Here is a 288,358-nt window from a genome sequence, read left to right on the forward strand (position 1 = left end):
CAAAAATTTTTTTGAAGTGCCCATGCAATTTAACTGCATTTGAAATCAAAAGACCATAGGATAATGTTTTATAAAGCTAAAACAGCCTAGGGTCAAATTGACTCAAAACATAATAGAAGGGTTACATAAACATGCTCTTACACACTAACTGGCTGTCATTACACGCTATATCCTCCTAGACCCGAAAAAAAAAAAAAAAAAAAAAAAAAAAACATTTATTTATTTCATTTTTCCCCCATGTCATCACATTGTTTAGAGCATAGAAACAAATAGTAAAAAAAAATACATGGAAAAATTATATTTTATTCACGTCATGCTATGGTCACTGGGACTCAGTTGTTTAAAAAAATAAAATGACTTTAAATTATATGTATAGGCAAAAACAAAAACTTTTTGGGTTTCAGGATATTTTTCAACCAAAATTTGTATATCAATCTAACTTTCATGGAGGTGCCATTAGGTCACTGTCTCAAATTATACGCATGACACACTTTTAGTTATGACTATAGGAAACTATACTTAGCATACTGTGTAGCAAATAAAATGCCGTTGGTTATTTACAGGGCCTAATGTTAAACCAACTGATGGAAATGATAACTGAACTTTTAACAGTTTATTGCAAAGCACAATATTATAAATTAGATCTCGTGATTGAGTTGAAACCAAATTATTGTTGTATAAGCATAGCAAGCATCATAGCAAAAAGGCTAACAAAGAGTTATACCCACCACCAATTAACATTAGCCCTTCATTCATGAAATGGATACTGTAATCATACAGAGACAATAGTTGCATACCTTTATCTTTTGTTCATTTCTCCTCTTCTTCTTTTCTTTTTTTTCGAAATTGGGCACCTGGCTTTGACCTTTTCTTCTCCATCTCTGTTTATTTGGCACTCGACAATCAACAGATTTCCCATCCCCCCAACTGTCACTCAGGACCAGAAGTCAAGACTAAACCAATTCACCTTGATGACCGCATAATCGTTTTGTATTACCTAGTTTCATTTGCAGGAACCATAGGCCTGTATTATAACATTATGAATGAAATGTGCTTTATTTGGAAGAAAGTCGAGGTGTGTGACTGACTTTAGCCTATTATTAATTATATTACTAGTGTGGATCCCCCGTCCCCGTCCACCCCCGCCCTGTCCGTTCCATTTGAGAGAGACCCAGAGGTGAAATGTCCACGCGCCTCTCGCCCCACTCCCTTACACTTCTCTCACAACACAGAGCTTCAGTGGATATTTTCAGCAAGCAGGGGCGCCGGCAGCTGCAGGGAGCGCCAATTTGCCAATTCCACACACAGTGAAATGATATAAATGACGAAAAATCGCTTCATGACACAGAGGATTTTTTGTTTATCTGCTTGTGCTGCCGCCCCCAATGTGTCACGAAAAATTGACGCCCCGGGTGGCTGCCCGGTTCGCCCGTGCCTAAAACCGCTACTGAGTAGAAGCACCCTTTTGATCTAATACAGCCATGAGTCTTTTTGGGAAAGATGCAACAAGTTTTTCACACCTGGATTTGGGGATCCTCTGCCATTCCTCCTTGCAGATCCTCTCCAGTTCTGTCAGGTTGGATGGTAAACGTTGGTGGACAGCCATTTTCAGGTCTCTCCAGAGATTATCATTTGGGTTTAAGTCTGACTGGGCCATTCAAGAACAGTCACAGACTTTGTGACAGTGTTGTAGTCAAGTCACCAACTGTCGAGTCCGAGTCGAGTCTTGAGTCTCAGTGTTCGAGTCCGAGTCCAAGTCCGAGTCACCAAAGAAGAGTCCGAGTCGAGTCCAAGTCGAGTCACCATTACCAGAGTTCGAGTTCGAGTCCGAGTCGAGTCTCGAGTCCCGTATTGGAAAAATGTTTATGTTTTTAGAGGAAATAATAGCAACCAACTGAGTTGGTAGGCATTGAAGTCAATATATTAAGAAAACATCCTGAAATGTTTTCCTTAAAAAACATAATTTAAGAAAAAATGCCATGGATATCCTGAATGGCACTGGGAGGAGTAAATGATTTGGAAATTTCCATTTTTGTGTAAACTAATCCTTTAACACTGTATTACAGAAATACACTCGGCGTAAAAAAGAAACATGCATTTTACAGGACACTGTATCTTAAAGATACTTAAAACTAGGGCCGGGACTTTAACGCGTTAATTGAGATTAATTAATTACACAAAAAATAACGCGTTAACTAAGATTAATTAATTACAGAGAGAAAAAATTCCCGCATTTTTAATAACTTATTTTTGCACCGCGGAACGTTTCTCACTGGATGAGTTTCGGCGGACCGATTATACTGGAGCACCAACTAGCGTTCGTATATCACCGCAGCACATCTACGAGCCTCAAGTATCACCTCAACGCAAAACATATAGCAGCTAGCGTGGACTTTACACTTTATGTTGAACTATGTATTATTTTGTTGGTGCAACAGTTTATGTTGAACTCTTTATTGTTTTGGCCAAGGTTATTGAGAGTTGGACTTAGTATGTTATGGCCTCTGAAGCAACAGAGAGACGTTTTCTAATAGTCAGTGTTTCCAATGTTATATATATATATATATATATATATATATATATATATATATATATATATATATATATATATATATAAGCTTCCTGAATTTCTGAAATGTACTATTTCTAAATTGTTTCTAAATATTCTATTGCTACACTTCATGGAAAAAATTGCACTGGTCTGCTAGACTTGGTTGAATAAAAATAAACAATATTTTGTTGCTTAAGCTTATGTATTCAGTCATTATTCAATGGTATACTATAAATCCATGTGAAAAAAAATTATTTCTCACTGTTCTCAGATCAAATATTTATATGCGATTAAAATGCGATTAATTTCGATTAATTAATTACAAAGCCTCTAATTAATTAGATTATTTTTTTTAATCGAGTCCCGGCCCTACTTAAAACATAAAAATCAATACGATATGCCGAGAGAGAGACTTGACTTTTAAGGTCTCTTTATTACAAAAAAATAAGTTTAAAAATTATAAATTGCCATCAAATTTTTTTTTTTTTTTTTTTTTTTTTTTTTTTTTTGACAGCATATTAAAACAAACATTCCTCAAACATAAAAAATCAAAACTTCATCAGAGTCAACTTCACAAATGCATTGATTAACTTCCCATTTATATTTAAACATCTGCAGATCATTTATCAACTTATAATAGCTATACTCTATACTAATACGGGATTTTATTAATCCCCTCAATATTAAAATAGCATCAGTTGATCCCTTTTCGTTTAGTTTACTTTTCCTTGACAACCATATAGCCATCTTTGCTTGCCCAAATAAAAAGTTTAATAGAACATGACTCCTCATTTTACTTTTGCTATATTTTGGGCCAAAAATAAACCTTTCAGGTGTGAATACTTCCCCTAGAGCTTGACACCACTCTTCAATTTTATCTAATATTGGTTGTAATCTTTCACAATTAAAGAATAAGTGGAAAACAGTTTCTTGAGTTCCACAAAAAGGACAGCCCTCCTGGACTTGTGGATCGAGGTGTGCTCTGTGTCTGTTTGTGGCTATTATACCATGCACAATCCTCCATTGTAAGTCTCCAGTTCTTTTCTCAATAGGAGGTTTGTACAAGATCCTCCAGCAGCCTTTAGGGGAAACACCTGACCCAAAAAACTCCTGCCACTTCGACTCCTTCACATTCTGAAGTTGAAGAAGATGAGATACCTTTACACACAATCCATAAAGATCTTTCTTTCCAGCAAGTCTAAAAAGTCCCGGCTGGGGTGTCTTAAAAGAAAGCAGACCATTTTCCATTTCTTCCCATGTTCTAAAATCAGCAGAAAAAATTAGGTCCGGGAAGACAGGAAGCTCTTCCTCTTCAGCCGGTGTCTCTAATAACAGTCTATAATCGGGTGGTAAAAACTCAAAGATTTGATTCAACAGTCTGTCTGCCACTCTGACTGATCTCATACCCAGTTTTAAAGCCAAATGTTCAGCAGAAATCCATCCTTTTTCAGAAACAAAATGTCCAATTTTGGTCATATTTGCAGTCCACAGCATTTTTCTGAGGGATCCTGATTTAAAAGCATCTAGATCCAGTGATGCATTAAAAAACAGTGGTTCTTCTCTCAGCCATAGCCCCTTCACACCATTTGGTTCTCGAGAGAAACTGAAACAATTCCATATATTTAACATTGATCTGTAAAAAGTTGTCAATCCTGTCAGGTTTAGCTTTTCAGTGTCCATCAGAAACAGATGTCGGTCTAATCCCATATTTCCTGCTCTCTTCAAAAGGGCACAGGCTGTCCCAGTCCAGCTTACATCTTCATCATACAGGAGTCTCTGAGCCGCCTGAAGTCTAAAAGCTCTGACTCTGGATTTAATGTCCACCAACCCTTGTCCTCCTTCCTGTGTTGGCAGATAGAGCACTGGTGCCTTCAGCCAATGTTGTCCTGACCAGAAGAAATCCACCAGGCACTTTTGAATTCTTCTTACCAGGTCTTCCGGAGGCTCTAAAATCATCATTTTATGCCACAACGATGATGCGATCAGGTTATTACAGACCAGGGTTCTCCCCCTATAGGACAGCTGGGGCAGCAACCATTTCCAGTGAGACAACCGAGCACACACTTTTTCCACCAGTCCTTCCCAATTTTTATTTTTATATTTATCTGTCCCTAGAAAAACACCTAAATATTTAAACCCTTCTCTCCCCCACTTCAATCCACCAGGTAATGATGGACTAATAAAATCTTGGCCACACCACAAAGCATCACATTTTTGCCAGTTAACTTTGGCTGAAGATGCATTCCCATAACATTCCAAAGCCAACTTTACACACTCAACATCATTTTGATTACTAATTAAAACTGTGACGTCATCCGCATATGCAGAGAGCTTGATAGGACACTCATCCAATGTATTGACCTGTAGACCTGTCAGCTGTCTTCTCAGTCTGCATAGTAAAGGTTCAATGGCTATACTGTACAACTGACCGGAGATAGGACAGCCTTGCCGAATTCCTCGTTTTACTTTCACAGGAATACTGAGGCCACCAGCCATTTTAATCATGCATGTGGCTCCAGCATACAGTAGTTTTATTTTGGAGATAAAAATGTCTCCAAAACCAAAAGCTTTTAAGGTATCAAAAAGAAAAAGATGATTAACTCTGTCAAAAGCTTTTTCTTGGTCTAAAGACAGAAAACCTATATTAGTTTTACTGTAAGAGGCAAAGTCAAAAATGTCCCGTATCAGATGTAAGTTATCTTGTATCGATCTATTTTTTATACAATATGACTGATCTTTATGTATTATTGTATGCAGTACATTATTTACCCTATTGGCCAAACATTTTGAAAAAATTTTATAATCGGAACCTAAGATTGCTACAGGTCTCCAGTTCTTTAAAAATGTCAGGTCGCCCTTTTTAGGGAGAAGTGTAAGAACTGCCCGCTGACAACTCAGAGGAAGCACAGCTTCTATGATACATTTTTTGATTACCTCAAAATAATCAGCACCAATAACATTCCAAAAAAACTTATAAAATTCAGCAGGTAGTCCATCCAGTCCTGGGGTACGTCCTGAGGAAAGTCCCATAACAGCATCAGTGAGCTCTTCAAAAGTGATTTCAGTGTCTAAAGATTGTCTGTGTTCCAATGTTAAAACAGGAAGATCTTGAAACAGTTGATTTCTGCACTGTTCATCTGAGTCGTCATCATCATACAGATTAGAATAAAAATCCACAGCAAGTTTCCGCATCACTATAGGGTCTGAAGTATTATGTCCATTGTTGTCCTTTAAAATGTACATCTGCTTTTCTTGACCTGCTTTTCGCTCCAAATTAAAAAAATAAGAAGAAGGTCCGTCCATATCTCTTATCGTTGCAAAACGGCTTCTTACAAGTGCTCCTTTTACTTTCTCATTTAAAAAGGAGCTTAGCTGATTTTTCTTTTCACTCCATAGATCTTGTAGATTCCCAGCATCAGTATCATTCATTTTCTTTTCAATGTCCATGATTTCCTTTTCCAACCACTCCAAAGTCTTTTTCAGAACTAAAGAGGAATGAGATGTATATTGTTGACAGAACCCTCTAATGTGCACCTTGCCGACTTCCCACCATTGAATAACACTTTCATAGGTACACTTTTCACTTTTCCAAGCCTCCCAAAAACATTTAAAATTCTCACAAAAAAGCTTATCATCCAAGAGTTTGGCATTGAAATGCCAGTAATAACTCCTATGCTTTCTTTCAGTTAGTATATACTCAACTGTAATAAGCTTATGGTCAGAAAAAACTATTGGGGTGATAGCTGTATTAACAATCATATTTCTCATATTGTGTGATATATAAAATCTATCCAAACGTGCAGCAGAAACACTTCCATTACCGACTTTCATCCATGTATACTGCCGTACTGATGAATTTTGTTCTCTCCATACATCTGAGAATTTAAAATTTTTTATAATATTAGCTAAAGATATACTTGACTTTGGATGAGGTTCTTCTCCAATCCTATCTTGTGTAGAGTCTAAAGTGCAGTTCCAATCTCCACCTAGTACAATAATATCACCATCCTGCTGCTGTTTTAAAAAATTCTCTAGTTTAATAAAAAACTGTACTCTGTCTTCTCCTATATTAGGAGCGTAGATGTTTACAAACAAAAATTTCAAATTTCTAATCTCAGCTCTTACAGCCAATAATCTCCCTGGTACCACTTCATGTTCTGATAATATTTTTGTTTTGAGAACAGGGGAAAAAAGCACAGCTACTCCTGCACTTACATTAGTCCCATGACTAAGAATTCTTTCACCTTCCCACCACAAACCCCAATCAGCCTCATTATTTTGATTACTATGGGTTTCTTGCAAAAAAACCACACTCAAATCTTTCAATCGAATTATTTCTGATAGTAAACTAATTTTCTTTCCATCCCTCATTCCATTTACATTAATTGATCCCACCCGCAAGATCTCCATAAGCAAAGGGAAAAAGAAGAGGAAAGAACAGAAAGACATAGAAATGTTAAAAGCCATTAAGATTTCGTTTTTCCCCTCGCTTTCCCTGTCTTTTTGCCTTGTCTAAGGCCAGTAAGATGTTTTTTTAGACGATACCGCTTCTGTTGTGAGAGCTCATCAATGCTATTCACCTTCCTAGCCCACATCACCGAAGCAGTAAATTTCTCAATATCAGGAAAATAATGACTTACTTCAACACCAGCTTTACCTTTAGTTTTATCCAGAAATGCATTAATTTCTTCAACAGTGTACAAATCTTGATCCGTTCCTCTCGAGCCCTCAGTCCACTGTTCCTCATCTACTCCATCATCTGTATACTGGGATAAACTATCCACCTCCTCAACCATATTTTCCTCTAAGTTGTCAGCCTGTGCCACATCCTTAACTTCACACACATTTTCCACACCACTCTGTGCCTCTCTCTTTTCAATCCCATCTGTCACATCTCCATGTTTATCAGGGACAGAACTACATCCAGCTTGCTCCACACTCACAGCACATACATTCATTTCACTCACCTCCTGTATCTTCCCCTCCTCTGTAGGCCCTTCATCCTGCTCTTCAGTTCCCTGTTCTTCACTTTCACTCTTTCGCTGATCTGTATCATTTACATCCTCACGAGAAGTAGATGCACGTTGGTCATCTTTATGCGGACATGCAAAACGTTTGTGACCCAAGACTCCGCATTCATAGCACTTTAGGTTCTCAGTGCTAGCGTAAACCATGTATGAATTCTCCCCGTGATTAACACGGAAAGAGACCTCTAACGTATGATCCGGCGAATTCAAAAACATAAAGACTTGGCGTCTAAACGAGAGGACGTGTTTAAGCGCATTATTTTTACATCCAAGCGGAATCATTCTTACAGGGCTGGTGATCTTTCCAAACCTCTGCAGTTCTTTCGTGATAGTCTCGTTAGTTATAAACGGCGGAACATTTGAAATGATGATCTTGGTTGCTGGAGCGGATAGCGGGGTTATCGTAACAAACGCTTCCCTTACCCATATTCCGCTCACAGTCAACTGGTTAACATGAGAGTCTGATTTTAAAAACACAACGACAGCCTTGTTCATCCGCGAAGCAGAAATGATATTATCAAACCCCACTTGCTCTCCTATAACCAAAAGCAGCTCTTCCACTGTCACCCCGGCCTCTGGTACACACTTACAACCATTCCGGAGTGACAGAGTTGGCGTTCCTTGCACGGGAACAGACGTTCCATTCCGGCGTCTGAAAGACCGCACCACCAGAACAAAAACCTTTTGTTTTTACTATTTGTTAACTAAACAGCGAGGGGAAAAAAGAAAAAAGTGGGAGAAAAAAAAATAAGTTTGAAAACAAAGATTCCACAATCAATCTCACAGCCACGCTCCGCTCGCTCCACAAACGCCCACGCCCACGCATACGCACGAGAGAGAGAGAGAGAGAGAGAGAGAGGGAGAGAGAGAGTGTGTGTTTGTGTGTGTGTGTGAGAGAGAGTGTGTGTGTGTTAGAGAGAGAGAGAGAGAGAGAGACAGAGAGAGACAGAACGTTTGTGTGTGAGTGAACGAGTGTTTTAGCGTGAGTGCGTTAGTATGTCTTCAAGTGAATGTGTCTGTTTGACGGCACGCGACTGGTCAGAAAGCAACGTGTAATGATAAGGGCTGTTCAAATATCACGTCTTTTGCGCGCTCAAGTTCGTTATTTCCAATGTAGGCGAACGGTACGCGCTCATAATGGGAGCGTATGTGCACTCATAATGGAAGCATACAGGCGCGTCCGAACCGCATCGAGTTAAAAACATCTCAACTTTTCAGAACGCCGCAAGCGCACCTTGGGTCATGTGACAAGAACTAACCAATCAGCTTCATCCTTTCCCGCAAGTGCCCGAGCGCTTTGGAAAAAAAGTAAAGTGAAAATAAAGTGAGTGATGTCAGCGAGTGTGTTGTCAAGTCTGTGAGGGAAAAGAATAGATCCCGGCCGGTCTTGGACACGAAACATTTTTATAAATTTTTTAGACAAAAACAACGTAATGAATGCTCAAGTCCGATTTTATATATCCTCGAGTCCGAGGCCAAATACAAGTCATCAGTCCACGTCCAAGTCGAGTCACGATTCCAGAGAATAGTGACTCGAGTCGGACTCGAGTTCGAGTCCAGGACTCTAGTACTCCATCACTGCTTTGTGAAGCCACTCCTTCGTTATTTTAGCTGTGTGCTTAGGGTCATTGTCTTGTTGGAAGGTGAACCATCGGCCCAGTCTGGGGTCCTGAGCACTCTGGAGAAGGTTTTCGTCCAGGATAACCCTGTACTTGGCCACATTCATCTTTCCCTTGATTGCAACCAGTCGTCCTGTCCCTGCAGCTGAAAAACACCCCCACAGTATGATGCTGCCACCACCATGCTTCACTGTTGGGACTGTATTGGACAGGTGATGAGCAGTGCCTGGTTTTCTCCACACATACCGCTTAGAATTAAGGCCAAAAAGTTCTATCTTGGTCTTTTTAACTCCATGGGGTTTTCATGTGTCTTGCACTGAAGACAGGCTTCCGTCGGGCCACTCTGCCATAAAGCCCCGACTGGTGGAGGGCTGCAGTGATGGGTGACTTTCTACAACTTTCTTCCATTTCTCGAATGCATCTCTGGAGCTCAGCCACAGTGATCTTTGGGTTCTTCTTTACCTCTCTCACCAAGGCTCTTCTCCCCCGATAGCTCAGTTTGCACATTGTCTGTGCCACTCTACACCAATTTTATAACAGGTTTTATTCAAGACAAAATATTATTTAATATCAGAGAATCTTCCTAAATACATTATACCAACCAAACTAAATTGTATGGGTTAAATTGTGTAGAAATAGCTTTTAACAATTGCATGTCATCAGTTTTTGCAATGTAGTTTAAATGTTTCTCTCTTATTTTCTCTCTACTAATAAAGTCTCTTCACAGGCTCAAATCTGGGATATACACATTCATGCTCCTCTCAGGGACTGAAGCTTGTTAATCGGATTTCCACTGTGTGACATGTGACATTGATCTGTGATTCATTTCAGTTTATAACTTATGATAAATCAGAGGATCGGAGCCTGCATTGATTGTAAGCTTTTAACGCCATGCTGTTCTCTCTCTGGGAGGGAGAAGAAAGACATTGTCAAAATCCACTTTCACACTCTCAAATGATAAGTGTGTGTTTATGTAATCCCCTGCTAAAGCATCTATCCATCTCTTCTACTGATAGAGGAGTAGATTGCACTTTACAGCTTTTGTTCATTACAGCAAATAACCTTTTTGGCGTCCACCAAAGCTGTGCTATAGAGCTTGAAACCAGAAAATCATGTACTATACTTTTAAATGAGAGTGAATAATAGTCTCCTCCCATGTCTTTTGGACATGGTGCCATACTGACTATAATAAGACCCTTTCTGAAAGAAAAAGAAAAAAAGAGAGATAGACTTGAGCTGCCAGTGTGAATGGTCTGGAATACACTGGTTAAAGTGATGACAGCTTTTACAGGAAGTTGTAGACATCTTGCTGCGGTCACCTTCAGCATTGCCCAGCAGACTCAGCGGTAGCTGTCTCGCCCTCAAACACGGCAATATAGGGTAAATACTGAGCTTCAGTGATCCGTAAACTCATTAAGGACCTTTTAATTAAACGTCAGGTCATCAGCATGCAAGACACTGAGAGCAAGCCTGCAGAAAGCTTTGGATGTCTCACACAAAGGAGATCTTTGAAGTATATAATGAAGGTGTTAATCAGAAGGGATGGATCTAATTGTGAGCCCTACCCTTCTCACACTGTAAGAGACGTCCTTGGTTCAGCCTCAGGCTGCTGGGACACACTTCAGGCATCATCAGAAACTTGGGGTCAGGCTAAAACTATCGCTTTGTCTGAGATCAAAAGAGAAACTTATTGTGTACTTGTAGAAATACTGAGTAGCTCAAAGGATAAGGTCCAGAAGTTTCTTGAATGAAAAAAAAAAAATAACTAAAATAAAATAGGTGGTGGTTCGCAAAATTTAGCATAAATGGAACATTGTGGGTTCAGTTCAAGTTAAGCTCAGAAAAAAACAAAAAACTCATTCCTCGTTTTGTTAAAAAAAAAAATTGTAAAACAAAAACAAAAAACTTTTTTTTTTTAAAAATTAAATCTGGGTTACAGTGGAGCACTTATGAAAGACGTGAATTGAAAGACATAATTTAATGCATTAAGTTCATATTAATACATTTAATTAATGAGCGATCGAAAGATTTGAAAAAAAGAAAGATTTTTCTGTGCCTATGTGTCTGAAATCCTTAAAAAGCTCCTTCAATAAAAAGAAAGAACGAAAAAAAAGATCAATAATTAGAGAGAAGGGTAATGAAGCAAACCCTACCTATATCATAGAAGCTGAGTCAGTGCAATAGAAGCAGTTTAATGAGTTTGTGCCTCCAAAGTCAATGAGCCACTAGAAAATGAGAGAGGGGGTTAAGACAGAGAGAAGGAGGAGAGAAGGGCAGCCGGGGAAACTGTGCTGTCTGTGTAATTTTAAAAGTCTATAAAACCATCATAAACATTGTTTGAGAGTCTCTTGCTAGAGTTTTGTCATTTGATTGCTTGATCACAATTTAAAGTCTGCAGATTTATTTGAAATAATCAAACAAGAACTTTGTGGGTTTTTTCGATGGGCATCTTACATAAGGTCCATGTGACATTTATATTTATTTGTTAATATATTCCTTCATTTATTCAAACTACAAACTAAAAGACGCATAATGCTCTGTTAAATTCACATCTGTTCTAACACAATAACATTGTTTTTTTGTTTTTTTTTTCATAGAAAATTATGTTTTAATCAATGTCTGTGTTATTTTTCAGTTGTTTATTGGAGGCCTGCAGGAGTAAGCATTAAGGTAAAAATGAATATAATTGCTGTTTTGTTCCTCCCTGGTCATTTGAGAAAGGTCAGAGCAAAGGAGGTTTCTAATTAGGATGCTCCATTAAACCCAGAGCCATTTTACCTTTCATTGCATGTAACATGACACTGAGGAATAATGGCGACAGATTGTTGTAAATACTGTTTGCTTTGTTCATTGTAAAACACCTCAGTCATATTTTACAAGGTTTTAACAGTCTGCAGCTGTGAGACACGACTGAGAGAAATGAACCCGTTATGCAGGGAATTTCAAAAAGTTCTTTCTGAAGGACTTACCCAAACATAGGTTCAACCACAGTTATTCTGTTTATTGAATTTCTTCTATATGAGGAATTTGACACAATGACTGCGTAACTAGGTCAATGATATGAAACTGTTTAAAAATTTGTTTATTAATTACAAAAAAAGAAAAAAAAAAGACTTAAAATATACATAACATGGATAATATTATATGTTTTTCATTGTTGGAAAAAAGTTGCCCTGCTTATTTCAGGATTCTTTGATAAATAAATATTGTTTATTAAAAATAGATAATTTGTGTTACAATATACACTACTATTCAAAAGTTTGGGGTCATCCCAGTTCATTTTTTTTTCTAGCATAAAAGAATATTTCTGAAGGATCATGTGCCATTAAAGACTGAAGTAATGGCTGATGAAAATTTTAGGTTTACTTCAATGTGTTAGAACGGAGCCCCTCACATGACATGCAAGAAAAAAATAAATAAATAGTGGGCACAATTTACTAATTCATTCCCTCAATGTACTAAAACATGCACACGATTACTATTGCATTCCCTCAATTTACTAGTGCACAGGATTTAGCAAATCGAGGTAACGAATTAGTAAATCGTGCACACAATTTATAAATCGAGTTAACAAAATAGTAAATTGAGGGAATGCAATAGTAATCGTGTGCACATTTTAGTACATTGAGGGAATTCATTACTAAATCGTGTACACGATTTAGCCTACTAACTTTTCGTGCATGCAATGTGTGGGGCTCCATACATTAGATATTAATTGTAAATTGTATCAATTTCTAAGTGTAACTGTTTCTACACATTTTTTTAAATTAATTTTGTTTTTATTTATTTATTTTTTTATATCACTGCTTACTAACGTTTAAAAAAAAAAAAACTTCAGAAAGTCATGTGGTGTGTCTAACTTGCAGAAACAGGCAAAAATAACTTTATTCAACTGAAAGTTGGATATTTATTAATGAAGAATACATTATACTTATTAAATTTATAATAAAATAATGCAATAATACTTTTTTCCTACTTCAAAGGTATAATTATCAATGAATCTTTTCGCTCTGAGAGACATACTCGAGTAAAAATGTGACGACTCAGTCTCATAATTCAGTGTCAGAAAGGACATTTTTCAAAATGTTATTGACAGATTTTCAGTCACCTTGCATTACATAGCCTTCACCCAAGTAAGCTTAGTGAGAATTTTGAGAATTTGGTTCTGGCCACAGGTGTGTGGAAGCTGTCATATTTCTGGCATTTCGCTGCCCGTCAAATATGACCCTGTTTTTGTTTTCATAAGACTCAATGTGGCCTCTGAGAATAACATAAGATAAAAATACCTGATTGTTTAACACTGCTTTCACTGTCACATGAAAACACACAGACTCAAATGGGAAATTGGAGTAGGAATGTGTGCAGCGGCAGAGGGGAGTTTATGATTTCTGGAATCTTCGGTGTCCTTGGGGCAGAGGCGGATTAGCCCCTGACTCAAACAGGATCATGAGTTAAGAGAGAGGGACCGTGACAAAGCTGGAAAATGGGAAGAGGGGAGCTCTGCTGTCCCTCAGCTGTCCTTTCTGTGACCTCTCTCTTTCCTGCCACCGCTAGGAGAAAACCCATTACATTCCACAAAGCATGATGGGTGTTTGCTAGATGCTGCCCTTTTGCACTGATCTGAGACCTGCTCCTCAGCTTTTCTTATAATGGAAATGGATTGGGCCAGTATCATGATTTGGCTGATCTTAGATCAGGTAAAATGAGTTTGTGATGTGTTGTTGGTGTCAGGCAAAACGGCACACATTGCGGAATGTGCAGATGGAATCGATTAAGCGTCTACTTTTAATCTCCTGAGCGGGAATTTATTTGATCATTGGAGCACTTGTCAAATTAGAGAGCACTGTAATTATTGTATTCCATGGGCTTACAGCTTGTCTCAACGCGTGCGCTGAAATATTATTGTATGAGGGTGTCATCCACTGACTCAATACTCTTTTTAAAGATTCCCATCTTTATATTTGAACTCTTCTTCCACTTCAATACTTCAAAAGTGCTTAATGCCACTTTTGAATCAGGACTATATTATATCGAGCTGGTATACAATTTAAATGGGCTGATCATTCTGTCATTTACTCACTTCATTCAACAGTAGGAGAGTTTCTGAAGAATAACCTGGCCTCTCTTTTCAATATAATGGAATTGAGTGAGGCATTTCAAGCTCCCGAATGACATAAATGTACAGTATCATAAAAGTAGTTTGTTTGATTTATGCGCTTTAAAGGCACCAAGCATTTTTCATAGTCCAAAATACCTTTGCAGCAGTATACTGGTACTGAACATCCCGATGCTGGCATCTAAATGAATACGTAAAATGAATATGTGTCACATGTTTGAAATCATATATGTAAAAATAATCATATACAATTAGTGTGCAATTAATAAAACATGAACTTCTCTTTAAGTCCGACACTGCATTTTTATCATTCAAGAAGCTATTTCACATACATCACAATAAAGAAGACAATTACAATGCTGACTTTTAAAAATGTATTTCTACTGAACCTAAACCTTTATTATTTTCCTCAGAAATGCTAAGTTTTGCTTTCTTTTACTATAGCACTTTTATATGCCTTGTTGGCCTTGTGAAAGTTGTGTTGCGCCAGCTTCTGTCATGCAGTCTTCCTCAAAAGTCTTCAAAGAAAAGCCAGTTTTCCACAGTCTTAAACTTGCATACTCTTTTTGGAGGTTAAACCCAATGACAACCTACCTCTTGCTTTTTCCTTATCTCTCGCCGTCATTTCTGACACCCACAGTGCCTTGCTGCAGCTCCCTGTGGTCCCGTATCTAATATTTCTGAAGAGCGCAAGAGGCCTTTCAATACTCTCCTCACCTGCCTCCTTTAAAATCCGATAGCGAAATCCGTCCGCACAGCCCCCCCTCGCGTCCCGGATCAATACTGTCAACAGGAGCCCAAGTGTGTGCCGAGACACTTTTATCGATGTGCTTTCCCAGCTTAAGCACCAGAGGAAATCACGGTAGCAGGGGGTTCTTGAGTTTGAAGCACCCCAGGACGGAGAGGGTTTCTCTGGGTCAGGGAGGTGCAGTCCAGCCCCTGTAAGCGAGAGTGATTGAATCCCTTACAAAGGTCCGGAGCTCTGGGTGATCGTGATTAAGCACTGGAGTCGTGTCGAGGGCCGTTTCTTGTCCTTTACCCAGCAGTGCTTGTTAATGTTGCTTTGGTCTTTGATGATGAAGCAGCGTGGGGTTGAAGCCAGAAAACAGTTCTGACTGAGTAAAAAGTGATTTTAGACTTCCAGTGGATTTGACTTAAGGCTCACAGCTCTGGACATACCTTGTTGTTACAATTGTATAAACTGGGCAATGAGCGGCAAAAAGTTTTTGAGATATAGATAGACAGCTAGTGCAGTGTAATTTCCTTAATAAACAGCACAAGGTTACCATATAGAAATTACCATTGCAGACCCTTATGCTTTTAAAATATAATCAGATAATTTTAGGTTAGTTCAGCTTGTAAAATGTCATGTGGTTCAAATAATAATTAATCCAAATACATTAGTTACAGTATTTGTTTAATAAAACAGTACACAATATAATCTCCTGATTGATTGACTGATTGATTGATTGATTGATTGAAATTCAAAGTTAAGGAAGTTGTGTCAGATTTTTACATGATGGTTACACGACATTGTTAACTTTAATATTTTCTTTATGCAATAAACATTTTGTTGTAATCCATATGTAACCAATGTGAAAAAAAACACCTGATTAAACTAGTTTTTAAAAGATTTATCTATTTCTTTATCATAGATAACTTTTTCCTAATCTTTTTTGTCATCAAACTGTTAATTATGATGAACGATGTAATGCAAACATTTCAGTATAACTTAGCATTGCAATATTACTTTTGCTCTGTATGAGGAGGTTTGAAGGTGATTATATACGTCAAATCCTTTTCTTATAAATCGTCTTTAAATGTAGCTCATCTTTTAAAGCCCACACACATGAATATCCCCTGCTCTCAGCAATGGGCGATGTGGAGGAGTTGGCTGACATTACGTATATGTGTGTTTTTACTGAAGTGCTTTTCATGTTCATGTCAACCAATTCACTTAACCTTTCCTTTTTTTTCCCTTGCTTTTTTATTTCTTTATTTCTTTTTCCTCTAGAGTCTGTAGAGTCCAGGAAAGTGAGCAAATGTTTTTGAAAAAGTTTTGATTGTCTTTGTAGTATACAAAGCTTCCACAGTGTGTTTTTGTGTGTGTGTATATCTGTCTGTCTTTGAGCACTATTTCAGGGAACTGACAGCACTGAGACAAAATAAAGAGATGAACTGATGAACTCTGCCAGAATACAAAAGGCAAACAAAACCACCAGCGATATTTTAGCAATGGCATGAGAACATTTTACACTAAGCAATTTATAGAGCTTCTTAGTTCCTGTTCAGGAATAAATTTACAACAAGAGGATGTGCTCGTGAATAAGAAAACTCTTAATATTCCCTCTCTGAAGCACAGGGTTTGATTAGTTTTGCACGTCTTTTGATTAATAGACACCCATTTCCATTTCTGTTTCTTCATCAGACATTAGAGATAGATGTTTTATATTAAGAGAAAGCTTTAAGCTGTGTAGTTTTTCAGTGGTGTCCGTGAAGCTTCTATCTGGGCCATCCTTTGATTTAGCACCATTGTTTAATTCATGCTAATGTGTGTGTTAATTCCTTTTCAGGTGTTTCAGGTGTTTATTTCCGCAACGCTGTAAACATTTCAGTGATCTTGACATTAATGTGCGTCTACCAGTTGATAAAACAGAGGAGCCACCAGCTTTGGGACTCTCAGAGCATTTATTCATCAAGTGGCCAGAGGAGAGCAGGGCTACCACTCAAAGAGAGAGCAGAGGTAAGCTCCATAAATATAACACACACACAAACCACACTGGCTTAGAGCTGAAGTGTTAGCCTAAGGCAGGGTTTGCTCTCCTTATTGTAAAATGTGGTTGTAATAAACAGACTCTGAATGCTGTCGGGACTTCTGGGACGGTGGAAAAGACCCCACCTCATACCCCACCTCCACAAGTGAATTTTTGTGCTTGCTCAGGCCGGTTGAGTGAAAACAAAGAAAATCTATTTCTCAGTATTTTTGCATAAGAAATGCGTAAGGTATTAAGATTTCTTTTCAGAGAATATGTATATAATTAAAATATACATATTATCTGAAAAGAAATCTTAATATCTTACGCATTTCTTATGCAAAAATACTGAGAAATAGATTTTCTTTGTTTTCACTCAACCGGCCTGGTTTCGGAGCGAGTCGTTGCTGCTGCTGCTCTCGTTCAGTTTCAGCCTCGGGATCTGATTCTGGATCATAAATAAACGGCTGAATCTGACTGTTAGCCATGGTTTGTTTTGGATGTTTTTTCCTCACGGTAATGTCACAGCTTCCAAACGCTCTCAACGCAAAAGCCTACTGGCGCTCGTGATTCTTTAGCTCCGCCCACACGTCACGCCTCCAGCCGGTCGTGTTTTTTCCGGGAAAAATCGGTACAGACTATCTTTCACTTATGAATGTAATAAAACTAAAGACTTTTTGAAGTTATGAAGGATGCAGTACTACTCTATAGGTACTCAAGATTAACAGGATATTGAGTGAAAATGAGCATTTCACCCCCCCTTTAAAGAGAATAGTCAAAACAGGCAGAAATGAGAAAACAGCGTCAAGTATGTCAGGGGATATCCAAAATCAGCACCAGTAACAAGCAGAGGTCGGGGCAGGCAGCAGAGCATCACAGTCGGTATGAACAATCCAAAGTCAAACACGGAAGGAACAAACACAAGGAAAACGCTCTGAAATGCCAGACAGAACTAAACAAGACTGCACACTATTAGAGAGTCCAAACACAGTTTATATAATGTTTAATGTTAAACAGACTTCACTTTAAACCTTGAAATAAATACAATTTCTGCAATCGTTTAACCTTGTAATGTTTACTTTGTTTTTTCATGAGCCACAAAAGGCGTTTTACACCAAAAATGCAACATCATTTTACGAAATGAAACAATTATATATGTGCGCTCTAATCCAAATCTTCTTGAATCCATACAACTGTGAGGAACAGACCCAAATCCAAGCCTTTATTCTGTGATCTTCATCTCCATCCCGAGCAGCGAGTCCAGCGACCATAAAAGGCTGCACTAACTGGATAAATGAACTCTCATTGGCTCTCGCAAAGTCTCTTTAAGATAAGTCATGTCACTTGGCGGCCACCTTTGAAAAACCTCTCTGGCATCCAAGTGCAGATCCTATCTCTTTGAACGGGGAAACATCAAATTCTCCAAAACTTTTCACTAAGTTTAGGATTAAATTTCATATTTGAAATCACCAATGAAATCTGATAACTGTGTCATAAATGTAGTTGCTTTTGCATAAATAACATTATAAAAAAGTTTATTTCTCAATCTAGATCACTCAGTGCGCATGCACAGTCCAAAAAGCACGTCTCAGAGTGCTAACTGTTTCTATGGCAACCGGCACTTCTAACGGCAGCTGCAGTGATGTGCTGACTTTACCAATTAGCGATTGGCTTTTTCATTCAGAAGGCGGGGCTTCCTGCGATTGTGCGGCCATATTGAGCGTTGCATTTTTCCCAATTTGCACACTTGAATGAGTTCACGGGTGTATCGGGAAAATAATCTGGATAATATTTTCTGCTATTAACAACATAAATTCTGCACTGCACCTTACACAAACATACTGTATTCTGCCAGAGAGGACTTTTTGACAGTTTTGCAATAAATAAATGTAATTGTAATATAATTTATCTGTCATGTTTTTCATATACTGTACTGAAATAGTTCTTTTTAGGTTCCTGAGGTAGGAATGGGATTAACGCACAAAAAATGTTTTAATGCTATATTGCTACAAAAAAAAATTATTTTCCTGCATATTTTGGTCAATTGCGCTTTATATTTGCAAAATTTAGGTTTGGGGCTAGGTTAAGGGGTTTAAAAATCGAAATCGCTTGTTGATAAAATGCATCGATACAAATATATTGATACAAAAAGATATGTAAATGTTTTAATGTTTTTTAAGCTAAAATATGTAGCTATTTGTACATTTTAAACATTGAAATACGTCTAAAATTTAAATTTTAGCATCAATAAAAACGTACAAAAATGAATGTTTTGTGCTTGTAAATATTACGTACCTGTATTAATACATAAGTAACGTTTAAACACGAGACCAGGCTGGCCTACCAGAAGTTAAAGAAGGAAAGATGCTCACCAAATAAATGCACATTATTCTTTCTATATACCCATGAAAACAAAAATAATAATTGTCACCACAAAAAACAAAAAAAAAACAAGACAAACAATCATATTATACCAAATAATGTAATGGATAAATGCATTGTGGGAAATGGGCATTAGGCTGCACTGTTGGATGGATGTGTGGTAGAGTCTTATCTGATGGTATATAGTTAATCGGACAAAGCCCAAAGTTGAAGCGTGACCCTAGCTGATGCATAATCCAACTATTTGAAATGAATTCACTCCAAATGAACAGTTCTTATACGGTGTGAATAAAGAGGTAAAGCATTAAACATCACAGTTGCATGCAATACATTGTTCACAAGCCAGCTGCACCATGTCAGTGTTTTAACAAGTTCACTTAAAGCAAGTGAAGTGTAAAGCTGAATAAACAAGCAACAAAACACTGTTCCAGCATTCATTCTGCAAGCTAGGAAACCAAATAACACAGAAACTTTGCTCAGATTGTTTTCAGAAATCCAGGACATTAAATACAGCGGAAGCTTCACTTAGAATGAAGTTTCTAAACAAACCTGTAAATAACCACAGAATGGTGTATCAGGGCTTGTTCTGGTGGAACAACTGAGTGATCAGACAGTCCGGGCTTGATTTAGTGCCTGCTCCAAACTCCCTAGCAATTCCCAGGCCGATTCAGAAACAAGCACAATAGATAATCAAGTGTAATTTATATTCATGGCAGCGTTTGTATGTCATGAGCATGGGATATCACTCAAGTATATCTGTATCATACAGGAAGCCATGTTTGTGTGTGTGTGTATATGAGAGAGAGAGAGAGAGTGAGAGAAAGAGAGAGAGAGAGAGAGAGAGAGAGAGAGAGAGAGAGAGAGAGGTTGTTAAATTGAAAATAGATAGAGAAAACAGATAAATCCATGACTGCACTAAAGGATGTTCTGTCTATACGTTAGACATATATTTCACCAAACATCTGTGTCAGTGCATATTGAATGATATGGGTGCCTTAACCTTGGTCTGTCTGTTTGGTGTTAAATAATGCATTGGTATCAATGCAAACAATGTAGCTGCACGGATCTTGGCCTGTGGTCATTGTTTGTATAAAAACGAAACCTTTCAAACTCAGTCTAGAAGAGCCACCTGTCTTCCCAGCCACTACCAACAATAAAGCACAACAATCACCATTCATCACTTCAAGTAATTGCAAGTTAAACCATTCTTTGCATCACTGGCTGCCAGTTTTTGCTCAAATCGAGTTTGAGACTCTTAGACATACAGAACAACTCCTGCCTCTGTAACTTCCTACCTACAGTACCCTAATTGCAAAATCTGCATTCCCTCCAAAACCCTGTGGTTCACTTTTCTGAACTTTCACTGTTTCTTCACTGTTGGAATGATCATTTAAACCTATCCAGGACAGCCGGGTCCCTTGCAATTGTTAAGAAATGTCTAAAGACACATCCCCTCTAGGAGACCTTGACTTGACTGGACTTGACTGGGCAAACAAATTATTATTCAGTTCTGTGAAAAAAAAAAAAAAAAAAAAAAAAAGATCAGGAGCCCACATCCCTTCAGTGGGCCCTTGATTCAGTCCTGTTAAGAAGAAAAGAAAACAATTACAATTATTATATTATTATTATTATTTTTTCATTAATTCATTCATTTATGGCATTGCATGGCATACTTTAGTGCACACTTTAGTTTTTTTTTGTTTAATTTAATTTAAACTTATTAAGATAGAACCAGATTGAAACAGTTGCATGTATTATATAGCTTTTAAACTTTTTACTTTCAGTGTTCTCATTACCATCTCTCACTTGAATTTTTACTGTGGTACTTCTTTAATATTTAGAATTCACAGTTTTCTCAGAATGCAATGCTTATATTACATATTGAAGTCTATCTAAATAAAAGTCTCTGCAATATGTATGAATTTAAATGTAAATACAAAAACACAAAGACACTCAGAATGCACGAAAGCACTTGACCAGCAACACAATGTTCTGCTTAGTTTAGTCTGAATGGACTTCAAGGGCCAAACCAGTTAATTCAAGGTCAAACCTAATTCAGACTCTGAAACTTATTCAAAGTTCCCTACACAGGAGGGTATCCACCAAAGTATCAAACTTAATTAGTGCTTAAGCCCCCTCAACTCTTTAGATGAAAGAAGGTAATTTAACCTGTCTGGGACAGAGCGAGAACAAAATGTTGGACGCCTACACACCTGTGAGAGATTCCCAAAGCTCTGATCCAGTTAAAACCTGTCTCTCCATCTCTCCGTCTTTCCCCCGCTATCTTTAATCCTTAGTCCTAAATGATGATGACAGCTCAAAACAGATTTGAAGGAATTCATAAGATGAGAAAAAAACAGAGACCAATTTAACACAGTTGGAGCTTTTGTTGTTGCAGACATGTCGCAGAACGGCACTGTTTGTTCTGCATACTCTTACAGATAAAAGCTGGGATTCTCATCGAGCTCAGCATCTCCCATAATCCTTTGCTGCAGGATGATAAACTGCTGTAGGGTGTTTCTAGAATATGTGGATCTAGTTTCTAGAAAACTCGAGTGGGGAGCAGAGGAATCAAGGGTGCTATATGGTCTCTTCAGGGCAGTTCAGCTTGTCATAACAACTCACATCTTCATGCTCTTTTTCTTTCTCCCTCTCCACCTCTCCCTCTCTTTTCCTCTGTCTCTTGCTTCATGTCAGCCGTTAATTGTGTTTTGATGTTCTTGCAGACTTGTGATGGTGCTTCTACCCTTTCAAGCCCAAACACAAGCGGAGAGTTGTCCATTCACACGAACATACACACACACACACACACACACAGTTGTCTCTTCAAATATACATCAAACCTGCTGTCACCTCACAGACACGCAAGTATGCATGCTCTTTTGCATACATCCATATTCTATTTCACTATCGTCCGTTATTATTTGTCGCACCGATTTCCGATCGGTTTCATCCTTCGCTGTTTTTCGGCAGCCCCTGATCTCATAGACTCACCCGTCACCACACACGCACACACAGTCAGCCAGTGCTTATGTCAGATACAATGATGTCAGATGAGGTCTTTGCATGTGAAGTGTGTGCATGTTTTAAGCGATTCCCCAGCTCCTCTGTCCCTGACCCCATCTCGCACTGCTGTGGAAGTAAATATTTGCACGCAATCATGAACTGTTGAGAGTTGCCTGCGACCCACAAGCCCTCGGTGCATTAAATATTAAACACCATAGATACAAGTAGGGATGGAGAGGGAAAAGTGTGGGAGGAAGGATGGAGATGTAAACGGCTTGTTTAAAAGGGATGGACAGGATGAATGCATGATTTTAGGTGTATATATATATATATATATATATATATATATATATATATATATATATATATAATACAAAATATATAATAACAAAATAAATGTAATCAGTAACAGTTACTGAGAAAAAATGTGTAACTGATTTATAATTACAGTTGCTTATGAAAATGTTAATGATTACAAAGGGGGTTACATCTGAATATTTTCAAACAGACCCATATATAGATTTTTAATAATTGGGTTTATGTATATGCTTATTTTTTTTACATGAAATGTTTTTCCGAAGCCATTGTTAGATGCCAGTATTTCCTGTCATAGCTATGCAAAGATTTTATTTCAGAAACAGTTTCTTATATATAACACTATTTCTTGTTATGTATTTAACCTCAGATATCAAAGTAAAAAGAGACGCTGATGTCTGATTTTGTGGTGGCTGTGCTTTAAAATGAAATTATTATAATCTTAATTCAAGTGATGAAGGATTTTGAAAGTCTGGCAGTAAATCAGTGTTAAATACCAGTGTACTGTTTGGAAATTATAAAGAGTTGAAAACATTCACTAGAAATTCAGAAAAATAATCAATATGTAATCAAATGTAATTGGTTACATTACTTAAATAAAGCAATTTAAATAGCTACACTACTTATTATTTTAAATGAGGTAACTTGTAATCTGTAACCTATTATATTTCCGACGTGACCTTTCTTTTATTTATAGTAATAGAATATAATAGAACTTTTTTATTATAGTAATATATTTTTATTGACATATTTTAAAACATAATTTATTCCTGTGTTACGACTTTTCCATCATCAGTGTCACATGTGTCACACCCCTGTGGACTGTTGATTGTGGTTCCTCCCTCTGTGTCCATATTTGGTTGTGTTTCTATTTTCATTATTATTTAATCACCTTCATTGTGCTCATCCTTCTGCCCTTTGCTAACTACTCTATATTAGTTCCTGTCACTTGTGTTCTAGTTTGTTGGTTATTGTGAATGTCACTCTGTGCGTGTGTTCCTACCCTGTTTGGATTTTACCTTTTGTCGATTTATTGAAGTGTTATTATATCCTTCGTCGTCCTGCTGGTGAGCAATAAATCCCCTTTGACCATCGGCCCCATTGAGGAGCATCTCACCAGTCCCACTCCAGACCCAGAGTCCAGCTAACCATCACCCTGCTGAGCAGAGCCTAATCCAAGAGCCCACCGTAACCGACGAATCATCTCAGAAGAGAGCGACTGAACTGGACCCGTCTGATCAGGTGCGAGTGCTGGCAAATGAGTGTGCACTGGTGGTAGATGCAAGAGGGCTTTTAGGAAAGCCCCACCGACTGCACCACCTGCCGGTTAACTCTGGGGAATCTATTGACTTAAATAGTGGATTTATATGCGGACACTCTAAAACCCCAACCCACCCTCCCTCTCCTGCGTCATTATCACTGCTGCCTCAGCCCTGCCATCATCTGCCACTTTGCTGCTGCTTCCTGTATGTCCCTTTGCTCACCTTCAGCCCTCCATCTGTGTGGTGGGATCACCGCTCGTCTGCCAGTCTCCATCGTTGTCATGGCTGTTGGATCCCTTGTCTCCTCCTCCAGCCTCTGAGTCCCTGATTCTGCCTAGTCCCTTTGACCCAGAGGCTCCACCATTGCTCCTACTGTAGCTCCCTCATCTCCACCGTGGCCCAATCGTCCCTCTGGCTCTGCCTTGGTCAGTCATCGACAATCCGCTGCCTCTGGACTACACCTCGTCTGTCAGGCTCTTCCTTCCCTCCAACCCTCCCTCAGTCATCGGTGCAATCTGCTCCGCCGTGGCCCTCCGGATACTTGGTGTTGCCCTGGCTCATCGGCTCTCCTTCTCTGTCTCGGGCTCCTCCACCACCTGCTCCGCCGCCATCAGTCGGCCCCCTGGAGTTGTCAGCCCTTACTCCACCATGGCTACTCCCTCTGTCGTCACCTCACTGGACTCTCTTGGTCATCCTCCTACTGGGAGTCTGTCCTCCACCAGAACCTCCACCTGTCTTGTCAGCTCTTTGCCTTCCCCCATCACCATCCCACATCTACTCCTTTGTACTCCTCCTAAGTCCCTCTCCATCACTCCCTTTGTCTCCACGGCGCGAGGATGTTTTTTTTTTTTTTTTACATTTTGGACATTTTGTGGATTTATAAAAGTGTTATTGTATCCTTAATCTTTGTCATCCAGCCTGACCTCTAGCACACCAAACCACGATTAGGGGTTAGGGGTTAGAAAATGTCATTTGCACAATATAAAACCATTCCACCTATAGAAAGTCCTCATATTAGTAGGTGCAGTAACGTGTGCACGTACATATATATTGTATGTCTATAGGCTACAGCAAAGGAGTGCCATTGAACCACTTCACACCATATTTTGACTGCAGGCAGTACTGTAATTTCCAGACCTGCAATGGAGCTGCAGAAACTCTCCAGAGACAAACTATGCAGTTTTTCATTCCTAGCTGAAGCCACTTGTTACTAGGATCTGTGGAACATAATAGGAAACCACCAGAATGTTCACCTCCACAAGATGTACTTCTTGAATACTTCACAGATTGCATCAATTGTGTCCAAGATTCTTTTAAAGCAGTGATATGTGCTTGATTTAATCAAAAAAATAGCTCTTCTCGTGTTCATTGGAGGAGTAAATGCTTATAGCCTCTTATTTCATCCACAGTGGGCTGAGTTCGAGCACCACAGTTTGGGTTTTAGTGCTGTTATCACCAACCACCTACACAAAGACTCACACATGCATACACACACACACACACACACACACAGACACACACACACTGTTATGCACATGCACATATAGGCTCTCATGGGAAGCTGAAGAGATGGAGAACACACTAGGGATGGAGGCAGGTGTATTTTTAGCTGTGTAGTGCAAAGGAGTTAGCAGAGAGCTCTTGTCAATGCTAAGCAGGACATTTCATCCATCTGCTGTTATGTATTGGTGTGTGTAGTTGTGTATGTGTGTAGCTGAGTGCTTTCAAGTGTAATTATCTCACATTACCTGTCCAGTAGTGTAAGGATGATTGTGGAGGAGGAAGAATCAACGGGGGGAAGCTCTGTTCCAAAACCTAGTGAGCTGCCTCACTTCCTACTGCCTACATTGGCAGTATCCTAAGTGAAATGAAGCCTCATTATGGGGTTCACACTGACAACGATAAATTGCTGAGGTCGCTGAACTGCTGTGTTATTGATTTGTAGTAGGCATTGCTATTTTGCCGCATTAGGTTGTGTAGCCCTGTCTCCACTCCCATTGGTAGTTGTTGCACTTCGTCGCTGCTCATTTGCATCAACTTTGCATCCAGTCTCATTGAAATTCAATGATGTGCCAATGATTCTTTAATGTGCTTTAGTACACATCATGCATGTAGTTAAACTGCATGCTATACACATGTGCTCTGCTGCTGTCATTACTCACAATTAGTTTCCATACAGATGCCCATAGAGGAACAACAGAATATTTGTAGTATATGTAAATATATGTAGCACAAACTAATTGCATTATAAATATTCAGTTTTTAATTATTTTAAGATATTTAGTCATGTTTGATTAATGCTTTCTACAAGTATTAATTTCTTAAAAAAAAAAAAATAGTGTAAGGTAGTGTAGGTAGTGTAAATCTGTGCATTTTTTTTAATATTTGTGAATATAATAACTGGAAGAGTTATGGTAAATAACTCCTCCTCCTAGCTATAATGGATATAGATGGCATCATGTTTGCTGCCTTCCATTTAGACACTGATTAGGAAAAAAATATTTATTAAAGTCTTTTTTTAAATGGAACTTTTCTCAAGCTTTGTCTACTGTCTTGAATTGTTATTATTATTATGAAAAATCCCTAATATTTGATTTATTGTTCATTACCATGCATTCTGAAATTGCAACGCAATGCTGCCTACCTAGGTGTCTAGGAGCTGCAGAGTTTTGCCTGATTTTTGGAACAGAGTGAACAGAGTTACAGTTTTGGATAAAAGTCCTCACACACATACACATCCACACACTGAAACAGCAGCAGGCATATGCGTGCACACCTGCTCATCCCTTGCTGTGCTTAGACATATTTGCACATCCCTGTTAGTTCAACATTCTGTGCCAGTTCACAGCTGTCATGATCGAGTCACCTTTTCTGCCAAATCAATCTCTCCACAGTCCTTTATTCCCAACACTTCCTCATTTCGGCAGCATTTACACATCCATTTAATGCTCTGTGCATGCGGACACAACAGATCTGGCGATGATGTAGACAGGAAGCAGCACAATTCACTGTCACAAATGTCTCCCAGCTGATGAATGTGTTAATTGCTTTTCCACAATCCACTGCTATTGCTGGACGAAGTTCAATAGGGTGTGTATGTGCGAGTAGGGAAGTGTTTTGCATGTGTATATGTGTGTTTGTCTTCCAGCAAGGCCGGCACAGAAGCTTGTGACATGCCCAAACCAGACAGCCCTCCCAATTCAACACTTGCCAGAATATCTATATGGCATGAATGTACAATCAGGCCCCTGGTTCCTCTCCAAAAATCTCTAACAGAAATCAATAGTCATTCCCGGGGCTGATTATACAAAAGATCCCCACAATCCTTTTTGCAATTCCAATGCTTTCAGACTGCTAGGCCTCAGTGCATGAATTTGTCCTTCCCATCTGACAGGGACGTAAGTGATGACAGAACAATTGACATCTTCTTCATCTGTGTTCAGTGTATGAAAAGACAGATCTTTGCATCATATTTTGTTTTATTAGATGAGCCTGAATGACCTTGCTTTGGTGATGAAAATAAACAAGTCAGTGCAGATGTGGAGAAATGTGCCTGTGCTCGTCTCTGTAGACTAAATGGGTTTGCATTGATTGAGAGGGAGGCATAATCTATAGTTGTGTGTCAGTGGCTGGCAAAGACAGAGAGGAGAACACACACAGGTGTGCATGGAGGACGGATAGACGCGTACTGTTTTAGTCTCTGTGAAACTCAATGATGTTCAGTTTAATCAGTGCCACAGAGGAGACCGGAGTTTGAGAATATTTAAAGGAAAAGTCCTGTTATCATTTAAACCATCATGTTGACTTTTCTTTCTTCTGTGGAACACAAAACTATGGAGCCCCTAAAGGGACATGGTGGTGGAAAAAAGATGGAATGGGAGGGAAAAAATTTTTCAAAACTTTTGCACTCCCCTCTCGCAAAAAATAATTGTGTTCCTTCACAAAGCTTTTTTGTTCTCTCTCAAAGATATTTATGTTCCCTCGCAAAACTTTTGCATTCTCTTGCAAAGATAATTGCATTCCCTCTCAAAACTTTTGCATTCTCTGTCACTGCTCCGAGTAAGGACAGGAGGCAAATGCGAGTACTGGATATTTATTTAGGATGGGTAATGATAAGGAGATGATGCTGGGTGACGCAGGGACCTCGACGGCAGCACAGACAGGTGAGGAGGTGTTTGAGTGCGCTGGTGGAGGTGGTGGTGGTGGTTAATCCGTGACGATGACCGGTAATCCAAGGTTGACCGAACTGGAACAAGACACGATGAAGTAGAACAGGTGGAAGACAGACATGAAGCATGGAGGACCTCAAACAATGATCTGACAAACAAGAGATGAAAGACAGGGCATTAAGTAGGCTAGGTGGAATGAGCTGCAGCTGCCCACATGAAATAATCAACATGACGTAACAAGAGACGAGCAGGAGACGGTGCATTCATGAACCGTGACATTCTCTCGCAAAATTTTTGTGTTCTCATCCAAAACCAGTTCACACTTCCTGTTTACTTTAAGACTTTGAGTGGTTCATACAGCCTAAAGAAATGCAGTCAGTGCTTAGTTCAAGGCATGGTTTTACAGTTTATTAATATAGTAAAGAATACATAGCCTACAAAAAGCATATAAGCCCAAAATATAAACAGAAAACGGTATATTGCACATTAAGCATTTTCCTTTTATAGAAGATGTTAAAGGATAAACTTAACGCAGCTCAATGAAGATGGTGATAAAAAAGACCAAATTATGCTATACAAATTATTAAAAATATACTGTGTACATATGCAAACAAATGAGCCTAAAATATGTGCTGAATTGCACAAGAAGTGTTTTCTCCTCCATAGAAAACCACGCTTGGCTTAATATAAGAAGATTTAAAAAGTCCAAATTTATTTATTTTATTAAAAATATATACAGACACACAACATACTAAAGCATTAAGCCACATTTAAGAGTTTTCTTTTTACATTACCGTCCTCGTCCATTATCCTACCTTAGTCGTTTTCTATAGCGGTTTTCTATGAAGGAGAAAATTTTTTACATACATTAGTGCTCATATTAGCGTTCATATTCTGAGCTATTCTGCTTAATTAATAATATTATTAATAAGGTAATTAATATCAATAGTTTTATTAATATTCAAAGAAATAATCAATAACGAGAACCTCTGCAAGCTGTAAAGCAGACAGGTGCAAAAGTTTTGCGAGAGAATACAATATTTTTGCAAGGGAACGCAAATATCTTTGTAAGAGAATTCAAAAGTTTCATGGGGGAACATCATAATTTTGAAGTAATAAGCTTTTTTTTTTGTCCTGTTTTAACACCCCTCATCAGGACAATCTTTTTGAATAGGTGTGGTGGTTGGCAGACTCGGAAGAAAATGCCCACTGCTATGACTGGCTAACAGTTGTGTATGTTTGACATCGTACATTCCTCATAGATGGACCCTGCTTGTGATTTAGCTCAAAAACTCATGAATAACTCAATATATATCAAACAATCTGTATGAAAAGGCAAAGCAATAGTGACCAAGAGATGAAAACAGTTACTCATAGTTGTGTTGCAACATTACTGTCGGATTAAATATAGTCTGCACAGCATCGTCTTTTAAGTTTCGACCTTTTTAAAAATCCTGCATTTAATTGTGCCTTGTTTTCAAACGAAACTGCGGTACAATGACGCGAACAAAGGACCGAATTCTTTCTGACGAGGTCTGGAGCTTCATTAAAAATAGTTCATAAAAAAAGAGTTCATCCACTCTTTCCTAACGATGGGATCACAAGCAATGCAACACAAAGACCGTTTTTCCACAGCTTGGCACTGCACAGCATCTTGATGTCTTCGGAGCCATCTTAGGCATTTGGTTTCTTTGCAGACCAGCGTGTTCCCCTCTCCCGTAAACACTACAAGTCAAATAGGTGGGCGCGGCTAATCAGGCATGTCAAAGCAGGCGTAGATCTTTTGCAGACGATGTGCTTCTCCACATGATTACATAATAGAGTGGAACATTCAAAAAGTTGACGTTTTGACAGACTGTTCAGTATAAGCTGTTTCTAGACTAAAGACAAAGTTTTGAGTTTTGAAATTTATGGGATGGTTTAATGGTACAATGACCTGTCAATGTCAAAATATCAAGGGAATTTTGGTTTCTCAGTGCATGACCCCTTTAAATTATCTTTCTCTTTCACAATATTACTGATTTCACTGTATTGCAAAATAAACAAAAGAACGAACAAACATAGTATCACAAATATCAAACATCATGAATTGACAATGAAGTGTTAGAACCAAATAAGCATTCTGTTTTTAACATGATCAATGTCTTGAGAGTGAATAAAGCACTGTTGAAAAAGACTTACTATTAGTCATATGGATTCCACATTACTTTTATATATTTTCAAGTCAAGTGAGGTCAATCCAAGTAATGTCAATTCCGGAGCTTATAACCATTCATTTTTACAAATCTTCATTAAAAACTGCTGAAACAATATGTCCTTTAGTACGGACGTCCTAAAGGGACATAGTGGTGGAAAAAATAGGGGTGTGAAAAAAAAAAAAAGGATTGTGTTCTCTCGAGAAACCTTATTTTATGTAAAAAATCTTGCTAACATTATAAGTGGACCTCGGAGAACAGTACAAACAAAACAAAAACAAAAAAGTAAGTTCATGAACCTTTTAATATAATTATTTAATTCAATGTAATTTTATTTTGATTCCAGGTGTGTCTCGTTCCTCCTTGATTATCCTGTGTTTAAAAGCCCCAGTCCATTCAAGACTATGTCTTGTATACATTTTTCTGAAAAATCCTGTCATATGCACATAAACTGACAGTCACCACTTATAAGCTACTACTAAATATCGTAGAATCGTAATTTTCTGTAAAGTTGCTTTGTAATGATTCGTATCATAAAAAGCGCTATACATATAAAATATGAATTTTAAAACCCAATTCAATATAAAAAATTCTCTGGCCCGTGGTTATCTATTGACAAGGACAGCTGATGGGGTGTAATAGCAGTTCACAATTAATACTGGCAGTCATAAGATTAGTCCCCAATTCACTTTGTGTTGTCGAGCAGAAGTCACTGACCCTGTATCAGTTTTAGCACCAAAAAAGCTTGAACTGTGTGCAGGTCAGCACTTAAACACTCAATGAAAAGCCCAGTGCAGAATTTGAGAAATGTGAGCTTTATTTAGCTTATGGCATGAAATTCACAAGGGACCGTTCTTGAGATTAAATGATTATGTGTTCTTATGATATGTTCATAGCCAGCTTAGTTTGTTTCTTATTATATCTAATGGTTTCTACACATTGTTATCTTGGGATTTAAATAGCTGTTCATATATTTTGTTGCTCCAGATGGCAGCGTTTTGAACAAACATGTCTATGTGGTTACACAGCGTGGTAGGAAGAAAGAAGAGAGAGGAAAAAGTTTGGTTATTTTCTTTCAACAACAACAACAATAGCAGACAAAGACAGACAAAGTTTGACAAGACCATCCAAAATTGTGACCACACCTGTGAACAGACGAAGCTGAAAATAAAGAATCATGGGAAGTGTTAATAAGCGATCTATTATTAAAGATCTGCTATTATATATATATATATATATATATATATATATGTGTGTGTGTGTGTGTGTGTGTGTGTGTGTGTATATATATATATATATATATATATATATATATATATATATATATATATATATATATATATATATATATATATAATAGCAGATCTTTATATATAACTTAGTAACTTGAGTACTCCTCCTCATGATTAGCATGTTTAAATTTCAGTATTTTGCATAAAGTCAGAAATATCGGGATGATACAACCGTCTTGAAAAAGTAAATACAGAATGTATATCTCTAAGAACTTGGCACATATTTTAAACTATTTATTATTATTATTATTGTAAACATATTTTACAGCCTATCATTGACCCTAAGATATGCATGATGAAAGAGAAAGGTGTCAGAGAGGTAGAGAAGGTCATTAAATTCTCTTCTCACCTGGAACAGGTGTTGATTTAAGGAGCCCTCTGGATGTTGAGTGGCCGTATCCTCCACACCAGGCTGGCTGTTTGTAATTAAAACTGACCATAAAAAAAAATCAACGGCTCACCTCGACTCCCTATTCCTCCTCTGCTTTCTCTCCTCCCCTCATTCACACCCTTGTCCTCCCTCTCTCCATCTCCCAGCTTGAGTTCAGTGCGGGAGGAAAACATGTGCTTGAGCTGTCGGGGCTGAAGCAGCAGATTGGACCTTAGTGTCGTGCTGTGTGGGGGAAACTGAGGCGAAGTGTATGGTTGCTGGGGGACACAGGGTGGGAGACCCAGGGGTCCGGTAGGATCATAACCCATATGGGGGGAAAGGCTGGTGCCGGCTCCATCTCTGTTGCAGTGTCTGGAAGTAAGACGACAACATCAGTGCGCTGCTGGGTTGTATGTCTTTGTCTCTGTGTCTGTCTGTGTGTTTGTGTCTCGGTTTACGATCAATACTATTGACTGTGCACCCCTGCAAGGACACTAATGATGCTTTTATTGTCATTTCTAAAAGGGAAGCGTCTCTCGGTTATCAAAAAATTGGTCTTTTTCTTCAGCTTGTTTACAGTTTGTCCTTTGTAAACCCCCTCGGGCCTCAACTAGATTAAACTAAAACTTTGGACCAATTAACTTTTAGCAAGCTATGATCTTTCAATTTGCACTTTATCACGAGTTCATTGATTTGTACTTTTTGTCAACAGGTCAATTTGTAAGATGTGTTTCCTGTCTGGTAGTGAGAGATGGAACAGTGATGATAAGCATATACAGCTTCACTGCAGTAACAGTGGGACAGATGCAGAATGTGCATCATGTTTCTAATGGGACAATTAGAGGAACATTTGGAGCCAGATGCCGTGAGTGTATCCATGAATCTGATACAGCCTCTATCTAATGATAGATTGAAGAGAGAGTGAAATGAATCTTGCATCTACTCACCACACTGTTTAGCTCTTTGATATATTTGCACGCTTTGACATTGAGCCTCTACAGTGACGACATGGCTAGACTCAAGGCCTTTGCCTTTGTTCGGTGCAGGTTTGTATGAACAAATGTTAACAAATGGCTCAGATTTTGTCACGAACGCATGAGATAGATCTTAAGAAGCGCACGCATACAATTCAAGTATGTCTGCAGTTATTCAGCGTAGAGCGCTGACCGTCTGAGATATATTGCACACAAAAATGGCTTTAAAAAGTTTACAAGGTTAGTGGTGTTAAAGTTTTGAGCTAAAGAAACACTAGTAGCAAATAAACAAGTTAAATTCCATCTAGCAGTGGGACTGTACATGTTGCTTTGTTTTGAGTTACAACTGATAGACACACAGAGAGAGAGAGAGAGAGAGATAGATAGATAGATAGATAGATAGATAGATAGATAGATAGATAGATAGATAGATAGATAGATAGATAGATAGATAGATAGATAGATAGATAGATAGATAGATAGATAGATAGATAGATAGATAGATAGATAGATAGAGAATAAATAAAAAGTACTAAAATTTAAACTGAAATAAGAATAAATTAAAGTGAAACAGAAATATAAAACAAAATTAATAAAATAACAAGCACATGACAGAATTCCTGAAAATTAAAGTAAATGTATGTCTACCTATGTGCTTCCTGTGCTTCTGTCTGCCCTGTGTACTCATATGGATTCAAATTGAATTAAAAGAAGGTTGTTCTGTGCATTCCTGGTTTCCTCGTTCCTCGCTCCTCAACTTTAGGCAAAGTGTGACAGACAGCCGCCGTATTAGAATCTCACTACATTTACTAACTCAGCCACTCAATGTGCACTAAAGAGACCGTATATTTAACCATATTTTGTCTGCTCTGAGCCACCTCAACTGTGCACTAGCACATTATTCTTGAACCTTGGTCCATCAGAAATTACATTTTGCTATTTTGTATACTGTGTATGAGGAAGAATGACAATAAAGTTGAGTTGAGCAGATCTGAGTTGAATTGAGTTAATTACTTCAGATAACCCCACCCCTAAACGGCACATAATAACAAGGTGAACCATGGGTGGTTGCTTTAGACGTTAATCAGGCCTCATCTTCCAGTAGTGGATGGTTCTCAAACAGAAACAGCAAGTCAAAAGTCTGGCTACACAAGTTTAACATTGGCATTAAATCAATACATTCCAGGCCCCTCAGGATTTGAATGTCTATAGACTTGATATGTTTCATCCTTATGCATTTTGATCATCACTGTATAGATTTCTGTCCTCCATCAATAAGGTTGACCAGGCAGTCAGCTAGACAGTATGAGGGCTGTAGGACAGTTCTCCAATACAGAATTTATTTCCAAACATTCTAACAGTCTTTATGTGTCTAAATCTTTCCCTGGATGACAATATTAGCTAGACTGCGATGTCTGTAGCATTGTATCTATGGCTTCTGCAGATTAGGTATTTACAAAGGGTTTAAGGTTTATTCATATATTTATATATAATAAATTATTTAATTCTGCAAGTTTGCATTAAATTGATTAAATAAAAGTAACAGTAAAGTCATATGATGTTATAAAAATACTTAGGAATAGATAATATTTTGGAATATATTAAAATGTTATTTTACATTGTTACAATTTAACATATAACATTTAATTGTAAATTGTACAATTTCACAATATTATTTATTTTATTTGATTATTTTTGTATTATTATTTTATTAAATAAATGCTGCTTTGGTGAGCATAAGAAACTTTTTAGACAGACTTATTCTCAGCACACACATGCCATCCCTTGACCTTGAGATATATCTGTCTTCATGAAACGTTTTTTTTTTTATTATTATTATTTATTTATAAACCATCTTCTTAATTAATACCACCTTGAAATACGAGTGCATTACAGATCACACATATTGAATGATGCATGCTGATTGAATCTAGAAATGAATGTATAAATACAGAAAAAAGCATCCATCTGCATTAGTCAGCTGCTCTTTCACGCTACTGGTGCATCAAGGGAGAATATATCCAAATGAGTCAGCCGTTCTTCTTGGTGCTGATGTTGTGGCTAGTCCTTTCCGCAGCTGTGGGTCCAGCTGTTATGGCCACTGCACCATATTGGGAGTTGCATCATGTGAAAAAAAGCAACCAAGCATGTGGACGTGTGGCGTGACAAAGTGATCATGCATATGTGTGGATTTGACTGTTAAAGTGCATGAAGATATGCCAATCTGCTTTCTTAAAGGTGTGCAAACTGTTTTACAAACGTTCTAAATATGTGTGAACATGCATTAGAGTGTGCATGAATAAATTGTTTTGTAATTACACGAAGGTTTGCGGAAGCATATTGCATGGTAGTCCTTGGGGACAGCGAGAAGGAAGCAATTTAAATCTGTTGCCATAAGTTCATTATGTTGTGGAGTGTTTGTTTTATGATAGGATGAGTGTTAGCACACTCAGGTGAGAGTGGAATTCAAGAGCTAGTCATTTCAAATCTACACTGTTTAAAGTGGTAAGTACTATAATGGATAAAGGAACGTGCAATAATCTGTTTTTAATGAGAGGTGAGTGGGTGGACTGACAGGTGTGTAGTATAAATATACTGTAGACTGACAGTAGAAAATAGCATAGAAACAGCATGTACAATTTAGTCAGAAATAAAAAATTGCTGAAAATTGACCCTAAAACCATCAAGGATGTAAATAAGTTTGGAAAAATGTAGCATTATATCACTTGCTCACCAATGTGTCAGCAGTGAATGCATGGTTGCCATCAGAATGAGGGTCCAAACAGCTGATAAAATAATTATAACAATCCAGTTAAAGTAATCAACATGGATCATGTTCACGAATTAACATCTTGTAAAGTGAAAGCTGTGTTTGTAAGACACAAATCCATCAATAAAGCAGTTTATCTTAACCAGAATTAAAATATAACTAGACTGTTTGGACTGTTTTCACTTGTAAACAATGTTTGATAAGTACATATAGCGGGTAAAATAAGTATTGAACACGTGACCATTTTTCTCAGTAAATACATAGGTGCTGGTGACTTGACATTTTCACCAGATCTCAATAACAACCCAAGTAATCCATACATATATAGAAAACAAAACAAATAAGTTCAGAAATTAAGTTCTGTGTAATACCATAGAGTAAATCAAGGGTGGAGGTTTCACTGAGACAAATGATCCAAAACACAGCCTAAAAACTCTCAGTTGGTTTCAGAAAAGTAATTTAAAGCTGCTAGAATGGCCCAGCCAATCACCTGACTTGAATCCAATAGAAAATAAAAATCTAAAGATCAGAGACCCACAGAATCTTCTAGATTTGAATACTCTATGGAAGAATGGGCCAAAATCACACCTGAGCAATGCATGCGACTAGTTTCTCCATACAGTTGGCATCTTGAAGCTGTCCTTACCAATAAAGGCTTTTGTACAAAGTAAATACCTTTCAGTAGTTCAACACTTTTTCCCTGTGTCATTCATTTTATTTTGCATAACTTAATTTCTGAATTTATTTGTTTTGTTTTATTTGTATGTATGGGTTACTTGGGTTGTTACCGACAACTGGTGAAAATTTAATGTCAACAGCACCGTTAGAAATATATTTACTGGAGAAAATGGTGATGTGTCCAATATGTATTTTACCCGCTGTATTTCTCTCCTGCCAGTTGAGTTTTTCCATTGAGAAAGCAATATTATGGATAGAGGAACCACATTTTAGTTGGAACCCACAATTTAAATCTGTTACCATGAAGAAACAAACTCATCTCAATCTTGGATGACCTGAGGGTGAGTAAATATATTGGCAAATTATCATTTTTGGGTGAATTATTCTTTTAATAATGATATGAAGAACTGGTTCAGATGGAGTGAGATTAGGGATTGTACAGTATCTAAAAGAAGGGTTTTGCAAGACATTTTACATGGAGCTTCAGTATGCTCACTCTCTAACTTGCTGTCATCACATTATGTTGCAATGGCCTTTTGGTAGCCTAGTGAAATACAACAAAAATAACACGCCGGTCAGAACGTCATTCAGCCCTGCTTTGCTTTAAATTGCAGGTCAAGTCGAGAAAATCACATGCTGTTACACTGACTTTCTTAAATCGAAGAACTCCCACGTATAATCAATACTCAAGCTGAATGAAGTTGTTGTGTGTAATTGGTATCAAAACACAGTTGAGCTAATTAGACAATTGTTTCTTAACAGAGGTTGAAGGTTTATCTGAGGCAAGATGGTTTCTGTCGGTCATCTGACTGGTATATTGACCTCATCTGCCACCATATACTGAAAGGGCTCCTTTCAGCTGAAATCCTTTGGTTTCAGGTATGCCCTTTTTGTTGTTACATGTCAGTCTTCCTCTCAGAACTCTATTCTTGGTCTTTCAATCAATACGCTCACAAGGCTATAAATTCCCCGTCAGTGTCTGTTTCATTGTGCGTCTTATTCTCAGAACAGTGTATCACCTCTTCTAGTGAATCTCCCCCTAGCCACACTTCAGCAGGCCACAAAATCAATCAATACAGTAATTAATGCAAACACGCCAGGTGTTCTGTCTAGAGCTGAGAACCATGAGGGTAAGTTAAAGGCTTTGTTTTATCTCCATGTTACATTGTGTGAAAATTTGTGACTCAGAAAATAGATTATTCCCCTTCACTTGACAACCATTGTATGTTGAATTGATTAGATATGGGCATGAGTGGGATGTCTGCATGAAAAAAGGCAAGAGTTAACTAATTAATAGCCAGTCAGAATCCTTTGAATCTCCGTGTGTCTAACTATACATAAGAATATAGTGTCGCTGTCCGTGGTACTGAACTGATAACCGGTCACAGGGGAAACAGGAGGTCAGTGAGCAACTCAAAAGTTAGAATCACATTCAGATTGCTGTTTATCGACCAGTTGTAATGATCTAAACGAACATTGATTGTGCAGGGATGCTAATAGTTTACCAACAGAATATTTAATCAACTTCGTCATGCTGTCCTCGTGGGCTGAGTTTAGTCCAATGATGCCAAGCACACATTCTCTCCATTTATTTGCACTTCCTGCCTTCTTGTTCTTTTGCAGCAGCAGATTAGAGTTCACACGTCATTAGTCACGATGGGGTGTTGCGCGCGGATCCCGCGCCGAGAAATCTTCTTTGTGTCAGGATCGCTTTGTCCCGCCGCGGCGGCTTATCTCCGGGACGAACGCACAATTACTTTTTAACGATTTCATGCCGGTTCATTACGAGAGCAGAGACCCGCGCACAGAGACTTATAAAAGGTAATCAGACATAATTAAGCTCACACCGGTGCCTATTGTATGGGAGAATGTGGTCAAACTTCAGTGCCGAGACCCAGCTATTATAGACCTAAATACCAGGAGACCTTTTCACATTAGCGTCTCCCTATATCTCTCTTTGTATATGAGAGTGAGTATGTGTTAAGATAATTCACAAAAAATACACTTAAAGACACTATAATATCAGATTATGCCCACACTCTGTGTGATGTATGCATTTTGACCTTGGTTCTGTTTTGACCCTCCACGAAACAATTGTGAATAGGTGAAAGTGAAGTGACATTCAGCCAAGTATGGTGACCCATACTCAGAATTTGTGCTCTGCATTTAACCCAGAGCAGTGAACACACACAGAGCAGTGAACACACACACACACACACACTGTGAGCACACACCCGGAGCAGTGGGCAGCCATTTATGCTGCGGCGCCCGGGGAGCAGTTGGGGGTTCGATGCCTTGCTCAAGAGCACCTAAGTCGTGGTATTGAAGGTGGAGAGAGAACTGTACATGCACTCCCCCCACCCGCAATTCCTGCCGGCCCAGGACTCGAACTCACAACCTTTCGATTGGGAGTCCGACTCTCTAACCATTAGGCCACGACTTCCCCTTAGCTGTCTTTTACAGCACCCAAGGTCTAAAAGCTTACTGGCACTCTAATGGCGGCCTGTGGAAAGACAGAGTGTGGAACCTTTCATCTTTTTGTAAAAGAATGAAAACTCTGGCAGGTTTAAAGAGACTGCTAGTGCAAGTACATTATCAATCTTGCAAGTGACAACTTCATAGATGAGAGTCCGGGAGTATCGTGGTGTGGAGAAAACCTAACAGCTGTGCTTCTTTTAACCATCATTTGATGTTTTCTTTTCCCAGCCAATCATCCATTTTTCATCTAGGAGATTAATTTTGTCATCTTCTCAGTGTTAGGTAAGATGTTCTTGAAATCAAAAGCACAAACAGGTTTTTGCTCGCTGCTGCTGCGCACACACACGCACACACACATTCACACACACACACACACACACACACACATACATACACACATTAAACAGTGCAGACTATAGTGGTGCATTTACTGTACACATCCTTTTGTTTTCTGCTGCGAAGATTCAGAAATATAGATCTGTGATAGCTCTGTTCTTTTTCAGAAAATAAATGAAAACAGATGGCAAAATAATTTCACACAGCCATGGTGACAGCTCTGTTCGAGTATTGTGAGTAAAAGAAATGAGGAATATAATATCTGGCCTTTGGTAAAAACAGTACAAATATTAAATGAACAAACATTTGATCAAGAGAGGCTCTTTGCGTTGTTTATCATGAAGTGATCATGCCAATTACAGGACGTCAGATCTCTTTAGATATTTGCTAATACACTCTGACAGCATGCTAAGTCAAACTGCAAGCTCATACTGACTGTCATTACTTTCCTGAGTGGACACTTAATATTCTTTCACACAAAAAGCAGATCAAAAATAAAAATGTGTACCAAAACAGTGTAATTAATAGGCAGTGTTTGTACACCTAAATAAAATAATCTTAATAATTATCATGGCAAATTCTTCGTGTCTGAAGATCAGTGAGAAGGGTTTTGTCTGGGGCAGCTGGCTCTCAAGTGACTATAGAAGCCAATATTAGACTTGCGCGCTTTGGTGCAGATGGGGCAAGGAAAGATCGGGTCGCTGCTGTTGGATAATTGGACAGCCAGACCTTTTCTGTGTTTGCGTTTCTCATGGGTAGTTATCACGCTGCGTCTTCCTACTCCCCAGCAGCATTCTTTAGGATGGTCCTCTCTAACTGCAGCCAGTATCTCCCGGTTTTTGGGGTCAATATCAACCTGTCGCTTTAGCCGATCCTTGTAACGCTTACATGTGGCTCCTCGATAAAGCTTTCCCTGGCAAACTTCCCCATATAGCACTGCTTTTGGCAATATTGCATCATCCATGCGTGTTCCGTGACCTATCCAGCAAAGCTTTCGCAGCAAGACCCATATATTCCTAGCTACCTAAATGAGAGACCCCTCATATGATTGTAAAGTGCTTTGGGTGTACGGCAATACACAAAGCGCTATAAAAATACCTTATTCATTCATTCATGCATTCATGGTAAATGCTGTACTTGCAGCACAGTTTTTGAAAACATATTTAAAGATAAGTGTCTACATTTGGTCCAAATGTTGTGTAATGCATTTTGTGCAAGGAGCACTGTGTGAAAGCTTAATGGTGCTCTAGCCTAATGGTAGTCTGTGGAAAGAAAGAGTGTGGGAGATTTCATCTTTTTGTAAGAGGATGAAAACAACGGTAGTATAATGCAATAATAAATAAATACAAATTAAAATGAAAAAATACAATATATTCCTGATTACTGATTGGTGTACAAAGTAAACAGTAAGTATGGGACTCTGCAAACATGTAGCAAGTGCAATGTAACACACACACACACACACACACCGACTTTGTCACTTTTAAACTGCAATATATATATATATATATATATATATATATATATACAGTCTTGTTCAAAATAATAGCAGTACAATGTGACTAACCAGAATAATCAAGGTTTTTCGTATATTTTTTTATTGCTACGTGGCAAACAAGTTACCAGTAGGTTCAGTAGATTCTCAGAAAACAAATGAGACCCAGCATTCATGATATGCACGCTCTTAAGGCTGTGCAATTGGGCAATTAGTTGAATTAGTTGAAAGGGGTGTGTTCAAAAAAATAGCAGTGTGGCATTCAATCACTGAGGTCATCAATTTTGTGAAGAAACAGGTGTGAATCAGGTGGCCCCTATTTAAGGATGAAGCCAACACTTGTTGAACATGCATTTGAAAGCTGAGGAAAATGGGTTGTTCAAGACATTGTTCAGAAGAACAGCGTACTTTGATTAAAAAGTTGATTAGAGAGGGGAAAACCTATAAAGAGGTGCAAAAAATGATAGGCTGTTCAGCTAAAATGATCTCCAATGCCTTAAAATGGAGAGCAAAACCAGAGAGACGTGGAAGAAAGCGGAAGACAACCATCAAAATGGATAGAAGAATAACCAGAATGGCAAAGGCTCAGCCAATGATCACCTCCAGGATGATCAAAGACAGTCTGGAGTTACCTGTAAGTACTGTGACAGTTAGAAGACGTCTGTGTGAAGCTAATCTATTTTCAAGAATCCCCCGCAAAGTTCCTCTGTAAAAAAAAAGGCATGTGCAGAAGAGGTTACAATTTGCCAAAGAACACATCAACTGGCCTAAAGAGAAATGGAGGAACATTTTGTGGACTGATGAGAGTAAAATTGTTCTTTTTGGGTCCAAGGGCCACAGGCAGTTTGTGAGACGACCCCCAAACTCTGAATTCAAGCCACAGTACAAGGTGAAGACAGTGAAGCATGGAGGTGCAAGCATCATGATATGGGCATGTTTCTCCTACTATGGTGTTGGGCCTATTTATCGCATACCAGGGATCATGGATCAGTTTGCATATGTTAAAATACTTGAAGAGGTCATGTTGCCCTATGCTGAAGAGGACATGCCCTTGAAATGGTTGTTTCAACAAGACAATGACCCAAAACACACTAGTAAACGGCAAAGTCTTGGTTCCAAACCAACAAAATTAATGTTATGGAGTGGCCAGCCCAATCTCCAGACCTTAATCCAATTGAGAACTTGTGGGGTGATATCAAAAATGCTGTTTCTGAAGCAAAACCAAGAAATGTGAATGAATTGTGGAATGTTGTTAAAGAATCATGGAGTGGAATAACAGCTGAGAGGTGCCACAAGTTGGTTGACTCCATGCCACACAGATGTCAAGCAGTTTTAAAAAACTGTGGTCATACAACTAAATATTAGTTTAGTGATTCACAGGATTGCTAAATCCCAGAAAAAAAATGTTTGTACAAAATAGTTTTGAGTTTGTACAGTCAAAGGTAGACACTGCTATTTTTTTGAACACATCCCTTTCAACTAATTGCCCAATTGCACAGCCTTAAGAGCGTGGATATCATGAATGCTGGGTCTTGTTTGTTTTCTGAGAATCTACTGAACCTACTGGTAACTTGTTTGCCACGTAGCAATAAAAAATATACTAAAAACCTTGATTATTCTGGTTAGTCACATTGTACTGCTATTATTTTGAACAAGACTGTATATATATATATATATATTCCTAGTTGTGACTTCTATACTTTATATTGGCAACATCTGTTCATTTGCCTACATTTTAGATGTTCACACACTGTGCTACTGCTTATCCAGCAAAACATAATTCAAGTCATCTCCTATATTAAAATCCTGTTTTCTTCAAAACCTCATGTCTCCAGTCAATCAATAAATTACTTTCAGCATATTGTGTATGCATGATGGCATTGGGTGACCTTTAAATGGCTGCACAAAAATAACCATCCTGAATTGATTGTATGTAGAGGATATGAGGGTGAAAGGGGGAGTTATTTTCACATTTGAGACCATTAGACGCCAGTTAGATGTCTGCATTACGCCGACGTGACAAGCAGATATACTGTAGACTCTCACAAGCAGGACATCAGTAAGCAATAGGATCCAGACCACAACAGATAAATCAGGTCATGCATTTGCCCAGTTGCCCTAAATGTGAATTATAACCTGTTTATATTCAGAATCAGAGGCGAACTGTGCACTGTAAAAACATGTAGTGTGACTTCACAGTGGACGAGAGCTGGAATATAGCAGTAATCTAATGCAATGTTGCTATTTTTTCAGATGGCAAGAGTAATTTGCTAGTGCCTAGATTCCCATCATGCATTGCGGCATGAATAAATTATGGGGGTAATGTACAACGTGCCATTCTATTTTGCTTTTTCTTTATTGTCACTTTTAATTACCTGTGATGTTTTGTTTATTTTGTTTTTGTTTGTTTTTGTTTTACCCTACTCTGTTTCTTGATTTTCATCATTGCCATTTATGTTAAGCTGAGTGTTAGAATTTGTGAAACGATAACTCAGAATAATTTGGAAACACTTGCCCCAATATTATTTTGAAGCATTATATATTTTCTGTCCTTACAAGTGCAATATTCAAATTGCAGTTACAGATTGCCAGTCAGTCTTGAGTCAAAGTTTTTGTTTCCACATGTAAGTGCAACCACACTGTGTTATGAAGCCCTATTACATCAGCTGCATGGAAAGAAAATAATAATAAGGTCCAAGTTTCCAGCTACAAATGAACAAAGAAACACTAATCAACATAACGACATAATGAGAATTCAAACAAAACAACTGTTTACAAAAATGCATTACAGATTTGTAGTGTTGGATTTCATAATACAATTCTGAATTTAGTTGTATTAAATTACTGTTACGTCTTAAAAAAAAACACTGGCAATGCGTTACAGTGAACCTTTAGGTTTTTTTTGCCCCTTGCATTATAGTTCAAACTATAGTTAAAGGATGATGTGCTAATATTACTACACTTGCAAAAGTTCAAAAGAGCTGAAGAATGTTTCAACATCTTAAAAATACAATTAGGTATGCATAAAGAAATGTGTCAAAAATAAATAGCATGAGATAGCCTTACATTAATGCACAGATAACCTATGCAGAATATGAGTCTCATTACAGGAGCCTCAGACCAAAGGAGATTTACTGCGTATGTGCCATGTTTTAAATACGCACGCCGGACTACCCTAGCATTGTCAGGAGCGCGGGACGACACCGCACAGAGTGGAGACGAACACCCTCTAGTGCTGATGAGTTGGTCTTCCGTCTAGATCCTCAAAACTCACTTGGGCTTCTCACCTCAAGATCGCATTTCGCGCGCCTGAGACTGAAAGCGTCGTGGAAGCTCTCGTGCCAGGTCTGTCTGCGTGTGCGAGACTGATTCGACTAGTTTAAGCGCGTAATATACGCCAAGCTTGTGTCGACGGCACACAGGGCGAAGAAGAGAAGCGCGTGTTAACGCGTAGAGAAGGGGAATGCCCGTTAATGGACACTGACGACTGGCGAACATACTTAGTCTAGTTCGTTATTTCAAGTGTTGGCAGCCTGACATCATTAGGGATAACTTATCTCACAGTCTCTATCCTATTTATGGGGTAAATTCTGTAAGTTTTTCAAGTGCCGCCGGTAGTTGTGCGTAATGGGCTGGCATTTCTGTCGCTCTGTATCCGCGTTTTCGCGGAGCGGGGAACGAGGCGGTTGACGCGCAAACATCCCTTACAATAATTAAATGTGTTTTGTGACGGGATATTTAATCTCGGACTCTTTTCTGTAATAACTGTCACCGACCTGCGTCCACAACTGGATACAAAAATGACTTTTCACAGAATTTTCTTAATGTTTGCTTTACCGGGATTGGTTTTGTCGGACACCGGCCATTCAAACCAAGGTGAGTTATAATGAATTGTGATTAATGGGTTGATACTATATCATAACCTACTAAAATGCACAGTGTATATGTATAGTGCGTATATTGTCTGTAAAGAAGACGCTATAATGTTACCAGCCTTTCAGTTTGGTAACACACTATATATTTCTAAAACTGGCACATGACAGTTGTACCGACTATTCAGAATGTTATACATTGTTTTGATTTGTGCAGGACAGATGAGAACGCTGTGATTATTGTCGTTCTGTAGTTCTGCAGCTAGTCTTATGCTCAGCATCACAAACGGGTTACCTATATAGGAAAGACTGGGCAATTTTGGGACACATTTCCAGGTTTTCTTTTTTTTACTGTAAAACACTCAAATGCTCTTCCCATATTTGTCTGTTTCATATTAAAGTAGTTTAGAAATGTTAAACTTATCTCTACTGTTAATCAAGGTCAATTTATAAAATAAATTGGCAACAAATAAAGAAAAACTAAGCACATGTTAAAAATTGGGCATATATTGGTCAGTCACAATTGAGACGTTGTCCATTTTGTGCAATCTTTGTAGTTTGACATTGAAAAGTATAGTGCTACGCTCATTTTCAAAAGCTTGAGTGGATGTTAGAACAAGATGACCTGGTGGTTCAGATGATAATAATCATTATAAATAAAAGTACAACAGCTTGGCCCTTTGTCAATTGTCCCTTTTGACATCAGTCTGAAATTTATTTCTTATGAAAGGTACATATTAATATATGTACTAAAACATTTACTAAAGTTAAAGTGGGTGTATGTTTTAGGGTACCATCCCAGTGGCAAGCTGTTTGACAGAATTTTCACTCTTTATACATTCATAGCTTTGATCACCAACAATTTTTAAACCAGAGGTAAAATGTAATGTCTTATCTCAAAATTGTGTTTTGTCCTTTCTTACACATAAACTTTTACAGTCTCTTCAGGAGGGAGGTGGGCATATATAATTGTGTGGGTCTAATTTACTTATCCTGCATTACAACACTACCGAGTCTCACCTAAGAGACAAAATTGCAGTGATGGTATCCTATCGCACCTGTCCCAATTCCCCCCTGTGTGCCCATAACTCCTCCCTTCTGTTTACACTCGCAGTTCACAGTGGTCATTCACACAAGAAATGGGTTAAATGGCAGTATTTCGAATATGAACATTACAAGAACAAGTGACTCTTGTGTTATGTCTGTATGTTGTGAAAAGAGAGAGAAACGGAGCATATTTGTGTGGGATGTGCAGAAGATAGAGAGAGAACACTCAAACCATCTGAGTTGGCTTGCACGGCATTTAAAACTTTTTTTTTTTTTTTTTTTCAGTAATGAGTCATCCTTATTTTTTTCCCGAGCCGGGATGGAAAGCAGTTATTTAACAGGTCACTGTTTTCTCAGTTTAAACCATCACAAATTAGGCAATAGATCTGGAGACAGTTCTTTTCAATGTGAACCTATAAAAATGGAAATTGAGGGTTTGCAGTTCACTTGAACAAAAATCCTGCCTTGTGATTAACACTGATGCTAATGTCCAATTAGTATGCATGCAGAGATGACCCTACATAACCTCGCAAAATATAACAGTCTGCTCATTTCTGCTATATACTGTAGCTTTAGAATCAAACTGATTTGTATTTCACATGCTTCTGAGGAACATTTCACAGAGCATTCATTGTAGAACTCTTCAAAGCTCTCAAAAATCCATTTAAGAGAAGACTGTACTCTGAATAAGTTATCGCGCAATCCTCTCTCCTCCTCATACTCGTAGCTGAATCGCGAATGCCTCTATGACCCCCTTGTAAAACCAGTCTCTATTTAAGCTCAGGTCTGTAATAAGCCCTGGTTAAAACCACCTTTTTGCGCTCATGCTTGACTGGCTGCTCTTGCCAATCATGCTCAACTGTCATCTTGCACCAAGAGAAACTTCAAGATGGGCATCAGATCTTTGTAAGATAGCAATAGTCTCGAGAGCTCTTTTAATCAGTTCAGAGTGGTGCTTGAGTGTTCTACAAGGGCTTTTTAACGTCCTCTTCCTCAGATATCGGGTTGGTTGTTCATTTATGTCTGTCACTGGTCAAATTGTGAGTTGATAAATTGTGTGTTATCCATTCAGATGTACAGCAATCTAAAATGAAAGTGCTTCAGATCACTTAATATGACTGTTAAAGAAGCAAAGAAACAATTGATGTGATTTATATTGCTGTTCTGCCAGAGTTAGTAATCAATCAGAATTTATAAATTGGATCTGTCAATTCATGACTAAATTTGAATTTAATAAACTTCACAACTTTAAAACATGCTTTAGTTTTTTTTTCTTCAAATGAAGTTTGTCTTCAAACCAGTTATATTTTATCTTAAAACCAGTGTTATTTTAGTATTCTTTATATTAAATTACATTTTATAATAGTATTTTTTTTTTGATATTTAAAAAATTAATATTATTAATATTTACTGATTATTTGTTGTTTATCATTCCTCAAGCTCAAACGCATGGCGCTAGCAATGCCAAGGTCATGGGTTCTATTCACAGAGAATGCATGGAACTGATAAAAATGTAGACTTTGAACGTAATTAAGCTTCTGTGGATAACAGTGTAAACATTTTAGAAAATGCTTTAATTTTTATATTTTCATTTTACATTTCAATTTCCTTAAGTTTTAGTGATTTTATTTTGTGCTTTTGTGATTTTATTAGCATTTATTTATTCTATTTTGTTCATTTTAGTGTAGCACTTCAATGTAAACTTATCGTTTAATGCTGATACAACATTACACTTTTTTTCAGCTAATATTTTATTTTATTTCAGCATTCCTAAAATAATTTTAGTTTAACAGTAAATTAATTTAAACAGTTATTTTAACTTTAGTTAACAGTAACAACACTGCTTCAAACTTTGCTTTTCTACTTTGAGTTTCAATTTAATTGTATTTCCGCTTCCTTGTTTCAAATGCAGGAATTAGATTATAAAAGTCATTTTCGATTCACTTCTGAATGGCACACAACCATGGCAGCTACTGATTTATCTTAAGCTGTGTATGTCTGTCTTTTATTCTGATGCAGTCTTTGTCAGACAGTGAGTTTTGTTGTTTTGTTCAGAACAAAGTTTCACTTTATTGGAAATATATGTATATGCATCTGCCTTGCTTTCTCTAGAGAACCACACTTTAAATCGTGTTACAACAGCTCCGAGGCTGCATGGGTGTGTGTGTTAGCAAAGTGCTATGTAAACAGTAACTGTGCACTGTAACAGAGGCCTGTTAATGCCCAGTGCCCTGTTTGTACTGCTATCATTGCCGCGTGGAGTGCTCTTATTGATTTTATAGACACTGTGGAGCCAAACCTCTGAGGTTTCTTTCTTTATACCTTCAACACTTCAATGGCTCTTCAAAGAGAGAGAAAGGAGCAGGATAAGGCTTTGTGCTGGCAGCAGTGGTATTTATATGTGTATGTGTGTACGCCTGTTCTTGTTCTCTTCATTAGATCAAGGTCACAGAAAAATCATCATGTCATTTAATTTTGTTGTTTGTGCATTGCTTGCATTGGTTCCACTTGCGTTGTATTGACACCCTGGAGAAGCGCCATCCCTCTTCCTCAGAGATTACATTTATTAAAGCGGAAAAAAACCTGTTCGAGCCTCTCCATTGACTTTTTATTGTCACTGGAATCAATTTGTAAATTGCAACTTGACATTTCCACTCCAGGTCCTGTCTTTGCAATGTGATCTTAGCCTTAACCCCTTGCATCTCCTTTTCCTACTCCTCCACATCGTCTTAGACACACTAAATGCCCAGCTAAAGACCACTAATGCATGCAGCGCTGTCCTTATCAGATCAATTTACCTCAATCGTTCGACAAAGGGCCATTTTTCTCCGGGTGTGACATTCAAATTCCAAATGTCACCTTTCTCGTCTTCATCTCTCATCTCAGAGAGGAAAAAAAAAGAGAGAACATGAGTTGCGTGGATCTAGGCTTTCTTGTCACACTCGCACACACATCTCTTTTTCTCTTAACAACCATTATTATCTCCCTGAGCCAAGATTCAAAGGAATTTGTAGAGATCGTTTGGCTAAATGTCAGAGCTTAGTAAGCCAGGGCACACAGTTGGTTCTAGTCCAGAGTTTATATAATGAATTTATTGTGGTTGATGTTAGGATTTCATACTGTAAAAAAGCTTATTCTGTTCACAATTTATTTTCAGGTCCAATTCTCACCAATTAAACAAGCATTAACAATGTCTGTTGCCTTAATAAACTCCTAATTTACTGCTTATTAATAGGATAGTTGGTGTTAAGTTTAGATATTGGGCAGGATTAGAGATTTGCAATATGGTCATGCAGAAAATGTGCTTTATAAGTACCAATAAACAACCAATATGTTAGTTAGTCCCTATACAAAAATATTACTGTTATTCTTAATAAAGTATGCTAATAGTGACAAGTACTTTAACAGTACTATGAAAATGTACACATCATTGCACACCTGATTGATTTGCCACTGGAGGAATCCAGAGCTTAATGTGATAATATAAAAGTTTCATGTTTTTGAATTCTATAGATAGCATTTACCCATGAATTTGAGAATTACATCTGCAGAGCTGACATCCACTTTCACCATTTTACCTTTGAATAAAGCTCTTAACCCAAGAAATTCAGGACTTAGCTTTGAATAAAGTGGCTAAATGGGAGTTACTTAACATTTCTTGTTCAGAAATTGTTCCACACCCACTTAAATATTTTCGAATACACTACTGTTTAAAGTATGGGTGTAAGTGGGTTGTTTTATTTATTTATTTTGAAAGAAATTCATAATTTTATCAAGGAGACATGACATTTTACATTACCACCAAATATAAAGAACTACTGTTATCTACAGTACATTGCTAAAAATGTTAATTTGTTCTTGAACAGCATATTGATATCTGAAGGATCATGTGACTAATGACTTGAATAATGGCTGCTGTAAATTCAGCTTTGCAATCACAAAAAAAAAAAAAAAAAAAAAAAAATTTTGTGTTTATTTCATTCTTAGAAACAGTTTTAGTTTCTAGTAACCCCGTCAGTACTGGCCAGTATAGGATACAACATTTTTTATAGCTTTGATTTGATTTATAGCTTGAATCAGTCGTCACCACCATGATTATATAAGGACAAATGGCAGTAGCTACACCATGCTATCTAGACTCATTCCACCTTGACTGAAGATCAATGACTAATCAATAATACATCATTGCTCCCAAAGCAGAAATTGACAAGCAACCCAATCTATTCATATCCCAGAATGCTTTTCTCATCAGTGCCACAGTAGGTTGAGTAAGCCATTGTCTCTATCAACATGAAAGCCATCCAGCTGAGACTCACAACAGGAATGACATTTCAGCTAACATTCCACACTCTGTGTTTGATGTTGCTGCTTTTTCACTAAATGTCCTTTTGAGGGTAAAAAATTAAAAATCTTTTTTTAGAAAAGTATTGTTTTATAATACTACGACTTATTCAGAAAAGGTTCCATAAAAAATAAAAAAAACATACAGCTCCCGTACAAAAGACTAATGAGAGGAAATCTTAACTATACACATATATCTTAAAGCTGTGTTCACTCTGAATGAGTTTAGATTTAGATTTAACCTTTAAATGTGTCACTTAATGGGATGCTCTATACCGGGATGCAGTCATCAACAGCTTGAAAACACAAGGCAAAAACAAGATCCAAATCTTCTGATATGACACATCAAAGAAACATCTAAGCTATAGAAGCAGCCCAGATACTCAAGGTTTTTCTCCATCTGCCTTTTTTTTTTCTTTCCTCCTTTCCATGTGGCCTACTTTAGGGACTCCAGATTTTTACAGACAGACATAGGCGCTAGCTGCCACTTCTGATGTGTCTCTGTTGATGTCTTACTCTCCACGCTGAGGCGGAAGGAGAGAGACAACAAACATTCAGCAGCTGATTTGGTTTGAAATGAAGCTTGCGGATCTTGTCAACACTAGTTATAAAGATTCAGCTGCAGCAAGACAACATGCTCTGCTTTTCCTAATAAGACCATCAATAATAGTCCCATCTGGAAAGCACCTTGCTATTGGCAGCATTACTCTTGCCAGACCCATTATCTGTTTCTAAGGGATGGTGATTTGAATTTACTGTACTTTTTTAATTTCAAGCTGTTGTCAGTGGAAGATTTTCCCCTTTTTCTATTTTCAAATTACTTATTTAATTTATACTTGGCGGTCACTGACCTTTTTGTTTGGCAAAGAAATCACTATAAAGAAATTATGTTTTTTTTTTTTATATATATATATTTTTTTGTTCCTCTGGCTCAAGTGGCAGAACATTGCGTTAGCAGCACAAGGTTGTGGGTTCGATTCCCAGGGAACACATGTTAGGTAAAAATGTATAGCTTGAATGCACTGTAAGTCACTTTGGATAAAAGTGTCTGCTAAATGCATAAATTTAATTTTGATTAAAAAAAAAAATATTTAATTTAAATGGTGGGGAGTATTTGTGACGTTGTCAAGGATATCTAAATCAGTGGTTCTCATCCTTATTATTATGCTTACTATTTTTCTAATCAGACTGTCCCTAAATTAAACTAATTAACCACAATTAATTGAAACTTAATGATTCCAGACTGACAGATATTTTTTTACTCAGTGTTTTGTCGTTTTCCAGTACAAATATCTGAACATTTTCAAACTGAGATTTACTTGAGAAGCAAAATTACTTCATAAATGAAGTTTTCTTTTCTTTCTTTCTTTCTTTCTTTCTTTCTTTCTTTCTTTCTTCAGCAGCAGATATCTGTTCTTGTTTTAAGCATAAATCGGTCAATTTTGCAGTTTTTTTTTTTTCAGATAACATGATTTAATACCTTAAAAATATCTTAAAGTAATTGTAAAATGTAGATAGATAGATAGATAGATAGATAGATAGTTTAAATACTTTTAAGTCATCCTAAGGACCCCTTGGAAGTTTGCTGAGGCCTCCTAATGGGCCCCAGGCCCTGGTTGAGAACGACTGATCTAAGAAATGATGTATATCATCAAAATAAGCTTTTCATTTTTGGTCTTTTAGGAGTTTACGCAGCATCATAATATTCATTTTTGTATATATTTTTGAGAAAAAAAAAATCTCAGGCTATGATTCAGGATATTTTTCCCCTTCTGGAATAGATTTAGTCTCAGTGTTTGTTGTGGAGTTGGCTCACGCATGTACAATGAGCTAGCTTGTAGTCGCTGCTCAGTGAGATGAGCGTGTCCCTGTAAGAGTCAATGTAGAGCCATTTTCAGCAAGGCAAAATCAGGCTCTTTATCACTGTCAAATCTGGGAAGAGCAAGTTTAGTTTTTTTTAATGTTAAACTTGCAATCAACATGTCAATCTTTGAGGCTCAGATGGTGGTTGAGCTACAGGAATTCCAGGTACTAAATATGCCTGTGGGTTAATGACAGTTGCCTACAGGATCATATGACTGCTCCTGTGGAGAAGAATGCGGCAGGGATTGAAATGTGCCTGCATGTAAATGATGGGGACTGCACATACTGTACCTAGTCCCTCTGGGGCCCTGAGTCTCATATGATCTTGGTCCCTCTTCAAAGTCCCTTGTTACAAAAAATACTTTATTTAATCAATATTCATCAACAAATCAAGTTATTTGTTTATTTATTTATTTTTATTATTATTTTTTTTTTTTCAGACAAAACACATTAATCATTTGTAAGATTACACACATATCTATGGAAATGCCAGTAATAATCAAAATAAAAAGCTTCCAAATTTAAAGGGATAGTTCACCCAAAAGTAACCCACCCTAGTACTCTCGTCTCATGAACACATGACGAAGGCTGACATGGAAGAGAAGGAATTGTTGAATAAAGTCATTATTTTTGTTGTCTTTGTACATAGAAAGTATTATCTTAGCTTTAAAAATGTTAGGTTAAACCACTGGTCACATGGACTATTTTAACAATGTCCTTACAACATTTCAGGGAATTGAATTCTATAGTTCCCTTGCTGTATATACAGGGTCAGAAAACTCTCAGATTTCATCAAAAATATCTTAATGTGTTTTCCAAAGATGAACAAAGTTCTTACTAGTATGGAATGACATGAGAACGAGTAATTAATGACATAATTTTTATTTTTCGGTGAACTAACCCTACCATGGTTTATTTTTCAATCACACATCGTGGAAGTCAATATGAAATTTACTCTGTTCCTCACTCAGCCACTCACTTTTTAATGTTTTATGTGTTTTTATGGGGTGGGGGTGGGGGTGAATGTATGTCAATTTGACAGATTCAGACAAGATCATTAAAAGCAATTGATCATTAAAAGGTGTTTAAAATACTAATTGGAATATAAATTTTGTGTAACACTTTAGAACAGGGAACACATATTAACTAAGGATTTTCCTTGAGCAAACTCCTTATTTGCTTCTTATTAATAGTTATTAAGGTAATTTTTAAGTGTTGGTATGGGGTTAGATTAAGGGATATAATCATGCAGAATAAAGCATTAATATGTGCTTTATAAATACTAATAAAAAGCTAATAAGCTAGTAATAGGCTTGCCAATAAACAAATAGTGAGAATTGGTCCATGATTTGATAAAAAAAAAAAAAAAAAAAAGAAAAATAAATGTTCACGTTAAAAAAAAAGTCATGCCAGGGGCACCGAATATTTAAAACATATGTGTGAAGGGGTTAAAGTTAGCACTTTTTATAGGTCACATAAGTGGTTTTGAGAAAGATTCCTCCTGTATTGTTTGATTTCTGCTCAGGCAGTGAGACCTAACCTTAACCCGTTCAGTGTGCATCATAGACTGGCTTTAGGCCTAATCTGGTAAATATCTCTTAATAAAGTCATTACAATTCGATCACTCCGTCCCAATATGCTTGCAGACATGTTTAATCTCCCTTCATTGTCAGGGAGAAAGTGAGTGCGGAAATTTCGGGGTAATATGTCTGGAGACAGAGACACTGGGTCTAGACAGAGGTGTAATGTGATTTAGGATGAGTGTCCAAAGTGCCTAACCCTCTAATTCACATTTTTGTGTTTGGGTGTGTTAGTAGCACAGATCCATCACTTCCAGGCAGAATTATCAGGCATTGTCAAGCAAATTTGATCAGGGCGAGCAGTAGTGCTCAGCCTGTCTGCAGGCTCTCTACAGACAGGCACTCATCGAGGATCATTACGTTAACTCTTTGACAACACATATATGGATAAGCTGATTATTAGCTCAGTATTACAACACATATTCACAAAGCTGTCTTACACACAGACCGCTTTGCTGAGTGAGAATGATGACCACTTGTTCACAGGCCAAAATCAAGAGTCATACCTACTGTCGAAGTTTATTCAACCAGAAATACACTATATTTTTCCACATTTTAAACACTGGATTATGGCTAAGTAGGAGAGAGAATGGCACATACCCTGACTTTGTGTCACGAGTATATTATGCCTGTGACACGCTTTTATTGATAGACATTGTAATTAAGTCCTGGTGTACAGACAAGGGAAATTGCACATTCATCATATCAAACTGACATATGTGGGTGAGCAAATGACTCTTTTTTTATTTTTATTTGGAGTACTGAATCACCTGCTGGGGGCAGTGGATGTGACTGGCTTCAAAGAGGACATTTGATTAGCGTGCAGACTAAATGCAGTGTGTTCATTTCTGATAGGTGGTGGATGGTTTAATTTGGGTATTCTTCCGCTGTGGTTTTTGATATGTCCTTTGTCTCTGTTAATGATGTCAAACACAAGGGATCCATTAAGAGTCTTGTTGCCTGATTATTGGTACTAATTGCTTTGTATCCTTATTTAATTTCAGGCTCAACTGTAATTGTTTTTCATTTAATTTATTTGTTTATTTATTGCTGAAAATTCTGTCATTTACTAAGAGTGTGTCCTCCAACAAAAAACGACCATATAGGTCATTTGTGCAAGCACCTTATTACGACCTATATTTATGTTTTAAAGTTAAGCGGCCTCTAGCGGGCGTAAAAATAATAACAGTATCGCGCCATTACCAATCAAAATGCACGTTTATTTAAATGCAAATGTGTTGGCTTTTTACACGGATCTCACAGTATTTCCTACATATTTTACTAGGTGGCTGATTCGTTCGAATGACCACACCTAACCCCAATCCTAAACCTAACCCTCACAGAAATCATGCTAAATTATGATTTATTGAGCATATACAATTTACATGCACGGCTGTTCTCTGGGATCAAACCCATGATAGCATGATTACATATCAAGGTATAACACAATAATCTACCAACTGAGCTACACGAAACACAAATCAGAGTGCAAATAAAAGAGTACAAAACATTAATATTAAAATGAACTTTTGCCAATAGGGGCGCTATTGTAGTATACGCTCTGATGGGTCGTATTTCAGGGATTTGGACAAACAATATATACGAGCGTATTGGTTGGAGGACAGGTTGAAATTAAAAGTCTCCTGCAGCTTTGTGTGATGAATTATTCAGACTGCATTTTTTTATTTGATCAACAAAATCACTAAAAATGTTTGACTTGAAATAACTGATTCATGATTTATTTATTTATTTATTTTTGACAACCCCAGACCTCATTCACATGTCTGGGTGAACTTTATTTTATTTTATTTTATTTTATTGAATGTACTACATATTTGTTCTTCATTTTTTTGTGTGGCTGTAGTGTTTAATATTTATTCACTGTGTATTAGAGACTATTAGAGTTGACCCTAGTTGTTATCTTTGTTGTCCTTCTCATAGTGGTTCTCTTGGACACTACAGCTGTGCTGGGAGAACTAAGCTGGAAGACCTATCCAATAAATGGGGTAAGTAGTATTTCCCTGTGACCTTTGTACCCTGTACACAATTTCCCTTACAGTATGTACATGTACTGCGGTTATTAAAAAAGAAATTCTTATAAAGCTCCACTGACTGTATTCCAACCATGCCTATGCAAACATTACTCATGCCAGGTTAATCCAAACTGCACACTTCAATGTGAAAAAAAGAAGTTTGTTATATTGAAATTTAATCAAATCAGGCCACTGAAACGGCATTAGTGATCCAGAATCTATTCAAAGAGTTCCTTAAAGGGTAATTATTGACACGGTTCTTAATAATTCAATTTTGCCCCTTTCATTTTTGCGAACACTATAGAGAGAATTTCTAAGACATTAAAACCAGTCAAAAGGCTAAAAGCAATTTGAATGAAGCAACCAAGTGTGATCTCACAGCCCAGAGGAGCTTCTAATAGTAGAGCTACTATTATTAAATCAATTTCATGATAAAGAGCAGTATGATGGATACTCGATCACTGCTCTTTTTCTCAGGCCAACTATAAGTACCAGTCCTAGTCTTGAGCCATACTCGAGTAAAAGTTTTGTAGTGGAGGAACCAGAATCAGCCCACTGAGTGTTTTTTGAAGGTTGTGTAAAATGACCTATAGCCCATAAAATGATTTCCCAGTGGAGCTGCAGTGCACATCTTCATATTAGTTCTGCTCTTACACAGGTGCCCACGATGTCAAAGAAAGTGAGTTCATCTTACCAGTAAACACCACTTGGGGTTTCTTTTTCTTTCTTTTTTTTTTCATGCTGTAAGAGGCTGGTGCCTCCGATCAAATCAATAATTCATGCTATAATATCCTGGGTCAAATACCTATCCTATTAGTATTTACCACAATCTCTTTTTCAGCTTCTTTTTGTTAAGTCAGGGTACTATATGTTATATTAATCAAAGCCTTTTTCATTATTCTCCCAGAGCTAGATGGAACTTACCTTTTCCGGTCTGGGGAGACTTTACCCGCCATTTAATTTGTTTTCTAGCGATTGGAGACCAGCGTGTATGTTTTGTTTACTCTGGCACAGACATATCCTATGGGGTTTCTCTCTCTCTCTCTCTCTCTCTCTATCTCTGCAACTCTCCACTTTACCTTCTCTGTTTGGAGAAACAGGTTTGTTTGTGCTGTTCTTTTGTTTCGTTGACTATTCTCTAGGCTCTACTCCACTGTAAGGCCCTCAGATTTTGTGCCGTAATTATCAAATGTGTCATAGAACACTGGTTTATTATATTATATTATATTATATTATATTATATTATATTATATTATATTATATTATATTATATTATATTACGTACTAAAATGCATTCTTATAGTAAAAAAAAGAAAAAAAAAGAAACAAATTATATTTTATGGCTGGTAAGATTTTTAAGGTTTTTGAAAGAAGTCTCTTATTCTCACCAAGGCTGCATTTATTTAATCATATACATAGTTAAACAGTAAAATTAAAAAAAAATGTTTTTACTGTTTAAAATAACTGTTTTATATTATAATAATTTTTAATAAAATATACTCCAGTCTTCAGTGTCACATCCTTCAGAAATAATTAAAATATGAAATTTTTTTGCGTAAGAAACATTTGTTTTTATTGTTGAAAACTACTTTTTTTCTGGATTCTTTGATGGATAGGAAAATAACAGAATTAGCTTAATAGAAAGCTTTTATAATTAAATCAATACACTTTTCTTTACTGTCACTTCTAATGTATTGCATCATTGATGAATAAAATAATTTATTAATTTATTTTAATTTATTAAAAAAATAAAAAAGTTCTGACCCCAGGTTTTTAATGGTTATAAACCAAAGAAAAGCCTTAGGCTTAAAAATATTTTTTGAAAAACTGCTGACCATTGACCTCATTTAGCAGGTACTGCTGTCCTTTTCAAGATTAAAAAGCTGTGACAGTCATCAAAGATGTTGAATTCATTGTAAATGAGCATAATTAAAAACAGTCTGCATGGTTTCATTGCTGTAGTTACCAAACAAAGACTTCTGTGTCAATCAAAGAGTGATTAATGATCTCTTAACGCTTTCTCATTCCCTGTTGGCCACTTGAAAGGTTGACCTTTTCTAAAAAGGCCTGTCCGTCTCTTTTCAAAAGGACTGCAGCACTGGGACGTGAATGATTAATACATGCTGTTTTAGGAGAAGTTGTGTCAAGATGAGACAGAAAGCCACACTTTTGAGTATTCATTTCTTATCTGTAATGGGACTTTGAGTGACCTTCAGCAGGACAGACCTGGTTTTTAGCGATAGATCACAACAAAATCTGGACCTCAATCAGTGAAGCTCAGCTGGTCCGTGTTTAATACCAGTTAGTTCAACCAAGGTATCCCATGGGGTACAGGTTACCTTCAGCAGTTTCAAAGGCATTCTACGATTTTGCTTTGGTAGAGCTATAAGAAAAGATTAAAAGCAACTCCTGGCACCTCATTTATAAAGACATACATAGTATGATCCTTAATGTGAACATATGTTAATTCTCACTATTAATTAGTTGTTGATTAGCATGCATATTACTAGCATATTGGCTGTTTATTAGAACTTATAAAGCACATGCTGATACCTTGTTCTGCATGAGCATATTTTAGATCCCCTTACATACCTTAGTTATTTATGAGATTATAAGGTTTTTATAAGCCATTATACATTAAGAATACCCTTATGATGCATTATGAATACAGGCTTCATCTGTTGTTATAATACGTTATATTCCTAAAAGTTATAGAGTGAACATTAGCCTACTATGCTATTGTATGACACAATTAACATCAGGGTCCAAACTATTTAATGTAATTATACTATTTTACTCCAGGCAGTGGTTGAAATATAGTCATTTACACATATGGCAGTCATAACTTGTTTACCCAACAGATTTCTTTAACCATTAATTGAATTAAGTCTGAGCAATCATTACAGGACAATTCTGCCCCATACATTTTTGAAAATACCCATGCTCTTTGGTTGGCTTAGGCATGAGAACATTTTCATGTCAGTTTTCGTCTTTATAAATCCTGATTTGTTCCCCGTTTTCAACAAAGGATGTAATCCATTCAATTTAGGATCAAATTCATCATCCATTTATAAAAGAGTTATTTTATTATCCTCAGCATTTTACAGTTCTGTAGCAAAATAATGTGTGTAAAATGTGCAAGTTTGTGTGGATCACGCTTCCACGAGTCTCCAACTGGGCTGCACTCCCCTGATTCCAGTCCATACGACACGTTAACACAATCCTACTAATCTGATAATCTAACACCAGCATGTGTTCTCTGATATTGGCAGTTGATCCGGTGGTTATTGATCGAGTTCAGAAAGTGTAACTTCAAGCTGGCTGAGAAAACCAGAGCTCCCACTGATTTCGAACACCTTTTTTCTTCATCATTGCAACTGACACTAAACACCAAACTCGATTTTAGCTCGCACCCACATGCTGACAAAATCTCTTATACCACAAGTGAGTTCTCCTTCTGTCTTACTCAGCCTTTGCTATTTGAAGCTGCAGCATTTTGCACTGGCAGTCGTGATCTAAAAGTGACTGATGTGCTCTATACAAATCTGTTTTCTTGATGTGATTCACTGATATTATTTTTAGCAGGGAATGTAAGTACACGACTGTGTAGGATAGGGCAGCAGAGTTGAATCTTTCCAATATTTTGTCTGTTTAAAACAGCATGTTATCAAACAGGTGTGCCAGCAGTTCAAATCGTTGGATGGTTGTTAACTTGATGCAGATATCAGACACTAATGGGGTTTGAGTCAGCATATGAGTGAGTATATCACTGACATATAACATCAGTAACCTGCAGCTCTGACGGTCAAATGATTATGTGAAATAAATGCTTGCAGTTTATGGGTTTTGCAAGTAAAAGCTATTGTATTCTTTCCCATAAATCCCTGCATGACACATTACATAGGATTATATTTTAAATAAATCATTCAGTTTCTTCTCATTTTTATTATCAGGAATGAGCATTAGGGTGTTTTGTGTTATATATCTGTTTTCATGGTTGTGAGAACTTTGTTGAGGTTAGCATGAGAACCTGGTCTGAGTGCAGGATATCACCGTCAGCTTCTGTTTTACAGGCAATGCCAAATTGCTGTTGCTTCTCATTTACATGCCCAGTCGGCATTGACACATGTTGTATCTTGTGTTTGAGCTCAAGAATAGCAGCAAATCTTTCCAGGTAATACAATAGATTGAACACTGAACAGTTTGTTTGATTAGTTCTGAATACAAGTGACCAGAATGCACAAACAACCAGTTCTGCATGGAGTATTTCAGAGCAAAAAAAAAAAAATCTATCTTTGTTCAGTTAGCACCTCCAATAGAGTTTGAGTGAATTGTTCATTAACAAATATTACTGAAGGTGGGACTTACCCTCAGACCAGCCAAGATAAAGATGTGTTTGTTTCTTCTTTTGGAGAAATTTAGCGTTAATCACTTGCTCATCAGTAGATCCTCTGCAAAGAATGGGTGCTGTCAGAATGAGCATCACAGTAATTCACAAGTAATCCACACAACTTCAGCCCATAAATTAACATTTTGAGAAGTAAAACGCTTTGTGTTGGTAAAAAAAAAAAATCTGTTAATATATATTTTTAACTTCAAACGAGTCCTCTATCCATAATATTGCCTTCTCTTGTTATCTTGTCTGAATTAGGAGAGAAATACGCACAGATCAACAATCAAAACAGTTTTAGACAAATATGTCAGTCGATTTTGATGTGAGAGGACAACAGGGGATGGATTTTATCATCGGAGGAAGCATTTTTATGGATTATGAATTTACTGTGATGTTTTTATCAGCTCTCATTCTGACCCATTCACTGCAGAGGATCCACTGGGGCAAGTGATGTAATGTTAAAACTTCGATGAAGAAACAAACTCTTGGATGGCCCGGGGGTGAGTAAATTTCAGCAAATTTCCATTTTCGGGTGAACCTTTTCTTTAACCTGGCACTAAATGACTATTTAATTCAAGTCAGTATATCTTCTTTCTATGTAAATTAGGCTTGCTTTTCCACAAAACCCAGTGAGATGAGGAATTGCACCATGCAAATTGCATTCAGCAAAGTTTTGGGTGTGTTTGCGCCGTTTACGCATTTGCATAATTTCTGTAGCGAATCGGTGCTAAAACAATGCAGACAGTATGTGCGAATCCCACAGAATTATTAGAGAATTCCGCTCATTATGTTGTGTATCGGTGAAGGAAACTTTGGCTGTGGCCATTCATTCCAGCTGTCGATAGCGAGGGGAACCTTGATAACAGACAGAACGAAATGTCAAATGTGTCCCTTTGCTGTTTCCTTGCGATGGCTCTTGTACAGGAGTCAGGATTACAAAAGAATGCAGAGATGTCGAAGGATTTCGGGTGGAAGTAGGTCATTGTTAGTGTTGTTCTGGACCGTCCAGAGTGACCCTGATGTCTCGTTGGCCTCTCCTGCTCTTGTTCCCTTTTTCCTTTCCTGGTGCATGATGGAAGGGAACCGTTTTTTTGTTGTTTAAATGACACAGCCTATAAATGCAGTCTTTCATCACTGTCTACCTTTTGTGTTGCTGCTGTTAGATGTTAGATTTCAGCGGTATCTCTTTCCATCTTTATCCACTGTCCCTCTTACTTACTTTCTTTGGCGAGGGTAGATGACATTTTCTTGTCTCTGTCTCACTCACTTTCTCTCTATCACACGCTCTCTCTCGCTTTCCTTTCCTTCTTGTTTCTCTTATGAGAAACATGGTTTTGAATTGCTTTTCTCTTTCTTCATGCGGAAATAAAGTCATATCAGAATAGAGATTATATCTGAGTCTAGGTTGTAAAACAGTCTGGGATAATGAAAGCGAAATAAGACAAAGGATAGATTAGGCAGGGACGACCTAAAGGCATATTGATGTATGTCTGACTTTACCCAGAGCAAAATTAGATATTTTTTCATGTCCCTTTTTGTAATCCAGACTGCATGTTCAAAATTAGATTTCAACACCTTGAGATATCTTGCACAAGAATTATTATTACTGAAACTAATCATTGTTGGCGAGTTTTTAAAATTACAGTACACCATGGGATGTCGACTTTTCTGATATTATTTTTCAGTTTATGAGTATGTTTAATTTCCCATGGCCTGTTTGTTGGTTTTTCATTCCATAATTAGTTTTATCTCTTTGATCAAGTAAACTGGTGTAAATTTGGCATGTGTTTTGGTATTAGTTACACTTTAAAATGCAAATAGATTCTTTTTTTTCTAGCTGTTTAACTGTGGATCTAAATTTACATGTTTGCGTAGTTTATTTTGTTGTAATCAAATTACATGATATGCAGATTGTAAATTAATTAATTCATTAATTCATTAAATCAGAAATATTATTGTGGTAGAATTAGTTTTTTTCAATTTATTGTAACATTTTTGGCAGCCTATGTGAGTTGTTATAATTATGGTTTGTTGCATGTGTATTTAAATGTATTTATTTTTTTAAATTTGATTTACTCTTAACTGTAACCTAAACATATAACAACAATTTGTATTATCTAATACATATTCAAACCCTAGACATTGAATGGGGTAAAGCACTATAAAATACAACAGGAGTTGAAAAAACGAATGGATTAGTATTTGATTTGATTTAATTAAAAAAAAAAAAATCTGCACAAGCCATACATTTTGCTCTTAAAAATAAACTAGAAAGAAAGCAAGTGAATAAATGCAGTGTCACAGGCATTGCACAAGGTTGAAGAGATACATGACATAGAAATGAATGTTTGTCATTCATTTGGTGTTTTTATTGATGCCGTTTGAAGTGGAAGTCTATTTATCAATTATTGAGTCAAAGGTAGCGCCGGTATCTATCTCACAAAGCACTTCCATTACCCAAGGTTAACGTGTACTTAATAATTAAAAGATAATTAAACTCACACTCAAGCTTAATTGTATTTCCATTTGCCCAGGGCTCATTTGCAATTGATAGCCACCCCCCCAACTCCCCTGATAGCAGACCTTTATTTGGGTTGTGTAAATTGTATTATGGAGTCTCGAAGTGTGTACTTTCAATGCAAGACGTGCAGAAAAATCAAAGCTTCAAAGATCAATCCTAAGCTGGATCTGACAAACAGAAATCAATGATGATAATAGATGCTTTTAAGCTATTGAGCGTACATATTGACATGCTAGTCAGTTCGGCGGCGCTTGCTGAAAAGGTTCATTTACAGCCAGAGAGGCCAAATACAGTCAGAAAAAAGCTGGAATTCCAAATAGAGGACCACTACTGACAGTGTTGTTATATGCTTTTCATATGCATTACTGTGTACCGGCATTATCTAAAATAACCTATGTCTTGATGTGTGCGTGCGGCTCTTTCCAGCGACTGCACCAGCGATATGCCTTTTTCACAGCCAGTTTCCAAGTGGAGAAATGATGACAGATATCAAAGGAGAGTCGGGCATCTTAGACGTCTGCTGATATAAACCATTTTTAAACCATTTAAAAGGCAATGAATCCCCCCTCATCCCCAAGATGCATTTCCTCCATGTTGTCTCTATATCATACCGATCTGTGCCGTTTTTGAATCCTTCTCTGTGGACCCCTGCCAACTTTATGTGATGTGTAGCGAGTGATTTTAGCTTCATCCATCTCAGCCACTTTTATCAGTGCGTGTAGCATCTTAAGCCGCGTGCTGATATCTCATCCCCGCTGAAGTGTTCCTAGATGTGTCCGGTCACTTTCTAGCAGGAGATTGAAAACATGATGCTGCCTCCCTGTTCTTCTAAATGCCTCGTTTTACCACCAACAAAAAAGCTGATGTGAAACAAAGGGCTGGAAGGCACTGGCAGGTTGAGATGAGATTATAGGATCGGGACTTGTATCAAACTACCCGAAGTCGGTGTGCGGTTCTGAGGTCAAATGATTTCTTTCATGACTTCATGAATTACTTCAAATGGCCTGTCTGGAGATAATGAAAAGTTTGCTAAGCATTATCATCAGCACCATCTATTATTATTATTATTTATTTTATTTTTTTATATTTTTTTTTTGCTCATACTCCACAGACTCAAGGGGATTTTATAAACCTACGACTGCATATAAGGATAAACAGTAACACTTTATATTAAGGACCAATTCTCACTATTAACTAGTTGCTTATTGGCATGCATATTATTATCATATGTAATTAATAGTAAGAAGTGGCGCCTATACTAAAGTGTGACATAACAAACAAATATTTTTAAATACATTTATTAAAGTTTAAAAATCACATAGATAGATAGATAGATAGATAGATAGATAGATAGATAGATAGATAGATAGATAGATAGATAGATAGATAGATAGATAGATAGATAGATAGATAGATAGATAGATAGATAGATAGATATAATTTACTAAAAAATGAGGGCAAACAGGGTCCACAAATAATTACAAACAGGGTCCTAAATTAACAGTCCACAAGTGCCAAAAATGTGAGTAGAAATTGGCTGCTTAGGAAATAAAACAGTCATAGTTACATATATCTGACAGCTGCAGTTCCTGGCTCATTTCACATGCTGCATGATGTTGCTAATGTTTTGGGAAAACATACTATAAAGGGGAATAAATATATTAATAATGCAAATGAAAGTTGCAAAACATCATTCAGTGGCTGATAAGACATATTTAAGGGTGATACATTTTCTCAATTCCTCCATCATTAGCAGATGTGGCAAAACACACACACACACACACACACACACACACACACACACACACACACGCACGCACACACATTAATATATATATATATATGTATATATATAATTGGAATTTTAAGCATAGAAAAGTGTAAACATTGCAATAACAGTTCAGATAATATAATTACTTATTTGGAATAAATAATTATTTCATTTTAAGAAAGAAAACATTAGTCTAGAATGTGTCTAGTTAAGATTCAACCCTTGTGACAACTTCCATGTGTGACCAAATCTCCCCTATGTGTTTGTTTATTTATTTATTTATTTATTTGGTCACACTTTATTTTAAGGTCAAATTCTCACCAGTAACTATGACTCAATAAACTCTTAATTTGCTGCTTATTAATGGTTAATAAGGTACAGTAGTTGTGAAGTTTAGGTATTGGGTAGGATTAGGGGATGCAGTATAGGTCCTTTTAAAACTAACAAATAGCCAATATACTAATAACAATAATAATAATCAGCAACAAGTCAATAGTGAGAATTGGTACCTATAGTAAAGTGTTTATTTATTTATGTACTTACATTCATTCAAATATGTTTGCATTTCTTGTCTTAGTGTGTTTATAGTTGTTCAGCAGGTCTCATGACCTGTCTCTTTTCACAAGCATTTTAATGCCATTATATCCAATTTAAACAGTATAAACTAATCATGAGCTGAATTGACCTGTATAGAAATGGAGCCCTTCTCTTTCTGTCAAACTTTTTGGTTGCAAACAGCGGTCTGTTGTGACGAGCTATCAGCAAACATCAGGGCTATGATACAGCAAGTTTCTGATTGAGAGGCTATTAGGGAAGGCTTAGCTTATCACTGCAATAATGAAAGTGAATAAGTGGAGGCTTTAGTGCTAATGAAGTGCGTCCTTCCTAATTAATTATCAGAGGGAGATAGACTAGGGAGATAAGAAATAAAAGAAAAAAGAAGAGGAAACAGATGATTGGATGAAGAGATTTATGCTGAAGACAGAAAGAGGAGGAGAAATGGTGAGGAAACCAGTAAAGTGCCAAAATAGCGGGAGTACAAAAGAACAGAGTGAGAAAAAGAGAATGGATGGCAAATAAGAATGCCAGAACACAGTGAGAGTCTGTGAAAAAGAAAGTGAGAACATGTGGAAAAGAGAGTGAGAGCGTGATGACAAGATATGGGAAGTGTTTGGAAAAGCAAATGTGAGCAATACAATGTGTTTGGAAAGAGAAAAAGGATGTGTAAAAGAGAGAAAAAATGTAGAAAGTTGCTCAAAGCAGAGAAGCAGTACAATGGCCATAGGTGCTGTCATTACTGTTTGATTCAGCTGTAGCTTGTGGCTTTAATAAATCTATTAGGCTCTCATGCCTTGCTGTGTTCACAGCTTCAGCATTACCAAGCATATGGGTAGCACATAACACAGTCTAGAAACACTACCTAAAAAATGATGCAAGTCTATTGAAAATGGCAGTAAGGAGTCTCACGTTGGCTGGATGTGACAGTGAAATAAATGTGTGTATGCATGGATGTTTGAGTGGAAACTGGACAGTATATGTACATTTTCACGAACAATGATTCATCAATTATTTTCATGCAAGAATTTATTCTAAATTTCCCCAAAATCACATAGTTTCCACAAAAAGTTGAATTGGCACAACTCTTTTCACTATTGATAATCCTATTGTCAAATATTCAAATCAAAATATTAAAATAATTTCTGAAGCATCATGTGACACTGAAGAGTAAATGAATGGCTGATGTGTTTTTATCTTTACATCAGAGGAATTCTTTTAATTTTATTAAGAGACGTCTTTATATAAGGGACAGAAGAGAAATATGAGACCTCTAAAACTTTTTTTTTTTTTTTTGGCCATCCACTGGCAGTATTTTCAATAAATTTCACACATTTTTTATAGCCCACCCCCTTTCCCCATTATTTGTTTTATCATTATTGTTATTTTTTTATGAATGCAATATTTCAAAAGAAAGATAACAAACAAAACCAATTATAAATCAACTTGAATGTAAGTTTCATAAAAAGAATGCAACAATTTGAACAAAAAGTTCTCTGTATAACAACAGATTAATGGCATTTGAACTGTATTTAATGATGGCACACTAGGGATTGCTCATGGATCTTGCTGCACTTCTCTCAGAAGAGAATGTGTTTTTAGAGATCGTCATGTGTTTGCTAAAAATACTTTAAATGAAAGGTTGTGGAAGAAGCCCTTATATAAACTGGCTAACCCTAACCTGCTTAATTAGAATAATCACATTTTTTAAACATTAGAACAATGTTAAGAACAAATCCGTGTTTATATGGAGTGTCAAGTGCCAATTTTATTTGATTTTTTTACCCAATGTCTTAATTCAAGTTATACTGTGGGTTAGGAATTCAAGTTCTACATGTCATTTATTATGGAGATGGATGATTTATTTTGGGAACGCTAATTAGTAGTTAGAGACATGTCAAACCAAATCAGTTCAATCCAACAGACTGACAGATTCCAATTGACAGATTCAGAGTCTACTGTACATCCGGAACTCTACAATCCACAAAAATGTTCATCGCATGTTTTCCACATACTGTATGCAGTGAGAAGCTTGTGAGCTGTCAGTGGTCCTGCCAGAGACGGCACCCCAGTGTATAATTAGCGTTTTGCCGTTTTTTTCCACGTAAACCTTCTTCTCATGTGGCTAATATTATTCCTCCAGCGATAAGAAGAACTCTCTGGAAGAGAGTACATAGAAAAGACGGGTTGTAGAGAGTTGCAGAACACTGTATTTTTTTTTTTACCATGCTGCCTATACTTACTATAATTATAATAAACATGAGCTTCCTAGTCAGAAATCAGACATGAAAAGCTTTTTACATTTGAAAGTGTTAATGTTTATTTGATTGTCACTGTATGGGGATGCTACATTTTATTCAAAATCTGTTGGATATTGATTAAATATCTGCAATTCATTTTGGCTTTAATAATATTTCCTCGGGCAATAGGCAAGACTGAACCTGCTGTCCTCCATGATTCCTATTCTTTCCAACAACAAAGCGCTTGAATGTGATAAACTTGTAATTACAACTTTAAATTAATGAATTATTAAATTAATTAATTATTAGGTTTGCATGTAAACTTAGCCAGTGTTTCAATTTACAGAGTTTTTTTCTTATGCTAATTTGATGAAGCTAAATTCTGTTTGATTTCTCCGGGCTCCAGCAGCTGCTCTGAAGAACTCAACAAGAACATTAACCTTCCCGATGATTCACTCCTTTCTATTGCTTTCTCCAATTATCCCACTATCTGTCTTCACATTCCTCTGTCCTTTGCTCTCCACAGTGGGACGCCATCACGGAGATGGATGAGCATAACCGTCCCATCCACACCTTCCAGGTGTGCCACGTAATGGAACCAAACCAGAACAACTGGCTTCGTACAAACTGGATTCCCCGGCAGGCTGCGCAGAAGATCTACGTGGAGCTTCGCTTCACCCTGCGGGACTGCAACAGCATCCCCTGGGTCTCTGGCACCTGTAAGGAGACTTTTAACCTCCTCTACTTTGAGACAGATGAGCCACATGGTGCCACTGCTCATTTCCATACCAACGACTACGCCAAAATCGATACCATAGCTGCCGACGAGAGCTTCACACAGACAGACCTGGGCGACCGTGTTCTGAGGCTGAATACTGAAGTGAGAGAAGTGGGCCCAATAGCTCGTAAGGGTTTCTACTTGGCCTTCCAGGACGTGGGCGCATGTATCGCCCTGGTGTCTGTGAGAGTTTATTACAAAAAGTGCCCGTCTACCCTGAGGAACCTTGCAGCCTTTCCTGACACTGTACCGCGGGTGGATTCGTCTTCACTGGTGGAGGTCAGGGGAGCGTGTGTTGAGAACGCTGAGGAACGGGACACACCTAGGCTGTACTGTGGAGCTGATGGTGATTGGCTGGTGCCGCTGGGCCGTTGTGTCTGCAGCATAGGCTACGAGGAGAGTGACGGTCTCTGTGTTGGTGAGTTCTAACATGAAATCCTGCTTTGTTTTCTGTATCTGCCATAGAGTTTGGCAGCTATACACATATACAGTACAAAGATTATGTAATTACATATTTAAGGTATTGTATTATAATAATAATGTGTTTGAAATGAATTACAGTATTTGATCAAAAATACAGGAAAAATATTAAAGGAAATGTTCACCTAAAATGAAAATAACCTCATGATTTACTCACCCTCAAGCCATCCCAGGTGTATGCAGTATGTCTTTCTTCTTTCAGACAAATACAATTGGAGTTAATTATTAAAAAATGTCCTGGATTTTCCAAGATTCTTACATATAAAGCCCCCGCATCAATAAACAATGTAACGTTGCTGTTTGAGCATATACAATATCTGCAAAGTTAAGATGCTGAAAGTTCAAAGCAAATGGAGATACTGTCTTTTAAAATGATAGCAGTTTAATGTCTGAGGTTACAGCTCATAGGGTCTAGAACAAGCTACTTTCCAGGTTTGGTGACATCACAAACCCTGCAATTTACATAAACCCAATTCCATCGCCATGCCACAAGGATGTACTTTCAAATCAATGCATAAAATCCATGTAGAAAACAGCGCATCCTTGTGACGCGGCTGACACAGAAGAGTGTATGCAGCCTGCGCTACCGTGATGTGAGAAGAGACAGAGAAGACCATTTTTGAATAAAGTCGTTATTTTTGTTTTTTTTCTCGTACAAAAAGTATCATTGTCGCTTAATAACGTTACGTTGAACCTCTGATGGCAGATGGACTATTCTGACGATGCTTTTCATACTTTTCTGGTCCTTGACAGTGTTTTTTACTTGCCAGTCTATGGGACAGTCACAAGCTTCCCGGTTTTCATCCAAAATACCTTAAATTGTGTTCCGAAGCCTTTACGGGTTTGGAACGGCATGGGGGTAAGTGATTAATGACAAAACTTCCATTTTGGGGTGGAGTATCCCTTTAACACTTGTTAGATTGCACCAAAGACAATCAGGCCTAGAAAAAAGCAGTCAACCACCCCTTTAGTTATAGATTGTCCAGAAAAAAAAAATATAATAATAATAATGTAATGTAATATACTGTAGAGTTTAACACATTTTGAAAAATAGTTCAAATCTATATTATGATGTATGGTTTTGTCCGTCTAGCTCTTGATTAGCTCGTGTTGTTCCAAGACCCTTAATATTTAATATTTAGTTTTTGCTTGAATGTGTTCTCTGTTTTCTTACCCGTGTATGTGAGTGGTGACTTTACTGTGATTTTGATTTTACTTGTGGTTTTCATTTATTTAGTTTTGAAAGTTACAGTTTCTGTATTTTCTCCGGCTTCAGATTTGCTCGTAAACGGGCAACCCGGAGCGGAGGTAAAGCAGAGTGATTACAGAATGATTTGAGCCGGGAGGGAAAATTACTGTCACTCCATTCCACTCACATATTGTATTTCAGTCTGAACCTTGCTTGCCAACGTGCAAAGCTTGAAACTTGACTTGCTATTTTATTTTTATTTTTTTTGGAACTGTTTGTCTTGGCGGAGAACAGGTCAGCTTTTGTCCGAAATGTGCGTCACTCGATATCTGCTCCTGTATAGTTGCAACATTAAAGAGCTATTCAGTACAACAGCATTTGCTTGTGGGACATTGCTTAAATATAAAGTTAACAATATATAAAATTAAGATTTTAGTCATACTACCTCTGCTCCATTTGTGACTGACTGAGAAAAGCCCCATTCCTGACAGCAGGTGAAAAGAGATGAGAGAGTCCTGCTGTGATCCAATGATGCAAGTCGATCTCCTCTAAGGAAAGAGGAAGGGACAGTCATGATAGAGACATCAGTGACTGACCCGGTTCATGCTGCGGCAGCCTGTAGGGAGGTTCTCTGCACATGTGAGAGAATAGAAGATGGCAATGGGAGACAAAGGCATCATTACGTTCACCTCATTATCATACAGTAACTGAGCATTTCAACCATTCTCCAAGAGCTTTAAAGATTCTGAGGTGTGAGAGGCACTTGTACCTCTCTCTTTCTCAGGATTTGTAAGATGCACCAGATGAAGTATCACTCTTATGATAGCAGGCTGTCTGTGATATGATTTAGATTTAGTGAGTACATCAGAAGTAAAGCTCTGCTATCATGAGGCTTTTCAGTGTCTCTCTACTACCTGCATCCCCCGTTTCCTGCCACCTCTGTCTCTTTCTTCCTCTTTGCACATTATCTAAGCAGATCACTCCTCAGATTAAGGCTGCAATCGCACTGGCACCTGTCAAAACCCTAATCAAATCCCCAGCGTCAGGGCGGCGCCTGCTGCAAAGTGAATCCATAATCAGCTCTCCCCTGCCCATCAGAGACCAGTTGCTCAGCGTGGTGTTTGTGTGTGTCAGGGACAGAAGCAGACGAAGAGAGAGACAGATGAATTCCTGTATTTTCAGAGTATGTGCTGAATCTGATGAAAATCGAACTTCCTGTCTCTTGGTTAAGTTTGTTTGTCAGTGATCCAGATGTGTCAGTTTGAGGTTGGCACTGTCACACATGAACCTGATGCAATTTACATTGGGAAAAATTCCACTTTTACTTGAAACTTTTACTTCTGGTTGTGTAGATTCTTATGAAATGACTTGATTTCAAATGCAAAGTATTGCCAAGCAGCAGTAAATAAAAAGCAGTAAAGACTGCAGTTATATATTACTCTACATAAACAAAAAATAAAACCCTAAAACTTTAAATCAGGTGTTTTAAATGCTACAAGAATTGAAACATTGCTACATCATTATGTAAATTAATTATATAGGTCACACTTTATTTTAAGGTCCAATTCTTGCCATTTACAAACCATTAACTATGACTTTTGCCTCAGTAAACTCATAATTTGCTGCTTAATAATAACTAGTATGGTAGATGTTAAGTTTAGGTATTGGATAGAATTAGGCATGTAGAATATTATCATGTAGAATATTTACTAATTGTACTAATAAACAGCCAGTATGTTAATATTAGGCATGCTAATAAGCAACAACTGTATCTTAAAAGTGAAATTGGTCCATATTCTAAAATGTTATACCAAAATGTATTCATATATGGACACAAATATTTAAATTCATTTTGACATGTGCTAAAGATTGCATTTAACGATGTTATGAAATTATTAGTGTGAAAGATGTACTTTAAGTACAGTGATGATGGCTAAGGTAGTCTAAATAAAAATATAATGAATACAAAATAAATGAAGAATATTGGCTGCAACATGCTGAAAATTTAGTGTGCTTCCCTATTAAAAAAGTTTGTTTTAATCACAAGGAACAATGTTTTTTGTAGCTCTTAAGCACTTAAAAATAATTAGCCAACTCACGGTTTTCTGCCAACTTTTGGAATCTGTTTCTTGTCTGCTCCCTTGGCATTATGGGACAGCAGACAGCAAGTGTTCACTGTTTGCACACTTCAGAATCCCAGCAGATGCAGTATGTCATCCTTGTATTGTTTGCCTAATGTATCATGAAGGATTTTTACATTCTACTCATTTGACATTCGGCTGGAGAGACTGTCTGTTCTGTTGCCGGACTAATGCTCTGGGGCGCCTCCCACTGCTGTGGCGCTTTAGAATCTCGCTGCCCACTGCTAGTCTGTGTTTTACAGCTCTGCAAGAAAAGATTGTAGCCTTAAGGCCTTAAAAAGCTTGTCATGCTCTTTTTGTGCGTTGCTCTTTTTTGCCAAGCGAGTTGTTCCTCTTAAAAGCACAGAGATAAGTCAATCGTGCCATTGTGTGTTGCTAATCTCTTAAAGACGAAGTGTGGCATTTTTTATGTTAAAATACTTTATCCTATCATGGTTTTATGTGCAGAGACAACTACAAGTAAACCATTTTATGGTGTATTCCTGAACAGTTTGAAAACTGTGGTTTTGCAGCTCTTTTAAAACATTATCCCGTCTGTTTGAGAAATACAGTTTGGCGGATGGAATGTAATAATAATAATAATTCATTACATTTATATAGCGCTTTTCTAGGCACTCAAAGCGCTTACATAGTCAGGGTGTATCTCCTCATCCACCACCAGAATGTAGGATAAAAAGGGTGATAGGAGTCTTTCATGAACCTTTAAAAAAAAATAAAGGCTATGTTTGGAATGAAATTCTACCATATTATAAACACTTTAAACTGCTTACTCTGCTTCTTTTATTTTATTTTATTTTATTTTATTGTGTGACTATTTTGTATTTACTTCTTAGTTTGTGTTAAAAAGGTGTTTATTCTTTGCAGTTTGGTCAAACAGTGAGTCACAAAAGAGATGACTTGAGAGATGAGTTGATAATACAATTGCATTGCATCGTGGAATATAATATTTTTCACAGTGCTCTAGTAGTTCTCTACATTTTTTTATTCGAAAGCTCCCTTTATCCAAAACAACAGGCCTTCCTATTTAAGCTGAAATTTACCCCTGTCACTTCTGTTTTACAGTTATAATAATAATAATAGTAAACTCAAAATTGAATGTCAATTTAATGCTGTACATTGTATTTAATTTAATTTTATGTTGTTATTTCATTTTATTTTATTAGCATTTTAATTAAGAATATTTTGATGCAAATATATTTGAGGAGATGAAGTATACAGCTAGTTCTCAACCCACTGGTTTCACATTTTACCAATCAGTTATGCTTACAAGAATTTTACATTTCACATATTACAATAAGAAAGAGTAAAATATGATACTGCAACTACCGCAGATGTCTACTACATCATCCTGAAGAAAAATCCATCTATGATTATGTAAGCATGTTGGTGATGTGACACCTCAGTGGGTGTTGCTTACGCTATCCACCAGTGACTTTTCGTGACTTTATAGAGCCTTGAGATAATTGTAACACCAGAGAAAGTTCCCCTAGCATTAGCTAGTGATGCAGAGATTAAGTAAACCTATGAAATGCAACTCTGTTTGGTCCACTTCAATTTGAAATTAGGAGAAATCAAAATAAACATCCAAAACTTTGCACAAGACAATCAAACCACACCATAGATTTTAAGTAAACCAAGCTCAGAGAACCTCCTGAGATAGTTCATTTGGAGTGTTCACAAGTCCCTCAACATAAATTTGTTTGTTTACATAAACCATGACATGCTTGAGCGGCAGTGCACCACTGAAGCCTGAAAAACAGCCAATCAGACACATTGATGGCTTCTTACGAGATATGATCAAATGTGTTTCTTCAAGCGTGCATCTTTGTGTCTAAGCAAAGGCATTTCTTGTCAAATGTCAATTCAAAATGTCTTAAAAAGTCAGCTGCCACAGTGGCTGGTAGATGAGAAAAATGCATACATCCAGATTTCATGGGTTTAAAAATAGCTACATTTCAGACTAGGTTATTTTTTACAATAGTTGATGGTAACGGTTGGAGAGTCCAGCACTCTGCAGCAGAATTTAAATAAGCTATCTGGCATTTACTGGATTGGTTCAATGTCTCCATCTCGTCTCCTTCAGTCCTGGGGCAAAGTAAACTTAAAGTCAGAACACACACATTCAGTATGTACTTTTCCAAAAATCCCTCACAGCTGGCAGAACAGAGCCTTGATGCAACACACTGGAGAATCAGAACACGACAGGGAAGGAGAGCAAACAGCAGACAGGTGTTGATATAATGGATAAAAATCTGGTGCATGTAGGTGAGACCTGGCAGAAGAAACAATATATATATATATATATATATATATATATATATATATATATATATATATATATATATATATATATATATATATGGAGAGAGAGAGAGAGAGAGAGAGAGAGAGAGAGAGAGGCCATTAGCTTATGATCAGAGGTGTGGAAAAAGATACAGTACATTGCTGTGTTAATGCAATACAGAAGAAACAATATTTGCCTTGCTTTCCTGTTGCAGTCAGACATGATTAGGATCAAGACTGAAGAAAGCTCCTTCCAGGGCCCAAGTAAACAACAGGCTTTGAGGAGAAAGTGCATTTTGCAGGCTTAAGAATTAGCTCATCTTGTGTTATCCATCATCCATATCAAAATATATAAATCCAAAAGCTGGTTATTACATTTCCCAGACATATGCGTACACAGTTTTGGCTAATTGTACAACCTGAGCAGAGATTAATGTGAAAAATCTGACAGCTCTCTATAGATGCAAAATCTGTATAGCAAAAAAAAAAGATGACAGGGTGTGTTGAAGGAGTTTTTATAAGGAACTGGCAATTCTTGATTTACTTTTGCAAAACGAATATAACTTCAGTTAGAACCAATATATGTCACACATGAATGATAACTTGTAGGTGCATACAATTTGTTAGCAACTCCGTAAATGTAATCATTTTTTATTTAGCTTGTATTAACGAATTGAGCTAAAGGTGAACTGTATTTTTTAAATCTCAAACAGCAATTAGTATTTTTAATTGCACCAGTGTATTTCTGGTTTTGGATTGCAGTTTTCTCTTCATCATTGCGGCTCACATCGAGTGGAAAATTCCCATGCATTTATGAAGTGTATAGCTGCCCAAGACAGGTGTGTTGAATTACCTCAATTATTGGCTGATTTTAGCAAAATCGCAGGAGATAATCGCTTGTCATTCAGACATTTCAGCTGTGTCCGGATCAATTCAGAAATGGGCTGGAGTCCATGTAGGCCTATATTGCAGTTTAATGGGTCTCATGGTGTCAGTGTCTCCAGTGTTACTGCTGTGCCTGGTTCATATGAGACCATTTCAGTGGTGAGTCAATGGCAAAGGACTTTGTCCCAAGTGGTCTGCTTACCAAAGACTCTGAGTTACATGCAGGTGCTGTCACACTCTGCTTGTCTGGAACTATGTCTCTTAGTTCTCTTAGTCTTTCCCTTTAGTATTGTTGTTCATTTCAAAACAATATTAACAGATGCACATCTGATATTAACTGCTCTAGTTAAGTATAAGAATGGTCTGACCTGTGGCAATAGAAAGGATGATGGTTGGAAGGCTTCTAAAGTGGCACGTTAATTGACTATAGTTGACGGCGGTTCTCCCTAGCCTTGAATTACTTCCTCCGAGATCTGCAGGGTTACCATGTCATGAAGTTTGAATCATAGAGTGGCTATTTTTATTTTATTTTGAGTCTCGGTCAGATATCAAGTAAGTGGAGGTTGACTCGTAGGATTGTCAACCTTTTTTGACAAATTTGAGCAGAGGTGGAATGGTTTTTGTCTACTGTGCTTCCTATGGTTCAGTATATACCAGCACCTGTGGGAATAGATGTTTTGGGGACAGTGGAGGTGTGCTTACTTCCGGCTATTCTGTGCAGAGTAGAGAAGGACAAGTTGCAGGTTCTTGGATCTGGTCGCTCTTTTGGAGAAACCTACCTGAATAATGATGGTCGCAGCAGACCTTCTCTCTCAAGTTCTGGGCTTGCTAAGACAACCTGTTCAATTTTACTTAAAGTACATTTTTCGTTAAAAAAGCTGTACTTTTACTTCAGTACTGTGGGCGACACTCCTCTTGTTACTTTATATTAATGCAATACAAGTTATAAATGCTTCAGCCCATTCCAAACGTGCCATCTACTTTTTACTTGGCAATGAGTGATGTCCATTCGCGAATGATTCATTCTTTTGAGTCTATTCTGTTCTAAAGCTTGATCAAACTAGTGAATTGGTTTGTGAATAAGTTTAAATGATTCATTCAGTTCCCTGCTGCGCGCACTGAGAGGTCTGAAGCGGATCACTCAGAGTTGTTACAGAAAGTTTAAGAACATAAAGAGTGTTGAAGATGTGGCTTTGGATCTACAGTCAATTGAAAGCAAATCTGCAAAGGTTATTGTTTGCTAACTTATTGTTTGCTAGCGATAAAGATCTTTAGATGAACACAGCATGTGCTGTCTACGGTTCAACTGGTATAACTTACAGGCTACATTCGATTACAGTACATGATACCACTATTACATTACAAGTTTGTTGTACGTGTAACTTATACATTTAATACAATGTAGAATTTTTACATTAAATAACACACACACACACACACACACACACACACGCATTAGATACATTTTATCTACATATCTAAATAAAAATGGACAATATATATGATTCAAAGTAACTAGTAACTAGCTACTTGAGTAGTTTTTTTTTTTTTTTATCCTATACTTTTTTACTCTTACTCAAGTAACTATTCAGACTATTACTTTTAGTTATACCCAAGTAAACATTTCTATAAGTACTTTTAGTTTTACTTGGTTTTAGTGTTTGGGTACTCTACCCACATCTGGATATATTCAGGCTTTTGCCTGATATCAATTATAACATTCTGAATTATAGAGAACCAACTACGAGACATCTCTGTGCTTTCAAAGTGGTGTTTATTTATGTCCTGTGCAGATCATTCAGAGTAGATATTTGTATCCTAGAGATTCACAAATTCGCTAGGTATGTCATCAAATGGCTGATATTCCATTTTTTTAATACATGTAAATGAATGTGTTTATCTTTATAATGATCATGTGAGTTGATCTATAATCTATGATATGTGCCCCCATGTTAGTTTGCATCGCAATTTAGAGAATCATATCTGTCGAATTTACAGCATGTAAATTCACCAATTCACCAGGAGAAGAATAGAGTGAACTTTATAGTTAACTGACAATGTGTATATCTAATATTAATAAAACCCGTCATCAAATTATAATTGACTGGATTGTTATTGCTTCTTCTATAGACATCAGTGGGCATTTTACAAATTGTAAATGTATTGTTTTGCTAGTACTTGTGTATTTTATTATCTGCTAATAAATATTGAAATAAATATTACATCCACGCCCACACTGACAGTATGTGACATCACCGTACATTCTAAATTCCCAAATGTGGGACCGTACTCCCAGAGGCACACAGATAACGATCCCACATGTGGGACCATAATGCTCAGGTGGTTAAGAGAATTTGGGGCCTGTTTTGTTTTAGTTCCCAGTCTAGTTAAGGTCTTGGTGAGGTCATCTTCCCAAACGGGTTCTTCTCTGTTTCGCTTACAGGTTTTTTGTTTGTTTGTTTGTTTGTCTGTGGCCATCTTTCTCTTCTCCTCCATTGGAAAAGGGAGGTTATAGAATTTGTCTTGTTAGAGCTTCAGTTAGAGGATTCATGTCAACTATTAAAGCCAGTGGCATCAAGTTCTGACAAGTTGTTTGTCTGCTTAGGTGGCCATAGCAAAGGTTTTGTTTGCTGAGGAATGCTGTACAAAAGGCTTATGGGTTGCTCGATTTCGCCTTGAGCATGTGTGCACACTCTACAAAGAGTGTTGCTTAGAAGTTTAAACTATTTCAGACATGTTGCAAATTAAGTTAACAGTGAAATAAAGGGCACAGACAATAAATGGAAAATAAACCAGCTCCTATAATATTTAGATGAGTAAGAAGAAAACTTGCTTCATTTAGTTAAGGCCAATGTTGTACTGCACTATATTTCTGGGAAATGCCATTGAACAGAAAAACAAAGGCATGAGACTGTTTGGAAGGATTTCAATCTGGTCATTTTCGGATATGGATTTAAGGACAGAATTGTTGTGTTCCAGTTAAGTTGCAGTTGTGACTGGCCCCATTTTTGCATCTCGGCATGCAGCTAGCAGCTAATTACAGTCATTTGTTAGATTCATAGCTAATTTACTTCTTCCTTTCTTTTTTCTCTTCCTCTAACTTTCTTCTTCTGCCAGTCTGTCTCTGTCTCTCTTTCCCTTTCTCCCCCTTATTGTGCATTTTAAATGAACCATCTGCTAAATAAAGCCATTCCTGGTATTCAAGCAAACAAGCTTGACCCCTAGCACTCTTAATCGTTTCTGCAGAAGTGAGCCTGTCTGACACTTTGTAACTTTTCTTCTAGTGTAGTTTTCACAGCATCAAAAGTTCCATTCTTTCCCTCTACGTGAGGTCGCTGAGGCTAAAGACACAATGATGAATTGTGCAAAATGCGCTTAATTAAGTTTGCCGTAGTCATCTGGGGCTGTTTTATTTTTATAATTGTGTTTTTGTTTTCTTTTCACTGCATCAGTCTCTTTTCTTTTCGTTATTTCCATCTTTTTAGACTTTAGCCAGACCTCTTACTGAATTATGGACACCTCTCTACATTATACGGAGGAACAGAGGCAAAGAAGAAACTTTAAACTTTCTGTCCCTTTACTGTTTTACCCCAATTACAGAGACAATTCAGAATAGTTCCAACTCCTGTCACTCAGAGAGCAACTTAAGAGTACTAGACCTCCTTTATTTCTTCTTTTTGTCCCCCTCTGCTTTTTTTCCCTCTTCTTCTGTATAACTGAAACAGCAGATGAGTGGACACCCGCACAGCAGGAGATGCCATGAGAGTGTTTCTCTCTTTCCTTCCGCCTGCTTTCTTTTTGCTTAGTCATATCAGGCACATGAAGCTTCAAACACTGCTCTGAATCTGAAGGTGGGGACGCTCTCTTTTCAAATATTCTTCAAAACTTTTTTCTTTGTTTAAGCAGTGCAGCCAAGGTGAATAAGGAAAAGCTTACTGGTTCAGTAAGTGGCAATACTCTAGACATCTTCAGCAGACAGTATTTCAGGCTAGAGAATATATAAAAAAAAAGAAAGAAAGAAAAAAAAAACCTGTATTCTGAGAATATTGCATCTACATTATTCCAGTGTACAGTGAGAAAAACGACCACAGAAGTGATTGTGTCAAATGTAATGTAGACATTTTACTGTCTTGTCTTTAGCAAGATGAAGAGAGCCTTATTAAAGCTGTCGTCTACAAATCTAAAACTATCAAATATGGCAAGAAATGGCATAAAACAGTAGTGACAGTTATTCCATGGAGTATCCATCAGGGTTGGGGAGGCTTGTGCAGTTTACCAAGCTAAATTAGTTAAACTGCAGTCAGGCTTGAAAACAAACAAACATAAAGAGTAATAGCTTATTACAAGCAACACATTAATTACATTGAAGCTTCTTAAAGACAAGCACACCAAAAGCCTGTCGTAATGTGCCTTTAGTTGGCAGGTGCCTAGTTTCTATTTCTGTATTACTCTCTTAAAAATAAAGGTTCTTTACTGGCATCAGTGGTTCCACAAAAAACCTTTAACTTATATGGAACCCTTTCATTGCACAAATTATTAAAATGTTCTCCACACTAAGAAAAAATGGTTCTGTTTACTGAAAGGTTATTTGGGGAATCTAAACTGGTAATGTATTTGTCCACATAACTTCAGTGAGATCAAAACGTTTCTGGGTCTGTTTGTCGACTAATTTAAATCATCTTTTATTTCAATCGTATGTTTATTAAGTTGTAGAAAAATATAAAATGAGCCAATTTCAATGGATTTCACCATTGTATTAGAGTCTGGTATCGAGCTTGGTTCGTGTGAATAAGAGTGACAGCAATTCAACTTGAAACAATAAAAGCAAAATACAGACAATAACTTTACTGTATATAATTTGTAAGGTTCATAAGGAGTTGAAAAAAGCAATGAACAGCAGCACTGAACCAAATACTGCGAAAAAAAAAAAATTCAATAATGCATATGATCCATCCAAATGAAGTGATTCACTAAATGCAAGCTGAATTTTTTTGCATGGCACGGATCACCATAGACGAGCTACTCTTTTAAAATCACATGACCAGCTCAATGCTAATTGGTTTATCCTGGTAGCTTCAGTGGTTAAACTTTGGTATTAGCCTATTTCTACAATGGCATCAATAATCAGAAACTTAATTTAGGTGTTCAACATTCAACATTCGACTTTTGTTTTGGACAGCATAACAATTTCTGTCCCCCATAAAATCTGAATATGTAATAAGAGAGAGGACCACAGAAATGAATTGTGAATTCGATTTATTTCCTCAGTTTGCATATGAGAGCGTTTTTGTTTTTTTTTTCTAAGAGATTATCAGAGGACAAATGCCTAAAGTATACATATTTAGTGCATTATTACTGATATGTAGTGCAGAACAAATAAATATGCAATAAGCTTTCAAGTATCAAGATAGCAGTGATGCAATACCTTATATAATTGTATTGTGTAATTGTATTCTATATTCAACAGATATTGCGTATTCTGTTGGAAAACATAGAACTGTGAAATCACATGGTTATTATGTTAATAGCTTTAGGTTTTTTCAGTCATTAACATGAACTGTAGGCAATCAGGCTGCTATAAGAGTTTTGTAACTGTGTTGTTGAAATAAAAAAAAAAAAAAACATCAATTACAAATGTATTTTTGAGGCTTTTATATTAAAAGCACAAATTAGATGTCCTTTATTGGCCTAAACCATAAAATTGTTCTCTCATACAAAGTACACTATACCGGTGCCCACATTACAATTTATTGTGTTGCTGGTTTTTAAATTCGTTTCGAATTTAAGGATCTTAATGAAAAAACTGTGCTTTTCCCCTTTCAGGTATCTCCCTTGTGAATATAAGAAATGATAAGTGCACAAATATGGAGCACACACATTAAGATAAATGCAAACTCAAATGTGCTTGCTTGGCATGCATGAACCAATAAGGTTGTTTTTTGAGCATCAGCATATTTGATGTGCTTTATATATGTGCATTGATCAATATTTAAATGTGAAAAAAAGCCTTAATAAAATCTGTGCATCATCTAAAGTGATCATGTTTTTTTCAGAGGACTTGTTATAAACAGCTCGATTCACATGAATTACTATTACAACATCTTAATGAACTTTTGAAGTGTCAAAGGACTTTCATTCGAAATCTCTCAGGTTGCATTATAAATATCATAATTTGTGTTTTGAGGATAAACAAGCCATCCATGTTTGGAATGACATGAGGTTGAATAAATTTAAAGGACAGAATGACAGAATTTTAGGTGAACTATCCCTTTAAATTAGTGACATCACTAGTTTTATTTATGCAAAGTTGTTTTTCCCCAACGCTGATGTTCAAAGAGACAGAGTTATTTGAAAATAAATCACCGCTTTAGGTTGTAAGTAAAACAATTGCATATGGAAATGCAAATTACATAAGGATTAATTTATTTTCAAAAGGCTGTCAACAAACTTCAACCAGCAGTCTGCTTCCTTTTGGGGAGGAGAGGATATCTTGGCATGTTTGAAAGGTGATAGTAAATGTTCCCTCTGGCCTGCTGTTTAAAAAAAATGCAGGTTGATTACCTTTAATGGAATATTATTGCCCTAGGTAGTGTGTCTGTTGTCTTTGCAGACGCTTTAATTCTCAGCAAGTGGAGTGATGCGTATGAAATGAAATGTGCATTCAGACATTGTTTACCCACAAGCGTTTGTTTGAGTATGCGTGTGTGTTTGTGTGTTTGTGTGTGTGTGTGTGTGTGTGTGTGTTTATATTTTACCAGACGCAGTAGCTACAGAATAACTTGTTTGTTTTTGTTCTTCTCATCTATCTAACACCTCCGTGGGAAACCAGACGTATACAGATGCAGACACGCATAAATGCCCACAAGTTGTATACTCACTCGACACATCCCCCCTTAGATTCCTGCACATTGTTCACCAAATCCGGTTGAAGCCACTCTCATAAATCCTGTATAAATCCATATAGTCATCTGACGTAGAATGTGAAGCAGTTCTGCTTCATTTCAAAGCTGCTCGTGTTGATATTCAGAAGACCCAGTCAGGCCCCTCAGAGTGATAAACGGCTGGCCATAGGCCATCATAGCTCGCCCATTCATTATTGCCCCGTCAAACTTGCATCATTCATCATGCTGATCTGATGTGTAAATATTAGCAGCAGTGTTTAGGGATGGAGCCGGTGTGCTGAATAGCATCAGGAAGCGGGGAGAGATAAACACAGACAGACAGAAAGAAAAAAGATTCATAACTAGGATTTCTGATTTGTCAGAATGTTTCTTTGAAAAAAATCAACAGTTTTGTTAAAATATTATAAATGCAAACGCTAAATCACTGTCATGAGGTGCAACCAGCATGCAGAAAAAGAAACAGAAAACAGAAAATGATAAGATAGAGTGAAACCCTGCAGACCCGACTGATTTGAAATCAACAAGTCTTGTCAGATATTTTGACTATTTTATGGAAAGGCAAAGATATTTCATGGTTCATGTTGTTTACATACTATATGCATGTGTACTGTTTGTTTATTATGTATATAATAAACACATATACAGTATATATTTTGAAAATGTATATTAATATTTCTAAATGTATAGACATTTATATATTTATATTGTTATATTTTGTGTTATATATAAATATATTTAATATATATATATATTTAATATAATAATATAATCTTTTTTCTTAAATATATACATTCATGTGTTTGCATTTATATATACATAAAAATATATGCACAGCACACACTCATTATGTGAACAAAAAACGATATACAGTACAGACCAAAAGTTTGGACACACCTTCTCATTCAAAGAGTTTTCTTTATTTTCATGACTATGAAAATTGTATAGTCACACTGAAGGCATCAAGGGCTATTTTGACCAAGAAGGAGAGTGATGGGGTGCTGCGCCAGATGACCTGGCCTCCACAGTCACTGGACCTGAACCCAATCGAGATGGTTTAGGGGTGAGCTGGACCGCAGACAGAAGGCAAAAGGGCCAACAAGTGCTAAGCATCTCTCCGGGGAACTCCTTCAAGACTGTTGGAAGACCATTTCAGGTGACTACCTCTTGAAGCTCATCAAGAAAATGCCAAGAGTGTGCAAAGCAGTAATCAAAGCAAAAGGTGGCTACTTTGAAGAACCTAGAATATATATATATATATATATATATATATATATATATATATATATATATATATATATATATACACGACTGGCGCGCACAAATAAAAAGCAATCACAACTAAAACCCAGGCCTGGTCCTCTCTCGTCCTTCACTGTCCATCGCTTTTATATCCTTCCATCTCCTGTATACACACACACACACCATGTTGGTGACTCAAAATATATATTACATGAAAGTAAAAAAAAAGAAAGGGTAAACAAATTAGCATCTGGAACAATTTTATGTATTGGCATATGTCTAGCCCATACAAATATGGTTCATGCAGAGGCGCTCCAAGAAAATTTGAACAGGGGTGGCCAGATGAGGTCACAGTAAATTTTGGGGTGGCACATTAAAATAAAAAACAATAAAAAAAAGGGTTTGCAATATAGACCAAAAATTATATCTCTGTGATTTATAGGATTTTATCGATAATGATAATTAGACTATTTTGCTGAGTGTTATTGTGCTTATGTCTTATTTCTAATTGTGCTGACAGCTGACTCCTGATTTTTATTTTATTTTTACCTTTACACCATTGTCTCTAAAAGTGTGCACCATCTTTTAGGTCAAATACTTGCATTTGGGCTGTTACCAAGCAAATGCAATCAGTATCAACAAAATTGATCTTTGCAATGCAGAGAAAACAGAAGCTGCATCTGAAGTACCATTTAGATGTTTTTACACACTGTTTAATGCAGCTCTGTGGAACATGGAATACTTTAACCTGCAGTTACAAATGGATAAATAATGTTTTGATATTTTAAAGATAAAACATAAAAAAATTATGTTTGAAATTATTGAAAAAAAATTAAAAGATACCTAAAAAGTGAAATTGAAACCGCCAATAGTTGGAAGCGAGTCACTGTTAATAAGTGAGTCACTAAACACTTTAATGTTAATGCTTAATGTTGCGGGTGCTGCACGTTTTTTTTTCACTTCTTAAACTATTGTGAATTTACATTCTGCATTTCATAGTCATGAAAATAAAGAAAACTCTTTGAATGAGAAGGTGTGTCCAAACTTTTGGTCTGTACTGTATATATATATATATATATATATATATATATATATATATATATATATATATATATATATATATATATATATATTTTAAAAAAGTGTTATTATAAAATGCAGATTTTTTGTATAAGTGTTGTTTTATTAACGTTACATAAATAAAATATGAATTGTAGACAGATATGGTATAATACTATATAAAAACTCATATCATAGATATTAAAATACAGTATACACACAATCTTATGTCCTCATCTACCCAGAAAATGACTGTATGTGAAAACTATGTATTGCCTTACAGTATACAACAATATGACTCTTGATATGTAATTTTATATTTCCACATGGGCTGTAAATGTTGAACGAAACTTTAGTTGCCAGATGACTTCTCACAAACCTGTGATATTCCCTTCTTAGAAGCAAGCTTAAAGTATATCCAGCTTTACTGTATTACGTTTGCCTGCAGTTAGCTTAGCGACCAACTGTTCTTTTCAATATCATGAGTTTTTCTTTAAAAAATCCTCAAGCTGATTTAGCAGGCCAAGTACGAGACCCTGTTTTGGGTAGAGGAAGGGGCAATGAAATCAGGACAAATCATAGCGAAGATTGAACCCACCTCTCAAAAGCAACACATCTCAACATGTCTGGATCACACGAGTTAACCTCCAATTGAGGTGATCCTGCATTTAATCAGTCTGGCAATGGAGAAGCTTTGACTGAGAAACATAAGACTTTAGATCAGTTGAGTCTACATACTAAAATGTACTAGCATTAAATTAACTTCTTTAGAGTAGAATTTAACTGAATAAAAGTGTGTGGGAGTGAATTTAACCTCATATGGATTGATTTAGCTTCATATCCGTTTCCCGGATAGATTTGCACCGTCTGGCTTCGTGTCTCTCCTTCGGAACAGCATTCGAAACGCTGCTCTCCTCTCGCTATTTGTACCTGTTCTGCATTCTCTGCTGTAGGGCCATCCATCACAGGCAGCGCTGCATTGCACAAACAAGCTGGAGTGCTGCTGCTTCCTGCCCCTGCAGAGCTTTCATGCCTGTGAGTGGATCTGCGCTCCCCACTCGACCCTTTAGCTTCCGTATAGTATTCAAACCACCATGCCAGCCCGCAGCTCCAGATCCTCCCTCCATCTGACAGAACCCAAACCCCTTTTAACTGAGTAATCTCTCAGTTTACAAGGCACCTGTTTCCTAGAGGCGGCACGGGGGCGGAAGAATCCTCTCACTTCAGCTTACTCATTCGTTAAGCCCAGCCAGGCTCTTCAGAGCTGCGAATGAAGTTGTAGAGCTGGAGAACTTTCCAGTGTGATAATTGCACACTGCAGGCATCCCTCCGCCGAGGAGATGACATTGACAGAGGTGAAGGGATAAATGGAGGAAGCTTTAGAGTGATTCATGCTTTCATGCTTCACGCTTATGGTAACCGACAGAATGGGGAGGATGTGCAGAAAGCCCCCTGGAAAGTTTTGTCGTCAGTGGAGTCCGAGAGGCAAATATGGAGATGGTTATGTTAAGGAATGCTGTATTCTGTCGTAGCGGTGCGGTAATTGGAGGTGTGAAATAATTCAGTAGCCGAGTTAACCGTTCACGTGTCAGGCAGAGGAATGGGAGAACTCCATGGCTCTAATTGAGCTGGGTGAAGTCTGGTTTTTTGCCTATAAAGTGGAGGAATTACTCAGCAAGTAGCTCAATTCCTGCATAGCTCTTCTGCAAATGATCTTAAAGTCTTTCGACAGGTGAATATGCAAGAGAACAGAAGAAACCCCGATCGTTTATCGCAAGAGACAAATGCTAAAACAAGACAAAATGCAGACATTTAGTGCCATTGTGGAACCCGCTCCTGATTGAAATGACAAACTGATGTATAATGGGTTTAATTTGAAGGTGTTTAATAAGAGCAAACAGTATTTTTTTCTCCTCCACCCAGGTGAACATATGCAAAAATATTCAGCTTATGCAGATTTGCAGTTTGCCAGCAGTTGCGTCGCACCAAGTTGAAGCCTGAACTTACGATGACTTCTGCTTCCCCCCTCTTCTTTTTTTTTTTTTTTTTCCCGAGCGCCGCTTCAAAGGCCAGAGTGATCAAAGCAGTCTGAGTGAGAGAAAGGGAGGGAGGCAGAGGCAGGGAAAGAAAAAACGAATGAAAACTCCCAAACGAACAGAAGAATGCGCAAACAGGGCTGTCTACACAAACAAAAGCAGTGCACCACAAATTCGCTCCTTCTTTTTTCTCTTCAGAGCAAAATTTCTGTCAGACAGATTCAACATCTCAATTGACGCTCTCTCTCTCCCTGTCGCTATTTCAATTTCAGACCTCCAAGCTCGAGTGCATAATATAGCAGCTCTATCATGACCCAAATAAGACATCATGTTGCCTGTGACGCATTAGAGATCAACTTGAAATGGTGATGTTTATGTTTATATAATGGTGAGGATGAACAGTGCTTACAGATGGCAGGGGAGCTTTCGGTTCTCACTTGTTGTAGGAAACAACACACTGAAGTGCAGGTTTATGCAAACAAGTGTTGTGTTTTCTGGATATTCACTGCATGGGTTTCTGATAATGAATCTGATCATCCTGAAATCTGATTTACTTTTTTTTTAAAAAATAAAAAAAAGACTCCAAGCAACCAAACACACTTCACTTCTTCTCAATTACACTCGAAATTAAATTCAGAAAAAAAAAAAAAAAAACATGAGAAAAACAAAGCTGAGAGCTATTGATATTTATAATTGATATTCCGACATATTTTACTGTATTACTTTATGGATCATTAAAAAATAATGTTCAAATACATTTTCATTGTGTTCGTGTAGATCTGGATTTAATTTCCATGCTTGTGGTTATGCTAAATTAAAAATATTCTCTTGCAATGAATTATGCAAATGTAAATTTTTGCACATTTAAATTGATTGCACTGTGCGGTTTGTGCCAAAATGTGCGACTAAAGAGTTGAGTTGCATTGGCTGTTTTTAATAATATAAACTTAAGTAGCAGCAAAACAAACAAAAAAAAGTGTTAACAGGCCATTTTAATAAAAAAAAAAAAAAAAAAAAAAAAACTGCTGTATTATTTCAGTTCCTTCCTTGTAGACTTTAAAATCAAATAACAATGCAACAATGCTTGCAAACAATATCACTTATTTTTAGCCCTCTTTAACAAACAGACAGTTGTGAACAGTCATGATGTCTTTCATTTTCATTCTCAAAAGGTGAGAAAGGCTGTGGGCAGAGCTGAATACTAATGTGCGAGATTACAGGAAGGAAATTATAGCCAATTAACAGGGGATCCGAGGCACTCTTAAAGGAGCACATCTGGCTCTGAGTTCTAGAGTGTCGTGATAATGAGGGGTTCGAGGAAAATGAAATGATTTCTTGTGTAGCACAGCCTGTGATTTTTAACAAGCCTGCGCACTGTCCTAACAGATTGCTTGAGTTATGACCTGACATGAATACTAGAAGTGGCTGTTTATGATAATGTAAATCTGTTTTAAAAGAAAACGGTAAATCATGCTTTCTGTGAAATGTTCTGTTGGGTAGTATGACATGGGATTATCTAAAAGAAGCACTTGTTTCCAATAATTGCAACTTCTTGACTGTGGTCGACTGATAATGATTTTTTGATGCTCAATGGCAATAGAAGTAATACTTTTGATAGTCCATAATACTTGTCACTAATAATAGAAAATTAAACGCTTTAATATTTGTTCATAAACCGTTTACTTTGTTTAATAGTGCTGTGTGATAATTTAGTAATCTGAAGTGTTAAACAGAGACACTAATGAAGACAAAGAATGGGAACTCTGTGCGCTTAGGAGATATTTATCTCAGCATTGTCAAAATAAAAGTCCCACTTCCGACATATTGGCTAAACAGAAAGAAACACTGGCCAATGTCGCTAATTGAAACATAGCAAAATCAGCTAATATATCAGCCTTGGTGATATAAAGGTTGACCACTATTTCTTGTGTATAGTGTCTAATTTAGTGTTCCATATAAATGTGCGGATGGACAAAACTGCTGGAGGAAAGAGAAATCATTTCTGTCAGTTTAAAGCTTAAACTGGTCATAGATTTTATCTGTGTCTTGTATTATTGCAAATGCCGCCTACAGTAGTTATTTTGGCACTCAACCATGAAGTGCCACTCATACATTTTATAATCCATAATTTAGACTCCTTGTGAGTTTTTCTTCAAGTTTGCAGTTTTTTGTTAAGCAGTAGCAGTTATTGGACATCAACCTTCTAATTCCTTATAATTAAACTCCAGAATTCAAATTAAATCTTATTAAAATCAAGAATTTTCTGTTGACTTTGACCTAGTAACAGGTACTTTAGGGCTTCATTTTGACCTCCTGACTCCATAACACCAAGACCTTGTTTTCCATGACTTGTATCAATGTCACAATGTGTGCCAGAACATGCAGAAACCATCACTTCTAGAATTGGTGGATCCCTCACCATATCCCAGTACCCTGTGTTTAATGGGGGAAAAAAAGAGTAAATATCAAAGAACTAGTACTATACATAAGCCAGTGATTGTACACGGAAAACATGCATTGCATACAAAATAATGAAAAGTCATATGTTATGTGAAATGGAGAACAAAAGTGGAACTGCAGCCTACAGAAAACTAAAATGGAAGCGCCTACACAGCTTTTATTTTCCCTCGGGGTCAGCGCCGCAGAGAGATCTGTGTCTACAGGGCTCTTAAATAAGGCTCGCAGGTCCCTGGAGACTAAAATGAGGCCTGGAAAGACAGTTATAGGAGAATCACTAAACCCAGGTCACTTGCACAAACCTGACCAATACGCCTGTTGTGAACGTGATTCTCATTTACTACAGTATTGATCGCTCGATGCAGTCTTAGGTCTCTCTCTTTACTCTCTTTTGGAAAAATAAAAGGAACTATTAAAGAGATGGTGTAAAGGAAAGGGATAGAGATGTAGGTTAAGGGGTTAGAAAATGAATAAAATGAATGAGCATAAATGTTTTTAATTACATTAGAAAATAAAACAAATTTATAACGATGCTGTCATTTTGATTATGTCCGTCGCTAAGAATGGGACAAATTGAGGAGATTCATATCCATTTTTTTATATCTAATACGCATTTATATGGATAAGTATAATAAATGGTATTGTAAAGATTTTTTTTGGACAGAAAATCAATGAAGATGTATGACTGTAAACTTACTTTAAGTGGAGGTACAATGGTGTTTCGCGTATTCAGATTGTTCACAGTGTTAAAGAGATGGATTCTCATGCTAAACATGGCAAGTTTTAAAAAATAATTTAGATGAATGATTGAGAATTTCTGTGCCAAAAATCTTACTTCCTTTTATGAGCATTTATTTTGGAAAAGCGCGCCCGCGCACACATTGACCAGAGGAGAGTGAGACTGCGCACATCAATGCTCTTCAAAATCATCGACAGCGCTGCGTAGGATTTGTTCGAGAATGCCTCCAAATAAGTGCATTTTTGGATGTGAGGGAAAGTTTACCTTGTTCAGCTTCCCCAAGAACCCAGCGTTACATGAACAGTGGATGCAGTTTGTTTTTCCGTATCAGCAACGGAGTAAATCAAGTGCCTTTGTGTGTTCTCGTCATTTCAGTGACGAATGTTTTATAAACAAGGCCCAGGTCAACGCTGGATTTGCACATCATTTGCTATTAAAACATGGAGCCATCCCTGTGATAAAAGACCCCATTGTAAGTCCATGTCCAAGTCCAATTGCATCAGATTTCTGTATTTTTTTTGGGAAATCAGCACATAAGTGAATATATGTTTGATGGAAACAACACGAAACATAAGTATTATAGCTCCGACTACGGCACGCCTCCAGGAGCTCGGCTTTTTCCGGAAAGAATCGTAAAACTGTATTTTTTTTTTTACAAATATGATAAGACTTTTTGGATATATGAAGGATGCAGTACTACTCTATAGGTACTCAAGATTAACATGAGATTAGGTGAAAATGTGTATGTTATGTACCCTTTAAGTCCTTAAGTTTAATCAATCAAAGTTCAAACAAAGTGCAAAGTAAGAAATTTTGATGGAAAGAGAGAGAGAGAGAGAGAGAGAGAGAGAGAGAGCATGACTGAACTGGGATCGAGAGCAAATTCTTAATTTTCTACTCAGCTAGTTTCTCTCTGCCCTGGTGTCATCTAGATTATATATATAGATTGACATCTACAGGATATAGAACGATGTAATTGAAGAGAAGAAGAAAACCACTATAAAGCAAAGATACATTGTGACACACTCATATGAGAACGTAACGGGACACTGACTTTATAATCAAGAAATACTCTTAGTCCGAAGCCAGGTGATCGCTAGCCCCTCCTCTATCTGTGTAGAGGTTATTTCAACCTTTTCAAGTTCAGCTCCTTTCAGACTCTTGTTCCATTAACACTAATGCCCAAATAATTCCACTAATGCCTCCTTACTCATAGCTGAGGATTAAACCCAATAAATCTGTATCATTCACAGAGAATGCTGGAGACCTTTTAACACGAAGCCAATAGATTCCATTTCCCCTTTCTTCCCTCTCGCCCTCTCTCTTTCCCTTTCTGTCTCTATAACCAGTAATTGATATTTGGGGATAGTTTTTTTTTCTGTTCTCATGCAGCCGTAGCAGAATGAGCTTGTGAGTGATTGTGAAGTAAAAACAGCTGAGGCTGGTAGAAAAAATACAATTGGCTCTGTGTGTGCACATGCTGTTTTAGGATTAAACGCTACACACTGGAAGAGAAAGAAAAAAGAAAGAAAGAACCCTAAACTGACTGTAGAAGCAGAGCGGTGAAAACGATATCCTAATGACTGCAACTTCTTAACTTCCACCAAGTTAACTGTAGATGAAACGTAACACTTCACATTATTTTGACAGTCCAGTTATCACATTCCTCTAAATGTGAGTAACTTTGCAACTGCATGTCAATTACCAGTCATTAGAGCATTAGAAAACTGACAGAGGAATAGTTCACACAAAAATGAAAATCATTTACTCACCCTCACGATGTTCCAAACCTGTATGAATTTCTTTATTCTGCTGAACACACACGATGATATTTTAAAAGAATGTGGCTAACCAAACAGTTGACAGTAGATATTAACTGTCCCTTTAATATCTGCTAACTCTTCATTTTGATGGTCCACAAATAGACATGCTAGTGACTATAATTAACTTTGCAAATGCATGCCAATTTATTCTACTAACCCTAACCTAAAAGTCTACTAATAATCTACTAATACTCTAATTATAGGTTTGAGGAAATGATTGTTGAATAGTTGTATGCTGAATATTCTTTCATGCCTGTGATGGTGTTACTGAGATGTATGCTAAATGTATGTAAACATGCTGCTGAAAATTATATTACTTATTAAATAAAAAAATAAAAATAAAAGTATTCTCCTTTGCAAAGCACATATTGATTAGGGTGTTCAAGGTTTCTATTTGTAGTAAGAATAAAGTGTCAAGTCCAATGGCTACTACATGCAATAGTATATCAACTGCATTTGCTCTCACTGCCTCTCACTTCAGGTCATGGAGAGGCTGTAGGTCTTATCACATCATCTTGGAAATTCCATATCTCCCCCTTCTTTCCTTACCATCCACTCCTTTGAATTTAATGCTATAGCCATACATTATAGATGAACTTGATACTCTTTCTACCCTCGTCCTAGAAGACTCATCCTTCTTGGTGATCTTAATATTCACTTGATGCTTCTACCTACTTCAACGCATCTCATGTCCTTCAAACTCGCTCTCTCAAGCTACTCTGCAAATCAAAAGGAGGGCAGCTTGATCTTCCTTTCAAAAACTGTCCTACATCTTTAATATCGGTCCATCCTCCTTCAGGGTTTTTTTATTTTTATTTTTGGTGGGAAGATGCAGTACAAACTTATTTTAAAGACCAATTCTCTCTATTAATTATCAATTTGCCTGTTTATTAGTATTTCTAAAGCACGTTAATGCTTTATTCTCTATGACTATGATATTAAACTTAACTACTTTGCTAACTATTAATAAGCAGCAAATTAGGAATTTATTAAGGGAAAAGTCATAGTTAAAAGTGAGAAATTAACCTTAATATAAAATGTGTGACCAAAACTGTTGTAGAAACCATTTTCACCATTTTCAAATTGCTAATAAAAACATTACAAATAGCTGTCAACACATTGAATTGAATTAAATTTGACTTTTGAAGTACATAGACAGTAATAGTATTTTTTTGTACAACGTAGTCCAAAAATCTGTTTTATTTACAGCATCTTCACAGTGTGGTTACTTACAGCTTTTTTTACAGTGTATTAGGTGAGTTTTTCCCATGCTTAAATTTACTGTAAAATAATTTCACTTTTTTTTTTTTTTTTTACTTATGATGAGTTTGCATCCTTGCTCGCTTATCCACAGACATGAAGGCTATCAGAGCTCACTTTCCTTTCCTTCTTCTAAATCTATCCTGGCAGCTGGTGTGAATCACCATGAAGTATTAGTTTAGTGTTGCGCATTTGTGGTCCCAAATGTATTTTGGGGATTAAATGGAATGACATAAATACTGTCTTTTCGCAGTAAGCCATGATCTTGCTTTGGATAAAACACTAAATAAATAAATGTAAAATCAATAAATGCCATTGTCTGACCCGAGGCTATTGACTGTGTGGCTTGTTTTTCTTTGCTGTTGTTTAGTTTTTAACAACAAATTGTTAGGATTAAATATCCATGCCTCATGAAATTGCTTCAGTTTGTTTTGTTTCCCTCACTAAGTTGTAATGAAAGAGAGGAGTGCTAATGGGTATTGCCACGGTGCCTAATTACCACCACACTTGTACTTCCTTCGAGATGTTAACAGCTACTCTGGGCATCCAGGCTATGTTCTGGGGTGCATTATGACAGGGAAGATAGCACAGAAGGATCTTTCTTACTTTAAATTACTTTCATAAAAAAAGGAATTCTGACTTTCTCTGTGATTTCAGTAGCTCCTGAACAATGCCCCACAAGTGCCTCCAAAAACCAGATTGTGGTTTTGCAAGGAGAGCTGGAGGTATCACTGGCGCTCACTGTCTTGCTGTTCATTACATCTCCTGCCAGATGGTTTATGTGGGTACTCTAGTCTGATTTGGTTGAGAGCCTATTTGGATATTCATGTTGACATTTTCCCCGAGCCTCTCACTAGCAGCAGATCAAAAGATAATTAGGGCCCGAGCACCGAGGTGCGAGGACCCTCTTGTATCTGCTTTGTTTTTTATTAGGGCCCGAGCACCGATGGTGTGAGGACCCTCTTGGAATTGCTCCGTTTATTATTATTATTATTAGGGCCCGAGCACCGATGGTGTGAGGACCCTCTTGGAATTGCTCCGTTTATTATTATTATTATTATTATTATTATTATTATTAGGGCCCGAGCACCGATGGTGTGAGGACCCTCTTGGAATTGCTCCGTTTATTATTATTATTATTATTATTATTATTCTTCTTCTCTAAGATGAATCGCATTTTTGAGGGCCTAAACATGCTCGAAAAGTCATGAAACTTTGCACACACCTCAGAACTGGCGAAAATTTACGTCTGATATGGGTTTCAGAAGTGGGTGTGGTAAAATTGCTCAACAGCGCCACCTATACACGTTCAACGGTGTGCGCCTCGAGCTACGTTTCATGTACATGTATGAAAATCGGTATACACATGTAACTCTCCAATACCTACAAAAAAGTCTCTTGGAGCAAAATCCGAAACCCAACAGGAAGTCGGTTATTTCTAATATTATGAGCAAATTTTGTGTCATTTTTGTCATTTCCATGCGTTGTATTTTAACGAACTCCTCCTAGAGATTAATTCAGATCAACACCAAATTTGGTATGCCTAATCTAAAGGCCATTGCGATGTTAAATTGCGAAGCTTTTGAGTTTTCGTTGAAGGGCCTGTGTGTGGCGGCCTGGCGAATTTCGATGATTCGCCATGAAACAGGAAGTTGCTATAACTCAGACATACAATGACCAATCTGCCCCAAACTTCACATGTTTGCTGAGTCTCCTGTCCTGAACAGTTTGACACGACCATATTCAGTTATAGTCATAGCGCCACCTATTGGCAACAGGAAGTGACATGTTTTACGCTGCGACAAACTACTCCTAGAAATTTTTGACATCAATGTCTTTTTTGTCGTCAGTCTAATCTAAAGGCCTGTACGATGTTAAATTGAGAAGATCTTGAGTTTTCATTAAAGGGCGTGTCCATGGCGCCATGTCAAAGTTCGATGTCTCGCCATGGGAGTAGTTGTTGTTGTAACTCAGTCATAAAATATCAGATCTTGCCCAAACTTCAAATGTTTGATAAGGGTACTGACCTGAACACATCTGGAGGCTAATATTCCATTGGGTGTGGCAAAATGGCTCGATAGCGCCACCTATACATTTTCAATGGAGTGCGCCTCGAGCTACATGTCATATACATGTACGAAAATCGGTAAACATATGTAACACACCAATAGCTACAAAAAAGTCTCTTGGTACGAAATCCGAATCCCAACAGGAAGTCGGTTATTTTTAATTTTCCCTGCAAAATTGGTGTTGTTTTTGTCATTTTCAGGGGTTGTATTTTAACGAACTCCTCCTAGAGATTTATTCAGATCAACACCAAACTTGGTCAGTGTAATCTAAAGCCCTTTGCCATGTTAAATTGCGAAGGAATTGAGGTTTCGTTAAAGGGCGTGTCCATGGCGGCCTGACAGATTTCGATGATTCACCATGAAAAATGATGGTGCTATAACTCACACATACAATGTCCAATCCGCCCCAAACTTCACATTTTTGATAAGACTCTTCACCTGAACAGATCTACATGCCAATATTCAGTTATAGTCATAGCGCCACCTATTGGCAACTGGAAGTGACATATTTTACACTGTGACAAACTACTCCTAGAAATTTTATGACATCAATGTCTTTTTTGTGGTCAGTCTAATCTAAAGACCTGTGTGATGTTTAGTTGTGAAGATCTTGAGTTTTTGTTAAAAGGCATGTCCATGTCGCCATGACGAAGTTCGATGTCTCGCCATGGGAATAAAAGATGTTATAACTCAGGCATAAAATGTCCGATCTTGCCCAAACTTCACATGTGTGATAAGGGTCCTGGCTTGAACACATCTGAAGGCCAATATTCCATTATAACGATAGCGCCACCTGCTGGCAACAGGAAGATTGGCACACATATGGAATAAACTTTGATATATTGCACTTATATTTATGAGTTTAAATGCATATTTCTCAACGTACACCTTTTTACTAAAGCCACACGATGGCGGTGAGCCCGGGTGCGAGGGCCCGTTCATCGCTGCTTGCAGCTTTAATTATTATTATTATTCTTCTTCTCCAAAATGAATCGCATTTTTGAGGGCCTAAACATGCTCGAAAAGTCATGAAACTTTGCACACACCTCAGAACTGGCGAAAATTTACGTCTGATATGGGTTTCAGAAGTGGGTGTGGCAAAATGGCTCAACAGCGCCACCTATACACGTTCAACGGTGTGCGCCTCGAGCTACGTTTCATGTACATGTATGAAAATCGGTATACTCATGTAACTCTCCAATACCTACAAAAAAGTCTCTTGGAGCAAAATCCGAAACCCAACAGGAAGTCGGTTATTACTAATATTATGAGCAAATTTTGTGTCATTTTTGTCATTTCCATGCGTTGTATTTTAACGAACTCCTCCTAGAGATTAATTCAGATCAACACCAAATTTGGTATGGCTAATCTGAAGGCCTTTGCGATGTTAAATTGCGAAGCTTTTGAGTTTTCGTTAATGGGCGTGTCCGTGGCGGCCTGGCGAATTTCGATGACTCGCCATGAAACAGGAAATTGCTATAACTCAGACATACAATGACCAGTCTGCCCCAAACTTCACATGTTTGATGAGACTCCTGACCTGAACAGATTGACATGCCCATATTCAGTTATAGTCATAGCGCCACCTATTGGCAACAGGAAGTGACATATTTTACACTGCGATGAACTACTCCTAGAAATTTTATGACATCAATGTATTTTTTGTGGTCAGTCTAATCTAAAGGCCTGTGCGATGTTAAGTTGTGAAGATCTTGAGTTTTCGTTAAAAGGCGTGTCCATGGCGCCGTCGCGAAGTTCGATGTCTCGCCATGGGAATAAAATATGTTATAACTCAGGCATAAAATGTCCGATCTTCCCCAAACTGCACATGTGTGATAAGAGTCCTGGCCTGAACACATCTGGAGGCCAAAATTCCATCAGGTGTGGCAAAATGGCTCGATAGCGCCACCTATACACTTTCAACAGAGTGCGCCTCGAGCTATGTTTCACATACATGTACAAAAATCGGTATACATATGTAACACACCAATACCTACAAAAAAGTCTCTTGGTACAAAATCCGAATCCCAACAGGAAGTCGGTTATTTAGAATTTTCTCTGCAAAATTGGCGTTGTTTTTGCCATTTTCAGGGGTTGTACTTTAACGAACTCCTCCTAGAGATTTATTCAGATCAACACCAAACTTGGTAAGTTAAATCTAAAGGCCTTTGCGATGTTAAATTGCGAAGATCTTGAGGTTTTGTTAAAGGGCGTGACCATGGCGGCCTGGCAAATTTCGATGTTTCGCCATGAAAAAGGAGGTTGCTGTAACTCGGACATACAATGTCCAATCTGCCCCAAACTTCACATGTTAGATAAGACTTCTGCACTTAACAGATCTACATGCCCATATTCAGTTATAGTCATAGCGCCACCTGCTGGCAACAGGAAGTCACATGTTTTACACTGCGACAAACTACTCCTAGAAATCTTTTGACATTAATGTATTTTTTGTGGTCAGTCTAATCTAAAGGTCTGTGCAATGTTAAATTGTGGAGAACTTGAGTTTTTGTTAAAGGACGTGTCCATGGCACCATGACAAAATTTGATGTCTCGTCACAGCAAGAGAAGTTGTTGTAACTCAGGCATAAAATGTTCGATCTCCCCCAAACTTCACATGTTAGATAAGAATTCTGCCCTGAACACATCTGAAGGCCAATATTCCATTATAATGATAGCGCCACCTGCTGGCAACAGGAGGACTGGTACAAATAAATGACTTTGACATATTCCACTTATTTTTAAGTCTTTAAATGCATATTTCTCACCGTTCACCTTTTTACTAAAGCCAAACGATGGCGGTGAGCCCGGGTGCGAGGGCCCGTTCATCGCTGCTTGCAGCTTTAATTATTATTATTATTATTATTATTATTCTTCTTCTCCAAAATGAATCGCATTTTTGAGGGCCTAAACATGCTCGAAAAGTCATGAAACTTTGCACACACCTCAGAACTGGCGAAAATTTACGTCTGATATGGGTTTCAGAAGTGGGTGTGGCAAAATGGCTCAACAGCGCCACCTATACACGTTCAACGGTGTGCGCCTCGAGCTACGTTTCATGTACATGTATGAAAATCGGTATACACATGTAACTCTCCAATACCTACAAAAAAGTCTCTTGGAGCAAAATCCGAAACCCAACAGGAAGTCGGTTATTACTAATATTATGAGCAAATTTTGTGTCATTTTTGTCATTTCCATGCGTTGTATTTTAACGAACTCCTCCTAGAGATTCATTCAGATCAACACCAAATTTGGTATGCCTAATCTGAAGGCCTTTGCGATGTTAAATTGCGAAGCTTTTGAGTTTTCGTTAATGGGCGTGTCCGTGGCGGCCTGGCGAATTTCGATGATTCGCCATGAAACAGGAAGTTGCTATAACTCAGACATACAATGACCAATCTGCCCCAAACTTCACATGTTTGATGAGACTCCTGACCTGAACAGATTGACATGCCCATATTCAGTTATAGTCATAGCGCCACCTATTGGCAACAGGAAGTGACAAATTTTACACTGCGATGAACTACTCCTAGAAATTTTATGACATCAATGTATTTTTTGTGGTCAGTCTAATCTAAAGCCCTGTGCGATGTTAAGTTGTGAAGATCTTGAGTTTTCGTTAAAAGGCGTGTCCATGGCGCCGTCACGAAGTTCGATGTCTCGCCATGGGAATAAAAGATGTTATAACTCAGGCATAAAATGTCCGATCTTCCCCAAACTTCACATGTGTGATAAGAGTCCTGGCCTGAACACATCTGAAGGCCAAAATTCCATCAGGTGTGGCAAAATGGCTCGATAGCGCCACCTATACACTTTCAACAGAGTGCGCCTCGAGCTATGTTTCACGTACATGTACAAAAATCGGTATACACATGTAACACACCAATACCTACAAAAAAGTCTCTTGGTACGAAATCCGAATCCCAACAGGAAATCGGTTATTTAGAATTTTCTCTGCAAAATTGGCGTTGTTTTTGCCATTTTCAGGGGTTGTACTTTAACGAACTCCTCCTAGAGATTTATTCAGATCAACACCAAACCTGGTCAGTGTAATCTTAAGCCCTTTGCGATGTTAAATTGCGAAGATCTTTAAATTTCGTTAAAGGGCGTGTCCATGGCGGCCTGACAAATTTCGATGTTTCGCCATGAAAAAGGAAGTTGCTGTAACTCAGACATACAATGTCCAATCTGCCCCAAACTTCACATGTTAGATAAAACTTCTGCCCTTAACAGATCTACATGCCCACATTCAGTTATAGTCATAGCGCCACCTATTGGCAACAGGAAGTGAAATGTTTTACGCTGCGACAAACTACTCCTATAATTTTTTTGAGATTAACATATATTTTGTGGTCAGTCTAATCTAAAGGCCTGTGCAATGTTAACTTTTGGAGATCTTGAGTTTTTGTTAAAGGGCGTTTCAATGGCGCCATGACAAAATTTGATGTCTTGCCACAGCAAGAGAAGTTGTTGTAACTCAAGCATAAAATGTTCAATCTTCCCCAAACTTCACATGTTTGATAAGAGTCCTGGCCTGAACACATCAGAAGGCCAATAATCCATTATAATGATAGCGCCACCTGCTGGCAACGGTAAGATTGGCACATATATGGGATATACTTTGATATATTCCACTTATATTTAGGACATTAAATGCATATTTCTCAACGTTCACCTTTTTACTAAAGCCACGCGATGGCGGTGAGCCCGGGTGCGAGGGCCCGTTCATCGCTGCTTGCAGCTTTAATTATTATTATTCTTCTTCTTCTTCTTCTTCTTCTTCTCCCGAATGAATCGCATTTTTGAGGGCTTTAACATGCTCAAAAAGTCATGAAACTTTGCACACGCGTCAAACCTGGTGAAAATTTTCGTCTGATATAGGATTCAGAAGAGGGTGTGGCAAAATGGCTCGACAGCGCCACCTATACCAAGAAAATCAACAGCCTTCCAGCTATGTTTCACGTACATGCACGAAAATTGGCACACATATGTAACACACCAATACCTACAAAAAAGACTCTTGGAGCGAAATTCTAAACCCAACAGGAAGTCGGTTATTTTTAATATTATGAGCATATTTTGTGTAATTTTGGTCATTTCCATGTGTTGTATTTTAACGAACTCCTCCTAGAGAGTTCTTCAAATAAACACCAAATTTGGTATGCCTAATCTAAAGGCCTTTGCGATGTTAAATTGCGAAGATCTTGAGTTTTCGTTGAAGGGCGTGTCCGTGGCGGCCTGGCGAATTTCGATGATTCGCCATGAAAAATGAAGTTGCTATAACTCACACATACAATGTCCAATCTGCCCCAAACTTCACATGTTTGATGAGACTCCGAACCTGAACAGATTGACATGCCCATATTCAGTTATAGTCATAGCGCCACCTATTGGCAACAGGAAGTGACATATTTTACGCTGCGACGAACTACTCCTAGAAATTTTATGACATCAATGTCTTTTTTGTGGTCAGTCTAATCTAAAGGCCTGTGCGATGTTCAGTTGTGAAGATCTTGAGTTTTCGTTAAAAGGCTTGTTCATGGCGCTGCGACGAAGTTCGATGTCTCGCCATGGCAATAAAAGATGTTATAACTCAGGCATAAAATGTCCGATCTTCCCCAAACTTCACATGTGTGATAAGAGTCCTGGCCTGAACAGATCTGCAGGCCAATATTCCACCGGGTGTGGCAGAAGGGCTCTATAGCGCCACCTATACACTTTCAACGGAGTGCGCCTCGAGCTATGTTTCACGTACATGTACAAAAATTGGTACACACATGTAGCACTCCAATACCTACAAAAAAGTCTCCTGGTACGAAATCCGGATCCCAACAGGAAGTCGGTTATTTTGAATTTTCCCTTCAAAATTGGTGTTGTTTTTGCCATTTTCAGGGGTTGTACTTAAACGAACTCCTCCTAGAGATTTATTCAGATCAACACCAAACATGGTCAGTGTAATCTAAAGCCCTTTGCGATAATAAATTGCGAAGGACTTGAGGTTTCGTTAAAGGGCGGGTCCATGGCGGCCTGACAAATTTCGATGTTTCGCCATGAAAAAGGAAGTTGCTGTAACTCAGACATACAATGTCCAATCTGCCCCAAACTTCACATGTTGGATAAGACTCTTGACCTGAACAGATCTACATGCCAATATTCAGTTATAGTCATAGCGCCACCTATTGGCAACAGGAAGTTACATATTTTACACTGCGACAAACTACTCCTAGAAATTTTATGATATCAATGTCTTTTTTGTGGTCAGTCTAATCTAAAGACCTGTGTGATGTTTAGTTGTGAAGATCTTGAGTTTTTGTTAAAAGGTGTGTCCATGGCGCCGTGATGAAGTTCGATGTCTCGCCATGGGAATAAAAGATGTTATAACTCAGGCATAAAATGTCCGATCTTGCCCAAACTTCACTTGTGTGATAAGGGTCCTGGCCTAAACAGATCTGAAGGCCAATATTCCATCGAGTGTGGCAAAATGGCTCGATAGCGCCACCTATACTCTTTCAACGGAGTGCATATACACTTTAAACGGAGTGCGCATCGAGCTATGTTTCACGTACATGTACAAAAATCGGTACGCACATGTAACACACCAATATCTACGAAAAAGTCTCTTGGTACGAAATCCGAATCCCAACAGGAAGTCAGTTATTTAGAATTTTCTCTGCAAAATTAGTGTTGTTTTGGCCATTTTCAGGGGTTGGACTTTAACAAACTCCTCCTAGAGATTTATTCAGATCAACACCAAACTTGGTCAGTGTAATCTAAAGCCTTTTGCGATCTTAAATTGCGAAGATCTTGAGGTTTCGTTAAAGGGCGTGTCCATGGCGGCCTGACAAATTTTGATGTTTCGCCATGAAATAGGATGTTGTTGTAACTCAGGCATAAAATGTCCAATCCTCCCCAAACCTCACATGTTCGACAAAAGTCCTGCCCTGAACACATCTGAAGGTTAATATTCCACTATAATGATAGCGCCACCTGCTGGCAACAGGAAGATTGGCACATATATGGAATAAACATTGATATATTCTACTTATATTTGAGTTTAAACGCATATTTCTCACCGTTCACCTATTAACTAAAGCCACTCGCTGCCGGTGAGCCCGGGTGCGAGGGCCCGTTCATCGCTGCTTGCAGCTTTAATTATGAACTGTAACTTTTTGTCACCTTTTCTCTAAAAGCATTTGATTATGCTACATAATTGGTGTAGCTTATGATTAGAGATGTTACACACACCACCAATTCATACTCTTTTAATGCTTTGGCTGATACTTGAGCGTAGTTTTCATTCAGTGAAGCTTGAACAAGAGAGTGACAAATTAGATATGACAAAGTGGCATCATTAACACACACACAAAACATTGTGGAAATGTACTTGAGACTTTTTGAATATTCATTCCGGATTGAAACAAAATATTTTCTAAAACTGTTTATCTGTAGTAGATTTGATGGCTGGCATAATGAAAGTTTTTCACTGTACATGATAAGCATGGTCAAAATATTTGGGAAATCAATAAATAATAAATAATTAAATACATAAACAAGTAAATAATAAATAGTTAAATACATAAATAAATAAAGCTCAGTCAAAGTTATCTTTACCCATGCAAATGTACATATAAATACAAATGTAAATATATGTCCATAGTATATTACTTTTCCATATATAAAATATATTGTCATTTAAATTAAAAACCTATGCCATTAAAAAATTGGAACAATTTCAGATAAATGCAAAGACAACCTTATTTTTCCTGTCAGAGCGGCCGCGGACATTTGTAAATTTAATGTGTCTGGCTTCCTCTGTCACATGCTTCCAGCTATTTTTAGCTGTACAGAACACCTTATTTGGCGGCTTAATATTCATAATGGTGTGACTTGCCATATTATTTTAATGTTCTATCCTAATTATGAGCATACTGGTTTGCAGAGCAAACCGCTTTACTGTTTACCGCACTTTGTATTGATACAAGTTGATATTATATAAGCAGATAGACATTACAAAAACATATAAACATACAGATTTTTGTGTATTTGTTGTTTTAGTTAAACATATGTGTCAATGAATCACTCAGAATACAAGTTCATGAAGGTGGAGAGCAAGTTTGTAACCATAACCTTACAAAATCATAGAAAGAAGAATTTACTGTTGATCAGCACTTCCTTCAGAATGTCTTTTTTTTTTTTAGACAAAAAAAAAAAAAAAAAAAACTCCCACACTGGTGAGCTAACTTTTTTTCTGGTGTTTGTTGTGTGTCTTGCTCTGTCATCTCCCCGATGATGTTGTGTGGCAGTAGAAGCTAGACACACTGCATATCAAGTCACTAGCCCTGGGATATTTATAATATTATCAAATGTGCAGTATTAAAATTAGATCAGTGTTTTATTTTTTTAAATATCACAGTCAGTACTTATATGATGTGACACCCCTGTTTTGTATTAGCCTACTGAATAATATTTACGAAAATGTAAATAACATACACTCACTCATGTTGGTATGGACAACCTTTCACTGCCATGTAATTGGATAAATGCACTCCAAACACTTTTGATAGACAGAAGTGTTCATCTCAGAAAAAGATGATCCATTATATTGTAATATTGTTTTATTATCCACCTGTCATCAGATTTAGAGATCTATAAATTAAGAGACATCCATAGGTATGTCCTTGGGAGATACCTCTTCTATGGATTAGACAAATGCAACCGTCCTCTTCCTTTCCATTTCTTTCTTTCCAGTATTTTGCCCTTAGGGTATGATGGATATTCCTCAGAATACATCAGGATTTCTTGATGAATGATCCACTCTTCCCTCTTGTCCCATATGTTCTCTTTGTTTTCCGGATGGAAGCCTTGGCTTCGCTTCAGCCCTCGCTCATTGCCGCAGACTTTCAAACTGATGATTGTGAGTTTCTCCTGGAAAGATAAACAAGAAATGTGATTTCTAAATGCATAACTTTCATCATGCCCATATTCAAAATAAGCTATGATTATCATCTGCGTCGCCTCCCTTCCTCTAAAACTGTTAAATTAGAAAAAGTGCAACCTAAAAATGTAGGGTTTTGGATTCGTTTTTCCCCTAATGTCATTCTCAGAAGAAATGGAATTGCTTTCTGTAAAATATATATCTGGATTGTGAAATGTGATGGGTCCAGGCTGTTTATGTAAATATAGACGATTTTTTCCTTCTTATTGTTCCTGGCCAGGCAATATTTAGAATTTATATTGGAGTACTAAAAGCAGATGGGTGCTGAAATGATCCCTGTGCATGCCTGCATGCATCCAGAGTTTGGTGGGGAGGGTTATTGGGTGACCAAGTCGGACTGGTGGAGACAGGATAAGGGCCTTGGATTTGGCTTGGATCTTGACTATGTGTACAGGAGTTCCACACAAAAATATTAAGAAAAAAAAATAAAAATAGAGAGAGAAAAAATTTAACATTTTATATCTGTAACTTTAACACTTTCATTTAGTCAAATAGTTTTTAAAAATAAAATAATATTTCAGTGAAGTAAAAATATATGATCGGTAGCACTTTATTATACAGTCCTGTTCCTCATGTACATACTATGTACTTATTATAGTTATTACAATAACTATGTACTAACTAGGTACTAACCCTGAACCTACCCCTAAACCTAACCCTACCCCATGTAGTTACCTTGTATTACCAGAACTTTCTTAGATAAATACACTGTAAGTACACTATAAGTACATGTTAGTACACATACTGTAAAATAAAGTGCAACCATATGATCTTAAAATTCTATCATGTAGGCCTTACATTATTAACATGAGTCACAACTGAAAATACCCAAGGCAATATGATTGCTGTGGACTTATGTTCGTTATGTTATGCTAGTGTTCCTGTAGCTCAATTGGTAGAACATTGCGTGTCAAGCGCAAGGTTGGGGGTTTGATTCCCCGGGAACACATGATAGGTAAAAATTGATAGCCTGAATGCATTGTAAGTCGCTTTGGATAAAAGTGTCTGCTAAATGCATACATTTAATTTAACAGAATATTTTGTTGTTACGTCTCTTCGGTGCTTCACTCGTCTGCCACACTAGTCTAATCTCTTAAATAACCTTCATTTGTGGGATTTCTTTAGCAAATATTGAAATATGCAATTCAATAAATTGACTCATTGAGCAGAAAATCATGTAATTAATTTTATTAACCATTTTAATTAATCAACAGCCCAAATAAATATAAGATGATACATATGCATAACCCCACCATGGTCAGGTTGTTACCATCAATAATGAATAATTCAATATTTGAAGTTTATTTATTGATTCATTAAGTTCACTATAAATGAAGAGCCAGTTATGCTCTTTGGCCTGAAGAGACATTTATAATTAAAAGAAAGAGTCAGAACACATTATTACAGTACCTCTTCTTTGGTATTTTGCATGGCTGAGGGCTCTTAGATCTTACTTAAAAGAATATAAAACACTCTTTCATACACACAAAGACAACGCTGAATCAGTGAGCTCTTCACTTCCAGAGACAGTTGTTAATGAGCAAATCTGCATACGTTTGAATTCACACATTCAAGTTCACTTAATTACTTGCAAATGACACCCAATTACCCCTTCGCTCTGCTTTGAATGGCAGTTCATCGTTTGAAATGATTACGTTTCAAGGCTTCTCCCATCTCTCAGTCTGCCTTGCTCTCTTCTCATATACCTTTGCACAGGCAGAATCCACTTCTCTGGCATTTACACACACTGCTGATTTTTAAATAGTACCCCAGTCTCTCGCTCCACATCGTAGTTGTCATTAAGACAGTATTTATAACGCGCTCTGTGTGTGGGCACTTGAAACAGTTTTTACATCAGTGTGCTGATGTCCATCCATCAGACAGGCCTTTCACAAAAGCACTTTAAGACTGTGGATATGGATTTGGTGTTAAGAGGATACACTTTTTCTTTCTCTGTCAGCACAGGTCTATAAAAGCAGCACTTTTTAATTGTTTTCCAAAACAACTTTTAGTAATCAAGTACAAAGTACTCTAGCTAAAATGTAGAGAAACAATTCAATGATTGTACAGCAGTGTTAACTCCTCTGTGTTACAGATTTCTCCTGTAGTAGCTGTTTGATTACTGTATGAAAGTCTTGGTACTTTTTCAGTTTTATACTCTTTTTTTTTTCTCTTATACTCTGTTTTCACATTTTCTTGCTGACCTCTATATATAAAGGAAGTCCTTGCCTAGTGGTTAGAGAGTTTGACTCCTAACCCTAGGGTTGTGGGTTTGAGCCTTGGGCCGGCAATACCACGACTGAGGTGCCCTTGAGCAAGGCACTGAACTCCCAAATGCTCCCCGGGCGCCGCAGCATAAATGGCTGCCCACTGCTCCGGGTGTGTGTGTGCGTGCGTGCATGGATGGATTAAATGCAGAGCACAGATTCTGACTATGACTCACTTCATATATATGAAATGGGTTTTAAAGTGGTAAAATGTGTTAAATAGGAAAGTTGTACACTTTTGTTTGGTTGCTTTAGGCCAAATTAATTTAGCACCACACATATTTAATAAAAGAATATGCCAGAGGAAAGGATGTGCAGAACTTTATCCCAAACCTAAAAGATAAAGAAATATTTAGGATGTTAGTAATAAAAAAACAAAGGTGACAGTGTAAAAGGAAGGAGTAACATTGAAGATAATCCACTGTTTTACAGTGAATGTACAGTAATCAAATCAGAATGTTTTTTTTTTTATTATTATTTTTTTTTAGTAAGCTTTGAATAACATATTTGGTGCATTTTATTATTAGCAGTGTAGTACTTAATTTTTATCATTATTGTATCCTATTTTTACATGTTTTCTCTGTTCATTTTGATTCCTTTTACATTTATGTTGTATGTTCTGTAATTAAACACCTTATGTGTTAAAAGTGTAATATCCAACAACAATGATAAGGTATAATCTATAAGTTTAAGTATACATGTACAAAGCATGAAAATTATTCAGACATATTACATCTGCCATGATGATCTTAGATGCGTCCAAACCCACATTAAGACTCTACATTTGAGAATGTTTACCAGTTTTGCTAGTGTTATGTTGTAGGTGTACTACATCCACTATGTTTACTTTGACATGTGACTTACAGTTGGTCAGTTGAGTCACTTAACTGCTATTCACAACTACTCTCTCATGTCCTCATGGGATAGCAAAGTGTCAATTGGATGTGTACTTCAAAATCTCAGCTCAAGTTGTAGGTCATCCAAATGATTTCCACCTACTGTATTACAAATGCTGAATTTTTGGATGTAATACCATTTATTACACTAATAAAACAGTTTGGAGTGAAACATTTACATATAAGCATCAATGCTGATTTCAGATGTTTAGACACCACTTCGTGTATTAGTGCACACATTATCATCTAAATGTATGTATGTATGTATGTGTGTGTGTATATATATTATTTTTTTTTTTTTTCTGCCAAGAGACTTATTGTAAATATTTCATATCCTTTAAGAGTAATCGCCCTATAAAATATTTTCTTGCTTCTAACTGCAGTAAATTGATTCAGTCAACATACTACAAGTTTAATATCAAGAAACATATTGAGCTTTCAGTGGTTCGAGGTAGACTTTTCAGTTTCGTTTATTCACTTTTGTACAGAAAGAAGCTTGCAGATCATCCTGCAGTGCAATTTGTTTGGACTCATTTCAGATGCCATCCTCATCTTGTTTCTTTCCTCGTTGGATCTATGGATCGAGCCCTGCAGTAAAGCGCACTGAGCAGAGGGCATGAAAAGAGAGAACTGGGGCCGTTTAGGCACTTTTGCACCTCAGGAAAATGTTTTGACTGATACAACAGTTATACATCTCACTATCCGCAGTTAGGATGCCCACTTCTCCAAAAATAGAGCATAATGCAGAGTTCAATATACCGGAGAGAGAATGTTCAGTGTTTAGGGAACAGCATCAGATATCAAAGCTGTTGGAAAGTTCACCCAAACAACTCTGCTCTGTCTTCTTTTTATGTAAATAGAGGTGGATAAAACAAATCTTGAAAATATTGCTTATGTATGATTCAGCGGACACAAAAAGCTGATGTTTGTATAATTTTGTATCAAGATGCTCACACATTCAACCTTAGTTGTATTTTGCTAATTTGTACATGCCTAATGGTGCTTTTAAAAGTCTTAACAGCATAAAGTTCAAATGCCCAATGCATAACACTATCATTCTCAATTAGGAGCCTATTACACTCTCTAAGCAGGCTTAGATTTGATTGCACCATAAATGATAATTGAATCCAAATCGACTGAATGCCAGTATGTGTGAAGGAGCTCATTAAGCCTGTTAGATGTTCATTAAGCTTGTCAGATGGGTGAACTTTGTGCTGTAGCGTGTTTTCTCTCTGGAATAGCACTTTTACATCTAGGTCAGAGGTTGGCCATTAAGATAATTGAAGTAATTGGTATCAACTGCTAAGGAATGATAGGTTTTTGCATCAGGTCGTCGGTTACCCTCTTATGCATACTTAAGCATTTTACGCAATGCATGCATACAAAGCACGTGGTCTCTGTGACGCCCAGATGTACAAAACAGACCCTCCCTCCTCTGTAATAAACATGGAGATTTTAGTCCCGAGAATTGGTCCATGAAGTGATAAGAATCGTAACTCAAATATAGTTTAGAAAACTAGTCCCATCCGAATAGGGCTTTAGATCTACCATATGATTGGAGCACTTCCTTGAACTGTCAAAAGCAAATGTCCAACAATGGCAGCCTAAGGACCCTGCAGTTAAGCTTTAACTGATGGCTGTAGTTGAACGCTTTGTCTCTCAGTGTCTGTCAAATATGTTTCCTGTATACGCCAGTGGCTGAGGTCTTACGCAGCAGGAAATAAATCACTCGGTTTGGTTTATTTGAATGTTCTCTTATAATCATCAATCAGGGGGTGGGAAGTATTTTTTCCCTGTGTCACCTCCAGCCTCGGTGCTGCTCATTAAGAATTCATTAACTTTGTTTTTCTTCTCTTTAATTCCACCCAGCAAAAATGGACTTGTGGTAAAAAAGGGGGAGGAAAAAATACAGTGAGAGCTTAAAGTTTAATGACAAAGGGAGCAAAAGGGGAGGAAAATAAATAAATGGTTGATGGGAGGAGAGTGGGGTGTGGGAGGTGAATGAAAGGTGAAAGGCAGAATGTACAAGGAGGAGCCATGGAAAAAGAGGTGATGAAAGAAGGAAAAATGAGCAGAATAGAAATTTTGAGAGAAATGCCAAGGACATGTTTGTTAGCCGAAGGAGTACAAGAGAATTGCATCAGAAATACTGTCCACCAAAGAGAGTCTGCCAAATGTATTTTCAGACAACTTTATGGCCATTGTTGTTATAGGATATACTTTTTATACAGAGCCCCTATTTATACAGTAATTATAGGGGTAGGATACTAAAATTGTATATCATTGTGCTTTAATAATTTTATATCAAGCTGATTATAATTAGCATAATACATGAATTCAATCAAAAAAATTGTTATACACATTGTTCCCATTTACAATACTTTACAAAATGTGCAAGTAAAAAATAAATAAATAAATAAATAAATATTTGTGAAAAGTAATAGAAAAATCATACAAATGGGTGAATGATTTTTATCCCTTTCTAGATTAGGAATTATTTCATATTTAGAAATTTATTTCTTATTGCTTAAGTTTGGAATCTTGCATATTTTCCCATAACCACTCAACAATGTTTGTTTGTTTGAAAACATTAATTTCATTTTACATAGGCCTGTTGCTAGAATTACTGTATTGACTTATCAAATGACCATGATGTGTTTACATGCATGTTTGTTTACATTAAAATATGTAACATTGAGGTAAACAAAAGTCCGTCATCTGTTGTCAGAATAAGAAAATTAAATATTTGTCATAGTATCCTTTCAAAGTTTAAAGGGATTTCCCTCAACTGGCTCAGTACTGTTCTTTTTTTTTATAATCAAATGGCAAAAATGGCCTTAAATTGTCAACAGTTGTCACAGTTTCTGTTAGTTTGGACTTTAATTGCCTGTTTAGTTTAGTTCTTTGACTTAGTTTCTGTCTCCCCTTTGATTATGTTAGTTGTTCACCTGTGTCTTGTTAATTATCCTCATTTGGTCTGTGTACTTAAGTTCCTGTCTGTTCAGTTTGTGTTGTCCGTTATTGATGTGTGGTGGTTTTGGATTAACTCTTCTTTTGTGTTTTTTGGAATAAATACCCTGTTGGAATCTATCATCACCTTTGTATGCTTTTTCTAGCAGCCCCGTGACAATAATATAAATTATCACAATTATTTCTGTGGCAATATATTGCCCCCAAAAAAGTAGTTATTGTGACAGGCCTATACCGTATATGGATAGATAATTGACACTTCATTGAAAAAAAAAATACACTTATTTATAACCGATAAGTAACTAAAGCATCAGTACAGAAACATTCACAGTATAAAAATAATCAAATTACAAACAGTACAAAAAATAGTCATACATTTCCTTGAAAAACAATATATCCATTGTTGCATAACTTGCCAAAACTAATTTTGATAAACTAGTTTTGATATAGTTTTTTGCTTGGTTATCATTTGTGCTGCAAATATACCATTTGTACTGCTATCCATCTTGTTTTATAATGGGCAAATCTGTTATTATACAAATCTTGCGCAGCGTTAGTTCAGTCAGGCCACGGAGGCATAGGCTGTGACCAACTGATGCGGTCAGCTGTCAAATCGCTCCAATCACAAGCAAATCAAACAGCAAGTTCTGCATTAGCGGAGAGTTAAATGTGCATCGAATTGACACAGATAAATGGAAAGCAGAATTCCCCTTCCTCTCAATGAAGGCCTATTGCTGTGCATAAGGCAGAAAATACACACGCATATCCCCGTGCAGAGGTAGAAAATCACATTCATAACATTTAAATACCAACTGGAGATTAAAAATGATTCATTTGTCCTAAAACTCAATGCTTATAATACTTTTTTCAATATTCGCTCCGGGCGGCAGGTCGGAGGAAGGCAGCACGCGCTCGCAAGCCGCTGAATACATTTAGCAGTCCATTACAATTTTCTCTATAGACGGCCTTTCCAAATTGAATAATGACTGTTAAAAATCTGCATTTTGTAAAACTGTCATGTGAAGAAGCATTGAGTATATTCCAGCAATCTGTCACTCTACCCTTTGTTTGCCAACTGCTAACTGACAGAAATGATTAGCATTCAGGAAAACCCTTCAATGGGATTTGTATATCTAAATGCTGAGGTGGAAAAAAATAACACAAATTAGTGGAATCAGTAGGATCCGGGGCTGCCCAAAATGGACCACTGATTGAATTTTTGTTTATTTTTTTCTATTCTTTCATTTATTTATTTTCTGCCTATCAAAGCTCCCCGATTTGTTTCCCTCGCACACCAAAGCTATTATTTCCAGCTTTTTAACGTATTAAGTAATTGTGCTATCATGGGTCTATTTCCTCCTCTGGGGACTTACATACAGCTGGAGGCAATCTCCAATGCTTATTTCCATACCCAGATAGACTGTCAACAGAGAGTAGAGAGAGATACAGAGAGGGAGGTTGGCAGATGGAGGGACAAAGAGAGAAAATAAAGGAGAGAGATAAAGAGACCAAGAAAAGCCAAGAGAGAGAGAGAAGAGAGATGATGAGGCCCAGACTGCTCTGCACCGTCGGGTCACTAGCTCTGAGTCCATTCATTTAAGGCAAATGAGAATTTTTAACCGTATATAAAATCATAATTGCATTTTCTACTGGCAGTCCCCTGTGCTAACGATGAAATTGTTTACCTGTGGGACTACATCCCTTCCTCGCTCTCTCCTAAAATTCTTTCTATCTTCAGTTCCCGTCTCTTCCTAGCCTTACACCTCATGCACACAAACACAGCGGCGCTGGAAAATGCCCCAAAACTGTCATCGAAAGAGAGGAAAAGAGACACGGAGAAAAGACGAAGAAAGAAGGGGAGGGAAAGAATCTCTAGAACTATATCTTCCACACAGACACTCTCTTGTCCTCCTGTCATAAAGGTCTTGTCCTCGGGGGCAAGCAAAGTGCCGTTGAGATGGGATGATTGCTGGGGGAGAGAGAGAGACTTACACTCTACGCTGTCTATCATTGTAACAATTCAGACACACTCAGAATAATAAAACACTCCACTAAGTTTTTCAAAATGGACCACCTAAACCCTCCTCGAACGTTGTTATTATGCACTACATGACCATTGAGCAAAAGCCTGAACTGGAGGTCAGGCAGCCAAACAACTTTTCCAAGGTTCGTTCTCAGAGCCACGGCCGTTTTTTCTAGAAAAGTTTAAAGCGTTGTTGCAGGGAATTGGATCGATTTTCTAAATTACTGTCTCCTGTTCATCTCCCCTGCTGTTCTAACCCCCTGCTCAGACAGTATGTCAGCTGATACTCAATACATGTCTGACTGAGGGGAAAATATATATTTATTCATATTGACATAGCCATTACGGAGTCCATTAACTGGCACTGATGGTTGTATTTAATTGGCTTTTTAGGAGGTACACGTCTGAATTGTGGACAACGCTGGATCCGGTAACTGCTTTTTAGGGAAAAGTAGTAGAAACTACTCTTTTAGCACCTGAAGTTTGTGTGGTATATTAATGAGGCTAAATTGCTCCAAAAACAACAGAAATCTTTCAAATAAAACCGGATTAACTTCTGAAAATTAAGCTTAATTAAAGGTGAATGTAGTATTGTTTTATGTTGTTGTTGTTGTTGTTTTTTTTGCTTTTATTCAACCCCCCCCCCCCCCCCAAACTTCCCCCCATTGTGTAATTACAAGCCTTGTAAAGAGCCATACCAGGAGTCGTTTTACAATGTGAGCAAATTAAAACTGAACTAATTTCCTAGATCCAAATGACCACTTTGTTTTCAGTCCTGCCTCCAGCGCTGTCTCATCCTGCTTTGCATCCTTTGATATTGAGAGCTGAACCATTCTGCAGCATGGCTGCCTGTGGATCCTCTGGGGAAAGGTAAATGCTGCAGAATCGTACCGTTCTTGGTATCACTGGTCTTCACTTCACTGAGGCAGATCTACTTCTTCTGTTGGCCTAATTAGAGCTGCCATGAGTCTTGTAAAAATATCTATACTTGTGGTTCTAGTTAGAGGTCATTAAAAGAGTAATACTAGCAATAAGATCAGGAGCTGTAGAACAGAAATAATTGGAACTATGGTAAATTGATATAAAAGGAACTCTGGATAACTTTCTTCAACTTTGGATATTCTTATGTCCCAGGGGTTAATTTTTTGTTCAATCATATTTGTTTTTTGTTTAATGTTTTTTGATGAATATTTCATTGTGCCATCTGCAGTCATGCTGTAATTTTGTCAAATTATGCACACAGTGTGAAAAATATTTTAATTATATATGTATATATATATATATATATATATATATATATATATATATATATATATATATATATATATATATGACTTTCAGGGGGGGATAATAATAAATTGAGAAAATAACAATCTACTGTCTGACATTATCTTATAGTTCACAACTTCAGTGGTAAAAATAAATACTTTTAATGTTTCTTTTTTATATATAATTTTTTTTTTTTTTATTTAAAACTTTTTGTTCCTTTTAGTTGACATCTTGAACAACTTTTACTTTTTAACCGCCTTGTCTCATCTGGAATTTAATGCACACTTTTCCGAAAAATTCAGAAAAGATAAAAGACCCACTCTACATTTTCTTCTTTGCAATATCCTGTTTCACTTCAAAATATGTCTTAATGTGAAAATAAAATGGGCTGCGATCCGCATTTCACATTGACTTTAATGTGCAAATCATGAAAGATAATTTTTTCTCAGGTCTGTTTGGTGGCATACTTGTTTGACTGCTTGTCGTATTTGCACTTCCACAATATATGCTCTCCATTTCCACAAAATAGTTGTTGACTTTGTTTACCACAGATCTAAATAAAAGTAAGAACCCTCATTAATGATTTATACATTGGAGTTGTTTTCCTTGCTAGGAAAGCTGCCAAACGCCTTTACCGATTTTAAAAGATGCTAACAGAGGTCCTACGCACACAACTTGTTTCCCTGCATCACAATATGGACGAAAGTCTGCTGGGGAAGCTCTCCGGGTATGGCCCTGTTACTGGAGAAGGTGTCTGGAGTCAAAGAGAAACAGATCAATGCCTGTAATGTTGTGGCTATAGAGAATTACCAACCTCTGAGGAGCAAATTTAAATAAGAGTAAAACTGGTGTGTATGTGTATATATGTGTGTGTGAGAGAGAGAGACAGAGGTAGAGACACTACAGAAAGAGATCTGCTATCTTACATCTATGATGTGTGTAAGTATGTGTGCTTGGGTGTGTACCACTTAACTCAGTCTCGTCTGGCTGCTCTCCTGGGCCTTGGCGAGTCTTTCAGTGTGGAGTCTAAGTCCAAGATGGGGAGTGTTTAAGAGATGCCATGGTTTGGAGCATAGAAAAGATCAAAAGAGTTAGGCTGCACACTGGAGAAAATAGAGAGAGAGAGATTGAGAGAGGGAGAAGTTGAAGCTTTTAATGTATCTCGTAAGCTACCAGTTCCATGGAGACTGATGGGGTTGCTAAAGATTGAAAACATTACCTCACATTTTATCTGCCTTATACTTTTCCATATTTTAACCAGTCATTTGGGGATGTTTGTCTGCATGTGACTTTAGACAAACAATATAATACTTAAATTGCATAAAATATAGAATTTGTCAAATAGGGAATGCTAGAATGAGTCTTGTCTGAATATGATTGCAAAGTGGATTGTGAATGTTTTAAAATGAAGTCAGTTATTCTTACAAATGCAGCATTTATTTACAATAATACAGTAAATCAGTAATATTATGAAAATGTTATTAAACTGTTTTTTTGTGATGTAAAGCTGAATATTCAGTAGCCATTACTCCAGTCTTCAGTGTAAGATGATCCTTTAGAAGTCATTTTAATATGCCAATTTGTTGCTCAAGAAATGTTTTCATTAACAGTGATGAAAACAGCTGTTCTATTCAAGCGTATTTATTTATTTTTGTATAGCGCTTTTTACAATACAAATCGTTACAAAGCAACTTTACAGAAAATTATGTTTCTACAATATTTAGTAGTAGCTAGTAGATCTGCTTGAGATTTATCTAGAAATTACTCAGGTTACGCATGTAACCCTGGTTCCTCGAGGGAATGAGGCGCTGCATCGGAGGATGCTATGGGAACGCTCTTCAGCATGACCAGCTGTGAACCATGTGTATAATCAGTCCAATAGATGGGCGAGGGTGGGTGTGATGTAGCGACAGTGTTGGGCAGTAGCGTCGCTACAAGCAGTGAAGCTACTAGTTTAACTACATTTCTCAGTAGCTTGGTCGTAGCTTCGCTGTTTTCTGAATCAAATAGCTTTTCAGTAGCGAAGCTCTTTTTTTTTACCAAGTAGTGCGGTAGCTTCCACACAAGCTACATTTTCGCAAGCATTTCTGAAGCTCAAACTCAAATCGGGAAATACAACTGCTAAGATCACTGATCCTGGATCAGTAGTGACGCGACGGCGCTACTTCATCTTGTTCGTGTTTACGGTGGATAGCAACAAACCATCTTTAGGATGCATTACCGCCACCTTCTGCTCCAGATGGTACCACTCCTTGGCCAGTCACGCAAAAATTATTTGATGAAATGATGGCATAGGATGAGGTCGGAGAACGGTTAATCCCGAGGAGTGAGTCGCCGTGGCCATACCTCGACAAGTACATGACACTGACATGAGAGAGAAAATATGTTTTCAGATGCTGCTTGTAAAAATTATCAGAGTCCAGCCTGGCCATTTTTTTTGTACTGTTTGGAGGTCTTGCATTTTGTTCTGCAAAGGCCTGCAGTATTATTAAACATGCCCATGCAACAGGTGCATACACTTACTTGTGCGCACATTGTTAATTACATGTATTTTGATTGTTTTTGTTGCCAAATTGATAAGGAACACAAAAAACTATTAAACTAAACAATTACACCTGCCTGTTTGACTGACAGTTTTGAGCATTGAGATAGCATTGACTTGTAATAAAACGTTGTTCAACATAAAAAATTAATTTTAAAAGTAGCTTAGATGTAGCAAGCTAATGTTGATGTAGCTTAGCTCACTACATTTTCCAAGTAGCTTGCCCAACACTGTGTAGCGACCAGGAAGCTTAAAAGCACGCGCGGTGAAACCAGCGTAAGCCTCTAGGAATGAAGCAAGCACCGGCAGGGATGCCAGAAGTATGGCCCCGAGACACAGCATTCTCTGGAGGAACCAGAGTTACATGCATTATCTAAGATGTTCTTTTTCAGGAGCTCGAGCTGCGTCGGAGGACAATTTGGGAATGACTATGCCCATGCCACCAGAATTTAAAATCTCTTCCTAGTGTGGAAGAGCACAGCTAAAGTGAGAGAAGGAGCCAGGAGCATGACAAGTAATCGGGGACATCCCGCCCAAGAGAGGGGAGATCAGAGGACTATAGGCTTTAGGATAGCATCCTGATCCACCGCTTAGCATAAGCTTCTTCTGGCTGGAAGCCTCAGCCTCAGAGCACCGTGGAGAAAACATGTAACCAGAGGGTGTCTGCCTACTGACTGGCCACTGAAAGGGGCGCAGTCCGACATGAGAACGTCACCTCGATGCCGAACCACCATCTGCTCTGATTGAGCTAATGTCAACCAATCATCAATGTGGTTGAGTAGTGAAAGTGTGGGGTGAGAGTTTAAGGCCAGAGAAGGAACCAGTATTGGTAGGCTTTGCCCCCAAAAGCAAACCTCAGGAACTTTCTATGATGAGGAAGGATGGAGATAAGTCCATTTTTTAGATCAATCATGACACACCAGTCCTCAAACTTGGTCTAAGACACAACCTGTTTGAGTGCGAGCATGCTGAACCTCAGTCCCCTGACTGAGCGGTTCAAAAGATGCAGATCTAAAATAGGACGCAACCCTTCATCCTTCCTCGGAGCAGTGAAGTACCAGCTGTAGAACCCAGACTCTGCAACGTGAGGAGGGACCGCCTCGAAGGCCTCCGTCCTCAGAGAGTGTCTACTTCTATTCCATTACCAGAGCCTGCTCGGGACCCACCAGGGTGGGAAAGGCCCCATTGTATTGAGGTGGAGGAGAACCGAACTGAGGGAACCTGTCTCACGAGATTGATCTGGTACACACAGAGCAGCTAGCACGGTGCCCTGAAATGGTGGACTGGCAGGGGACGACCATACTAGCTACTCTAGAGACTTCCATAGAGTTAGCGAGCCTCTTAGTACTGCTACGTTTCTGAGCAGTAACTGAGAGAAGCGCTCGCCGGAGACCGCTGCGCCTTGAAACACCGGCAGTGTTGGCAGATCGATCTCCTAAAGGGCACAGAGGACAGATAGGCCCCGTGTAAACTGCTCTTACCCAGAGGAAGCTGGCCCTCAACAAGTCCTAGGCCTTAGGCCGTCAGGACATTCACAACGAAGACTTTCCAGCGAGAATGATTGTCCGCAGAACCGCCTTCCACTAAAAGCCTTTGACGCTTTGACGCTGACGCTAGACTCTGCAGAGTACTAGAAGTGACACCCCCAACACTAGGTGCTGGAACACGGTAGGGTTGGTACTGCTCCCACCCAGCAGCCATGGCTGACCACCTCAACCTCCTTAGAGGAAGAGAGGTAAACATACAGTATGCTCTGACTCAAGAAATTTTTATCCCAAGAGCCCCTGTATTTTCTAACTTCTCATAGTCAGATAAATATTTCATTTTATTCCTGAGAATTAAATGTAGTCAAACAACCAGATGAGTAAACACAGTCTGGTGTAGAAAGATTCACATCAAAAACCGAACTGATGTAATATACGCGTTGCTTCAGCAGCGTGCAAGCCGCTCAGTCACACAAACATCAATCTCCTCAGAGAAAGATTGCCGCTGCAGCGAGCTCTCATTCAGAAGGGGAGAAACCACAGCGCTGGCCTCCAAGCCTCGAGAATGAGCTCTAGATCTAGGGAACATGGGTGGAGATAGGAAGAGCTGTCTCCAGCCTGTCCACCAGATCATGAGCAATCCCGGCAGCCTCAGCAGCAGCGGGACCGCAATCGCAAGATCACATGCATGGACACACTCCTTGGAGCATGTCCGACGAGAGCGGAGCATTTAATAGCGGGAAAAACACAATCAGCCCCCGAAAGCGGACTGCGTGAGCTCAAAGAGAGCCTTATGAGAGTGAAGCAAAGCAGTAAAAAACACTCACATCATGGGCCGTCAACTCCCTCGAGAACTGATTCTGCGTGCTTCCCTGTATGTGTCCCTATCCCAATATCCTTTTCTTTTGCAGGCAGGGAAAAACACACCGCCTGAATGCTGCCTGCTCTTGCCCAAAACTTCTCTTGACTGAAGCTGTGACATAATGGAGCTTAGCTTAACAAAAAACACTAAATAAGACTCACAAACAGATTTGTTTGTGAGTCTTATTCAGCACTTGCTGAATAACAGAAGGCTGACGCCGGTTTCACCGCACTTGCTTTTAAGCTTCCTGGTCATTACGTCTCCCCACCGGAGACGTCTCACCCATCTACTGGACTGATTACACACGTGGTTCAGAGCCGTTCATGCTGAAGGGCGTTCCCAAAGTTTTCCTTTGATGCAGCTCGAGTTCCCTTGAGGAACCAAGGTTTATTTTATTTATTTTTTATTATATATATATACATATACATATATATGTGATGATATAATAATAATAAAACAGTCTTACTGATGCCAAACTTGGTAAAATGCACACGTGTTATTCTTTAAATTAAATATTAAAGTTTTAAAGCCTTTATTATTCTAAAATCTTCTCCATTTATGATTCCCCCCAGCAAATATATATATATATATATATATATATATATATATATATATATATATATATATATATATATATATATATATATATATATATATATATATATATATGATTAACTGTCATTTGATTCAATAATTAGCATACTGTACTATTCAGTTTAATGGTTCAGTTAAATGTATCAATAAATTCTGGAATGCACTGCCTTAACTTTTCTCTTATGTTTTCTCCACAGCCTGCAGACCCGGGTTCTACAAAGCGTTTGCAGGAAACATAAAATGTTCAAAGTGTCCCCCACACAGTTCCAGCCACACCGAGGGTTCTGCACAGTGTCACTGTGAAAAAAACTACTACAGAGCCAGCAAGGACCCTCCCACCATGGCCTGCACACGTAAGTCAGCTTACTGCTCTGATTGCATTCATTTTCCATTTTATTTTATTATTATTTTTATTTTTTCAATTTCAATTTTAGTGTGATTTGCAAGCAATGACAAAACAGCACATTTGTTTTTTCAAAGTGGTGGCAACTTAGTAGGTTAAAAAATAAATAATTTGTAAAATATTTTTTTTAATCTAGATTAATCTCACTGTAATCTTGGAATTAATCTAGATTAATCTAGATTAAAATGGCTCATTTGAATTCTGCCGAAGGCATTCAGAATATGTGTGCTAACCAAATAAAATAATGACTAAAAGTAATGTTAAATCTTTGAGAACGGGTTTCTCAAACCAGGTGGTGCATAAGACCAGGGGCTCATCTCCTGTTTCCAAAATGCATCACAAACTGCTTGAGAAAGCTGTAAACTAATTCCACATTGCACAAGGTGCAAACAGATTTATGCCTGTTTCACACATAATCTGTCTGCAGTGCGTATGCATTGCGTATTTTTTTTTAACGTACCCATGTTAACGGATTCCAACGTTTACGTGGTTGCGGTCCGTCAGTGCGTTTCAGGAGTGGTGTGACTGCAGCAGTGCAGTGATCGTTTATGTACCGAGTAGAGGACGGCAAATGCATCCTGTGCGAAAGCACAATGAGTATGAGTCCGTGCTGCTTCTGCACCACATACGTAACGCAACCGGACTGCATATGCACTGCAGATGGAGTATGTGTGAAACAGGCGTGCATCTTGTCGAGGTTTCCATTGGGAAGCTTCTTAAAAATAATAAATAAATAAAAATTCCCTGAAGCAAATCCGGCGGCATCTTAGCTAGATTAATGCCGATAACGGCCCACCACTAATTTAAAGAAATAGTTCAACAAAGATATAGATGAGTTTGTTCATCAGAACAGATTTTGAGAAATTTAGCATTACATCACTAGTGGGTCCTCTTCAGTGAATGGGTGCCAACAGAATGAGACCAAACAGCTGATAAAAACTAGCAAAAATACTCCTAAACAGTTCCAAACAAAATATTTTAGTGGATTTTGGTGTGCGAAGACAAAATTTTTCCCTAACTGAAGCATTATTATGGACTCTGGATTTTTTTATTTATTATTATATATATATATTTTTTTTAATGGATTTTAGTCGGAGACAATGGTTTGAATTAAAAAAAAAAAAAACATCTTGATGGATTTGTTTCTTACAAACGGGCAGCCTTTGGCTTCACAATACTTTCATTGATGGACTGGAGTGGTGTTGATTAATTGTGGATTATGGAGATGTTTTCATCAACTTTTTGGACTCTTATTCTGACAGCACCCATTCAGTGCAGAGGATCTACTGGTGAGCTAGTGATGCAATTTTGAATTTCTCCAAAATATATGAATAAACAAACTCATGAACTAGTCCTTTAAGCAATTTCACACTAAAAGCTAGAGTCAATCCTTTAATATCAGTGTGATCTGATTATCCTAGAAACAAGATGAACACTAAAACTATATTGGAATGATATTAATATTGAAGTTCTCCCGGGTCATTTTCAATACCATCTATAAGTGTGACACAAGAAGATTCCAGCTGCATTTGTATGAAGTGAGAGTGAACGAGTCAGCGGTGTGATAAAGGAGATGAGAATGTTTTCATTGCACCAGTTTCAGTTTCCCGGAGGAGAAATGCATATATAAAATAAGATTAAAAAGATAAAGTTCAGTACCAGTGCAGAACAAAAAAATAAAAAAATTAATAAAATTAATCAATTAATGAAAATTAATTAATTAAATAAGTATTAGTAATTGAGAACGTAATTAAGAAAGAAAAACTAAAGATTAACAATAAGACTAAATGTGCCAAAAATAGTGATAATGAGCATACATTTTCTCTCTCATCATTCTCATTCCCATTTCTGATTCTATTAATCAGAATTCCAGTTATTTCAGTCTTCTGCTTCATAACCCTCTTCCCTTTTCCTCCTGCTGCCCCCCATCGTGCTTACCCAAATTATTCACCAAACTCAATCTTTTCAACACCAGCAGCAATCTGCATTAAAAACAGGAGAGGAGGAATAATTACTTCCTTGTTATTCACGAGTGGGTGCAATTATCATTAACTATGATGATCATGTCTAGGACATATTCTCATTATCATCATTAGCTGGGTCTGGGAAACAGCAGATAAACGCAGACTTCCTTGTTCCTGGCTCTGAGCCGGAATTCTATAGGAAGCAGAACCAGGGTACTAGAGCGGAGACATTGTATATCAGTGAATCCAGAGGGAGGGAGTGAAAGAGAGATGGAGTGTATTAAGGCTTTGCAATTATTCGTTAGTTAATGCATATGCACCATTTTTAAGAGAGCGAAAAAAAAATCAAAATTCTTAATCTGCATAATATTATGCTAAAATAGGCATTTTAATTTATTATTATTATTATTATTTTTTTAACAGATGGATTTCTGTCAGCATGATAATTATGGTTGCTAATGAGTCAGGTGTGTCTTTTCTTTTAGGACCGCCCTCCTCTCCTCGAAACTTGGTTTTTAACATCAATGAGACCGCCCTCTTTCTGGAGTGGACTCCCCCCATTGACACAGGTGGTCGGAAGGATGTAGGCTATAATGTGTTCTGTTTCCGATGCGGGGCTGATGGTCAGGCCTGCGAGGCATGCAACAGCAACGTGCGCTTCATACCCAAACCCACGGGCCTCACTAGCACCTCTGTGGTGGTCCAAGACTTTGTGGCGCATGCCAATTACACATTCCAAATCGAGGCTCTGAATGGAGTGTCGGGTTTGGGCAGATCCGAGAGACAGCTTGCCAATATCACCGTCAGCACAGAGCAGGCTGGTGAGTAGAGATTTTTTAACACTGAACTGACTCGAACTGAACAGGGGATCGCTGATATTGTAGGCTTTTTTTAAGTTGAAAGTTATGTTGTGGTGATATGCTCATAAACAAGGGTCACATTACAGAAGAGTATAGGAGTGGACTAAACGGACATTTGCATGTGATTCTGATGCATTAAAAACTATACATTCATAAAGAAAGTATTCATTAATTATAAAGTTATAGTTATAATCAGTATAGTAGAGTTGGGGTACTCGAACTTGGACTCGGACTCGAGTCCGGACTCGAGTCCAATTTTGAATGAACTCGGACTTGTCACGCACTCGGATGAATTTGTACTCGGACTTGACACGGACTTGAACATTTTGGACTCGGAAAATATTCCGAGTACAGTCGAGTCCACGTCATGTGTAACAATAAAACCAGCATAAAATTGAAATGATAAATTAATGAATGTCTCCCCTTCTGTCATTTTACTGCACCACACCGGCAGGCATAAGTCTCATGCTTGCAGACGAAACACACGCACCACTCACTGGATATCAATGTGGATTAGTGATGGGAAGCTCGATTCTTTTCCGCGAACCGGTTCTTTCGGACGGTTTGATTCAATAAACCGGTTGAAAAAAAAAAACAGTTCACCGGATACATAATCCATTGCGATGTATTTGTTATTAAATGAATTTACGTTTCGTCAGATTGCCCTTCATTCAAGCCCTCGGTTTACCCGCACTCATTACATTAGCACAAAATCAGTTCAGAATCAATCACCAAAAGAATCAGTTCGGTTCAGACGCGCTGTGAGTCAGTCAGCTTCATGCTGAATCACGAATGCGCAGTATCATCAGCTCCTTGGTTCTCGAATCGGACGCGTCCGAAAGAAACGGTTTTCGGTTCAGTTTACTGATGATCTGAAAACTGATACAACCAGTTCTTGACTCGAGAACGAGAATCGCTCAAAACCCGGGTAGGATAAAATGTCAGGACACCGGCACATGCTGCAGTTCAGTATCATCAGCTGCTCTACTCGTGTTCATGTTCTGTTTACTACAAACTCAGTTTGTGAATCTGTCATCATTAACTATAAATACAGTACAGATATTTCATAAATCATCCCTTATTCATATTAAACATGGAGTCTTTAGAGTCTTAATTATTGTCCAACTTCCCTGAAAACCCCTTTGGCCCATACATAATCTACAATATACAGATTAGAAACATGTAGCCCCTATCTTAAAAAAAAAACCGTATATATATATATATATATATATATATATATAGTTTTATCACACTTTCCGATGTTTAACAAAATACTTGAAAAATTACACGCATGCACAGTATCATCAGTTCATCGGTTCTCAAATCGGACGACTCCGAAAGAAACGGTTTTCGGTTCAGAGTACTGGTGATCCGAAAACCGATGCAACCGACTACCAAAGACAGCAGCAGCAACCAACAGATGCTGCACAGCTCAGCAAGACCAGAACTGACCAAACAAGCAATGCAACTTTATGATGCAAGTTCTCCAAGACAACAAGAAATTCATAATGTCATCATTAAGGATCTCCTCATTGGCTGCACTTTACCTCTGTCAAATGTGGGGGAGAGGCATTAAATAATTGAAATGTCAGCTTTAACTGGAGGACAATATAGTGTGATATATATATTGTATACAATAATAAAATAGGTTCATTTGTATTTTCATGCACTTGTAATACAATAAAACCTTTGAAACCTTTTTTGATAGGAAACTAGTTCTGTTGACATAAAATAAAAATGTTCAATGGCAATGACTAGATGTAACAGTGGTATTTTTTTTTATTACATTTTTATATTGCCATTGGTTTAATGGGTTGAAAGGTTAAAATATTAATAGAATGTAAAAATGTACAATACCAATTTATAATCTTTTTTTGATTTAATTACTTTCTGGACTCGGGCGGACTCGACTCGGACTCGGCCTTTAAGAACTCGGACTTGAGTCCAACTCGGCCCCTTTTGGACTCGGACTCGGACTTGGACTCAATGTTTGTGGACTTGGTCTTGACTCGTACTCGACAAAGGTGGACTCGGACCCAACTCTACAGTATAGTATAGGGAAGGCAACTGATACTGCAGGCTTTCTTCCAACAGCTCATGAAAAAATACTTACAAAATTAAATTAAATTCAGTTAAATTAAATTAAAGTTTGAGATCAGTACAATTTTAAGAAATTAAGTGTAAGAAATTAAGAAATTAATCATTTTAATCAGCAAGGATACATTAAATCAACCAACAGATACACTAAAACATTTATAAAGTTATGAAAGATTTCTATTTCAAGTAAATGCCATTCTTTTGAACATCCTATTCAGTTACCATTTTGTGTAACTGTGTCGTAGTTTCTACAAAAATATGAAGCAGCATGATTGTTTTCAACATTGCTAATAATAAGAAATGTTTATTGAGCTGCAAATCAGAATATTAGAATAATTTCTGAAGGAACGTGTGACACTGAAGACTGGAATAATGACTGCGATAATTCAACTTCACAGAAGTAAATTAAATTGTAAGATATGGTAGTATTCTATTGGTTAGATTTTATTTGATTAAGGGGCGGTTCACATATTGCGTCTTTTGCGTGCTCAAGTTAATTATTTTGAATGCAGGCGTGCAGTATGCACGCTTATAATGGAAGCGATGCAGTCGCAAAAAAAGTTTTTTCCAGGCACGTCCGCACCGCATCGAGTTAAAAACATCTCAACTTTTCAGAATGCCTCTGGCGCAACGCAGGTCATGTGACAAGAGCTAACCAATCAGCTTCATCCTTTCTCATAAAAAAATTTAAATCTCAGCCATGATTAAAGAACAGCAGATCATAGCTGTAAATGGATAGCCATTTATAAATAAATTTAGTAGCAGAGCTACCATAAGCGATTTTTAGTGCTGCAAATCCATTCATCCCTTGCTGAAATTTCCATGCCTTCATGGAGAGAGCAGGTCAATGGTTGCTTAGCAGCTTACAGAAGCGTCAGGAGCGCAAGTGGTCAAGCGCTTTGGAAAGGAGGAGAAAGTTTTCCACACATTTATAGGCGCGATATGTTAACGGCCCCTAAAGGTGCAGTGTGTAGATTTTAGCGGCATCTCCCCTCCCTTTAGATTAGCTACGGTGGCCGACACGGGCAAAGATTGCCCGTTGGTAAAGACAGCAGAGAGCAATGAGATTTCTTTACAAAGGTAAATTAAGTAATTATATTTACTTTATTAAATAAATTGATGCTATTGTGAATGTTAATGTACTTGTTCATCGTTGTGTCAGTGTTTTATTTGCAAAAACAACAAAGTTACAAAACGCACTCAGTTGAGCAGTTTGTCCGTTTAAGGCTACTGTAGAAACATGATACTCAATCTAAGGTAATAAAAACATAACGGCTCATTAAAGCTGTGGTAGGGAACTTTTGACGCTCTAGCGGTTAATAAACAGAACTGCTTGCGTCTTGCGGAAGAACATCGTAGCCGGAACTACTTCTCTCTGTTTATGTCTATGAAGAATCACAAAGGTACTGGGTTACTCCGCCGCGGTAACCCCGAAGCAATCTAAAATAGTCCGAATATAAACACTTATTATAGGTGCACCCTAGTGATTCAGGACAAGCCAAAAACACGGTTTGGAAAATGGATTCATGGTGTACTCGCTTATTATATACATTTTTCTACATTTTGAACACAAACAAAGTTACGGACCGCAGCTGTGATTGGTTAATTTTTACCGGGAGCGATGGAGTTTCTGCAAATGGCAATAGGAGCACTGGGAGGAGCCAGAGGAGCTTAATTTCTTTCACAGATTATCTGTCTCATATTCTACTGTCAGGACATAATGACAGGTTTAATAAATATGTAAAAAAAACATTTTTTTACAAAAGTTCCCTACAGCACCTTTAAGTAAGTCTTTATACACCTCTGAAAACATACCTATGTATATTATATTGCATTTCTGTAAACAGATCATTGTAAATATTACACATTGCACCTTTAAATATTTTATAATATTACTTTTTTTGCTGAATTTTTGAACAATTAAGTATAGCAGTATATCTTATCTACTTGGTTATTATTGGTCCAATTTGTTGTTAATCTCAAACAGTCATTCCAATCTCTGCCTCCTGATGTTCTGAGCATTAGACCTGCTAGAACACTTTCCCAGTCTGTAAAAAATTTAGAAAAATACATTGGCACAAGGTATTCATAACTATTGCCATGCTAGCCAGACTTTCATCGTTCATCATGATAATGATGATAACTGCAAATTTCATTTCATCCTGGAGAGGCATTGTCTCAGCACATCAAATGCGGGATGTCTCCTGGCCTAAGCTCAGTTTCACACTAATAGAGACACACGGCTTTATCTAAAAGCCTGCTGTCTTCCTCTATCTGGCTGCTGTATCCGCAGATATGGCCAAACTTCATTATTAGAATCTGCCCAAGTCTCCACAGGACAGCTCTCTCGACTCTCAAGACTTATTCTCGCATCGTTTTTATCAATTTCCCTGTGTGTGTGTCCATTTCCTGTGCTCTGACTGATGATTCTCTGCTCACTTTCATTGACTGGATTGTGCATCAGCTTCATTGGTTTGTGTTTTGGTAAAGCAGAGCGATTCAACCGTTTCCTTATCTTTGGTTATCCAGATGTCTCCTTTAAAGGAACAGTGTGAAGTACAATTTGTTGCATGAAGTACTGCAACATGATGAATGATTTTTTTTGTCTGGAGAAGTGTGGGAGGTTAAAAGTCATATCTAGACCAGGTGGTCTTATACTCTGTTGGCAGGGTCATTTTATCCTTTGTAAAGATAGGGAGGCTCATCAGCATCAGTGTCATTGAGGAGGAAAGATTGATTGATACGATCAATCTGCCTCATGAGCTGTAATCACAGTGAAGAGCTTCACACCCATCCTTCAAGCCCTCAATCTACCACCTGTGGAGAGGGAAAGAGACAGAGCATAGGGAAGAAATTGAGCTGCACACTGTATATATAGTATCTGAAAATATTCAGAGCACTTTTGTAGAGACTGAAGAGATGAATTTTCAAAATATATGAATTGTATTGATTTAGAGCAGGGACTCCTAAATGGGCAAAAATACTCAATTAAAATTCTGTCATCATTTACTCACCCTCATAATGCTCCAAACCTGTATTACTTTCTTTTTTTTTTACATAACATGAGATATTTTGAAGAGACCCGAGTCAAGACTGGGTCTAAATAATTTTTGTAGTCCAAAACTGTGAAAATGTGGTCTTGGACCTGGTCTTGAGATGAACTTGAGAGACTATTCCTTTAAAATACTGTGTTGACCTAATTTATGATGATTATGATGCATAGGTGATAAAATGATTATTGTTGATGTACAGAATCAAACAATTGAATATTTGCCAAACAGTTACTTCTAAATGTATAAATGAATGAATTAATGCGTGCATGAATAAATATTAAATAAATAAATAAAATATGGCTGACAACAGCTTAATATTGTATCATTTAAAACATAAAATGAGTTTAAGATCAAATTGGCAGCCCCTTTTTAAGAACCCTGATCTAGAAAACTCAAAACTGAGTGTCATCTGCCAATAAAAGATACTGGACTTTTTCTTAGAACTGTTTTTCTTGCAATTTTGCAATTACCTAACCATCTTATCCATTAAAGGGCAGCTATTATCCAAAATCCACTTCTACATGGTGTTTGGGCATAAATGTGTTTTAGCAGTGTGTGAACACAATCACCTTACAATGATAAAAATCCACCCACTCCTCATTTTTGAATCCCCTTTAAACCAAGCCAGTCTCACTAGGCCTGCTGTTTTGATTCTCATGCAGTGTGACGTCACATTGCATAGGGCCGGGCCACGGGAGTTAATTGACAGCCCTGCTTTGCTATAGTTTCCACCCTCAGTGGTTACACTGTCCTCCAATTTTCTCCGTGCTCGAGCAGCTGTAACGTCAACAATGTCTCATAAGCTATCCCGATGCACTATGTTTGGATGTAAAACTGAACATAAGAGTCTTGTCCTTTTAGACCATTTAACCGTATTTGTGTGCGTACATTAAGTATTTTTTAGCTGATCAGCGCCGCACTTGTGAGATTAGTTTGCGCCAACTTTTGTTTTTTGCTTTTACCTTTACAAAGCGTACAGTATGTTCTGCGTCTACACAATTGTAACCTCAATGCTATAAATTCTTTGACTGATTATCCGTAAAGCTCAGTTGCCAAAGGTAAAACCCATAGCTCATTACAGTATAACATTTGCAGTACAGCAAATCTTCCTCTCCGGTGTCTATTTAGCTCCACATCAAATGTTAATAGAGGTCAGGTTGGGAGTAGTGACCGTGGGGCTGGGCTGGACTCCCAAAAGGGTTATGATGGGGCAAGGGGCTAACAACCCTCCAGTTTCCCCACCCATACTAACTAGAACCAGTGCAGTATTAATGAGCAGAAAGTGCTGGAGAAGAGCAGAGGCTGTTGCCATGCAGACGGCTAAGCCAAAGCATCATGATTCAAGAGATCCAAACAAGCCTTAATGATGAACTCTCACTGCCACTCAGAGACGTTAATATTACATCAAAAATATCAGCTCTCAACTCCTCACACGGTGATTGAAGCATGTTTAATAGATCTGAAACTTCTTTCTTCCCTCTGTGAACCCCTGCTAACCTGAAGTGGTGAGTGAAACATAACAACCTTGAGTTAATTTGCACAAGGAGTCAATGTGTTTCATATGATATGGGTCAAAGATGAGACATCCCATTATGATGTCTGCTTTAAAATTAAAAATATTTTATGCACATGGAAAGCATGTTCAATTTAAGTAAAAATTCTACTTTAATGTTTCAAATTACTTTGAAGAAAACAAAATGTCAAAAACAGGTAAAAAAAAAAATGTTCCATCATCATTCTGTTCCAGTGAGGAAGACTAGGATAATCCACAAAGAAAAGGTCTTTATATAATAATTCACAAGTGAAACAGGCAAGGAAATCACTCATGAGACATTAACTGACAAAATACTGAACAGAAAGAAGACTTTAAGTAAGGCATCTGAAGTGGAAAACAGGTGGAGGGTGTTAACGAATAATAACTAATGAGCAAATTAATCAAAAACCATAGAAACAAGTCACAGAAAACTCAAACAAAACAGATCATGACTAAAACAGTTCGCCCCCTCCTGGCACAACGCGTCCTTGTGCTGACAAAAAAAGTCCAACAGATGAGGGAGAGTGGGGTTCAGGAGGCGGGCGTGGGGCAGGCAAGGGGCAGGCAATGTAGAGGGAGCATAGTCCATAGTACCAGGGTGGAGTGGATGGAGGGAGGAGCCAGGCAGAAGCCGGGAGCAGGAGGAGCCAGATGGAAATCCAGAGGCCAGCCAGGATAGCGGCTCACGAGGAGTCGACAGCAGAAGGAGCCATGGTGGAGGAGTGGCCGAAAACACCAGGGGGCCAACTGACAGAGACGATGGATGAGGAGCCAAGGATGGAGCCGAGCAGACAGAGAGCCAGGGGGACACTGAGGATCTGGAGAGCCAAGGCGGAGCTGAAGGCTCGGGTGACCGAGGAGGATAAGGGACCGTAGATGGAGGTGGAGCTAGAGGAAAGGAGGAGCCTGAAAGAGCCAGAGGTACGGAGTGACGGTCGAAGCCAGCGGAGTGGAGTCCCGAGGCGACAGATGGTCAACGACTGACCAAGGTGGAGTTGGAGGGACGAGGGAGCCTGGTGGAGCTGGTTGGGATGACGAGCCACAGTGGAGATGAGTAGTGGAGATCTCTACCAGTACATCTTCATGGATGGGCGATGTTGTCAGCCTCAGCCTCAGGGTCTCCATCTGTATCAGGTTCAGGCATTTGCTCTGTGCAGCAGGATGACCGCTGGCTGGTCTCTGGTTCGGGAGTGGGGCTGGAGATATCCTCCTCAGTGGGGCAGAGGGTGAATGGTGATCCATTAACCTCCAGTACCCACTCCATGAAAGAGGCAAAATCCTCCTTGGGACCGTTCGCTGGAAGGAATGCCTTACATCGCTCGCTCAGCCTGGTGATGTAGAATACACAGAATGAGCGGTCCAGGAAATAGGTAAGGCCTGCCAGATCGAAAAAGTCCCTGGTATGGTCCTCCAGCGAACGGTCCTGTTGCTGCGGCAGGTATAGCCTTTCTGGAAGCAAAACAAAAAGGAAAGAAAAATGCAGCTATATTAAATACTTTGTTGGTCGGTTATTCTGTTACAGTCTCTCAGAGGAAGGCAAGGATAATCCACAAAGAAAAGTTCTTTAATATAATAATCCACAAGCAAACAGGCAAGGAGATAACTCAGGGTAGTTGCAATATTCATAGCATGAAACAATAACCGACAAAATACTGAACAGAAAGAAGACTTTGAGTCATCTGATAAGTGGAAAAAAGGTGGAGGGAGTTAACTAATACTGATTATACAATTTTTTTATAGATTTTAAATGATTAAAACCTTGACAAAAAGAAAAATCTAGTGTGTCAAGGGTAGTGGCAAAGATATGTAAAAATGTAATATTACAATTAATTAGCTTTGGGGGAATGCACTGTGAGTCTTTTAAAGACAGCCAGTGATTTCTAATTGTTATATAAACTATTGTTCCACTGAACAACATTTTAGTGAATGTTTTCTGTAAATCATTGTAAAAAATATATGTATTTATTTATTTATATATGAAAAGTTTAGGTGCAAAGGCCTCTAAGTGCCATCAAAATCTTTCTTCTTAAATGAGCATTTTTATTAGACTCCTATGTTTAGGTTCAATAAATTTAATCTATAGGATTTTCTATTCAATTTAAGTGAAATAACTAAATGTAAATGTATATATATATATATATATATATATATATATACATATACATATATATATATATATATATATATATATATATATATATATATATATATATATATAATAAAAACATTTCAGATGCACTTAAGAGGCTTTTGCATCTGAATTCTTCATAAGTATTTTAATATTTTTGGTTTCAGCTAACTATATTAACATTGGAGGTGATGTCCTGTGCTCCTAAACAATGGCTGATGCTTGGGAAGCCTGTTTGTAAAACTTTTATTTTTTGTGCAATTATGACTGGTCTTACTAATGGTACTGAAAATAAAACACTGCAGCTTTAAATGAGCTCAGCCAATAGGGGCTTTAAGCTTACAGTATGATGCAACTGTACAGTAATGTGAATGTGTTAAACTTTTGTGGAGTTTTCAATGCATTTTTTGGTCAACACAAAGTGCAGTCATTCACTGTAAACATAAAGCGTTATTGAGGCTGGCAGGTGTTTTTTGACCCAGACGTGTCTTTAAGGAGAAGCCCACAGCCAGAGTGAGTAACAGCACAAAATACTGTCAGACTGAAATGTTGTGTGAGAAATACTAGTGGAGAACTCAAAGTGCTACAGACATTAATGCTGAACACGGTTTCAGTGCTGCCCTTGCTTTTGGATTGGTGGGTGGATGGCATGTTTTAGATATGTGTGTTTGAGGCTTTCCTGGAGAGTGGATGAGTTTGTGTGAGACATATGAAATGTAAATGTTCTCTCCAGGGGCTGAGAGGCTACATGTCTGAATTCTATATTTATTTATTATTTTTATGCTTTGGATAGAATTGTCAAAAACAAGGTGTCAGAATGTTTGTGGGCTTGCATAATGTCAGAGGAACTCTCAATTACATAGCAGGCACACACACACACACACATGCTTGGACACACTTATATATGCATGCATATCCATGTGTACCTGCACACTATGCTGACACATTGGCAGGCTGACAAGACAAGCACGCACACACATTTTCCCCGAGTCCTCCGGCGTTTATACATGTTCGCTCAAAACCATTTCTGCCAGCAGTGCTGGTTTTTAACAGGTTCATTCTCTGAAACAGCTTACCAATGCTGCCACTGGCTTATTTAGGTGCTAGTGTTTTGTTTTCCCACAGTGTAGTTATGTAATCTTTTTCCCACATCAAAAAAAAAAAAAAAAAAAAAAACTTAAATCAGCCTAGCTATTCTGATTTAAGCTGGTCTTGCAGCCTGACCCATCTGGGAAATAAAGATTTTTTTCTTTCCCTAACAGGGATTCTGAAACTATAATAATATAAAACAATTTCCACATAGTTGCAATGATTACTTTAATGATAAAACTGTGATGAAGTGGTATTATTCAACCCTCTCATATAGAAATGTAAATAAGGACATGTATTGCCCTATATCAAGAGTAATATTGTTGATCATGTTACCTATATAGGCGATTTGAAATGTTCACACATGTATGTTCTCTAGGTAGATTAATATATTCCAATAAAATCCCCATAGTCAAATTTTTATGCATCAAAATAATCTGTGATGAGTTTTTCTTTTTTTTTTTTTAGCTTTTGTTATATGTATCAACCATATGCCAACAACATAAGGCTGTGTGTATTAAATACATCTGAATAATTTCCACCTAAAAGCACTTGATGGAGATTTACCAGTATTATTAATCAAAGAACCAACTTTACTGACGAGATGCGCATGACAGTCACATGCGATTTATCGTGCAGCCCTTGTTTGTTAATCACAAAGTACTAAGTAAATGAAGAAAACATTACCTAATAACTCTGTGAATATTAAAATAAAATAAAAAAATTAGTATATATATATATCTTGTTGTTGGTTTATATATATGTATGTATATAGATGTTGTATCTCATATAACAATATATTATATATAGAGAAATTTCTTATGCTACTTATATTACATTTGTATATAAACCATTATCACAAATGTTCTGCAAGCTTCTTACAGTGGGTACTGAAAATATTCAGACCCCCTTAAATTTGTCACTTTTTGTTATATTGCAGCTATTTGCTAAAATCAATGAAGTTATTTTTTTCCCCTCAATAATGTACACACAACACCCCATATTGACAGAAAAACACAGAATTGTTGACATTTTTGAGAATCATGAGGTCAAAGGAACTGCCTGAAGAGCTCAGAGACAGAATTGTGGAAAGGCACAGATCTGGCCAAGGTTACAAAAAAATCTCTGCTGCACTTAATGTTCCTAAGAGCACAGTGGCCTCCATAATCCTTAAATGGAAGACGTTTGGGACGACCAGAACCCTTCCTAGAGCTGAGCTATCGGGGGAGAAGAGCCTTGGTGAGAGAGGTAAAGAAGAACCCAAAGATCACTGTGGCTGAGCTCTAGAGATGCAGTCGGAAGATGGAAGAAAGTTGTAGAAAGTCACCCATCACTGCAGCCCTCCACCAGTCGGGGCTTTATGGCAGAGTGGCCCGACAGAAGCCTGTCCTCAGTGCAAGACACATGAAAGCCCCATGGAGTTTGCTAAAAGACCAAGATTAGACTTTTTGGTCTAAGCAGTATGTGTGGAGAAAACCAGGCACTGCTCATCACCTGTCCAATACAGTCCCAACAGTGAAGCATGGTGGTGGCAGCATCATACTGTGGGGGTGTTTTTCAGCTGCAGGGACAGGACGACTGGATGCAATCAAGGGAAAGATGAATGTGGCCAAGTACAGGGTTATCCTGGACGAAAACCTTCTCCAGAGTGCTCAGGACCCCAGACTGGGCCGAAGGTTCACCTTCCAACAAGACAATGACCCTAAGCACAGCTAAAATAACAAAGAAGTGGCTTCACAACAACTCTGAGACTGTTCTTGAATGGCCCAACCAGAGCCCTGACTTAAACCCAATTGAGCATCTTTGGAGATACCTGAAAATGGCTGTCCACCAACGTTTATAATCCAACCTGACAAAACTGGAGAGGATCTGCAAGGAGGAATGGCAGAGGATCCCCAAATCCAGGTGTGAAAAACTTGTTGCATCTTTCCCAAGAAGACTCATGGCTGTATTAGATCAAAAGGGTGCTTCTACTAAATACTGAGCAAAGGGTCTGAATACATAGGACCATGTGATATTTCAGTTTTTCTTTTTTAACAAATGTGCAAAAATGTCAACAAATCTGTGTTTTTCTGTCAATATGGGGTGATCTGTGTACATGAATGAGGAAAAAAAAATGAACTTAAATGTTCTTAGCAAATGGCTGCAATATAACAAAGAGTGAAAAATTTAAGGGGGTCTGAATGATCTGTTTAAAACAAAAAACAGTATGGCTGTTTATATATTGTGTTATATATATATATATATATATATATATATATATATATATATATATATATATATATATATATATATATATATATATATATATATATATATATATATATATATATATATATATATATAAAAAGAAAGAAAAAAAAGAAAGTGACGTGACATTCAGCCAAGTATGGTGACCCATACTCAGAATTTGTGCTCTGCATTTAACCCATCCAAAGTGCACACACACAGAGCAGTAAACACACACACACACACACTGTGAGCACACACCCGGAACAGTGGGCAGCCATTTATTCTGCGGCGCCCGGGGAACAGTTGGGGTTCGATGCCTTGCTCAAGGGCACCTAAGTCGTGGTATTGAAGGTGGAGAGAGAACTGTACATGCACTCCCCCCACCCACAATTCCTGCCGGCCCGGGACTAGAACTAACAACCTTTCAATTGGGAGTCCATATATATATATATATGGTTTGTTGGTTTCCCCGCTATAAAATAATATGGAAAATATTTAATGTAAGTGTAGTAGCTAGAATAAAATGATTGCAACAACTTACCTTAAAAAAAAAAAAAAAAAAAAAAAAAAAAAAAACAATATATATATATATATATATATATATATATATATATATATATATATATATATATATATATATATATATATATACATACATACATACATATATATATATATATATATATATATATATATATATATATATATATATATATATATATATATATATATATATATATATATATATATATATATATATATATATATATATATATAAATTAAATAGTAAATTCAATAAATCTTTATTATTGTTATTATTATTATTATTATTATTATTATTATTATTATTATTATTATTATTATGTTAACATGCTTGACCTACAGTAGCAATATTTTCTTGTTCTGTCAGCTTTAGTTGTTTTAGCAATGAACTGAATGGTTATATTGGTCTGGCCCTATCCATGATAAACCAGCATGAAAAATCATGGTGATTTACCCCCAGTTTTTCCATGTAGGGACTGTTGCCATGGTTGAAATGAAATCTAATCAAATCACAGCAATATTTCTGTAAAAGAAATTATATTTAAAAAATTGTAAATATAAGGAATTATATTTCTGCTGCCTGTGTATGATTGTACATCCATATCTATAGCCTCTTTTTCTGTCATCTGTCTATACTTATCTGTAGAATTTCAGACCAAATCAATTCCAGGCGGCGTCTGTTATTTTGATGAAAGTCCCACTCTCAGATGCTCTGGTATAAAAACGTCTGTTGCACTGAAATATAGAGGTTATTCAATAAAATGCTTTTCTCATAAAGAAAAAACGTGTAAAAAAATACATATATTCTTAAATTATTCAAGCTTCGTGCATCACCAATAAGAGCCACACTAATAAAATGGCAATCTAAGATATTAAACTAGCTGGCCAAATCTCATTTTAAAAATTACTCAGCCAGCCATAATCTACTTTAGTGATGAGCCTGCACATGGTAAAAAATTACAAATAATACTCTATGATATTGTAATTCCTATACACACACCATTCCAAAACGTACACAACTTCAATAAAGAAAAAGGAAAATAAATATAAAAACTAAAACTTATTTCATTTTGCATGCAGGCAATTGACAGCAAACTCACATGAGTAAAGCTTCTTTATTTAGATCCATAGTCATTTCCATTCTTTAATGCTGTGATATTTACACTACTTACTCAAGCGCTCCTCATTCAGACAATCTGGCCCCTGAGTACCGACCGAAGACCCTAATGGCTGAGCCGTTTGTCATTTATTTAACATTACATCCCAGTGTGTTTTGGGGGCTTTTAGCTGCAGTGGCCTCGGCGGAGCCTTTCATTGTCAGTTTTAGACAGAGCTGGGAGGCTCGGAGCACCTCAGATCAACAGTTCTAGGGAAAGATAAGTGACAGGGGCTGTGTGTGTGTGCATGTGTGTGCATGTGTGTGCGTGTGTGTGTGTGTGTGTGTGTGAGAGAGAGAGAGAGAGAGAGAGAGAGAGAGAGAGAGTGTGTGTGTGTGTGTGTGTGTTATACCAGTTTCATAATTTATAAAAAAAATTGTGTTGGGAAATATGAAAAATAAAAATAAAAAAAATTAATACAAATTCAGTTTTTCAGAGCGTTTGGCCAATTCGAGAGAAAATTTTCATTTAAAAATGTAACTACAGCATAATTCAAGACACATTCTCTTTATTAAAAACTTGCAAAACCATCTAGTAAATAAGGATCTGTTCCAAGTTCACCAAACATGCAGGCCCGTAGCCAACTATGAGGTAACTGGACCTCTGTAAATTTTTAATGTACAAAAATGTAATTTCTTCTCTGAATGACTAATTTGTTGTTTAAGTGCCGGCTATGCAGTGCTCCCAGATTTTGAAAACTAAATAGCAATATAAACCAAAATTGTCTTTGCAGATAAGATAATATAAAGATATTGCTGACACTAAACTGTAAGTTTCTGAAGTGTCAAATTAAGTGGAAAAGACAAGTCCAAAAATGCATAGAATCGCTGGATCTGGCAACACGCTGCGCCTTCCGCCCTCACTCACAACTCTCTGAAGTCTTGTCACTCTGCCAGCATCTTGCAGCGAACATTTTCATACCACAGATGCTAAACATTCTTGCAAACTGTCTAAACGGAATTATAAATGTCATGCAGACATTCATATGAGGACGTTAACATTAACGATCGGCCGATCGTGATCGGAGCACCCCTAAAAAAAACTAAAATAACCGAACATCAAATCAATAATGTGCGATTTGTTTTGTCTAGACCCAAGAATTCCCATGATATAAGACATTTGAGTGGCAACAAGCGCTTTAGGAGTTATGATCGATATCAGCACCTCCCATCAGGCCAGTCGGGGCAAGCCTTGGTGTTGTAGACGGGATAGGTATAGCCATCCTTTAAAGCTTAAGGTCTATATGTTTTACAGTTTTGTTTGGCAGATCACTTTTATGTCAGAATGGTGATCTTTGAAAATCTTAAGAATTACAATAAGGTTCAGCGCAATGCTCTTGAACCCCTAAAAATCATTGAAATAATACATTTAACTAGAGAGAGAGAGATGGTGAGAGTGTTTCTTGAATGTATCTGAGGCCAAAATGTCCATAGACCTTACTGAGCCGAGCAGGGGCGAAGACACACGCTGACACTTCACTGTCCCCCAGGGAAAGACAGAGAGATTGAGAGATACAAGGAAAAAGGGTACGGGGAAAGACTAGGTTGACTGTCTCAATTTTGACAGACAACGCAGAGAGAGACATCCAGATTTCTGACCCCCACGGCAGCCCTCAAAGCACTCGAGACTGAGCAGAGCTTTCTTATTCCCCTGAAGGGCATTTTAATGGAGAGTTAACTGCACTGTGTCTTTGCAAGTGAGTGGCAGGCTGACGGTGATTGCACACATATTGTTTGAATGCTGGAATGCTAATGTATATGTGCTGGGCATTGTCAATGAATCGGAGAACAAAGACGCAGGCAATTTTGGTGCCATCTGTCTTTCTCGCTCTTTTTTTTCTCTCTCACTCTTTCTCTTCCTCAAACTTTCCGTTTTTGGTTTCAGTTGTGAATTTAAGAGGATGATGGATGAATGGCAATTCTTGTACAATTTCTGTCAACAACACAGACCATAAGAGTGAAATGGCAATCACCTGTTTAAACTCTAATGATGATTTATTTGCTAGCCCACTGATATCGCTGGCAAAATGGCATATTAATATGCAATTATGGACTTAATAAGCTCAGATTAGTCCTGTCAGACTGCTCTGTCAAAATGTGAAAGCGGCCTGCTCAGTTTGTGCCTATTCAGATGTTTTTGTATTTCAGTGTGATTTCCCATGAGCAGGCCCACACGAAACTGCACTGGCAGCTGCACCCATTTCTGCAAAACTAACGCCTGTCATTCATGAAATTCTGCAAGCTTTCTGCAATACAGCTAACTTTAGTTAAATGCAAATTAATATAATTCATTTCTGTCATTTCTGTTGAAACTTGTTCAGTATGTTATTGTATTTGTAATCGCACATTAGTAATGAGAAATATAGTACTATTAGTACCAGTAATCAGAATTCATGTGACTTTTACGTCACTAAATCAACATTCATAACAATTCTGCACTGATGGGAGTCACTCCAAAGATATACTAGTAGCTCTTTGGTCATTCGGTTAATATGGTAGATAGCTTCTAAGTCAGAATATGCATCTCTATTCAATCAAAACTTAAAGAAAAATGTAAATAAATAAAAAAAAGTGATCATTTTAGTCTCAAATCTGATACTGACCATGTTTAAAAAAAATATTAATGTGAACAGACAATATGAGAAAGTAAATATGAATTAAGCATTAATTCTTGAAGTGTTAACATACCCTTGGTGTCATGGATTGTGGGTTGATTTCTTTATTAAATTTAAAAAAGCAATGAAACGCCAGAGCGAAACAAAACAGAATAGTGTAATAAAACATATTAAAACAAGGACTGACAAATAATTCAGGAGGGCTATATGTACTCCGAGTGATAATAACAAGAATTTAAGTGAAATGATTTATTGGGAGAAAAACATAAAGAGAGAACGCAAAGTAAAACCAATTTCAGAATAATAGTCCTAGATTCAACTGAACAAAAAAAAATAATAATAATACTCAAGTCAACAAATCAAAATGAATGCACTTATTTAGATCACAACAAAATATCACAAAAAGAACACGTCTTTTTCAAAAGGGCATAATTAGGGCATCAACTAATGTTAATAAATTGAATCTTATGTTAAAGCTTTACCAATTAATAATGCTTAAAGCTCCATATAACACCATTTTACTATCAATTAATTGTTTCTGTGTAGATTTTCACAGATTTTCCAGCAAAATTGCCTTGCAAAATCGACATGTGCTGAAGGAAAGCTATTTTTGGTTTTAGTTGTGTGAGGTATTTTCATTAATGGTCTTGGAGGACTAAGACTTGCCAGCAGAATACAGAACACGTCTGTGTTTTCTAGTGAGTAAACACTGATCTTTCCACTGGAGGTTTCCACTGGTTGTTTGGACTCTTCGTTTCTTATTATTGTACGTTGCAATGACATTTCAATCCTCACAGGCTAAAGAAGTGCTACCTGGATAATACACAGGTTATTTGTTTGTGTTTGCTTCTTCTGTAGTTTACGGTAACCCTGCATCTGTTACAGTAATGTAGTGTACACTGTTTTTCAAGCCATTATTTTCTCCCCTCAGTTCACTTAAAATGGCATTCTAAGCTTTTTTCTCTTTGTTCTCTAGACATCTAGCTTTGTGAACGTATTTACACTGGTGCAATTTTCTTTTAATCTTCATTGTTTTGTCTTTACCCAGAATAGAGAGAAAGGGGAATTAGAGAGCCTATTTGTGTTATTTTTACAACCTCCTTCCTTTCTCTCTCTCTCTCTCTCTCTCTCTCTCTCTCTCTCTCTCTCTCTTTCTCTCAGTGTCTCTCTGATTTTATTTATTTATTTAGCTATTTATTTTTCCTGGCAGCAGGAACAGCTCGAAGTGAAAAATTATGCAATGTACAAATTTTTCCCTTGAGGCCAGGTGTTGGCACATAATGGCCCATATAGGTGCAGTAATTAAGATCTGGTTGGACAGGGGAGGGGAACAGAATATCATCTATTTTTTCCACACTCCAAGACAAATCTGTTACTGGAAACTAACAATTATTCCTATGACTATCTATCTACCTCTTTTTTTTTTTTTTTTTTGTTCCTTTCTCACTCACTTCCAGCCTCTCTCTTGTGCTTTTCATCGTATTTTTGCTTGTTACAGCTGGCTTAGAAGCTGAACTGAGCTGATGTTTTGATTGGCTCTTCAGTTTTCAAGCACACAACTGCTGTGTGCAACTACACAACTGCTGCAGTGTCTCAATTTCATCCGAGTCTTACTGAGGTATGATGAGAAATGTACAGATTTTGCATTTCTACTGAAATACATCACTGGCAGTAAGCGTGACGAGACAGAGGGGCAACGCTAATTCACTGTAGCTTGGTAATTACCTTTGAACTACAAAAGTGTGAATTAGTATTGATTATGATGACCCGACTCCCTTCAGCTCAAACTGCTCATGTTCAGTGCATTAATGCATCACTGTGTTTACCTAAAAGCCAATTTAATTGAAACAAATGCTGACTGGCCCATATATAGACTCTCAAATCATACAAACACAGACTCTTATACTTCCCTTACACACTTAATAAACACAGACCCATGCATCCACACACACACAGTCATAAAAGAAGGAATAAGCATCTGCACATCTCCCATGTGTTTGCAATTACATGTATCGGCCTGCACTCATCCCGAGTTCTGTCATATCGACTGCGTATTTACTGCAGCTGCTTCATTCTCCAGTTAATTGCTGCTGTTTGTGAGCCTCTGAGAGACTCACATGTGTATCTGGGGGTGGATGATTTTTGAGTGTGTTTAGACAAATACTCGAATGTCTCTCATTATTCATCTCTGAATCTGAATTGGAGTTGTTTTCATTGCTGAGAACAAATCAGACGTGGCCTTGTCAAACTTTGTGTCGGATCTTCCCTTCTCTCCTCAGAGCACCTGGTAAACTCATTCACTGCCAGACAAATAAAACCTCAGCTGCTGTAAACACATATTTCACATGGTTAAACTCTCTTTTACACTGTAAAACTTGATGAACATTTGCTGAAAATGTACTCAGGCCACTTAGGCAGTCCAAGGACGTACCGTATTTTTCGGACTATAAGTCGCATCTGAGTATAAGTCGCATCAGTCCAAAAATGCGTCATGACGAGGAAAAAAACATATATAAGTCGCACTGGACTATAAGTTGCATTTATTTAGAACCAAGAACCAAGAGAAAACATTACCGTCTACAGCCGCGAGAGGCCGCTCTATGTGTTCAGTGTAGGCTACACGAGCACTGAGCCGCATAGAGCGCCCTCTGGCGGCTGTAGGCGGTAATGTTTTCTCTTGGTTCATTTCTCTTGGTTCATGTCAAATTAATTTTGATAAATAAGTCGCACCTTACTATAAGTCGCAAGACAAGCCAAACTATGAATAAATGTGTGACTTATAGTCCAGAAAATACGGTAGACACATCTGTTTCTCCTTCGAGAAATTTCGAATTACATCTTTTTCTCACCAATGGATCAACTGCAGTGAATGGGTGCCGTCAGAATGAGAGTACAAACATCTGATAAAAAAAATCACAATAATCCACTAGACGTCAGTCCACATGTTTGGGAGAAACAAATCCATCATTAAGATTTTGCTTTCAGTTAAAATGAGTCCTTTATCCATAACATTGCTTCCTCCGGTGAGAAATTGCTTTCTCCACTGTTTATATATATTTGCTGATAAAACCCACAAATGCTTTCAATAAGTGGTTCAGGTGATCCGCTGACTGTGCACATTAGGGTAATAGGCTACTTTAGGCTTTAATTGCTCTGATGGTAGTAAAATTTCTTATTATGGAATTTGCATGATTAATTCGTTCCATTTTTTATTCCATTATATGTGTTAAATTTGCTGGATTCAATTAATTAATTGGATTAAACCTATATGCACTAACCGCTATGCCACCTACTTATTTCTAATGCTCAGCTGTGGTGAGCTCAGGTTTAGCACTTTCAGATGAGTGTGTTCACTTATTGTAACAGGACTACTTGAGATACACTTAGAGGAGAAGATTATAGGAGCTATAGGGAAGCATTTTCTTTTTAATCTTGTATATAATTCTAGGACGGGGCGGGAGGGAGTGAAATCTGTCAAGCCATAGGAAATAGAAGGAAAATGTGCATTAAAGGAGCTCTCTTTTTCCCTCGCTTCCTCTCATGCATATGAGAAATCTTTTGAAATCACAGAGAAATGTAGATGCAAGGGCAGTTTCTATTTGCATGTGCCCTCCACAGCCACATCGATAAAACAAGGTTGTGTGTTTAGCATGTGTGCTCACAAGCATGCCAATTTTTTATGTGCCACATTTCCTTTGGCAATCATTTTGGTAAACTGTCTATGAGAGAATGTGATGTAAAAAAAAAATAAATAAATAAACCTACGAAAACAAGCAACATCCAATTATCCTTAATCTGGCTTTGGTGATTGCTTGACTAGAATGGTATGATTGCTGATTGTGTGGGAAACTCATCATTTAGGCATTGTGCAGCCTCAATAAAGAGTCTGGAATGATTCAGAGGTGAAAGTCAATGGAAGATCCCCTTAAGCAGAGCAGGACAGCTAATTAAAATAAAACTGCTGGTCAGCTCTGCATAATGACTGTACATTAACCGCCTTATTTTTATCTTTGTTTTGAATGTATGTGTGAATGTGTTCGTGTTAGCAGTTTCTCCTTTTGGTTTCTTCTTGCGTGATCTTTGGTGCTTCAGGATAATTACCAACTAAGGCTTGTTATGACAATTCAGTATAATGCACAGGCGGATGAACAATTCTATTTACAATGTGGTTTGAGGAAACAAATAAAACGCTCATGTTTTTGTCAGTAATGGCATCAGAACATTGTGAGCACTTCAGAATCATGGCCTAGCAGTAAGCTTGAAAGGTGCAGACATACTGAAATCTAGTCTGATTTACTGTTTTTCAATTAAAAGTCACAAAATAACCCAACGGTAAACTACATTACGTTAACTGAAAGTGATTATGTTGAAAAACAAAATGTAACACAATAATTGGTTTGCATATAAAACCAATCAAAAAGAGGCCGTATAAATCAGTCTGATGAATTATTTCTTGAACTGAATTCTTTAGAATGGTTACTGAATTAACATGTTCCACTTACTGAAATTAAAAATGGTTGGTAATATTTATTTATTTTTTGCTTATACATTAATACATTTCTTATATAAATGAATGTATTTAATGCAAAGTCTAAGACTGCATTTATTCAATCAAAAATACAGTAATGTATGCTGACATTTCATGTGATGCAAATTTTCAGCAGCCACTTCTTTAGTGTTCATTGTCATGTGATCATTCAAAAATCATTCTATTATGTTAATTTGCAGCTCAAGAAATATTTCTGATTATTATGTTGTAAAGAGTTTATTTGTTTTTAAGGAATCCTTGATGTGTTTTTGTCAGGATTCTTTGATGAATAGAATGTTCCAAAGAACCAAATAATTTAAAATATCAATGTTTTATAACGATATAAATGCTTTAACTGTTACTTTTGAACAATTTATAGTTTTCTTACTGAGTAAAAGTATTAAATAAAAGTAAAAAAAAAAAAAAAAATGCGGACTGATTGTCCAATGTGCCATTAAAGATTTAAGACAGATAAAGATAAATATTGAATAAATGGTGAACTAACTCCCTGGCTGTCCTTCACTAGGTCTGTCTTGAGTCATAATGTCATCCAACCAAGTTCACCTTCCTGGCCTTTCACCATCTGACAACCCCGAGCTGAGGTCAGGCAGTCACAGAATAAAAAAAAAAAAAAGACTTTCTTTGCCCTCTCCCTTCCTGCGTAATATTTCATTCTGAAATCAATCTCTACCTCTGTAAATAGCGACATGATGAGGCTTCATCATTTATTAAAGTGCTGCCTGTTCTCTATAGTCACTCTGTCTTCAATATTTCTGTGCAAACCTGCGAGTCTCTTCCTAAAGTAGTCAGATGTCAATAGCTGCACGGGCCGTCCTCTCTCAATAAAAGATGAGCTGCCTCTCATGAGAGAGATTCAGCGCGTGGTGTCTCCCGCCGTGCTGAGTCAAGTCAGAAAAACAAGATGGGAGTCTCATCAAACACCGTTCCAATATATCTCCACACAGCAAATTTGCAGAGACGTAGTAGATGGAAGATAGACAGCATCGCACATTTAGATAAAGCCCTTGTGGTTACCGAGAAAGACTGACAGAGATTGTGTCACAGGTGCTAACCCTAGCAAAACCGATGTCTTATTCTCTTATTTTCTCTCCAAATCACTTTCGCTGATATCCCAGAGGACCTCAGGCAGTGCTGCCCATTGCTGCACATCTCTGAGCACTGCTCTCTGCTGTTTACCGGCTGCCCAAGTCCTCTCTCTCTCTGCAAATTGCTGTACCTAAAAGCCTCCCGTTCCCTGTCCACCCCTTATATTTTCCCAGCTGTTTTAACAGTGAGAGATTGATTACTTTGACAGAGGTAGTGATTACCGTGTTGGCAGTCTCAGTGGGCTTCCAGAGTGAATATTTACCTGGGAGAAATTCAATCAGTCAGGCTAATGCCATTCACCCACTACTTTAATCTGCTCCAGTATTCAATTAGAGATCTACTCCACCTACCTGTGGGTGTCATTTTAGTCGCTGAGGTGAAAGGGGAGAAAAAAGCGAAATGGTTTCTTGAAGTGTACAGTATTAGAAAGCAGCAGCGAACAGTTTTTGTGGTGTACATGATTGTTAATGTGTGCATGTGCACGAACCGTCATCTAAAGTGCAGAGGCTTGTAGACTTCACTAATTGTGCTAATTGTAAATGGCCTCAGATGCAGATCCTTAATGGGTTTTCTTTGTGTTTGTCTTGGGTTCTTCCACCTGACTGAGCCATGACTGAGTGCATTATCTTCACATAGCATAAGCAGTGCTGACTAATTACAATGATGTTCAAGATTTCAAAGCCAATTGTGTTGAAAGAAGAAGAAAAAAATGCACTTAAATGGAAACACGTTATCAGAGCTTAATTGCTTTTGCCAGCACAGGTGTTATAATGTCCAAAGCTTCTCTTTTATTTTCTTTTTCAGCTCAAAAACCACATAAAGTAACTGCATCAATATGTGATTTAAGAACAAGAATAACAAAATAAGATTTGAAAAAAATGACCAAGAAATACAAATCAATCAAACAAAATCAGTCGAACAAACAAATATCCACACATGCAACTATTAAGCCAAAGTACAACGGTATGTAAATAAAAAGAAGGTGAAAAAGAAGAATAAATAGTAATAGGAGAAGGTACACAAATAATTATGAATTGTGCTTTTATGTGGTTTATTTGCAATTCTGGGTAACACTTTATTTGAAGGTGTGTAAACTTATTACACATTACATGTACTAACTATTATAATAACAATACATCATGTATAACTACATGCAAGTATCCCATATATAATGGCATGACTGACAAAACATATTACATAAGCTTATTTCCAAGTAGCATATTGTAGAACCAGGTCTTTTGGGACAATGGTTTGTCAAGTCAAGTCACCTTTATTTATATAGCGCTTTAAACAAAAAAAGATTGCGTCAAAGCAACTGAACAACATTCATTAGGAAAACAGGGTGTCAATAATGCAAAATGACAGTTAAAGGCAGTTCATCATTGAATTCAGTGATGTCATCATCTCAGTTCAGTTGAAATAGTATCTGTGTAATCGTTTGCAATCAAGTCAACGATATCGCTGTAAATGAAGTGACTCCAACTAGGGTCCAACTATTTGTAGGGGCTGTTTATCATTTCAAGCACCAGATGGCAGTAAAGTGACCTGTTAGGAAAAGCTTAACAAACCCATTTTCAGTACACACTGAAACCCTCATTGCATAGAAAAACTATTCACCATCACTAATTGTTTTTGCCTTTCAGGTCCGTCTCTGGTAGGTGTGGTGAGAAAAGACTGGGCATCTCAAACTAGTATCGCCCTCTCCTGGCAGGAAACTGAGCAGCCGCATTCTGCCATCCTGGACTACGAGATCAAGTATTATGAAAAGGTTTGTTTTTAAATCATTAAAAGCTTCTCAAAGGTGGCTAAATGCATTTACACATCAAATACTTTACTTATATTTGACTTTATAGCTGGGATTCTTTACTCCGATTTTTATGTGTCGTTATTGTCTTTATTTGTCATAATTTTGAGAAGTCAGGGAGCAGCCTAAACTCAAATGTGTAAAGATGCCTTAAAACTGGAAACATCAGTTACATAATGAACAGTATGCTAAATGAAGAATCTTGTTTTCTTTCTGTCTTTATATTTATAGGAACAGGAACAGTTAAGTTACTCCTCTACACGTACAAAGTCTCCGAGCGTGATAGTGACCGGACTAAAGCCCTCCACGGTTTACGCTTTCCACGTGCGTGCTCGTACCCTCGCCGGCTACAGCAGTTACAGCCCCAAGTTTGAGTTCACCACAGGAGACGAGAGTAAGAGTTTCTCAAAAAATTCCTCACTTTAGCCTAAAACACTGTAGTGATGCATAATTTTCTGAGATACCATACCATGTAAGCAACGCGAGTAGAGTTTTAAACAGATGTTAGAAGGGAACAATATATGTTTATTGTGAATGAATCCAGGTGCTGTGTGATTTCAGTTCTGCTTTTTGGCTTCATCCACCAACCAACCATTCTCCTGGCATTAAAGGGTTAGTTCACCCAAAAATGAAAGTAAGCCCATAAATTACTCACCCTCAAGTCATCCTAAGGTGTACATGACTTTCTTCTTTCAGACCAATGCAGTTGGAGTTACATAAAAAATTGTCTTTGATCTTTCAAGCTGTTTAATGGTACTCAAGTGTTGTAAACGGAACCAGATCCGGGCGGATGACTTACGAGGTCGGCTTTGTGCATGCCTCGCTCTGAAGAGACGAAAGTAGTAGCAGATGGCAGAGATAAAAACAAAACAACGGTCATGAATTAGTAGTACAAAATAAGGATTTGTACAGAAGAATGTTGGAGAATTTCTATATAAGCCAACATTTGCTAATATAAGGAAACTTTGCTTCCTTCGCTCCTGTTAACAAATGTTGGTTTTCACGAGTCTAACTGGCACATGTGCAACGCCATTCTCGCGGTGCTGCTTCTGTGTACAACCTTTGGCGTAAGCTACATTAATGTGATTATTACGTTTTCAATATGGATATTTTTCTTACAAAAACGCATCAATTCGCTACAGGAGGCCTTTGTTTAACCCCACCCACCCCCCACCAACCCGCCCCCCCCAAACCATCTGAGACACTTTTTTTGGGATGCTTTTTATTTAACATCTTTTGGACTGAAGCATGCAACATGCCATTAAACAGGTTGAAAGATCAAAGACAATTGTTAATATCCGACTGGATTCGTCCTAAAGAAGAAAGTCATATATATCCCAAAGATGACTTTAGGGTGAGTAATTTCTGGGCTTATTAGAATTTTTGGGTGAACTTACAATTTAAATCTATTTCTGAAACTGATAGAAGCCTTACTGACCTAACCGAATGTAAACTTCAATGTGACTTAATTGTTTTGTGCTTATTTCTCTTTCTTTTTCCCTCTCTTGCTCTTTCACGTACACACACACTTTCACTATGTCAGACTCTGAGGAGGCAGCTGATCAGGGCCAGGTGTTGGTGATTGTTACAGCCACAGTGGGGGGCTTCTCTCTCCTCATCATTCTCACCCTCTTCCTTCTCATCACTGGCAGGTAATGAGGGAGCAAATAATGAGGGGGCAGGTAAATATGCTCCATGATAGATGAATAGATGTTGCCTTTATATCTATCTATCTATCTATCTATCTATCTATCTATCTATCTATCTATCTATCTATCTATCTATCTATCTATCTATCTGTCTGTCTCTTTGTCTCTTTGTCTCTCTGTCTGTCTGTATATATCTGTATGTCTCTCTGTCTGTCTATCTATCTATATATCTCTGTCTGTGGATGTCATGGATATGTCTTTTCTTTCATTCACTCATTTATCCTTAATTTAGCTCCTTGCTTATCCAGCCATCTCCTAATAGGCCTGTTGGCCACGGAGCACCTTCCTATTTTCCGATTGGCTGAGCCATGTCGCTGCCTAATTAGTCGGAATGCTGCAGCCTCCCGGCAGCGGGCCGTGTCTGCTGCCATGAAATGGCCTGCTGTGAGACTGACAGCAAGCTTAAACATGCCACACAGTCCTGCGATTCGCAGTATCAGCATGTGCAGCGCGCTGTGTGAAACCTCACTCAGCCAGCCCCTGTGCCATCACATCCTCGCACAGCTGCAGGGGCTGATGGCACCGTGCTCAGCTGCTTGTGAAGATTTGCAGGGAGGCTGTTGTGAGCAGCTCTTAAATAAATCAAGAGATTTTTATGACGGACATAATTAGTGTCTTTGTTTCTCGAAAAAATAAATTAATTTACAATTGAACACTCTTGTGTTGTTTTCCCTGGAGGAGCATTATTTTAATTTCAATATTTGAGGAGCTGTTCAGGCTGTTATGTCGTCTTAAGTCTTTCTGGTTACCGATCATAATTCAACACCATGGACAGGGAAACTGGCTTCAGGACCATGGACAGCGCTGAAGTCTCTAAATGTGTTATTTCATGTACATCAACAAAACCATTGATCAGTTACATTTCTTTTCATTTGAACAGGTGTCAGTGGTACATAAAATCTAAGATAAAATCAGAAGACAAAAAAAGAACACAGTATCAAAATGGGCATGGTATGAGACCTTCATTACACACTCCCTCACAGACTCTATATTCATATTTAAAATGTATTCAGGAGAAGAAAAAACTACTAATTTCAACCTTTGACATTTTTAATAGTGCCGTTCCCGGGATTAAAGACTTACATTGACCCGGACACTTACGAGGACCCCTCACAGGCCGTTCATGAGTTTGCCAAGGAAATCGATCCATCTCGTATCCGAATCGAAAGAGTCATCGGAGCAGGTCAGAGCTCTTTTTATAGCTCTCTTCAGTCTGATATTCAGTAGACCATAATCTACTCCTGCAATTTTGTGCAGCAAGATATAAAATGTAAGTGTGTCATAAGTTAAAAATAAATTTAATAGATGATACAGTTCTTCAAAAATGTAAAAAAAAAAAAAAAAATGCTTCAGATTTCTTCTCTCCTTTAGTCTCTAGATCTAGCATCTGGTTTCTCTTATGTGTCGAATTCAAATATATTTCAGATCATTTTCACAGTTAGGCTCTTAAATGCCTCTCTGAAAAATCACTTTGTTATTCTCAGAAGACAAAATGATTAGAATCTAATCTTCAGTGAGATAAGTAGGAAATAATTCAATGTGAAATAATTGCCACAAGGACAATCTTTGTAAAGAGACTTGTGAACTTTGATATAGTTTGACTGCCACCTAGTGTTTAATATATATACAAATGCAAGCAGTAACCCTAAATGTTATGAAAGTGAATATGGACTGAGTGTATTCTGCAGGGGAGTTTGGGGAGGTGTGTAGTGGCCGGCTCCGTATCCCAGGAAAAAAGGAAATTCCTGTGGCTATAAAGACTCTGAAGGGGGGATACACTGAGCGTCAGAGACGGGATTTCCTGAGAGAGGCGAGCATCATGGGACAGTTTGATAACCCTAACATCATCAGACTGGAGGGTGTGGTTACAAAGAGTAAGAAACTTTATGCTTTTTTTTATGCCTACTGAATATTTAAACAACTGCATAATATATACATAATAAAACCATTCAATTTTCTGAGGTTAGCCAGATCTTTTATTTATTTATTTATTTATATAATTCTTATTCTTATTCTTATTATTATTAATTTCATTATTATTAATGTTCAGAAGTCATCTTGTTGATTTTTTCATCGAGAAACACTTCTTAAAAACAATGTTAAAACAGTTAAATATTTTTTATGGAACCCCTAATAGTTTTTTTTTTCTTCTTCAAGATTATTTGATGAAAAGAATGTTCAAAAGAAAGTAATTTATTTAAAAAGAAATTGATGATGAAGAAAAGATTTTGTAAGATAAATGTCATTTGATCAATTGATGCATCCTTACTGAATAAAAGTTATCATTTCTTTTTTTTTCTTTTTTTTTTCTCTTATCCTAAACATTTGAACAGTAATGTGATACTGTAATGAGTTTAATGCAACTCTATGTCTGACTTCTTACTGTGTCTGAATAGCATGGCAGGGCATAAACAAATAAATGCATAAATAAAACACATAAGGAAAACGTGAAGCATTGATATTGTTTATTGAGGATGTGAAGTGTCTGTATGAAATTAATTACAGAATAACTTGATTCATCATCAGCCAAAAAGCTGTTTTCTCTCTGCAAGAAAAAACCTATTCATCTGCCAAGTCTGATACACTCACAGCTTCGTTCTGACATGCAGACAATCACTGATTTCACGCTTATAAATCAAACTACCTGCAACCTCCAGAAAAAAAGAAGAACCTAGTGATATGTCATGTTTTTCATCTATTTGGATCTACTATGCTTCTATAGATAAACTAAAGCTGTTTGGAGTAGTTAATTAAAATGATAGCGGTACTACAGATGTTAATGTAGCAGTATTATACACTCATTTCATAGAAACTAAGCACTGATGATGAAGGCAAAGTGAACTTTTGGGTTTGACTTGTAGTCAAGCAAAGAGACAGTTGAGTAATGTGGCAATGTCTGTCCCATTTCCCTCTGTTTCTTTCTTTATAACCTAGTCCATTAGTTACAGGTGTCCTGTTTTCCTCTTTGTAGGTCGGCCTGTGATGATAGTGGTGGAGTACATGGAGAATGGCTCCTTGGATTCTTTTCTGAGGGTACAAGAACTCAATTCATTAATATGGCACAGCACACTTGACATTGCTCATAAACATGACCTATCTAGAGAGAGCATTTTCTAATTTGCCAGCAGATCGATAGTTGATATAAAATGCTTTTAGAAAGTTGTCGTCATGAGGTGTGTCGGTCTAAAACAGTTGTTCTCAATCAAGGGGCTGGAGTCCATTTTGGGTCTGCAGCAATCAAAAAACAATAATCCAAAATGAATAAAAATGAAGATTTTTGGTAACACTTTATAGAAACACTTCACCCTGAACACCCCTGAAATGACACATTTCATTCATTCATTCATTCATTCATTCACTTTATTTATAGAGCACTTTACAACTACACTTGCAGACCAAAGTGATGTACAATCAACAAACACTTAATTAAAACACACAACTTAAAAACAACACACATCCTGTTAAACAACAAAGACTAGCCCACCCTCTCAAAGGCTAAAGACAAGAAGTATATAGTCTTTGACTAGTTTTTGACTTCGAATGTAAAAGCATATAAAGATGAGACCTCTCTAAGTTACTGAGGAAGACTATTCAAGAGTCACGGCAGTGCAACAGCAAAGGCCTGATCCCTTTTAACTTTAATTGAGTACGAGGGACAGTAACAATATCTTATTATTGGATCTTAGAGACCTAGATGCTTGACGAGCAGCAGTGAGCTCAGACACGTAAGCAGGGGCCATCCCATGCACTGTTTTAAAAACATACAAAAGAGTTTTATATTTTATCCTGTAGTTCCCTGGTAGCCACTTGAGAGAAGCTAAAATAAGAGAGATATGATGACTTTTCGTAACACCCACTAGCAGTCTAGCTGCTGCATTCTGAACTAACTGCAAGTGTAAAATAGTGGTCTGATGGTCAGATGAGACAAAACAAAGGCATTAATAACATTCTCTAAATCTTTCCTTGACAGAACAGGCTTTAGTTGAGCAATAGACCTAATCTGGAATAAAACAACTCATTGTTAGAACTACATCATAGATCTGCTTGTCAAATTTCAGCTCTGGATCAAACACCACACCTAAGTTCCTTATTTGGTCATGGCAATAATTGGACCATGAAACCAAATATGTGGACATATTTAAACATCATCTGACAGGGCCGAAAAACATAATCTCAGTTTTACTCTGGATCTTGATCTTGTAAGGATCCTTGCTATCTATGGGGGGTCAGAGAGCTCTCAGTATGCATCAAAAATATCAGAACAGAGGTCTTATTGTTTGGAACATGAGGGTGAGTAATTAATGACAGAATATTCATTTTTGGGTGAACTTTTTCCCTTTAACATATTGGCTGTTTTTTTAGTACTTAAAAATAAGTACTAAAAACACATAATATTCATGAAAATATTCTACATGCCTAATTCTACACAATACCTAAATCTAGCAACTGCCTTACTAACTATTAATGAACAGCAAATTAGGAGTTTATTGTGAGAAAAGTTAGTGGTTTGTTAATAGAAAGAATTAAACCTTACAATAAAGTGTGTATAACAATTCTTATTTAATTAATGTAATACATGTTTATTTACCAAGCAAGCTGCGGCAAGCTCTTATCCAGTAAATCTCAAACTGCAAAAAAGAAGTCTTTAAAAATTGTTTAAAATCATCAACTGGACTAGTTTTTTTGTTTGTTTGTTTGTTTGTTTTTTTTACAACTTTTACAAGTCATTAGTTCAGGAATTGTACTACATTGGTTGCTGTATATAGTAGATTCACTAACAATATAATGAAGTGTTGAATAGTAGTGCAGGAAAAAGTTTAAAATATGTAATTGGTGTTTCACCACAAAAGCACCTTCAAGAACTATAAAAAGAACTGAACGTCAAAAAGGAACCAGGAAATATTTAATTAATTTGTTTGTTTGTGTATCTTAGTTATCAGTTCTCAGCTGATACTGAATGTCACTGAGACAACTCAATATTTGTTCTTTCCTCAATTCATTAATTCTTAACATCTACTATAATGTAGCCATCAACTACTATCCAAACACAAGCTTAAAAAGGATAGTTCACCCAAAAATGAAAAGAAGATCTACTTTCATCTTTGGAAAACAAATTAAGATATTTCGATGAAATCCGAGAGCTTTCTGACCCTGCATAGACAACAACACAACTGACATGTTCAAGGCCCAGAAAGGTAGTCAGGACATTGTTAAAAATGTCCACAAGACATCAGTGTTCAATCTTAATTTTATGAAGCTATGAGGATATTTTTTGCATGCAAAGAAAACAAAAATTACTTTATTCAACAATTTCTGCTGTCAGGTCTGGTTTAAAAGTTAATATTTGTATTGTTCATTGTGATAAACCTCTCTATCCCTTTTTCTTGCCTGTCCTCTTCTTCTCTTCTCTCTTCTTTTGTAGAAGCATGACGGACACTTCACCGTGATCCAGCTGGTTGGTATGCTGCGTGGCATTGCCTCAGGTATGATGTACCTGTCCGACATCGGCTATGTCCACCGGGACCTGGCAGCTCGAAATATTCTAGTGGATGACAACCTGGTGTGTAAGGTGTCGGACTTCGGGCTGTCCAGGGTGCTTGAGGACGACCCGGAGGCAGCTTACACCACCACAGTAAGCCACATGCACCCGCTTCAATATTGGTTCATTTAAATTCAGGGCCGTTCAGAGTTAATAACAATCTGTGCTCCTTAGACAGCCAAAGCTGATCCCGAATCTCTGAAGCTTAGCACTACTCTGCTCGTCATGTGTTACTGAATGGGATTGAGTTGATCTAAGCAGTATAACATGAGATTAAGGGCTTACTCCGAGGAGTGATTGAGTAATTAGATTTATAATAAGATGCTAAATGTGTCTGAATACATTTGAACTTTTTGTTACAGGGATCTGAGTGTGGCATTTAATGCATTTGTATTCCAAGAAAAGCTCAATTATGGCTCATCATAACATAACAAGCAATCTATTTTGATTGTCTAGGAAATGCAAAGTGAAGCTGCTTGCTATTATAATAAAAAGAAAAGATTTTGTTTTGTCAGGGGGGTAAAATCCCCATCCGCTGGACAGCTCCCGAGGCTATTGCCTACAGAAAGTTTTCCTCAGCCAGTGATGCTTGGAGCTACGGTATTGTCATGTGGGAAGTGATGTCATATGGAGAAAGGCCCTACTGGGAGATGTCCAACCAAGATGTGAGTCACTTGGTCTTTTCTAATTCTACTAAATATTGAAAATGGCGTTTTCTTGGGCAGCTGTTTTCTGGGCCAAATGTATTTCGGATTTTTTTAGGCAAAATATATGTTAGCAAAATATTTAAAATATCGTTCAAATTTTTTGTTTTTTCTAATTCAGTTTCTTGTAAACATTCAAATGCTTTATTAAAAAAATATATATTACAAGTGTATTTTGTATATGTAAGTATTCATAACAAAAAAAAAAGTAAATATAAAAATAATTTACCAAATTACAGATTCTAAGAAATTCGACAAGTAATAGCATTATGAAAATACACACTAAAAAAGCTTTGCAAATAAGCTAAGATAGATACGTCTCAAAAGTTTAACATTTAAATCTGTTTATTCATACATTCATTTATTCATACATTCATTTATTAATTCATCCATTTATTGATATATATGTATATGTATGTGTGTGTGTGTGTGTGTGTGTGTGTGTGTATCAATGGCATAAGTCACACTTTTAATTCCAGTGTAAATCAACTTCCCAGAACGTGACCTAATTTAATTAAAAAAATATATATTCTGTTAAATCATAACATGTGGATCTCCTTGTTATAAAATGTTCTTTGTTATTCCTTTAGCTTATTAATAAGTATCTTCATTAATTAGTTGGCTGTTGTTGTTGTTTTTTTTTTCATTTGCTGAAGTGTTTCATTAGCATTGGATAAATAATTGCATACCACTGACGGCATCCCTAAAATTGCATTTGCAAACATGGTCTTGTAGAATTTGTATCCCAAAACAGTTCTCTGTGTCTTCCTGCAGGTAATCCTGTCTATAGAGGAGGGCTACAGGCTCCCTGCACCCATGGGCTGCCCCGTGGCCCTGCACCAGCTCATGCTTCTCTGTTGGCAGAAGGAACGCAGTCGGCGGCCACAGTTTAATGATGTTGTCAGCTTCCTAGACAAACTGATCCGCAATCCCAGCAGCCTGCTCACACTGGTGGAAGATGTAAATAGGTAGAAAGATTACCACAACATTTCAAAATCAACATTTTAATTGCTTACTAGAATCAAAATGAGTGACAGTGTTGAAATGCCAGTGTTGTTTTATACTGAAATTGTTAGTGTTTACTGACAGATAACTCTGATTACACTGAACTGGTGTCTCTTGCCTTGTGGGAAACGTGAGCCAAACTGTTGTTTGTGTTGTGTGTCTAATCAGCTTCCCAGAATCCCCTGAGGATATGCCAGACTACCCTCTCTTCATATCTATTGGTGATTGGTTGGATTCTATCAAAATGAGTCAGTACAAGAACAACTTCATAGCAGCAGGATACACAACCCTGGATTCCATATCCACCATGACTATTGAGTAAGTGGAGTCAAAGCTACACTTCATTTAGATTCCAGGTGTTGTTATGCATGCAAAAAATGATCCTATTCACTCTATTTAGTGGGTTTAGTTCAATTTTGGCTTGCTTTAAAAGACTATGCTGAATTATGCTAATTTGCAATTATTGTCATATAGCAAAGCAAACAAATATTACATTTAAGTTGGGTACAACAGGGCTAAACAACTTAAGCAATACACAAATACTTTGTAATTCTCTATGACCATTGTTTATGATTACAGAATAAAAATATATAAATGTTTTTGTTGTTGTTTTGACCATATATGGATAAACATATTTTGTAGATTAATAAATCATACAAGTGTTTTTGTTTAAAAATCATATAAATGCATGAGGTGGTGAGATGGCCTTTTACCCCATTAATGCATTACACATTACTGTTTTCAGTTTATTTAGAGAAATACAATTATTTATTTTTGATTAATAAATATATTATAATTAATGTGTTCATTGCAAAACAGGAAAAATATTTATAAAAAAGAAAAAGATTCTAAACGCTGGAAATGAAGGAAATCCCATAATAATGCAATATGGCTTTACAGTTGTAAAAATAAATATGTTTTATTATATCATATGATTAATATCATGTTTTTGGTAATTGTTTGGTAGTTGTTCCTAAGGTGCAAACTTGACCTAATAAATTACATTGGCCATCCATGTCATGTCCACAACTGGAAAATTCAGCCAGCTATTTATTACGATGTCAGTTATTGTGCTTTTGGCCTCAACATTTTGGGTGCTTTTTACCCCAAATACCATACCATATACCATTTCCACATTTTTTTCAGTGGTGGAAACAAGCTCCCATAAATATTATACCAAATTAGCACAGAACGAGCTTTGTGTTTCTGCTTGTGATTGCATTAAGTATCAGCCATATTTCCACATGCATATTGAATGTTTACAAAAGTGCTGTGGTGAGATTTATGCCATCTAGTGGTTAAGAGGAGAATGACATTTAATAGGATCATGTGTTAAAAAGGGGGGGGGATGTTCAGAAGTCTCATCCTGTTGTTTTCTCAACAGTGATGTGAGAAGAATCGGAGTGTCTCTGATTGGCCACCAGAGGAGGATAGTGAGCAGCATACAAGCACTACGACTGCAGTTCCTCCACGTTCAACAGAGTGGCTTCCATGTATGAAAATCCACATATACACATACACATACTCTCATACAAACGCTTCTCCAAGCATCGCTAGACCCCCAAAACAAACACACACACACACTCCCTTCAGGTCTGGACTGTCTGTCTGTCTGTCATCATGAGACATGCTCCACAGCCCTATGTTTCTGTCATAATCCAGCATCTCCATCTCAAAGACCATGAAGAAACATGCCTAATGTCATGAATTGTTTGTATTCTTGATGAACTGACTGTGTGTAACAGGAAAATTGGACCATTTACCCGGAGGATCCACAGTAAACAATGGCACCATTCTGTTGTTACGAAGATGTCATCTGTCAATCATCCTGCAAGTTCTGTGATTGACTGGACTCCAAACCTGAGAACTTTGAATAGCATATTTGCTATTTTAATGTATTAAATTACATGTCTTAAGAGATTTTCCTGGTTTATTCATCAAGCCTCTGAAATGAGAGACTATGGATCTGTTGAATGTCTTCAGCTTTAAATGGCTATTATACATTGTTTATCACATCTGATATTTATCCTGATATTTATATGTACGTGTGACTTTGTTTCTTTTTTGGTTGCCTTTTGTTTAGTTCCTTTTCTAAGCAATATGTGCAGTCTTTAGAAAACCAAGAAAAGAGCCAACGTAGGGAACGGAGAGTTTAATCTTGCTATGTTGAAAAAAAAAAAATGCCACACAAAACCATTGACTTCCTCAGGCTGTCAGCGAGGTGGTAAAAGTCTGACCTTTCAGAAGACTGTAAGCCATTTTCTTACTCCTGTGCACCACAGTCAAATTGAACAAACTTAGACAAATCCATTCAGACCGAGATTTGAGAACTGCACACATTTGTTCAGTCTACTTTGGTGTACAGATTCTATAGACACCTCTGATATTTCATCAGTTTGCCTTGTGACTATGAAACTATTGTCATAGAGTAAGTGGAGAATATTTGAGGTGAAAGGTTGCAGTAAAATGTTCTCCTATAGAGGACATGACAATATAGCACTCTGCATGTTGGCAAGTATTTTTCCCAACACAGCAGGCCTACATACACGCATATCTTCAATGGCAACAAATGCATTTGCAGTCTCTTTCGCTTCCACCATACAAACGCACAATACTGTACCATGTTCATTAGCTGATACCTGAACACATGTTCGGGACACTGAGACCACTTGACAAACTTCAAGTTGCAATGTGCAAGAAAGTGCAAGAGAACAGAGTGCTTACTTTAAGCAGGGCAAGAGAAAACTCTGGGCAATCAGGTCATAATGTATTGTTCATAGTAAACTAATTGTACATTATTTTTTATAATTTATAAAGAGTACAGAGAGATAAAGGTGATATAGGTTAAATGTTTGTAAAAATAAATGATAACGGATATTTCTTGTGTTTTCTTGAGTCTATCACAAGCAAAATTTTATTTATTGTAATGTGGACTGCGATTTCACTTTTTTATATACATTACAAAATGAAATCATGAAGAAGCTACATGCAATTTAGTTGTAACAGTATTTGCAGATCTAACATGAATAGTTTGCCCAAAAATGGATAAAAATGTCACCCTCACCCTCAGGAAATCCAAGGTTGAGATGAGTTTGTTTCTTCATCAGAACAGATATGGAGATTTTTAGCATTACATCGCTTGCTCACCACTGGATCCTCTGCAGTGAATGGGTGCCGTCATCACAACAACTCACAAGTTTGTAATCAACAAATCTATCACAATGTTTTTATTTACCATTTATTTAAGTCATTTACCATTTTACTGCATTCTCCAGTGAAGAAGTTATTTTCTCTGAATCAGGAGAGAGATATGCACAGATCAAGCACTGATTACAAGCAAAAACAGTCCAAAAAGTGGATTTTGATGTGTATATACCGTAAATTGAGATTTGATTAATCATCGTAAAATGTAATCAATCTGACACAAAAAAAAAGTTAGCTATATTGCTGTAATTACAGACCTTACTAACTTCAACAGTCAAATGTCTAATGAACCCAGATATCTATTTTCCCTAATGTCTAGGCATAATGAAAAATGGACCGCAAATAGTGAGGTCAGTATTTTTTTTTTTTTTTTTCAGAAATAGGTTATTCTGGCTGGTTATTTTCTCTCCACTCGTGCCAGGAACTATATTGTGGGCTTTTACAAAATAGAAATTATCATAAATAAAATGGTTAGCTTGAAATGCTATTTTTAAACCATTACTATGATGATAATAATAATAATAATAATAATAATAATAATAATAATATAGAAGCTTAAAAAGTATTGTATAAAGAATGCGGTAATGGGTTGTGACACAGAGAACAAAGCTGGGTATACATCAATGAAAACAACAAGCTTTGCTTCAGTTAACCTGTGCTCCAATTCTTTCTGGTCGCATTTATTGATTAATGTAATTTAATTACTTTTTTAAGAGCTTGACAATTTAACAATAAGGGTTTCTTAAGCCAAACTATTGGTCGTCTGTACCTGTGGTCATTTGTAATAATTTTTTTATATTTAATTTGATACACGGATTTGAACGTCACCATAAAATATTTATTTATTTATTTATTTATTTATTTATTATTTTTTTACGCAAAGCTACACTTCTGACATTGTCCATTTGATGGCGCTCTGAAGTAAACATGTGAGTCGAGAGAAAAGGCGTCATCGTCTCCTAGCAGCGAGTTTTACAGGGTTACCAGGACGTCAGGTAAGTGTGTTTGGATGTATATGTATGGGACTTATGCTTGTAAAATCACATTTAACCAAAACATAGACAACATACAACTTGAGCAGAGCCAGGGCAGAAAAGTAAGAAAGATTTCTTCATGTAATTTAACGTTTACGTTGCAGCAGACTGAAAGAGCAGGTCAGCCAACCAGTTAGCCGTCATCTGCAACGAACATGAAAGCCGTAACCTTAGTTTAGCAGAAAATGTCGTGTGAATATGGATATATTTGATCGTTTAAGAGAACAAAAGGCAGAAACGGAAGTGTTTGGGTTATTTAAGCAGTCTCGTGTAACGTTTTGTGAAGCGTTAGCCCGCGTGCTAATGAGCTCAGAGGATTACAGGCTCTTCTCGTAGATTACGCTTTTACGGGTCCGTTCATGTGTTTCTGACCTATCTCTGTTGTCATTGGATTCATTGATAGTTACTTTAGGTTAATGTGTAAAGCTATGTTATGCGACTGAAATATGCTTTCATATAGGCTACACAACAGGTGGGTATTTTGTTTAGACCCAAGAGGGCATGCAAATAAATACTGCTACGAGTTTACATATTCAAGTACGTAAACGCTTGTATATGCACGTGATTAATTAGGTTCATGTACTAATGTTACAGCTGTCAGTGCATGTCGCAAGCTGTGTGTCTGCTCGCAGCTCAAGTTAATTCACTTACATCGGATTATCAAAAAAAGAAGAGAACAAGCTCATTTTCTTATCAGACTAGCCGCTGATAGCCAACGATGACCCGTCTCCAAATACTGAAAGGTTTCAAATGATAACTTCTTTTATTATTAAAACAGTGCATTAGTGTTGTTTTTGAGCAGTTTATAATTGTAAGCCTATATTATATAGGAAAACAATTCTATATGTATTTATGAATATCAGATATGCTAATGCAAAATTAAAATAATAATACACAAACACAAATAATCAATTAAAATGCAATAAATAATACATCAAATAATAATATATTACAATAATAGCATGGGTTTAAGCAGTCCTCTGCATCTGTTTATGTTTATTCAGGATGCATTAAATAGATTAAAAAGTGACAGTAAAGACATTTTATTATAAACACTGTTTATAATGTGAACAATTATATTTCCAACCAGTGCTGATATCCAAAAAAAAAAAAAAAAAATACGTTTTTGTTGGCCCAAATTGTTTGTCAGCCTCTGGATGCATCTAATGAATAATCTAATGGAGCTTGTCTTTGATGCGATCTCTTTCCAGAAGCGTCCCATCTAAACAGGCAAATGGGGCTTTTTGACAAGCTTGCAGGGTGGCTGGGCCTGAAGAAGAAGGAAGTGAACTTGCTATGTTTAGGTCTGGACAACAGTGGAAAAACTACCATCATCAACCAGCTAAAGCCATCCAATGTATGTCTCACTCCTGTCTGTGGACCCCGATATAAAATAGTTTGGTTTTCACCTGTTTGTGTTTGTATATTCACTTGATTTCTGTTTGTATGTGAGCACACAATTGTCATATTGCCTTTATTCCTTGCAGGCTCAGGCTCAAGACATTGTCCCAACTATAGGTTTCAGCATAGAAAAGTTTAAGACTTCAAGGTGAATATTTGAAAGCGTTAACTATAGATAATGTTATTTAGTTCATAGGTGTCTGAGAACCATTTGTCCTTTCTCAAAATCGTACTAACACGATATCCCCTTTTTCGCCATAGTCTTTCTTTCACAGTGTTTGACATGTCAGGGCAGGGCAGATACAGAAATCTGTGGGAGCACTATTACAAGTGAGTTTCTCTGTTAAAGGCTTATCTGATTATCTTTACTGAGCTAATGGAGTCTCATAGCCTACTCTAGAATCGATCTGTGGTTTTTTTTGTGTGTTTATCCTTTTTTATGCTGTTTTCAGGGAGGGTCAGGCCATCATATTTGTGATTGACAGTGGTGATAAACTTAGAATGGTGGTGGCAAAAGAAGAATTGGATACCCTTTTGAATCACCCTGGTACGTTTTTCAGTGATCTCTATTGTAGTCATTTTCAATTAGATTAAAGGAATAGTTCACCCAAAAATGAAAATTTGCTGAAAATGTACTAACCCACAGGCCTTCCTTTCATGGGAGCAGATTTGAAGTAATTTAGCATTACATCTCTCTCTCTCACCACCGGATCATTAGCTGTGAATGAGTGCCTTCAGAATGAGAGTCCAATCAGCTGGTAAACGCATCACAATAATCCACATGACTCCAGTTCATCAGTTAACATGTTGTGAAGCAGAAAGCTCTATGTTAGCAAGAAACAAACTCATCTACATCTTGGATGGCCTGAGGAAGAGTACATTTTCAGCAAATCTTAATTTTTGGGTGAATTCATTTAAAAGCACCCTAAAGCTCATGCATGTTGTTTTTTTGTTTGTTTGTTTGTTTGTTTGTTTTTTCTGGGCATGGTCAGATATTAAGCACAGGAGGATACCTATACTCTTTTTCGCAAACAAGATGGACCTCAGGGATGCACTGTCGGCAGTAAAGGTCTCCCAGCTCTTGTGTCTGGAAAACATTAAGGACAAACCATGGCACATCTGGTAAGAAATAGATTGTGGTCTACTGACATTGAAATAATTTTCATAATAATAATAAAAAAAAAAATCAAAGCACTGTTTAAGTTACAGTTAATAACTGAACATTTGCATTGTGTTTCATAATCTGATTTGGTTGAGATTGTGATCTCAGAAATTCTTAATGATGGAAAGTTGGAGACTCTATAGTTTAGGTTTTGGTTAGACACCATACTGAATTTAACAGGAATTAAACTTTTATATTTTAGGGATAGACTTGCAGTCTTTACAATAACATTCACTAAAGATCCTAAATCACATAATTTTCACAATTCACAACTTTTTTTTTTTTTTTTTCTAAAGTCCGTTTGTCAAGATGTGGGAAGGTTTATATAAGTGAAATAATTATGAAGTATGTGTATAATTGATTAAAGGGAACTCTTTAATTATATTACACAATGAAGGGTTTGATTTTCTTTGTACATTGGGTGGAATGTCAGAGTAATCAAGCTAATGCAGCAGGCAGCACGTTAAGAGGTTTAGCTTTAGTTACAGCATTCAACAAATGTCATAATAAATGAGGAAAACTGTTACATACCGCAGTGACAAGCATTCCTATTTAGACGGAATTAGATTTTTCAGAGGAACCCTGAGCTAGCCAGGGTAGGTCATTTGCTTTTAGTTTTTTTACAAAGGTTGTGTGTGACATGTTCAATTCAGATGTTAATAACACAATCACAAAGTATGTATGTGACAAATTTGCTTAATCTCCTCAGGGTAAACCTGGCCTGTCTGAATGATGATGGTTTTTTTTTTTGTTTTTTTTTTTAACAACGTGTGTGTGTGTGTGTGTGTACAGGTGCTGCTCATATGATTAGAATATCATCAAAAAGTTGATTTATTTCACTAATTCCATTCATAAAGTGAAAATGTTATATTATATTTATTCATTACACACAGATTCATATATTTCAAATGCTTATTTCTTTAATTGTGATGATTGTAACTGACAACTAAAGAAAATCCCAAATTCAGTATAACAGAAAATTAGAATATTGTGAAAAGGTTCAATACTGATGACACCTGGTGCCACACTGTAATCAGCTAATTAACTCAAAACACCTGCAAAGGCTTTTAAATAGTCTATCAGTCTAGTTCTGTAGGCTACACAATCATGGGGAAGACTGCTGACTTGACAGTTGTCCAAAAGAGGACCATTGACACCTTGCACAAGGAGGGCAAGACACAAAAGGTCATTGCAAAGAGGCTGGCTGTTCACAGAATGTTGTGTCCTAGCACATTAATAGAGAGGCAAAGGGAAGGAAAAGATGTGGTAGAAAAAAAAGTGTACAAGCAATAGGTATAACCACACCCTGGAGTGGATTGGGAAACAAAAACCCATTAAAAACTGTGGGGGAGATTCACAAACAGTGGACTGCAGCTGGAGTCGGTGCTTCAAGAACCACTACGCACAAACATATGCAAGACATGGGTTTCAGCTGTCACATTCCTTGTGTCAAGCCACTCTTGAACAACAGACGGCATCAGAAGTGTCTAAAGACAAAAGGACTGGACTGCTGCTGAGTGGTCCAAAGTTATTATCTCTGATGAAAGTAAATTTAGCATTTCCTTTGTAAATCAGGGTCCCAGATTTTGGAGGAAGAGAGGAGAGGCACACGATCTACGTTGCTTGAGGTCCAGTTTAAAGTTTCCACAGTCAGTGATGGTTTGGGGTGCCATGTCATCTGCTGGTGTTGGCCCACTGTGTTTTCTGAGGTCCAAGGTCAATGCAGCCGTATACCAGGAAGTTTTAGAGCACTTCATGCTTCCTACTGCTGACCAACTTTATGGAGATGCAGGTTTCATTTTCCAACAGGACATGGCGCCTGCACACAGTGCCAAAGCTACAAGTACCTGGTTTAAGGACCATGGTATCCCTGTTTTTAATTGTCCAGAAAACTCACCTGACCTTAACCCCATAGAAAATCTATGGGGCATCGTGAAGAGGAAGATGCGATATACCAGACTCTAGAATGCAGAAGAGCTGAAGGTCACTATCAGAGCAACCTGGGCTCTCATAACACCTGAGCAGTGCCACAGACTTATCGACTCCATGCCACGCCGCATTGATGCAGTAATTCAGGCAAAAGGAGCCCCAAAGGAGTAGAGTGCTGTACATGCTCATACTTTTCATTTGGCCAAGATTTCTAAAAATCCTTTCTTTGTATTGGTCTTAAGTTATATTCTAATTTTCTGAGATACTGAATTTGGGATATTCCTTATTTGTCAGTTATAATCATCAAAATTAAAAGAAATAAACATTTGAAATATATCAGTCCGTGTGTGATGAATTAATATAATATACAAGTTTCACTTTTTGAATAGAATTAGTGAAATAAATCAACTTTTTGATGATATTCTAATTATATGACCAGCACCTGTATACAAACATAGATAGATAGATAGATAGATAGATAGATAGATAGATAGATAGATAGATAGATAGATAGATAGATAGATTGATTGATTGATTGATTGATTTGGATTCTGTAAAAATATTTAGAAGTTTATTATGCTCACCAAAGCAGTATTTTCATCTTTGATCAAAAATACAGTAAAAACAGAAGTATTGTAAAATATTTTTACAATTTAAAATAAACTATTTTCCGCCTTAATATATTTTAAAATGTAATGCATTCCTGTGAAGCAAAGCTGAATTTTCAGCGGTCAGTATTACTCCAGTCTTCAGTGTCACATGATCTTTCAGAAATACTTATTATATGCTTATTTGATGCTCGAGAAACATTTATTATTGAAAACATATGTAATGCTCTTGTTATTTTTTTATTTGTTTGTGGAAATGGTGATACTTTTTTTGTGGATTCTTTGATGAATAGAAAGTTTAAAATGTATTTGAAATCAAATGTTTTAACAATGTAAAAGGCTTCACTGCCCCATTTGATATATTTAATGTCCTTGCTGAATAAAACTTTATTATTATTAAAAAAGAAACCATACTTGAGCTTAGATGTTTGAACAGTATTGTGTATATATGTTATACTTGTACAGTATATTAAATTCATATATTAAATAAATTACAGTGCAAGTGATGCAGTGAAAGGTGAAGGTCTTCAGGAGGGTGTAGACTGGCTGCAAGGTAAATACACCTAATCCATGTTCTGTGCATTTAATTTCCTGTTTGTCTTTGAATTATTAGTTTCTTTCTTCAGAGATGAGCTGAAATGATTTTGCCAAATATATATATATATATATATACTACATAAACTGTTTAAAATGTTCAATGCCTTTTATATTCTTGTTTTATTTCACCCATAGAACAAATTGCACAGTAAGTATTGTAGTTTAAGTTCCCAGATGTGTTGAGATTGTTGGTTAATTGTACAGTTAAATTTAACTTTAACTGTTAGAGCTCACTTTTGGGCTGTATTTATTTATCCTTGCACCAATTTACACTTCATTTCGGCCTTATAGAAGACATTTCAAAGGCAAATTATCTTTTTATGATATCTCAAAGATTAGATACAGCCCAAAACTATTTCAGACCCCCTTCTCCTCCTTGTTGTCTGAGGTGCATTTGAGTAAGTCAATAACAATTAAATGAAGTCCACAGACATCTGTTCTCCTTTACCAGAGTTTTAGTTTGGTCCAGTTAATGCAACCATTAAAGATCTCACCTTTATCTGACAATGCATCAAAATGTATAATGATTTAAATCTGTTGTTTCCCCTCTCATTAACAGATCAAATCAGAGGGATGAAAACATAAAACCCTCCTGAGATATAAAAACAGTCAAGGTCACCAGCTGCAATGGCGGAGCCAGACAAAAAAAGATCTTCACCTTTTGTGCTGATGTTAAAATCAATTAGGTTGGTAGTGTAAAAACTGATTTGGCTTTGATTATAGCCCTGTCTCACTAGGTATATAAACATCTCAGTTGATCTGATCACAAGTGGTCAGGCAGAACTTTGATTTTTAAACATTATTCCGACAGTTGTTTTCTTTGAAATCCACAAGGATCTCGTGAAGTTTAACCTAAAAGCCCGAAAACTGATTGACAGATTCCCTGTTCTCCAGAAAGCATAAGAACACTCGAATGTAAACAAAAAAAATTGTCTATATACATTTCTGACTACCTTCAGATGAGTAAGATCAGAAACATTTCACCCATTCTGTTCACCTTAGCTATTTTGCTTATATCAGGTGTAAATTTGTCTGTTACGATGCATCTAGTATTTGATCATTGCATCTTCTGTCTTGATGAATACATACACTACACTTCTCTCTAGATGAATTACACTACACTTCTTGGCTGCCAATGCTGTAAAGTTATTCTTTTGAGAAACTCACTGTAACCGGTTTCTCAGACAGCAGAGCCCAGTGGCTGATATTTTATATCTTATAAAATATATCTATGTTTTTGAATAGATAGAACACATTCCCAAGCAGTGTTTATTCCATTGCTTCGAAATGTAAAATTGGTCAAAGCTTGTTACTGTAGTAATGTACCGTAGTGCTGTTTATTCAGAATTATACTATGATATATTTTTTCCATGCATTCTATGCATGTTGTCAGAAAGGAAATGTTTATTTGTTTAGGAATTATTTTCCATAAACTTTTTGTTTTAAAAACATATGTAAAGGAATTGTTGCTTCATTTTTATCTTGTGTTTTGTCTATACAAAGTACATTTTCACATTAACTTATTTTCTAAACAAAGCATTTCACTGATTTTTAGCATTTTCTTTTTCTTGCTTTTTCTTGCTGTTTTATTCATAAATATGTGATGTTGTAATAGAATGTTAAAGAATAAACCAAATCTGGGGCTTAGTCTGTGTATGAAGGCTATCTCTATACAGTACATGTATTTATCTGTGTTTTATTTTGTCAATAATCAGCTTACCGGTCAATGCCAGAGTATGGCACACAGCTTCATCCTTCTTTCTCTTTAAATAATCAGTGTAGCCAGAGCTCTTGGAGTCTGAACTATGTGAAGGACAGCTGTTATGGGGTGGCTGAACCATGGCAGTGATTATCGTTGTGGAAAATCCAATGCACTTGCTCATTAAGACCACAACATCAGCACGGTCATATAGGCTACTGAAAATGGCAGAATCTCATCTAATCACAGTGCCATCTGCCATTTTTATGGAATCACACTCATTTTATGTCTTATCCGGCCACTGAAATACTTAGTGGTGCCAAGACTGCAGTGTGCTGTCATTGGAGAAGTCAGCTGGAGCTTCATCTCATTTAATTATGTGTGATGATTTAACCATTATCAACAGAACAACTGCACAAATACAAGTGTGATATTGCTGTATTTTGGTATATTGAAAGAGTACTTTGCATTTTAGACCCAAGTATTGGCAGTCACTTCGCTTATTTTTCTTCGTCAAAGAATTAAGCGCCAAACAACACCAAAGCAGGATCTAAGCTGACACTAGTGAAGTGTTTTGTTTCTGAAAGAAACATTTAAAGGAATTATTCAATAATGTGCTTCTAGTACTATCCGTCGCCACCTACTGATATATAGCATATAACCAAAATTATATGTATATCATAACTCTTGTAGTGTAAGAAGCTTTTGTGGCAGAATATATCTGGTATCTGATCCTATTATATTTGTAAAATGCCTCTGAAAGGAATGCAGCACTGTCGTTTTTTTGTTTAATAAGTTTGTTGCATGCAGGTTAAATTTCTGTGGAGGAGAGAATATTCCGAGCTAACAAAGTAATTTCATTCACCCAGACTTTACCTTCTTCAAATGATCCCGTTTTGTGTTTCACAGAAATCAAGCAGGTTTGGACCGACTTAAGGCTAAAGTATTAAATTTATGGGCTGTCCCTTTAATCTAACAGCAAATGGAAAATATGCTGTATTTCCATCTCCCTTCTGGTGCAGGTGAAGCGGCCGTACTAGAGACAGACTGTGCAGATCCCCCGAGAAGAAGTGACAGCAGATATAAAACACAGAGGAGACTCTGAGCTCCGTGCGCAGTGTCAGACCTTCTCGTTTAGTCACGCGTAACAGACGTGACGCAGATGTGGGGCCCTGTGGCTTCTAAGTGCCCACTGCTTGCCACTTCCATCTCCTTTTGGTAATGGCAAAGAAAGTTCTCTCTCTCTCTCTCTCTCTCTCTCCCCCCACTGCTTCCCTGAACATAAGTATAGTTTATTTTACGTCGAACTTTTTAATGTGCGGTAGCCGTATTATACAAGACAACTGAAATGTAACAAACGTTCACCTGCCGTTACCGTGCAGAAGGGCCGCTAGTTCCCCCTTCTGCCGCTAGATGGCAGTAGCACTATTCTGCAATTGACTAATGAAAGACAGACAACAATTAAACAGATTAAATGTACACAATATGGATTTCTTTAGCTTCCATAAATAATTTTTCGATGAAATGGTCACGTTTATTTTGTTTTCTTTACAAATGTGTCACCCGAGCACGGGTTGTTGTGAATAGGCTACACGTTTTTAAATCGAATAGCCTATATTTTGTTTTGCTGTTTGTAATTCTTTACAGTTTTGTCAAATCTGCTGTTGATTTGTCCATGAAAAAAATGCATGTTCATCTCTCAGTGACACACTTCAAAGAACTCGAAACAGATGTGAAGTGCTCATTAGCGGAGCAGAATCTGCGCACCGTGACTGTTCCCATGCACCGAGGGATCGAGAAGAAAACAGGATTCGACACTTTAAGTGATTCCAGATAAACATGGGGGATAAAAGTAAAATACCTTGTCATTCTCCTATCGGATTTTTTTTTTTTTTTTTTTTTTTTGGATATCGGATATTCTCCTTCTGTTTTAAACGGACACATAACTTTTCTCAAAATGCCAGGTCTACTTTTAGACCCTGTGCCAGAAAAAGACACATTTGCTGTTAAAAACCGTTGAGGGATCTCGACCAAGCCTTTTTTTGACTACAAAGAACTGCAACATCTGTACAGGAACATGCTCGAAGCCGTCTGCTTATAATTGGGACTCACTCGGCATGAAGGCTGTCAGAATCTTACCAGTTAAATTAGTATAGAACAGATCTGGCTTCCATTAAATTGGTTCGTTTGGAGAGTTGCATTCAGTTTTTTTTTTTTTTTTTTTTTTTTTTTTTTTTTTTTTTTTTTTATGGAAGATATAAAATAGCCTGTTTATAGTACATCTCCTCGCATAATTAAATGCATAAATGTCAAACTTAGAGAAGCAATTAGCGGCCAAAAAGTTTCAGATTGTACAGATTCAGGCGGGAAGCCTGTCTCGGCAAGAAGGCTGTAATGTCTAGTGTCTGTATAAGCTTTCATGACGAAACTGGATTCCATAGCCGTGAATGTTATTAAAAAGCTAGTCATATTTGCGACATATTTAACATGAATGAAAACGAGCCTGTGATGGGCTTAGTGCAGTGCGTTCTAGATCGTAGCCCTAAAGTTGTGTAGGTTTGACTACATCTCTTAAAAAATCTGAGTAGACATAAAAGTCCAGCTTTGAAAGATGTTAAATAATGTTATATAGAGTATTTACATTCCAAAGTCTGTAAGTTTATCAATCACAGCCTCGTTTTAATCCGTGTTAAAATCAATGATGTCCATTGGTTATTTGAAAGTACCATAATACTCTGAGTCTATATTCTGTTTATAGTTGTGTATCCTTTTTTCCGATTTTAAATAAACGATATTCTCATTGAATAAACGATAATTAACATGTAGCTAGCTAACATAAGCATATATAACTGAAAAAGTGTCCAAGTGGCTATGTTTAACCACTGGGTGGCAGAATGTCAAGAATTATTCAATTCTGTGCGAATTTAGAAACCAGCACTTCAACAGCACTTTTTTTATTTTAAAAATGTAGTCTTTTACAATTATTTTAATTCTTCAGCGATATACATTTGAGTGCCTAAACTATCTTAGAAACAAAATGAACATTTACTGCTTTGCTTACAGCATATACATGCCTATAGAAACGTTTAAAACAAAGAAATAACATGCTTTAAACGTGTAAAAACAGCAAGTCAAAGAAGGAAAAAAGGAGGGGGGGGGTACGAGAAAAACGCACTGCTGCGGATTACTGTCGTCTTCTTTAAACATTAGTTTGAATTCGGCTGTACCTCACTCTTTAAATGTGTATTTTCACAATACTTGAGTTTGGAGTGTTTGGGTGGCGTCTGAAGCGCTTTTGTGAGGCTGGCGCGGGATCTGGTTGTGTCCTCAGCACTCTGGACAGCGCCTGCTCTTGCTCTCCACCGCTGCTTCGGAGACTCATACAGGCTGCCATAAAATCTCAGCCAAGAAAACATGAATGGACGCGATATAGTTCACTTCTCTTGATTTACAGCTGTTTCCCCCGTCCAGCGATTTTCAGTTGACTTGATAACCTTCAGTGACGCGCAACTCATTTGCACGATCTAACATCTTTATTCATAAATAGCCCCCATTCAGATCTCTCTGACGTTCATCTACCCTCTGACGAAACCTGCTCCTATAAGATTCACAGTAAGTTTGGCTGACTCGGATTGTGCTGGACTGCTCTTCTCCTGAGGTGATAGTTGGGCTCTTTTGTTTTGCACTGTTGGTGGCAGTTGAGTGGCTGGCGGCTAATTCACAAAGGTGAGGCACTTTAATGATGTTGAATTGTGAAATAGTTGGTATTTTTGCCCCCACTTAAACCAGAAACATGAAATGATCGGAATTGACCACGAAATGTTGAAAAGTATGAAGCTACTTTATAATAAATAGACATTTATAATAATTTGAAATTAGTTGAATTTTTAATTCTGCGTCTTTTTTGTGTGTGTGTTTAGAAGCACAATAGACTGATTGATTGATTTTTCTAATTCTACCTTCTTTTCTTGCACGCCTGTTTAGGTCTCTTTTCGTTAGGTCTCAATGAATTTCGGTTCTTTAGAGATACAAAGAGTTTAGCAGAGAGAAGATGAACATCCATGTGGAGGGCTTGGTGGCGATTGTCATCTTCTACGTGCTGATCCTGATAGTGGGAATCTGGGCAGCATGGAAAAACAAGAATTCCGGCGTGATGGAGGGAGTTGATCGCAGTGAGACCATCATGGTCGGCGGAAGGGATATTGGCTTATTTGTCGGCGCGTTTACTATGACTGGTGAGTTTCAGAGAGACCTAATAAAAAAAAGCGCTTCAATGTATGCATACACGATATGGCATATAACATAAATGAAGTTGTTTTTTGTTGTTGTTGTTGTTGTTGGTTTTTCTTTTTCTTTTCTTTTTTTTTACGACTTTACTAATCTAAAAATACACACACACACACACACATAGGCTATATTACTGCCTGATACTGCCTGTATCTAGGCTATATATATTGAAAAAAAGTAAAATAACGATGAGATGTATCTTCATGTCTTTCTATATTAGAGAAGCAAAATAAATATTAATTGGACAAATAAACCTTCAATCGTTGTTGTTTTTTTTTTATTATTATTATTTTTTTATAAATAAATTAATTAATAATGGACTAATTCAGAAATTCACAGGCCTAAATTGTAATACGTTATGTATTATGTTTTATTGTATTTCTGCATTATAAGTGCAATTTCGCTGTGTCTATGAATTTTTTTAACATTAAACGGTTCTGTTTGGTTATATATATATATATATGTGTGTGTGTGTGTGTGTGTGTTTCCTTCTTTCTTTCTTTCTTTCTTTCTTTCTTTCTTTCTTTCTTTCTTTCTTTCTTTCTTTCTTTCTTTCTTTCTTTCTTTCTTTTTACCCATGCATGTATTATTCATTCTGGTACTGTTACTAATTATTTAATAATTTTGTTTTTAAACATAATTTAATAGCAACTTGGGTCGGAGGAGGTTATATCAACGGCACGGCAGAGAATGTTTATCTTCCCGGGTACGGCCTGGCATGGGCACAGGCTCCCTTTGGATATGCGCTCAGCCTTGTTTTGGGTATGTTGCATGTGTAAGCAGTTTGGATAGAAACATATTTTCAGTGTTAAAGTTAGCAGAACTAGAAGCAAGTATCTGTCAAACATATAATTTCCATGAATTGATTCGTGTCAAGGTGGCCTTTTCTTTGCCAAACCCATGCGCTCCCGGGGTTACGTCACCATGCTTGACCCCTTCCAGCAAATGTATGGAAAAAGGATGGGTGGTCTGCTATTCATCCCTGCACTAATGGGGGAAATGTTTTGGTCAGCCGCCATCTTATCTGCCCTTGGTAAGAAAAGAGAGGCAACTGATATCCTAGAAAGACACAATGTCAATTTGCAAGGACTTTCATTATTGTATTAGGACACATTCTATAATACTGCAGTAAAGCTTTAATTAAACATTTTTTGTTTGCATCACAGGGGCCACACTGAGTGTGATCATTGACATCAACATCAATATGTCTGTGATTATTTCGGCTCTTATTGCTATTTTCTACACGCTGGTGGGAGGACTGTATTCAGTGGCATACACTGATGTTGTCCAGCTCTTCTTCATTTTTTTAGGACTGGTAAGTCTTCACAGAAGCACATGATGAAGTCACCGATAGGTGTCATTTTCCCCTTGATTCATGTCTGCATGTCTTCAGCAGCACAGAACACTCTGTGATTTATCAAAGTGGCTGTTTGCCGTGCAGTTTTGACAGTAATGGCTCATCAACCACCCTTTAAAGATACAAGCGATAGGAATAAAGAAGTGAAAGAAGAAATCAAATATTTTTCCTTTTTTTTTAGTTATGTTTTAATGGTCTTTATTATTATTATTATTATTATTATTATTATTATTATTATTATTATGGTAATACTTTTAAGGTGTCATAATATTATAATTCAAATAAATTACATGCAAGCAACCCTAAGCCGAACCCTAATCCTAACCCTGACCATATAGTATGTACTTGTATTTAATTAATATTACTCAGTACTTAAATGTATAATTTCAAATTCCACTTTAAAACAAAGTATTACCGTTTTTATTTATTATTAAATTGTTCAATATAATAAACTAATACAATTACTAAAATAACATAATTAATTGAACAGAAATCATATGTGAATGTAAAAAAAAATAGATATTTAATTTCACAATATTGAAAAATGTTTAATGCTCAAAATATATTTGGCTAGTTTTCACTAATACCTGCTACAAATTGAGCATTACAATGTTAATACAATGTTATATATGGTCTGTTACATAGTAATAAACTGTTCTCTTTACAGTGGGTGAGCGTCCCTTTTGCGCTCTCAAACCCAGCTGTTTCTGACATCGGAGTGACAGCAGTGAAGCCGTTCAATGCTAATCAGACCGCATGGCTTGGGAAGATAGAAAGCGCTGACAAATGGATGTGGGCTGACAACTTCTGCCTTCTGGTGAGTGGGCATCCCAATGTAGCATGATGGGATGGAGACAAAATGATTTTGCCAATGGAGAATTCTTGATTCTGAAGGGCCAAACCTAATTTCTCACTTTAGTGAACGATGCAATCATTCGTAGGGAGGAAAGCTAAATAAGACCTGAGGGTGAATAAAGTGTAATACTGGTCTAATCAGGTCACTGTGCTCCTCTAGGTTGCCATTTTTAGATTAGCTTTAATGTTTAAGGGTTACATGTCTGTATCATGCTGTCTGGTGTCTGTATTTACAGTGACGTTTCTGTTTCTAGATGTTGGGGGGGATTCCCTGGCAGGTGTATTTTCAAAGGGTTCTTTCTGCCTCTTCAGCAACCTATGCTCAAGTCCTCTCCTTCCTGGCTGCCTTTGGTTGTATCATCATGGCTATTCCCTCCGTCCTGATCGGAGCCATAGGGGCTTCCACAGGTAAGACAAACCTCTGTACATCTGACTCTTTTTTTTCTGAATAACACTTACATGTTACATGTTATAATAATAGCAGTTAATAATGCCTAATTACATGAAACTAACCCTTGTTGAAACAATTACCATATATTAAGTACATGTTGTTAACTAAAATTAATAAGGACTTAAATATACAATAACATGGTAGGCCTAACAATGACACCGTAAAATAAAGAGTATAAAAAATAAAGTTTTTTTTTTTGTTTTAAATACACCCTTGTAATCTTCAATCAACATTAACTTCCCTTCCGTCTCACAACAATCTGTTTTCTGATGACATCTGCACTGGCACGAAGGCAGGACAATCATTCCTCTGCTCTTATACAATGTTATTTTAGTATCACTGACATACTATTATAGATTTTTTTTTCTAATACATTAAATTAGTTTAGATTGTCTGCTTTCATGTAAATTTTCTTACTAGTTTTTTTAATATCTATATAGTTTTTATAAAAATGTTGACTTCAGTTTTAATTATTTCACATCAGCGTAAACTAAATAATAATTAGAAAAGTTTCAATAGGATAACAACAGGTTATTGCAACTTCATTTCTTGATGACTTTACAAGAACAGTTCATTTATAGCATATATGCGATTCAGAAGAGAAAAAGAAGTTGCTAACAAAGTCATCCAAGCAGTCTAATAAATCTGATTTATAAGCTGTATCCACTTACTGATCTTTAGATCTGTTTGAGTGCAAAAAAAGGAAAGGCTCACTATTTTAGGAATACAGATTGTTAATATGGCTAACAAAAGTGATCTTAATTATACACTAATTATGTTGTATTTTCCCCTCACCCTGTATAATTATTCACAGCTCAGCCAAATTAAAAAAGTGCAACAAAGCATTTTTCATATTGTTTCCTGTGTACCACATGTCCTTGTCCTAAAGCCTAACACCATTTTCCATTTGAGAGTGTACTGCATTTAGTATATACTGACAGTAATTCTAATTATGTAATCAGTTATTTCTGATTATTGGGGAATAGTCTGATTTGATCTCTGGTGTGTTGTGGGAGGTGTTCTCCAGGCTGTATCAGCCCCGGGTGGAAACCATGTTCCCTTCAGATCCCTAAAGAAACGAGTAAATAACAACAGCTGGTCTCCCTCATACATTATTAACAGATTATCCATTTAACGATGTGAACCCTGTAAATATTACATCTGAGGGAGGCACACAGCACCCAGATTTAATCAGCAGACTTTCAGCATCAAAGACACACCACTTATTACTTTACTTATTGGGAATAACAGTCTAATCAAGCAAGTCTTATTGCTTTTGGATTGTGAGTAAAAAGAATTTGAAATTGAATGTTTCATTTAACATGTATTTGACTCATGTATATGCAAAAAAAAAAAAAGCTGCTGGTTATTACATATTATATAGTAAGTGTGTTCTACTGCACAGATTGGAACCAGACAACCTATGGGCCAATTCCTCCCATGCAGAGGGACCAGTCTGACATGATCCTACCGATCGTGCTACAGCATCTGTGCCCGGCCTATATCTCCTTTTTTGGTCTGGGGGCAGTTTCTGCTGCAGTGATGTCATCCGCTGACTCATCCATCTTGTCGGCCAGCTCCATGTTCGCTAGGAACATCTACCAGCTCGCTTTCCGGCAATCGGTGAGAGCCCGTCTAATTGAATTCACTGCAAAAACATAAAAAAAAAAAAAAAGACTCAATATATTTTGTCTTGTTTCCCAGTACAAACATTCTTGAATCAAAAATACATTTACTTACGAAGAAACTAAATCTTAATTTTTCTTACCCCATTGGTGGATATTTTTCTTGTATTAATAAAGTCACTTCTTTTCATTGTTTTTAGAAAATTTGAATTTTCTTTTTACAAGAAAATGTATCTTCACTGTAATAAAAGGTGTAAAGGGATTTTATGCATTGATTTTACAGGTGTTTTACCTGTGTTGTATTTATTTATTTATTTATTTGCATTATGCTGTGCTTTAGGTTTAATGCTTAAAATAAATGTCTGTAAACTTAACAGACAGTGTTCTGGCTGCAAATTACTGGTACATTTTCCATTTTTCAATGGGTTTTTTGTAGTCATATTTCATAAAAATGTTGTGGGCAAAAAACAAAAACAAAAAAACATTGGTAATAACATACCGATATATGAAGAACAGCTCACACAGCAGTCACTTTCAAATCAAGCACTTTTCAGTCGATCAGCTGAAAGGATTTCCATAGCTAACTTTAACGAAAATCTGAGTTGGGAACTTTTTTTTTTTTTACCTTCAAGAGATAGTCCTGAAGGCATGGATTCCTATCGAAATTACTACAATTACAAAATTTTGCCAAGTAGCATTGATTTAAAATGTTTAAATGTTTGTATTGGAATTCATACCAAGAAATTCGTATCAAGAAAACCTTTCTCTTTCTTTTGTAAAACAACTATAATATTTAGAAATGCATACTAATTTATGGATAAAGTAATTCAAGGGATAGTTCAACCAATGTCAGTGATCATCATGTACATAACACAAATGCCATTCAAGAACTTTATGACTTTCATTTTTTGGGGAAACACAAAAGAAGATATTTTGCAGAATGTCTCAGCTATCGTTTTCCATGTAAAGAAACTCAATGGCATCTCTGATCTTTATTGAATGAAAAAAGTGCTTGTCAGTTATTAAAAACTTGCATATTAATCAACTTTTAATGAATTGATCAACAAATTCTTAGTTTTATCATACAGTACCTTGTATCATTTTAATATCGCTCTAATTCTCATCTCATCTTTGTACTGATTTTAAGGCTTCGGACCGTGAGATCGTGTGGGTCATGCGGATCACTATTTTTGTGTTTGGGGCTCTAGCGACAGGCATGGCTCTCCTGACTGGGACCGTCTATGGTTTATGGTACCTGAGCTCTGACCTGGTCTATGTCATCATCTTCCCGCAACTCCTGTGCGTTCTTTTCATCCGTGGCACGAACACTTACGGCTCGGTGGCGGGATACATCTTTGGAATGATCTTGCGAATTGGTGGAGGGGAACCATATCTTAAACTGCCTCCGTTCATCTACTACCCCGGATGGACCATTGAGGAGAAGGTCCATCATGTGACCAAGGAGGTGGAATACCTGGTGATGCAGAGATTTCCCTTTAAGACAGCTTCCATGCTGGCCTCCTTCCTAAGCAATGTGGCTTTCTCGTACCTGTTTAAGTACCTGTTTGAAAGTGGCACCTTTTCAGCTAAATATGATTTCTTGGATGCAGTGGTGGCCAAGCACAGTGCTGAAATAATGGACAAGACCACTCTGGTGAACAAGAACATCATTGGGCTGAATGAAATGACCCCGGTCAAGCCAAGACTTAGTGTTACTTTAGCTGCTACCTTCACCAGGAAGGAAACCCTGACAGAAGAGGAGGACTCCAGCCCAGAGTCACCGAGTCATGAGAATGAGTAGAGACCCTATGTTCAATCTTGATGTGAAGTACAAGGCTTCACCCAATAAGTAAAAAACTATCAGATTTTAATAATATACTTAATTCACTCCAAACACCTTCTCTGGAATTTTCATCTATTCTTTCAAGATGGGAATGGGGAAGCAACTGAAATTCAATGCAAATGGCAAAGAGAGAAGAAAGCAGCAGTGGTTTGAGTAATATTTGGAAAAATTTGGACTTGATGGTGTTAATAACCCTGAGAAGCTCTTCGACTCCTGTCGGTATGTACAAACCCTGAGTGACTCTCCTTTCCCTTCTAAAGAAAATGTTGAGATACCGTGATAATCCTTTGGAAATAATCATATTAAAAGGTTAGTTCACTCAAAGATGGTCTATCATCATTTGCTCAACCTGGATGACTTCATTTCTTCTGTAGAACATAGAACAAAACGTCTCTTTTTTTCATCCGCGCAGTCAAAGTCAATACACTTCGGTGTTCTTATTGACTTTCATTGCATGGACGAAAAAAGCAGCTGAAACATTCTTCAAGCTACGAATGATGACAGAATGTCAATGTCTTGGTGAATTATCCGTTTAATTTCCTAAACCTGGACAAAGATCAGTCCAGATTTGAAAAAAGAAAAAAGAAAAAAACACAATGATTATAATATATCCCATTATAGCTATATTAATAATTAATAGATGTAAGTTCATGTGTCATGTTATTACTTACGTCCCATGATAGATATTAGTGCAGATTATCCTATCGTCCTATCATAAAAATAAAATGTAGCTAAACGGTTATAAGCTGTATTCATAAATGTGTAATCATATAACAAGTGATGTGCTTCCCATCTACAAACTACTTTTAACAACTGTGACATGAGTGCACATGTGGCAAATTTCTTTTTCATGTTCATATTGCAATATTAAGAAGAAGAAAAAAAACAAAGAACATGGAAAATATACAGTATATAATCTTGTAATCACCATAACTAGCTAAGATGGGGGTGATTGGACATTATGCAAACCCGGTTCGTCACTTTGTTGTACTTGAAAATGAATGTAGCTGCAACTGATTTACCAGATGTAACAATCTCCGGGGTCTGTGCTGTGTTATTTTTTTGTGATTTGCTAAGTCATACGTATGTCAAACGAAGTCATTGTACCTGGTTCCAGGATGAGCCAGCTGCTGTGTTATTTTGTTGGCTTTAGCGATAAAGACATTTGTGTGATGTGTGTGTTTACATTCCAATGAATATAATTGTCCAGTATTCCACTAAAATGTAAAGTGTCACTTTACAGTTCTGTATATATAAATATATGCATATATATTTAAATGAGTTGGAGCCAGCTACACAAATCTATATTTATTTATTAAGTGTGGCCTACAGATTAAACATAGGATTATTCAAAGATAATAAATTTTATTGTTAAGACTTTCATAGTTGTGTATTTTTCCAAAGTAATACAGTCCACAAAAACTGCAAGTAATGAAGCGTTTTCCATTTTGTTTAAATTCATCAATTCAACTTGACGAAGTGTGTGTGTCGATAATTTTTGTTCTCGTTTCTGATAGCAAGCACATTTTCTAAGTCTTACGCCACTTCGCACCCCGAAATGATCTGCGGACTGCTGTGGGGCCAGTTATGAAAAAGCGCGTGTCTGAAAACGTGACAATTTATGACATTAACTCTCTTCAACTTCCAGCGTCGCAGTTGAAAAAAATACACTCTAAAAATAGCCAGTACTTTATTTACATTAAGTGCTCTGCTGGTCTCAGTGGGGCGGGGCGGGGCAGGGGTAGTTGGGTGAAAAAGGCGGAGGGAAGTGAAGGTGGGGGTTGGGCTGGACATTTTAATGCGTCTTTTCATAGACTGCGTCAATGTCTTGGGGGTGGGCTATGACGATGTTCTTGCCCCACCCAACCATGTCCCGAGCTTGTCCTTTATTTTGTCCTTGCCGTCCAAAATTTAATCCCATTTGCGGCTGGATATGCCAGAGATCCCATTCACAAAAGTACAGTGAAGAGCACTTGTGGTAATTAATAATCACTGCAATTGGGCGGTACTCTCAGCTTTGCCAAAAGTCAAGCTATTTTTATTCTTCCAACTGAGGCGTCGTCTGCGGCCATCTAAGGTGTCTGGAAAAACCTCAACGACAATTAACTCGCCAAAGGGTACAATTTGAACACCTTTCATGGTTGGCAATTTAGTCGTCGATGCTCGTTTGAGATATTCATTTTAGCTTTCTTCAAATGTGGGCAGTCTCTGGTTTTCTTGGCGATCACGTCTCTGCTCACAAATCAGTAATGAAATGCTTGAGGTTCAGGAATCTCAGCTGAAATATGGTGCATCTAATTGAATCAGCCTAAGTGAGGGACATTTGTCCTCTTTCATGGTTCAATCAATCAAATCTCCCACAACAATGGTTAGGAGCACAGCATATGATGGAAGGTAGCAGTTTATCACACCCGTCATTATTTATTTGAACAATTTCCTTTAGTGTAAATCAGTAACAGATACAGATAATGTAGTTTTTTTTTTTTTTATTATTATTAGTATTACTTAAATAAATGAGAAAACAACCCTACAAATACAAAGCTTCAAAAACCCCAACTGCACCAGTGAGAATTTCATTTTATTTATATTATTCGTTAAGTGACTACATGGTCCCTAGTATGCTTTTAGATTTTTTTTTCTGTTGTACTAAAAGACAATGTACTATGTGTTGTATTTAAGTAAAAATAAAAGATGTGGCCACCCTTTTAAAAGGTGTCATTAATTATAACAGTAAATTATGCATTATTACCAGCAACTTACCCTAAACCAAATGCTATAGTAGGTATATCTTATTAATTAATATTACTAATTTGTGTAAACCAAATAATGGCAAAAAGTGACAATAAAAGGCAAAAAAATATATAAATACTTTTTGGCCATTTACATCACTGAATTACATTACACCATTTGCCTAAAAGAACACACAACGTTTGGATATTTTACACACTATTTATGTGCAGTTGGAAGCAGGTGTTGATGTTTCTTGGTACCAACTTTTGAAAAATCAGAAAATTTAAGTCAGGACGTAAATCAATGAAACATGTTAGGAACACCTGTTAAAATCCCATTTCACTGATGAAATGTAATGTTTCATCAGTGAAACATGATTGTTTTTATAAAAATATACCACTGAAAAATGTTTGACTTTGGAGAGCAGCTTGTTGATAATCTTTGAAAGTAATTTGTAATTGGACATAAAGCAGCCCTGTGACTGTTTGTAGAGTAACATCTCCTCACAAAATGTAATCCCTGAAGATCTAGAATGTCATCATAACATGTTTTGCACGGGTGCGTCCTATTCCCGCAGACCAAACATCCTTGTTTTTTCCACTGGCTCCTGTTCGTTTCAGACAGCAAAGTCATCTGCGGTGACAAGGAACCCTTTTTTTTTGACATGGGGCGGCTAGAACAAGCGACCCTGAGGACACATCAGTATCAGAAATGGCTGTCAACAACAGAAGCATCTGCTCTGTGTTCTGCTGGCAGTATACTGCATCATTTAAAAAAGGGAGCTAGATTTTGCAAGTGGGTTTACTCTTGGAAAGTCGATTTCTATCATTAGCTTTCCAATAGTCTTGGTCACTAAGCTGGTGCATGCAGATCAATTCAAACAGGTTGATGTCGCTAAAAAGCTAGTATATGTAATTGTTTTGAAAGATCAATATCTGAAAGTACAGCTATGAATTTAAAAGACCCAGAGGAGGAATACAGACATTAAAATGTATTACTCCTCAGGGATGACTATACTGACTTATACTTCCCCTCTCTTCATCCATGTCTCGCTGTCTCTCAAATCTCTGCCAACCAAACTGTTGTGTGATAAAAACCTGTCACAACCTCTTCTACTGTCATCCTGATGAGCAGTTTCTAAGCTTTTCTCCACAATCCTCAAAGCTGACAATCACATGGTACTCTCATACATGACTTGTGTTACATAGAACAATGTCCCAAAACTCTTGATTCCCACTGTCAGCAACATTCTTACAACATATGTTCAAAGTGTTAACGGACAATAGCACGTTGAAATATTAGAAATATTATTAAGGTTTTTTGTGGCTAAAGTTTTCATCCTATTACTTTTGGCCAGTGTCATTGTGGGATTTGGTTATTTTGCTATTGTAAGTTGAAAGGACCTTTAACCTTTACATTTACGTGTAATACGGTCAGAGCTACCTGGACTCCGTGCGTTTCCCTGAAAATAAATGCAAAAATAAACGTTGGTCAGCCCTTTAGATTCAAGCATTCAACGGCCCGTAGTATTAGCATGTTATAACACATTCCAAGTTTGGTCATTCATTGCAAAGATATAGCCTCGTGTCTATATATATATATATACATATATATATATATATATATATATATATATATATATATATATATATACACACATTTTTAACTGTCCTTGAAAAATCTTATGGAGTTTCTTTGTTTTTGACCACGAGACCACAAATGATATAAGTGCAATTTATTTATTAGTTTTTGTTTTCCAGTGTTTTATTAGCAATTGAGAATATAATATATAGTAGAGAATATAACTAATTCCAGTTTATCTTGGTTTACATTTAAATCATATTTAAGTGCATAAAGTGATGATGACCCAAATTTTTATGATGCAGCAAATTCCTTCCATCCCTGACGTAAAAGTGTACTCATCTCATCTCCTTTTTTCCCTTTTTTTTTAACTCTCAGCCAGCAGGGCAACTCAGGACTATTTATGTGTTTCTTAAGTGATGGCCTCTATAATGTAATTGCTGGACATCTAATTGAAAAATGGATGCAGCCAAAGAGAGAGAAGGGGGCGGAGGGAAGGGAGGGAATACAAAGAAAGAAAGGGGGATGAAGGGATAGAGGGATAAGGGAGAGAGGCATAAATTTAGAAAGATAAAAGAGAGAGCAAGTTAGACAGACAGACATAAAGGTACACAAATACACACACACTCTACTGGCTCTATTTCTCTCAGTAAGTCTCAGTGGTTTTAGATGAGATGAGTGGGCCTTTATCTCACCCCCTTCAGCAAAGCCAATAATTGCAGCATGTGACACATACAGCAAGGCACAGTCCCAGCGGTACACGGCAGAGGAATGAGACAGGGTCAATTCCACAATGCTCAGTTATGGCCTCAGAGAAACACAATCTGACACAAGATCTATAAAGAGCCTTTTAGTGGCTGAATGAACCTGATTTATCAAAATCCTGTATACTCGTTAAGCTCTTTATTAATGACACTGAAATAGCATGTTTAATTAAATATCAGCCAATCACACCCCCTTATTTTAGGTAACATAGGTCACAAATGCACAAAAAAAGTCATATAAATCCTATACAGTATGTATAGCCTCATATCATAAATGCATACATATTGGCCACATAGTATTTTTTAATTACATTTTAAGTGATTACGTCAAGTTCCTAGGTATTTAACAAGGTGCTGAAAACATTCTTCAGAGATTTTGGTCCATACTGACATGAAGGCATCACACAAGTGCTGCAGATTTGTTTGATGCACATCCATCATGCGAATCTCACAAAGGTGCTCTACTGGATTGAGATCTGGTGAATGTGAAGGCCATTTGGGTAAAGTGAACTCACTGTCATGTTCAAGAAACTAGTTTGAGATGATCTGAGTTTTGTGACATGGCACGTTGTACACTGTGGTCAGAAAGGCATTGGCATGTTCAGCAACAATACTCAGGTAGGCTATGGAATTAAAACAATGCTCAAGTAGTACTAAAGGGCCCAAAGTGTGCCAAGAAAATATCCTTCACACCATTACACAAGCAGCAGCCTAAACTGGATGTATCTATGCTTTCATGTTGTTTATGCCAAATTCTGACTCTACCATCGAAATGTTGCAGCAGAGATCGAGACTCATTAGACCAGGCAATTTTTATTCAGTCTTCTAATTGTACCATTTTGGTGATCCTGGCGAATTGGCACAATTTCCTGTGCTTAGCTGACAGGAGTAGCAGTGGTGTGCTCTTCTGCTGTTTTGGCCCATCTGCTTGAAGGTTGGAGTGTGTTGTGCTTTCAGAGATCTTGGTTGTAACGAGTGGTTATTTGAGGTACTGTTGCCTTTCTATTATGGTAAAATAAAAATGGTAAATGGACCGCATTTATATAGCGCTTTCAACAAACCACATGGCCATCCAAAGCGCTTTACAATTATCTCGAACCAGTCTGGCCATTGTCCTCTTACTCTGGTACAAACAGTGCTTTTTTGCCCACAAAACTGCCACTCACTGGATAGTTTCTTTTTATAGTCATTGAGATGGTTTCATGTGAAAATCCTGGCATATATTTGGCTGATTAGATATCTGCATTGAGTTCTCTTTTTGTTTTGGTTTTGTTTCTACACATAGGATGCACAACATGAATGTTTTTCAAATTTTAGTATTTTTATATAATGTATGTTTTGCATTTAAAAAAAGAAATAATAAATGATTATGCCAAAAATGAGAGTGTGCTGCATTTAATTTGTAATTATATATCTTAAAATTCAATTTGCAAAAAAAAAAAAAAACAAAAAAAAAAAAAAACAACTACAACAAACAAACAACACGTAAAAAAGAAAGTCACTGACAAAAAACAAAAACAAGAGTGTTATTGACAAATATGCACAATGGTTACAGTATTTGTTACAAAAGTGTACATATAAACAAGTAAAAACTGGTCAAACTTTGAAATAGAACTGTAGCATTAATTAGCTTATATGACTTCCTGCTGGATTATTTTAATATACTGATATATTAGAAAAATATCCAAACATCATGTCTTGTAGATAACAATGATACAGAGCATTCATCTCATCCTCTCTTTCACGAAAAGTCCTTCGAGGCCTGTACTACCTCTTGCTCATGCACACACTAATTCAATAGTAGCAGGACTCTTGCGAGATCCCTGTGCTGGGAACACAAAGAAAGCCCCTAAAGGCAACAAGCAGAATCCATGTGCTGCTATTCAACACTCTGTCATGTGTCACTCAGACGAGAGGGGTGGGCCATTCGAACATATTCCAGTCAAACATGAAACTTGTGTGCTGTCTGAATGCTACACATTTTGACCTCTTTAGAACAAGACTAGAGCTTTTACCAGTGATTTGCACTTTCTACTCACAAGACATAAGATAGGCTTCCATAATGTTGACAACCAGCAACACTTATTTCTAAAATGGCTAGCACACATTGGAGTTTTTTCAGTAGTAGTGCATATGACGCACTAAAATAAAACACTTAATGAGAACATCCTTAGGGTTATTTTCCTTCATTGGTATGCTAGGCCACTCTCTCAGGGTAGAGAAAGCGTCGCAGGGTATGTAAGAACTTGCGTATGTGTGTACAGAAGCTTTTTACTGAGCTGTACTCAAGCCAGCAGATCCATTAGCACCGATTGAAAAGCGAAGGGGTTTAGCTGTAACCCTGAGAGAAGGTGAACAGCCCAACAATTAAGAATGTATATGAGAATGAAGACAGTGGGCATGGGAAAAGATGGAGGAGGCAGGAGGTCAGGGTTCAAATATGCATTCAAGCAGGCTCGGGTAACCTCACTTCTCAAAAAAACTACATGAAACACATCACTTACAGATAACTACAGACATGTCTCTCTCCTTTCATTCATAGCAAAAACCCTAGAAAGAGTTGTTTTCAACCAGGTATCATTGTTTCTATCACAGAAAAACAAACTGGATGCTAACCAGTCAGGTTTCAGGAGTGGCCATTCAACTGAGACTGTGCTACTGTCAGTCACAGAAGCCCTGTGAATTGCAAAAGCCGATTCCAAATCATCAGTTATTATTCTGCTGGATCTATCTGCTAGTTTTGACACTGTCAATCATCAGATCCTCCTGTCTGCCCTCTCATCACTTGGCATCACAGGGATTCCACTTTGCTGGTTTGAATCTTATCTCACTGGTAGGTCTTTTAGGGTAGCTTGGGGAGGGGAGGTATCTAAAGCACACCAACTGGTCACTGGGGTTCCTCAGGAATCAGATCTTGGACCCCTCCTCCATATACATGATGGGTCCCATCATACAGGCACATGGCTACTCCTACCATTTCAATGCTGATGACACACACATGCTGCACAACTTCTTGTCCAGGCCCTTGTCATTTCCGCTAGTGAGCAACGCCTCATGGTACCATCACAGAGAGGCTCAAAATCACTTTCCAGAACATTCTCGTTCACCATTCATGGCTGGTGGAAGGATCTCCCCTCCCCCCATCCGGAACGCTGAATCCCTGACAATTGTCAAGTGACAGCTGAAAGGTCATCTCTTTCAAAGCTACTTGACTTTACCATAAAAAAGAAAGAAAAAAGAAATGCCTGTCTCTTTATTTATTCCTTCTCTTTCTAGCTTGTAATTATTTGAACAATACCTAAAACTTGGTATTACAAACACTTCCTGTGTCTGTTTCCCTCTTAAAGAGAAAACGCTTTATGTTACCCCCAAATATAAGTCGCTTTGGATAAAAATGTCTGCAAAATGACTAAATGTAAATGCACTACTACTACTAATTACTAATTAGTGTACTTTGGAAATAAGAACTTTGTTTATTTGTTTTTGTTTTTTGATGGCTACAATACACTCCAAAAAAGTTAGGACAGAGGCAAATTAAAAGGGAAAAGGTTATAGAAGATCCGTATTAAACTGTTTTGAAACAGTTCACAGTAAGCAGGTGAATCTGCTTGACCTCTGACCCCCTCAGATGGCATTGCATAAGAACGTCTCAGGTTACAAATGTAACCATGGTTCCCTGAGTAGGGATAGAGACACTGCATCCTCTAGGGGTCGCTATGGGAAACGCCTCATCGTGATCCGTGTCTGAAGCATACATTAAAAAAACACTAAAAAGTTGGCTGGCGACAGCCCCTGACATCATTACTGATGCAACTATAAATAAATAGGCACCGGGAGAACACGTCATTAGCTTCTTCATCTGAAGCTTGTGTCAGAAGCATGGCAGGAAGTTAGAGGACACAATGTCTTGTTCCCTACTCAGGAAACATGGTTCCATTCAGAACCTGAGGCGTTCCCTTTCAGGGGAACTTCAAACTGCATCCTCTAGGGGTAGCTATGAGTAACAGTATACCCACGTTACCATGCTGAGGGGAGTGCAGGCCAGAATCATGGCGAGCACTAAGTACCAACTCCATCATTTCCATGGGAGTTGCCCCTGGGATGTTAGACGGCTGTCTGTAACATTATCCCTTATTTTTTTGGCTACATACCCAACTTACGTGTTAGGGCCTCGACCCGGGGTAGAGCTCAAAGCTTGGAATCAAGAAAGATTCCTTGAAGGAATACGGCAAAGAGCCTATACTAAGTCTTGCCTGTCACACTGGGGCTACTGCTTTTTCTTGCATAAGTTTGCTGAAGGAACTGTCTCAACAAATCCCTAGTAGCAACACCCTGTTAAGATAGGTATCCGAGGATACATAGGTGGAGTGGCGCCCAAGATGAATGGGGCTTACTCAAGAAAGGGCACGAAGCACCCACGTAAAGCCCTCTCCATATAGGATTTTAGAAAGAACGCAGAGCACTAGCGTGTGAACTTAACACAGTGTGGATTTCAGAAAGTGAGCAAAGACTTCACGTGCATACTTACCATAATATGGATTTTAAATACTCTCTTGGTACTCTGAAAGAGCAGATGAAATGGTACATCCCAAGTCTTCAACTCGATCTATGGTGATAATGCTGGAGCACTCTGGGGGAAAAACAGAGAACTCAATCTCACGGCAGAGGAGAACTCTGAATTCAGGAAGAGAGTAGCGCACTCATAGGCAACCCTTTTTTGATAAAGGGGAGGGCTGCTAAACTACTACGAGAACTGCCCACATAGCCCTTCATATTGAAGGAAGCGATGCTTGAAGTGATTTAATAAAGACACACTGGCTAAGTGGAGCCCAAGGAACCAAGGTCTAATCAACTCAAAGAAAGACAACGAAGCTGAGCGAGTACCCCTTACCATACAGGATATCAGACAGTGCACAGAGTCTTTAGTGCACACTTACCACTTATGTGGATTTTAGAAAATGTGCAAAGTGCTAGCGTGCACACTTACCACTTACAGTATGTGGACTCTAGAAAGTGCACAAAGTGTTCAACGTGCACACTCACCACCATATGGATTTCATATGGAGGTCCTGAACTGCACTGGAGAGGCAAGCTCAAATTTACAAACCTCTGGCGAAGGGAGCATCCCCTGGGACAGCATATACAAGAAGATTCTCGCAACTGCCACCTCCACTTCCCGCTCGATGAGTCAGCAAGAAGGGATATCCAAGCGACCTGGAAGTTCCATAGGGTGACTTGGCCGTACATCCAGGACATTCCTTGGAGTGCTGTGCCAGGCCTGATGATCAAGAAGGCTCCTGCAGAAGCCTATGATCTGGCCGACTGATACCGAAAGCATGAAGCCGGAATCAGGGTTATCATACCGGCTGGACATAATGTCGACAAGTGTTTAGCAAAAACTGTCGATTGAGCACTGCAAAGAAAACTCACAGAGGATTACTACACACATAACCACCAGCAATTTAATACATATATATGCATATATAGAATGGAACATACTCACCCTCCCTGGTTCCTGCGCTGGAGCCCCACTCAAGGGGTGACTCTCTTTAGTTCGGACCATCAGTAAGGTGGTTACTATGAACCATAGAACCAACCAAAAACATCATAGGTCCAACATAGGAGACTGTTATGCAAGAAGTTCCCACCTAACCAGAGAGAGTGATCTGTGGTGCGGCGTAGCTCAGCTACCTGATCAGGGGAACGGCCCTCGCCTTTATCCAGGTCTTTCAGCAGGTCAGCCTGATACACTTAAAGCACCACCATCGTGTGCAATGAAGCCACAGCCCGCTGCTGTGTATGCCTTGCCATTTAAGCGAGATGTATCCTGAAGGGGCTTAGATGGCAAGAAAGGAGATTTAAGAGAGGACGTCTCCCCCACAGAGAGATAGCTAGCCAGCGTCTCTTCTACAGGGGGCATCCTCTCATACCCGCTTTCGCGCATCGCCTCGGTGTTGGCATAACTTGTATGCTGAAATCGATGGATGCGAGAATAAATCGTCCTCTTCCATTCATTTTTGATCTCTGTATGGAAATCAGGCAGAAATGTAAGAATCACCTGAGCTGGAGGGCTATGGTCGGAAAGATAAAGCTCGTCGAAATAACCTCTACATACGCAGGGCAGGAGAATTGAGAAGGCTCAGCCTCAGCTTCTTCGCCATCCTCGGACATCTCCTGCTCTTCCTGGGCCGAACCCAGCAGAGCACTAGCCTCTGTATCAGAAAGTGTTAAAGATATAACATCATCCTCCCGAGGCTCTCTCTCGTCCACCGCTGACAAGTGTGAAAGGGAAAGTCCCTCTCTAAACTCCTCAGCCAGATCCACCTGTGATCCCAACGAGCTCATAATCCTCTGTGCCTCATCAGCGGTGGGTCCTGATCCACGGGAAGCAGATGGCTGCCCCTTTTTCCTCGAAAAGACAGACAAACAAGAGCGGAGCTTTTTCATTGAAAAATGCTCTCAATGCACACAGATTGCCCCCTCAAGGACCCAAACAAACAACGCAAAGATTGTGCGTGTCTTCAGGTGTCAAATAATGATGACACGGATGCACATACTGTCTAAGCGCTTTGCTACACTGTAAAAAATTTCTTTTTGTTTTTACAAAAACTTTTTGGCAGCTGTGGTTGCCAGAATAATTTTGTAAAAATACAGAAAACTGTAAACACATTTACGTCAAAAACTGTTAATTTTACAATATAAAGCTGTAATTTACAAACAAGAAAATGTGAATATAAACCAGTAAATTCAACAACACACAAAATTAAATCTGTTTTGTACCTTGAAAATACTGACAACCACCATAATAATAAAGATGGTACTGTATAAGAGAAAGCCACATGAAGTATCAAAGCTCATCACAAGTAGCTTCACCACAAGCAGAAGTATATATTAACATATAGAAGGTGCACATTTATGGAAACACAAAACACCATCATGGTAACACACGTGATACTTAAATAATGCAAAAAACTTTCATTAAGCAACAGAAGATGTAACATAAAGCTCAAATGTACATAACTGATAACAAGAACTATTTAAAAACATGATTATTTAAACAAAATACTTTCAAACGTGGAGTGTCACGCAGGGAATTCTGGGAATATCAGTTTACAGTTTTAGACTGTAAATTATACATTGATTTGTTCTTTTTTTACTTCTAAAAGCTGTATAATTAACAGAATTTTACTGTAAATTTACATTAAATGCTTTGTTAGATCTTTTACAGTTTTTCCCTGTATATAGTACGGGAACTTACTGTTAACCTTTTATCAGTTTTTTTCCGTAGCGTTTTTACAAAATTTTACAGTTAAAATTACACTTATTTTTTACAGTGTAGTATTCGCCATGATAGACAGAGAAAGATCACTCTTACCACGGTCAGATGCATGCTTCAAACAGAACAGTCAGTGAAGATGAAGAAGAGTGACATGTTCTCCCAGTGCCTATTTATGAATCATGATGAATCATGGAACTAAAAGGAAAGTTGCTGTGACGGTCTTAAATGTGCCTCTGCCCCAACTTTTTTTTGGAAAGTGTTGCAGCCATCAAAATCTAAATTTGTTCATATAATCTTTTATTTGTACATTTGTCAATCAAATAAAAGAGAATTAATAAATCACAGATTCTTGATTTTGTTTCATTTTACAAAATGTCCCAACTTTTCTGCAATTGGGTTTATAAATATTGATCGGTTTTGTTCTAAGAGTAAGATGTTCTCAAAATGTATTCATGAAAAATAGCTGGTTGTCAAATAATCTGAGGTGAGTTTAACATCTTCCAAATTTAATTAGATGTTATATATGGTACAGCTTTAATTAAATTGGTAACATCTCTGATTTCAGACAGAATTAAGGTACACAATGAGTGTGTTGTCCAACAATTTACTCCGCTCAGCTCCCTTGGGCCATGAGGAATGACATCTTCTAAATATAGCTGAAATACTCCAATGCACCAGTCATTACTATCAGTCTCATTTTGATTACCCCTGTTCTACAAGAGAGGAAGGATTTCAAGACATCTAAAGAAAGACACAAAATCAGAGGCTGTTTATTTAAAGGGATAGTCTTTTCAACACAATATTCAACACAATGTAAAAGTAACCTTGAACTGTCAGTGGCAAAAATGAGCACCAAGCACCATAAAAGTATGATTCATATACTATATTCTAAGTCTTCTGAGGTGATATGATCACTGTTTTTAATGAAGTGAACTTCAAGTCATTCGAGTCATCGAAATCCTTCCGAAGTCATGTATCCTGAATATGCACATACTGACATTTGGGACATTGTTATCAGCTAGGAGAAACACAATGAGATTTTTTCTTTGTTGTCAAACGTGCGTGAGAGCATTCTTGCAGTCTTTCCAGTCTTTTAATGGGAATTTTGTGTGAGGGCGAAAGATATCCCCACTCAGATTTTGGGTTCAGTGGGATTATATTGAATTTGCTACAATAAATTGAAAGAGGGAAGCAATTTCTATGTGAGATGTCCTTTATACGTACATTACTTACTGTTATTGACAGAATGGTCATTTTTTTGCTTGCAAAATTTAACAAATATAACTGTACCTTATAAGGTGTTCCTTTGACTTTAGACAGAAATATGCAATATGTTTATAGTACTTTTGTCCGTTTTTTGAGCAGTCCTGGGTTACCATTCACTTTCATTGAATTGTAATGGACAGAGAGAACATTTTGCTCACCACTAACACATAGGGCAACAGTATTTTGGTAAAACTTTCTATGAAGCCCATATTTATAATACATTATTTAAGGGGATTCTTAAGGCATTATAATGAATGCATAATGCATTATAAAGACCCTTAAATATGTTATATATGAAAATAAATATGTCTCTGTGAGGCTAATATTAATTTTGATGTGTGCTAGTTAATAATTTAAACTGAAAATAAAACTGCAATGTTTATATGTTAGGTTACATTTTATTTTGATGTTGCTCTTAGTCGGTTGACTATAAGCAACTTTTTAAGCTTAGGTTTAGGTTAGGATGGGTAGAATGTTGACTTACCTTCAGAGTTACTTACAGTGAGTTTGTCTGTTGGGGAACCATCAAAATAAAGTGTTAGCATATATTTAAGAGACATACTATTAATACTCCACTGACTCTTAAAAGCTATCATACTCTTAAAAGCGCTAACCACATATTCATAAGATGATATAACATATTCTAAGTTTTTTTTTTATATAATTCATTATGCATTCATTATAATGCCTTAAGACTATTCTTATAATGTATATTGTATACACACACACACACACACACACACACACATATATTTGGGGCTAATTTTTTGGGTGAACTATTCCACACAGATTACTGTTAAAGCACTAAAAAAACTACAGTATATAAAGGGTTTTTGCTGCTTTCTATGTTTTTGTTTTAATCACTGTGTTGCTTCAGCAGTTTAGACTCTAAAATACCAAGACTCTCAAGAGAAGTGACGGAAGTTAATGTAGTGTGTCTAACATCTCCCAGAGAGAGAAAGAATGAAGGTATGAAAAAAACACCTATAAAATTCCACAGGAAAACAACCGAGGCTCTAAAGAAATATTTTAAGCTTCATGGGGGTCTTTCTTGTCACCTTTTCTCAAATCTGACAGTTTGTGTAACCAAAAACACATTTATATTTGCTTTTCTCTGAGAACCTGTCTCAGGGTATACTTGCCTATTAGGTACGAGACTATACATCAAATTATGTTCTCTTCTTTTATGTTGTTCTCTCAACCAACTGAAGCAAAACTAAATGGTATGCATAATTTAGCCCAAACAAAACACAAATACACACACATCCTATTGATTTAATGAGGACTCATTTACCTCCACAGTCCCGCAGCAAACAGACAGAGGAGATGCAGAAAAGAAATGAAGATAAAGATCTGAAAATGTCAAGACTGATTAGACTTTCATATGTCTCCAGTAACACATAGACTGGATCCCATCCTGAAGGAGACACTCTGTGCTGAAATTAACAGTCATCTCCAAATGGCAGACATCAGGGGAAACAGGCTCTTTTCTCAAAGGGCAGAGGTCAATACGACTTTAAGCCAACAATAAAGGCTGGATACACTGTCAGAGTGAAATAGTAGGATGATATGTGTAACCGAGTGAGCTGTAATTCACAGGGCTTTACTGAACTTCAGTTAGCGAGGCTTCATATGACAAGGATTCACAGCTGATCAATGCTGCCCTCTGCTTTATGAGGATAGAATATAAGGATGATATTTTACACAAGCAATCTGGCAGGATGAACATATTTAAATCTGCGCTATAAAATCAGGGTATGTCCAGCTGAGCCCTTCCTAGTATTTTATGGCTTCAGACACTGTCAGAATAGAATAGAATAGAATAGAATAGAATAGAATAGAATATATATTAGGATACAAGCTGCTATAAAATTTTCAGAATGTGGAATATGAGCATCGAACATACACACATCATGACTGTTTCTGTCTAAAAAATCAGAAGAAACACACCAGGACACCAGCAAGTGATTGCTTATGCATGACAGGGCTAGACAGAAATCACAAACACATTTATGGGATTTTTTGCTTTTAGATGACAAGGGTTTGACTGGAAAAAACAAACCGTGACGAGCGGAGAGGGGAAGACTGACATGTTGATATATCAGGGCAAAGAGTTACATTAAAATTCAGCCCGCAGTCCAATGCGTCACCTGACAAAAGGGTTTGATAGACAGTTTAGAGGAAGAGGGCATTCTGTGAGTTTTTAAAAGACTGCATTGTGGATCTCCACTTGGTTGCTGCTGACCAGTGAGCCTTCTGTACGTTCATTTTCAAGGCTCACATCAAACGATGAGAATATTTTATTTAAAACGCATCTACACTAATATATTCATACCATAATCATAACCCATAAATTTGGTGTACAGTTAAGTGAATTATAAAATTGCCAGAGAGAACAATGTTAGAAAAATAGCAATGTCATATAATTATAGTATAATAACATATAATTATAGTAATTAGTTATATTACTTAACTACATGGTTAAAATAATAACTATAATAAGTATAATTACTGCAGTTTTTAAATAATTAATTTCTTTAATAGCTATTGTTGAAAGACTTGATTTCATTATGTTCCTGAAACAACAAATATTAAACTTCTATGTATAATATTAATCTACGAATCCTAATAATTGTGCTTCTTTAATTTATTAATTTATTTCTTATTTTTCTTATTTTCTTTCTATCTATCTATCTATCTATCTATCTATCTATCTATCTATCTATCTATCTATCTATCTATCTATCTATCGATCGATCTTCTTACTATTATTATCATTAAGTATTGATAAAAGACTTCTAAACTAAATTTAACTTTATTGTCAAAATATTATATGGCTCCAAAATCATTGTGTTCCTTTCGTTTTTAATTGTTTCAGTCAAATTTAACTCCAGAAACTATCATTGACTAAACTGTAAATGAGAAGCCAGACGGGTAAAAGGTGATTTATTGACTTATCATTGTGTTTACAAATGATGCTGTCAGTCTGTATGGAATAAACCAGCTGCTGAGAAATGAAATCAATTAGCAAACGGTGCAGGAGTCTTGCAGCTCGCTTGATAAATTGCCCTAATTATATATATTATATATAACACTTCAGGAATCTTTAGTAAATTTAGTCAAAAGACTTTCTTTAGTCAATATGATTACATCAGAACTCCATGCATACATAATTCTAGACAAAATATCTGAGCATCAGGATTGAACTGTTAAATTTATGTGATTATTAAAGTCTGCCACCAAACTCCGATTATTTAGTCATATGAGTAATGTACATCTATAGCAAATAGCTAATCTGCAGATGACCTTCATTATTTCCGACTCACTCAATGGCTTTTTCCCTCCACTCCAATACAGGAAATGATGTGGAGGCGTAACAGAAGGAAATTTAAGGTTTAAGTGCTACATGCTCAGTCTATCCACTTTACTGGACACCATCCAATGAACAAAAACATCACTGTGATATTCATCTACACTGATGCCCAATTATCTGATTCTCCCAGCAGTGCCTGACCTTTCTTAATAGACAGAAAGACATGGGATCAATACTGCAACTCTCACACAGATGCCCTGCTAACATGCATCATGAAATTACTCCACTCCTGTGTCAATCTCAGCAGAATGACACCATGCATAGCCGAGACGAAGGCAGCTGTCTAATGAAGTGTGCTTTCTTCAGACATCTCAGGGTTACATGCACTATTTTGAACCGTCTGTGGTTAAATTCTGATATAGAGTGGTGTCTCAAAATTGTTGAGCTGAATCAAGTGAGATTGGCAAGTGAGCAGTGATGTGTTTGCATAAGTCTGTCAAGGACGTGGATCTAGCAAAATGTAGGCTACTGTACTATGTTTTCAGGATTAGTGTAAACATCTGAGGCGCAATCAGACACAAGAGGTTGAACTTTGTTTTACCTTACATGAGCCATGAGATGAATGTCAATTAAATAGATAAATAAATAAATAAGACGCTAGCAAAGTTACACGCTGCAGCACACTGTAAAAAATTGTCCTGTAAATTAACGGTAGTATACTGGCAGCAGGGTTTCCAGCAGTGTACCGTAATTTTACAGTTTTATTACCGTTTTCTGAATTACGGCTTTTTCGTAAATTAACGGTAATATACTGGCAGCAGGGTTTCCAGCTGTGTACCGTTATTTTACAGTTTCCAGAATTACAGCTTTTCTGTAAATTAACGGTAATATACTGGCAGCAGGGTTTCCAGCTGTGTACCGTTATTTTACAGTTTTCTGAATTACAGCTTTTTTTGTAAATTAACAGTAATATACTGGCAGCAAGGTTTCCAGCGGTGTACCGTAATTTTTCAGGATCATTACTGTATTCTAGTTTTTTTTTTTTTTCTAAACCGTAGAACTGGCAATTTTCCAATCATTAACTTTATTAAAAATATCTGTATTTTAACAAATTCACAAACTGGCATTTCATTTATACTAAAAAGTGGCAGCAAATAGACAGAAAAGAGAAGACCAAGGGGGTATTTCTTATAGAACACTATTTATTTAAGTGCCCAACCAATAATTCAAATGCTTTCTCCAAAAAAAATAAGCAATCAAAATGGAAGAGTCAGTCTTTGTATGTGTTAGAGAAAGATGAGATGAAGAGAGAAGAAAATTAACCAATTTACAAAACAGACAATGTGCAAAATGAACCCTGCAGAAGTCTGTGGACATATTTAAACAAATTTAAGTTGACCATATAAAACACAAAACAAGCAGCCATTTTAGGTCTAGCTTTGTGCTATGAGTACGACAATGCATGGGCATGGGCTTGGAGTGTACGTTCCCCTAAAAACAGTCTTTAAGAAATGGCAAACAAATTCTGAACAAGAATCTTATTTTGGTGTAATAAGTCAAAACCTGGCAAGGATTTGTAGAACAGTCCAAGAACGTTTCAGAAGCATAAAACTGTCACCAACTCTGATGCAAGTGTAGCCAGGGAGGGGTGTAGTCTGAAACATAAAAATTGAGAAAAATCCTTTTTAAGTTAAAATAACATCAGCAGAATTTTAATAGAACGTAACAAAAAACATGTATACTGCATAATAATATAAAACATTTCAGAAACTTAGGACCCTACGATTTCCACGATGTGAAAAACATGGAGGCAATCACGGAATCAAATCATGAAAACGGAATTAGGCAAATAATGTGGATTGTCACAGAATTTGTCACATTTGTGATGAATACAATAAAATAGTGTTGTACACTAACTGAAATCGCGATGTGGATTAGTGTATTAATTAATAAAAGTTGCAATACTATGTTAGAAGTTGTACTTATAATTTTTGTAAAGTTATCCAAAGGATTAATTAGCTAATCAAAAAAGGGAACACTAGATTAAAGGGGGGGGCGTGCTCACGTATAGCGAGGCTGAGCACAGACATTCCCTGATCAGAGCGAGAGCGTCGCAAAATGTCACAAAAGAAGTGTGTTTTTGGTTGCCAGGGCAAGACAACCCTGCACAGATTACCAAAAAAAAAACAGCATTAAGGGACCAGTGGATGGAGTTTATTTTTACAGAGCATCAACGGAGTTGTGCAAGTGTTTTTGTTTGTTCCCTGCATTTCGAAGATGCTTGTTTTACAAACAAGGCCCAGTTTGACGACGGATTTGCGTATCGTTTATTTCTTAAGGATGATGCAATCCCAACGAAAAAGGGTCACGATCGTGTGTTGGAACCGCAGGCGGTGAGTAAAACTGCTTAAAATATCTCTGCCTCCTTGTTAGTGTGTCCGCCTCCCATGCCGAGACCCGGGTTCGAGCCCCGCTCGGAGCGAGTCATTGCTGCTGCTGCTCTCGTTCAGTTTCAGCCTCAGGATCTGATTCTGGATCATAAATAAACGGCTGAATCTGACGGTTAACCATGGTTTGTTTTGGATGATGTTTTTTTTTCCTCACGCTAATGTCACAACTTCCAAACGCTCTCAATGCAAAAGCCTACTGGCTAGTGATTCTTTAGCTCCACCCACACGTCACATTAGTTTACAGAAAAGATAATCAATAGTTGCAGCTCTATCCCACATACACAAAAAAAAAAAAAAAATCAAGTGTCTTCACATCAATCCTTCAAAATAAAGGTTCGGTCTAATGTGATGTGATGGAAATATATCACTTTTGTACAGTAGTATATGTCATTTTCAAAGTAATATAATAATACAAATAAGAATTATAGTAATAAAAATAATAATAATCATTAAAAATGATGTTTAAGGAATAATTACACAATTGTTATTCCATGTTTTAATTGTAACAGGAATACAAATGGAATTTGAGAATAAAACGTATTTCTAAAATGTATTTTAACCATTAAGATGTAATTTGAAAAAGTTAAAACAAAACAAAAAAAATCATAAAACATATTTACTTAATTTCTTCGTGAGTGTTAAGTTAAATATTAAGCAGACTTTGAGCAACATTAGTGGACCAACTAAACTGATTAATAGTGTGCATGTACTCAAAAAAAAAAAAAAAAAAATTCATGGTTTTAATAAAATCATTATATTATTTCAACCTCGAATTTTTTTGTGTGTTTGGATAGTTTTTGTGTAACCTGGGACTGAACAGTCGCAACAACATAGGGGTTGTAATGAGTGCGGACTGTATCCTCTTCAGGGTAGTTCTCAGTGCCATTGACGACTTTTTTTTGGGTCAAATATAGGTTTGTGGATTTTATTATAAAACCGTTTCTTTGCTGTAAATTATTTTATTTAATGTAATGCAAACTACAGGGACGCAACGTTAGTAACCAAAATGAGTCACACCAGTCTTTTTCAACTGACTACTTTTAAATGTTGATTTTTTTTTTTTGTTAAACAAGTTTAAATGTGAGAAATATTCTGTGTGTGTAAACTGTGAAATCAGTTGTATTAAGAACTGTATTTAATGAAAATGTATGTGTAACTTCACTTGCCTAGATGAAGTCCCATTTGAAGTCCATTCGATTTTTTTGTAGAGTGGCAACCTTTGGATTGACTGTAGTGGACTTCTTATTCACCACCTTCCCCGTCTTCTTGGAGACTACCTTGCCTCGGCAGGTTTTTGAGCCTCTTTCTGGGTTTATTCCATAGAATCATCTAAGGAAAGTTGCATTACACATTACCGAAGTGTATAATAACCATTTTTCCAAATTCTGATTAATTAATTTGGTTTAGAATTTAGATTAATTTTGTAAAACTTTATAATAAGTATAAAGTAATAAAGCACTTATAAATCATTTGCAAACGATCTATATATATATTCTGACTCGTTTGGATTTAATGTGGATCTACATGCCTTTCTCCTATTTTCTCCGTGTCTGGCATGCGTATAAAACCACATTTGACAGTGTTTCAGATGATGAACTGAAAAAACTGAAATGGAAGAACACAAGTAGAACACAGGAGAAAGGTTGAGGTAACTAGTTTGCAAATAATTTATTACTTTACTACAGTATACTTCTTATAAAGTGTTACCACAGATTCTAAGAGAGTGATTAAAACATACGCAAAAAGGAAAACACTTACCTTTGAAAAAACTCTAACGTGCAACAAGCCGCCTCTTGATACTGCAGGTTGAAGATGTAGTACACAGCAAACACTGTTGCAACTGCAGTCAAAAATGTTGACTGGACACTCACAAAAAAAAAACAGAAAAAAAAGAAGCAATTTTAACAATTGTGCACAACAGCAATGTTAACAATTTTATATCTCAGCCATCAGTAAATGTTTCTTCTTCATCATGCGCAATGACACACTAACCCAGCAAAATCAGATGAGGATTGGCAGGTAGATTGAGTGTCTTCTCAACCTCAGATGCAGATGCTGCAACCTGTAGAGAACACACAATACACAAATAATAATATTACATAATATAATGTGGTGAAGTGGAAAGAAGAAAATTAAATACTTACATCTGCATGTGAAACCAGTCCATCTTCATGTTCCTGGAAGTGGGACATTAACGTTAGAATCTTGACAAGCAGGTGTACCATATCTATGTTCTCAACCTGGGACATCCTTCAACTTTTCATTAAAAACACTTAAAAATATTCTGTCTACTGCTCTCTCCTCTTCCTCTCTCTCTAACTCTCTCTCTAACTCTCTCTCTCTCACACACACACACACACACACACACACTCACTCACTCTCTCTCTCACACACACACACACTCTCACACACACACAAAACTGTATTTGAGGTTGAGGAACAAGTTAGAATGTAAGTGAATGAAGTAACGTTTCCTCTGTGATATAGAGATTTGTGCCAATAAATCCAGTGCAAAATTAAAATTAAAATGTGCTCACATACAAAGCCCACTTTATTAATAATAAGTTCGCATATATTTAGATTACACTCTAACTAGTTTTAGATACGACTTATATTGAAAGACTAATGTGTCACTCCGAAAAAAACAAACGTTTCTCACCATAACGTTAACGCTACTCTTTCCATCTATCCAGTCAAGTGCTCATGCAAAAGGCGATGAGTTTATGCTTCCTAAGTAAAATTAAGTTTACAGGCCTATTTTCGATTTCCCAATATATAAGGATAATATATAAGTTACCAACTTTATACGCACCTAACTTAGCAACATTAATGCAAATAAAACAAATCCTCCATTTTAAACTACACTGGGTTGGCGCCAATGCAAAATGTAAATATAATTGTGCAAATAAGTGTTTCAGAAAATCAGGAAAACACACTTACTTCATATCCTCGTTATCTGCAATCTGTAATCGAGATTATAGTTGAGATAATATCCGTTTTATTCACAGAGATTTTTCTCTGGTATCAGACGCTAACCGTTGCTCCCCTCCCCCACCGATCACGTGCTCATCTTGTTGCCAAATATGTTCAATTCATATCCAATTAAATAATCAGCGAACGCAAGTATTTTATATTTAACTATTTACAAGTTTAACATTTACAGGATTTTACACCAGGAAAAAAAAAACGATGCAAATCCCTCACAAACACACTCATACACACTTAACTTTCAGGAGAAATTTGTAAAAATTGCATACATGCTAGTTCACCGTCTTGGCAAGATTTGTCAAAGGTAAATTCAAACATTGTGCCCACATTAAAAAAAAACGCTGCAGTTTAAGATAAAAATGTATTCAGACTTTGATCTGCTTACCTGTAAATGAGACTCAACTTGAGATGAAATCCATAAAACTTTGACTGAAACCATGCTCCTCCATGCGTCAGCTAGCCTTTGGTTCCCCCTCTCCCACCGATCACGTGTGCATTTACGGTAAGACACCGTAATTTTAGAAAACAGTTCAGTACTGTATATTTACGCTGTTAATATGCTGTAAATTTACAGAAATTTTTTACAGTGCATGTCAGAATTGCTCTGCTCACTTAAATCTCAATTTGTTTTGACGGTTGTTAGTGAAAGAAAGAAAATATTCTGTACGGTGGCTGAGATAGCTCAACGTGCTGCAATTTAAGAAAACACATGCAAATTGAAAAAACACCAGCAAATAAAAAAAAAACCTCTTCATCAGTTTGACAACACAAGTGCTGCAAATCCTCACAACAAATGCATATAATGAAACATGCTGCAAATCCTCACAACACATGCAATTAACAAAAGCTCTGCAAATAGAACTGACCACAATGGAAATGTTTCAAAAAAAAAAAGCATGTGTTGTGATGATTTGCAGCGCGTTTCGTTATATGCATGTGTTGTGATGATTTGCAACACCAGGAAGTATGACCATATTAGCCCGGTCCTGTCAACACTGCACTGGCTCCCTATCAAACATCGTATAGATTTTAAAATATTGCTTATTACTTATAAAGCCCTGAATGGTTTAGCACCTCAGTAATTGAATTAGCTCCTTTTACATTATAATCCTCTCCTCTATGTTCTCAAAACTCAGGCAATTTTATAATACCTAGAATATCGAAATCAACTGCGGGCGGCAGATCCTTTTCCTATTTGGCGCCTAAACTCTGGAATAACCTACCTAACATTGTTCGGGAGGCAGACACACTCTTGCAGTTTAAATCTTGATTAAAGACCCCTCTCTTTAACCTGGTTTACACATTACATACTAATATGCTTTTAAATAATTTAATTTGTGTTAATTTGTGTTATATTTTTTATAATTTTTTTATGTTTTGTGTAACAGTCTGCTTTCTGTGTTCAGGTTATAAAAATAAAAAAACCCTACACTTCAAATTAACATTTAAAACAACAAAAAATTTAACCTTGACAAAAAGTAGTCTTTGATAATGCTTTAATATACATTTAAATCCACAACCTAATAAAAGTAAACAATTATGTATAAAAACAACTAGGGAATTCACAAGTCTCTCTATAGCGAGGAATCTAGTGGTTACACCATGAAATTACCATAGACAGTAACAGAAATGGACACGGTGACCTCATTAGAACTCAATTGAGACAAGTGAAGCCCATTTTTAGCTATTTTTAGCACTTCCGTTTCTGACGACTCAAACTCAGCTTGATGACGTCAGCAACCTGTCTGACAGATGTAAATCTTCTAGTAGCTGTGCGTGCAAACTGCCATCGTTAATCTTGCAGAGACGGCGAGCTTGAGCAGGGAGTTCTTTGTCGTGAGTGAGCAGGAGTAAGTATTCTGATTAATTATTTTGTATAGTATTTTAACATTTAACGCCAGTACGCCATATTAAGTTAATTGCCTGCGAGCTTCTCCTCCTGTCTGTACGGTAATGCGACAGAGAGTCGCGTGGTTATGACGCAATTGTTAGCCTATTTTTACAAAAACTGTTTATACGGGGCCATAATGTAACATAGAAGGAAATGGAGCTCTTTATACATTGTCGTGTATCTTAAGAAATAAATAATGGACAAACGGAGTCTTTAAACGCCTCAGATGTAAAGTTATTTGCTGTCAAAGTGACGCCAAAATGAATGGGAGTCAATGGGAATGCTAACACAAGTGAAGTTCTGCTACAAGAAATTACAGGTTTTTCTTTTTTTGCTCTCACCAGGAGGTGCTAGTCTGCCTTCAAAAGTTGGATTTCAAAGGCCTAGTCTCAATTTTTTATCTGAAATACTGCATTAATTGAAAAAAAAAAAAAAAAAAAAAAAAAAAAAAACGAATTGTACTATTTTCAGTGGGAAACAAATTATCATCATTATTTCATGAATATTAATTAGTACCATGAAATTCTCTCAAAATACAAAAGAAAAAAAATATTATTGAACAAGAATATATTAGACTGATTTTACTGTAGAAAAAAAGTTACATTTCAGCTGTTCGGTCACTGTTCACCGTGAAGATTATGAGTGTTAGGAGCACACAAGGGTTAAATGATCTTTTATACTATCCTGAATTTTAAATTTCTACCTATCCATCAGAAGAGTATCTCAAAATGACAGAATTATGGTGGCCGAGAAAGCTCAACACGATGCAACTTAAGAAAACACATGCAAATTGAAAAAACATCAGCAATTGAGGAAAACATCTTCATCAGTTTGACAACACAAGTCAAGTCAAGTCACCTTTATTTATATAGCGCTTTAAACAAAATACATTGTGTCAAAGCAACTGAACAACATTCATTAGGAAAACAGTGTGTCAATAATGCAAAATGACAGTTAAAGGCAGTTCATCATTGAATTCAGTGATGTCATCTCTGTTCAATTTAAATAGTGTCTGTGCATTTATTTGCAATCAAGTCAACGATATCACTGTAGATGAAGTGACCCCAACTAAGTAAGCCAAAAGAGAGAGCGGCAAGGAACCAAAACTCCATCGGTGACAGAATGGAGAAAAAAACCTTGGGAGAAACCAGGCTCAGTTGGGGGGCCAGTACTCCTCTGACCAGACAAAACCAGTAGTTCAATTCCAGGCTGCAGCAAAGTCAGATTCATCTGTTTCCTGTGGTCTTGTCCTGGTGGTCCTCTGAGACAAGGTCTTTACAGGGGATCTGTATCTGGGGCTCTAGTTGTCCTGGTCTCCGCTGTCTTTCAGGGGAGTAGAGGTCCTTTCTAGTTGCTGATCCACCATCATGTCTGGATACGTACTGGATCCTGGTGACTGCAGTGACCCTCTGATCTGGATACAGACTGGATCTGGTGATGGTGACCTCGGAACAAGAGAGAAACAGACTAATATTAGCGTAGATGCCATTCTTCTAATAATGTAGCAAGTACAATCGGGTGGTATGGGAAGTGTTCCCGGTTCCGGTTTACCTAATTAATGCAGCCTAAAAATCCTTTTACAGATTTGGATATTAACAGAGCATAATCATTCTGGGTCTGATCTGATTTTAACATCTCTTATTTCGGGATTAATTTTGGATACATGGTTATTGCCATACCAATTTATTTGAGTATGTATCATTCTGTATGTGTGTGCCTGGGAGTGTGTGCAAGTAAGTGTGTGTGAGTGGATGTATCTGTTTTACACTCTTGGTGTTTTATAGTGTAACCCCTTCCTTGCTGTCCACTTTTTTACTGCTTTGTATTCGATTAATATTGATTTTATTTTACATAGTTGCAATGTTGCAGTCACACCAGTTCATAGGTGTGTGTGTGTGTGTGTGTGTGTGTGTGTGCGCGCACAAGTGTGGGCACGTTTTTGTGACATCAGGACACAACTCTGTTTAATGACATGGGTATGACACAGGTATTACAAGGAGCGGGTGACTTATGAGGACATAACCCATGTCCCCATTTTTCAAAACGCTTATAAATCATACAGAATGAGTTTTTTTTTGAGAAAGTAAGGGTTGGTGAATGGCGATATAATATACAGTTTGTACAGTATTAAAACCATTACGCCTATGGGATGTCCCCACTTTTCACAAAAACAAACATGTGTGTGTCCGCGCCTGTGAATTGGTGTGTTGATTTTTTTGGGGGGGAGGGTGGCTGGTTGTACTGTAGATTGTACATGTAAAAACCTTCACGTTTCACATTAATTTCCTATGGTCGGTCATTTTTGATCAAAGACCATGAGTGTGACAATTTTTTTACAACCACTAACCTTTTTCAAATCATGCCTACGATTGAACAAAATTACAAATGCAAAATTCTCTGAACACACAGCGAAGATCACACAAAAGCCAAAGCAACAATATTAGTTGTTTTGAGAAGCACACTAAAGCTTTCTGTTCTTGCAAAATTTTACCCTTGTATGAAAATGAAAAGTTCTTTACTCAGTTCTTCTTGAAGGCATGAACAGTAGCAAACTGAGATGAAGGAAATGCTTTATAAACAAACAGCGGTTTCCCATCTGCCCACAGTCTTAAGTGTGTCTCAGTGGTCTGATGATGGAGAACTATTCCCACACTCCAGCACACTGAATAGGCCTTCTGGGAAATTTACAAAGAGCTTCTTTAGGAGTCAATGATGTGTGGTCCGTTCTCTAGACAGCATTTGCATTTTGTTTATAAAATGTTTGGCTTACAGGAGACTAACCAGCATATGTGCTGCATTTCCTTAATCTGAGATTTGATGTTGTTGTTGGAGATGTTTTTTTTTTTTTTTTTTTTGCTGTTCTGAAGGGGTTATTGTAAGTTTGATATATAATGTATGTAATTATTTATTTGTCACTTTTGGACAGTTACATTTCCCTTTATGAAAAAGCATTTGGAAATATTAAGTGTTATTAATATAGCGTTAACTTAGAAGAAAAAAATAATTTTAGTAGTGCTTTTAATAATCCTGAAGAATCCAATAAATCCCGTCTATAAAAGAGAAGCTGAGCGTTGTGTACACTGCAGAAAATTTAATATTTGTGATTTTTATGTAGGGAGCTCCCCCTACTGCACAAAGGGTGTACAGTGTACACTGTTGAACAGTTCTACTAGATCTATAAATGGAGCTATCCAGACCGAACATGCCATACTTCTAATGACTTTTAGCATTTCAGAGTTGTAACTTCCTGCTTTTATTATTATTATTATTATTATTATTATTGAAATTACTACTATTATTACTTGATGTCTTTTACTGACCTTAATTTGGAAGCATCAAGAGGTAAGCACAATCCTTGAACTGCTTCTCCTCATTGCCCACTAGATGTCGATAGAAGCTTTGCTGTTATAGGCATCAAGCTGCCTGTTTCCATTATCTAGACGTTTTTTCATAAAGTAAATAAAAGGTTAAAGGTCACCATATGTATATAAAACAGCATACACAACGTCTAAAGGATATCATATTGCAGAAATGGACCATACATCTACAGGGCAAAGAACAAATATAGCTGTATAATAAAATAAACCCTTGCTGTTTGATCTACAAATAAGCTAATTTCACTGGTTCAGTAGTCAATTTTTAGACGACTCATTTCCAAATTGCAAAGGTGTTCACATTAAGGCAACACCTTTAATACAACTTTAAAACAAGTGTGTTAAGAAAGTATTTAGAAATTTGGTTAGTTTTTTATTTTAAGGTGTAAGTACTGAGTAATATTAATTAATTACATGTACTAACTATATGGTTAGGGTTTGTCTTAGGGTTACTTGCATGTAATTATGCATAATGTAGTTATTAAAATAGCAACATGTAACATGTATAACAAGGACACCTTAAAAAAAAAAGTAACTTACCATGTTACATGTACTTATTAAAGTTTCCTAATAACAATCAATTATACATAATTAAATGCAACTGACCTTAACCCTTACCTATAGCGATGATGTATAGGCTAATTACACTGCAACTTGACACTTTAAAAGAAGAAGAAAAAAAATCTGATTCTGCAATATTTCTTTGTGAGCAATCAAATTAACACATTTGTTGCACATGTGGAATCCGCTTTAAAAATGCTTCCATTAAAGCATTCCTTGATCTTTGGAACCTCTTCAAATCATACTGGATAACAAGAATCCTGAATTTGCACACAAATGACAATGTGTGTGAAAAGGGGGACAACACCAAAGAGGTAAAAATAAAGAAATTAATAAATAAAAATAAAATCTGAAATAATACTAATTTATTGTGTAGATTTGAAGATGTAAAATAGGCTATATATTAATCCAGTATAGGTTGAAAAAAAAAAAAAGAAGCTAAATTGTTAATTTAAGAACATTTCCAGCAGGCAAATTATAGCTTAATGCACAAGTTTTAAGCAAATCACAGTAATTCCGTGTTTCATGGGGTGGTGGTAGTAAAGAGTTAATACAGCCGTCAGATTCCTCCTCCTACGTAACTCTGTTTAGTCCTTGATAAACAAAGCAGAAATATTCCTTTCCACTCTTCTTCAGTTCCGTGATTGCATCGGAGGTCTCGCGCAGCTGTGCAAAGATGGACAAGATTCGCGCGGACGCTTCCCAACGATTTCCCGAAATCATTGAGCTCAATGTCGGGGGGCAAGTTTACGTTACGCGCCACTCAACTTTACTCTCCGTGCCCAATTCTTTACTTTGGACCATGTTCAGCCAGAAAAAACCGGCGGAACTTACCACCGACAGCAAAGGACGCTACTTTTTGGACAGGGACGGCTTTCTGTTCAGATATATTTTGGATTACTTGCGGGACCAGACTCTGGTTTTGCCTGATTACTTCAAAGAGAAGGCGAGCCTTCTTAGAGAGGCAGAATATTTCCAACTTCAAGAGCTGGCAAAGCGCCTGAGACTGGCGGTCAGTAAGGAGAACTCCATCAGCGAGGAGGTGTGCCAGAGCGACCCGGAGGAGGCTGCGCTCGCTGGCATGAGTATCTCCAGCACCGGCCCTCGCTCTCCGTCCCTGGACGCGCGAAAAATCGGCTACATAACCATTGGGTACAGGGGCTCCTATACCATAGGACGAGATATCCAACAGGACGCCAAATTTAGGCGGGTGGCGAGAATCACCGTTTGCGGAAAAACATCCCTCGCCAAAGAAGTTTTCGGGGAGACCCTGAACGAGAGCAGAGACCCCGACAGATCCCCAGAGAGATACACTTCTCGGTATTACCTCAAGTATAATTTCCTGGAGCAAGCCTTTGACAGGCTGGCAGAAGTGGGCTTCCACATGGTCGCGTGCAGCTCCACGGGCACCTGCGCGTACGCGAGTAACGACCCCAGCGAGGACAAAATCTGGACGAGTTACACCGAGTACGTTTTCAGCAGGGAGTGAAGTGAACTCAGTTTTGGGAACTGTTATTCAAACACATTTCTCTGACACTCAACTTTCCATTCGTTACGCGCCACGAATGTGTCTTTTTTCACAGTGTCATCATGTAGAGACTATCCGTCGATGAGCAGACGTTTTGTGCATATTTTCTGTGTAAGTAATAATTTAATAATAGCGGACCTCCAAATTTGACTTCTGTTCCCACAATTCAAACAACTGCTTATAGCAATTTTCAGTATTTAAAACAGTAGGATTGAACTGGGGGACGCACAAAATGTACTCTGAGTGACACGACTTCTTAAAATAAAGTTTTGTTGTGTGTGTTTTTTTTTTTTTGTTTTTTTTTAAGTCCATGACATTGCTGATTTATATATATATATATTTTCTGAGAGTACATCCAGAAGCTCAACACGGACAACAGAGACAAAAATAAAATGTCATTCCAGTAGTAAAATAGCAAGCTGTTCCATAATGAGTAAATATATACTACTCTCCCCTCTGCTTTTCACTGAACATTGACATTTCTGAGATGATCATTTGTTTGCACTCCTATGTATTAATATTATTATTATGTTTATTTTTTTCTTAACCAAGATGTCTGTTCACTTTATACACAAAATAAACTTATCATGAAAGATATATTTGGATGGAAACTCTGAATACTGCTGCATTATATTGTGATTCAAGTTGCACACTCAATAAAATGCACATACTGGTAAATATTTTTTTTTTTGACAGTTGTCTAACTGTCCCACATGAAATATGCATGCCAAACAAGTTGTGTAGTTATTGTAAAACCTTAGCTACTGCAAACCTAGACCACAGTTGATATCCTGTCACAGATTGTGTGAAATAAAAATATAAAAATATAAAGATTTAAAGAAACTGTGGTGTGCACCAACTCAGCACTTTCGGTGATGGTGCAAGAGCTGGGATAGTGGGCAGAGGCTCCGAAATGAGATGTGAATGTGAGCGGAGAAGAGGCCTGAGAAAACAGATGGACTACTTGGAGACAGAGAACAGGAACTAGGTCTGTGACTGCACACACAACCCATATAAAGGGCATTTTCTCTTTATAACGTTACATAGATAGAATCAAAATATGCAAATATCAGTGGTCTGAAAATCATAGTACACATATACATGCTTTTATTTATAACCGTCAGGTGTTACGTTTGGTATATGACTGGTAATGCTGGGCCACCTGGAGAGTGTCAGTATCACAGAGACAGGAACAAATTCTCTCCGTTGAGGAAGTTGTATGAAGAGGAAGAGAGAAAGCAGATAACCAGCAAAAAATACACTGAACAGAAAACAAAGAGCTTTCACTTTGACTCTGAAAGTGTAAGTGTGTCTGTGTGTGAGAGTGTGTATCAGTGTTAATGAGTGAACCCAGCCAACAGGGAATGTTCTCGGAACTTTGACTAATGATCTGGCATGATTCCTCCAAATGTATGAATAACAAGTTTTATATGAACATTTAGCATTAGCTGGTTTTTAAAAATGCTCTCAGAGAGTTACCACATACAAATTATTTTGGCCATGAAACATTGGATTTACATCTAAGGTTTTTTTAATGTTAATATGTACTGCTTATTTCAGAACATAATTTATAACAATAATAATAATAAAACTGCCTGTGATTTGCTTTGTGAGAGTTGTTATAATTTGGAGTGATTTTAAACTATTAGGCCTATAGTTTCACATCATTACTCAGCAGATCACTAAGATAAGAAATGCATACGAAGCACTTTGCAATCAACAAAACCGTTTCAACTACAAGATTCCAACCCTGTCTTTCAAAATGTTACTTGATGTTACAGTGTAGTTAATGGACTACAGTAGCAATGATAGAAAAATTCCAATGTTGTTGCATGCAATTTTAAAGCAGATATACTTTTCACACTTTTAACTTGTGGTTCCTTATTTGTGCATTCCACCCACACAAGTGACAAACCACCATGACATTTCATCTGTTCCTCAAAACACACAAAAGCCCTCTGTTTTCATGAAAATCGATCTGAGTTTACTTGAAGTCACACAAAAGGCCAGAGTTACTGATATATTTGGTGTGTATCAAGTACAAGCTGAAGTACAAGCATGTGCATATGTAAAAGGTACAATGTAATGATAACATTAAAGTACAACCTCACTTACTCAAAGACAAAGAAAAGATAAATGATAGACAATGGATGCTTCCAAACTCATTTTCAGTTTTAAAAACAGTATCTCTGGGTCTCTTCTCCATCTTGTAATAACTCAGTGGAATACTTTGTCTCTCTCTGCCAGACCGGAGACATACGCTATGAAGGAGACAGCAGATGGTCCTGGTCAGTGCTTTTAGCTGGAAGACACTCTATTTGTTCTCTTGAATTCCTTTGGACATGCATTCATTCATTTTTTTCAGTCAACCAAAATTAAACATACTAAAGAAAGAAAAAAAAAACCTTGCTGATGTTTTAAGACACAGACATACAGTCAGACAGACAGACAGATAGTTTTTTTCATCTACTTACACAAAATAGTTTAGAAATTGGTTTCAAAGGTTAAGTTTTTTAAAAACAATATTATCATCTTCTCTGAGTAAACTACAAAAGGAGTTTTTGACTATGCACATGTATTCAGTCTATATGTATGTGCACAGGTGCATAGTGTTCTTTACAAAGTGACGTCGCCAACTTCTGGCCTGACATGCATAACACCATGTTTTCAGTCATTTTCACAGATCTGTATGAACAGGAATCACATAGATATTGTTGTCTATATGCGAATATTTTCAAAACAACAAAGGAAAATCGTTTTTTGTTTTTAGTACATTGCTGTTTTGTTATCATACACTAAGCTGTTCTTTTTTACTAATTTTATTAAAATGTCAGTCAAAAAAAAAAAAAAAAAAAACAATCTTGGGAGGGGTCTGGCATTGTGATGTCACTCAGACATCTGATAATGCCTAGATATGAGAAAGGGGAAATGATTTCACAAGAAAAGAAAAAAAAACCCCTGGGTGGATTTTTATCATTATAGGGTGGTTGTGTACACACACTGTCAACACACATTTCAAACAGCTTGTAAAAGAGCATGTCGCATCCGATGAACCCTCTAAGATACAGTTAAAGGGTTCATTTATACTGTTTTTGGACACTAACACAATTTTCATAATTTTGGATCTCTGTGCCACCAGAATAGAATTAAAATGAAACAATCCAGATTAAATCAAGATTTAACTGAAGTTTAGACTTTAAACTTTAATTCAAGTGGCTGATCAAAAATATAACATACAATGCTTAGGAATTACATACATTTTTACATACAATCTCCCATTTTCAGGGGCTCAAATGTAATTGGATAAATACATATAATCATAAATAAAATGTTCATTTTTAATATTTTGTTGATAATCCTTTGCAGGCTTTGCAGACCTTTGACTGCTTTAAGTCTAGAGCTCATGGACATGACCAGAGACTGGGTTTCCTCCTTTGTGTTGCTGGCAGGCATGCAGGGGCGGACTGGCCATCTGGAGGTTCCACAGAAGCCTGGCTGGTTCATCATCAAAGAAAAAGTGTCAGATTAAGTGAACCAAGCGATTGGTTGATTGGAATGTTGATCCAGGAACATGTTGTACTTGGTGAAATCACTATAGCACTATAGTAAAATCCCAGGACAACCGTAGTCTGAGCGTCCACAGAAGCGATTCTACAACGGGTTACATTTGAGAGCTATTGAGTTAGAAAAGAAAGTAAATGAAGTAGCATATAAGGTGATTAGTTTGATTAACATGACACACACACACACACACACAGATATAAATACTCAAATTGAAGAATTCTGTTGTTTCAGGTTTCTAAATTCTAGGTTTATTTTTATCATTATATGCATTTGCATTCTGCTCTTTTTATGTAGATTTTAAGTATTTTAGTAAATACAATAGGCTAATACATTTATTTCAATAAAAAAAAAAAAAAAAAATTAAAATAAAAATAGAAGCCACCACATCATTTGTAATTGTTTCACTGGTTGTAATGACAATTTTATTGGTTTTAATGGAAACTGTAATGGCGTCTGTTGGTCTCTACTGGTAATTGGTCACCTTCTATTCATGGTTTTTGTTAAATCCACTAAATCCTAATGTAATATGTCCCAAAACACACTACAGGAAACCATTATTTAATGATTTTAATGGTTACAAGTTGATGGTTTGCAATGTTTGTAATGGTATTTGTTGTGGAAATCATTAGAATATCTGTGATGGTTTCTATTGCTTTATCAGCAGGGTCACCATGGGTTTTGTGTTGTTATTTGCCATAAATGTGATAGGATTGCAATATTTTGAGATAATAGTGACTGTTTGTAGTTGTGGTGGGCCTATCTGGGAGAAAAGCCAGCACTGTTTTTACTCACAGTCGGTCCCTGCAGGCATTTGTTTGTTTGTGGGACTTTCTGCCCTTAGTCTTGTCTTCAGCAGTTGAAATGCATTCTCAATTGGGGTGAGATCAGGAAATTGACTTGCTCATTGCAGAATATTCCACTTTTTTACCCTCAAATATTTTCATCGTCCATTTGTACTATATGAAGTGCTGCCCAATTAACTTTGCTGCATTTGACTGAATCTGGGCAGAGAGTATACACTTCAGAATTCATCTGGCTGCTTCAGTCTTCTGTCATGTCATCACTAAACACCAGTAACCTACTGCCCCTGGAACTCAAGCACACTCATGCCATCACTCTGCTCCACCATGTTTCACAGATGATGTTTTATGATTTAGATCATGAGCTGTGCCAAGCCTTCTCTGTACTATTTTCTTCCAGTCATTCTGCATCTCAGGCTGAACTTAATTTCAGCTGTCCAAAGAATGCTATTCCGGGAGTGGTCCGGCTTTTTTTTTTTTTTTTTTTTTTTTGGCAAAGTCTAATCTGGACTTGTTTGCACCTTGTGGTAAACCCTCTGTATTTGACAGTGGCATGCCTACTGTACCTCCTGGAGAGTGTTCTTCACTTGGCTGGATACTGTGAAAGTTTTTTCTTTACCATGGAGAGGATCATCCAGTCATCTACCACTCTTGTCCTCCATGGACGTCCAGGCATTTTTTTATGTTGCTGAGCTCATAGGTGCATTCTTTTTTTTTGTCTCAAAATGTATCAAACTATTGATTTGGCCACTCCAAATGTTCCTGCCATCTCCCTGATGGATTTGTTTTGTTTTTGAAGCCTAACAATAGTCTGTTTCTCTTGCATAGAGAGAGCCTTTGACTGCATGATATGGTTTCACAGCAACAGCCTCCAAATGCAAATGGCACACTTATAACCAACTCCAAACTCTTTTACCTGCTTAATTCAAGTAGAAATACTGAAGGAATAGCCCATGCCTGTCTATAATAGACATATGCCGGTGTTCGGTAATGTGATATATCACAGTAATGAATATGGACAGTATTGTTATCGTGGGCACTTCTAAATACCGTGAATGATTATATATTACAAATTATTCCGAATTTGGAATGCATTTTAAGAATAGTATTCGCATCAACTGGTCAAAATGCACAACGCTGCTTGAAAACCCGTGTTGGCTCTGATGTAAACAAGCACTGCATGAGAAGCACATGGGGGAACAAGTGCTTAATGTAAGCACATTCACTCTCTGACAACAGATGGCGCTAAACTGGAGAAAATGCAGCCGCTACCCTGGAAACCCCATAAATAAACCAGCTGCACCACTTTCTAAACCTTGCTTAAATAATTTTTAATAACCATTCAGATTTGTGGATTCACTATGAAGTTCATCAGAGTGCCAAATACTTAAGCATGCTGACTTATTATTTATTTTATTTTATTTTTTCATTTTAATCTGGACTACAACATGCCCTAGATATTGTTTGAAAGTGTTTTGATTCTTTAATTTTTAATTCAAAATTTACATTGGCGCTTCATTAGTTAACATAAACTGCCAATGAAAAATTATTCTGAACATTCATTAATCGTAGGTATTCCAATATTTAACACGTTGTTAAAATCTAAAGTTGTAACTGCATTATTTAATGAGCTAACATGAACTAAAACTTGTATTTTTTAGCAAATGTAGCTATTGCTCATTGTGAATGTTAATGGTTAACTAATGAGGTCTTATTGTAAATTGATACCTATTGGTCTTTATAGTTATTTTGCTATTTAATCTATGCAAATGTTATATATTTTTCAGTATGGCTTTATTGTTTTTAACTGTTCAGTTATTTTTGTTATAAGAAAAAAGTTATTTAACCTGTTATACTGTATTAGTTATTTTAAACAAAATTTCAGTCCTGTGATAATACAGTATACCATGATAAAAGCATGAGCAATTAATCACAACAAAAATTTGACACCGGCATATCCATAGTCCATGAAATGGCTTTTAAGTCAATTGTCCAATTACTTATGGCCCCTTGAAAAAGGGGGGAGGTACATATTAAAGAGCTGTAATTCCTTAACCTTAACTCCAATTCTGATGAGAATACCCTCAAATTAATTCTCGTGTGCATTTTAAGCCCATATAACTGTAAGATGAATATACTGTATTTTGGTCAATAGCTAAAATAATAAAAAAAAATGGACTGCATTTTTGATTAAATCCTAGAGCTTTCTGAACCTGCAACGCAACGACCACACTCAAGGCCCAGAAACATAATAAGGACATCATTAAAATAGTCCATGTGACATCAGTGGTTCAACCTTATAACCTCATAACATTACGGTTGAACCACTGATGTCACACAAACTACTTTTTTGATGGCCTTACTACCTTTCCGTGCCCTGAACGTGGTATTGCATTGTGTCTATACAGGGTCAGAAAGCTCTCGGATTTCATCAAAAATATCTTAAATTGTGTTCTGCCAAAAAATGGAAACCTTACAGGTTTGAAACGGCATGAGGGTGAGCAATTAATGATATTTTCATTTTTCGGGTGAACTATCCATTTAATCTTTCGTGGAGGGAACACTGCATTTTTATAATGCAAACCAGAACATTCTTACCTGTAGATATCAGTTTTTTTTACCAAATAAATGAGAGCATAAGGAAATGTTCTAACATGAGTGCACACTGCACAGTTATGAACGGTTGAGAGGACCTTCCTCTCAGACTTAGTTCTCCAGGAGCTTCTGTCATAAACTGCATAGTCTTTGCCTCTATGTAAACCAACTCCATAGTGACAGTCCCAGATCAATATAATCGAATGTCCGGCTGCATGCTGTTTGTCTCTTCAATCTGTTTATCTAATAACCAACACGGGTCAGTGGCGAAATCAGGTATGCCTGTGTTGTAAATTAAAAGGCTTTGGATATGCTTAGAAGACTGCAAGGTTTAGTGAGGCTAATGTTAATGGTGAAGTCCATTTGACCCACAGAAAAGGTGAAGGATGGTGAGGAATTCACATCATCATCATGACTACCAGTCTTAGTGTGTTTACAAAGTACTTTATGACTGCAGGAGCCAACCGCACCTGTAAATACCTATGTTGAAGAGGTTGTTGTCATTATTCAAATAAGATTTTTAGATTTTTACTTGCACTGTATTCACATCAAGAGAGCGAATATGAGCCTGCTCATATCATCTTCAATTGAGGAAGGTATTTTCGATAGCCTGTGCAAGAGCAGTAAACCTGCACATTCTGCTTATTTCATTACATTCCATTACATTCTTCAAATGTTTTACCAACTGTCTATTAAATAGCTGATCTTGAGTATGCAAAATGGGTCTTTCAGTGCCATAGGCTTATTGGTCAGTAGTGTGCAGACTAAAAGAACATTATGTTGGCATAATGTCTATAGTGCAGTGGTCACAGGGAGGTTTTGAAAATAGGGAGTATTTTGCTGGTCCCTGTGCGGGGGGGACATCCCAAAGCTTCTGGAGCAGAACACAGCCCAGGGTCTTTACAATAGAGAAATTTAATTTAAAGATAAATTGCACTACAAATCAAAGTCAACTAAATCCACTAGTCTAAGGAGGAGGATTTAGAGACTTGTTTTTTACCTCTAACTAATAATTGCCTTTGGCTAAATTTGGTCAGACATCTTTTCACAGAGCAGAAAGATTTTGTTATTTCATGAAGATTATGGAGAATATAGGCAATAGAAAGAGGCTCTGTGTTAATCCACAGGGCGTGAGTCATTTCTCGTTGCAGACTGTTTAAATGAGGTGGATTCAATGAATCCATCTCAGCATGTTCAGTGGGAACAGGAATATTGAGCGCATCAAAGAAAATCTATACAAGATAACGCTCCCCCGTAGATTTGATCTTTTCCTTCGCATATCATTAGAGTAGAATGTGGTGTTCTAAGTTGACATGAGATTTGTGCCTGTCTTTAGTGTGTAAACATATCCATTATGGTGAGAATCTGACCTGGGATCAGTTATAAAAGACAAGGTGTTCCCCCAATAGGGCAGAGCTAAGATGGATACAATTTTCACCTTTCCCCTCACCATAGACAAGTTGTGAGAATTTAGTAGTTAATATTGGAATTTAGTCAGGAATTGGCTCCTAAACCTGCCCTAGATGGGAATGTTTAGCTGGTGCTGGTCTCCTCTGTAAATGTCGTTGCTGCTTTCCCTCTGACTGTGTCTTCTGCTAAGTCAGTCTTCCGCTCCGTGGAGGTCCGGTTAGTCTCACGCTGCTCTTTCTGAGCATTTTAAAGGCCGCCGGTATCAATCAGCGGCGGGGAACAAAAGCAGGCGCTCAGGCGCACACCTTCCAGCATCCTGCACCCCTGCTGGCTCTGACACAGGGCTCTTTTGGAGAAAAAGGAACCCCTGCAGACTTTAAAAAGGCCAGGAAATCTACTGTCCCAGCACTCAATAGTGTTAATATATAAAAAAATAAATAAATAAAATAGAGACTTATGCATATGCTCACACACCCATGCTGCTTCACCACATTTGTTTGCAATACAATATAAACAGAGGGAGGTTAATTTTGTGGACTTTTGGCTGTGGAAAATTTTACTTGTAACTGTTACTGGTGTAAGGTTTTAACACAAAAGAAGTTAATAGTAGTTCAGTTATGAAACAGATATACTTTAAGTGCATTATACTGAAGAATGGAGTGTAGGTAGTAACGATCTCTAGGGAGGATCCCCTCCAATACATCTAGACAGGTGGAGCTGGGGAGGAGGAAGGCAATAGAAGGTTGCTTAGATAGGTTTCTTTAGCTGCCATTTAACAATAAGTGCAGTAAAACAGCAAAACTATCTACCCTACAAACCAATGCATGTGATTATCCTAATAAACAAAAACAGTATCATAGAAAAGACCAGTTTGCAATGAAAGATGACACCAGAAAATGTGCATACTGAATTTAATAATGGTCATACTTGCTCTACTGTAAAAGTTTTTGGAGTATATTTCAAGTATCTTGGATTATTATGTAAAAACCATATACTGTACACAGTATGAATGGACTAATCATTCATCTGATACTGTAACATAACTGTGCAATGGTACCACTTTGTTACTATTTTGAAAGTGAGAACAAAGGCACTTCAGAGACTTGGAAAGTAAAATTAAATCTTTAATTTTCTAAAGTCTCTTTCACACTAAAGGCAAACAAGTGCCCTAGTGTAGGCCTATCACGTCTGCTGAAACCTCAGGCTAATGTCTGACCATTAAAAGTCATGAATCATGCTTTGTTTTGGACAGAAATATAGCTTTAACAGAAGTTCGTCCTCAACGCAGTGCCAGAATTGGCTGAAGATTTATGAACCATCTAAGTATGCTGCATATAAACCCTAGTGGTAGAACAGAACTGTTGCATGCAAAGCCAATCAGCCATCATACAATGCATGCCAAATGTGCCTGTGTCTGGATAGTGTTAGCTGGAGGGAACTGCTAGACAAGATGTTCTGCAGATGCTCACATCTGCCCGGAGCTGAAGCTTATATCCGGCACTGATAGGAGCTTTCTCTTTTCTTCAGCTGTGGGGAAAGCTCAACAGTTCCGATCACGAGAGATGGACATTCTCACAGAGGCTTTGCTGTTGGCAGTCTCCATGGGGATCTGTGATGCACAATATTTTAGGATGAAAATGATGGCTGTCCGCATAATCACTAGGACTATTCATATTAAATGTTAATTAATGTGCCATGCTGCTTATATTAGTTCTACTCATGCTAGTGGTTATCTGTGATAGGAGCCGTTTTTTGTGGATGAAATCATTTTTCACAAAAGATAATCGGAGACACCACACGTCGACTTTTTAAAGTCATGATATGATCTCGGTCTGTTAACAAAGGCCACTATTAGATATTCCTGGAGCTCAGGTCTAAAAGTAATGCAGTCAGTGCAGAGATACATCCACACTGCTTTCGACCTTGAATATAACAAAATGTTCTGAGTAGATTATTGCAAAGGATACTTTCAGTTAAAATCTTACTTTTAAAGTTTAAAGAGCATATTTGTTTCTATATTCTATATTTCTCTAGGCAAACATAATTTGCTTTGAGAAATAAACCTTTTCAATATGAGTACTGTAGAAGTGCTACAACTGGATGGTCCAAATAAGCATAGGGATATGAGATCTGACATGTTTGGGTTTGGGACGGGAAGATTCTGGGTTTAACCCTCTGGCCTTGATGAATAACAGCTGTGTCTTCCCATCTGTCAGTGGCTTCACATGCAGTGGTATATTCGTACTATCGGGACTATAGCTGCTCAGTGACACACATCTGCAGGCATGGGCATCACAGGATGCTTTGATTTTAAGGTTTTTGATTTCACACTATTATACAACTGTTTTTCAGTAACACTTTACAGTAAAGTAAACTAAGAACAGCATTTATTAATCAAGGTTAATGTTATTTTATTTTTATTTACATATTAATTAATATTTTTAATGTTTCAAGTTGCATAAATTAAGGGGATACTCCACCCCAAAATTTTGTCATTAATCACTTAGCCCCTTGTCGTTCCAAACACGTAAAAGCTTTGTTCGTCTTTGCAACAAAATATAAGATATTTTTGCTCTTCTGTGTCAGCTGCATCACAAGAATTTATTTTTTACGTGTATTTACAATTTACAATTTACTTTGAATTGAATGAAAACAGTGCATCCTTGTGGCATAGCTGACACATAACAGCATAAGCTGCCTCTGTTTAGCTCATATTCTCCAAATTGGCTCTATGGTAATGTGGAGAGAAACAGAGGAGACAAATTGCTGAATAAAGTCGTTATTTTTGTTTTCTTTGTGTACAAAAAGTATTCTTGTTGCTTCATAAAATTCAGATTGAACCACTGATGGCAGATGGACTACTCTGATGACATCTTTCATACTTTCATACTTTGAAAGTGTATTTAAATATAGATTACACTATTTTAGATTAAAGTATCATATACAGTATTCATACCAATTTTACTGTTCAAAAGATTTGCATAATAATACTAATTAATTCTATGTTTTCCAATAATATTTACAAGGGGCTGCATGTGTATGAAAAATAGTGAAGGGCCTAAAACAGAGCCTTGCTGTACTCCATACTTTACTGGCATTAACGAAATAAATTGTCTGTTTAAATAAACAAAATGGTATTTGTCAGACAGGAAGGTCTGAACACCAGTATAAAAAATGTCATTAACATATTACATAGTTATTAGATTGTAATCAATGTAAACCTGCACAGATGTAAAAAAAATAAATAAATAAAAAAAATTAATAAAATAAAAAAACTGTAGCATTACTATTACAATAGTGCTATTTTTGTTAAAGATGCTAGCTCTACAAAAACAGACAAAAGTTTAGCTGTCTTTTCAGATGCATTTTTTCTAAGGTAACCCTTTTGAGATACAATATAGTCTGTATTACATTCTCTCTCATACATACACAGACACACACACTCACTCATTCACATACCAGATAAGCAAGGACAGGGAAAGCAACAAGATAATGAGCGAGAGAAAGAGAGAGAGAGGTCTGGCCTTGTTACAGAAAACCAAACATAAACACATGCTTGCCAAGTGCCAGTCTTCATTTTTCAGTGTGCGGCTAACAAAACACATGATTTTTATGATGAGTGAATGTCCTTTAATCCTTCAGAGGTACTGGGACTGACTAGTCCCCATCAAGAGCCGGATTTAACTAGCAGAGAATATGGTGAGACAGTGATTTGCTATGAGAAAAACAACAATTTTGTATGAATTAGGGCAGTAAGTGTCAAAATATTCCTAGCTGAGTGAAATAATAACAACAGCCAGGTTAGCTGACCATCATCTGAGGTCTCACTTTGTTCAGGAGACACCAGGGACAAACATTACAGTGCAATAGACAGACAGGAGAGAGAATTACATTAGATTTCATCAGCATTGGCACACTAATGAAATAGAGCCTGGCTATTTCCTTCTGCACATTGTATTGGAATACAGATATGTCTAATTATGTTTATGAACAAAAGTGCTCATTATATTTTTGTTTACATTTTGTTTGTCTCATGTGGATCTTCTTATGAGGTGTATCAAGGGATCAAGAACAGGCTGATTGAAAATCTAATTTGTGAATATTTGATACATAAACTTATTTGTGCATGCCCTATGCATAATGATATCAGAAGCTCTGCAGGTGTTTTGATCAAACAAAGGGAAACGCGGCCAAATCTTCAGAGGAGGAAGTCAATTGAAAATCTCAGAAGAATACTCCCACACACAGGCACACAAACAGTGAGGTGAGTCATCTACATACCTTTCCAGACTCTCCTCAGCTGTCTGCCTTCTCGGGCTGTTGTTTCCATGACAACCACCCAAGACTGTGGTTGGCTGGTCACTGACCCCAAGTCAACAGAGCCCACCAGACCCCACACTAAATGACCGAAATGCTAAAGCACACTGAGATCAAGCCATGTACTGGAGCCGTCTCAGCACGTTCTGTGTCACTCCCTCACATTCTTATGGGAATACTCTGCCAGTGTACACTGTATACTCCCTTGCCTAAAGAGAGGCTGTGGTTTTAGTCTAGCAATCAATGATGGGAATATATAAAAAGAAAAAATGGAACTAAAATCTAAATATGGCACTAGGACTGCAACTAGGCATTATAAAGTGAAAATAATTTTACAAGGAATTATTAGAATTGACATAGCAATATTATTTCCATAAAATGTGTATTGCCACTAAAGGCATCTGGAAATATTGTACAATATATATTTTTTGTAACTCGTTATAGTTAACTAATAATGAGCAATGAATTGGTTACAGTATTAATCTTACTAATCTTTATAAACCTTAAAAAAATTCAACTGTTCGTTGTTAGTTCATGTTAGCTCAGCGCCATTAAATAATATTAACAGATACAACTTTTTCTTTTAGTCACGATTTGGTAAATCTTGAAATTAACCACTAAGAATGTTTATAATTACTTGCCCTTTTAACTTCATGTTGATAACCAATGACACCTTTATGTACATTTTTATTATTAATATAATTAATAAATGTACTATTCAATAATGTTGGGGTCAGTAACAAAAAATAAATAAACAAATAAATAAATAAATAAATATAGACAGGATGCTATTTCATATATATATGAACACACACACACACACACACACACACAATTTAATAATTTTATAATATTTTCAACCTTTTTGCATCATTTACAATAACACAATTAGATTCTGATTGGAAATTATGCATAATAAAAGTTGATATTTAAACAAGTGATATTTACTTTGAGTTTCTTTGCATTATCTTCATCTCAATCTCTAGCTTTTCACTGACACTTTTTTTTTTTCCTTCTTGCTAACAAAATACACTGAAACGTAATCAGGTGCAGAATTTGTTAGTCGTGAGGGAAATTATGAGATGAAGGCCTGATAAAAAAAAAAAAAGTTTCCATGACAGTCATAACATGCCCTTCATACATTCTCAAGCTGAAATTTGTTTTAATAAAAATCTTTTTTTTTTTTTTTTTTTTTACTCCTTCAGGCTATTTGAATCTCATGCTCCAAACCCACAGACAGCACTTTCATTTTTATTTGGACAATGTTAATTTTGAAGCACTGACTCATCTGCATCATGGAAATGTATGTCGAATGACAGAATGACCACCAATAGCTGTATTGACTGAATGCATATGAATCCATGTTAATACTTCTATACCAAGATGTTTACAATAGAAATCAGTGCTTTCTAGATATTCAGGTTCAGATCTGCATTACTGCATGTCATGTTCCTCTACTGTAGACCCAGTAAACAATTTTTATGTAAACTGGCCTTGCTTTGTCCACAGTCATGCCAAAAATAGAAAACGGACTTCCCCAGACTTTTGCAACAAAGTTAGAAGCACACCAGAATGTCGACATACGGTGTAGAAATGAAATGTAATTAACATAAAATGCTGAAATATAACCAAGCCTGTAATCACCCATTCAGTGAGCCATTTATTTACTAGTTCAGGTTGGATGTGATTTAAATATTTTTGGTGAGTATAAGATGTTCTTATTAATGAACACTAAAACTTGTTTTTGTTCGTCAAAATAAATCTGAAAAAAAAAAAAAAAAATATCAAAATGACAACTAAAAAAAAAAATTACTGAAACAAACATGAAAAGCGAATTCAAAACGTGGGCAAGTGAAACTTCTTTGTGATTATGACTCAATCTGAAGTGTTTTATGTGCGTGTTACGTGCATGTTTGCTGCGGTGTAGAAATAGATGTCTTGCAGATATCGGCAGTTAAAGGAGAAGTTGCAAGACTTTAGTCATGAAATGATTATTTGCAGTGGACAGCTACTGTAGGTAGAAAAATCCATCTGTCTTTTTTATCAGGGTCTTTGAGAGCTTATAGAGCATCAACATAGACATTAGATACAAAGGGAACAATGGCTCACTGGTTAACCAATGAGAGAGAGAGAGAGAGAGAGAGAGAGAGAGAGAGAGAGAGAGAGAGAAACCTACGTAGACCTTGTTTAAAAGCTTACCACAATGGTACACATGGCTCATTCATGGAAACATTATGGTCAAATGGAAAGCAAGATTACAGCTTAATGAAATGAGGAAATTAACTGGACAATACATTCACAATACACTATGGGCATAGCACTAAACTCCATGAAAACCCAATCCACACTGTAAGTGCAACTCAAAGGATTAAGTGCACACTAATGCATTCTATCACTTTTGGGCAAGTGAAGTTTGGGATATTTTAAGCCCCTGAATCTCTTTCCTCTGTAGATATTATTCTCCTGCTTTGTCAATAAAACATCTAACCAAGCCATTGCTATGTCTTGACTCCAGGCCCAAGTAATTATCCTTCTAATGGAGGCCTCTGTACAAACGTGTTATCTCCTCTTGCAGCCCTTGGCACGGCCCTTCTCTTATTTTCTCTCTCGAAACGGATAAGAAGAGAACACAGTGTGTTAATGGAAGCCTCAGTGCAGCCCTATTAAAAGGCACCTTTACAATCACGAGATAGCAAAGAATATTTTAGAGCAATGAGAGAAAATAAGTGAGCAATTACCAGACAGGGCTCGAATGTCTGTGACCCTTCCACACGTGAACAAGAACGTGTGAAATGAGCTCAGTGTGGGCTAATGCACACCGATCACACACACACACATACGCACATTACTGCGTAATGAGAAAACCAATCATGGCTGAGGTTTTGGCACTATAATTTGAAATATCAGTGACCCAGTGAGAAAAACAATTTCAGGTCAACAGAAGACACTGATCTGTAATGCTAACTTGGGACATTTATAAAATGGCAGTGAACCTGCACTGCCCAACACAGCCATTTGATGCCCACAAACACATTCACATTAATACACATGGATATTGAGCCACTCCATTCTTCGGTTTCCTTCTGCGTGCACAAATAACAGTTTATTTCAAATTATACTTTGTGAGATAAAACTAGCTCACGCTGCAGTTTTCTGAAACTGGAGCGTTACACAACAATAGAAATTGACTTTGTGTGCTTTATTCATGGTATCATTACAAAAAACCTACAATACCGACCAAAGAGAAAAAACAAAGGCCATCTGGTATTTTAATATATTCCACGTTTGTCATATTCTTGAACATTTCTCAATTGATTCCAGTCTTTAAAGGCATCCGGATATTCATCCGTTCATTCTTGTAGGACGTGGTTTATGAGATTAAAATATGTAATACTTTCAATTTAATAATACAGTTCTCATTACGTTCTATTTATATTGCATTTCTTTATTGAGATTCCTCTTATTATCTGCTTTTCTTGTCTCTCTCTCTCTCTCTGTGTGTGTGTGTGTGTCATTTCCCTCCCACCCACAAATAAAAAGTCTGTTCTTGGACCTTTTTGAATTATTTTACTATATTAAATAGTAGTTTGCTTTTTCTTTCCCCAAAAACATTTGTATTAATAATACTGGCCATCTGCATAAACGTCAGATTTAAATTCCAGTAAATCCTTTAAAACATTCTTATTTCTTTAAGTGCTATAATTTCCAAACCCCTAAACAAATGTGAGTCATCTCTGTTAAGAATTACAGAACTTAAACCTAGCTTCTTCAATATTGTTGAATCTTCACCTTCCAGGCATAAGATATATTTTAATATTATGTCCACTGGTTCTATTTTAGTGCATTTGACAACCACCTTCTCCTTCCTGAAAAGTTCAGTATTCTACCACACAGCTGTCCATGTATGTCACGGAAAGACAGCTGGTCTATTATTATGGAATAATTTTATAATAAAACATATTGAGTCAGAATGTACCTCCTACATGAGATACAGAGCAGGAGCTACTGTATACAGTATCTCTATTATCTTAGTTGGTTACTGTAGTCAAGTACACACAAATTGGACCTGTACTGTATATCAGCCTGAGATGGGCTGCATTGTACCAAATCACGAAAGTGATGATTTTAAATAAAAAGTAGCCAAGTTCTCAAGTTCAAGCGTCAAACATGGCCAGTTAATGTAAAGACACACTAAAACCACAATGGATCCCTATGAGGAAAAATAAATATAACATTCCTGCGAAAACAATGTGGGAAAATGAGTGAGAGGAAAAGGTTACAAGATGCTAATGGGAATGAGTTCAGACCACAAACATGAGAATGGAAAAAGCATTCAGAAACAACCACACACACTCTTTTTATGAATCTCCCTCTAGGTCAAATGTAATTTCTGTACGGAGTCTGCAGACTTTCAGTTCTTAAGTTTTTTTTGTTTGTTTGTTTTAGTCCTGGATTTTGTTTTTCTCATTCTCGCATCTTATTTGTTGTCTAAATTTGTTCTGCCTTCCATCCCTTCACTACGACTCTGAAATGAGAACTCATCCCAAAGGCACTCTTCAACTGATAAACCGACTCAATTTAGAACAACTTGTTTAAACATTTAGCAGAGCATCTGCAAAATCTGCATCTGCAAAAAAAAGTGTTCATATCACAACTATCACGCATATCACAAGCCATCCACCTAAAATATGGATCCATCAGTTGCAGTTTGTTTTGCTCATACATGTCATTTATTATAATACAACATACAGAAAAAAAAAAACACAGACTGTTTCGCAACATAAAAGTACTCGCTGTACCTGAATGACCATGTTTTCAGATGAAATGATAAACTACACCTGTGTGCCCTTATTCCCTGAAGTCAACAAATCAAATCAAATCAAATCAAACTAGACTGAGATTACTATGCATACTTCCTTACTATATTATGAAACATTATGTGAAAATCACACAGATGAATTATTACACCTGGTGAGATTCTGAAGTGTGCATCTGGTGGACACATTACTACTTAGTACTTTCTTACCGGTCACAAAGTATTCAAAAACTCTTACACATATATGCAATATTGGACTTTTTTGGACAATATTGGAGTTTTTGAAAGATTGGTTGATATTTTCTGTTAAATGTAATTGGGTTCATTAATTAAATCAATTGTTCTATGAAACTCAATTGCTGTTTACAGAAAGAGAAGTGTCGTAAGCTGAATCCCACCAGTTGCAGAAAAGTCAGTGACTTCACTTATAAAATGCTTTTTTGTGTGTGTGTAAACAACAAATAGTTCAATCCAAAAGAGTTGTTTAGTGTAAAACATGCTGAAGATTCATTATGCTGTCGATTCATTAAATGACAAGCTGTTTCCTCTAAAAAGCTGTTTATTTAGCACAGTGAAGCCTCTCCTCCATTGACATCCATTTAAAAAAAAAAACAACATCTGGTCTCCTTTTCCATAAAAAAAATTAGACATTACATTTTTTTTGGTTAAGGTTGCAGGCTTGCATTGGTTTAGCTTCAATTTAATTAAATGCACCTGAACCAGTTGATCAAGTCCTTCAGTCTTATATGAAAACTTCAGTATGTGTTGTAACTAAACCGGAGCCTAGAACAGAAAAAAACAAACAAACAAAAAAAAACATTACTTGGAAGTCTTTCAAGACCAAAGCCAAAACCCCGTACATGACTGCTCCAGCCATCCAAGGTCCAGCCACAAGATCACACAAGATGACCGGTCCATGCAAACCTATCCTTAACAGAGAAAACATTTAGTGGACCGACAGAAGTATTTGAGTGATTAAGTTTTATACCCCCCAAAAAATAAAAAAAAATAATAATAAATAAATAAAGTCATGCATCGTTATGTGTAACTGCACACGGTTTATAATTATAGCATATAGTGTCCTGAATTTGCATTTATTGTTATGGGAAATTCAGCAATGCGCAGTTTCCACTCAGACAACACGGTTTACATGGATTTCCAGGAATACTCTTTTCACAAAAGGCCCTAAACATTAACAGGAAATTGAAACCATTGAGTTTTTTTTTTTTATTTCATTCCTTCATATATGCAACAATTCCACTCATCTGTGGTATAATCAATGAATGAATTCAGACTTTCCTGTAATAGTCTGAGAGGCCTTATCTGAGGGTTACACAGAAAGACCACAATATGCGCAAACACGAGGGTGGGAGGAATTTTCCAAACCGTCCTGTATTTTCTCAAACTCTGTTCCCAAGCTAACGCGAGCTGCTTTTTGTTTGCGGATATGCTTTGCAAGGGAAAACAAAACATCCTACGTTTGGCTGAGAACGGTTATCCTGCTTTGAGGTTTAGATGGACGGTCCTAGATCTGCCGTGACGGTAAAGAATAAACTAAATAAATTCAAACTCACAGCACTCCCATATAAAGATATTAAAGTGCTACCGTGCCCTTAAAAAGGCCATGTGTTATGAGCTAGCTGAAGGGAATGATAAAAATATACAGGTCTTGAACACAACAGACCGAGAGATTAAATGTCAACGTGAATAAAGAAAAACAAGTAAGGACTAAAATAGGTTATGCTCATAAATAGGGAGACTTTTGCAAACACGGGACAAAAAAAACAACAACAAACCGTGACAGGCACAATTATTGAAGATGATATTTGATTTGTGTGGCCTTCTTTTGTTTAGCATCATCTGACCCAGGCTGGCTTTTATGTCCCCATATACGAAATTCAATTGCAGGGTTATTTGGGTGTATTTAAATCAGTAGAAGAATGATACCAATTGTCCCTGGGTCTCGCAGAGGGAGTCTGTTGACCTCAGCCAGCAGCTATAAAGCTCAGATTGCATGAAAAGAGCGTCACTCGCAAACGAAGCAAGAGGACACATCTGAGACTTGGTTGCATGCATGAACGGAATGCTGTGCTTTACGGGCGATGCGAACCCTTGCGGCTAGTGCACTATGGTCATGACTTCCTTAATTCTGGGAAGAATACACTGCTGAGGGAAGATGTATATCTGCATGCATGAAGAGGGACAGAAGAGCACCATCTGTTCATCAAAACAGCATTTTCTTATCACAGTTGTGCAAATATTAAACTTGTAATTATCCATAATGAAAAGATGTTTTAATTTTAATGAGAATAGTCCATTGTAAGGATAAGGCTATAGACTATAGCATGACTGTAGCATGCTTACTGTATCAATCAGAATACATTACAATACTGGTCATTACTATCTTATTGTTCCAAATTCGTGTGCTATTCTTTATTCTCATAGTAAGGAAAAGAAACTGAAATTTTTTTCCCATGAATTTAGAAAGTATGGTGACTTGAGCTTTTTTAAACTTGCTAATACTCAGTGGTGGACGAAGTACACAAATCAAGTACTTGAGTAAAAGTACAGATACGTATAGTAAAATATTACTCCAGTAAAAGTAAAAGTACTCCTTTTTCAATCTTACTCAAGTGAAAGTACAAAAGTACTCAATTTTTTATGTACTTAAGTAAAAAAGTACTGAAAGATAAATGTTTGCAATTTTATATAGGCTACTTAATTTAATGTTATATTAGCACATATTTTTTTATAATCCTACTGCTCAAAATACCTGGGATTTTTTCCAAAATAACCACTATATGGAGTCAAGATATATTTTTGTTGTTGATATGGACTACGCTGATGAGAGTAATGTTCACTGTGAAGCTTACACTGTGATGTACCTGAGAGAAAACAGAGTTGACCATCTGTTGTTCACCAATAAGAACAAAGTAATTTAAAGTTTGTTTTACAGAACATCAAAGTTACAGTACAGACCAAAAGTTTGGACACACCTCCTCATTCAAAGAGTTTCCTTTATTTTCATGACTATGAAAATTGTTGAGTCACACTGAAGGCATCAAGGGCTGTTTGACCAAGAAGGAGAGTGATGGGGTGCTGCACCAGATGACCTGGCCCCCACAGTCACCGGACCTGAACACAATCGAGATGGTTTAGGGGTGAGCTGGACCGCAGACAGAAGGCAAAAGGGCCAACAAGTGCTAAGCATCTCTCGGGGAACTCCTTCAAGACTGTTGGAAGACCATTTCAGGTGACTACCTCTTGAAGCTCATCAAGAGAATGCCAAAAATGTGCAAAGCAGTAATCAAAGCAAAAGGTGGCTACTTTGAAGAACCTAAAATATGACATATTCTCAGTTGTTTCAAGCTTTTTTGTTATTAATATAATTCCATATATAATTCCACATGTGTTAATTCATAGTTTTGATGCCTTCAGTGTGAATCTACAATTTTCTTAGTCATAAAAATAAAGAAAACTCTTTGAATGAGAAAGTGTGTCCAAACTTTTGGTCTGTACTGTAACTTTATATATGACATGATAATAAGGCCTGAAGTTAGGAAGAACATTAAGGAAAATATAATTATATTTTCATAATGATTTTTTCCTTCTCAAACCTTGTCTATGGTTTAAAAACTACCCTGGCCAAACTGGGGGGCATCTCTTCACCACTTTAATAATTACTGTAGTTACCATGTTCTGAACATCACATCCTTTCTTTCTTTTGTAATCTCTCTCTCTCTCTCTCTCTCTCTCTCTCTCTCTGGTTTCCGTTTCCGGTTTCCGTTCTGAGAGTGTGAGACGGAGCTGAGCGCGCCGCGTTTTGCGGAGAGCATTGTTTGTTTCCCCCTTTTGCTTTTTCTTTACTTTATCCACCTAATTATTTTGTCTTTTCCCCTTGGTAATAATTTCTGGATAAGGACGAGTGTTTTGTCGCGTACGCGCGGCTTAACGCCGCCAGTATGGCGAGCCCTAATGCCCTAACACCTGCTACCCTCTCACTCCGTAATGGGTGCAGGTGTGTACCGGACCCCGTGGTGTCTGTAGAAGACATGCTGCTAGTCTTTGGTGAAAAGATTGGTTTTGAGAACATCGTTTCGGCCTCGAGGATGAATAAAGCCGTAGTCGTATTTTTAAAATCAGAGGCACTGGTCAATGTTTTGACTGTGAGTGGCGTTTGGGTGAAAGAAACCTATGTTCCGGTAACCCCGCTTTCCGCACCAGCAACTAAAGTCACTATCTCGAATATCCCACCGTTTATATGCAATGATGCCATTCTAAAAGAATTACAGAGGTTCGGCAAGATCGCAAGTCCTGTTAAAGCGGTTCCCCTGCGATGTAAAAATGCCGCGCTAAAGCACGTCCTTTCCTTTAGGCGGCAGGTCTTTATGTTTCTAAACTCCCCTGAGCGGACTTTAGATGTCTCTTTCCGCGTCCCTTATGAAGCGAGTTCGTTTATGGTTTATGCCAGTACCGATAGTATGCGTTGTTATGAATGCGGTGACGTGGGCCACAAACGCCTCGCATGCCCGCATAATAAGGAGGAACCACGCGCATCTACATCCCGCGACGATACGAGTAATACCGACGCACAGAGGCCAGAGCAGCAGGCTGAAAGAGCTACAGATGAGGGGAATGAGCAGCAGGAGGTGAGTGAAACTACTGGTATTCCTGGCAGTGTTGGGGAAGCTGAATGTAGTAGGCCTACTGTGATACATAAGGATGTGAGTGAGTGTGACGATAATGAACAGAATGATGCTCAAAGTGATGTTGAAGATGTGTGTGAGGATGTTACAGGGCAGGCAGGTGTCTCAGAGGAGAATATGGCTGAGATGGAAGTGTTTTCACAGTGCACTGATGATGGTTCAAGAGATGATGAGCAATGGTCTGATGTTTCAAAAGTGGTTGATGATTTGTACACTCTAGAGCAAATAAACTCATTTCTTGACAAAACTAAAGGTAGAGCTGGTGTTGAGGTTTGCGATTATTTTCCAGATGTGGAAAAGTTTGTCTCCTCAGTTATGATGGCTAGAAGACTGAGTACTTATGATGAGCTTTCACAACAAAAGCGTTTTCGCCTCAAAAAGCATCTAACTGTTATCAGATCTGGAAGGAAATCAGTTAAAGCAAGGGGAAAGACCAAATAATTAAGATGGATAAGTTTTCCTTTTTCTTTCTTTATTGTTTTCTCTTTTTCTTTCTACCTCTTATGGAAGTTTTGAGGGTGGGGTCCTTAAACATAAATGGATTAAGGGATGGAAAAAAAAGAGGTTTATTGTTAGACTTCATAAGAATAAAGAACCCGAGTGTTGTCTTTTTACAAGAGACCCACAGTAATTTTGATAACGAAGCTGATTGGGGATTATGGTGGAAAGGAGAGAGAGTGCTTAGTCATGGAACTAATATTAGTGCCGGTGTGGCTGTACTCTTCTCTCCTAATGTAAATGTTAAAGTTCTGATGAAAAATGAACTAGAACCTGGGAGGCTGATGGCTGTCAGAGCTGAAATTAATAATTTCTCTTTTTTGTTTATCAATATCTATGCCCCTAATACTGGAGCAGACAGATTACAGCTCTTTGCGAAACTAGAGCAGTTTTTAAAATTGCAGCAAACTGGTGATTTTATCATATTAGGAGGAGACTGGAATTGCACTCTAGATTTCACACAAGATAGAAATGGCGATGAGCCTCATATGCAGTCATCTTCTTGTCTGACTAGAGTCACAAAAAGTTTTAACCTGACAGACGTATGGAGAGAGAATAATCCTTTAATAAAGCAGTACACTTGGGTCAAAATTAGCAATGATAGGATTTTTGGAGCACGTTTGGATAGGTTTTATACATCACAAAACATGAGAAATAGAGTATTCAATGCAGCTATTTTTCCTGCGTCTTTTTCTGATCACAAATTTGTCACTGTTGATTGTTTATTGGTGAATAGAACCCATACGAGTTACTACTGGCATTTTAATAATAAACTGTTGGAGGATAAATGTTTTTGTGAAAATTTTAAATCTTTTTGGGAAACTTGGAAAAGTGAGAAGTGCCTTTATGAAAGTATTATTCAATGGTGGGAAATCGGTAAAGTGCACATAAAGACTTATTGCCAACAGTACAAAGGCTTTTCCTCCCTGGTTTTAAAAAATACAGTAGAACTGCTGGAAAAGGAAATTCTTGACATTGAAAAAAGTATGTTTGTAAATGATGCAGAACAATTGCATGAACTTTGGACTGAAAAAAAGAATCAGCTCAGCTCCATCTTAAATGAAAAAGTTAAAGGGGCGCTTGTAAGGAGCCGTTTTCTGAACATAAAGGACATGGATGGCCCAACCTCCTTCTTTTTCAACTTGGAGCGTAAAGCAGGACAGGAGAAACAAATGTACTGTTTAAAAGACAATGATGGACAAGAAACTTCAGATCCTGTGACAATGCGCAGACTTGCTGTTGACTTTTATTCTGATCTTTTTGCTGCTGAAGCCACAGATGAACAATCTAAGGATGAACTGTTACAGGACCTCCCTGTTCTAACTTCAGAACAAAAACAACTCTTGGAAACTGATTTAACATTTGAGGAAGTCACTGCTGCTGTAAAGGGTCTTTCTTCAGGGAAGGTACCAGGGCTGGATGGCTTATCTGCCGAATTTTATAAAAAGTTTTGGTCTTTAATAGGACCTGACTACTTTGAGGTAATCAAGAAATGTATTGGTGAAAAGTCTCTTCCTTTAAGTTGTCAGCGGGCTGTTTTAACACTGTTACCCAAAAAAGGGGATCTAACCCTCTTAAAAAATTGGAGGCCCATCGCAATTTTATGTTTTGAATACAAAGTTCTGTCAAAATGTTTGGCGAACAGACTAAACAATGTAATGCACGCAATCATTCACAAAGACCAGTCTTACTGTGTAAAAGAGAGATGTATTTTAGATAATCTACATTTAGTACGGGACATTTTTGATTTTGCTTTTAATAACAACATTAACCTTGGTTTTTTATCATTAGATCAAGAAAAGGCCTTTGATCGTGTTGATCATGTTTTTCTTTTTGAAACCTTTAAGGCTTTTGGTTTTGGAGACAAGTTTATTTCTATGATTAGACTGCTGTACAATGACGCTACATGCATGATAAAAATTGCTGGTGGCCTCAGTGTCCCTGTCAAAGTTAACAGAGGTATTAGACAGGGTTGCCCCCTGTCTGGTCAACTTTACAGCATAGTCATAGAGCCTCTGCTGTGCAAGTTTAGAAGGAAGTTAACAGGTTTAAGGGTTAATGAACTAGAGATTCAAAAACCTATTAAGCTTTCAGCATATGCTGATGATGTAACCGTTTTAATCAGAAATCAAAATGATGTCCTTCTCCTAGAAGAGGCTTTGCTGTGTTATGGCAAAGCCTCCTCAGCCAAGGTAAATTGGGGGAAAAGCAGTGCTCTATGGTGTGGTCAGCTTGGTCAAGGTCCTTTACTTCCAGGTGGTTTGCAGTGGGGTAAAACGGGTTTTAAATACCTAGGGGTGTTTTTAGGCACAGGAGACTATAGGAGACAGAACTGGGTGGGGCTAGTGGAGAAAGTGTGTGCGAGGTTGTCTCACTGGAAGTGGTTGCTACCCCAGCTGTCCTACAGGGGGAGAGTTCTAATCTGCAACAATCTGGTGGCCTCATCTCTCTGGCACAAAATGATGATCGTAGAGTCTCCTGAAGATCTGGTGAGGGAAATTCAACAGAAGCTGGTAGACTTTTTCTGGTCGGGACAGCACTGGCTGAAGGCACCTGTACTCTACCTGCCTATTCGGGAAGGAGGACAAGGACTTGTTGACATTAATTCCAGACTTAAAGCCTTCAGACTTCAGACTGTTCAGAGACTTTTATACGGGGAGGATGTATCCTGGGCTGAAGTAGCCTGTGCCCTTCTGAGGAGAGCTGGTAACATGGGATTAGACCGTCACCTATTTCTCATGGACACCAACAAGTTGAATCTGACTGGAATAACACCTTTCTACAGGACATGCTTAAGAGCGTGGTCGCCCTTCAAGATTTCAAGAGATTTTAATAGCACACAGAGACCTTGGCTAAGGGAAGAACCACTGCTTTTTAACTCTACTATGGACCTAGATATCCTTAGGTCAGAATCCCTCATCAAAGCCTTGTGGTCTGCTAAGATCACTAAAGTTGGACATTTGATCACTGAGAGAGGATGGATATCTGCGGAAACCTTAGCACTAAAACTGGGCATGAGGTCAGTTAGAGTGGCAGGGAAACTGTTAACTCAAATCCGTGAGTCTTTACCATTGGATTTTAGACTCTCCTTGGAAACACCTGATGTGGACCGTCCTCCTTTCCCAGAGATGACTCTCTCATTTGATACTGGAGAATGGCAGGAAACGGAGGGCAAATTGCTGTCTTTTAAAACCCCTGAACTGAGCTGTTTTGGTGACGCAGGAAAGAAGGCTCTTTATGGGTTGTGTGTCAAGGTGACACATTTTCACGCTCTTGAAAACGTGAAGGAGTCTAAGTGGCAAGAGTTTTTTGGATTGGGCGTCTCCCCTAAAGGCTGCTGGAGGACCCTGTACAAACCCCCTATTGAGAAAAGGTCTGGAGACCTTCAATGGAGGATAGTGCATGGTATAATAGCTACAAACAGACACAGAGCACACCTAGATCCACTAGTAGGGGAAGAGTGTTCTTTTTGTGGGCTGCAAGAAACAATTTTTCACTTGTTTCTTAATTGTTCGAGACTCCAACCGCTGTTTTATCTATTAGAAGACTACTGTCAGTCTTTGGGGGAAGTTTTTACGCCTGTATGTTTTATCTATTGTCCCAAGTACAAAAGGAGCAACAAGCCAGTTCACGTTTTAACAAATTTTTTGTTTGGCCAGGCAAAAATGGCAATTTGGGTATCGCGCAAAAGGAAACTACTTGGCACAGGATCAACTGATGTTATCTCTATTTTTAGGGGATTATTGAAATCTCGTATCAATATCGAGTATGCCTATTACAAGCTTGTTGATGATATGGAAACTTTCAGTCTCAAATGGTGCATAAATCAGTCTGTCTGTGAAATTGACCCTGATGGCTGTTTACAAACTAATGTTTAAAGTGATGGGTGGTTTTTATTTTTTTTAAACTTTTTCTTAAGAGGTGTGCATATTTTTAAAATTCTTTTGTTTTTGTTTTTCCTTTTTTGTTTTCTTTTTTTTCTATTCTTACCCTCTTTTTTAACTGCTGGTTTCTGATTAAGTTTTGATGTTTTGTCTAATACTGTTGATAAATAAAGAGATTATAAAGTCAAAGTCTCTCTCTCTCTCTCTCTCTCTCTCTCTCTATATATATATAGGTGGTTGAATAAAAATATTTGGACATTATTTATAAGAGTTACCTCAACTTAGCACCAACAAGCTTGTTAGCTAGACAGTTAGCATCAGCTAACAATATTTACGGTTATGAATAAACATTCATGTCTGTCTACTCGTCTAGTTAATCCAAACAATATACATATGTATAACATTACTGTTGATAAACAATATAAAAACAGACGTCACATAGGACATTTTAATAAAACTGTTAACATTATGGCAGCGGGGAATTTGAACGTGCATGAGTTATTGTATTTAATCTGTGTTATTTAAAGTTTTTTTTTTTTTACCTAAAATTGATGTGTCTGCACTCGAGCATTTCAGTGGGCTTAAATAGATCACTCTTTACAACGGATTTAGTTCCCAAACAACTGAAAATTTTGACCTAAATATGATTTTCAGTTACAATAATTAATCCAATATTTCGACATTAATAACTTACTTTTAGCAACATCAGACGCACGCGCGCTCACAAGATCTCCTGGTTCTTACTTCTGGAGAGTCTCATTAAACGGTTCATTTGAATCAGTGAGTGGTCGACTCCAGAACAGCTGCAATCGGATCATTCTAATTCCTAAACGAATCGTTTGGTGCGATTCGCGATCCGATTTAAAGGTTTATTTTGAAAAGACTCAGTTCATTCATGATGAATCAGACCCCGCTTCTGCGTCTCGGAGCACGTGATATATTATAGGGAGTAACGATATGTTTTATGAAATGTAGTGAAGTAAAAAGTACGATTTTATGCTTCGGAATGTAGTAGAGTAAAAGTAAAAGTTACTCAAAATAAAATTACTCAAGTAAAGTACAGATACTTGAAAAATGTACTTAAGTACAGTAACGAAGTAAAGCTACTCCGTTACTGTCCACCACTGCTAATACTAATATAAGCTTCATTCCATTTCTTCTGAAGCCATAAAATGAGTTCTTGAAAGAAGCAAAATTATATTCACTGATCGTCCCTTCCACTGTGACCTGTTGAGTGAGATGAGCGCAAGTACAAAATCAATTCTATTCATTAAATCATTCTGACTGATTCAGGCACTGATTCATTTAGATTGGATTCATTTTTTTCCACACTCCAGTAGGTGGCAGATTTGCCATTCATCATAAAAACACCAGAACAACAACACACTTCCATTGTTGTTGATAATGGAAAAAGGGAAATTCAGAAGCAGCTATTATTCCAACCCTCCACAGGGCAATCCAGTTCTCAGATGAATCTGCGCTGAGAATGAGGTTACAGCATTAAAAATGGAGATGACTGTGGGAGCCAGTTAATGACAGGAAGCAGAGAAGTCTGGAGATATACAACCACTCTTAAATTAACCATATTAGGACTCAAGTATGTAAAGTATCTGTTTCAAGACATGAAGAGATAATTATACATATAGGAGGAAAAAAAGCAAAATATTTTTTCCTTTTTTTTTTAAATGGGTTTTAGTTCTTCAGTGAAAATAGTTTAAATGCATAACCATTTTCCATTTAAAAGTTAGCTTTATTTCAATGGCAACACTTAAATTAACTTGTTTAGCCAGTTTTATCTAGGCTATGTCATACAAGGAGAAAGTCACGTAAACGTCAAACAGAAACATCTGGCAGAGGGGCTTGGAAAGAAGCATCCCAGGAAATTCGATTTTACAATTATATGCAATGCAACCTCTGTGTGCAGGCCTTCTGACAGGCAGAACACTGCATCTAAATAGAGATAAAAATGTTTGCTGTTACAACCAGAGTGCCACTTACTGAAGAATACATTTCAACATTTGTAAGTATGACGGATCAAATGCATTTCTATGAAGCAGCTTGTTTAAAAATGTTGCATAATAAGATTCCTCCTAATTAACAGTTAAAGAACAATGACTTAAAACCCTGCACCATCACCACTATGTGATTTCTACCAATGGGTGGGGGATAACCAGGTTATCAGGGGTGCTTGATACCCAGATAAAGTGTGCTAGAACATTTATTAAATAATTATGAGGAAAGCTTATATTAAAGATATGAGAGAAGTCTCAGAAAGGACTTCACAATAGAAAATCTAAAACAGTTCTTAGAAGTCATTCGACATGTTATTACTTGCCACATGGAATGCATAACTGTTCAGCATTACATCCTACTACGTGAATGTCAGCCAGTACAGAAACAACCTCAGGGGTATCAGCAGTGATCAAAATAACATGCTCAAACCTGTCACTATGTAGCGGTCATACTATGAGAACATTCCCAGAAATATCAGTCTTTATATATTGATTGTCAAAGCCGTGAAAGCAAGCAGCGGATAAAGTCTTCTGCAGTGGTTAGGTTGTGCTAATAGCTGTGATTCCTGAGGCTGCTTCTGTGGTACACTCCTCTTCGATCTGTTGCAATGCATTCAAGTCACTTGGAGATGGAGGAACAGACTAAAAGAAAAATGCATACAGTATTTCGTTTAGTATAGTGTTGTTCTTAATTAAAAGCAATGCTTTTCATACTGAAAACTGTCCATTTGTGAAACGTTTGAGATTTGATTACTGAAGACTTAATATAATATATAACAATATAATTAGTGCTGTCAATCGATAATTGTTTTTTCTGAAATTTTTGTTTTTTTTATGCCTGTATTAACATAAGTTTGACAGCACTAAATTATATAATATCATATGATATGGCAAGTGTTCAAAGCAACTGCTGAATTGAATCTGGTTGTCTAATGGCACGTTGGTTCTTGCTTACCTCTGATTCTGTTGTAGCAGGTGTTACAGAAGAGCTGTCTGTGTCGGACTCTGACCTGAGCTCCGGACTCTGACCCTCTTCCAAGGTCAGCCCTGCAGCTGACACACTGCAAGATCAACAAGAAACCTTGAGTCTGTCACACATCAAGATGAGAGGATACAACCCTTTTCCCCAAAGCCCCTCAAAGCCTCCCAAATCAGGCGGAATGATTTAGAAAAACTGATTATTGGGTCAGCGTGGGCAGATCCTCCACCACAGCTAGATTTGAAAAGGTGATTTAAGTAAAGGCTGGTTAGCAGTGATGTTACTTCCTGTGCAGCAGTGAACAAACAAGGAGCTACTGTAAACCAAACACAACCCCTGCAACCAGACACAGGAATCTAAAAGGGACAAGCTTCATTAGGAGGAAAGCAAATACTGTATTTTCCGAAAAATAAGTTACACCTGACTAGAAGTCATTCTAGGTCAAAAGTTGACTTCTCTCATTAGATAAATAACTGTAGAATTCTGAAATAATGTCATATTTATGTACATATGTAATGGCACATAACTGCATGGTTCAGATGATTAAAAAAAAACGAAATATTACGGAAAATACAGTATAGTTTTGTAACTGGAAAAGCCCGAGTGATCAGTGACTGTCAGGGTTCTGGTGATGCAATGGTCCTGGTTCTGCCGAGGTTAGCCAGAAGGTGCGTTCAAGTTCAAGTTTATTGGCAATGAGGCAATCAGAAAACAGGCTGCACTTCAATTTGAACCAAATTCAATGTAACTTAGAATTAAAGCATAAGTTGGTAACACTTTAGAATAAGGTTCCATTAGTTAATGTTAGTTAATGTATTAATTAACATGAACAAACAATGAATAATACATTACTGTATTTATTAATCTTCGTTAATGTTAATGAAAATACAGTTATTCATTGTTCGTTCATGGTAATTCACAGTGCATTAACTAATGTTAACAAGCACAACTTTTGATTTAAATAATGCATTAGTAAATGTTCAAATTAACATGAACTAAGACTTATAAATGCTGTAGAAGGATTGTTCTTAGTTCATGTTAACGAAAGTAGTTAACTAACTTTAACTAATGGAACCTTATTCTAAAGTGTTACCCATAAGTTAAAGGGATAGTTCACCCAAAAATGTAAATTCTGTCATTAATTACTCTCCCTCATATGGTTTCAAACCTGTAAGACCTTGTTCATCTTCGGGACACAAATTAAGATATTTTTGATGAAATCAGGCTTTTTTTGACCCTGTATAGAGCACAATGCAACTGACAAGTTCGAGGCCCAGAAAGATAGTAAGGATAACGTTAAAATATTCCATTTGACATCGGAGGTTTAACAGCAATATTATGAAGCATGAGAATATTTTTTTTGTGCACAAAGAAACAACTTCCTCTGTTCTGTGTCAGTCTGAGACACGTGTACACAAGAGTACCACGAAGCAAACGTGTGTATTCCTGTGCTCGCAAACAAGTGTTCTACGTCAGACAGGGAGGAGAAGAAATTGTTGAATAAAGACATTATTTTTATTTTCTTTGCACACAAAAAGTAGCCTATTCTTGTAGCTTCTTAAAATTAAGGTTGGACCGCTGATTTAACAGACTATTTTAATGGTGTCCTTACTACCTTTGTGGGTATTGACAGTTTTGTTGCAGTCTATGGTGGGTCAGAAAACTCTTGAATTTCATCAAAAATATCTTGTGTTCCAAAGGTGAACAAATGTGTTATAGGTTTGGAACAACATGAGGGTAATTAATGACAGAATTGTTCATTTTGGGTGAACTATCCCTTTAAAGCATTACTGGAATGATTCGGTTATATTCCCTTACATAATTTTTCCTTGGATTCAAAATTAGGTCTTTAAATTAGGATCTACACCATTTCTAATTTGTTTTGCAAGCTTGAAATCTGACTGCCTACACCAAAAAAAAAATAAAAAAAATAAAAAAAGAGTATTTATTGATATTAGGTGATTAATGATCCCTTGCCGCCCCAAATGATGAAGCTTAAAAACCCAGGCAAGGTGCAACAGATCCATGGAGTGCCCGCTCCCTCTCATTTTCAAGTGACCTCTGGTCTCACCTTGAAGCAACCAATGTGAAAGCAGAGCTCCAGGGAATCGATGACCATGGCAGCTCCCTTCCCCAGAGGCTGCTCACACCTTGAGCACATCCGCCTGCCACTGACAAGCCTACAGCACCACAGGCCAGTGTCAGAGTTCAATGTCAGATAGAAGACAGCATTGCTCTGCCCTTGCATTGATTCGACCACATTTAACATGGGGAGGCTGAATAACTACTACCATACTATACTGCATGTACGATGCATGAAATGAATGCATGAAATACCCAAATTGACAAGACATGCACAACGATGTATCCCACAATGCAATATGCTCCATTTGAGTTTTCGGTGTAAAAATAAGCAGTAATAAAAGTTTTTTACATTTCTACCTTGACTGCATATTTAATAACAGCCAAAAATATAAATTTTTACACAAAATCAGATGCAGTTAACAAGATGTATTTCCAAGATGATATAGCAAGGAGTGTGGTTTTGTGGCATAATACTATTCACAAGAAATACTGAATATTGCATACTCATTTGTGAATATAAATAACTATTAATATATATATATATATATATATATATATATATATATATATATATATATATATATATATATATATATATATATATATATATATATATATATATATATATATAAAAAGAAAGTTACTCAAATTGGCCTAAATGTATTTCAACTGAAAAAGCATTTACATAAAGCAATGCTTTGGTTAAAGACAAAGCACAAATTAATTCTGAAAAAAAACAAACTTAAAAATGAGTGAGGACTAATCCACACCTGCCACGTTGTTGAGAGTTTCGACATGACTTCGGGCCCGATGGCTCAGGCATAGCTGTGGTTGGTGGAGTGGGGTAGTTGGAGGCAAACAAGGAGCTCTGCTTAAGACCAGTAGAGAAGATGGCTGAATCCGGGCCCAGGCTGCTGCGTCCACTCCTGTAAGAGCCAGTGTTCCCCAAAGCAGAATGGGGCCTGTTTGAGAGACTTGAAGAGTAGGACTGCCTAAACCAGGAGGAGCTGGTTGAGTGGAGGTTGTCCAGGGATTCATATCTGGGATGCAGAGAATGAGATATTAAAGACTTTCAGATTGAAAATGATGTGGTTTCCTTTGTCCGACCAGGACACATTACCATTCAAAAGACTGGGGTCGGGAAGATTTTGAAATGTTTAAAAAAAGCTTCTTATGCTTACCAAACCTGCATTTATTTGATAAAAAAAAAAAAAAAAAAAAAAATCAGTAAAGACAGCAATATTGTGAAATATTATACATTTAAAATAGCCAGTTTCTATTTGAATACATTATAAAATGACATTTCTGTGATACAAAGCTGAATTTTCTAGTATACGTTATTCCATGCGTCACACTAGCCAATGGTAATGTAGAACTGACAAAGAAAATCTGTGCACAGCAATATAAGGAAAATGTTTATTCATCAGGACCTTCTGATTGATGTTCCCACAGTGATGGGCTCTTTGTTGATGCTAGCATTGCGCTGACGGATCCAACTGTTGTCAGTGAGGAGCGGAGTCTTCTTCCTCATCTCTTCCAGGATCTGCAGACGTTCCGTTTCTGCCTGTGACAGCTGTCCCTTCTTCTTACCGCTTCCTGCTGCCAATGAAGAGACAAGGCAAAGAAGACGAGAACTGTGCCTGGTGTTCACTCTTCAGGAATTCAGATATAATAACCAAAATATAAAGTAATCAGACCTTTAGCATCTTGTTTGTAAAGGCCTTGAAGTGCAGGGGTAGATTTGGACTTTTTCCTATGCAGAATAAACATGAATTGAATTAAAAAAAAAAAAACGGAATTAAAAAAATTACATTAAAATACAGCGCCATTGTAAAAGTTTTAACTGTAAAGGTGTGGTGTGTCATTTTTTGCATCACAAACAACTCCTCAAACTCTTCTGGCAATGGGGACAGAACTGAAAGTGATGAGCGCGATAAAGGTAACATGAAATACCACTAAATGGAATTGAAATCTAAACCAGAATTACATTTTTCCTTCACATTAAAGTGAGACAATGTATTTTAATAATGGGGGGGGGGGGGATCCACCTTTCCCCTTTACAAAACTGGAAAACCTTTAAATACATATAAAGTGCAGCCAAATGTATCACACATCTTCCTTATGCAACAAAAGCCATTCAAAGAAGCAAATGCAGCCCCAAAAGCAAACTGACCTGTCTGAAACCGTAAGCTTGGCAAACCCGTAGGACACCTCGGAGCTGAAGCAGGACAAAGCAGATGCAGACATACGAACAAAAACCAAAGCAGCAGTAAGATGAACTACAAATCCCACACACCACAGCTTAAATAAAACGTCTGTCTGCATGTTTATGTAGACCAACAATTTCAAGAAAAGTGTTCCCTAATTTCTTGTGGACTGGATAGGTGCTGGTGATATGTTCAGTTTAACAACGTGATCTGTTGAATATTAGATATTGAGTCTATTTTTCAGCTACAATAATGCAATGTCTTCACTGAATTTATTTACTGAATGTCTTTACTGAAATGAAATCATCTTCATTTGTGTGCTTGCATTTTAAATTATGCACTAATATTTTTTTTTACTGAATGACAGCCCTAATATTTACAGAAATGCTAAATCCTAATGATTTCTTGACATTAACAGCTACAACTTCTCTTCCAACTTGTGTTTGGCATATTTCTTACCACTGACTCTTTGTGGTTGAGTCACACTCCACTTCTGTCTTTAGTGACTGCTGTGCTGCTGCTGTTTGCACAGTGGTCTGTCTGTTCTGTGTTGCTTCCACCTTCTCTGCATTCTGATTGGATGCCACTGAAGTGGTAGCAATGGTTTGGTTGAAGAAGGGCGATTTAATATAAGTAGTGTTTCCATTTGATGGCACATCAGTGCACTTCTGCTCCTAATATCGGCAGGAGGTATATAATAACATTGTTATTGTTCTTATTTACCATTCATCATGCTTTAGAGTCTAAAGGCAATGGAACCTCTGTATAAAAATTTAATTTACACGTTTTAGAGTGTAAATGAGGGACATTATAAAATGATGAAGCAACAGGGATTAATGCTATAACAATCTTCTGACCTCAGTACCACTGTGCTCCTCTCCATAGAGCTCCTGCTGAGCTCTCCTCCACTCCTCCTCCAACTTCTCCTGATCACGGCGATACTTCTCCTGAAACCAATGCAGAAAAAAAAAGTCCACTAGCAAACATTTGTCTATTTTTTTTTTATTAGCTTTTTACATTGAAAGCTTTATACTTGAGAATGCATGTCAGTAGGTAGCTGGTTGATAGGAAAGTATGCAGTATTTCTATATTGGCATAACTATATATTAACTACAATAAATGACTATAACTGTACTGAAACTAAAACATAAAAAACAAAAAGAGGATTTATGTGATTTGGTGTTTGGTGGTACCTGCAGAAGGCGCTCTTGTTCCATCTGCCATTTCTCCTGTCTCCGCCTCTCCCCCTCATGATCCCATGACCAGCGAGAGGACGTGGTACTGATGGAGGGAACCTGCAGCTGATACCCCCCAAAAAATAAATGAATAAACAACAGAAATAATAATAATCAGAATTTAAGATAAAGACCCAGAATAATGACTTAATTTAAACAACAGAAGCGACTCACATCAGAGATGGCAGACTCCGAGCCACCTAGTAAAAGAAGAGGGGACAAAAATGATCCATTTAAACAGCACAATAAAGCACACACATAGCCATAAGTTTTCCATCCCTTTAACCTGTTGGGTCATGCTGCTCCGCAACCAAAGCCACCATGGTCAAGCACATAAATGCACACTCATATGATGGTATAAAGGCTTTAAACAACACGCAAGACAGAGACAAACATGATGAGCGTGCAAAAACACCTCAGAGGAGTAGTGTACACTACAGAGGAATCAAACCACGGAATGGCACTAAATTATAAGAGACTAGCGAACTCAAAATTGTCAACTCTGCAAAGATACACTGTATGGCAGGAATCACAACAGATACAGAAAAAAAGACAGAAAGAGAACGAGTAACAAACAGCAGTCCTCACATACAGCCAGTTACAGCGTATCACAGCACACATCTTTATTTACCACAGAGATAGACCCAGGAGCTAATCGTGGCACCTGAAGGACAGAGCATTAGCTTTCAGAGCAATAAAATGGAAAGCAACAAAAACCCAGAGCAGTTTCAGATCTTTCTGTTCAGTCCAAGAGCTTGACTTTAAAAAAAAGCTTTTAGTACATTCAGTAGTGAGAAAAGAGCATGTCAAATGTTAACTTAAATGGGGGACATATTTAATGTGTGTACTAAGTGCTTTAGTTAGTCAGGTCCTTAAAACACAGAATAAGCAAACCCGTCTGTTTTGGAATGAATTCAGATATTAATATTCAACAGAACAGACTGCACCAATACACTCAATTAAGAGTGTGCTTAATACAAAATCAGTCGCAGTATAATTAAATAAGCTGCAATGTTCGATTAGCCGCTACAGCTTGAGTGAATGCCGTTACCTTTTGTCATCAAAAATTCTAACTTTCTTCTATGATTTTTCAAAACTATGTTCTCATAGTCTACAACACAGGTGGGGAGAGAACAGTGGAAAGAAACAGTCATTTCCCATATTTTTGAGTGTCTTTTAAATAACGTGAAAATTCTTCAGTTTAACCCTGAACAAGGAGAAAGTTCTGACTGCTGAAGTGGTCTTGAGCACCCACCTTTGTTTCTTAGAGAAACTGGATTGTCCTGGATACGTCCATTTACCATTCCCTGAAAACATGTAAAATCAAAATTAATTTTTTTAATATAGAATGTACACTACCAAATATTTTTGTGTGTGTGTGTGTATGTGTGTGTCTATATATATATATATATATATATATATATATATATAATGTCATAAAGTCATAAGTAAATACAATAAGTTATTGCAGCTTTAAATAATTGGAATATATTTTAATATACAAAGCTGAATTTTCAGGAGGCCATTACTCCAGTCTTCAGCATGCATTATCCATCAGAAATAATTCTAATATGTAAATTTCATGCTAAAAAAAAACATGCATTATCATCATCATCAAGGCTGTAAACAGTTGTTCCGCTTACTATTTTTGCGGAACAGCGATAAATGTTTTTTTTCCCCAGACATATCTCATGAACAAATTTCAAAAGAACAACATTTAATGGAGATATAAATCTTTTGTAATATTATAAAAAGCCCTTATTGATACTTTTAACCAATTTATTGCATACTTGCTGAATATAAGCATTAGTTTCCTTCAAACAAGTTATTATTGATCCTGTTGAGCGATAGTGTAGCCTTAAGCATTCGATGTACAGGTAAGCATATGAATTACCAACTTGGAGATAAGTATTAAATGACAACATTTAAACAACAACCACAGCTAAACTGACTGATTTCCCACAGTCCACCACATTCATTATACACCGGTCCTGACTCACATTAGCAGGCTGTCCGTTGACTTGTGTCTTCACCATGGTCTCCACTGGAGAGGTTGTGCTAATCGAGACATACTGCTCGGGCCGCCCTACAAGTGTTGAATTGGCACTGGTCAAATTGATGGTCTTATGGCTCTTGTATGGTAGGGAAGGTTGGTCACTGCCCCAGTCTGTCCAGTACCCAAAACATACACCAGAAATGCCAAGCCACATGTTAGTGAACTTGCGATTCAGCATAGTGATTTGTGAAAGCGGAATTTTAAGTTTTAAGTATTTTTTTTTTTCATATATACACGTCCATTAATGAAACCAAAGGGGTGCTCTTTCCCCGATTCCCTTTAATGAAACTGAAGCAAATATTATTGATCAAGTGGTAAAGAGGAAAAAAAAGAAAGACAGTGAACCCACAGACTAATCAGAACTGACAGTGAGACTGACTGACAGACAGACCACCTTCCCACAGTCACAGAAAGCAACAGATCATGTATCTTGACTTTCTGGGCTCATAAAAATCAGAAGCAGATGGAACAATGCCAGAAATATACCTATATTTTAAGTGCTTCTTAAATCAGATTTTTTTTTATTACCATTTAATTGTGAGTGTGACAATGTAAAAAAAAAATCATTTGTTATTAGCGCAACATTATTTCAAAATAAACATTTTAAATTATGCCGTTTACATAGATGAAAGTTTGCTTCTTCAAGGGAACAGATTTGGAGAAATGTAGCATTACATGTCTTGCTCAGCAATGGCTCCACAGCCTTGAATGGGTGCCGTCAGAATGAGAGTCCAAACGGCTAATAAAACCATCACAATAATTCAAAAGTAATATAATTAATGTTTGTATGAAATTAATACATCATGATAGGATGTATTAAACTTCAAACCATAGCTTCCATAATATTGCTTTCTCCAGTGAAAAAGTCATCTTGTCTGAATCAGGAGAGAAATCTGCACAGACCAAGCACTGCGTTTACACAGGTGCAAGCATTTTTTTTTTTTTTTGATAGAGGACTTGTCTTTTAGCAATGGAGGCAACAGTTTGAAGTTAAAAATGCCTTAATGGTCTGTTGTTGTTTTTTTCCACAAACATTCAGCTATTTGGGTTATTGTTATTAACAGCTGTTTGGAATCTCATACTGACGGCACCCATTCACTGCAGAGGATCTGTTGGAGAGCAAGTGATGTAATGTGTCAGATCTTCTGATCTGTTCTGACTCAACTACATTTTGATGATGATCCAAGAGTGAGTAAAGTTAAAGCAAATTGGGTGGAGTATTCCTTTAACAGTGCTACATTAAAAATCACAGAAAGTTTCCACATCCTCACCATTCTGGCCATGTCGTCGGATGTCCATCAGTAAAGTGCCCTTTTGATGTGCTGTGTTCATACTGCCCTTAAACTGCTCATAATTCATTTCAGCCACTCTGCATCCACCCAGTGCCACAATCTCATCACCCATCAGCAGACCACACAACTCTGCTGGGCCGCCTGTGTGATGCAGAGCAAGAAGATGAAGCAAGACAAGGCTGTGCCTTCAAGTCAAACTGTGAGAGTACATAATCAGGTTTACTTCAAGATCTGGAAGAACAGGACATTTTAGATTTGTATTGAATACAAATCTTGTTCTCATGGCTTTTCAATCATTGGCATGTGAAACAATCTGGTGATGTGTAAACAGGATGGTCAAAAAATGTACAGTATATCGGTACAGTGATGGCCAAAATTACTACAACACTAGTATTTCCACCAAATAAAAAATGGTTTTGAGTCAATTATTTGATTTCTATATTTTGCTGTAGTGTGTCAGTAGAAAAATGTTGACATTTCCAAACATACATTTTGCCATTAACTGTACGAATCCAGTGAGATTTTTCTGACAACAGCCATTTGCTCTACACAGAGATCTGATCTCATCATCATCCAGTCTGTCTGGAATAACATGAAGAAACAGAACAAACTGAGGCAGACTCAATCCAGAAGAACTGTGGCAACGTCTCCAAGATGCTTCAAGAGACCTAACTACCTGAAAAACTATGCACAAGTGCACTGAGGGCAAAAGCTGCTTTAAACGCTAAGGATGGCCACACCAAATCTTGAGTTAATTTAGTAATAAATATAAGTTAATTGATAAAGAAAATCTATTTATGACAGTATCCTCATTTTACAGCATATATGGATTCAGTGATTTTTTTTTTTTGTGCACTGTTGCAGAAATCCAGATGTTTTGAATGCATTCAATAATAGTACACATACATTGTAGACTGTACCATATTTAATTACCAAAATTTGTGCTTTTTTGTATGTGTGCATTCAAGTTTTCTTTATGTAAAAAAAAAAAAATGTCAATGTATTACCTGACTTGCAGCACTAAATGGAACTGAAAACAACAGAACAGGTTCATACATCATTGATGAGGCTCTACATGTAGGTTAGTGTGTTTAATGGAATTCTGGGGAAGGTGATCAACCTGAGCCTTCTACACCTAATGCCACACAATACGGCTGATTAAAAGGATCCCAAGTGTCAGAACCAAACGCTCTCAGTCTCTTCCATACAATGAAACAGCTAATATAACATACAATAGATGGTCTTTACGTTATATTTCCTGCATCCATGGCTGCCCTGAACTGCTTTTTTAAGTGCACCGGTCACAGCTGAATCACTCAAGCTCCTCTCATTCATGAGGATATATCCTAAGCTCAGGAACAGACTCCCTACAGGACTTCTTCGGTTTAATCAGACTAATGCACAGTAAGAAACACCTTCACTGTTCTCTATAAATCATTCATAATCGATCTAATTCCAGAATGCTGAGAATGAAACTGTGGCTGAACAGAAATTTGGCATAAACCAAAATTAAAGAAACAAATATGCAAAAAAAAAAAAAAAACACCATTCATCATGAATTCCCAAAGAAGCAAACTGAGAAAACTTTTAGGCCATTTTTTTTTTTTTCATTTTTACTCAAAAGAAATGAAATGGTAATCTCATCGCATCTTCATTCATACATAAACACACAGCACCCTATTTCCCTAAACAGAGATTCTGTATGGTTGAAACAACTACATTTATAACCATATATTCAACCTCTATTAATTCTAAACTATTTGTTTGGAACGGTTTCAAATTATAAGTCTTACCAGGTTGAACAGATTTCACACGAGCACCAGTTGAGTCCCAGTGAGCCTTGAATCCAAAGTCTCTCCCACTGTTTGGCTTCTGATTCAAACAGACTCGCATTTCACTTTGACCCACCTGAGTGAGCGAGAGAGAGAGGGATACACAGGTAGAGAATGTGACACCTGAGGATCTCATGACATCATCTTCAAGAAATCTGCTCCAGTCAGTGGAACACAAACAAAACTAGAACAATTTTCTATGAGAACTCATTTAAATATAACGTAATTGTATACATGTACCGTATTTTTCAGACTATAAGTCGCACCAGTCCAAAAATACATCATGATGAGGGAAAAAAACATATACCGTATTTTTCGGACTAGAAGTCGCACTGGACTATAAGTCGCATTCATTTAGAACCAAGAGAAAACATTACCGTCTACAGCCGAGAGAGGGCGCTCTATGCTGCTCAGTGACTACAGGAGCACAGAGCAGCATAGAGTGCTCTCTCGCGGCTGTAGACGCCAATGTTTTCTCTTGGTTAATTTCTCTTGGTTCATGTCTAATTCATTTTGATAAATAAGTCGAACCTGACTAGAAGTCGCAGGACCAGCCAAACTATGAAAAAAAGTGCGACTTATAGTCCGGAAAATATGGTATATTTACAGTGCATACTGTATTATGTCAATAATATAGAACTGCTTTCATCCACTGAGTGTTCTAGGTTGGTTAAGGTTATCCTGGATATCATGATTCAATTTACTCGATTCAGACTGTCAAGCAGGGTACCTTAAAATCCCTGGTTTCAGAGACAACAGGAGATGTTTGTACATTGGAGGTGGCCGTAGTCACTTTAGTGACAAACAAGTTAATTGGAGGCGCTGACAACCTTCCATCTCTTCTCTCTTCCTTCTTGATTGGATGAGTGCTTGAACGAAAGTGGCCCGTGTCAGCAGAGGCTGTAACCCTTCCTTGACCACTAAGAAAAGAGGGTATGATTGAATGGTCTCTGTTCCCACTGAACAGGCTTTTATAAGAGTCGTCCATCTGTAGAAACCCAATATAAAACAAATAAAATGGTTACTTCTACAACCAAAAAGAAAGATCATTCTAAGGAGCTCTACAGTACCAATTTAGAACTATGTGTTTAAGAGCACTGGAAAAAAAAGGTAATATCTCAGTTGGATATGACCCTATATTTATCATGTCTACAAATAAATTACTGGTACAGGGAATACATTATTGCTTTTGTTCAAGATACGGTGACCAAAGACTGTGTTTGACCACGCATGGTTGAGAAGCTCGTCATGGAAAAGAGCACACAGACACACACACACACACAGATTGGGTTTCATGAAGCACCCGGAGTGCAGAGCAGTAGTAGTGGCCTTATTTATTATTAATAAGTCAGCCGCTAGATGATCAGGAGTAATACTAAACTTCACACATGGACCACTGAACAAACTTCCACTCTTCCTCATCCCACTACTTTACCAGGAGTGTTTGTCAACCATTTAGGTACTATTTAAAAACTAACAGTTACTGTATGGTAAGATTCTGGACTGAAAAGTATTCTTTAAGTGCACTTGGAAGTAAATGATGGGTAATATTGTCATTATATATATATATGTGTGTGTATAATTAAATATATATATATATATATATATATATATATATATATATATATATATATATATATACACACACACACATATACATATATACAGTGATTACTGATGATCTACTGTAAAATTAATATGAATAAATTTACAATAATTTCAATGCACCTTTTAGACTGACCATTACATTTCCTTAAGAGCATTACTAGTACTGCAATCCTTTCCTGTCTCATGACTGGGGAGTATGGGAGAGATGAGATGAAAATGTTAGACGCCGCTGAACAACACTTAACAATAATAATAAGAAAAAAAGACAGACAGGATTAATATCCTTGATTTAGCTTAAACTGTTTCAATCTTTATATATTTCAAAGCAAATATATAAATATCAAGAATGAATATCATTTAAAAAAAAATTGTGAACATTTATTTAGCTCTACTAATGACCAAAGCATACGTTCCAGGTATCACTGTGCACTTTCACTTCAGTTTATTTCGGTCTAGATGCATACCGTCTCAACACTAACCAATCAGACCATGCAAAATAGTGCCATAACCATCAGGAAAAAAGCTAAATAACCTTTTAACCCTCAAAAGACCGAGACCTCCACCCGCGGCTAAAAAAATAACTGTTATTCTTTAATGTTTAATAACTTTTGAACCGCTAATCCAATCTGAATGCTTTAAAAAGTGATGTAAAGCAGAGATTCTCCATTTATCTCTTTAATTTTTTTTGATTCTTTATATTTATCTCATTTGGATAATTCAGAATCCAAAGGCTTCATTCAGAAGCGCCGTAGTGTACGTGATTACGTCATCGCATTTTGACAACATTGATTCGTAAGAAGAAACCAATGCTTCCATTCCTCTGAGCCAAACAGAAATGATTATTGAAGCTTAGTCCCACCCCCGTGCCCAGATTGGTTCAAACTGTCTCATATTAAACCAATAAGTAGTCTTTTGAACATATTGCTTTGGAAAATGAACGAAAACAAAGTGAAAGTAAAGTCTGTCGTGAGTGCATGAATACAAACACAATAACACATTTGCATGAGATAACTCTCCGAAAAAGCACAACACACACACACGACAGAGTACTTTGACATAAAACAAATCAAAAACAAGGATGAAACAGTGGTACATATCTGATAAAGCACTGGAATTTATGTCTTGGGTCGCTAGGCGATGTCCCGGCAAAATCGATTCTGACAAAGATTACAGCCATTCAGCCAACGGATCGATCATTTACATTATGTATACTAAGTAAATCATTATATAATAATACAGCTCATAAAGATAGTTTGCACTATTTTTTCTGTTGCACTCTGAATATTTCTCACTCATTTTGTGTGTAGTTTGTGAATCATTTGCACTGTTTTTGCACTGTATTGCTGAAGACAGTTTGTGCAATTGTTTTTACTACATGCTGCATAGTTTGTGTTTATTGTTCATACTCCGATTGAAAATATATTTCTCAGAAGAAAAAATAGTTTTGTTTGGTTTTGTTATAACACTCTTTCCATTTTCTTTACTCATTAAAATGTTTTTGGACACATCTCTATTGTTAGTTAACGAAATGGGCCTGTTTTTCACTTGAAAGTGTTGATGATAATATTGTAATAAATGGCTATAACTTGATTGAGAAATGGTATATCTAAACAAAATTTTATTTGGAAGTGTAAAACACCCAGACACAACTTTCTAAAGAAAAATATCAAAACTTTAGGAGTTTCTGTTTGAGTACACAGTAAAAAACAACAACTGTTGCTTGCATTTTTCTTAAAATTCTGTAATTTCATTAATTCTTAGAGAAAACGAAAGGAAAATTGAGACCTCAAATTAGTTAAAATTAACCTGTACGTTCTCCCATTTATAACTATATATGGCACTTGATGCTGACTGCTAGAATAGGTCTGAAAAACAAAGAAAAGTGCAGGTGTCAGGCGCCCCAAAAATGATCTAGGTCTTTAAGGGTTAAATTGCGTGATTGTTTACAATGAGATACTACAGACCATGTGAAATGGATACGGATGGCAAAAATCTCATTAATCAGAATCATAATCCTTCACTGTAAGAATCTAAACTGAATATTTTTTTATGAACAGAAGAACAAGTGATCTATAATATAACAAGGCTAATAATGGGCACTTACTGAATATGCTCTGGGCAATGAAGACCCTTTGGAGGGTTTGGCTCCAAATGGACGTGGTGTGACACCCATGGAGAGGCGCGAGGAACTTTCTGACCTTCTGAAACCTCTGGGTAGAGTGGCAGATACGCGTGCTCCACCTGCATAAAAGCTCTCCAGGAGGCCTGCACGGCAGCTGAAGTCTGGACCCTGCCGCTTGTATGGTTCTGGATCCATGGTAGCCAGGCTGGTCAGTGAACTCCGTTCAGAGACAACAGCTGATGGAGGGGTGAAGAATTTACCAGCCGAGTCAGTAGTCTCTGCATCAGTGCCTCCGGTCAGAGCAGAAGATGTCCCGTACGTGAGGGGTGAAGCCCAGGTGGTGGACCACCCAGTACTGCTGACACTGGAGCCCGCATCACGCATGGGTCCAGGCATGTTGGAGCTGGAAGAGAGTGAACCGGCAACTGGAGTGAATGGCTGATCTGATCCCAGGACAGGAGTTTAAGGATGGGGCAGGACTCGACTGGAAAGCACATGGGGATTAGAGGTCACCCGTGCACTAAAGGGTGGGAAGGGGAGCGGGGGGGTGGAGTGGGCTATGAGGACAGGTGCTACCATTAAATGTCTCTAATGGAACACCAAGTGGTAACACTTTAGAATAACATTCAATTTGTTAACATCAGTTAATGCATTAAGTATTACCAACTAAAAATTGTTAGAGCATTTATTAATCTTGGAGGATGTTGATTTATAAATATAGGTCATGTATTTGTGAAGCCATTTGAAAATGACAGAACTGAAGCGTAGTTTCATGATGTGAAATAGTGTTATAGATGTGAAAAAGTACCGACCCAGATTCATTTCTGTACTGAAATTTTAAAAACATTAATTTCCCACTAAGATGTTTGTGCGGTTTAGCAGATTCTTCAACAGCGCTGACTGGTCATTGTTTTCACGTGTTCAACAGATATGTCTGTAATTGGCTTCAGTGCCCACACAGAAACAGACGAGAGCGTTTGAAAGCTGCATCTATCAGCAGATCAGTCAATGTGCAGATTTATTAGGGATCCGCTGATGGATCCATTTTTAACATTTCAGTTCCTGAATGGTATCGCGGTCATGTGAGCACTCAGTGAAGAGCATGAACTGATGAGCACTGAAGCACTTTAGGTAAAGTATTGTTACCTAAAGTACATGGAGATCAGTGATTCTAATGATAGAGAACTACTTCACTCTTTCCCTGCTAATGACAGAATTCATTGTATTTCTGTATTTTCACTCTTATACAGTAGGGTAGGGCTGCTCAATTATGGCATAAATCTGAAAAGTGTCTAAGTGTGCTCTGACTGGCCAGCTATCCAATGCGTTGTGATTGGCCGAATACTTCAAGCGTGTGACGGAAATGTTACGCCTCTTTACATATTGTGACGCCATGTCTGGCTGGAGTGACGAGACCCATAAAACCCATTTTAAAATTGATATAAACATGATTTCTAGTCATTTCCTCTTTTGGAAGGCCAAACAAAGTAGTTTCGCTTTCACAGTGAAACACACAGCATCTATATGACATGGCAGCGGCAACAAAAATACTACATCGAGAATAAAAGGTATACCGCCTTTCATGGAATGAACATCTGGGCGCCGTTATGCAAATCTTCCTACATAGTGACATAGACATGTGGGGGCGTGTTAGAACGAGCTGTTTCAGAGGGGTGTGAACAACTCTTATAAAGAAGATCTTTGGATTTGAGACTTTAGTCTTTTCAACTGTACAGATCTTTATGCACCAAGAGCTTGTAACACTACAAAGAGAAAATAACATTTTTAAATCGCATCATATGACCCCTTTAACAGGATTAGGAGGGGGCCATATGACCAAAACTTTATGAGTGATTTATTTAAAGAAAGTGATACATATCAAATATGTATTTTCTGTAAATAAGGTTTCCATGACATCTACATTGTAGAGACCAGCAGAATTTCAAACAAACAAAAAGTCCTCAAAATTATAGAAAATTGAATATAACTAAACTGTCAGTAATTATAAAAAATAAAAATAAAAAACCAAAAGGACAAATACGATAAAATAAAAACATACAAATGAAACAAACTGTGCTGTAAAACTTGAATGTTTTTTTTGCAAGTCTCAAGCAGTTTATAGCCTACTACAGAAATGAATAATAAAATATAAAATAAAACCGCAGTCTTCACTGTAAGAATTATACTTTTGTGTTTCTTAAAGCTACAAAATCCTTCACTCAAGAGAAGTGTGTGATTTTGAATGTGTCTTTTGTTGTTTGATTAATAAACAGTCGCAGCAGGAAAATAGCCCGCTGTCACTTTAAGAGCCATACAGATCCAAATTAACGTTACACGTGTATTTTCATTCTCATTTCCATACAGTGAAAGTAAATGGCCACCACGGCCATCAATCAAAATTTCTGTAAAAAAACTTTTATTCTCTTCTTTATGAAAAACTACAATATTTATTTATTTATTTATTTCAAACGGCACTGAATACAGCCAAAGTAGTCATCAGGCATGTGATCAGCTAGAGACAAAATATCCTCACGCCCCAAGAACTCATTATTATAAATATACATTTTAGCACATTAAAAGATATGTTATATTGTAAAAAAAAAAATATATATATACATATGTATTGTCCTGAAAAACAAAGCAGCAATTAATAATCATGACAACAATATAATAGAATACAAGTGCATCTGAATAATTATAATGTTGTGGAAAAGTTCATTTCAAGTAATTCAACTCAAATTGTGAAACTCATGTATTAAATTAATTCAATGCACACCGACTGAAGTAGTTTAAGTCTTTGGTTCTTTTAATTTTTATGATTTTGGCTCACACTGAACAAAAACCCACCAATTCACTATCTCAACATAATTTGAAGTCGGTAAAAGGTAATGGATTGCAATAGATCGCAGAATAATCGCAAAATATAAAAAAAAATTTGCAATAATATTTTGTCGTGACAAGTATTGTAATACTATTGTATCATGGGGCCTCTGGTGATTCCAACCCCTACATTATATGTTTTTATAATTAGATTTTTTTTTTTTTTGACAGCCCATGGTTCCCATTCACTATTATTATATTAAAAGACATCCTGCTAAATTCCCTACTTTGTCAGTCATTTGGGCTTAAAATAATATGAGGGTAAATTAATATGAACAGAATTTTCATTTGTGGTTGGGCTATAACTTTAAAAATATATTAAGACAAAAAGAAAATGTATTACTGTGAGAGTAAAAAAGATTACCTCTCCTCTGGCACCTCTGTGAGCTGTGAGGTCCTGATGGCACTGGTTCCTCCCCCACTGCTGATCAGTTCAATCTGCTCCCTCTCCTCAAACTTCTTGTGGAGGTTAAAGTTTGCACTCCGCCGCCGGCTCTTCCACCTGTTCAGATCCTGCAATGACAGAGGTGAAAATTTCCAAAAGAAATACTGGGAAAGAAAAAGGCCAGTCCAAAACCAAATATTACGGTTTTTATTTGGCTCACTGAGGACCCCCACAGCGCCAACTTAGACATAGCAACATATAGAAGAAACTTCATGCAACATTTTCTCGAGGAACACACAGAAAACGTTGCCAGCCTTATGTTAACCTGCTTTTACTTTTTTTTTTTTTTTACACTTCAATCTGCATTCTCCAATTCTACAATCTCCATTCACCACAATGGCGACGCAAAAACAGAATTGTCACAACTTTCATTTAAACATTTTTTTAAATAAGTACATTGCATAAGTATCCAAACCCTTAACTCCTTACTTAGCTGAAGCACCTTAACAGCCTCAAGTCTTTCTGGGTATGACGCGACAAGCTTTGCACATCAGCATTTGGGAATTATCGGTCATTCTTCTCCTCACATCTTCACCTCTCAAGCTTTGTCAAGCTGGATGAGGGCAGACGCACATTTTCAGGTTTTTCCAGAAATATTTGATTGGGTTGAAGCTCAGTCAGGACATTCACAGAGTTGTCTATAAGCCACACTTGCTGTGTTTAGGTTCATTGTTCTGTTGGAAAGTGAACCTTCTGCCCAATCTGAGGCTCTGAATGCTCTAGACTTGGTTTTCATTAAGGCCATCTCATTATTTTGGTGCACTGAGCTTTTCTTCTACTCGGAGTCTCTGCTGCTGAAAAACAGCCCCCCAGCATGAGGCTGCTACCAGCACACTTTACTTTTGGGATGGTACTCTACAGGTGATCGGCAAAGCTGGCTTCCTTCAAACATGTTGCTGGGAATTGAGATTGAGAATCTTGTTTCTCACAGTCTAAGGGTCCTTTAGGTGCTTTTTTGCAAATTCCAAGTGGGTTTCCATGTGTCTTCACTGGAGGAGAAGATGGAGTCTGGTCACATCAACAAAAGGCCCAGATCGGTGGAGTGTTGCAGTGAAGTTTGTGCTTCTGTAAATTTCTCCCATCTGCATATATGATCATGGAGCTCAACTTCAGAAATCATCAGCTTCTTGGTCACCAGTCTAGGCCCTTCATTGTTTGCTCAGTTTGGCCAGGAGGCCAGCTCTAGAAAGAGTTCTAGTTGTTTCAAAAGTCTCTCATTATGGATAATGAAGGTTACATGATTCTATGAACAATCAATGAAGCAGAATTTTTTTCTAAACTTTTTCTCAAATATATAAATAAATATATAATTAACCTATTTGACTGAATTTGTGTTTGTGGAACACAGAATCTGATATTTTGAGAAATATACTGTTTCCTGAGAAATATACTAACAACATACAATATATTGTTTTTGTCCATAAAATTCTTAAAATATCTTCCTTAATGTTCCACAGGTGAAGAATAAACCAAAACAAGAAAAACACCCATACAGGTTTAAACCAACAGGAAGGTAAGTAAATGACGACAACTGCCTTTTTTGGGGGTGAACTATCCCTGTAAACATTTATTGCATTATTAAAATCTGTGTGTTCAGTAGTTCCACAACCATGATGTAAAAAATGTTATGCAAATAAGCATCACTTACCTCATGCCACTTGGCTTCACCTTCCTTTATTCTGTCCCGGAAGCTCTGTAACTGCTCGTGCTGAACTCTCCGTATGGCTGAGGGGTCAAGGGTCACCTCTCCGACAGACCTCTGGTGACTGTGCTGTGACTCCAGCTGGTCAAAACTGAAGCAGGTGTCAGACTCCTGTGGAATGGGCTCCAGTGGGATGTCACCCATAGATTTGCTTCTGTTGAGTGGAGATGAACAGGGTCATTTAAATGATAATCTCAAAACGTTGGCTTTTACGCAAGAATAATTGTGTTATACTGGCATCTAGAGGTTAAGACTTGAACTGTACCCCGTAAAAGCGGTGTTAAAGACATTAGCATCATAAACTAAATCGAGAGATAAACCAGCAAAAACTCCACACAGTGATGGAAAATTAATAAAGTGTAATATTACAATACAACAAGCGTATGCATTAAAGCTTATGCTGTAAAATAATGATTTAACGATGCAGGAGAGACAGAATGCAAGGCACTGCTATATAGCATGTAGCAATTTGTAAAACACTGTGTGATGATTGATTTTTTAAAATTTAATTGAGGGAAAAGTCCTTCAAAAATGCACACATTCCTACAGAAAAGCAGCCTGCATAATGGAGCCACAAATGCAAAAGCAATCAGGAGTTTGTTCTTGCAAGTCAAAAAATGGCAGAACTCACCCTGTGTACCGAGAGTGTCTCATGGGAAATCTGGGAAATCATGAAAATATTTGCTTGTGAAACGCTCTTTATAGTAAATGGATATGTTTTTAGTGTCTTCCAATGGAGGATCAATTAAAAAGAAGAGTGCACCGACAAATAAATTCACCAACCCTCATGATTTTAAAAACCTGCATGACTTACTATCTATCATGGGACACACACACACACACGAAAGAGCAAATGATTAAATAAAAATAAATTCACACAATCTGTGTGCAACTGAGCTGGTATTTTTATTGGCCCAAAAAATTAATTTGACATTTCAGTGCAAGTTGTTTGACACCAGACTGTGACATGTCAGACAGACACAAACATTACATCATATGAACAACAGAGCTCCAGCTGTAATGACTGCATACACACAGAATTCATTACATTATATAACGACATCTGTGTAGAAAAACTATTAAAAACACCTGTAACACTAAATCAGCTCAAGTAACTCCCAAGATTTCTTTAGTTATTAGAGATTTTTGGTTAATCCCACTGTAAAACAATCGAAAAACCGGTTCTAGGTTTCATTTACCTTGAATCTTATAGAAATTAGTGCGCAAATGCATTCTTACCACCTGTTCTCACAGTTATTGTGTGTAAATGTGACTTATGGACCTTTTTTTTTTTTTTTTTTAAGTCTTGTACCATTTAGATTAAGTTCAATTTTCCAAAACAGCCATTTATCTGTGCTTGCAGTGGATGTGATCAGACCTTTATAAGTCATCTCATACCTATAAATAAATTAGGCTGGTGAAGGAAAACACTGTAATTAGCCTCAGAGATTAGATGGATGTAACCCAATTAAGAATTTGCTACAATCTCAAGATGGCTTTAGTTCTAAATTAAGCTCCATTAAAAAGGAAGCACAATTTTGGTGCAAACATACATAGTATCTGCCATATAAATTAAGTTTGCCTGCTAAAAATTAACTGCGTCATTATTACAAATCAATGTTTTAGCTAATTAAGTAAAGCTAAAAGATGAAGCTGACTATTTAACAAATATTTGTATACATTTTCATACAAACACTCCTCCGCGCATATGCATTTAATTAGCATTCAATAACCTTCTTCAAATATATACTGTATGGCTTAAGTTAATAATCCAATGCACAACACAAGAAAATAAAAAAGGAAGAATGTCTCAAAGGGTGTGGGGGGATTTGGAATCAGGTGAAAAGTTTGGAGCAGGTGCAGCTAGCCAAGGAGTGATGTCAAAATCAGAGTCGTCCTCAGAGGAACCAGACATCTTTCGGCTACAGGAAGGACAGAAAGAGAGATGGAGAAAAGGGAGAAAGCAATAGCAGAGGAAAAGGGAAAAGACCATATTAAATAGATTTAAAAAAAAAAGAAAGACGACCAAGTACAGGGGGGGGTCACATAAGTATGTACTACTGATAATTAATAAACTTAACCCCCTTAAGAGAGCAATTTAAATTTAAATAATAAAACAATTCAATTAAATTGATTTATTTTATTATTATTCGATTAACCTGATCCAAAACAGCAAGGAAAATATTTCATAATGCAACTTTGTTGCGTACTTTAACCAATATTTTTATTACATTTTATTCTTTTGACACTGGTTGCAATTTTGAATCAGTGGCTCTATGAGGGTTAGGGAATTTTTTTTTTTTTTTTTTAAGAAAACAATCATTATAAGTTCAGTAACAGCAATTATGACAATTTATAGATTTTATTTCACTTTTATGATGGTAGGAAAAACTGGTGGGAAAAATGGGATTCTCCCAGATTTCCAACTGGCTCTACGTATATATATAAAAAAAGACCCTCTTTCTCCACATGACACAAACCTGAAGCCCTGCATCTTCTTATACCATGGTCTGCGCTGGGACCCTAGCCTGATCTTTTTCACATGTAGATCTTCCTCAGGCGTCCAATATTTGGGCAGGAACTTGTCTGAATCGGCATTGATGGAGGTTTGATGCTCCGAGACGAGCACCCGACGGGCGTAAAGGTCATCCAGCACCGGATCGGCATTTCCTCGCTCCTCATCAGAGTCACTCGTCCCATTGTTTAGGGCTTGCTGAAGAAACTCTTCCTCCAAAGTGACTGTTTCAAAGTCTGCCCGTCCATTTACAGAGGGAATGGATGACACGCTGCTTCCCAAGACAGAGTCATCCATATGAGACGAGTGCAAAAACGTCTCCAAGAAGCACATGCACGAACATACATGCAAAACTGTTAACAGCTTTCTTTTTTTCCATTTAGAGCTAGTTAGTGGAGCACACAGCAACATCAAACCGCAAGCAGTTCTAGTAATGAGATGAATGAATGGCAAATTAGTGAAGATCCACACAGTGCCAAGATGAACCTTGAAATTGAAGGATCACACCAAGCAATTCTTCCAAATGAGCTCCACTAAAGTAGAACGCCAGTTTAGGAAAAACTAAGCATGTCTTCTCAATTAATAAGCTTATTTAGTTGCATTCAGCAGATGAACAAAAAGTAGTTAGAACCAGTTGGATGGACATGAGCACAAATATTAGGGCACCACGGCAGACACAGTCTATGTTTGAAACACTCTGACCTCTGGTTTGATCTCTGGGGTGGCACTGCGGCCAGCCGTGAGGCATCTGACAAGGTGAGCCATGACTTCCTAGCACTTGGGGTCACCATAGGGGTCACTGTGGGTCCTAGAGGCTTTGAAGGGATCGCAAAGTTCACAGGGGCCATGGAGGTTACAGAACGAAATCTGCGACTCGCTAGGTCGTCCTGCTCAAGGTCTGGTTCAGGGCGATCCGCATCAGAGTCACTGTCACTCTGGTAACTACTTGCCCATTGGAGGAAGTCAGAAGCAGGAGGGAGGTCGTGGCATAAGCCCCTCCCACTTTCACTACAGCCAAAAGATGGTGGACAGACTAAGAAAACCACTCCAATTACACGCACAATATATTTGTTATAACCAATTCGTTGATTTTCAGTTCGTTCACAAAAATGATTCATTCACTGATTCGTTCGGTGACCATTTCTTCATATTACACCAATACACCAGGCAGTTGGCGAAAAAGAGTGTCTTATGTGTTATGTCTTAAGTCAACAAACATATTTACTTGTGACAAAAAACGATTTGGCTTTATTAAAGTGTGTGCATGATCACATTAAATAGTCTAAATAAATTGTTCAGATTAACAAAGGTTTTATCTGGTTTTATAGAGGCTTTATCAGGGATTAAACGTGGAGTTATGTTCTGTATTCCAAATATGAAAACAAGCGTATGTGCACCAAAGCGCTTTGTATCTGCTGATTGCTGATCGAGATTTACATAAGGGGTAAAATCATTTCATAAAAGCGGGAACTGCTGGTTGGAAAAAACGCAGACCCGTAGATCACTAATGGATAATATTAATAAGTTTGATTCTTTTAAGTTTTAACAGCAAACCTGAATGATCTCAAAACTCAAGCAGGATATATACACGTGACGTTAAATATATGCATGTTATACATGTTTAATAGAATGAAATTTTAGCACTTTTAGGCCCTGTCCATACGGAGACTCATTTCACTGTATACGCATACATTTTGTATCGTATAGGCGTTTAGTCCACACGGATCCGGCGTTTTGGGAGAGTGAAACCAATATTTTTTTAAACCGGGTCCCAAAGTGGATAAACTTGAAAATGCTGCCTTTGCGTTTTTGTGTGGACAGCGAATCCATATATTTTCTGAAACAATGACATCATCAGCCCACGTCTCACCCCTAACGGTTGTCTTTTTATTAACTAATATTAACATTAATGAATGTATTGTTCCATGTTTGTGTACCACACGCAAAGTTTATGCACAGTCCATTTCTTCTCCGTTTTTAGTGCATCTCTGTGGTAGGATTACAGTGCCACATGCTGGTCTGGCATGTATACGAAATTGTTTTGTGGTTTCGTGCAGACACCGATATTTCTTGAGACGAGGAAAAAAAAAAAGATTGGATAGGGAAAGCTCTGGCTTCGTGTGGACATAGCCTTATTAAAAGTAGGTTTTAATAGGTCAAGTTTTCCTTGAATGCCACAAAGTGATCAGCTGAACTACACATGGTGAATAGGGCTAGACAATATTGAAAATTATTATAATTATAAACTTTAGATTAAAATATATTACAAATAAAAGGCATTAATATATTTGCAGATACAAATTAAAATAACGTTGATTAAATGTTTTAAAGTTAATTGAAAATAGTTAAATCAATGTTTATTATAGTGTATTTTACACAATATTTTACACATTTTTATTTAGAAACATCATACACTGAAAAATATACCTACGCAAAATGCCATGTGAAGACTTCTGTGAGCATGAAAACAAATTACAAAAACAATATTCAAGATCATTTTAAACTACATGGGAGCATTTAAGATTCTTTACGGCCTTTTTGGAAATTTTAGTAATTGAATTTAAAACATTTTAAAATTCAAAACCCATTGAGACCCTGCTGTATATCGATTATAAGCTTAGCAAAGATTGTCATCCAACATTTGTATGCGGAGTGAGTCTCTGAAGCGAAGTGAGCCAGATAAGAGAGTATCATACCTAGTGAGGTTGACTGCATAACTCCTGCTTCCCTGCTGGTATTCCTGCCTTTTCTTCCTCAGGGCAGATGGGACATGCACTCTTTCCCTGATGGGGGCATCACTTTTACTGCCTTCTGCCATCCTGAAGCAATGCTCCGCTTCTGCGTCACTACAGCAACCTGGAGATCACAAGACAGTAAGATGCTAAACAAACAAAATCAACAGTCAAGTGAAATGTCAAACATACTTCACATTTGTGTGTAGATTCTGTGAAGAGGTCTAGGAGGAGTTTTATGTTAAGAGTCTATTGCTGGTTTAGTTGTTCTTCAGTGTTTACTTGTAGGCTACATGACCACACTCTCTTATTTGTGTGTGTGTGTAGTTCATAAACAGCACTTTATTTTGCTTAGGCATTAACTTTTTAGTATCATGACAACCCTAGAGCACCCAACAGTCTTCCATCTTTCAGTTGGCATCAGCTCTATTCATTACCGAATGCGTGTGGAGCGATCAGGAATGTCACACTTGTGTGAATGGATGAGGTGAAGGGACAAGGTCTGGGCAGCAAACTTTCATTCCCAAGTGTTTGAGAGATGCAATATCGAAGTCACAAAGTAAACAAGGCATTGCGATTTTTCTGATAACGCAGAGATATTTAAGCTATATGGACAATTATGTCTTGAAGCAAAAGTTTTGACAATTTTGCTCAATTGAGGTTAAGAAAAATAAATAGTACATTTACATGCAACCTTTTAATCAGTTAATAACTGGATCGATGGTTTGATGGGACTGAAAAGCCTTCATCCAAATGAGCTTTACTGGAATGAAATTTCAATCTGATTAAAAGGGGTGGTGTAGATCTTAAATAATTTGCTAAATATGAAAATATTAGCCATTAGCTTACTGCAAAACTACTTTCTCAATTGGATTCAGAAATGTGTATGCTTATTTAGGTCATACAAATTTATAATTTTTTATGTAATTGATTTATTACAAAGTGCTCTGTGAATGGGACATTGAATATCTAAAAAAAAAAAAAAAAAGCAATTTATAAAGGTTTTAATTTTTGCACAGAATTTTTTTCTCTTAATAAACGCATTGACCATTTAAATTAATATTAGAATCAGATCACAAAATTTAGGGTGTGTACACTAACACTACAGTTCAAAAGAAATGCAATTTATTCCTGTTATGGTAAAGTCATGATTCATCATTACTTCAGTCTTCAGTGTCACATGACCCTTCAGAAATATGCTAATTGCTGTACAAAAAAACTTTTTTTTTTTTTTTTCGCAAAATTGTTTCATGAATTGATTAAAAAACACCTTTTTAACACCATAGAGATTTTTTTTTGCAACAAGTGTAAATGTCTTTACTGTCACAATCCATTTAATGAGTCCATGCTGAATAAAATAATTCCATTTCTACAAATAAAAACAAAACTTTTGAAAGTGTGTATACAAACAGTACTTTCAGAATCTGAAAAGCTATTCAGTTGGATTAATGGAAATCAGTGCATGTTAACACACTCATTGTCCACCGCAAAGTTCCCACTGTGATGACCAAATCAAATAAAGCACAAGTACATTACACAATTACATACACACAAAAAATAAAAAAACAAGCACAACCTTACCTTCACTGCCGGCTGTAAGTGTGCAGTCTGAAGCCACACTAAGTGTGTGAGACTCCACTGAGTCCAGGCTCTCGACCGAGTCCTCTCTCCTGTAGCCTGCCTGCTTCAGACTGAACAGATCCTCCCTGTCAGAGAACCAGCCCTCCGCGTACCCACTGTCCCTCACACTCGACTTAGACTGCACAGACTCCTCCAGAGCCTGAAGATGATGAAGAAAGAGCCAAGACTTCAGAGAGGGTTGAGTTTTAGCAAACAGACATGAACTCCAGCAGACTTTTAATGTGGTTTTTCATTTTCCTGACTGAAGAAATTACCTACAATGCTGAGCAATGTGTCCGTCAATTCTTTGACAATTACTATGCGGAGACTAACAACACTGATTTACGCTTGACTGAATCATTTTATCAGCAGCCAAAATTAATGGGGAGTTCTGGACCTGCATGACACCACTTGTAGTAAAAAAAAAAAAAAGAGGCCAATTCAAACGAGACTCAAGTGTAACATCTCTCTATTTTAGTAATGTAATGATTCAGACTAGTGAGGGGCTTGTTTGTCTTCTGGATCTATTCCTATGCTTAAACACTTCATAGAAATTCAATTGTAAAAACTGAAATGTTTAAAAAATTGAATGAGAAGGTATTTTAAGCTGTAGACGCATTAAATTGGCATTATCATTGAGCAACAAAGCTCAGACTTATGCCCTTGTTATCATTTAATACTATTAAATAAATCACTAGTATTAAACTATACAAATCTAACTTGTATTTCATTGGCACAACGTCACATCCTTGTTTTATAAATACTTTATTAAAAAAGAGATATGTAAAAGGTATTTTAAGCTATAAACAACAAACTTACATTTTATTGTAAGCTCAACACAACATTGTTCATCCAGGTTTATAAATATTTAATATAATAAAAAATAAGTTATTCTTATGAAATATTTTTAATTATTTAAAAGTAAACGCTTTATATTGAAGGCATTTTAAGCTATAAACAAAAACTAAAAAAAACTAACATTTCTAATTTAGCAACATTAAAAAAAATTCCATCCTTGTTTATTTGATACAATAATTTTCATGATTTAAAAATTTAAACGGCGTTTTAATTGTAAAGTGTGTTAAATCAAAAACAACAGAAAAACAATGTTAAAGTTGCATTGCATTAAAAGGTATTTTAGGTTATAAACGCATCATACTAACATTAATTGATCTTGTGCATCAGCTCTCAAACTTGCATTGCACTTCCTTGAATAAAAGAAAATAAAAGAGAAAAAGGAGAAGAAAAACAAAAAAAAATTTATTAAAAGTAAATACCTTAGATAATGCTGTTCCCAGCAAACCTTCAAAGGCTTTTAGATTCAGCTGCGGTCCAGTGTAAAACGGATCAGACTGGGCCTTCCTCCCCAACCAGTATATAGTTATCAAAACCTGTATGTGATAACAGGATGATAGAAAAAAACAAAGACAAAATGTAATTGAAAACAGAGGAAGATAAACTTCAATCTGTATATTTTTCCCTAATTAACATGTAGATATCAATTTACTTGAATCTGATTTTTCACTAACACAAGTTTTAATATGAAATGACACAAAAGCAAGGCCTCTGAGAACTGTGCGTGATTGCGTGTGGCATGAATGGCTTCTGTGTCCCAGTTACATTCTCATCTACAAAACTTTGACCATTTACACACACACACACACAAGCATAGGGTGCACTGCCAACAGGGCAGGAATGTGGCACATGTACAAGACAATAAAGACAACAGGGCTTTGTGGTGCCTGCTGGATCTCGAAGATTAATTATTCTAAATTTGAATTCATCTAATAAAGAATCAAATATTAGCAAAACAACATATTGCCAATGAAACAAAGAGATGCATGGCAGACATTATGTTCAGTTCCAGTCCAAATTCATTTTACATGTTCAAAACTCTTATTAGAATTAAATCATTAGTCATCATCGGTACTATTTTCTTTTTCTGAAAAAAATCAAGAGTGCACTGGTGAAACATCTGGAACAATCGTGAGCATGCAAGAGACCTATTTGACACTAAAACACTTTTCTAGATTAAATAATTGAGTTGGTCTTCAATTGAGTCATTAATCCATATATAGTGCATGCAAAGCAGTGCTTAAGTGGCTTTAAATGACACCGCAATAACACCTTCGCCAGAAGACTGCAATGAGATAAAACTATAAATCAACTTGTTTGGTATGCAAACTAAAGAGTCGAAGGCCAAATCGAGTTCACATTAAAGACCAGCAATGCATAGACGCACTGTTTAGTTCAGAAGTTATTGGTTTGTGATTAAGAACAAGCTTTTAAACTTACGTTTTTCAGTCTCCTGCTTTCCTCTTCATGTCTAAGCAAAAGGAGAGAAGGAGGTTAAATGTGATGAACATTCACCGTCACAGACACCGATCAGTTCCAGCTCACACTAACAGTACCAGCAACTAAATCCAACCCTCCAATAAAATTAAGTCATTTCTATAAATGGCCCTCAACTACATACCACATAAGCTTTACAGTAAGTCACTAATCGTGTACACATCATGATTTTTATTCCCAACAAGCATTGTATACAAAGCTTGCAGAGCTAATTTGACAAAGACAATCAGCAAGATCTCAAAAGAAACTCTAAACTATCTGACCGGGGAACATGCTTGTTCCCTCAGCATGCTGACACCGGACATGTGAGCCATCTGTTTGTCATCATAAACTAGCAAATATGGTTTCACAAAGGAATTCGGCTATTTAAACACCAGATGCTAAGTGTCAAGCTACCTCAAAAATAAGTCAGACAGGCTATAAGGAAAAAGAGCTTGAGCTGCGGTTCTGAGGTTAAGTGAAAGTGTGTAAGTTATTTCGTTGAGCCCTAAACCAACATGACCGCGAGAAAGTATGCAAGTTAAAAATAGCAGTCAGATCCACTATAGCTTTACCACAGCATTTGGTTTGAAGGGACAGTCATATGGAGCTAAATTTAGAGGTCACTGTGTCCCCCGTTCCACCCACTCGTCCCCCTCGTCCCTCTACAAGGCCAACGTAGGGACATTGAGTCAGGACCCAGAAAATGAGGCTGTATAATGAAATTCATAGAGCGAGAGTTGGAACTGAAATTAGTTTTTGGAAATACTAAATGGAAATTCCATATGGTTTTGAAAATACTTTTGTTGTATAGACGAGGATAAAGGAGCAATGGTTCTCAAACGCTGTTGAGGCCCACAACAAACCTTTAAAGCGTTCATTAGATGACTTAATAGTATTTAAAATAATATATTCCATATGGATGGGAGGGCTTCAAATACTGAATAACAAAACTAGTCAAAAAGGTTGAAAACGCACGGTAGAGAAAGAACAAGATACAAGATATTGGGAATGGAAACTGAACAACGGAAAGCCGAACTCAAACTCGATGTTCACGTGAGCACCGTAACTCAACTTCTAACTACAATGCCACATTTCAGACAACTAATGCATATATTAAAGGGAGAGTTCACCCCAAAATTTATATTTTTGTCATTATTTACTCACCATCAAGTGGTTCCAAACCTATATGAATTTCTTTCCTATGTTGAACATAAAATAAGTTATTTTGAAGAAAGCTGGTAATCAAACAGTTGATGGTCGCCATTGACTTCTATAGTCGTATTTTCCCTACTATGGAAGTTAATGGGGACCAACAATTGTTCTTTTGTGTTTATCACAAGAAACTTGTACAAGTTTGGAACCACATGATGGTGAATAAAGACAAAATCTTCATTTTAAACAATATATTTCTAAATATCTACACCATTTTACTGCAAAAGCAAATCAATTATCTTTGTAATATTTTTAACTTGCCCTGCTTCTCTAACAACTTGGATTTTAGGAAGACCTCAACCAAGCCCTCTTGTTTTAAACTCCTTTTCTCCAAATCACATGTGATATAGACACAACTTTAAAAATTCAATCAAAAGTCAACTGAACTGTGAATGGCATTTCAATTTGACACGTTTAATCCCAAAAGTGGTTTATGCTCCGAAAACATCTTGGTCCCTGATTTTAATAATGACAGTCCACGAGTCAATGTGTCATGTCTGACTGCTCTGCCATTTAAATGCCATCAGATGCAATTCAAAATAGCTTGACTAAAATGTTGGTCAGGTATCATTGTTTGAGTTTGATGCTGGACAGATAATGTGTGACAGGACCCATCCAGCCTTTCATTTGGTATGGAAATGTAATCGGACTGCAAACACTATTCAAATGAACCCTCTTCCCGCAGTCACATAAAACACTTACTTCTTTCTTTATAAGCACACAAACATCTAAAGCAGTAATAAAGTTTAAATAGCTTTGCATCAGATATTTAAGCCTTACTGAATTACACAAATATAATGCAAAAGAGACATTTAGAAGGCACGGGCAACACATCCAAACCCATTTACGGTGTTGCAAATTAACAAAGGTGAAAAAAAAAGAAACGTCTGCTTTCACTTCTCTCTGCTCACCTGACGTTCACACGGGTGGACACATCCTGCAGATCTCCAGGATGGAAGAGCTGTGCTTCATTAAGCCCTAGCTTCTCGCAAGCCTTGAGAAACACATTCACGTTGTCCTAAAGAGAAACCAGCATTTGACTATTGCAGCTACTGATAATGAAAAGTTAGAGGTCATCCGCAATTCCTAAGCTTTGGTGAAATACTACAGTTGAGTTGAGAGTACTAGGCAGAGAAACGTGGATGACGAAGCTCCACAAAGAACAGACAGGCATAAAAGACAGACTAGTTAACCAGAAAAAGGGGTGGGAACTTAAGGAGACAGTTGTCAGGTGCCGTCCCACACATTTACTACTGGAAATCCTCTGGACTTGCAGGAAAATATCTTGGCATTTGTGCAATGTTTATACAAGTATACTTGAAGCATGTAATGATAAAAAAAAAAAAAGTGTCATTGAAGCTGGTTGACTAAGTCTTAATTCTAAACCTAAATAAATCTGCATTGATAATACACTCACCAAGCCTGCAATGGGAGTGGAGAGCCTGTTCACTCGTCTAATGATGCCCGGCTTCAATTTGTTGATCAGACTGAAAACAGATCAAATATACAGTACTTTAAGTAAACCTAAAAAAAAAACATCTGCAAATCATACAGTGTTACGCTTAAAGAAATAATAGAATAATAAAAAAAAAAAAAAAAAAAAAAAAAAAACAACTTACTCGCACAGAAGGACCCCGTCCTCTAAGGCCACTCGAAAGCTTTTACTTCCAAAACCCTTTTTTGTCACTTCCTGTTAAGGAAAGAACCCAAACAGATCACATGCACAAATTAGAACTAACGATTTAGAAAAAGATTTAGATTTTTAATAAACTTTTTTTATTTATTTATTAAGGATATCAAAAACAAGTATCAAAGTTCCAAAAAATATATAAAAAATTATTCAAATAATATAAGCAGCCAACTGTTTTCCAACATTAATAATTAATCAGCATATCAGACTGATCTCAAGGATCATGCAATACTAAAAACTGTAATAATATCTGATGAAAATTCAGCTTTGCACCACAGGAATATATAATATTTTAACACATTAAAAGACAAATTCATTTTTTTTTAATTGTAAAAATGTCAATATTACAGTTTTTGACGTATTTTTGTTCAAATAAATGCAGCCTTGCTGAACAAAATGCTTCTTTCAAAAAATTAGTGAATATTTCTATATGACATCTTATATAAATCAAGCATTATAATAAAACAAAAGCAAATCCTGTCAGAAACACATACAGATTACGGAGTGAAGGTCTGACTCCACAGACTAGAAGCCACAGGCCCTCTCAAAAACATGACATGCTACTTTCCACTCCAACCAGATACATTTCAGAGTACATTCTGATCTTAAGTCATCATATGCAAAAGCACACCACATAATTGCTTTTACTGCCATTAAGCAAGCAAAACAAACTGTGAGCAAAATCAACCCAATCAAGTGCCATATAATTCCCAAAAAAGATGGCACAATTACAAATCAACCCATGCCATCCATGAGCCAAGTTATGCAACTCTCTAACCAAAACCACACTTTCTCTCTTTTCGTACTGAATCTGTTCCAGTCAGATGATCATCTATCAAGTCATCCTATCCACACATTCTAGCTGTGCACATTCAGACAGGACCTCAGAGCCGCAGTACAACATGCTTGGAGAATGAGGCGCCCAAGCGAGAAGCACCTGACCGTACCAGTCATGTGGTGGAGTGGGCATTTGGCAGACAGAATGTGGCAAACAACTCAGGGGTCCTTTGTGTTCTGATTGAGATGCACTGAAGCATCCATGCCTGATGCCTGTCCAATTCTGCATCCTGATCATCAGCTTGTTTGGGCACATGGAATGCAATCCATCAATGGCTGCTTGTGTACAGTCTACATCCAAATAGACCTGACAGAGTCAAGGCAGAATCTAAAAGATCTAACAGCAGCTCACAAATCCATTTTATCCTTTCCAGTTCATACAGTTTGATTAACATATAAACACACACAAAACAAACACCATTCAACATGCAAAGCTAAACACAAAAAAATAATTAAAAATTTCATATACATTATTTTCTTTTGAACATTCTATAATCAGAATCCTGCATACAAAATATTTCCACAAAATATTAAGAACTGTACACACTGTTTTCAACATTGAAAATAATAAGAAATGTTTAGAGCAGCAACAGTATACCAGAGTGATACAGTATACCATTGGCAATCGAATACATCAGTGTACTGTATTACAGACAGAGAAGGGCTACTTTATAATATTTTATTGTCTTGCTGCAATGTAATGCAAACTGTTGGATGACATGTAATAAAAGCCACTTCGTTGTTCGTCATTATTCAAAACAATCAATAGTTTAATAACGGACTACACATGATATCTAGGATTCTATGGAGCTGATGGTACTTGGCAACTTTGCAAATGGTTTAAAGCTGATAAAGAAAGACAACCACAAATGGTACAGAGGTTATTAAAGGCTGCTTTAAAAACATAGGCATTCAAAACAGAAGGGAACATCATGATGAATGGTATCGTGTCTAGTTTTCATTTAATTGTTCTACCTAAAATAACATTCAGGAAATAAAGCTTTTCGTGAGAGCTCACACACATCAGGATATGTTCTTTGCATTTTTAAAAGTGCCTGCAATACTAAAGCTGGGCTAAGACTTCAGTAACATTTGTCAGGCGTTTTTAAAAACTGACTAATGTAAATGACTTGTATATTTAAAGCATTAGATTCTCTGAGTGCCCAAAGAACAAAGTCAGTCTCAACAGAACATTAGGTTAAAAAAAAAAAAAACTGCACTTCTGCGTGCAGCATGGGGGAATAGTTGATAATGATGTGATTACCTCAAGCCATCTCTGCGCCTCCTGGAACGCCAGCTCGCAGCTGACTGCAGACTGCTGACGCCACTCCATCACCGCTGCAATCACACCTGTGTGCAGTTCACAATGAAAAATTATGTGAACCTCAACCCATTTAGAGAAAAAATTACATTCTAGGACAAGGGGGAAAGATCTTCTTATAAATATTCATATTATATGTATATAAATGTGCATATATTTGTTATATAAATAATAGACTGATCATTTATTGCTATATCTAGTTCAAATCATTTATTTTTTATTACATCTGTTTTCGAACAGTTGCAACATTTAAAGTTATAAAAAAAATTGTAAACTAATACAAAGTCAACGTAGATGCATGTTGCTTAATATAAAGCTGTAACTTCATACAACTATAGGTGCGTCTTAAATTAGAATGTCGTGGAAAAGTTCATTTCAGTAATTCAACTTAAATTGTGAAACTCGTGTATTAAATAAATTCAATGCAAACAGCCTGAAATAGTTTAATTCTTTGGTTCTTTTAATTGTGATGATTTTGGTTCACACTGAACAAAAACCCACCAATTCACCAAATCTCATCTCAACAAATTAAAATACTTCATAAGTTAGTGAACTGTTGCCTTCTGGAAAGTATGTTCATTTACTGTACATGTACTCAAAACTTGGTAGGGGCTCTTTTTGCTTTAATTATTGCCTTAATTCAGCGTGGCATGGACGTGATCAGTTTGTGGAACTGCTGAAGTGGTATGGAAGCCCAGGTTTCTTTGACAGTAGCCTTCAGCTAATCTGCATTTTTTTGGTCCCTTGTTTCTCATTTTCCTCTTGACAATAGCCCATAGATTCTCAATGGGGTTCAGGTCTGGAGAGTTTTGGCCAAGCAAGCACACCAACACCATGGTCATTTAACCAACTTTTGATACTTTTGGCAGTGTGAGCAGGTGCCAAATCCTTCTAGAAAATTAAATCAGCATCTTCAAAAATCAGGTGAGCAGAAGGAAGCATGAAATGCTCTAAAGTTTCTTGGCAAACAGGTGCAGTGACTTTGGTTTTCAAAAAAAACAATAAACCAACACCAGCAGATGATATTGCATCCCAAATTATCACAGACTGTGGAAACTTAACACTGGACTTCAAGCAACTTGGGCTATGAGCTTCTCCACCCTCCTCCAGACTCTAGGACCTTGGTTTCCAAATGAAATCCAAAACATGTTCTCTTCTCAAAAGAGGACTTTGGACCACTGGGCAACAGTTCGGTTCTTCTTCTCCTTAGCCCAGGTAAGACACCTCTGACGTTGTCTGTGGTTCAGCAAATTCCTTGACAGGTCTGTGTGTGGTGGCTCTTGATGTTTTGACCCCAGCCTCAGTCCATTCCTTCTGAAGTTCACTCAAATTCTTGAATCGATTTTGCTTGACAATCATCATAAGGCTGTGGTTCTCTTGGTTGGTTGCGCATCTTTTTCTTCCACACTTTTTCCTTCCACTCAACATTCATGCTTCTTCGGCAATGAATGTTTGAGGCTTACCCTCCTTGTGAAGGGTGTCAATGATTGTCTTCTGAACAACGGTCAGATCAGCAGTCTTCCCCAAGATTGTGTAGACTAGTAAACCGAACTGAGAAACCTTTTTTTTTTTTTTCAAGGCTCAGGAAACCTTTGCAGGTGTTTTGAGTTGATTAGCATGTCACCATATTCTTAGTTAAATGTGAGCTAAAATAATCACAAATAAAAGAACCAAAGACTTAAACTACTTCAGGCGGTGTGCATTGAATTTATTTAATACACAAATTTCACAATTTGAGTTGAATTACTGAAATAAATGAACTTTTCCACGACATTCAAATTCATTGAGATGTACCTGTATGAACAAGTAACACATAAAACATTCAGTAAATATATATAGTAAATATATAGCAGACAATCAATTTTGATCAAATTTGACCAAATGTGTATAAGAATCACAGCTTAAATCACATCTAGCAGTTCTTCAATAGTATACAGATCTTTGTTACATGAAGAAAAACACATAAAAAACTAATTTATATCATGACTTATCTTTGTATTGTCCCCCATTCAGTATAAAAAGACTATTATTGGTGTAATTTTTAGTTCAAATTTAGTTTTTGAATAGGTTTTTTTTTTTTTGGTATAAAACGGAATATATAATAAGTAATATATTTTAAATAATATAATTGCAACATCTAATCTTATCTAACAATCATTTGTGATTTTGGTTACACCAAAAAACTACAAACGCCACAAAACAAAAGGGACATCCCCTGGGGTTACTCTGAACGGGTTAAAATCAACTTTCATCACCTCCATGTTTGCAACCCTCAAATCTACTTGATGTGATTCATAACACTGCTCACCTGTGGCACCCTACAAGCATCTCAAGTGGAATGACTCAAAACTTACCTGCTAGCCCCTGTTTCAAGTATGTTTACTGATTTCCTGTAACTACTCTGAAATGTCACTTCTCAGATGTCTCGCCTCGAAAGCGCAAGGTGTTTCCCGCTACCAGTGCGCGTGCCTCCAACACAACTCTGTTAATCGGTTGCAAACATTGCTCCTCAAATTCACACCAAGTCCCTGCACGCGACTGGTACGTGCAGCTCTCCTCCACCGAACCTGCTTGTTGTCAAGAGCAGGAACAGAAAAGCCCCCGCTAGTTTGAGTGTTTGTTTGCAGAGCAAGTGCATAAGCAGTGATGATGATGAGTTTAAATATATGCCACGCCCCCTGCTGCTATAAAGACTAATGAGGTGCTATGGCATGTGAACAGCAGATGGCGACAAAGATTCACTTCATCTTGCTGAACGCCGTAGAAAAAGGCAAGGGCCCAAACATTATATATATATATATATATATATATATATATATATATATATATATATATATATATATATATATATATATATATATATATATATATATATATATATATATATATATATATATATAATTTTTTTTTCGGTTGTAACTACAAGGTTAACATGAACAATAACCCTCCATGCTATGTGTTTAGTTATGCTAGGGGAAGTCAATTATTTATTTATTTATTTTATCTATCAGCTGTATATATATTATATAAAATTACCACATACATTGATCTAAAAATGTACCATGAACATGTAATGAGTATTTTATGTTTTCAAATTGTATTTGGAAAAGAAGTGCAGGTTTATGTTTGGGGAAACTAGTTTAGCTGATCAATTGCCGAAAAAAAAAAGTCATTAGCATACTACATGTTAAGTCTAATTATGGACTGTGGTCTGCACTGCCAAGCGCTTTTAACGTCACAGATGAGTTCTGGGCAGAAAGCTGATGTATCAGGCTACACCACCATATCATCTAATCCAATCAAAGATTTGGATAAGAATGACTGACATGCCCACCTGTTGTAGGTTTTAAAGGAATGTTATAAAATGTAAATTGCATTATTATTTATTTACCCGTAGATCCAAACATGTATATTTATATGTTTTCATGGACTGTACGCAAAAAATTTTCATAAAAAATTTATAAAAACCTTTTCCATACAAAACCAGTTGAGTGACTCCTGTTAAGCTCCATAAATATGTATGCAATTATATATACATCATGCAGTTATGTTAGATGTAATTATTGATGTTTGTTCCGACATGCTTTGAGCTTACATTGAGAGATGCTTTCAACAGCTGGAAATAAAACAGGAAGTGCTCAATCCAGCGACAGGAAGTGTTAACCAAAGCTGGAGCAATGTTCAAGTCTGTCTGCCCACTGGTTTCCTGTGTGACTAGTCTGCTGTCAGACAACCAACACTTTATCACACTATTGTTGTCATCTGATGAACATTAAGACAGTGGTACAGGTTCAGAAGCATATCAACTCTACACAGGATGCTGGTGAAAGGTGTCTTCTGCTGTGTATCTATAAGCTTTGCGGTTTCACTTGTGATGATGAAAACAAGTCAGGAAATGTGGTGATAAATAAATGTAAATGCACCTGTTTTTTGTTTTTTTGTTTCGTCAAATACATTGGTTGTCTTGTATATAGATTTTCTGATAAGAGAATACAGTATAATATCAGTGGTGAACGTAGTACACAAATCAAGTACTTGATTAAAAGTACCGATAGGCCTGCGTATAATAAAATATTACTCCAGTGAAAGTAAAAGTACTCCTTTTTCAATTTTACTCGAGTGAAAGTACAAAAGTACTAAATTTTTTATGTGCTTAAGTAAAAAAGTACTGATATATCGATTTATTTAGCAATTTTATATAGCTAGGCTACTACTGTTCACGGGAGACTCGCACTAAACGGTTCATTTGAATCAGTGAGCTGTCGACTCCAGAACAGCTGCAATCAGATCATTATTGTGATAGGTGATATAGCCTATTATAAGGAGTGACAATATGCTTTATGATGAAATTTAGTGAAGTAAAAAGTACTATATTATTCTTTGGAATGTAGTAGAGTAAAAGTTACTCAAAATAATTTTCTATGTATGTTAAAAAGTTTTGTTTTTTTATCTTTGTTGGGTCAGTATTGAGAGGCCTAGTCTGATGCAATTTATGTTAAGTACACAGATTCAAATCAAATAAGAGTTGTGCAAAACTGAAGCAAATTAGAAGATTGCTTAGTGCAGGGTTTGATATTCCACAAATGTTCTCCTCATCGGTCCTAACTGGTATTTTTAAAGTTAATTCAAACCCAGCCAAGAGATCAGAGTTTAAGTAAACATTCTAGAGGTTCTAGAATTCTTAGCAAGCTAGAATAGATCTAATAATCTTTTGTGCATCCATTGCCACAGACTGTAACATCATGATCTTGAAATGTGTGTTTCTGATTCTAATTCTTGGTTTCTGAAGCCACTGGATAGAATGAGCTAAACTAGAAACATACAAAGAAAATTTGTTTACAGTTTAGAGTAGCCATGAGGTTGACCACACATATTAGAGGTGATGTTTCTCTAACTCTTTCTCTTACTTGCTGGATATACATATGAAAATGTGTTCCAGAAATGAATAGATAAATGAATGCTGGTTTGGCAATGCATGTTTGCGTGAGAGAGACATTCTTTCAGTCAACAATGACGTTTGGTTAAAAAACAAACATCTAACCAGAGTCAGCGCTACAATTCAGAAAGGTTGAGTTTAGCCAGTTTTCTTCCCATCGTTGAGGCATCATTTCTATTGTTTTCAGCATAATGGAATTAAACCTTTGTTTAATGATATTCATTGTGAAATCCCATTCTCTGCACATCATTACATTTAAAAAAAAAAAGATTTTTAGATTCTACCCTCTAAAATGCCTTATATAGTTGCTGTAAAGCCTCAGGGTGTGCATGTCTATATGCTTCTTTTGTCCCTGCTCACTGACTGCTGGTCTGTTTCACCCGGAGCTGCCCAGCTGTTTAGACTAGCACTGGAACAGCAGTTCAGTTTCTTGAGCACTGTAGCTTTGTCCTGATCTGGCATTGCCCAGCAGACATGTGAGAATAGGGAGGGATAAAGAAGGGAAGGTGGGCAGCCAGATATGTTAGTCCAGCCCGGGGCACATTTCACTCATAAAACATAAAACTCTACTAGCACCTAGACTCACTCCCATTACAAAGTCCAGCAAATATTTGATGACAATGTCAAATCTGTTGAAACAGGAAAAAAAAATGATTTCACCCTTTTTTGCACTAAATAATGTAGAACAATTGCTGGAATTACCATCTACATTTTCAAATGTTCCGAACAAAATCTGAACGATGCTTGACGGTGCAAAACTCGCCTCCCGTGACGCTCAAATGATGTGGATGGTTGCTACAGTACATGCTGTTCTTATAGTATTTACTTCTTTTGTCTATGTCAGTGTTTTTTAAAAACCACCAAAAACCCCAAATAGACACAATATGCTAACATTAGGGGAACGTTTTGTGTTTCCGTAAGACCAGCCAAGATCGTAAATGAATGTATATCCTATGTAATACTGAAAGACACTAATAAAAATCAAATATAAAGATGATGAATAATGAATTATTTCACCCAGTATGATTAAGTGGCTTTTATCAAATTAACTGCTTTTTAAGTCTGCCATCACATGTCCAAGCACTCTATCAGATGCCAAAAACAAACAACGTACAATGTCAGTATACACTCAATGTTTGCTGTAATACTACCAAAGAAATCATGATTCTAACCTTTATCTCCAGTGTCCAGACAGTGATTCACCCATTATGGATCCGTAAAATATTTTGGTCTATTTTTGAACAAGCTTAGTTCATACAGTAGGTGTGCTATGAATAGTGCTCATAAATCACTGTTAAGATAGTATTCACACTTGAAACAGAAAGGAGGCTTAGACCAGAAAACCAGAAAACAGCAGGCCTATTTATTACATCGTGACTTAGCAAGCCGATTGAAATCAAATGGTAGTAAAGAGTCCAGTGTGGAGTGCTATTTGAGTGTCTGCATTCCAAAACAGTCACTTACAAGGTTCCATTATGCTTAGAATGTTATCTTCAAAGACTGAGTCAGCCAACTAGATCTCAGAATTATGACGATGCTAACTAATTACAATGTCCTGGCCAAGCAATTCTCAGTGTAATAACTTCTCTTCTCTAATGAACAACATAGATGTGGCGAGGTCATACCTTTTTTTTTTTTTTTTTGCATATTTGTCACACTTGAATGATTCAGATCATCATACAAATTTAATTACAAAAAGGTAACCCGAATAAATACAAAATGGTATTGCACCCTAAATCTAATAACTGTTTGTGCCACCCTTTGCAGCAACAGCTGCAATCAAGCATTTGTAATAACTGGCAATGAGTCTTTCACATCGCTGTGGAGGATTTTTGGCCCACTCTTCTTTGCAGAATTGTTTTAATTCAGCCATATTGGAGGGTTTTAGAGTATGAATGGACTGTTTAAAGTCATGCCACAGCATCTCAATCTGATTTAACCTGGACTTTGACTTGGCCACTTTAAAACCTTAATTTTGTTTTTCTTGAGCCATTCAGAGGTGGATTTGCCGGTGTGTTTGGGATCATTGTCCTGCTGTATAATCCAAGTGCGCTTGAGCTTGAGGTCGCAAACTGGCAGCCGGGCATTCTCCTTCAGGATTTTCTGATGGAGTGCAGAATTCATGCTTCCATCAGTTATGGCAAGTCGTCCAGGTCCTGAAGCTGCATAGCAGCCCCAGACCATCACACTAGTTCAACTTTTTGTCTTATCAGTCCACATAATATTTGCCCAAAAATATTGGAGATAATCAAGATATTTTGGAGCAAATGTGAGAAGAACATTTGTGTTCTTTTTGGTCAGCAATGGCTTTTGCCTCGGAACTCTCCAATGGATGCCGTTCTTGCCCAGTTTCTTATTGTTGAACAATGACCTTAATTGAGGCAAGTGAGGCCTAAAGTTCCTTAGATGTTGTTCTGGGTTCTTTTATGACCTCCTGGATGAGACATTGTTGTGCACCTGGAGTCATTTTGGTAGGCTGGCCACTCCTGGGAAGGTTCATCACTGTTCATAGTTTTCTCCATTTGTGGATAATGGCTCTGACCATGGTTCACTAGAGCCCCAAAGCCTTGGAAATGGCTTTATAACACTTTCCAGACTGATATTAATCAACTATTTTGTTTCTCATCTGTTCTTGAATTTCTTTAGATCATTGCTCTTTAAGCATGCTTCACGTTGTCAGAGAGAGTGGTTTCTTGATTCAGCAAGTCTGACAGTAATCAGTGTAATCAGGGTGTTGCTAGTGGAATTTAACTCAGCTCTCTAAAACAGCGTGGTCAATCACAGTTTTATTAAATCATCATTTAAAAACTGCATTTTGTTTTTAACTTGCATTATCTTTGTCTAATATAAAAAATTAGTTTGATGTTCTGAATCTTTTAAGATTGACGAATATGCAAAAAAACAGGAAGAGGGCAAAAACCTTTTTTATGGCACTATATAAGTGTGCTATCAAGCATTCTCAACAGGACCAAGGGAGGGTGACAAAGTGAGAGGTTGCTATGGTGATGCCTAGTGGTGTCAGAAGGGTGAGAACAAACTGATGTGTCAGATGGAGGATAGTTCCCACACACACCCAAACTTATCAACGTCCAATATCTATAATGAGACAGTTACATTGGATAACATTTAACATCTCAATATAGCCCGTGTGAAACTTTGACGGGACTCAGAAGAGTATTGAGGCGGTTTTAAGCCTGCAGACTGTGGTGTCAGAACAGAAGGTATTCTGCAGTCTATTCACAGCGGCATTATGAAGGCAGTGCCGCAGAGAAAATCCATGTCAGTGGCTTGGTTGTACAACAATAAAGCATGGGTTGCATGTCAGGGTGCCTATAAAGTCAATGACCATTTGCTGCTGTCATTTTCAGAATGGTCAATACATATAATAAGGCACCAATAGAACAATGACTCAGGATACTAATGAGGCGGTACTGCAGTTGAAGTCTTCATTTACTCTCCTTCAAATGATTCCAAACCGGAATGGCTTACTTTCTTTTGTGGAACGCAAAAGGAAAATGTTTTAAGACTGTACTGGCTGTTTTTTATGCATTTTATCCATTATAATAGGGACTGGAGGTTTCAAGCTTCACCATAAAAGGACCACTAACAGTAGTCCACTCAACATGTGTACTATATTCTAAGTCAGATGAAGGCATAAAAAATGGTTCCGTGTGAGAATCTGATAATCTTCCACTGTATGGCCTGCACAAGTCACATAAATCTCATTTTTAAATTAATGAACTTAATATAGATTTGTGGATTGGATCAAATGGTTCACTGAAACTAATAGTAGGTTTGTGATTTATACATAGCTAAAAATGACTAAATTAGAATCAGCTTCTTACACAAAGCCACCATGGCTTCAGAAGACTTAACATAACAGATTCTTACGAATCAGTTAATCTTTTTGAAACCGGAAAACTTCAGTATTCATAGTGTCCATAGAGTCTTAAAGGAGACCTACAGTATAATGCACCTTTTTGCAATATCTATTATACGTCTAAAGTGTCCTCAGAATGTGGCTGTGAATGGCCAGCTCAAAATACCCCACAGATCACTTATTATATTATTTTGAAAATGCCCATTTAGAGTGAAAGCAGAATCACACTATTTTCGTACATGTCTCTTGAAATGCAAATGAGCTGCTGCTCCCCACCCCATTCAAGAATAGGATTGTGCCTTAACAGATCTGATACATCTGATACATCAAATACATCTGTTTTTTAAAGGCGTATCAGTTTAAACTTTTGATATATCTGGTTTTCTGAGTGCACACATCCGACGAACGCACACAGAAAGTGGCTGTCACACGGCTAGTACTAAGTACTAAACTGAGTTATCTTTTATGCCTTATAGTGCTTAAACTCTCAGATACACACAAGTTTATGCTATGTGAAGGTAAACAGCCGTGAAAGATATTGCATGTTTATATTAGATCTGTGCAGCAGCGTAATATACAGTAAATAAATCAGTAAGTCCAATGATCTCTTGTCTCCTCTGTGGATGGGACTCTGCAGCCAAAGATAGAACAGTTAGCATGCTTTGTTTGAACCTTTGCCATGGCTTTAAAACTGGTACATTGTTGTCGCTTGCTGAGACAAAATGGCACCACCGTGGGTGGAATCATGCAGATTAAGGGGCGGTAAATATTATAATGAGATCCTTTTACTACACCACGAGGAACTCAATCTGACTCACTCCCTTCTTCACATGCTTGCAGAAAAAGGCTTACCAATTAAAGCTGAGTTGCCCTTCTTCACATTTTCTGGGTTGGTAGATGCAATAGGGACCAGATTATAGCACAAAGATCTAGATTTTCATGATATGTCACTTTTTATTGCACTTTCGGTTCCATCGTCCCAAAGACAATGGTTTATTTTGTATGTGTTTTTGGTTAAATGCCAGAAATAAGGTCTAACAGAAGCTCAAAACAGTTTCAAGTTATAGTGTACAATGTAAAATACATGGGGATTGTTGGATATTTAAAGTCATCATGCTGAACTCATCTGCTCACTATCTTCCACTCTTACAGACTCGTTTTGTTTATACTCAAGCTCTTGCAAACTATTCTAACTCAAAATGTCCAACCTGTAGATTTAACATTAAGATTAAAAGAGTGGTTGGAAACTTAGTGGTGTTGACGGTGAACTCTTGAGACTGTGGTGTAGGTCTTTATGGCCTACATTTAGCTTTTTACTGCTAGCGACTTATATTTAGGCTTCAAAATCCATTCAAGTTGTGTTCATTTGAGAAGATTGCCTTGATGAACAAAACATATAAATTCACAGAGCTTATTTTCTGCAGCAATTCAAAAGCCAATGGAAAAAATCTAATTGGGTTTTTGTCAAAGGCACTAGGATGATGCTAACTTGCGGGTTGGCCTACAAAAATATGCCATCACTGCTGCACTCAATTAATTGCAACTGTGGAGAAAAAAAATAATAATAAAAAAACAGAACACACTTCAACATTTCTCCTGTTGTGTTCCACGGACGAAAGAAAGTCCTACTGCTTTAGAAGGATATGAGGGGTGAGTAAATGATGACAGAATTTCCAATTTGGATGACCTATTCCATTAAGGGTGAAGTGAGTTTGAGGGGGAAAGTGTGTTTGGTAAGGCAAAGGTTGGATTGAAAGGGAATGCAAGGACGAGAGTGTTTGTTGTAAGATGGGGAGAAGGGAAACGGAAAGAGAGAGAGAGAGAGAGCGAGGTTGGTCTGAGAGAGTGTGTGTGTTGGAATGCTGAGGTTGGAGTCTGTGCTCATGTTTCCCTCTGGCTTTGAAAATCAGGGAGCCCTGGGCCCATTAGGAGACAGACTCAGAGCTAAGCCAGGGCCTCTGAACCTTGCCAACCACCCTTCTTTCTCTCGCCCCTTCTACTGAGGCACTCACTTCAAAATAACCTCTTATTTATGTTTTCTCTCTCTCACTCATCCTTTACTTCTTCGCAGGCACTCTATCATTTTCATTTCTTTGTCACATTGCTGGCTTCTCTCGTTCTTCTCGTCTCTTTCCCCCTCCTGTCCTCCCTCTTTGCTCTTCTTCTTTCTCTCCACTCCTCAACTGTAACCCCCACAAATTGTCCCTACTTTTGGAAACATTCCTTTATGAATTTTATCGGCACAGGTTCTGTTTATCAAAAAACGCTTCCCGTAAGGATATTTCCTGTGATGCAATGCAATAGGCATCGCGGCTCAGTGCCATATGGGTCTAGTTTATGAGCGCCCCTAGTAAATGACTCAGACAAATGTTTATAGTAGTACTCACATTCTGTACTGACGTTTAAAGGGGTACTTCACTCAAAAATGACAAATCTGTCAGCATTTACTCACCCTCATGTTTCTTTCTTCTAAAGAACACAAAAGGATTTCTTTTGATCTTTTTTTTTTCATACAATGAAAGTCAATAGGTTCTAAATTGTTAATTTGGACCCCATTCACTTTCAATGTATGAACAAAAAGAGTCGAAACATCCTTCAGAATGCTTTCTTTTACATTCCACTGAAGAAAAAAAAAGTGATACAGGTTTGGAATGATATTCAGGTGATGACAGTATTCTCTTTTTTGGACGAACTATCCCTATTTTAAGGGTTATTTCACCCAAAAAATGAAAATCCTGACATCATTTGTTCACCTTTATGTCATTCCGAACCCATTAGACTTTTGTTAATCTTTAAAATACAATTCTTAATGAAACCTAAGAGATTTCTGTCCGTCCATTGAAAGTCCATTCCACCTTTTGGTGACATTTCAAAAAGCATAAAGACATCATAAATGTAATTTACCTGGATTAAGCTGTTTAATCAAAGAGGCATGATCACTTTGTTTGATGAACACATCTAATTTAGAATTTTATTCACAATTAAACAGGAATCAGTGCACATAGACCACATCAAATATGATAAATGGAAGCTCCTTTTACTGGAACTAATGACGCTTGTTCTTAAGCACAGTTGATCTGCAGTTAATACTTTTTAGTTTGCTTAATGAACGTATGTTGATCAACGTTTATGTGAAGTAAAGCCTACATTTTCTTAAAATGTAGCTATCTACACACACACACACTCCCCCCGCACACATAAACTCCCTGCCCCCCTTTTCAGAACAGCTTGACTGATTTGGATTACATTTGGATTACATTTTGAAACCCCAATGTATTGGTTACGTGGCCTTTTAAATGGAGAGACAGAAATCTCTCAGGTTTCATTAAAAATATCTTTGTAGATTTGTAGATTTATGGGTTTGGAACAAACTGAAGGTTAGTAAATGATGTCAGAATTTTCATTTTTGGATGAACTAACCCTCAACTGAAGTCACTCATTATACCATGTGTAACATGCAGTGCAGGCGTGAAATTGATTCCACGTCTAGTTTTAACGCCGACTGATCTATATGAAAGACCCCTGAAATGTGAACACGGTTGTAAAACAAACAATTTTCCCTCTGAATCATGACAGGTCGCTCTCTCTCCTTTCCTTTCGCTCTCTTTTTCCACAGGCCAGTCGGCAGCTCCCCCTCCTTATTGACTTCTCTCCACTACATGTTCTCATCGTCCGAGCATTCCCTCCACCACGCCGAAAAGCTGTCTCTCATTTTCCCACTGTGCTCTGGTCTGCACTGGGGGCTGTAAGGGGGGCCGGGGGGAGCGGACCCCAAACGACGTGGCAGAGTGAGTGTGTGTGCCGACTAGCATAACCACACACCCAATGAGGACAGTCGAAATGAATACGATGGGATTCGTTCAAACACATTTCCCATAAATGATTTCTGTCCACTATGGTCTCTGGAATGAATTACCAGCTCTGGCTGTAATTCATCAACAGCTACATCAGTTTAGAGAGGAATTTCACTGATACCAACCATGCAATTTCAATAACCATCGGTGAGGTTACGGGGGGATAAACTAACAGACAGAAATGGAAGGAATGGGTAGAAAGGCACACAGGATACATTTGAATGAATGTGATGGGGATTGTTTTGCTTGTATATTTGGGACTGTCGGACACACTGAGCACAACAGGAAAATGGAGTCTGTGGGAATACTGGCAAGGAGGAAGTACTTCCCTCAAACGCACATGCATTTACTCACACACACACACACACATTCCGATAAGCGCACACACACTCCCCCCGCACACATAAACTCCCTGGCCCCCTGCAGACTGTGTGGGGGGTGGTCAGTAGGGCTGATTTTGGCAGCGAGAGTCTGAAGGAGTTGTACAGCACTGAGAAACACATTATCTAGGGTTTAAAAAACGCACTAGACTTTGGGAAAAAATATTGGACGGCAAAATATTGGACGGCAAAACCACTAAAGCGAACATAAGACTGAAAAGGTTATGTTCGTCAGTTTTACGGTGAAGGTTCTGAATCGAAGCACTGAGCTGTATTGATATGAGAGAGTTGTTGATTTATGAAGGTGATTCATATGAAAGATACTGCGGATTTGTTCAGACCTGAGTCACATTTTGTTCAGTTCGAACGTCACGATATGTTACGTCGTGATACAATCCCTAAAAGTGCAATCATTTACCCATAATGCCTCACAATGTGTCCATTGTTATAAATAGTATGTAAGGATGTTGTTAAGTTTAGGTATTGGGTAGTGGATGTAGAATATGGTCATGTAGAATATGTGCTTTATAAGTACAAATAAAAAGCTAATATGTTAATAGTGGGCATGCTAATGAGCAACTACTTAGTGAGAATTTATCACTGTACTAATGTGTTACCAAAATGAATATGCTTAAATTGAAGAACTAAAATGTCCAAAACCAAAACTTTGTTGTGACTTTCTGTTTTTATTTATTAATTTGCTGATTTTCCATTTCTGACCTAAGACGACTGTAATTGCTGCATTAAATAAAGTTTTTTCTTTTTCTTTTCTATTTGTTTTATTATTTTTTAACACTATCTTGGTATGGTTTATGTTTTAGTGACCATAGTCCACCCCTCTTTCTCTCTCACAGTCTTGTCCAGTGTATTTGATTGAAGATTTTGGGGCCCTTCAGCTGAAACAATATAAAAGTTTGTTTAGGTTAGTGTTGTGTGTGTGTGCACGTGCACGTGCGGGCATGCGTATGAGTTAACTGACAAGTTTAATTTCATACCAGCTACTCAGTTATTCTTTATAGGTCTGAGGAAGTCAAATCCACACATACTACATTTACATGCACAGTTATAATCTAGTTTAACAGGGTTTTTGTGTATTCAAGCTATTTCATCTGTCTGTCCAAGTATACATAACACAATATGTAATCAAATATTTGTATGATTAATTAAACATTGAATGTCACGTTTGTCTCTTGGAGCAAAATGTCAGTTGTAGTCTGATTAAGTTGTATATGTACGTGCTGAACAAAGCCAAGCTGCAGTCATATTATAGATCTGTTATCGTCAGTGCAAAAAAAAAAAAAAAAAATCACAGATGAATCACATGAAGACTTTTTTTCTGATTTAAACATTTAAAGTGTAAAACACAGGTTCCAAATGAGGGTATTCACTGTGATGTCATAGAAGAACCGATTTTGGTTCCCTGATGTACCTTTCAATGAATAGTTCTTGAAAGAACCGATTTTCTTATGCCGCGATTCCACCAAAATTACCAGGAACATTTGTACCAGAAACTTTTTTCCCCAGGAACTTTTTCCCCCCAGACCTGTTGCTTTCTGTGTTTCCATCACAGTTTAAAGTAACGGGAAGATTAGGCAAATAGTCTGGTGACACAGGCCTGCGCACGTTTCTAAATTCAAAGTACGCTGATTTTGGACTAGCATTCTCAGTTAGGTCTTTGCGCATTCGACTCATGAGTGTGATGCCCGCGACAACGAAATCCAGTGTTGTGCCCAATTTTGACCCCCTGCCAAATGATTACCCCCCTCGTTCAAATCGCTACCTGATTGCCTAATCCTAACCCCACCCCTAATCCTAAACCCCTCCCCTAAACCTACTTCTAAACCTACCAGTACTAGGGGGTAATAATTTGGCAAGGGGTCAGAATTGGGCACAACACCGGTAATTCTGCAAACAGCAGTGTGTTTGATAACATCTGTCAGCTCGCCTTGGCTACTACAATTTTCCTCACTGTATATATTTACAATAAAATGAAATAGGATATCAAATACCACTGCCTCCTTTCATTTTCATTTAAACATAATAACAGCTGCAGAAATGTACTTAGTTCAGGGAAATATGTATATATACAGCCATTAGAGTGAAACAGAATATTATATCAATTTGCCTTTTTTATTTTCATTTTAACATATAGATAAATTGAATACAAACCAAAGATTACCTGTTAGATGTACCCAAAATGAATTATATTTTCTGTGTAACCATTAAAGAGACTACATAGCCAGCGGCACATATCAGAGGGTCTAGCCGAGGTGAGGCTCTTCTCGGCGGATACATGATCACCAAGCGCCCGCTGATCGCGTGGAGCTGACCGTCTCCGAAATCGGCGAGAAACATTTTTAAATAGGAGCTGTCTTTATAAATAAACCACAGATTTGAGTTTTAAACAACTACATTCTCGTCTGAAATACTTTTAAAATTAAATTTCATGACACAATAACAGTAATATTTTGAAAATGATCCGAATAAATGGTGGCTGAAATCACAATGCTGCGTGAACTCAACCAATCAGCATGTTTAGTGCCAAAGTCCCGCCCCCGAAAGTTCTGGAACTTTGAAAAAGTACCACCTCGCCAGCAGGGACTTTCTGAGGGGCAATTTTTTTACCCGGAACTTTATTTAGTTCCTGGTTCCTGCGGTGGAAACACACCAAGTACCAGGCCAAAGTTCCTAGTTCCTGGGTAAAGTTCCTGCGGTGGAAACGCGGCTTTAGTGTCATTTCAAAAATGTAAAGAATGTTTCCACTGAAAAGAACCTTTGTACAATGGAAAATGATTCCAATAAAAAACAATTTCTTGGGTGAAATGTCCATTCAAGACCGATTAGATTCTCCTTCAAGGTCTAGTTTCTCCATTTTAATGATCTTTTCTTTAAACATCTATGGTATCCTTAGGTATACTCACCTCAGCCAGGCTGTTAAGGCATTTTCTTCTTTATTAAAGTCATGTATACATGCTGAAGGCAGATGTTAGAGCAGTCAGGCATACACTTGCCCTCAGCTTCACATTAGCATCATGCTCCACTGGCATTTTTAACAACCTGGCTAGTAGTTTACATACACAGTGGCTGCTAACCTCTCTAGACCTCTTTTAATTTCTATCTCGATCTTGAAAAGTATGTAATAATATATCAAATAATAATTTCAAACCATTCCCTAGGTTGATTGACACCAGTGAATTAACACTAAAACAAGCAAGCAAATTCATTTTGATAAGCCATCACACTAGCTTCTGCAGAAGCTTGGTAATCCAGTATAATAATTAAAGGTATTCTCCACACTTTTTCATTTCTTTCTTCATATCACAGAGCTTAACCAACTCGAGCCCTTGGAAATCCCTTTTTAAATGCTAAAAAAAAAAGATCAAGCCAAAGTCAACAGTCAAATTTTGATGCAGTTTGACTCATGTAAAATGTAAATTTCAATGCCAGCAGCAGATAAGGTCCTGTCAATCTAGCCACCTTTCAGAAATACACGAAAAACATTTCTGTCAGACTGTGTGATGGATCTGCTGAAACCACTAAACTTCCATGTAAAACTTGCGTTTTCGTCTCAAATCGCAATGGCACCGAAGCAGCTGAACAGATTGCAACAGCAGTTTGACCGTCCCTGCAGCCTTTGTCCACAGCTCACAGTAATTCTTCACCTGTGAGCAACCTGTTCCTAATTACACTCAACTTCCTGTTCACTTTAGCTTTTCCTGTTCACTAACTGAATAGTTCAAATGGAAGGGATGTTTTTAACAGCTTTGAGACACAGTAGCGCAGTGAGAGGGGGTGGAAAGACAGAGAACGCTAGAGAGAGTCCTCCACCTCCTCTCACACCTCCACAAAAGCACAGGACCGACACAAGGTGGGAGAGCAGGTCGCTATGGCAACTGACGACTGGCCTCCAAGAAGAGTCACACACATCCCCCAGACTTCCTCAATTAGCTGCACACACACACACACATATGTTAGGGAGGGCTAGTGCTTGCTCTGGATGGACATTTTGGTTGCTCATTAACACATGGTGAAAACAGTTCATTTCTGGATTGTTTAAAACGTTATTTCTTACATCTTTTTTAACCTTATTTCTACTTTGTTCAGTATATTTAGCTGTGTATTTGTAGTGTGTGTAGTCTCCTTATACATCAATGACCACCATTTCTGTGGGCAGGTCACTGACATGCTGGTGCATTGTTACCTCTGGCCCAGTGGTGGTTTACTGTGGTTGAACATTTTTGCCTTGTAAGCAACAGAGCTTGAGGAACATAATTCTACTAGCTAGACAACATGTGTTCACTACCATCCAGGCATTTCTTCATCTTTAAGATGATTTTAGATCTCATTTAAATCTCCTGAGCTATGAAAGAGCAACCTCTGAGCAATAAAAATCAGTCAATGATTGTTTGTTTACTTTTTTCATTCCCTGAGGAACTTTTTATTGCTCAGAGGTTTGTATTTTATGCCTCAGGAAACTTAATATAAATTTATGTAGCACTTTATTTTACAGTCCTGTTCCTCATGTACATACAACTTATTATAGTAATTACAATAACTATGTAATAACAAGGTACTAACCCTGAACCTACCCCTAAACCTAACCCTACCCCATGTAGTTACCTGTATTACCAGAACTTTCTTAGATAAATACACTGTAAGCACACTATGAGTACATGTACTGTAAAATAAAGCAACCGAAATTTAAGTATCCAGATTTAATGGTGTTTCTTCTAAGTACTTGTCACTTTTAGTAACCATTTTGCCCATATGTGTGTGTATATATATATATATATATATATATATATATATATATATATATATATATATATATATATATATATATATATATTGTTTCTATATATATGTTTTTCTGGCCAAAATATATTTAAAAATATATATTTAGCATATACTAAATATAAAAATGAAGTTTAATAAAATGAATTTTTTTAAGTTTTTCTACATTTTGCTGAACTTGTAATATCAAAATTTATTTTCAAATGAATTAAAGGTTATAACTGAGAGATGAAATGAAATAAAAATTAACATACATTAATGTATTTTCTTATATATGGGGTGTGGGTGTGAATTAAACATTAAACATTTTTTACATATTATGAAATGTATAAAATATATTATAGTTGTATGTTCTGATTTTCAGTTAAAAGTTCTTAAAATAACCCTTTTTTTTCTTGTGAAGAACATTTTAGCAATCAAAAGAACCTTCTAAAACAGAGAAAGCTTTTTGTGGATATTAAAGTTTTTTTTTTTTTCATTGTACCATACAGATGAACAACATTAACATAAAAAGAGAGCTCTAAAACTAATGTGTATCTGATGATCTTTTGATAATAATTTGAGATGGTCTCCATCTCCACCAGAAAGTTAAAATAAACCAACTCTACTAACTCTATATATGCATAGGTTAACACCCACAACATTTTCGTAGTCTGACACCTTCTCTCTCATATGCTCATACAGTACACACACACACACACACAGTGTGTCCTCTCGCCTCTCAGCCTGAGGGTCCACCCCCTCTCTTCATTCAGCCTGGTCATGTGACCCAAGCCCTGTGAGTAGAACAGCACTGTGTGAGCCGTTCCATTCATTTCCTCCTGAGAAACACACGGCGGCGGAGGAGGGAAGAGAGAGAGAGAGAGAGAGAGACAGAGAGAGAGAGAGAGGGGTCGTATTAGAAAGTGCGACAGAGGAAAACAAGACAGAAAAGAGGGAGACAGAGGGACGCTGTAAGGATAGTGGTTCTTGCTGTCAATTACTGAGGTTAATAAACAAGGTCAGTAATGTCTAATGTTTTTTTTTTTTTTTTTTTTGGTTTAGTTTATCATTCCTAAGACTGTTAGTTTGTTGGACCTGTCAGCTGTCATTTAAAGGCCGGTAATATTGTC

General features: G+C 37.1%; 6 protein-coding genes across 17 annotated transcripts in view; 5 read left to right on the top strand and 1 right to left on the bottom strand.

Moving 5' to 3' along the window:
* The first annotated feature begins 43,987 nt into the window (after positions 1-43,987).
* On the top strand, positions 43,988-157,198 carry epha6 (eph receptor A6). 2 transcript variants are annotated; one of them, XM_052547074.1, is made up of 18 exons: positions 43,988-44,664; positions 55,433-55,497; positions 67,531-68,200; positions 118,447-118,602; positions 121,102-121,437; positions 145,202-145,326; positions 145,594-145,756; positions 146,906-147,014; positions 147,952-148,022; positions 148,129-148,254; positions 148,760-148,945; positions 150,043-150,104; positions 152,494-152,703; positions 153,111-153,275; positions 154,089-154,282; positions 154,488-154,637; positions 155,704-155,812; positions 156,065-157,198. In XM_052547074.1, exons 1-18 carry the CDS (start codon positions 44,589-44,591, stop codon positions 156,098-156,100), a joined length of 3,009 nt encoding a protein of 1,002 aa, XP_052403034.1. In that variant the 5' UTR covers positions 43,988-44,588; the 3' UTR covers positions 156,101-157,198. The 2 variants fall into 2 exon arrangements, with proteins under 2 accessions (XP_052403034.1, XP_052403035.1); XM_052547075.1 differs by having other exon boundaries at positions 153,126-153,275; positions 156,065-157,187.
* A 1,236-nt stretch (positions 157,199-158,434) lies between these two features.
* Positions 158,435-165,932, top strand: arl6 (ADP-ribosylation factor-like 6). Its single transcript, XM_052544738.1, has 8 exons — positions 158,435-158,518; positions 159,769-159,914; positions 160,045-160,106; positions 160,220-160,288; positions 160,411-160,505; positions 160,951-161,080; positions 164,155-164,210; positions 164,814-165,932. Exons 2-8 carry the CDS (start codon positions 159,792-159,794, stop codon positions 164,837-164,839), a joined length of 561 nt encoding a protein of 186 aa, XP_052400698.1. The 5' UTR covers positions 158,435-158,518; positions 159,769-159,791; the 3' UTR covers positions 164,840-165,932.
* Positions 165,933-169,441: 3,509 nt separating this feature from the next.
* LOC127948319 (high affinity choline transporter 1-like) lies at positions 169,442-177,748 on the top strand. Its single transcript, XM_052544737.1, has 9 exons — positions 169,442-169,679; positions 169,938-170,188; positions 170,889-171,002; positions 171,118-171,273; positions 171,407-171,555; positions 172,265-172,414; positions 172,707-172,860; positions 174,309-174,526; positions 175,676-177,748. The coding sequence occupies exons 2-9, from the start codon at positions 170,005-170,007 to the stop codon at positions 176,327-176,329; spliced, it is 1,779 nt and encodes a 592-aa protein (XP_052400697.1). The 5' UTR covers positions 169,442-169,679; positions 169,938-170,004; the 3' UTR covers positions 176,330-177,748.
* A 27,433-nt stretch (positions 177,749-205,181) lies between these two features.
* LOC127949687 (BTB/POZ domain-containing protein KCTD12-like) lies at positions 205,182-206,693 on the top strand. Its single transcript, XM_052547147.1, has one exon. The coding sequence runs from the start codon at positions 205,245-205,247 to the stop codon at positions 206,055-206,057; it is 813 nt and encodes a 270-aa protein (XP_052403107.1). The 5' UTR covers positions 205,182-205,244; the 3' UTR covers positions 206,058-206,693.
* A 27,722-nt stretch (positions 206,694-234,415) lies between these two features.
* lmo7b (LIM domain 7b) lies at positions 234,416-272,062 on the bottom strand. Of its 11 annotated transcripts, none has more exons than XM_052545819.1 (30): positions 271,757-272,016; positions 269,346-269,431; positions 267,174-267,244; positions 266,972-267,041; positions 266,466-266,572; positions 264,304-264,334; positions 263,286-263,399; positions 261,970-262,168; positions 260,353-260,512; positions 255,773-255,802; positions 255,088-255,295; positions 253,359-253,507; positions 250,375-250,517; positions 250,097-250,299; positions 247,115-247,372; positions 246,346-246,460; positions 244,532-244,693; positions 243,205-243,371; positions 242,460-242,511; positions 241,379-241,404; positions 241,163-241,270; positions 240,827-240,916; positions 240,429-240,643; positions 239,936-239,980; positions 239,460-239,515; positions 239,193-239,361; positions 238,533-238,802; positions 237,749-237,857; positions 235,654-235,759; positions 234,416-235,340 (listed from the first exon to the last, which is right to left on the bottom strand). In XM_052545819.1, the coding sequence occupies exons 2-30, from the start codon at positions 269,412-269,414 to the stop codon at positions 235,318-235,320; spliced, it is 3,525 nt and encodes a 1,174-aa protein (XP_052401779.1). In that variant the 5' UTR covers positions 269,415-269,431; positions 271,757-272,016; the 3' UTR covers positions 234,416-235,317. The 11 variants fall into 11 exon arrangements, with proteins under 11 accessions (XP_052401779.1, XP_052401783.1, XP_052401780.1 ...); XM_052545823.1 differs by lacking the exon at positions 255,773-255,802 and adding exons at positions 257,622-257,927; positions 258,359-258,664 and having other exon boundaries at positions 250,097-250,517; XM_052545820.1 differs by having other exon boundaries at positions 243,205-243,290; positions 250,097-250,517.
* Positions 272,063-288,056: 15,994 nt separating this feature from the next.
* klf12a (Kruppel-like factor 12a) overlaps positions 288,057-288,358 on the top strand; it is a 23,481-nt gene continuing 23,179 nt past the window's right edge. Inside the window, exon 1 of the mRNA XM_052546192.1 lies at positions 288,057-288,246. The gene's annotated coding sequence lies outside the window, so the exon portion shown is untranslated. The remainder of the gene's footprint in view (positions 288,247-288,358) is intronic.

Source organism: Carassius gibelio, chromosome B1, assembly GCF_023724105.1.
Source record: "Carassius gibelio isolate Cgi1373 ecotype wild population from Czech Republic chromosome B1, carGib1.2-hapl.c, whole genome shotgun sequence".
NCBI classification, from domain to species: Eukaryota; Metazoa; Chordata; class Actinopteri; order Cypriniformes; family Cyprinidae; genus Carassius; species Carassius gibelio.

Coding starts and splice junctions, on each gene's coding strand:
- epha6 (XM_052547074.1), top strand. CDS start 44,589: ATGACTTTTCACAGAATTTTCTTAATGTTTGCTTTACCGGGATTGGTT. Junction 153,276..154,088: donor GGGAGATGTCCAACCAAGAT/GTGAGTCACTTG, acceptor GTCTTCCTGCAG/GTAATCCTGTCTATAGAGGA. Junction 154,638..155,703: donor ATATCCACCATGACTATTGA/GTAAGTGGAGTC, acceptor TTTTCTCAACAG/TGATGTGAGAAGAATCGGAG.
- arl6 (XM_052544738.1), top strand. CDS start 159,792: ATGGGGCTTTTTGACAAGCTTGCAGGGTGGCTGGGCCTGAAGAAGAAG. Junction 160,107..160,219: donor GAAAAGTTTAAGACTTCAAG/GTGAATATTTGA, acceptor TTTTCGCCATAG/TCTTTCTTTCACAGTGTTTG. Junction 160,289..160,410: donor CTGTGGGAGCACTATTACAA/GTGAGTTTCTCT, acceptor TGCTGTTTTCAG/GGAGGGTCAGGCCATCATAT.
- LOC127948319 (XM_052544737.1), top strand. CDS start 170,005: ATGAACATCCATGTGGAGGGCTTGGTGGCGATTGTCATCTTCTACGTG. Junction 171,003..171,117: donor TGCGCTCAGCCTTGTTTTGG/GTATGTTGCATG, acceptor ATTCGTGTCAAG/GTGGCCTTTTCTTTGCCAAA. Junction 171,274..171,406: donor CGCCATCTTATCTGCCCTTG/GTAAGAAAAGAG, acceptor TTTGCATCACAG/GGGCCACACTGAGTGTGATC.
- LOC127949687 (XM_052547147.1), top strand. CDS start 205,245: ATGGACAAGATTCGCGCGGACGCTTCCCAACGATTTCCCGAAATCATT.
- lmo7b (XM_052545823.1), bottom strand. CDS start 269,414: ATGGAGTGGCGTCAGCAGTCTGCAGTCAGCTGCGAGCTGGCGTTCCAG. Junction 241,405..242,459: donor AGTTTCTCTAAGAAACAAAG/GTGGGTGCTCAA, acceptor TTCTTTTACTAG/GTGGCTCGGAGTCTGCCATC. Junction 239,362..239,459: donor TTACAAACAAGATGCTAAAG/GTCTGATTACTT, acceptor CTTCATTGGCAG/CAGGAAGCGGTAAGAAGAAG.